At 45.8% G+C, this 277,328-nt stretch overlaps 1 protein-coding gene across 1 annotated transcript; it reads right to left on the bottom strand.

The window, feature by feature from the left end:
* Positions 1-102,741: 102,741 nt before the first annotated feature.
* Positions 102,742-274,384, bottom strand: LOC120978779 (dimethylaniline monooxygenase [N-oxide-forming] 2-like). The gene is made up of 9 exons (XM_040407123.1): positions 274,324-274,384; positions 232,846-232,985; positions 231,390-231,578; positions 228,758-228,920; positions 190,071-190,213; positions 158,301-158,497; positions 123,381-123,736; positions 121,629-121,701; positions 102,742-104,780 (listed from the first exon to the last, which is right to left on the bottom strand). Exons 1-9 carry the CDS (start codon positions 274,343-274,345, stop codon positions 104,429-104,431), a joined length of 1,635 nt encoding a protein of 544 aa, XP_040263057.1. The 5' UTR covers positions 274,346-274,384; the 3' UTR covers positions 102,742-104,428.
* Positions 274,385-277,328: the final 2,944 nt, after the last annotated feature.

The following is a 277,328-nucleotide window of genomic DNA, read 5'->3' as shown; positions in this document are numbered from 1 at the left end:
AATCAAACCGTAATCTCATCGTACCCCACCCAAGATATTTGCCCAAAAACTGAAAAAACTATGGCTCTCAGTCTATGCAGACACTAAAACATGATTTTTTTTGTTTCAAAAATGAAATCATTGTGTAAAACTTACATAAATAAAAAAATAGTATACATATTAGGTATCGTCGCGTCCGTGACAACCTGCTCTATAAAAATATCACATGATCTAACCTGTCAGATGAATGTTGTATATAACAAAAAATAAAATGGTGCCAAAACAGCTATTTCTTGTTACCTTGCCTCACAAAAAGTGTAATATAGAGCAACCAAAAATCATATGTACCCTAAACTAGTACCAACAATACTGCCACCCTATCCCGTAGTTTCTAAAATGTGGTCACTTTTTTGGAGTTTCTACTCTAGGGGTGCATCAGGGGGGCTTCAAATGGGACATGGTGTCAAAAAAACGGTCCAGCAAAATCTGCCTTCCAAAACCGTATGGCATTCCTTTCCTTCTGCACCCTGCCGTGTGCCTGTACAGCGGTTTACAACCACATATGGGGTGTTTCTGTAAACTACAGAATCAGAGCCATTAATATTGAGTTTTGTTTGGCTGTTAACCCTTGCTTTGTAACTGGAAAAAATATATTAAAATGGAAAATCTGCCCAAAAAGTGCAATTTTGAAATTGTATCTCTATTTTCCATTAAATCTTGTGGAACACCTAAAGAGTTAACAAAGTTTGTAAAATCAGTTTTGAATACCTTGAGGGGTGTAGTTTCTTAGATGGGGTCACTTTTATGAAGTTTCTACTCTAGGGGTGCATCAGGGGGGCTTCAAATGGGACATGGTGTAAAAAAACAGTCCAGCAAAATCTGCCTTCCAAAGTCCATACGGTGCACCTTTCCCTCTACGCCCTACTGTGTGCCCGTACAGTAGTTTACGGCCACATATGGGGTGTTTCTGCAAACTACAGAATCGGGGCAATAAATATAGCATTTGTTTGGCTGTTAACCCTTGCTTTGTTACTGGAAAAAATTGAATAAAATTGAAAATTTGCTAAAAAAATTGAAATTCTGAAATTTTATCACCATTTGCCATTAACTCTTGTGGAACACCTAAAGGGTTAACGACGTTTGTAAAATCATTTTTGAATACCTTGAGGGGTGTAGTTTCTAGAATAGGGTCATTTTTGGGTGGTTTCTATTATGTAAGCCTCACAAAGTGACTTCAGACCTGAACTGGTCCCTAAAAAGTGGGTTTTTGAAAATTTCAGAAAAATTTCAAGATTTGCTTCTAAACTTCTAAGCCTTGTAACATCCCCCAAAAATAAAATATCATTCCCTAATTGATCCAAACATGAAGTAGACATATGGGGAATGTAAAGTAATAACTATTTTTGTAGGTATTACTATGTATTATGAAAGTAGAGAAATGGAAACTTGGAAATTTGCAATATTTTACAAATGTTTGGTAAATTTGGTATTTTTTTATAAATAAAAATGTTTTTTTTTTAACTTCATTTTACCAGTGTCATGAAGTACAACATGTGACGAAAAAACAAACTCAGAATGGCCTGGATAAGTCAAAGTCTTTTAAAGTTATCACCACTTAAAGTGACACTGGTCAGATTTGCAAGAAATGGCCTGGTCCTTAAGGTGAAATAAGGCTGTGTCCTAAAGGGGTTAAACACACAGATTTATAAAAAAGTGTCTTTGGGGAACATGATGGTTGGCAAGTGTCATTAGTGGCATGATGTAGCAGAAGCCGTACAGAACGTGATGGTAGTTAGGCAGACAGACAGACAACAACAGTGGCAAGATGGGGCACTAGCATCAAGGCGATGTGTATTTATCAGCCAGATCTGTGAGAAAATGTCAGGATTTATTCAGTAATGATATATGTATGCTGCTTAAAGTGTTTCTGTCATGAGAAATAACGTTATGTAGCTGACTGACATTAGCGATGTGCTAATGTCAGCAGTACATAACAGTGTGCTTTATAACTCCCTGCCTGCCGCCGTTCTCTTAAAATAAAGACTTAAATCCCACGCGTCCTTCACTCACTGCGCCTGCACCGAATACTAAAAGGGACAGCGCAGGCGCAGTGAGTGAAGGACGCGCTCCTGCTGCCGACTTCCTTCCTTCGGCGCAAGCGCAGTGAGGAAGCCGGCAGCAGGAGCACATCCTTCACTCACTGCTCCTGCGCTGAATACTAAACGGAACGGCGCACATTTTCGGGACACTGAGGAGAACTCGAAGGTTAATCAACTGGACCTGGGCGTGCCAAAGGGTGTGTAGACCGAGCCTCTAGGTGCTGAAGCAACGCCCTAATAGCACCTAGAGGCTCATTAGCATATTTTAAAAGTATTTATTTTAAGAGAACGGCGGCAGGCAGGGAGTTATAAAGCATACTGTTATGTACTGCAGACATTAGCACATTGCTAATGTCAGTCAGCTACATAACGTTATTTCTCATGACAGAAACCCTTTAATGAAATTTAAGTCTCCACCAAAAAGATTTTTATTTTTATTTCAACCATGTGGAAACTGTATTCATGTAAATGGATGATTGAGGCATTAGTTTGTCACAATCACAATAATGTGTCAATTTTGTCAATCACAATAATGTGATTGATGCTCACAATGATATGGTGGAGGAGGTTGAAGCCATTAAAAGAAAAATGGCGGACTTTGAGGATCTCTCACGTAAAAACAATATTAAGTTTAGAGGCATCCCAGAAGATGTTCCCCCTCAAGACCTTGCCGCATATATCAAGACTCTCTTCTGCAAGCTATTGCCAAAGCTAACAGAGCAAGACCTCATTATTGATAGAGCCCACAGTGTCCCAAAACCAAAACATCTTGGCCCTGACATACCGAGAGACACTCTAGCAAGAGTCCATATTTTCCATGTGAAAGAAGCTATAATGTTCGCTGCTAGAAAGGCTGGGACACTACCTTCTCCTTTTCAATCCGTGAAAATCTTTGCTGACCTATCGGCAGCGACAAAGGCGTGATCTCCTGCCTATTACCGTTTCCCTACGCAATTCCAATGTTCAGTATCGTTGGGGCTTTCCCCTGAAATTGCTGGTACATAAAGATGAGAGTATGCATGTGATCCACACCCTGGAAGAGGGCAAGAACCTGCTTCGCGAATGGAGAATTCCGCTATCTCATCCGGATCCCAAAACTTCAACTACCTTACCTGCAACTCCCCAAGATTGGAAGCAAGTAAGCCGAGGGAGAAGCCGGAAAACATGAAGGAACTCATAGAAGCAGAATAACAGCCTTCCATCGGCTATCCGCATTTGTATGCTGAAGGGCTCTCTAACATACGGACCTAATTGTGAAGGGCCCCAGGCCATAGTGGGCCTTATTGTTTATTGCAATAGAGGTTTTCTCTCTTTAATGTGCTTCCATTATAGGTGCAGGCTCCTCCTTACCGGCGTTGCAGATGTGTTAACTCACCTATTTGTTCTGCAATCCTGGTTACTTGCAATAACTTCTGCCTCACCTGACCCGTTCAGGTTGCTATGTTTTTGTTACTGTTATTGTCACTACAATGGCTATGTTATTCCATCCCGCTAACCTTTCTAATAGGTTTTCAGTCACACTATGCTGACTCTCTCAGGCAATATCCCATAGCTATAAAGCGGAATAATACTGCATTATGGGAGTTAGGATAGTATCCCTGAACACCAGGGGGTTGAACTGTCCTCAAAAGAGGGCATTTGTATAGAGAGAAGTTTTGTCTCTAAAAGCTGACATTCTATGTGTTCAGGAATCACATCTTTTAAGTAGTGATGCCCATCGGATCAAACATCGTTTGTTTCCTAACATCATCCATTCACATCACTCCAAAAAAGCTAGAGGGGTTTTTATTGCAATCAAGAATACCGTCTCCTTTACACTCATATCCCACCAAGCGGATAAAAATGGAAGGTTTGTAATTCTGGTCTGCTCAATCAACAACATTGTGTACACCTTGGTTAACCTATATGCCCCTAACATGCGCCAAGTCTCATTTCTCCACAAAGTAATGAGATTGGTGCATTCTTACAAACAAGGTAAGAATGCACCAATTCTGTTATAGACCCCTCCCTAGACTCTACGAACACGTCTAGGCGTTCTTCAGGAGGCCTGGCGTCCTTTATCAACTCAGAGGGCCTTATAGATCCTTGGCGGGCTCAACATAGTTTGGAGAAAGATTATACATATTTTTCTCCGTTCCATGAATCTTAATCCCGTATAGACCTATTCCTTGTAGACCAAACTATACTCTGCCATACAGTATCGTCAACAATTGGTCTTATTAGCAACTCAGATCATGCTCCTATCATTATTACCTTAGCAGACAAATATCAGACTAATATAGCCCCTGTGTGGGGAAATAACTCCTTCCTGTTCACCCTCCCTTCTTGTCAGAAAGAATTGCACAATCACTGCAGGAGTACTTTTTATTTAATGTAGGATCGGTCCCAGACCCTTTTGTGGTATGGCAAGCACACAAGGCCTGTGTTCGAGGCCAACTTATTAAAATGAACCACATTGAGAAGAAAAGAAAGGAGCAGACAGCTAAAACTATTAGAAAAAATATCCAAACTAGAAAAGATGAATAAACAGAGGCCCTCCCCCCTCATCTCAAAAGAACTGAGAATTGAAAGAGACAAACTAAGATTGATACTACAACAGGACTACGAAAAAGGCCTACTTAGACTAAGATCTACCTACTATGCACAGGGCAACAAAGCTGGGCGATTATTAGCAAGACAACTTAAAATCCAGCAAACTAAATCTAGGATTCCCTATATAACCCATCCTCAAACCCGTGCAAAATTAATAGATCCCAGAGATATTGCTGAACAATTTAGGCTATTTTATTTGGATCTCTACAATCTTAGGGATACCACTACCCAGGGCTTTTTTTCTCAGAGAAAAGGTGGTGGAACTCACCCCCCCTCCCCTGGCCACGCCCCTACCCAACCCTAGGACCACCCTCCTTACCCGCCCCTAAGACCGCCCCCTACCCACCCCTAGGACCGCCCCCTCTACCCAACCCTAGGACCGAAAGTAAAATTTGGGGGGGGGGGGGGGGGGGCTATAAAAGTCCAGCCCAGCAAAGAAACCCCCCAGATGGGGATGGCACTGGATCTGGGGATGGCACTGTTAATGGGGGGATCTGAGGATGGCACTGGTATGGGGTGGAGGATCTGGGGATGGCATCCACAGATCCCCCATCCTATAACAGTGCCATCCACAGACCCCCCCCCCCATCCTATAACAGTGCCATCCACAGACCCCCCCACCCCATAACAGTGCCATCCACAGACCCCCCACCCCATAACAGTGCCATCCACAGACCCCCCCACCCCATAACAGTGCCATCCACACCCCCCCCCACACCCCATAACAGTGCCATCCACACCCCCCCACCCCATAACAGTGCCATCCACAAACCCCCCCACCCCATAACAGTGCCATCCACAAACCCCCCCACCCCATAACAGTGCCATCCACAGACCCCCCACCCCATAACAGTGCCATCCAGAGACCCCCCCACCCCATAACAGTGCCATCCACAGACACCTCCACCCCATAACAGTGCCATCCAGAGACCCCCCCCCACCCCATAACAGTGCCATCCACAAACCCCCCCACCCCATAACAGTGCCATCCACAGACACCCCCACCCCATAACAGTGCCATCCACAGACCCCCCACCCCATAACAGTGCCATCTACAGACCCTCCCACCCCATAACAGTGCCATCCAGAGACCCCCCCACCCCATAACAGTGCCATCCACAAACCCCCCCACCCCATAACAGTGCCATCCACAGACACCCCCACCCCATAACAGTGCCATCCACAGACCCCCCCACCCCATAACAGTGCCATCCAGAGACCCCCCCACCCCATAACAGTGCCATCCACAAACCCCCCCACCCCATAACAGTGTCATCCACAGACACCCCCACCCCATAACAGTGCCATCCAGAGACCCCCCCACCCCATAACAGTGCCATCCACAAACCCCCCCACCCCATAACAGTGTCATCCACAGACACCCCCACCCCATAACAGTGCCATCCACAGACCCCCCCCCACCCCATAACAGTGCCATCCATAGAACCCCCCCACCCCATAACAGTGCCATTCACAAACCCCCCCACCCCATAACAGTGCCATCCATATACCCCCCCCCCACCCCATAACAGTGTCATCCACAGACCCCCCATTGCCGCTCCAGTATAGTTATACAATGTGTAATGAAATGAATAATGATTCCTGCTGCCCCTCAGTAGTATAACATTCAATGTATTTGTACTCACAGCCGGCTACTGACATCGTAATCCAGGCAGGCCGGGCAGAGGAGCGGCAGCGTCACTGACTGACGTCACGTGAGTGCGCCGCCTACTTTATGAATGAAGCAGGCGGCCCAGGCAGGTGACGTCAGTCAGTGACGCTGCCGCTCGTCTACCCGGCCGGCCTGGATTACGATGTCAGTAGCCGGCTGTGAGTACAAATACATTGAATGTTATACTACTGAGGGGCAGCAGGAATCATTATTCATTTAATTAAACATTGTATAAGTCTCTACTGGAGCTGCGGGGCCGGAGCACAGTGAACGGAACGGCAGAAAAAAAGCCCTGCCACTACCTTGCCGGAGAATTACTCTTTTCTGGTATCGGAATTTCTGGCGAAAGCAGCTCTACCCTCACTCAGTCAAGCTCAACTAGAAGCTCTAAACTCCCCGCCTACTGATTTGGAGATTCAAAAATTGATATCAGCTCTACCTCTGGGAAAATCCCCTGGGCCTGACGGCTTATCAAACGAATACTATAAACAGTTTCACTCTATTTTATCACCTCACCGTCTATCTATTTTTAAACAGTGTATGTGTCACGACCATGTTCATGGCCGTGACTTCTGGAACCGCATGCAGTTGCCTGCGGTCTTGTCTTGTTGTCAATCACAGGTTGAGGGCTGTAGTATGTTGCCTCACCTGTGGTTGCCGCTGGCAACATAATGTATGTGGCAGTTTAGCAGCCTGAGCTGGTGCTGGGCAGCTTGCTGCAATGTGCATGCGGTTGCACCTGGCAACCTATCTTTCTTTAGGTGTGTCTTTTGTATGTCTGGTGTGCACAGGGTTTTAGTTATGTGTGCACTTTCTCCTTTAAGTGGCTGTCTTCCCTTCCCTGGTGTGAGAACACTGGGTGTGTCTGTGTGGGTGTGGCTACTTGGGCTATAAAGCCTCAGTGGAGACCTGAAGCTGGGGGGTACTTCAGCCATGGCTAGCTGGAGGCATCCTCCCGTGATATACCATCTGCCTGTGGGGGCCACCCTTGTGGTCATACTGTCACGGCTAAGGATGGGGAAAACCCTTAGCCGTGCGATGCCTGGAGATGTTAGTGGCTGCTCGGCCAGGACCACAGATTAGGGATGCATTAGGAGGTGACCTGCTCCCTAATTCTGTGGTCCTGGCCGAGCAGCCACTAACATCTCCAGGCATCGCACGGCTGAGGGTTTTCCCCATCCTCAGCCGTGACAGTATGACCACAAGGGTGGCCCCCACAGGCAGATGATATATCACGGGAGGATGCCTCCAGCTAGCCATGGCTGAAGTACCCCCCAGCTTCAGGTCTCCACTGAGGCTTTATAGCCCAAGTAGCCACACCCACACAGACACACCCAGTGTTCTCACACCAGGGAAGGGAAGACAGCCACTTAAAGGAGAAAGTGCACACATAACTAAAACCCTGTGCACACCAGACATACAAAAGACACACCTAAAGAAAGATAGGTTGCCAGGTGCAACCGCATGCACATTGCAGCAAGCTGCCCAGCACCAGCTCAGGCTGCTAAACTGCCACATACATTATGTTGCCAGCGGCAACCACAGGTGAGGCAACATACTACAGCCCTCAACCTGTGATTGACAACAAGACAAGACCGCAGGCAACTGCATGCGGTTCCAGAAGTCACGGCCATGAACATGGTCGTGACAGTATGTCGGGCACTCCTTTCCCAACGGATATGCTCCAACCGTTGATTGTAACGATCCCCAAACCTGGCAAACCCAATGATGTTCCGCAAAACTTTAGACCGATTTCTTTCTTAAACTCAAACTCAGATATCAAAATATTTGCGAAATTCGTGGCCACTAGACTTTCCCCTATTCTTCCCTCGTTGATAAAAGCAGACCAAACTGGCTTCATTAAAGGACGCCTGGCCTCAGATAACATCCGTTGAGTGGTGGACCTTTTTAATTACGCTGAGTCTCATAAACACCCCTTGTTGGCAGTAGCATTAGATGCGGAGAAGGCGTTTGACCGCCTGCACTGGTCATTCGCCTTCTCTGTATTGGAGGAGATGGGGTTTGGGGGTTGCATCTTGAATGCTATATCCTGCTTATACTCCACCCCGATGGCTAAGGTTTTCGTGAACGGTGTACTCTCCAATTGCTTTCAAATAACTAATGGATCCCGTCAGGGTTGCCCGTTATCGCCCCTCCTTTTTATTTTAGCTCTAGAACCCTTAGCACAACACATTAGACATACAGCCGAGATTCGTGGATTTGCGGTAGGTTCATCTACCCACACTATCTCCTTATACGCTGACGATATTATTCTCACCTTATCAAAACCGACGGAGTCCCTTTAAAAGTCATATCTCATTTTGGGTCCTTATCCTATTATAAAGTAAATGAATCTAAAACGCAAGTTCTACCAATTAATATCCCCCTACCTGAAGTTAGGAAATTAAAAGCTCTCTATCCTCTAGACTGGCAAACCTCAGCGCTGATGTACCTAGGCATTAAACTCACCTGTCCCTCCTCTTCCCTATACAAACTAAATTATGAACCCCTCTTGTCCACCCTAGCGCATGATCTTAACAGTTTCTCCATGAAGAACATATCTTGGGTTGGTAGAATAGCATCATTCCGGATGATGACTCTTTCAAAACTAATTTATGTCTTCCGAGCTCTTCCTATCCCTATCAAGGGCACAAGCACTCCTGAATAAATTCCTGTGGAGATCTGGACGGCCGCGAATTGCCATTAACCTGATGACTAGGCGGAGGGGAGCGGGAGGTCTGGGCCTTCCATCCATAAAAGATTACCATTGTGCATTTGGCCTGTCATTCTTGAGAGAATGGTGGAGTGACACTTCTTCTAAACCTTGGCTTCAGATTAAATTAGAATCCATTACAGGGAGCTCCTTAAGAGACTACTTGATTCAACTACTATGGAACCCCAGAACTCCTAGACCCACTCTACTTACTGTGGCTTTTGCAGGGTATGTGTGGCACAGATTTCACCACTCCTATGGAGAGATGACTACCCTCCCGAGCAGGCTAATCTCAACCCAGATACTAGAGGGCGGTTCTGATGGCCTGGACCTATCCACCTGGCGTAGGGAGGGTATACTCACCCTAGATCAGATTGTTAATGGAGGAGTGTTACTTTCCTTTGAAGTGATTCAAAGCAGCTTCCCCATTCCGCATAGAGATTTTTTATAAGTATTTAAGAGTGAGACATTTTTACAATACCTGTCTAAAAACACTACTGAGTCTAAATTCCGACATAATTAGACTCTTCCAAAACCCTCTATTGCATAAAAAACATTGCATTAGGCATCTATATGACCTGCTTAATGACAAGGCAACATTTGTGAAGTCCAATCCTATTTTGAAATGGGAATCAGATTTAAGACAGGCTTACTCAGAGGAGGTCTCAGGCCATTGGTTTTATGTCATCCAACTTCAAATGTGTCACGCATTTTGAAGCAGGGGTGAAGACCCTACTGAGGTGGTACTTCACTCCAGACAGGCTGAACAAAATGTATCCGGGGGTGTCGGCTTGTTGCTGGAGAGAATGTGGAAACACGGGCACTCTATACCACATTTTATGGTCCTGCCCTAAACTGCATAACTATTGGCAACAAATTTTTAATTTGGTATCCCAGATCTCTGCTACCGTGGTCTCCCCCTCCCCGAAACTTGCTCTTCTGTTTATAGGCATTCATAGTCTCCACCCTACCCACATTAATCTACTAGGGCACATACTACTTAGTGCCAAACTGGTCATTACAAGACATTGGAAATCAGCAACACCTCCCAGTATACAAGAAGTTATACTCGCTGTAAATACTACGTGTAGATTTGAAAGACGTCTTCCTCTTTTTATTATTGATCCTAGAAAGAGAGACAAAACTTGGGAACCGTGGATAGCTCACCCCCTTTATACTCCGTGATGAAACTTTTTTTATTTTTATTTTTTACCACATACTGTAGTCCCCCCTATATGCTGATCTCTGCCTGAGAGAAAATACCTTTTATCCCTGTTTGCCCTTTATTCTGTTCATTGTTTCAATTTAAACTGATTAATGATACATTGCTTCCATATCCAAGAGAGAGTGACTTGATGGCTTCCCCTTGGAAGCATTATACTGTATTTAAGTCACACTTTACTTGTCAGAGGTAACTCGTAGGAATATCTTTGTATTTATGGCATTTCTTATCACTATGTATACATGTATGATGCAAGTCCTTCCTTTGTGCTGATCGATACACTGTATATCCTCAGAACACCTAGTTTAAACTTACTAAAAACGATTATTCAGTAAAGAAATGTAACCCCCATAAAAATATTAAAATTTCAACCATGTAGAAACAATACACGTAAAAAGATGATTGAGAGGCATTAGTAGCATGATGCAGGTCGCACCATGCAGCACATACATTTTTGCTGCTTAAAGAAATTTACCCCCCCCCCCCCCACAATTTAAAAAAAAAATGTTTACATTTCAATTGAGTGGAAACTAAATACATGTATACTGATGTATACAGCCATACAAAACGTGATGGTAGGAAGACAGACAGACAGCAACAGTGGCAAGGTGGGGCATCGGCAGCAAGTAGAGGTCTATTCATCTTAAATCAGCCTGAGCTGTCGGTATTGATTCAGTAATCACGTATGTATGCTGCTTAGGCCTCATGCACACAAACGTATTTTTTTTTCCCTGTCTGTTCTGTTTTTTTTTGGGGACCATTAATTTCAATGGGTCTGTAAAGAAACGGAAGTTACTCCGTGTGCATTCTATTTCCGTATGTCCATATTTCCGTTCCGCAAAAAAATAGAACATGTCCTATTATTGTCCGCAATATGGACAAGAATAGTACTGTTATATTTGGGGCCATCTGTTCCGTTCCGCAAAATACGGAATGCACACGGATGTCATCCGTATTTTTTGAAGATTCATTTTTTGAGGACCGCAAAATACATACAATCGTGTGCATGAGGCCTTAATGAAATTTACCACCCCAGGCCTTAATGAAATTTACCACCCCCCCAAAAAAAAATATAAAAAAATTAAGTTGCAACTGTTTATAGAAATATATGAACGTTAATGGATGATTATATATATGCTGCTTAATAGGGATGAGCGAACCAAGACCACAATGTTTGGGTTCGTACCATTACGGTGTCCGGTCACCCGAACATGGACATTGGCGCAAAAGTCTGTGTTCGTGTTTGTTGTTAAGATTTTAAATAAAGCTTGTTGAAGGGCTGCAGTACAGCCATACAACAATCTTTTAAGCTGTGGGCACCACAATACAGTCATGCCTAGTATTGGCATGGCTGTGATTGGCTGACGCAGCACATGACCCTGCATGCGCAAATACCGGATCACATGTTGCACCGCCATTCTGCTCTAATTAGTGCAGGGACATGATTCTGCTGCACTGAGGGACAGTGTGTTAGCGCAATTCATGCACTTCTCCCTCTTCTTCGTGTGGTGCCAAATCAATTAGAAGTATAAGTATGTGCATGCCATACAGCTTTATAATGAGACCAGACACACTAGGTGGTTTCATGAAAGCATCTTCTCATCTTCCCTGAGCCATGGTAGAAGAGCCTCTTTATTCACAGTACATTCACTTAAATAGCAGACATGACATCACAAAAGGGGTGTTCCTTAAGAAGAGACTATTCGCTCCTTAACCTGATAGGAGTGGTTTCAGCAACTTCAACTGAGTTCATAGGTGTATTTGAAAACTGTAATGTAATCCCCTCTTCCCCCTCCCTTATTGACCTTCTCATACATATGGTTTGCAGCCATCTAGTGGACAGAAATGTGTACTACAGAATGTTCTCATTATATATGCATAAAATAATAAATCCTTCTCTCACAAATCCCTCCTTTTGCGGGAAATAGACCAGAGGTGAACAGGCAAAGTGAGGTACTCTCCCAACGCCCTAAACAGCGAAGAGCTGGACTTTCCTTATTGCTTCACCAGGTCCCCTCAACTCCCTTTTGGGTTTGCCTTCACCTTGTCCTATTTACCCCGCAACCATCAACAAGGTTTTATTTACTTAAGGATGGAATAAACTGTGTCTTTGACAGGGGCACAGCACATATACATAGTGTGGGCATGGATGTATTATACATTTTCAAAAACAATTTTCCTAAAATGTAGAACTATATGACAGCCTGTTAAAACCAAATTCTAATAACATTGTAGTCGCTGAACCAGTTCCCAAAACATTATTCTGGCCATGATATTAATTTCAGAATTTTTCCCATCAGTTCATTTGATAAAGTCCATCAGTTTCTTCAGATCCTTGGTGATCCTCCCATCAGGGGCAGTGTTGTCCGGAATGTAGATGCAGCAGTTCCTGTAGACCCCTCCTTTTTCTGCTGTCAAGGACCAGTCGGTTCTGTAGAGTCATCACTGGAAAAGAGCTCAGTTGTTCTACCATTCCCTCAACAGCATCACATATATAATTCACAAATCTCTGTTGATGACAATAGAGATGTTAATCCAATCAAATTTTTATTTTTACTAATCATGGGAGTTAATGACTCAAATCCTGCAACTATCTGACTTTTTGCTTTAAATTCATCAGAAACTCTTCTACAGACTCCTATGGCATCCATGTATAAACGTGAGTCAAAGGATGTAGGCAGTGACCTCCTTAGTCGTGACCGGACATTGTTTTCTGATTTGATCCCACTCAGGAGGTGAGAATAGAACAAATGGCATCAGTACCCGATCAGGACTTGATCACGGCACATTGACCACTTCATTCTACCTGCATCCCAGGTCGGAGTTTCAAATCTCCACACAATCACCAGATATCTGCGTTTTGATAATTTTGGTTGATAAACCAACTGTCAGAGTAAACGTTAGAGTCACTACTTGTCTTCTTCATCTGAATTAAGTAAGAACAATATCCTGGAGGGAAAACACCAAAGGGCTTTCCTGTATAAATCCTGTCTCTAAGGTCCGTTTGTCATTATATTTTTAAATTGGCCAAATATTTAATGCCAATTATAGGTAAGGATGTAGGAGCCACAGATGCAACTGAACTTTGAGGTTTCTCTCTTACCAACATTCTAAATTTGCCTAGGGGATCTTTGTCACTTTACACATGCTCCTAAAACACATATCCCCGAATCCTGTTGGATAGGATTTCTAATGGACAGGAACAGAGGATTACATTCATCATGTTTACAGCTGTTTGGTGATGTTCCCTTCAGGATAGTCATCCTTTGCGACAAACCTCCAGCTTTACTGACTCTAGAGGTAGTTTCCACTGGTTTATATTCCCAACACTTCAGACTAGTACTCCATTCTGTTAATCTCCAATATCCACAGTTGGTATGGTCATATTTAAACCCAATTACCATAGACTGGGTCAGTTCCAATCACACAGATGTACTTATCAGACCAAAACCAAGTGTCCTATCTGTCATCTGTCTTACAGTCCACTATACTGCAAAAGTCAGCTTAGTTGTTCCTGACTCATCTTGATAATATAACACCGTTGGAATTTGATTTGACTGTGATTTCCCCTTTGTACAATATGGAACAAACAATAAGGCATGAAACAACATTATGGCTCTTATAGTCCTGGCACTTGATTGCAATACGATCAGTTTCTCCTTGCAATTCGACAAGAGTGGCGGCGGTTATCAGGACTTGATGTAGATCTTCAAACCGTAGCTCTAGGACTTTCCGCATGTCTCTTGTTTCACCACTACCCAATCTCCTGATTGTAAAGAATGAATTTCTTCTATACAGTCTGGATTCTAGGAAACAACTAAAACTTGGAAATACAAATTAGACAATAACTTGTGCAACAGACAACATAATTTGGAAAACTACTATGCTGCATCTGGAACTATTGGGGAAATAGACACCTAATTCAGGAGCATTCCCAAAAAGTACTTCATAAGGACTTAGGCCTATCTTCCGGTTAGATGTATATCGGAGTGAGAAAAACCCCAGGGATAGGTACTCTCACCTCAGTCAGTATCTTTTAGCTGTAGCCTTTGCTACAGGCCAAATCTCCGAATATCCTGGAAAGAGATCAATACAGACACAGACATATTCACACTGTTCCACCTTTGTTCTGAATGTAGTCAACCCGCAGTCTCTGAAATGGGTAAGATGACCTTGGCATATGCCTTCCTGGAACTCCCATAGTTCTCCCATCATTATTACAGCATTCACCTTCAACTAACCTAGTGGCAGCATTGTTGAACCCAGGAGCTGTCCACCACAGAACCCAATCACTCCTTCTCTCTCTCGATTTGCCCATCTTCTAAATCCATCCTCTTTAAGTAGAGCGCCCTCTGAAGGAAGAGTTTATTACCAACTCTCTAGAGTCCTATTATCACTTCTACCTTTATCCTTTGATGTTTCCTTTCAGCCTCTGTAACCTGTATCTGAAAAAGGCAAACTTTTTGGAAGTCCACTGGCCTTAAGCCATCCTGTATCACACAGATTTCCACTTAGCGTAGACTTCAGGTAATAATGTAGCCTCTACCCTTTCAGGCAGCATCAGGGCATCAAACATCTTTCATACACTCAGCATTCATTATTGATGGGCTTACCCATGGATCAAACAAAATCTCTGCTTCACTAGATTAGACCATAATAATGAGTGATACCGAAGGCATACCTGGATGTTAGTAGTCTTACCCTCAGCCATCTTACCAACCTCAGTGAGTGTCTTCAGCTCTGTCTCCTGCACTAACATTGCTGGACGGAGTGGTTCTTTCTTGACAACATCAGATTAAGTAGGAACAGCATATCCTGTCCGAGATGATCCATCTTCCAGGAACCTGAAATGATCTACCAGAAACTCAAAAATGTGGTTATTAATTGGAGACATTAAATTAGAATTTTTATATTTTTCTATTTTTATTTACTACTCCTAGAAAGCACTTTTTATTTTTATTTACAGAGGTGGGAAAAAGTATTTGTATTTACTACTCCCAACCTCCCCCCTTCCAGATGCAGCAGAGTAATCGGATTTAATTTTGCACACCCTTAAGACGGTGATTAATTGGTGAGAGGAGTAGGAATTGCATTACTAGATGCTCCTACACATGTGATACTACCCTTAGCCATGAGAGATCATGGAACATGTTTGCTATGAGGCAATGGAATTAGATCCTAAGGATTATATAAATAATAGGGATCCAGTATTTGATTCTGGGTTGTTAATTCCCTATGGGTGTTTCATTTGAAGGGGCTGAACATTTGTAGCTCCTCCCACGGGCGAGGAAGTGGGCAAGTACCTACAAAGTCTTCTTCCCCCCCTTGTGGGGAGGACTGATAGGCAGCCACCTCTGCCTTAGGTCTTTGTTTGATTTAACTTTAACAATATGACAAAATAGGGACAAAATGAACTTCTCTCAAGCCTAGCCAACACTAGACCTTTCTAGATAATTCTCAAGATCATACACAAAGGCAGCACTTAGGATTTTCTCATGCATAGATAAAGTAAGCTCAAAAATCCAAATCCACCCAACTCTTCTGGAGTCTAGTGAAAACTTTCTCCACACTCTCTGTCCTGATGACAATGTGACTGACTGATGATCTAAACACTTCCTCCCAGACTCAATGATCTTCACTATGCATTAAATCCCCAGCTCTACATTAGACTCAATTTTCCAAATCTCATAAATAATATGAGAAAACTCTCCATATTTTAACTAATTTTCTATAAAGCAGCATAAGTAAGTTCTCTGAATTGGGAATTCTATTCATCATGGCAAAATTGATGTTACTACTGGGTGTAGTATATGTCATACATCATATAATGATGCAGATATCCCTACACTTTCACTCATACCTGAATAAGGACTTAGAATGGGTGCATTCCTAGATTGAGTAGGATTGGTCACTTCCAATTAGCATCATAGGGGCAATTACTGCAGGTACCTTTTTAACTGATGGGACATACAATTGGGAAGGGTTATTTTTAGACATCACTGGATAAAATCCAGTGTTGGGAATTATGATAGGATTGTGTCCTGTCTTTGAGATCCACAAACACACATGTTGCCTGCACACACACTCCCATCCCCCATAAGGGGGGGCGTTGATGTTCTAAGGAAGAGGGAGCAGAAGGCACAGTGGGTGGTGCTGATTAGCACATTCCAGTACATGGTGTAGAGGAGGGGCTGACAGAAAAAGCAATAGGTAGTCTTTGATGGACCACAAGACCCAGGATTACTTTTTTTTTTTTTTTAAAGTTACAACAGATGTGGTGGTGGGGGGGGGGGGGGGAGGGATACCACATGGCAAACTCTTCTTTGTTCCCTACCACACCCAAATCCTCCATTTTACTATACCAATATTGTCCATTCTCCTCAATTTCTTTCAACTTTCCATATACACTTTTCCACAAACTTTAGTTTAATCTATCTCCTACTGCATTTGCAAACTCTAAGGGGAACTTTTACACAAAACTGCATATTTCCGGATAATACCGGAAATCGCTGCTACTTAGTATGACAGAATGCTTTCAACTTTTATTCCTAACTGAAACTTTTCCTTTCTTTTTCTCTCATCAACTGAGCTGCCGTTAATATCTCTTCACTCTGTCCTGCAACATTAGAATTTCCCATTATTGTAGTTACACAAAGTTTAAACAATTGCTACTTATCAAACCCGCAAACTTAAGCGTAGTTGCACAAAGATCAAACGGTATCCGATTACTATAAGTAATCGCTACCGAACTCACAAACTTAAGCGCAGTTGCACAAAGCTCAAATGATATAATAGTATTGAGCCCACAATCTCTCAAAGTGAAGACCCCTAGTCTATTCACCGGGATACAAAATCTTAATAACTTCCAATTGCCTATGACAATTGGTGTTAACCCTTTTCTCCAGATTCTCGTCAGAATCTTGGCTGGGATCCAATTCTACGTCACAGGATATCCGACTCAGCTGTCTAACAACTTCCGTTTAGTTCCAGCATGTTCTACCACACAAAGAAGGAATATTTCAACATGTTCTTTCTAACGGACAGATCAGCTATAATTTGAACCCTTTTATCGCGATAACACCAATTCAACTCTTGAGAACCCACAAAAGCGGAAGTTTCAGAGGAGATTTGTAAGAAATAAAGCTTTCTTACCTTGCCGGCATGTGTTCTCGTCTGATGGTTCCGTTTAAGTCGTTCTCGTGGCGTTTGAATCGGAAGTTACGCAAGCTGTCTGCCCCACGTTGGGCGCCATTTTGTTAGCGCAATTCATGCGCTTCTCCCTCTTCTTCGTGTGGTGCCAAATCAATTAGAAGTATAAGTATGTGCATGCCATACAGCTTTATAATGAGACCAGACACACTAGGTGGTTTCATGAAAGCATCTTCTCATCTTCCCTGAGCCATGGTAGAAGAGCCTCTTTATTCACAGTACATTCACTTAAATAGCAGACATGACATCACAAAAGGGGTGTTCCTTAAGAAGAGACTATTCACTCCTTAACCTGATAGGAGTGGTTTCAGCAACTTCAACTGAGTTCATAGGTGTATTTGAAAACTGTAATGTAATCCCCTCTTCCCCCTCCCTTATTGACCTTCTCATACATATGGTTTGCAGCCATCTAGTGGACAGAAATGTGTACTACAGAATGTTCTCATTATATATGCATAAAATAATAAATCCTTCTCTCACAAATGTAAGGGCTTTAATGTTTTTCATAACTCTATAGATGACCGATAGGAATCTTTGTGTGCGCAAACAGGGGTTCACCACCAATGAAGCGAGGTGAGGCGATTGCCTCAGACAACACCAGCTAGGGTCAAGAGGGGGGCAGTGGAAAGGGGATTGTCTGTTTCTGCATTATAGTATTGGGAAGCACAGGGGGCACAGTATGTGGCGCTGTATTACCCTGTATTTTTTGTAGCTCTGTATGTAATGTTTTCCAAGTATGTCTTTAACAGTAGGGCTGGAGAGAAGGGGTTAGGGTAAGAAATTGGCATTGGGGGATTGGGATGCTGTTTGAGTTTTCCCCTCAGGCAGCAGAAAGGCTAGGTGCACCCCTGGGTGCAAAACAACACCTTTGCACCAGTGACACAGAAATACAATCATTTATTGGGCTGTTAAGTCTGTGGATGACCTAAAGCCATTTTTTGGGGTTCAAAGCTCCACCTTTGCATCTATCTTACTGTAATAGGACAGTTCATCAGTCTGTTAATTGTGTCAGTGACATAAAGCCATTTTTGGAGGATGAGGAGGATCCATGTTCACAGCAAGGTGGCACCCAAATCAGCTCACAGGCATCACTAGAGCGTGGCTGGGGGATACAGCCTGGCATACATAAGCGACTACATGCTGCAGTGCCTGGCCTGCGCAACAACCTCCAAGTTGTCTTTATTCTTACCAGTGTTGATTACTGGGTGGCCACCCTGCTGGATCCCCGCTATAAGGACAATGTGTCATCCTTACTTCCATCACTGGAGCATGGTCAGAAGTACGAGTACAAGCGCACGCTGGTAGATGCACTACTGATGGCGTTCCCACCTGACAGCTGGGGCCCAATGGAAGCACGAAGTGGAGGAGGAAGTCACCAACGCAGCTGGGGCACCACCAGAACCTCAGAAGGGAAGGTTAGCATTGTCGAATTGGGGAAAAGCTTTGACAGCATGCCACAGCATCTGATACGGACCGTCTTAGCAGGAGGCAGCGTTTCAGCAACATGGTGGAACAGTGCGTGTCCACACGTCTGCACTTACTGACTGATGGGTTTGCCCCATTTTACTTCTGGATCTCCAAATCTCCTCCGCCTCTTCCGCCTACACTACCACATCCGCCTCTTCTGCCTACACCGCCTCGTCTGCCTCCTTCTCCACTCTGACCTTTATATTGGCAGAGTAGAGAAGTATACCAGTCGCACCCAGCCATTGTTATACTTCAGCGCACTTTGTGCATTCTCTTTGCTCTTTCCCAATGTTTTGGGGCCTCTACTAACCAAAAAACAAAACAAAAAAAAATATGTAAGAATTTTTTATTTTTTTAAATTAAAATTGTTGGCTACCTCCTTCGGCTTGTCTGCCTCTTCTACCTACACCGCCACGCCCACCTCCTCCTCCACTCGGACCTTCAACTCCCGGCTCAAGATTGTTATGTCTTATATTGGCAGAGTAGAGAAGTATACCTGCCGCACCCAGCCATTGTTATTCTCCAGCGCACTTTGTGCATTCTCTTTGCTATTTCCCAATCTTTTGGGGCCTCCACAAATCAAAAAAACTATTTAAGAAAAAAAAAAATAAAAAATAAAAAAAAAAAAATAATTGTTGGCTACCTCCTCCGCCTCTTTACACCTACACTGCCACGTCCACTTCGTCTGCCTCTCCCGCCCACACCGCCACGCTTCCGCCTCCTCCTCCTGGCTCAAGAATATTAAGTCTTATACTGGCAGAGTAGAGAAGTATAGTGGCCGCACCCCAAAAAATGGTTAAGTGCTCAAGCACATGGCTTGGCCTGGCCGTGCCCATATTGCAGCCTGCAAACAGCGGGTCTGAAATATGCGGGCACTGGCCGTGTGCACCCCGCATCTCGAGTGCAAACTCATTCACTTGTATGGGTTCACAATCACTTGAATAGGTGCGGAACAGAGGCATGGAAGTGCTTCCGTGGGGTTTCTCTCTGTGCAGCCACACCTCAAAAAAATAGAATATGTTCTATTCGGACAGATCACGGACGGTTCTATTCAAGTTAAATGGTTCTGAATCTGTCTGTGGAATCCGCCCGGATGCTGCCTGTGCATTCGGGAACGCAAATTGCGACAAATGGCAGTGTACATGAGTCCTAAAGATTACACACAGAATTTACAGAGACATTTAAAAAAACAAAACAGAAACAGTGTCGGCTTCCTCCCCCGCCTCCCCCCCCTCTTCCACCTACACCGCCAAATCCACCTTCTCCTCCTCCACTCGGATCTCCACCTCATGGCTCAAGATTATTATTTGTTATATTGGCAGAGTAGAGAAGTATATCGGCCGCACCCCAAAAAAATGGCTATAGGTCACACACAGAATAAACAGACAAATTTTAAAAAATTTAAGAAACCCCCCCACAAAAACAGCCTTGGCTTCCTCCTCCGCCTCTTCCACCTACACCGCCACGTCTACAGCCGCTTCATCTTCCTACTTCACTTGGAACTCTGCCTCCTGGTTCAATATTACTATTTTTTATTTTTATGTATTTTATGTTATTTTAAGTTATTTCCCTATCCACATTTGTTTGCAAGGCAATTGTACTGCTCTTACCCCTATTTTGGTTCCTTTTGCAGCCATTTTTCAGCCCAAAAGTTCAGGTTTCCATTGACTTCAATGGGGTTCAGTGTTCGGGGTCAAGTTCGGGTCAAGTTTAGAACCCGTTCAGAACAAAGTTCAGCCAAACTCGTTGAACCAGAATATCCACAGCTCAGTTGATCCTTAGTCCTGATTATTTGTGAGCTCTTGGATTTTCCCACCCACCTACTACTGATTCAGTTGTAAAAAAAAACTGTCAATCAGAGGCAGGAGGGCAGGGAGAACCGCAAGCTCATGAATATAGGGGCTCAGTGGCATTCGCTAGAGCTTTTAGGATTTAAAACTTAGGGCAGCATAAACCTGGTGACAGGTAAAGGGTAGCTACCCAGAAACAGCTGAGTTTCTGGTTTGAGAAAGTCTGTTTTCCTTTTTGAGTTTGGAAAAGAGAGTAGCTTAGAGAGTAATGTTGAATTGCTGCAAATCAGCATGCAGTTATGTCTCCGGCAAATATGTAGATGATTACAGCCACAAGAAGATGTAAAAGTGTTTCCCCCGCTGCCCTATAAGACGGCTGTCAAAGGCTACTTTTGGGTAGTGTACCTCTTGATGAGAGATTGTTGACTGCTATATACGTGTATGCCTCTACAATGTACTCAAAGAAACATAATTGGTCTGAGAAAAGTAGGATGGTCACCATTCTTACCTAGCCTTTAGTAGGTCTAGGGAGCATTGGTTACTTGAGGGCACGCACACATGAGAAACAGGCTTCCGGATGGCCCAGACATACCACCAGTAGAGAAGATCATTTTATCCAATGACAAAAATTAGTAGTTCCCACTGTTTAATTGTCTACCACCCAGACACAGGTGCCACCTTCATTATACATGCCTGTCTCTACCTGGACCATTTCCAGGCACTTGACTGTCACGAGGGTGTTGCGACCTATCGCTGACCAAGTTGTGCCTGGGTCAGAAGGTTGCAGCGGGTGGCTACTCACTCCGTTTCAACAGATCGCTCCATGACTTAGTAATGGGAATGGATTCTGGTCCAGGTTTTCCTGTTTAGGTTTGCGATCCTTTTTGTTCCATTTAGGAATCTGTAGCTTTTCCTTTCAGCTGTTCTCTGTCAGCCACTCCCAGCTACTATATATTCTGCCTTTCTGCTTCCCTTGTTGCCAGATATAGACCTTCTTTCTAGATCTTCTATTCTGACCTCTGGTGGAGTTGGAGTTGCTGTGGAGGTGTTGGAACTGGAGCTGTTGGATCTCCAGTTCACTCCTGTTGTCTCCTGTTGTCTCCCTTTGGGGATTGTTTGTGTTGTTTGTCTTTTCCCTGTTGTTACCCTACGTGCCAGTGGTGAGAAATAGTGCTCCCACCGCCCTATTCACTACCTAGGGTTTATTTCATGGTAAGCTAGAGAAGAGGCATGTGATCGGCGTACGAGTTTTCAGCCCGTCTAGGGACGTCAGGGCAGTCAGGTGCCAGTGCTAGGTGAGTTAAGGGTCACCACTCCTCCCTCTCCCTAGTGAAATGGTACTCCTCTTCCCTCCCCTCTGTGCCACACGTCTGTTACCTGCCATATCAGACTTGATATTGACAGAAGGTAATTTGATGTCTCATGCAGATTACTTGTCCTGCAATTGACAGCTAGCCACCATCACGTTTGTTTGCAGTGGCGTCGTGAACGAGAAATCAGGACTGCTGCGGACTCGAATCATATTTTATATATTGAACAATCCTAGTCCTGTTTGGGATCCAATGATGGTTGTATTCAAGTATGGATGCCTTGTGGTGAACACTTCAATCTTGCCTTTGTTGTGGAGCAACACACTGTCCCAACTGCTGGTGTGATGATCTGTTGAGCCATGGCATATGACAGTTGGTCACCCCTAGCAATAATACGAGTGACACTAACAGTGCAAAACATTCTGCGGTCACTTGTTTCATATCTAATGACAGGGCTTCCAACTGGCATTTTTCAACAGGATAATGCTTGTCCACACACAGTAAGGGTTTCCCAGGAATGTCTCTGCCAGATAGCAACACTTCCTTGGCCTGCCCAGATTTATTGCCAATTGAGCATTTATGGGACTTGTCACCTTCATCGGCTTATGAGTGTAAAGGATCTACAGGTCCAGCTACGTGATCTGTGAGCAAATGTGCTGCAGGATACATAATGGAACTTGTATGCCTCCATGCTCAAACGTATCTTGTCTTGTATCCAGGCTAGAGGTGGCCCAACAGGGTACTAGAGCCTCCTTTCAATTGTACAGTTTTGTCCAATAAATGCATTCTTTCACACTAATATTGTTATCACTTACATATAGTGCCTGGCAAAAGTATTCACCCCCTTGACTTTTTTCGTATTTTGTTACATTACAGCCTTAAATTCAATGTTTTGTTACTCTGAATTTTATGTGATGGATCAGAACACAATAGTCTAAGTTGGTAAAGTGAAATGAGAAAAATATATAAATAAAACTATTGTTTAGAAATAGAAACCAAAAAATTGACATGTGCGTATGTATGCACCCCTTTGTTAGGAAGCCCATAGAAAGCTCTGGTGCAACCAATTACCTTCAGAAGGGACATAATTAGTGAAATGATGTCCACCTGTGTGTAATCTAAGTGTCACATGATCTGTCATTACATATACACACCTTTTTTGAAAGGCCCCAGAGGCTGTAACACCTAAGCAAGAGGCATCACTAACCAAACACTGCCATGAAGACCAAGGAACTCTACAAACAAGTCAGGGACAATGTTGTTGAGAAGTACAAGTCAGGGTTAGGTTATAAAAAAATATCCAAATCTTTGATGATCCCCAGGAGCACCAAAAAAAATATCATAAGCAAATGGAAAGAACATGGCACAACAGCAAACCTGCCAAGAGACGGCTGCCAACCAAAGCTCACGGACCGGGCAAGAAGGGCATTAATCAGAGAGGCAGCACAGAGACCTAAGGTAACCCTGGAGGAGCTGCAGAGTTCAACAGCAGAGACTGGAGTATCTGTACATAGGACGACAATAAGCCGTACGCCCCATAGAGTTGGGCTTTATGGCAGAGTGGCCAGAAGAAAGCCATTACTTTCAGCTAAAAACAAAAAGGCACGTTATAAGTTTGCGGAAAGGCATGTGGGAGACTCCCATAATGTATGGAGGAAGGTGCTCTGGTCTGATGAGACCAAAATTGAACTTTTTGGCCATCAAAGAAAATGCTATGTCTGGTGCAAACCCAACACATCTCATCACCCAAAGAACACCATCCCCACAGTGAGACCTGATGGTGGCAGCATCATGCTGTGGGGATGTTTTTCAGCAGCCAGGACTGGGAAACTGGCCAGAGTTGAGGGAAAGATGGATGGTGCTAAATACAGGGATATTCTTGAGCAAAACCTGTACCACTCTGTGCGTGATTTGAGGCTAGAACAGAGGTTCACCTTCCAGCAGGACAATGACCCCAAACACACTGCTAAAGCAATATTTGAAACATGTAAATGTGTGGGAATGGCCTAGTCAAATCCCAGATCTCAATCCAATAGAAAATCTGTGGTCAGACTTAAAGATTGCTGTTCACAAGCGCAAACCATCCAACTTGAAGGAGCTGGAGCAGTTTTGCAAGGAGGAATGGGGAAAAATCTTAGTGGTAAGATGTGGCAAACTCATAGAGACTTATGCAAAGCGACTTTGATCTGTGATTGCCGCAAAAGGTTGCTCTACAAAGTTTTGACCTTAGGGGGGTGAATAGTTATGCACATTGACTTTTTCTGTTATTTTGTCCTTTTTATTGTTTGCTTCACAATAACAAAAAAAAAAAACATCTTCAAAGTTGTGGGCATGTTCTGTAAATTACATGATGCAAATCCTCAAACAATCCATGTTAATTCCAGGTTGTGAGGCACCAAAATACAAAAAAAGTCAAGGGGGGTAAATATTTTTGCAAGGCACTGTACTGTATATTATTATTGCATTCACACATTTAAAGTTTCATTCTATTGCAACACCTCTTTCCTGTTATTTTTTTATTTTTGTCAATGAGTGTACAGTATACACACACGCACACACAATGTGTAATTTATTTTGCACCATTGCATTTTTTGTAATTAGATACTAGCACATTCTAAATGGGAAGAATACTATTGAGATTACAGAAAATCCTTCTATTGACTACAGTTAAAGGGGTTATCCCATGATTAACGTAAGAAATGAAAATTATACATAATCTAGCACATGACAACTTCTTTCTAAAAAAATCTAAAACCAGCCCTGTTGTTCACATGGATCCAGAGGCCTGCCCATTAATTGTTCCAATTGTTCTACTAGATTTATTTCAAGCTGGCAGCTTAGGGGGCATTTCTTTTCTCAGAAAGCATGCCTTGTCTACTGCAGCTTGTGGCAGTTGAAGGATGGAACTAGTGAGCATGTGTCTCAGTGAGACGGACAGAGGGATTAGAAAAAGAGCAAACAGTATTAGATATATTGCATTCAATAACTCAGAAGTTATAATACATTTTAATTACATGCAATTACAAAAGTATTCACTTCCTCTCACCGCAGGGGCGTAGCTAGAAATGCATGGGCCCCATAGCAAAAAAAAATTATGGGCCCCCCCCCCCCTCTGTGCCATCCACAGATCCCCCTCCCCTAAATAGTGCCATCCACAGATCCCCCTCCCCTAAATAGTGCCTTCAACAGATCCCCCTCCCCTAAATAGTGCCATACACAGATCCCCCCTCCCCTAAATAGTGCCATCCACAGATCCCCCCTCCCCTAAATAGTGCCATCCACAGATCCCCCCTCCCCTAAATAGTGCCATCCACAGATCCCCCTCCCCTAAATAGTGCCATCCACAGATCCCCCTCCCCTAAATAGTGCCATCCACACATCCCCCCTCCCCTAAATAGTGCCATCCACAGTTCCCCCTCCCCTAAATAGTGCCATACACAGATCCCCCTCCCCTAAATAGTGCCATCAACAGATCACCCCTCCCCTAAATAGTGCCATCCACAGATCCCCCTTCCCTAAACAGTGCCATACACAGATCCCTCTCCCCTAAATAGTGCCATCCACAGATCCCTCTCCCCTAAATAGTGCCATCCACAGATCCCTCTCCCCTAAATGGTGCCATCCACAGATCCCCCTCCCCTAAATAGTGCCATACACAGATCCCCCTCCCCTAAATAGTGCCATCAACAGATCCCCCCTCCCCTAAATAGTGCCATCCCCAGATCCCTCTCCCCTAAATAGTGCCATCCACAGATCCCTCTCCCCTAAATAGTGCCATCCACAGATCCCTCTCCCCTAAATAGTGCCATCCACAGATCCCCCCTCCCCTAAATAGTGCCATCCGCAGTGCCATCCACACTCCCCTAAATAGTGCCATACACAGATCCCCCTCCCCTGAACAGTGCCATCCACAGTATCAGGTGCCTCTCTCTCCCCCCCCCATGTGCCAGTATCAGGTGCCAACCCCCCCCCCCCCCAGGTGCCAGTATCAGGTCAGGTGCCACCCCCCCTCCCCCCATGTGCCAGTATCAAGTGCCCCCCCCCCCCCCCCCCGCTCCCCCCATGGCAGTAACAGTCGGGTATTAAAAAAAATAAAATAAACACTTCTACTTACCTCCATGTCAGCGATGCAGCCTCTTCCTGTGTCCCTCCCTGTATGTCCATATATGGAGTCACTGCTTGTATTTCAGAAAAGGTTTCTGGTGGGATTCGAACCCACGACCTTCTGTATCAGAGGCAGAGCACCTAACCTCAAGACCATAACAGCTGCCTTGCTGCTGACTGAAAAATTATGAGACTTCTACTGTTATAGCTGGCTAAGTGTACATCTATACACATAGCTGCTCATATATAGAGATATAGCAGAGCTGAGTGTGCTGGGATAGCTGTCATATAGAGATATAGCAGTGCTGGGTGTGTTGGGGCAGCTGTCATGTGTATAGATGTACACTTAGCCAGCTATAACAGTAGAAGTGTCAAATTTTTTCAGTCAGTTGCAATGCCTTCTTTATGGCTGTGAGGGTTAATGCTTTGCCTCTGATACACTGATACATTGGAGGTTGTGGGTTCGAATCCCAGACACATCAGGAGACTTTAGTATATACAGTAAGATTAGAGCACATTAGCGAGGGAACATTAAGACCGCTGCTGTGAAGGGGCCCTGAACAGTAAGACATCGATATTTAACTAACTTGAAAATAAACTGTCGGGCCCCGAAGCAGCTGCTTCCCCGGTAGTTACGCCACCTCCTGGCTGCCTGTGTGTAGTGTCTGTGTGTGTTAATAAAAAAAAATAAAAATTTGAATGCGGTCGGACGGGCCCCCTAGTGGCGTAGGGCCCCATAGCCACTGCTATGGTTGCTATGGCGATCCCTACGCCATCACCGGCCTTCTATGTCTCTTACTAGGGAAGGAATATGCCTGACAACAGGCAGTGGACTGCAACCTAGGTGAAGGTAGGACCCCTAGTAGCAATGACCTTAGTTTTTCTGGTGGAAACAGGCATATCTTTGAAAGGAAGTGATTTAGAAATTTTCTAGTTACACCATTCTCTATTAAATGAAATTAAATTGTGTGAAAGTACAGTTGCTCTTCAATAAAAAAAATAAATGAAAGCTATTTAACTACCTCCGGACTGCCTAACGCACGGATGCGTCCTGGAGGCGGTCGATTCATTCCTCCTGGACGCATCCGTGCGTCATCTCGCGAAACGCGAGATTTCGGTCAGAGCCGGCCCGCGCATGCGCATCGCGGGCCGGCAAAAGTTAAAGGAGTATTTCGTCACCAGCCTGCCAGCCAATGATCGTCGCTGGCAGGCTGGCGATTTTCAAAAAAATCTAATCAGAAGCCATCTAACACCTTATATTTATAAATATAAGGTGTTAAATGGCTTGTCTGCTCCTCTGCTGGTCCTTTTCGTTGGTTGGTCCCAGCAGAGGAGCACACATCACAGTGAGTAGCCACCAAACACCACACTTAGCCCCAGATCACCCCCCATAACCCCAATTAACCCCTTGATCACCCCTTGATTGCCCCTGTCAATCACCTAGTGAAAGGGAAAAAAGTGATCAGTGTAAACTGTCACTTTTTTTTTCCACTGGTATTGACTGATAGGTTTTAGGATAGTTTAGGCCCCTTGGTTAGGTAGTTAGCGTCAGTTAGCGCCTAGCCCACCGCACCGCAGTCACTGATTCGCTGATTAGCGTATCGCTAATCAGCTTTTGTACTTTTATAGTATCTGTAAGTGATCAGAACACATCACAGTCAGATCTATAATAGTATTAGTGTCACCTTAGTTCGCCCTCCACCCAAAACGCAGTGTTTGCCCGATCAGGCCTGATCGGTCGCCCACACGTGCGTTCACCCACGCCCGCGCCGCCGCAGTGACAAAAAATATATATTTTTTTGATCACTGCACAATCACTTTACAAGCGCTGCGGCGATAAAAAAAAATCAGTTTTGATATTTTTTATCAATCGCAGCGGCCTCCGGTACTTCGCTAGCCTCCCATTTGTAAGACAGGCTTGCTTTTTTTCTTGGGTAGTCTCAGGGAATACCCCTAAATTTAGTAGTCCAAATGTCAAACAGGGGGTATTCTTCTGAAGAGGCCTACAGGATTCTGACCCAGTCGGATGAGGAATGGGAAGCCTCATCTGATGAATCTAGCGGGTCAGAATATGAACCTGTAGAAAGCAGTGGCAGTCTGACCCAAAGTTTGGACGATGAGGTCGAGGTCCCTGATAGCACCAGGCGTACCCGGCCCCGTGTCGCTAGACCACAGGTTGCGCAGGATCCGCTTCAAGGGCAGCAGAGTGGGGCTGGCGCTGTCGGATTACGTGGTGAGGCATACACCAGCAGCGCAGCCCATCCTGGACCTAGTACCAGCACTGCTGTACAACATGGTGAAGTGGCGAGCACCAGAAGGGCAGTTGAAGCTGGTACGGTGGCACGTGCAATAGTTACCCCGTCGCAGCCACCGCACAGACAGGCCCGTAGAGCCCCTAGAGTCCCTGAGGTGCTGGCAAACCCTGATTGGCAGCCCCCAACTTCAGCCGCACCTGTAGTTCCCCCTTTCACCGCCCAGTCTGGAGTTTGGGTTGAGACAGCTCAGATCGGTTCGGTATTGGAATTTTTTGAGCTGTTCTTGACTGCGGAGCTCTTGGACATAGTCGTGGCAAAAACAAATCGGTATGCCACTCAATTTATAGCCGCCAACCCGGGAAGCTCTTATGCCCAGCCTTTCCGGTGGAAACCAGTCCAAGTTTCCGAAATTACAATTTTTCTGGGCCTTCTCCTCAACATGGGTCTAACCAAAAAGCATGAATTGCGGTCATATTGGTCCACGAACCCAATTCATCACATGCCCATGTTCTCTGCTGCTATGTCCAGGACACGATTTGAGACCATCCTGCATTTCCTGCACTTTAGCGACAACACCACCTCCCGTCCCAGAGGCCACCCACCTTTTGACCGGCTCCACAAAATTCGGCTCCTCATAGACCACTTCAACAACAAATTTGCAGATTTGTATACCCCTGAGCAAAACATCTGCGTAGACGAGTCCCTTATACATTTTACCGGGCGCCTTGGCTTCAAACAATACATCCCAAGCAAGCCCCCATTTGATGAATTGGGTTGATCCCGGTATGGGGTCAAATTGTATAAGCTCTGTGAAAGGGCCACAGGCTATACCCACAAATTTCGGATCTATGAGGGAAAAGATCAGACCCTGGAGCTGGTCGGTTGCCCTGACTACCTAGGGAGCAGTGGGAAGACAGTCTGGGACTTGGTGTCACCCTTATTTGGCAAGGGGTACCATCTTTATGTGGACAATTTTTACACAAGTGTGCCCCTCTTCAGGCATTTGTTCCTAGAACAGATTGGCTGCTGTGGCACTGTGCGACCTAGTCCCCCAACGGCTCGTTACCACCCGTCTTGCAAGGGGGGAGAGGGCTGCCTTGTGTAACCAAGAACTGCTCGCGGTGAAATGGAGAGACAAGCGTGACGTTTACATGCTCTCCCCCATTCACATAGACACGACAATACAAATTGAACGGGCAACCAGTGTCATTGAAAAGCCCCTCTCAGTCCACGACTATAACCTTCACATGGGAGGGGTGGACTTCAATGACCAGATGTTGGCTCCCTATTTAGTTTCCCGACGCACCAGACGCTGGTATAAGAAGGTGTCTGTATATTTGATTCAATTGGCTGCATATAATAGTTTTGTTCTCTACAGTAAGGCTGGGAGAACAGGATCCTTCCTCAAATTTCAGGAAGAGATCATCGAGAACCTCCTGTATCCAGGAGGTTCCGTGGCCCCATCCACCAGTGTAGTGAGCCGTCTACACGAGCAACATTTCCCCAATGTCGTTGCTGGTACCTCAACCCAACCGTCACTCCGAAAAAGATGTCGTGTCTGTAGCAGGAGTGGAATAAGGCGTGACACCCGCTATTTCTGTCCTGACTGCCCTGACCACTCTGCCCTATGCTTAGGGGAGTGTTTCCGGAAGAACCACACACAGGTACAATTAGCATAGGGATTGCATCTCACAGGACAGGCACACAGTGCTATTAGGGCCCTTTCACTCACAGCTGCTGCAAACCTCTCCTTTCACCTGGGACAAAGTGCATAATGTACTTCGCCACATCTTTGGGCGATTTGCGCTTTGCACATTGTCCCATGGGGAAGGAGAGGTTTGTCCTATAAAGGTAAAAAAAAAAAAAAAAATCACCGGTAAGCAAAAAAGTTAACGTTCTGTTCAAAAAGTTAAAAAAGTTTATATGTTCAGTTCAAATTTTATTATAAAGTTAATAAATTTATTGCGTTGCGGCCTGTTTTTTTCTTTTTTGTTTTGCTTTTTTTTACCTTCCAGGTGGACCAACTGATCGACTAGCTGCAGCACTGATGTGCATTCTGACAGAAGCATTGCGCTGCTGTCAGTTTACACAAAAGTCGGTGTATGCGGTGCTGCAAGACGAGATCTCTCCTCTGCAGTAAAAGATACGTTTGCCGAGGCATATGAGCTGAGGAGGCGGCGGTGTTCATATACTTTGGCAAACACTTTGTATATAAAAATAAATAAATCCCGGCAATGATTTATTTATTCACATTGATTGATGTGAATGGAGAAATCTGGTTTGCCAGGGCATACGGGCTAAGTGTGTATGGATGTTGGGCGGAGCTCCTATGTCCTGGCAGACGCCTTTGCCCTCCTTTTTTTTTTTTTGGCAGAGATTTTTTTTAATCCACATTGATCGATGCAAAAGAAGAAATCTGTGCCGTTCATTTTTTCTTTCAGCCCAGAGGCTGAACGGAAAAAAAGAAATCTCATTACCCGTATGCTCAATATAAGGAGAATAGCAGAAACTCCTAATGCTGGCCATACATGTAATGATTGCGGAGACCCTCAAATGCCAGGGCAGTACAAACACCCCACAAATGACCCCATTTTGGAAAGAAGACACCTCAAGGTATTCGCTGAGGGGCATATTGAGTCCATGAAAGATTGAAATTTTTGTCCCAAGTTAGCGGAAAGGGAGACTTTGTGAGAAAAAAAAATATATATCAATTTCCGCTAACTTATGCCAAAAAAAAAATATTTCTATGAACTCGCCATGCCCCTCATTGAATACCTTGGTGTGTCTTCTTTCCAAAATGGGGTCACATGTGGGGTATTTATACTGCCCTGGCATTTTAGGGGCCCAAAAGTGTGAGAAGAAGTCTGGGATCCAAATGTCTAAAAATGCCCTCCTAAAAGGAATTTGGGCCCCTTTGCGCATCTAGGCTGCAAAAAAGTGTCACACATCTGGTATCGCTGTACTCAGGAGAAGTTGGGCAATGTGTTTTGGGGTGTCATTTTACATATACCCATGCTGGGTGAGAGAAATATCTCGGCAAAAGACAACTTTTCCCATTTTTTTATACAAAGTTGGCATTTGACCGAGATATTTATCTCACCCAGCATGGGTATATGTAAAATGACACCCCAAAACACATTGCCCAACTTCTCCTGAGTACGGCGATACCAGATGTGTGACACTTTTTTGTAGCCTAGGTGGGCAAAGGGGCCCACATTCAAAGAGCACCTTTCGGATTTTACAGGGCATTTTTTACAGATTTTGATTTCAAACTACTTCTCACACATTAGGGCCCCTAAAAGGCCAGGGCAGTATAACTACCCCACAAGTGACCCCATTTTGGAAAGAAGACACCCCAAGGTATTCCGTGAGGGGCATGGCGAGTTCCTAGAATTTTTTATTTTTTGTCACAAGTTAGCGGAAAATGATGATTTTTTTTTTCTTACAAAGTCTCATATTCCACTAACTTGTGACAAAAAATAAAAACTTCCATGAACTCACTATGCCCATCACGAAATACCTTGGGGTGTCTTCTTTCCAAAATGGGGTCACTTGTGGGGTAGTTATACTGCCCTGGCATTTTAGGGGCATGAATGCTTGAGAAGTAGTTTGAAATCAAAATGTGTAAAAAATGCCCTGTGAAATCCGAAAGGTGCTCTTTGGAATGTGGGCCCCTTTGCCCACCTAGGCTGCAAAAAAGTGTCACACATCTGGTATCCCCGTACTCAGAAGAAGTTGGGCAATGTGTTTTTTTTTTTTTTTTTTTTACATATACCCATGCTGGGTGAGAGAAATATCTCGGCAAAAGACAACTTTTCCCATTTTTTTATACAAAGTTGCCATTTGACCGAGATATTTCTCTCACCCAGCATGGGTATATGTAAAATGACACCCCAAAACACATTGCCCAACTTCTTCTGAGTACGGCGATACCAGATGTGTGACAATTTTTTGCAGCCTAGGTGGGCAAAGGGGCCCACATTCCAAAGAGCACCTTTCGGATTTCACAGGGCATTTTTTACACATTTTGATTTCAAACTACTTCTCACACATTAGGGCCCCTAGAATGCCAGGGCAGTATAACTACCCCACAAGTGACCCCATTTTGGAAAGAAGACACCCCAAGGTATTTCTTGATGGGCATAGTGAGTTCATGGAAGTTTTTATTTTTTGTCAAAAGTTAGTGGAATATGAGACTTTGTAAGAAAAAAAAAAAAAAAAAATCATCATTTTCCGCTAACTTGTGACAAAAAATAAAAAGTTCTATGAACTCACTATGCCCATCAGCGAATAACTTAGGGTGTCTACTTTCCGAAATGGGGTCATTTGTCAGGTTTTTCTACTGTCTGGGCATTGTAGAACCTCAGGAAACATGACAGGTGCTCAGAAAGTCAGAGCTGCTTCAAAAAGCTGAAATTCACATTTTTGTAAACGCTATAACTTTTACCCAAACCATTTTTTTTTACCCAAACATTTTTTTATCAAAGACAATTAGAACAATAAATTTAGAGAAACATGTATAATGGATGTCGTTTTTTAAAAAAAAATTTACAACTGAAAGTGAAAAATTACATTTTTTTGCAAAAATTTCATTAAATTTCGATTAATAACAAAAAAAGTAAAAATGTCAGCAGCAATGAAATACCACCAAATGAAAGCTCTATTAGTGAGAAGAAAAGGAGGTAAAATTCATTTGGGTGGTAAGTTGCATGACCGAGCAATAAACGGTGAAAGTAGTGTAGTGCAGAAGTGTAAAAAGTGGCCTGGTCATTAAGGCCCCTTTCACACGAGCGAGTATTCCGCGCGGATGCGATGCGGGAGGTGAACGCATTGCACCCGCACTGAATACTGACCCATTCATTTCTATGGGGCTGTGCACACGAGCGGTGATTTTCACGCATCACTTGTGCGTTGCGTGAAAATCGCAGCATGCTCCTCTTTGTGCGTTTTTCACGCAACGCAGGCCCCATAGAAGTGAATGGGGTTGCGTGAAAATCGCAAGCATCCGCAAGCAAGTGTGGATGCAGTGCGATTTTCACGCATGGTTGCTAGGTGAAAATAATACAATGAATAGACTGTCACCTAGCAACCATGCGTGATGTACCATGTGATTGGAGCATGTGATCTGACGTCACCAAAGGTCCTTTAGCCCACAACTCATCATTAAAGAACTAAAGACCGGGAGAACTACGCGAACAAGAGGAGAAGGTGAGTTAATTTTTTTATTTTTTTTTTAACCCTCAATTGATCACCTACTAAGCATTCTGTATTCAGAATGCTATTATTTTCCCTTATAACCATGTTATAAGGGAAAATAATACAATCTACAGAACACCGATCCCAAGCCCGAACTTCTGTGAAGAAGTTCGGGTTTGGGTACCAAACATGCGTGATTTTTCTCACGCGAGTGCAAAACGCATTACAATTTTTTGCACTCGCGCGGAAAAATCGTGGGTGTTCCCGCAACGCACCCGCACCTTTTCCCGCAACGCCGTGTGAAAGAGGCCTAAGGGTGTTTAAGCTAGGGGAGCTGAGGTGGTTAATAAGGCATTCAAATCATAAAGGCATTTTAATTCTAAGTCTGTGTTCAACTCCAATGTATTTAAGCTGTGAATCCAATAGCTTTGTCTTTGACTTATTTTTGAACTGCAATCCTCCCCCTCCAATTGAATTTAAATCAATAGCATAAAAATTGGTAACCACAAGGTTCTAATTAAGTTGTTTTTGTGTAATGAGCCAAAACACTGTGGTCTAATTTTGCTATGTGAATATTGTTGCATTGTTCCATTAATCTCTTTTTTTATTTACGAGTAGGGATGAGCGAACCCCGGGTTCGGGTTCGCCAGGTTCGGACGACCTTCAGGTCAAAGTTTGTGACCCCAAATCCTATTGAAGTCAATGGGGACCCGAACTTCACTTTATTATAACATGGTTATATCTGAAAATAATAGCATTCTTAAGACAGAATGCAAAGCAAAATGGCCATTATCCCTTTGCCGAGCCCACTCTATACCTTTCCTTGTGCCAGACAGCTTCCAATGAATGTAGTGATAGCAGGCTACAGCTTTATACTGAAACTAATTAAAATCAACCTATGGGGCAGACAGGCTAATCAGGAGTGCACGACTCTCTGGAGTGCCACATCTCCAGCATTGTAAATCTGCAAAAAAAGGGGGTTAGTCAGCACCTCCCAGTGCGCAGGTGCACGCTGCCATGGCAAAGACCTAGAGGAAAAAAAGAGATAATGCAGCAGCACCCTGCAAATCAGATAAAGTACAATAATGCCAAAAATTATAGTGCTAATGCTACGCTTATTTATAAACTGAGATGCTTGGCCAATGCATTTTGTACAAAACCATCTGAGCCCGTCTGCCGTACGTCAAGGCGATCTCTGTTAGACGGGTCCTAACACTAAATACTACCTGTTATGCGCCATAATGGCCGCCATAAAGTTCGGGGAGTGTTGGATCCACATGCATGCTGATCCACTCTGCTTTTTACCATTTTTGGTGCCATAATGGCCTCCATTAGAAGGGATGCAGGTACCAACATGCATGCCGAGCCCACTCTATACCTTTCCTTGTGCCAGACAGCTTCCAATGAATGTAGTGAGAGCAGGCTACAGCTTTATACTGAAACCAATTAAAATCAAGGTTCTCATCCCTGCCATTCAGCCTAGAATGTTGAGATTACATCATCAGGACCTCCTGCGCTGGATCCTATAATCATGATCACATGGTCATGAATGCCTGCATCCTGTGGTACTGTTTTGGCCTTATTATTGTAGGGCACAATATTGGAGGCATTACTATTAATGGGGGCAGTCTTGAGGGGGCATTCTTGCTATTGGGGGTACTGCAGCGGGTATAATTACTAATGAGTACAATCTGGGGGAAAATTATTACTATTGGTGGGACTTTATGGAGCACTATTACTATGGGGGACTGTCTGCATGGCACTATTATTTTACAGTATTGTATTTGGGGGCATTAGGGAGCACTATGAGCACAATATTGGGGTTGGCAGCAGGATAACAATTTTGGAGCACGAAAAGAGGGAGGATGATAGAAAATTGATGAATCTAAGATGTCTGAGTGGCAAACTCTGCAGAGACGAGATCTGGGTGAAAGAAGGAGTCAAGGCGGTCTGGTTCAAATGCAGAAGATAATGAAACAGAATAGAAGAAGAAGAGAATACCTACATCAGAGGAGATTCCACAAATAGAAATAAATAAGCGGCACTCACTATTCGATGCGAATATTTCTTTTATGCTGGGTACAGAGAGGGGAATAACAGACAGTGCAATCACAAGAACATGGCGACGGCCGTTTCGCGTATCACCGCTTCATCTGGCCAATACTGACAACCCTTTGACGCAAATTACATCATCCTTTATGCGCCACATGCGCTAACTTGGACGCATAATACTGGCGTGGGCTGTCGCACATCATTGCGAGTGCAGGCCACGTCAGCAACTGGGGGGTGTATCAATGTTTCGAGTGAGATATCAGTGAAACAATAAAAGCAATAAAAAACATACATACAGGTCCTTCTCAAAAAATTAGCATATTGTGATAAAGTTCATTATTTTCTGTAATGTACTGATAAACATTAGACTTTCATATATTTTAGATTCATTACACACAACTGAAGTAGTTCAAGTAGTTTTCTTGTTTTAATATTGATGATTTTGGCATACAGCTCATGAAAACCCAAAATTCCTATCTCAAAAAATTTGCATATCATGAAAAGGTTCTCTAAACGAGCTATTAACCTAATCATCTGAATTAACTAATTAACTCTAAACACCTGCAAAAGATTCCTGAGGCTTTTAAAAACTCCCAGCCTGGTTCATTACTCAAAACCACAATCATGGGTAAGACTGCTGACCTGACTGCTGTCCAGAATGCCATCATTGACACCCTCAAGCAAGAGGGTAAGACACAGAAAGAAATTTCTGAACGAATAGGCTGTTCCCAGAGTGCTGTATCAAGGCACCTCAGTGGGAAGTCTGTGGGAAGGAAAAAGTGTGGCAGAAAACGCTGCACAACGAGAAGAGGTGACCGGATCCTGAGGAAGATTGTGGAGAAGGACCGATTCCAGACTGAGTCTGGAGTAGAAACATCCAGAGCCACCGTGTACAGGCGTGTGCAGGAAATGGGCTACAGGTGCCGCATTCCCCAGGTCAAGCCACCTTTGAACCAGAAACAGCAGCAGAAGCGCCTGACCTGGGCTACAGAGAAGCTTTTTTCGGATGAAAGCAAATTTTGCATGTCATTCGGAAATCAAGGAGCCAGAGTCTGGAAGAAGACTGTGGAGAGGGAAATGCCAAAATGCCTGAAGTCCAGTGTCAAGTACCCACAGTCAGTGATGGTCTGAGGTGCCATGTCAGCTGCTGGTGTTGGTCCACTGTGTTTTATCAAGGGCAGGGTCAATGCAGCTAGCTATCAGGAGATTTTGGAGCACTTCATGCTTCAATCTGCTGAAAAGCTTTATGGAGATGAATATTTCATTTTTCAGCACGACTTGGCACCTGCTCACAGTGCCAAAACCACTGGTAAATGGTTTAATGACCATGGTATTACTGTGCTCAATTGGCCTGCCAACTCTCCTGACCTGAACCCCATAGAGAATCTGTGGGATATTGGGAAGAGAAAGTTGAGAGACGCAAGACCCAACACTCTGGATGAGCTTAAGGCCGCTATCGAAGCATCCTGGGCCACCATAACACCTCAGCAGTGCCACAGGCTGATTGCCTCCATGCCACGCCGCATTGAAGCAGTCATTTCTGCAAAAGGATTCCCGACCAAGTATTGAGTGCATAACTGAACTAAATTATTTTAAGGTTGACTTTTTTTGTATTAAAAACACTTTTCTTTTATTGGTCGGATGAAATATGCTAATTTTTTGAGATAGGAATTTTGGGTTTTCATGAGCTGTATGCCAAAATCATCAATATTAAAACAAGAAAAGGCTTGAACTACTTCAGTTGTGTGTAATGAATCTAAAATATATGAAAGTCTAATGTTTATCAGTACATTACAGAAAATAATGAACTTTATCACAATATGCAAATTTTTTGAGAAGGACCTGTATAATATTGAATCATCACAGAAAGACACTCATGTCAAGTTTTTCATTCAGTCCCAGAGGACCGGTGGCTTCTTTTCTTAATAATTCCCGTCCTCTATCGCCACCTCTGGGTGGATTCTGAATAACCTCTAAGCCTACAAATCTGAGGACTGAACTATCCCCGTTATGTATGGACTGTATGTGTTCTATGAGGCGCGGGACACCCTTGCCGGTGGTGATTGAGTGTATATGTTCACGGATGCATTCAAAAAAGCAGCGGACCGTTTTGCCAATATAGAATCTACCACATTTGCACAGGATTAGGTAAACTACATATTTACTCCTGCATGTAATTAGTGTGTTCCCTTTATGGTTAATACCTCCAAAAGATATGTATGACCACTGTGGATTGAACCTGCAAAAAGAGCAGCTGCCGCACCTTTTATTGCCTTTGGGTGACCAACCATCTAGCCAAGTATAGTTTTTTGTTTCTTTGAAATGGCTGCGGACAAATTTGTCTCGCAAGGTATGGCACCTCCTAAATGCAATCAAGGAGCGGGAATCTTTTATATATTTCAGATTGGTATCACTTGCTACAATATTCCGGTTATCTCTGATGACCTTTTTAATTATATCAGCCATTGGACTGTACCTAAATGAAAATACAAAGGGGCAGGGTGTCCCGCTGTTTTTTGTTTTTTTGTAGGGGCTCAGGGCATGGGTGGATTTTTCGGCCTACAGCAGTCGCTTTTTCCATGGCTGTATTAAGTAGTTTAAGGGGATAACCCCCTCAATCTTAAACGTGTTTTTAAATCCATGGCTTGTTTATTATAACTGTCCTCTGATTTATTTATGCGTGCCAATCGCCTGAATTGGCCATAGGGTACAGCACTTTTCAAAGCTGTCGGGTGATAACTAGAATAATGCAAAAGAGAATTGGTTGCCGTGGGCTTTCTGAAAACCTCGGCTTTAATGTAAGGGTTGGACAAAGAATACACATATCTATCTTCGAACCGTGCCAGGTACAGGTTGGCAAATGTACCTGCGACCGGGGTACCCATCGCGGCACCAACATTCTGTTTAAACCACGCATTCCCGAACATAAAGGCATTATTTTTTAAAATTTATTCCAGACCGTTTTTGATGAAACTCTTAAAGACCTCACTTTTGTCTGTATTTTCTAGAATTTCCATCACTGCTAGAATGCCTCTATCCTGGGGGATGCGCGTATAAAGACCCTCCACATCCAGGGACACCAAATGAAACTCCTCCTGCCACTGGAAAGAGTCCAGTGCCCGGAGGAGGTCAGATGTGTCCCTAAGATGTGAGGGTGCCATTTTTACTAACGGTCTCAATAGCCAGTCTATGTATCTGGACAATGGTTCGGTCCCTAACCTACCCCAGAGACAATTGGTCGCATCGACATACGTATGCAGAAAGCTTCTTAACAGCTTTTGTATTTTGAAAGTTGGATCACTCAGTAGTTTTTCATAAGTCAGAGTGTCATTGAGCTGTCTGTGGGCCTCTGCCACAAAGTATTCTTTACTGAGTAGTACTATGTTTCCCCCCTTGTCCGCCGGGTTAACAACAATATCTTCTTGTGACTGTAACCATTTAAGTGCTTGCTCCTCTCCTCGAGAGATATTATGGTTCGCTTGGGGGTAAATCAAAGATTTAACTCCTTCAAGCACCTTTTGTTGAAAGACATCGATGCTGTTGCCGGCGGGCAAGGGGGGACAAAAAGTGGAGGGGAGTCAACCGGTGAATTCTGGAACATCTCCCAATTCCGGAGGGGTGTCAAGACTTACTTCAGCCAACCATTCCAGACAGGAAATCTGTGTCTGGTTAAAGTTGGCATGTGTGCTGAAGCCTAAAGGGCTACATCAGAGGAGACATCACTGGATGTAAGAGTTATGTAGGCATAACAATATAACAATATGTCTGTATAACAGTAGGGTTGGGTGGAGAGGTTGAATTGCGAATTTATGCCTCTGCTTCCTGGATTATTAGAACTAATGCAATGGGCCCTTTGTGTTTAAATGATAAGAATGACTTAGAACTGTTTGTATAAATTAGCTTTACTATGATTATAATGTTGTCTTTTATTACTATGGTGATGGCGCCAGTTGGAGCGTAAATAAGGGCATACACCGACGTCATCACATGAGACCTTAGGAAGCGCAGTACGCGCGAAACGGCTGTTGCCTGTGAACTGTGCTATACCCGCATCTGGGATGTTTTTAAGGACAATGTTGGCAATAAAGCTGCTTGGAAATTAGTGAGTGCGACTTATTTTGTTCTATTTTCTTTCAAATTTATTTTTCTTATTCAGCAAAATTGAGTAAGTACATACATGACCCTTAATTATAGTCACATATCATGGGCCTAGTAAAGGTATAAGTATACAAAAAGAATGTATAATACAGATTTGAATATGTGGTCGCATATCATCTAATACACATAAAGCATATTCTATAATTACCCGTAGTATGCATTATACTCTTGTTACTACATTTCCTTGAAAACATGTGGGAGAAATAAAGGTGGGAAGGGGATGAAGGGGGGGGGGGGGGGTACACAGTGTGTGGGTGAGCCCGTAGGGCCACCCAACTGTTCCCTAGCCATTTCCTCGGAACTTGTCATTGCTGTGATATTTTTAATAAAATCTCAGGTAGTTTGCGTCAAGGGCTTATCTGAATTCAGTGTGTTTGGACTGGGGTTGTTGGTTTGGCAATATCTCCTCCAGGGACCCCACATCTGTATAAATCTATTGTGGTTTCTTTCTTCCCAGCTTACAAGCTCCTCCATTCTATATAATTGGTCCACCATCACTTTCCACTGCCCTATCGTTGGAGGATCCCTACTTAGCCACTTCAGGGGTATTAAAAGTCTAGCAGCTTGGATCAGATGCGTAGCTTAATCTTTTTTGGAAGGATGCCAGTTACCAGAGGGGAGCCACAGTAGTACATTCTCTGGGGCTAGGTCAAGAGCCCTGGTCGTTATTACATTAGTTGTATGAATCACTTCTGCCCAGAATTTTGTCAGACGTGGGCAGGACCAGAAGATGTGGCTTAAAGAGTCTTCTCCAGCTCCACATCTCCAGCATGCATCAGAATCACACAAGCCCCTCAAGTGTTGCTGTCTGGGGGTCTTGTACCACTGGGTCATGACCTTATAAGAGTGCTCCTGGACCCTAATGCACCTAGAAAAGCAATGCGAGTGTGCATGCATTCGTAAAACCTCTGTCTCTGAGAGGTCTTTACCTAATTCAGAGGACCAGGTCCGGACATAATAGGGTGTCACTTTTTTAAGGGGGGTAAGTAGATATATGTATAAGTGCGAAATTAGTTTTTTTGGGATTACCTCCTTACCCCTTAGTTTCTCAAATAACGTCCTCACTCTAACCTCCCCTAGTTGGCTTGACAATCTTTTCCCTGCTGAGTGGATTTCAGATTCATCTAGGAAGTTTGTGCTTTTAAAGTTGTGATAGCTTGGATATGTGCTCTTTTCCTTAGTGGGCGTGGGACTAAGACAATCTTCCACAGTATAATCTCTAAATTTGTCCCATACCGAAGAAACAGTCATTATTTTACGTCTTATAGAAAAGGGAATAAAGTCTGCTGGCATGTCTAGGGATGGTTTACCCAACAATTCCCTTACCTTATTTACTTTCCTTACTACAGAAACTGTTCCTCTTAGTAGTGGATTATCTCCTATTGTTGCATCTGTCAGGCACCACAGTCCTGCTCTTTGCTCCTTAGTCAGGAAGTCTAATTCTGTTTCGTTGCCTAATGACCTGTAGTTAGGAACATGAATTTGGAGCCATCTTTTTAGGTGAATCGCTTGGTAGTAAGTAAGGGCATATGGAAGGCCCAAACCTCCATGCTCCCTCCTCAGTACCAGCTTGTGATAGGCTACTCTTGGTTTCTTACCGTTCCAGAGGAAGGCAGAAAAGGCTCTTTGTATTTAAGTAAAATAAGTTTTTGGTAAAAAAATGGGGAGCATCTGTAATGTGTATAGCAACTTTGGCATTATGAAGGTCTTTAGTAAGTTTTTTCTCCCCATCCAAGAGACATATGGGATTTTCAGGGATGCTAGCTGCGTCTGGATGTCTCTGAGTAAAGGAGTATAGTTTAGCTGGTATAGTTTATCCAAATGGGGGGATATCTTAACACCTAGGTAGGTGATATGAGACTGCTGCCATCTAAAGGGAGTTGAGGATTTGAGAGAGTTCACCATCCTTTCTGTTTTAGAATGATTGGCCTTGAAATTAGACATCCTACCATAGTAGTCAAACAATTTAAAAAGACGCGGGAAGGCCTCGACCGGGTTTATGATCATAACAAGCAAATCATCTGCAAAAGCTATGTTAGTATACTCCTGATATTTGGTCCCAACTTTGACACCCTTTATATTGGGGTTATCCCTAATAGCTTGTAGGAGAGTCTCCATAACTAGGATATAGAGGGTGGGGGACAAAGGGCACTCTTGTCTTGTGCCATTATATATTTGAAAAGCTTCAGACAATACTCCATTTACTCTAACTCTTGCACTCGGTTTATTATAAAGGGTCATTAACGCTTGTTGAAATTGTAGCGGTATTCCAAATCATAGCAATACCCGTTTTAGATAATCCCAATTTACCCAGTCAAAGGCCTTCTCCGCGTCAACTCCCAGTAAGACTAGGGGCTGGTTAGTCTGTCTGGCCAATCTCATTGTCGTGAGGAGCCTGCACGAGTTTTGATTCCCCTCCCTGCCAGTGACAAATCCCGCTTGGTCCGGATGGATTAGTTTCAGCAAGAAGGGTTTCAAGGCCAGAAGTTTTGCCCATATCTTAATATCAACATTGAGCAGCGAAATTGGCCTATAAGTCCTGCATAATAATGGATCTTTCCCTTCCTTTCGAAGAACCGTCACCACTACTTCAAGAGACTGAGAATGGAGATGGGAGCCCCCCATCAGGGAGTTGCACCAATCTGTGAGAAGAGGAAGGAGATCTGTCAGGAATTTTTTTATAGTATAGTGGCATTGAGCAGATGACCTTCCTGACCTCTTCTTCCGTGATGGGATTAAGCAGAGAGTTTGCCTCCTCCCTTGTCAAGCATGGCAGCTGTAGTTTGTTTAGAAATGCGTCTATCTCAGGAGTTGGCAGTGGTTCAGGTATCTCCCCGGCCTGCCTAAGCCCATATAGGGCACTATAAAATTCTTTAAAATCCTCCGCTATGTCTTTAGTTTTAGAGGAAGTAACTCCTTTTCTTGACTTGATAGCCGTGATAAATGTGGCTTTGTTTCTTTGTTTGATGAGTCTAGTCATAAGTTTTGTCCCTTTATCCCCATGGGCATAGAATTGGAACTTTGAATACTGATATGCATGATTTAGCATGGCAGACATTAAGGTAATCCCTTAACTCCCCGCTCAAACGCAAGAGTTCAGACTGTTCTTTCAAAGCAGCAGATTTTTTGTGTAGGGATTCTAGGGTGGAAATTTGGGAATGTAGGGAATTGATCTGCTTTTACCTATCTTTTTTTATTTTACTCCCTAGGGCTATGAGTTCCTCTCTCATAACCGCTTTATGTGTTTCCCAAGTGGTCGCATGTGACGTATCAACCGGGTTGTTTTCCTTGAAAAATAACCGCAGCTTCTGTTGGAGAGACTGGAAGTGTTCACTTTTGTCTAATATAGTTTTGTTTAATCTCCATGTCCTTTGCCTTAAAGGTAGATTAGATAAATTAATGGAGATCAAGACTGGGGCGTGGTCAGATACTGTGATAGGGTCTATGCGTACCTGCTGAGGAAGCTCAATGTGCCTATCTGATATAAACATATAATCTAAACTTTGGTAACTTTTGTGTGTGGCTGAATAGAACGTGTAATCTCGTGTGGTTGGGTTTAGTAGTCGCCACACATCAACCAGGCCCGGTCCTGACAATAGCTTATTAATACTACCTAAGTAGGCTTGTGAATGTACAGTGGAGCCTCTCAACGTACAGTATCTATCAAAGGAGACAAGGCTACATTGAGATCACCTGCAACCAGTTTAATACCCTCTGCAAACAGGTCCAAGAGCTTCAATGTGCTTCCCAACCACTTCTTTTGACCTCTGTTAGGGCCATATAAGCTAGCTAACATTACAATTTCACCTCCAATTCTCCCTTTTACAAAAATGTAGCGCCCTTCAGAATCTATCTGGGAGAGTATATGTGTGAATGGGATGTGTCTAGCAATCCCGATTCATACACCTCTGGACGCCTTCTCATAAGGGCTATGATACCAATGTTGGAAATAGTTTTGGGCTATCTTGGGTATTCTACCTTTCCTGAAGTGGATTTCTTGCAGGAAGCAGATATCCACTCTGACCCTTTGTCACGGATGGTGTACAGGAAACAAGACAATGCAAAATAATCTATGACTCACTGGATCCACAACTAAGGAACAAAAGGGAGACCCCTGCATGAGACCTGGCACACTCCTCCCTGACTGCTCAGCCTATGCGAACACCCCAAAGGTGGATGGTCGCATATACACGTACCTCGACTATCTAACGCCTGAAGACCCTACAATAGTGAGGGGACACGACCACCGGCTCCCTACACTAGACACGGAGGGAGTCAGGGTCTCCTAAGATCCAGCAAACAGAAAATCACAAATAAATATACAGCACTTATCTTGCAGAAGACTGGGATATAGGAACAGCATGTACACACACTCCAGGAAGTTGTATAAGCTGCACACTACTGCATTATGGGGAGGAATTTAAAGGGAAGCAATCAGTCCAACTGCATGACAGCTGAGAGAGGCTAACGAGATGAGGAACTGAAACCAAAACAAAGAAAACTCAAGGAGGAGGTTCTGAAAGGCTTCTGTCAGAGCTTCTCAGCTGTCTGGTTGTGACAGTACCCCTCCCTCTACGAGTGGACTCCGGACACTCAGAGCCCACCTTCTCAGGATGGGACCTATGGAAAGCCCTGATGAGACGAGTGGCCTTAATGTCCGTCACTGGGACCCACATCCTCTCCTCAGGACCATAACCCTCCCAATGAACGAGGTACTGGAGAGAACCGCGGACAAGACGAGAATCCACAATCCTAGAGACCTGAAATTCAAGATTCCCATCAACCATAATCGGAGGAGGAGGCAAAGGCAAGGGTACAATGGGTTGAACATAAGGTTTCAATAAGGACTTATGAAAAACATTATGGATCTTCCAAGTCTGAGGAAGATCAAGACGGTAGGCAACAGGATTGATGACAGACAGGATCTTGTAAGGCCCAATAAACCTAGGACCCAACTTCCAGGAGGGAACCTTCAATTTGATATTCTTGGTAGACAACCACACCAGATCACCAACATTCAGGTCCGGATCAGGCACACGTCTCTTATCTGCCACACGCTTATATCTCTCACTCATGCTCTTTAGATTATCCTGAATCTTTTGCCAAATAGATGACAAAGACGAGGAGAATCTGTCCTCATCAGGTAAACCAGAAGACCCCTCTCCCGAGAAAGTCCCAAACTGCGGATGAAACCCATATGCACCAAAAAATGGTGACTTATCAGAGGACTCCTGACGACAGTTATATAAAGCAAACTCAGCAAGGGACAAAAAAGAACACCAATCCTCCTGATTCTCCGCCACAAAACAGCGCAGATATGTCTCCAGATTCTGATTGACGCGCTCTGTCTGGCCATTCGACTGCGGGTGGAAAGCAGAAGAGAATGACAACCGAACCCCCAAGCGAGAACAGAAAGCCTTCCAGAATCTGGAAACAAACTGCGTGCCCCTATCAGAGACTATGTCTGAAGGAATACCATGCAATTTTACAATGTGGTCAATGAATGCCTGCGCCAGCGTCTTAGCATTGGGCAAACCCGGAAAAGGGATGAAATGCACCATTTTGCTAAAACGGTCCACCACCACCAAAATCACAGTCTTCCCCGAGGAACGAGGCAGGTCCGTTATGAAGTCCATGGACAGATGTGTCCAAGGACGGGAAGGAATGGGTAAGGGAAGGAGAGGACCTGATGGCCGTGAATGAGGGACTTTGGCACGAGCGCAAGTCTCGCAGGCTGCCACAAAACCCTCAACCGACTTACGAAGCGCAGGCCACCAGAATCTCCTAGCGATGAGATCGAGTGTGGCTCTTGCCCCCGGGTGCCCAGCAAGGACCGTATCGGGGTGTTCCTTAAAAATCTTGTGTCTCAAAGCGAGAGGCACAAACAACCTCCCAGGAGGACAAAGATCAGGAGCCTCTGACTGTGCTGCCTGCACCTCTGCCTCCAATTCAGGAAAAAGAGCAGAGACCACCACACCTTCAGCCAAAATAGGACCCGTGTCTTCAAAATTCCCACCTCCCAGAAAACAACGTGACAGGGCATCTGCCTTCACATTCTTAACCCCAGGGCGGAACGTAACAACAAAATAAAACCTTGAAAAGAACAAAGACCATCTGGCCTGTCTCGGGTTCAGACGCTTGGCTGACTTCAAGTAGGCCAGATTTTTATGGTCAGTAAACACGGTAATAGGGTGTCTGGCTCCCTCTAGCCAATGGCGCCATTCCTCAAAAGCCAACTTGATGGCCAACAATTTCCTATCTCCCACATCGTATTTTCTCTCTGCGGAGGAGAGTTTCTTCGAGAAAAAGGCACACGGTCGCCATTTGGCAGGAGAGGAACCCTGAGACAAGACCGCACCCACACCTACCTCAGAAGCATCAACCTCAACTATGAAGGGTAAAGAAATATCAGGTTGTACCAGGATGGGAGCGGAAGCAAAACTCTCCTTGATATTAGAAAAAGCCTTACGCGCCTCTACCGACCAGGAAGAAAAATCTACCCCCTTTCTGGTCATATCAGTGAGTGGTTTAACAACAGAGGAATAATTCAAAATAAACTTCCTGTAATAATTGGCAAAGCCCAAAAAACGCATCAGCGCCTTCTGATTCTCAGGAAGCTCCCACTCAAGCACAGCGCGGACCTTCTCGGGGGTCCATGCGAAAACCAGAAGCGGAGAGAAGAAACCCCAGAAATTGAATTTCTGGAACCGCAAACACACATTTTTCCAGTTTCGCGTATAATTTATTCTCCCGCAGGATGAGCAAGACCTGACGTAAGTGTTCCTTATGAGTTTTGAAATCAGGAGAAAAAATCTAAATGTCATCCAAATACACTAATACAAATTTTCCCATTAAATGATAAAAAATGCTGTTCATGAAATGCTGAAAAACGGCTGGGGCATTCATCAAACCAAAAGGCATAACCAAATTCTCAAAATGGCCCTCAGGGGTATTGAAGGCCGTCTTCCATTTGTCTCCTTCTCTGACCCTGACCAGATTGTATGCCCCTCTTAGGTCTAATTTGGAAAAGACTTTAGCCCCAACAACCTGGTTAAACAGGTCCGGGATCAGAGGAAGCGGATAAGGGTCACGAATAGTGATACTGTTCAGCTCCCTGAAATCCAGAGAAGGTCTTAATGAAACATCTTTTTCCTTAACAAATAAAAAACCAGCGGCAACAGGTGACTTCGAGGGTCGTATGTGTCCTTTTCTCAGACTCTCAGAGATATAAGTACGCATAGCGACCCTCTCAGGTTGGGAAAGATTGTATAAACGAGATTTAGGCAGTTTGGCGCCTGGGATGAGATTAATAGGGCAATCGTACTCCCTGTGCGGGGGCAAATCCTGAACTCCACTCTCAGAGAAGACATCCGAAAATTCAGAGAGGAAAGGTGGTACAATCTTAGTAGAAACCTCAGAAACAGATGTCGTGAGGCAATTCTCGCTGCAAAAGTCACTCCAACCATTTATTTGCCTCGCTTGCCAATCAATGGTGGGGTTATGTTTAGTGAGCCAGGGTAGCCCCAACACTAAAGGAGTAGGCAAACCGCTAAGGACGAAACATGACACATCCTCAACATGAGTATCACTCACAATTAAACGGATATTGTGAACTATGCCCTTTAATGATCTCTGAGAAAGTGGAGCGGAATCAATAGCAAAAACAGGAATATCCTTTCCCAAAGTGCATACCTGGAAACCATGAGTTATTGCAAATTGACTATCAATGAGATTGACAGCTGCTCCACTATCCACAAAAATCTCACAAAAAATGCTCTTGCTCTCTAGCGCCACCCTAGCAGGCAGGACAAAACGGGAACTACAAGCAAACGGAAAACCTTCAATTTCCGCCTCAACCCTGCCAATAGTAACAGACGGAACATTTTTAAAAGATTTTTTCCTTTTTGTTTCTTTATTACTCCCAGAAAACTGCCTGAATCTCCTAGAGGGACAAACATTTGCCAAATTATTTATACCTCCACAACAAAAACAAACCCTGCCATGCGGGCTAAATCTTCTATTGTCAGAGGCAATCAACCCCAGCTGCATGGGCTCCTGCTCAGAAGGGGCTGACAGCGACTGAGACCCCTGCGCACAGAATGAGACCGCTGCACTGTCCCGGGACTGAGTATGACAGGAAGGAGAGATCTCTCCTCTCTCTCTAAGACGCCTGTCAATACGAACGGCCTGAGACATAGCAGAGTCCAAGGAGATAGGCCTCTCATGAAAGGCAAATGCATCTTTCAATCCCTCTGAAAGACCATGGCAAAATTGACTTCGGAGTGCAGCATCATTCCAACCAGTATCAGCTGCCCATCTCCAAAATTCTGAGCAGCATATCTCTGCGGATTGTTTACCCTGGCATAACAGACGTAGTACGATCCGGATCATCATATATCTGACCCAGGGCTAAAAAGAATTCATCCACTGAACAGAGGGGCAGCGAAAAGGCCCAGGACTGAGCGTTACCCCTGAGCAGCGATATAATGATCCCCACCCTCTGTTCCTCATCACCAGAGGAATGGGGAAGAAGGCGAAAATGGAGTTTGCAAGCCTCTCTAAAACGCACAAAATTCTCACTACCCCCGGAGAACGTATCCGGGAGCGAGATCTTAGACTCAGAACAAATTCCATGAACGCAAGCTGAACCGGTCACTTGAAACTGAGAAAAAGTCTTACGGAGATCAGCTACCTCCAATGAAAGACCCTGGAAGCGCTCAGCCAAAAGTGAAACCGGATCCATGCTTAAGACGGTTTTGGCTGCTTATAATGTCACGGATGGTGTACAGGAAACAAGACAATGCAAAATAATCTATGACTCACTGGATCCACAACTAAGGAACAAAAGGCAGACCCCTGCATGAGACCTGGCACACTCTCCCTGACTGCTCAGCCTATGCGAACACCCCAAAGGTGGATGGTCGCATATCCACGTACCTCGACTATCTAACGCCTGAAGACCCTACAATAGTGAGGGGACACGACCACCGGCTCCCTACACTAGACACGGAGGGAGTCAGGGTCTCCTAAGATCCAGCAAAAAGAAAATCACAAATAAATATACAGCACTTATCTTGCAGAAGACTGGGATATAGGAACAGCATGCACACACACTCCAGGAAGTTGTATAAGCCGCACACTACTGCATTATGGGGAGGAATTTAAAGGGAAGCAATCAGTCCAACTGCATGACAGCTGAGAGAGGCTAACGAGACGAGGAACTGAAACCAAAACAAAGAAAACTCAAGGAGGAGGTTCTGAAAGGCTTCTGTCAGAGCTTCTCAGCTGTTTGGTTGTGACACCCTTTTGAGAAGTGGCAGTACACCCGACCTTTTTTGCAGTGAATTCAGACCTTGGACATTAAACGTAGCACAATTAACAGTCGTCATCTAGGTAAGAGTTGCACATAGTCACTCATACGCATATCCTGAGACATTACTTCTGAGAAAATGGTGGTAGACATTAAGGAAAGGAAAGAGAATGGGTTAGGTTTTAACAAAATAAATGAAGTGTTGGATGACACTTTATGGACATATTCTTCTGTCACACTGTATGACCTAACACTCTCCAGCCACCTAAACAGGGCCAACAGTGCCAAAAAATGCTTCCTGTTCTCCCTATTCCAGCGGAGGAGAGGAGGGCGGGGGGGGCGTACTCTTCCTACTAAGAGAAAGAAACATGCCTAACATGTAACTGCAGATTACAGACTGAAGACATAACATTATTAGCATACTGATGGTGTGGCGTTGCATATAGCTTATCTCTTAATACAGAAAGGCATAAGACTGAACAGTTAACCAATAAAGATCATAGTTACTAACCTATCAGCAACCCATGCTGGTAAACTGCCTTATGTGCCCCTGTGTCAGTGGTTTGCTGGTTTAAGGCAGCCATACATAAAGAACACACTTGGTCAACCACATGACAACCAGGATGGGAGCCAATACTTTAGAGCTGTGAAGCTGTCCATAGGTGGTATCAAGAAGAGGTTAGACCACAACACTGAACTGGTCAGGTGTTCCTATTCTTGGTGTTCATTTTCCTCTTCTGTGATACTGTTTCCCACCGTTCCTGGTCTGGGAGCTCCGGCAATAGCATATGAAGGACTGGAATTGGCATCCAGGAAGAGATCTCAAGTGGCGGAACCCTCAGAAGCGACCATGCAGCTGGTAGATATTCTGGTGTACGGACTGTGCACCTTTTGCTGTTGTAGACAAAGGTAAGGCCAAACGGGAACAGCCATTTGAAAGGAGTTTGGATTGATTTCAGAAGATCCGTCAGCGGTCTGAGTATTCTCCTTTTGTTAAGTGTCAAGGGTGCCAGGTCTTGAAAAAGCAATATCTTGTTCCCCTCGAAGGACACCTCTTTTAGATCTCTGGCTGCTTTCAAGAGGGCAGCAGTGTCTATATATCTCAACAGTCCACACACCACATCCCTAGGCAATTCACCTTCCTTGGGTCTCGGTTTTAGAGACCGGAGTATTAGTTCAATTGTGATCTAGGCTATCTTCTCCTTCTCCAGGAGGTTTGTAAAGATGGTGTCAGCAGCTTCCGGTAGCTTGTCGTGTGCAAGGTGCTCTCAGGGATCCCCCTTATCCTGATGTTTTTGCGCCTGCTATGATTCTCCTGGTCCTCTATGAGAGCCATGGTTGCATTTATGGATGCCATCTGGGCTGTGCAATTGTCTCCTAGGGCTCAGCTGTTGGATATTATAACTGCCTGGTTCCCTTCCAGAGATTCGACCCTTTGCCCGATATGTTTGATATCATTCTTAATTTCTGCGAGATCGTGCAGTACCGGAGCCAGGGCTTGTGACAGTGCTTGTTGAAGAAACTGCCTTGTGATTCCTGCCTGGTCGGTAGAAGGGGGTGAGTAGTCAGCTGCCAAAGAGCCTGTCTCCTCAGCTTCCGAAGCCATGTCCAGCTCTGGCCGTTCCTCCGCCGCCATCTTGCCTGCACTAGCTGGCGCCGTAGGGTTTTTCTTATGGAGGTATTTCTCCATATCGGAGCAACTTCTGTCTTGCTTCATAGGGTCTGGTTTGTCTCTCGGTCTATCCTTACCGATTTTAACCATCTTGACCACACTAGTACGCTAAATATGCCAGTCTGCAGGGTAGTGGTGCGAGGAGCTCACACACACGTGTCTGTCTCGTTGAGCAGTCAGGCTCTGCCCCATTTTGTTCTATTTTCAAGCACACATCTCACCATTTTGGCCACGATGCCCAAGGAGCTAATTTTTTCCGGCTTCACCTCCCTCACTGAAACAATTGGTTGTCGTGGCTTGTGCCATCGTCATCATCATCATTATTCTCCTGCTCCTCCACCACTGACTTCTCCTCCAGTCCTCCTCCTCCTACATGGGAGTTTTTCCTTGTGGGTCCCCAATAGCTACAAAGGTTGGACAGCAAGATGCATAAGCTGTTTCTTTTCCGCCACTGCCCCTTGCTTCATGAAAGTGAATGTCCTATGTGAGATAAATCTGGATGAAATTGTTCATGCCGCAGTTGTCTCTACTGACAATTTTTTTTGTGGCCTCCTTAAAGGGCTTCAGCAAGTGACATGTGTCTCTGATAAGCTGCCAATGCCTGACTTCAAAACATCACATGCCCCCTGCTGGGGTGATCTGGTGCATGACAAAATCATTAACGGCTTAATGCATAGCAACAATTGGCTTTTCATGTGATAGTGGGAGGGGGAATGGGAGTAATGCTCTGCCCTGCTGCTGTTGGGGACAGAGATGTCCATGGACATGGTGGAGGTGGATAAGCACCTAGGGGCACATTTTTTTAAGACTGGCATTTTAGACCCACAGTATTAGTGACATCACCAGTTTCAGAGGTGACCACAATATAAGCAGGTCTTGCCATAGTGGTTCTTTTGGAGGTTTTTGGCTGTACATTGCTCCACTCTTTATTGTCAGCTCGGCTACCACTCTTCTCCTCAAATGTCACCTGATCCTCTTTGGCACCCTGATCCAGCTCTTAGGTCCAGTCCAACACACAATTATCATTTGAGTCCTCACCCTCCCCAACACTTTTATCAGATTGTGATATCTCATAGTGGGCTCCTTGGTTCCCTTCCAAATTCCCTGCTCTATATTTCCCCCAACTGCCACTATAACGACCACTAGCACAGCTATGAATGGGGTCTCCCACATTTTCTTGAAGCTCCTCCCCAGGGCAGTCCAAATACTGACTGATCCCACACAAGTCATCAACAAGGAGATTATCTTGACTATCTACCGGAGTGTGGTGGGGTTTTGTAGCCTCTTATTAGGACAAAAAAAGGTGCCCCATTAGGACCGGGCCGTGAAAACAAAGAGGACGCCGCTTACAGTATTCTCTGGGACTGCAAGGTGGAGTGGCAGGAGAAATGCTGTGACCCGTGGCTTCAAGGCACGGTATCAGACTTATAAGTCACCTCCACATCATCCTGCTGAGACTGAGAAGAGGAGTAAGGCATCCAATCCATAATCTCATCCACTTTCTACTCAATGATAACGTTGCACCTTTCTGAAGCCAGGGACAACTGTGGCCTAATACTACTATTACTTCTGGCCAGATAGCTGGTGCTGCTACTACTCACATTACTCTCCTACCCCACCACACCAACCCTTGAACTGCCTGGAGATACCTGTAAAAGATTTTGGCCTACTATTTCAAGTGTTTTCACTTATTGCACCCTTATAATATGCCCCCCTCCCACTCCGCACACCAACACTTGAACTGTGTGGTGATGCCCTGTAGCAGATTTCGGAGTACAAATTCAGGTATTTTCACTCACAGATTTAAAACCGTACTCTGTATTGTAAAACACACATTGCACACCAACACTTAGTCCTCTTTCACACTAGCGTGTGCGGCCCGTTGCCGTATTGCGGACCGCATTTGTGGATCCACAATACACGGGTGCCGTTCCGTGGGCATTCCGCATCACGGATGCCGACCCATTCACTTGAATGGGTCCGCAAATCCAGAGATGCGAAATGGTGCGGAACGGAACCCACGGAACGGAACCCTACGAAAGCACTACGGAGTGCTTCCGTGGGGTTTTGTCCCGTACTTCCGTTCCGCAAAAAGATAGAACATGTCCTATCTTTTTGCGGAACGGCCGGATCGTGGACCCATTCAAGTGAATGGGTCCGCGATCCGCTGCGGCTGCCCCACGGACTGTGTTCGTGTAATGCGGCCCGCATTTTGCGGACCGCAATACGGCAACGGGCCGCACACGCCAGTGTGAAAAATGCCTTAAACTGTGCAGGGAACATGGTGTGATTTCTGTGTACGGATATTTAAATTTAGTTTGTTAGTATAAAATTGCTTTTGCTACAATGCAGCTTGTTTAAAAACAACACAGATATGATGCCCTGAAAAACAAATGCTCAGCAGCAGATGATATTATTGCTGTAAACTGCTTCTGCTATAATGCAACATGTTTAGCAAAGTGTACATAAATTGCTCAACAGTAATCACTGCAGCATAATGGTAACTGTACTGGAAATAAACTGACAATAAGCTTATAGAAAATTCAGGTTTGGACAAAACACAGATATCTTTCTGTTCAAATGAGAGAAAAAAAAAGAAATGTTCTTTCTTGCAGGTGGCTGCTTTTAGGTTCTTCAGCAGCTGCAGCTGCATTATAAGGTAGTAGTAACTGCATCTAGAAAGCACTGCCTTTGCTAGCCACACCCAGCCTCAGCTCCTCACTTCCTGAAAGCTTTCCCTGCAAAACATTTCCCATTGTACACAATTATTCTTTTTTCTAGTCTTTCCCTTTACTGTCCCTGACACTAGAGTAGAAGTTTGATTGTGACTGTATACAGTATATGATTGTTTTCTGCCAGAGACTGCTCCACCCACCCATCCTCATCAGCAGCTGAACACAGAATTAAGTTCTAGGGTTCTACACGGGCACCTCCCTGCCTGCTACCCCGATGCTTTGCTCATCAAGGGAGGTCTGTCAGCCTGTGAGCCAATCAGGGCAAGCTCTCTTCCCACTTCCTCTCAGGCTCATGTGAATGCCATTTTTCTTCCTCCCTCGTAGTTTTTGCCATCGACATGTGCAGTGAAATGGAGCTGTGTGCCGTTTTACTGTATTCGTCTGACGTGAACCTGAAATGTTTCAAGTTCGTCTTGTGGACACATTTTTGGGGAGTTCGTCAGCTCTAATCTAATGGCCTATTGGGAACTTCATGTACAGTACAAAGGGCGCGCAAAGTGACCAAATCCTATGGAAACTAATGTGGTTTCTCATCATGAAACAGCTAATTCAACCTTTTTATATCCATTGTGGTATAGTGGGAAGAGTGAGGCATTTCCTAGTAGCAGAATTCTAGCTACTGAGAGTTCAGGTCTAGCAAGGTTCAACTTGTCAATTGGTAATGTGGCTGGGTAGAGACTGAAAACACCCACATAATTGAGCATACACAACATATTATAATGATATGTGAGCAAAAAACCAAAGTGAACACCTTCAAGTCACACACAGCACAAGTATAATAATAAAATATAGTAAAATATAGTATTATACTTTGTTGAAAAATATTAAAAAGAGACAAACATAATATTAAATAAAAGGTGGCAATTGTGTCTAAGAATTAACTGCATACTATTATAATCACAAGTGTAATATCACCACTAGATACCAAATGAAAGGTACTAAAGAATAAATTACCAAATGACCATATGAAACTGTGGCAAACCCAGCCACTGTATATTGTCATTCCTGTATGTACGATGTTATTGCATATGTGTATGCCACTTTAAAGAACCAAGCATATATATGTTTTGTGTAATATGGTTCAGGTGGGCTGTAACGTTCCTATGCTGGCTGCATGAAAACCGCCAGCATTCATGCAATTGTATGTTGTTATGTGAGGGGACCCAGATAGCTAATTGTATTGTATTTGTGTATTCTGAGCGGCATTCACCTAATGATATGCCCTCAGACTTGAGCTATCTGGGATATGTTAATGTCTGTGTTTGCTGGGAGGGTGTGACATTGTATGTTTGGGTGGGGATTCCTGTCTTGTTGTCTCTCTGTGTGTATTGGCGATGTCCTTTGTCCTGAGAGATAATTGAATTACTTCTCGGGTTTTCTCCAGGACAGAGGATATTGTGTATTCGTCTGTCTGTGATGATTGCATCAACCCAGTGTGAGGTAATTCTATCACGGACAGAGGGGAGGATTTTGTGGGGATGTGTTGTAATATATTGATTGGTTGTATTTCAAACCCCTGTGGGCAGTACTATGTTTTTGGTTTGTGAATAAAAGAGGCTGTACGTGAAGTACAGTCAGTTCCTGTTTTACACTCAACATAGAGCCTCGTCTCATGTGTATGGGGATTGCTATACGCTGTATACTCCCCTGGCTATAACTCCTAGCTCTTGTAAGAGCTTGCTCCTGGTTCCTGTCTCTGGATTTAGGAGAGGTTCACCCACTGGAGCCTTGTCATAGGTCCAGGGTGGGTAGGAGACGGCGAGACCTCCACCAAGCTTCGGCGGTTCGTGGGGTCTGCAGTGCTGACGGGGTCAAGTGGAGTGCTTGGAGTCCTCTGGAAGCACTAGGAGCATCTATTGACGGAGGTACCCGGTCGGGGTGCTAGGCGTTCCGTTACAGTTCTTGGGAGGGAAGGATTGTATGCTATACCGGCCTATTTGGATCATTGCCTGCTTTTCCTGTCTACCAGCGGAGACCTTGTGGATCGTGCTACCCCTCCGCTACAGAAACCAATACTGGCAATGTGCTATATATATACCCTACACATAGTAACTAAGGGCATATAAGATTTCAAGACAGGGGCGTACATAGAAATCATTGGGCCCCATAGCAAGAATCTGAATTGGGCCCCCTAACCCCACCCACTACCTTGGCCCATCCCACCTCCAGCCCTGGCTCCTCCCCTGCCACACCCCCATTTGCCAATAAAGAAATGTATACATGACCTACTCAGGACTCCAGCATAACGCAAACCGGACGGATCCGTTATGCAGGCCCTAGACTTCTATTATGACAGAATGAATAATGGAATGCCTATAAAGCTGCCTATAAAGGCATTCAGTTATGCATTCCGTCATGGAATTGCATTATGGTCCATGGTAACGGAATCCATAATGCAATTCACTATTTACCACCAAACGAAGCGTGAACGAATTTGGCGGTTTTATTTGTGTTTTTGAGGTGACAGGTTCCCTTTAACAGCAAGCAGAGTTCATGGGGGGGGCGAGGGGGTGGCACATTCCTGAGTCCTCTATGAGCCTACAGTACCGCCCACCCCCACAGGAACTCTGCTTGCTGCTGCCTCAGAAAGTCCTATACATGAAGTTCTGGAACTGGAACGTTTTATACAGTCTCTATTAGCACTAGCGTAATTAGAAATGACTGGGCCCCACAGGAAATTTTTGAACGGGCTCCCCACAGGAAATTTTTGAATTGCCTCCCTCCCAGCTGTACGGCACCTCTGACCAGCAGAGACACTTGACTTCCCTAATACAGTCCAATTATCGTCCAATAGACAAGTCATGGAAATATAGAAAGTATACTGTACTAACCAGAAGACCTTTATTCTTACCTTTACTGTCAAAATATCATACTACAGTATACATATATTTCCATGACTTGTCTTTTGGACGATAATTAGAATTTGGACTGTATTAGGGAAGAAGTCAAGTGTCTCTGCCGGTCAGAGGTGCCAAACAGCTGGGGGGGCCCGTTCAAAAATTTCCTGTGGGGCCCACTGCCCAGTCATTTCTAGTTACGCCAGTGCTAAGAGAGACTGTTATTAGTACAGATATTTTTTTCATTAATGATCCTGGTTGTAAAGATAGTGGCTGGGGCAGTCCTACTGTGTGGACGGGCTGGCAGTGGCACAGGTCCGGACTGGCTGTGAGATGACGGTTTTGGGTGGCACTGGCGTCTGTCGAGGCCGGCGGGCGGGCAGCACAACTCACTCTAAAGTTCTTCCATGCTGGGTGCGCGCCTGCTGCCTGCACTGGCTGGGCCAATCAGCACCAGGATCTTAACACACTGCTAATGCTGATTGGCCCAGTATGTGAAGCAGTGCAGGCGCAGCAGACGCACACGAGCCGAGGGAGCGCGGCTGGGTCCTAGGGAGCGCACAGTCAATGAGAAGTCAGACGGAGGGGGGGGCGTGTATTATCGGCGGTGCTGGGAGCCAATTATAAGTGGGCAGACCGCCTCTGAGCCTGCAGTGAGCGCAGCTGCAGGGGGCGGGGCCTTCCGAGCACTCCGGGCCCCCCGGTGCCGTGGACCCCATAGCAGTGGCGTACCCTGCCTCTATTGGCGGTACGCCACTGTTTCAAGATAAAAATACTAGATGGGTGGAGCTGCACAGTGGTCTGAATCTACAGTACTCTTTTTATCTTGCCACCTTTTGTGCCTTTACTTACAATGTATATGAAAAAATCAAGAGACAGTTTTTTCCATGATGATGCGATTGTTTGCTTCATGGCCATGAAGAAAAAATAAAATAGGGCATGATATATCCAGTATAGTGTTAAGGGAACCCGAACTGCAAGGGCAGCCAATCAACAGGCTTTTAAGCTGTGAGCACTTAGAAGCCATCACAGCCATGCCTACTAATGGCATGGCTGTGATTGGCTGGTGCATCATGTGACCCAGCCTCTATAAAAGCTGGATCACGTGTAGCACCACCCATCAGCTCTGAGTAGTGCAGGGACAGGAAGCAGGCAGCTGAAGTGAGGGAAAGTGTTAGGAATCTCATCTAGTGATTTATTTTCTGCTGGTGACCTATAGTGATTTTTTTGTGGGTGCAATACACCAGCTTTGCACCCCTGACAAAGAAATATAATAATTAATCTGGCCAGGGGTGGACACAGGCAGCAAAGGGCCCTTGTGCAAACAATGTACCTGCCCCCCCCCTCTAAACCACACATACAAATATAAACATATATGTGCAAATAAAAAACATCTTGCAAATATGTTTACAATATGTATATATATTCTTTTAATACTAGGTCATGCCTCTAACTCTGCCCAAAGCTTAACTATACACAACCAGTACCCTTAAAGGAAATCTGTCACCTATTTTGACCATATAAAACCGTTAAAATAGCAATGTGCAATAAAGTACCTTCTTACCTACATGTGTCTTCTTTCTTTTATTCAACTTTTCATTCTTATAAAAAAGCGATTTTTCTGATATGCAAATCAGGTTCCAAGGTGCCCAGAGGGGCGTTATTACTCTGCTCTAGTGCCCAGTAACGCCCCTCTGCAGTGCCCAGCCGGCTTTTCTTCCAAGCCCAGCACGCCTCCTCATAAATAAATGTCCTCCCACATACTTGCCGAATGGCGCCGCCCCCTCCCATTACGTTATTAAATGTATTCATAGCCCTCTGGAACAGGAGAATCGTGCAAGCGCAGGCGCTCACCGATACTGCGCCTGCGCAGGATTTCGGAGGACAAGAGAGGAGGAAGGGAGGGCCGGTGCTATGAATACATTTAATGGTGTAATGGGAGGGGGCGGCGCTGTAGGCCAAGAGAGGAGGAAGGAACGCCCGATGAAGTGAATAAATTAAATGACGTAATCGGGAGGGGGCGGCGGCGTAGGCCAAGAGAGGAGGAAGCACGATGGTGCAAAGAATAAATTAAATGACGTGGTGGGGAGGGGGTGGCGCCGTTCGGCAAGTATGTGGGAGGACATTTATTTATGAGGAGGCATGCTGGGCTTGGAAGAAAGGCCAGCTGGGCACTGCAGAGGGGCGTTACTGGGCACTAGAGCAGAGTAATAACGCCCCTCTGGGCACTTTGGAACCTGATTTGCATATCAGAAAAATCGCTTTTTTATAAGAATGAAAAGTTGAATAAAAGAAAGAAGACACATGTAGGTAAGAAGGTTCTTTATTGCACATTGCTATTTTAACGGTTTTATATGGTCAAAATAGGTGACAGATTCCCTTTAATGCCCTCGCATAGTATTTATTCCCCCTTTGTGCCAGTACATAGTAGTTATGTCCAGATATGTGCCCCCTCACAGTAGTAATGGTCAGATATGTGCCCCCTTCACAGGAAGTTAAAAAAATATACTCACCTAGTTCCTCATGATCACAGTTAAGCCGCTGGCGCCCCACAGCAGTAGCAGGATGTAGTGTCACACATTGCTCTGCTGGTCTGTGGAGGAGGAGGAGCACAGCAGATTCCCGGCTGCACCGCTCCTCCTCATACACAGACCAGCAGTGTGATGTGTGACACTACATCCTGCTACTGCTGTGGAGCCAGGTCCATATTTAGATTTGATGCTGCCCTAAGCACTTTAGTGGCAGATTTCTTCCCCCAATGAAGTCCATAGCTGATGGTAATATGCTCCCTAGGCCTTCAGCTATCCCTCAGTACTCCCTCATACACTTTGACAATTAAAGGACTTACCTGTTATGTGTGCGCTTGGCAGCTAAAGGCATCTGTGTTTTTACCATGTTCTTATGTGCCTGCATTGCTGAGAAAAAAGATGTTTGATTATATACAAACAGGGGCGTTACCAATACACCTAGACGCTCCGCTCTCTCTGTAACTGCCGCGGCCTCTGCATTATAACATGCCCTGGTGGGATGACATTTTCACTGCCAGGCCCTGTCAAAGTAGACAGGGAGCAGCAGTTGCAGAGACAGCAGAGACTAGGTGTAATGGTAATGCCCCCGTTGCTCCTAGAGGATCACTTGCATATATTCAAATATTATTTTTTTTTCTCAATAATGCAGGCATATATAAACATGAGCCCAACACAGACCGGCACTGATGGGTGGCTTTAGCGCTGCCATAGCCATTTTACAGGCTAAGGCAGCACTAAAGCATGTCCATTAGTGCCAGTGACATCACCAGGCTAACTGCCAGGCGGAAGCCACCCCCAAATAGTATCCCCAGTGGTAATAAGGCTCCCTACAGTGCCCTCAGTACTAATAAGGTCTCCCTATAGGGCACCTCTTATAATCTATAAGGCACTTCTATAGAGCCCTCAGTAGTTGTAATGCCCTCCACAACTTCACACAGAATTTATAATGTTCCCTGCAGTGCCCCCTGTAATTATACTACCTCCTGCCGTACCCCCCGGAGTTATAATCATTTCTGTAGTGCCCCCATAAATTATAATGCCTGTCCTCTCTCTCCAGTCTTCTATACCATGCAGTCCCATGTAAATAACACCAATCGTCTCCCACCAGTCTTCTATATGATACATTCCCATGTAAATAACCAATATTCCTTACAGTCTTCCATACCATGCAGTCCCATGTAAATAACTTCAATCCTCTCCCTTCAGTCTTCTATACCATGCATTACCATGTAAATAACACCAGTCCTCTCCCTCCAGTCCCATGTAAATAACTTATCTTCCTTACAGCTCTCTATAACATACAGCCCCATGTAAATAACTTAAATCCCCTCCTTCACCCCCTCAAACACATAGTCCCATATAAATAACATCACTTCTTACCCTCCAGTCTTCTAAAATATCCAGTCCCATGTAAATAACGCCAGTCATCTCCCTCCAATCTTCTATAACATACAGTCCCATGTAAAAAAACATATCTTTCTTATAGTCTTCTATAACAGTCCTATGTAACTGACACCCCTCCCCTCCCTTCAGGCCCTCTAACATACAGTCCCAGTTAAATAACATATTTCCCTCCCACTAAGCAGGGAGGAGGTATAATGGGGAGAACCACATCTCCCAGCATTTCTCTGACACTTACATTCATTACTTGGCATCACAGGTCTCCACTGCTGAGCTGCCTCTTTCTGCACTGGTCACATGACGGTGACCTCATCACAGTTCCTACCTCCACTTCGACTGCTGAAAAGATCACATGATTATGATGTCATCAAAGGTCCTTCAGCTATGGAGTGTAGACACAAACGGGCAGCAGATTCGCAGTAAGTGCTAATCAGGCGTTATGTCTGCCCCTGAATCTGGCTGTTTATTCTGTGGGTGACCTATAGCGATCTTTTGTGGATACAATGCACCATCTTGGCATCACTGACACTGAAATGTAATAATTAATCTGGCTGTTAATTCTGTGGGTGACCTATAGTGATTATTTTTGTGGGTGCAATGCTCCATCTTTGTACCCCTGACACAAAAATATAATAGTTAATCTGTATTTAGTTTACATCGGTGGGTGACATATACCCATTTCTTGTGTGAGGTACACCTGCACTCCATACGTCACAGGGAAATAAATATAGTTAATCCAGCTGTTACATCGGTGGGTGACATATACCCATTTTTTGTGTGAGATACACCTGCACTGCAAACGTGACAGGGAAATAAATCTAGTTAATCCATCTGTTAGTTTGGTGGGTGACATATAGCCATTTTTTGTGTGAAGTACACCTGCACTGCATATGTGACAGGGACGCTCACTGCCTCATATGCAACATACCCACATACCCATACTCCACCTTGCACATGCTGGAGACACTGTGCGAGCAGCAGCAGGCGATATTGGAGTTTCAGCTGCAGCACGCACGGGTGAGTCGCTCTGCAGAACAGCACCACTTCACCACCAACGAGTGGGCCTCCATGTGGGACATGTGTGCCATGTTACGCTGTTTCGAGTACTCCACCAACATGGTCTGTGCCGATGACGCCATCGTCAGCGTTACTATCCCACTTCTATGTCTTCTTGAAAAAACGCTTCGGGCGATGATGGAAGAGGATGTGGCACAGGAGGAAGAGGAGGAGGAAGAGGGGTAATTTCCACAGCACAGGCCATGTTGGTGGCTCGGAGGGTGGGTTCCTGCACCAACAGAGGCCAGGTACACAACTGTCCAGCCAGGACACAGTTCTGGAGGATGAGGAGGATGATAAGGAGGAGGAACCGTGTTCACAGCAGGATGGCACCCAAAGCAGCTTATGGGCAACACTGGAGCGTGGCTGGGGGGATACAGAGGACACAGACGATATACCTCCCACAGAGGACAGCTTGTTGTTGCCTCTGGACAGCCTGGCACACATGTACAAGCGCACACTGGTAGACGCGCTGCTGATGGCATTCCCACCTGACAGCGGGGGCTCAGTGGAAGCACAAGGCGAAGGTAGAGGAGGAGGAAGAAGTCGCCAAAGCAGCTCGGGCACCGCCAGCACCTCAGAAGGGAGGGTTAGCATGCCTGAAATGTGGAAAAGCTTTGTCAGCACGCCACAACAACCAGCACCACCAGCTGATATGGAACGTCTTAGCAGGAGGCAGCATTTCAGCAACATGGTGGAACAGTATTTGTGCACACGCCTACACGTACTGACTGATGGGTCTGCCCCATTCAACTTCTGGGTCTCCAAATTGTGCACATGGCCTGAGCTTGCCCTTTACGCCTTGGAGGTGCTAGCCTTCCCTGCGGCCAGTGTATTGTCCGAACGTCTGTTTAGCATGGGAGGGGGGGGTGATCTCAGACAAGCGCAGCCACCTGTCCACAGCCAAAGTGGACAAGCTCACATTCATTAAAATGAACCAGGCATGGATCCCACACGACTTGTCCGTACCTTGTGCTGAATAGACAAGTATACCGGCCGCACCCAGCCATTATTAGACTCCAGCGCACTTTCTCTTTGCATTCTCTTTTATATTTTCCAATGTTTTGGGGTCTTCACAAATTTGGGTTTGAAGCATTTTCACCCGTTTAGGCCACTTTTTTCAGTGAGTTTTTTTGTCTTTATGTGTATGGAATGTGCCACTTTAATTTGTTGGTAACATTCTTTTGCACCTAGTAGCCTCTGTGTCACATGGTCTGTTGTCGGTGCGGCTCACAGCTTTATCCTACCTCACAGTGCATTGGTGATACCACTATGGAGGCATGTGAGAGTCTGGCTGTGAGTTGATTTCTAGCACTGATTCAGACCCTGTTCACACACCACGGGCAGTTGAGTGGTAGGACCACACGCCGTGCTGAGACACCGTGACGTGGTGCATGAGGGGCTCCGATATTTTCCTGACTGGAAGATATTGGCAAAGTTCTCAGCTTTTAACATCGGCCTGAGGAATTAGCTAGTATTGTCAGTTGCGTATCATTTTGGTGCATTTTTTGCTGTGATTTTTGTATGTATATTTTTTCTTCTGCACAATGTATCATTTTGTGTAAGATGTTCTTGTGGTGCATGCAGTCCGCCCCGACATCCTCCATTGTACGCATTTTTTGCTGGGGGTTGCCGTTGTCTGCGGACCGCATGCGGAGGAATTGCTCACCCGGTTATAGACATGCCACAGTGTCTGGGTTTGAAGCATTTTCACCCGTTTAGGTCACTTTTTTCAGTGAGGTTTTTTACGTTCCAGTATAGTTGGTAAAGGCAGACGCACTTGACCATCACTGGACTCAACTATGTAGCCGCTTGCCCTCCTTCCTGCTGTTTCCACAGTACCAGCACAAGTTCTTAGAGAGTAGGGGGCACCGGGTCCTCTGATGTCGAAGCTATCAAAAAAGGCCGACTTCGCTAACGACTTGTTACTTTGATCGTTTAGAATTGCATAAACTATGATGGCTTTGCTTTGGTCGTCTGCTGGGTAAACCTTCACTAGGGAGATTTTAGAGCAGGATCTGCCTCCTCTGAGGTCTCTGCAAACCTCTGTACATTTAGAAGTAACTGCCAAAGTGTCAATATTTGTGTCCTTTCGCTCCCCGCTATGCTCTTGGGTTTTGGGTGAAGCCCACGGTGGTGGCCTAGGGTGTAGAGCTGTGTTATGATCTGTGCTGTCACATTCGGCACACTTTGCACTAACCTCACAGTCCCTGGCGAAGTGCGAAGTTGAAGAGCAGCATTTAAAACAGATGTTGTTCTCCTTGAGGAAGGTCTTGCGGTCTTCCAATGACTTTTCCCTGAAGGTTCTGCACTTGAGTAGGGAATGAGGCTTCCTGTGTAAGGGACACTGTCTGCTCGGGTCCTTGGGTTTGTCTCCTTCTTGATAGTAGCTGAACTCTTTATAGACTGAACCTGTGGAAGAAACGTTAATTTTGTGGACCTCCACCGTTGCCCTACGAGGTTTACTGACTGAGGTGGTGGCACATGACATCATGAAATCAAAGCTAGGATCATTTCTGATTTTTGCTTGTTCAGAGACAAAATTTACAAACACATTAAATGGAGGAAATGGTACATTGTAAGTCTGTTTATACCAAGAACCATACATGACCCACTTCTCTTGCAGGTTGTATGGGAGCTATAGGATTCACACCTCTAGCAGTGTCAAGGAATGTCAATCCCACCAGATCCCCTTCTGCCTTTGCTACACTCAGCTCCATTAACCACCTCCGGACCGCCTAACGCAGGATCGCGTTCCGGAGGTGGCAGCGATGCGCAGAGTCACGCATATACGCGTCATCTCGCGAGACGCGAGATTTCGCTCAAAGCCGGCCCGCGCATGCGCATCACGGGCCGGCAAAATTAAAAGAAGTATTTCGTCACCAGCCTGCCAGCAACGATCATTGGCTGGCAGGCTGGCGATTTTCAAAAAATCCAATCCAAAGTCATATAACAGATCATATTAGTAAATATGATCTGTTATATGGCTTGTCTGCTCCTGTGCTGGTCCTTTTCGTCGGTTGGATCCAGCACAGGAGCAGACTGAACTGTGAGTACACCAAACACTACACCTTAGCCCCTGATCACCCACCTGCACCCCAATTAACCCTTTGATCACCCCTTTGATCGCCCCTGTCAATCACTAGTGAAAGGAAAAAAAGTGATCAGTGTAAACTGTCACTTTTTTTTTTATTACTGGTATTGGCTGTTAGGTTTTAGGGATAGTTTAGGCCCCTTGGTTAGGTAGTTAGCGTCAGTTAGCGCCCACCCCACCGCACCGCAGTCACTTTTATTCGCTGTTTAGCGTATCGCTAATCAGCATTTGTACTTTTATAGTATCTGTAAGTGATCAAAACTGATCACGGTCAGATCTATAATAGTATTAGTGTCACCTTAGCTCGCCCTCCACCCAAAACGCAGTGTTTGCCCGATCAGGCCTGATCGGTCGCCCACACGTGCATTCACCCACGCCCGCCCCACCGCAGTGACAAAAAATATATATTTTTTGATCACTGCACATTCATTTTACACGCACTGCGGCGATAAAAAAATCAGTTTTGATATTTTTTATCAACCGCAGCAGCCTCCAGTACTTCGCTAGCCTCCCCTTTGTAAGACAGGTTTGCTTTTTTTCTTGGGTAGTCTCAGGGAATACCCCTAAATTTAGTAGCCTTCTGAAGAGGCCTACAGGATTCTGACCCAGTCGGATGAGGAGTGGGAACCCTCATCTGACGAATCTAGTGGGTCAGAATATGAACCTGTGGAAAGCAGTGGCTCTCTGACCCAAAGTTCGGACGAGGAGGTGGAGGTCCCTGGCAGCACCAGGCGTACCCGGCCCCATGTCGCTAGACCACAGGTTACGCAGGATCCGCTTCAAGAGCAGCAGAGTGGGGCTGTCGCTGCCGGATCACGTGGTGAGGCATACACCAGCAGCGCAGCCCTTCCTGGACCTAGTACCAGCACTGCCGTACAACCTGGTGAAGTAGCGAGCACCAGAAGGGCAGTTGAAGCTGGTACGGTGGCACGTGCAATAGTTACCCCGTCGCAGCCACCGCACAGACAGGCCCGTAGAGCCCCTAGAGTCCCTGAGGTGCTGGCAAATCCTGATTGGCAGTCACCAACTTCAGCCGCACCAGTAGTTCCCCCTTTCACCGCCCAGTCTGGAGTTCGGGTTGAGACGGCTCAAATCGGTTCGGCCCTGGGATTTTTTGAGCTGTTCTTGACTGCGGAGCTCTTGGACTTAGTCGTGGCAGAGACCAACCAGTATGCCACACAATTTATAACCGCAAACTATTATGCCCAGCCTTTCCGGTGGAAACCAGTCCAAGTTTCCGAACTTAAAATTTTTTTGGGCCTTCTCCTCAACATGGGCCTGACAAAAAAGCATGAATTGCGGTCATATTGGTCAACGCACCCAATTCATCACATGCCCATGTTCTCTGCTGCTATGTCCAGGACACGATTTGAGACCATCCTCTGTTTTCTGCATTTTAGCGACAACACCACCTCCCGTCCCAGAGGCCACCCTGCTTTTGACCGGCTCCACAAAATTCGGCCCCTCATAGACCATTTCAACCTGAAATTTGCAGATTTGTATACCCCTGAGCAAAACATCTGCGTAGACGAGTCCCTAATACATTTTACCGGGCGCCTTGGCTTCAAACAATACATCCCAAGCAAGCGTGCCCGGTATGGGGTCAAATTGTATAAGCTCTGTGAAAGGGCCACAGGCTATACCCACAAATTTCGGATCTATGAGGGAAAAGATCAGACCCTGGAGCCGGTCGGTTGCCCTGACTACCTGGGGAGCAGTGGGAAGACAGTCTGGGACTTGGTGTCACCCTTATTCGGCAAGGGGTACCATCTTTATGTGGACAATTTCTACACAAGTGTGGCCCTCTTTAGGCATTTGTTTCTAGAACTGATTTGCGCCTGTGGCACCGCGCGAACTAGTCGCGTGGGCTTCCCCCAACGGCTTGTAGCCACCCGTCTTGCAAGGGGGCAGAGGGCTGCCTTGTGTAACGAAGAACTGCTCGCGGTGAAATGGAGAGACAAGCGTGACGTTTACATGCTCTCCTCCATTCACGCAGACACGACAATTCAAATTGAGCGAGCAACCCGTGTCATTGAAAAGCCCCTCTGTGTCCACGACTATAATGCGCTCATGGGAGGGGTGGACTTCAATGACCAGATGTTGTCTCCGTATTTAGTTTCCCGCAGAACCAGACGCTGGTATAAGAAGGTGTCTGTATATTTGATTCAATTGGCGCTGTACAATAGTTTTGTTCTCTACAGTAAGGCTGGGAGAACAGGATCCTTCCTCAAATTCCAGGAAGAGATCATCGAGAACCTCCTTTAACCAGGAGGTTCCGTGGCCCCATCCACCAGTGTAGTTAGCCGTCTACACGAGCGACATTTCCCCAGTGTCGTTCCTGGTACCTCAACACAACCGTCACCCCGAAAAAGATGTCGTGTCTGTAGCAGGAGTGGAATAAGGCGTGACACCCGCTATTTATGTCCTGACTGTGCTGACCACCCTGCCCTATGCTATGGAGAGTGTTTCCGGAAGTACCACACACAGGTACACCTAGCATAGGGATCACATCTCACCAGGACAGGCACACAGGGCTATTAGGGCCCATTCACTCACAGCTGCTGCAAACCTCTCCTTTCACCTGGGATAAAGTGCATAACGTACTTCGCCACATCTTTGGGCGATTTGCGCTTTGCACATTGTCCCATGGGGAAGGAGAGGTTTGTTCTATAAAGGTAAAAAAAACTAAACAAAAAAAAAAATACCGGTAAGTAAAAAAGTTAAACGTTCAGTTAAAAAAGTTTAAAAAAAGTTTCTATGTTCTGTTCAACAGTTAATAAATTTATTGCGTTGCGGCCTGGTTTTTTCTTTTTTGTTTTATTTTTTTTACCTTTCAGGTGGACCAACCGATCGACTAGCTGCAGCACTGATGTGCATTCGGACAGAAGCATTGCGCTGCTGTCAGATTACACGCAAGTCGGTGTATGCGGCGCTGCAAGACGAGATTTCTCCTCTGCAGTAAAAGATACGTTTGCCGAGGCATATGAGCTGAGGAGGTGGCGGTGTTCATATACTTTGGCAAACACTTTGTATATATAAAAAAAAAAATCCCGGCAATGATTTATTCATCCACATCGATTGATGTGAATGGAGAAATCTGGTTTGCCAGGGCATACGAGCTAAGTGGGTATGGATGTTGGGCGGAGCTCCTATGTCCTGGCAGACGCCTTTCCCCTCCTTTTTCTTTTTTTGGCAGAGATTTTTTCATCCACATTGATCGATGCGAATGAAGAAATCTGTGCCGTTCATTTTTTTCTTTCAGCCCAGCGGCTGAACGGAAAAAAAAAATCTCATTACCTGTATGCTCAATATAAGGAGAATAGCAGAAACTCCTAATGCTGGGCATACATGTAATGATTGCGGAGACCCTCAAATGCCAGGGCAGTACAAACACCCCACAAATAACACCATTTTGGAAAGAAGACACCCCAAGGTATTCGCTGAGGGGCATATTGAGTCCATGAAAGATTGAAATTTTTGTCCCAAGTTAGCGGAAAGGGAGACTTTGTGAGCAAAAAATTTAAAAAATCAATTTCCGCTAACTTGTGCCAAAATTTTCTTTTTTCTATGAACTCGCCATGCCCCTCATTGAATACCTTGGGGTGTCTTCTTTCCAAAATGGGGTCACATGTGGGGTATTTATACTGCCCTGGCATTTTAGGGGCCCCAAAGCGTGAGAAGAAGTCTGGTATCCAAATGTCTAAAAATGCCCTCCTAAAAGGAATTTGGGCCCCTTTGCCCACCTAGGCTGCAAAAAAGTGTCACACATGTGATATCTCCGTATTCAGTAGAAGTTGGTGAATGTGTTTTGGGGTGTCATTTTACATATACCCATGCTGGGTGAGATAAATATCTTGGTCAAATGCCAACTTTGTATAAAAAAATGGGAAAAGTTGTCTTTTGCCAAGATATTTCTCTCACCCAGCATGGGTATATGTAAAATGACACCACAAAACACATTCCCCAACTTCTCCTGAGTATGGCGATACCAGATGTGTGACACTTTTTTGCAGCCTAGGTGGGCAAAGGGGCCCACATTCCAAAGAGCACCTTTCGGATTTCACAGGTCATTTACCTACTTACCACACATTAGGGCCCCTGGAAAATGCCAGGGCAGTATTACTACCCCACAATTGAACCTATTTTGGAAAGAAGACACCCCAAGGTATTCCGTGAGGGGCATGGCGAGTTCCTAGAATTTTTTATTTTTTGTCACAAGTTAGTGGAAAATGATGATTTTTTTTTTTTTTTCATACAAAGTCTCATATTCCACTAACTTGTGACAAAAAATAAAAACTTCCAAGAACTCGCCATGCCCATCAGCGAATACCTTGGGGTCTCTTCTTTCCAAAATGGGGTCACTTGTGGGGTAGTTATACTGCCCTGGCATTCTAGGGGCCCAAATGTGTGGTAAGGAGTTTGAAATCAAATTCTATAAAAAATGACGAGTGAAATCCGAAAGGTGCTCTTTGGAATATGGGCCCCTTTGCCCACCTAGGCTGCAAAAAAGTGTCACACATCTGGTATCTCCGTATTCAGTAGAAGTTGGGGAATGTGTTTTGGGGTGTCTTTTTACATATACCCATGCTGGGTGAGATAAATATCTTGGTCAAATGCCAACTTTGTATAAAAAAATGGGAAAAGTTGTCTTTTGCCAAGATATTTCTCTCACCCAGCATGGGTATATGTAAAAAGACACCCCAAAACACATTCCCCAACTTCTACTGAATACGGAGATACCAGATGTGTGACACTTTTTTGCAGCCTAGGTGGGCAAAGGGGCCCATATTCCAAAGAGCACCTTTCGGATTTCACTCGTCATTTTTTACACAATTTGATTTCAAACTCCTTACCACACATTTGGGCCACTAGAATGCCAGGGCAGTATAACTACCCCACAAGTGACCCCATTTTGGAAAGAAGAGACCCCAAGGTATTCGCTGATGGGCATGGCGAGTTCATGGAAGTTTTTATTTTTTGTCACAAGTTAGTGGAATATGAGACTTTGTATGAAAAAAAAAAAAAACATCATTTTCCACTAACTTGTGACAAAAAATAAAAAATTCGAGGAACTCGCCATGCCCCTCACGGAATACCTTGGGGTGTCTTCTTTCCAAAATGGGGTCACTTGTGGGGTAGTTATACTGCCCTGGCATTCTAGGGGCCCAAATGTGTGGTAAGGAGTTTGAAATCAAATTCTGTAAAAAATGACGAGTGAAATCCGAAAGGTGCTCTTTGGAATATGGGCCCCTTTGCCCACCTAGGCTGCAAAAAAGTGTCACACATCTGGTATCTCCGTATTCAGTAGAAGTTGGGGAATGTGTTTTGGGGTGTCTTTTTACATATACCCATGCTGGGTGAGAGAAATATCTTGGCAAAAGACAACTTTTCCCATTTTTTTATACAAAGTTGGCATTTGACCAAGATATTTATCTCACCCAGCATGGGTATATGTAAAAAGACACCCCAAAACACATTCCCCAACTTCTACTGAATACGGAGATACCAGATGTGTGACACTTTTTTGCAGCCTAGGTGGGCAAAGGGGCCCATATTCCAAAGAGCACCTTTCGGATTTCACTCGTCATTTTTTACACAATTTGATTTCAAACTCCTTACCACACATTTGGGCCCCTAGAATGCCAGGGCAGTATAACTACCCCACAAGTGACCCCATTTTGGAAAGAAGAGACCCCAAGGTATTCGCTGATGGGCATGGCGAGTTCATGGAAGTTTTTATTTTTTGTCACAAGTTAGTGGAATATGAGACTTTGTATGAAAAACAAAACAAAAAAAAAATCATCATTTTCCACTAACTTGTGACAAAAAATAAAAAATTCTAGGAACTCGCCATGCCCCTCACGGAATACCTTGGGGTGTCTTCTTTCCAAAATGGGGTCACTTGTGGGGTAGTTATACTGCCCTGGCATTCTAGGGGCCCAAATGTGTGGTAAGGAGTTTGAAATCAAATTCTGTAAAAAATGACGAGTGAAATCCGAAAGGTGCTCTTTGGAATATGGGCCCCTTTGCCCACCTAGGCTGCAAAAAAGTGTCACACATCTGGTATCTCCGTATTCAGTAGAAGTTGGGGAATGTGTTTTGGGGTGTCTTTTTACATATACCCATGCTGGGTGAGAGAAATATCTTGGCAAAAGACAACTTTTCCCATTTTTTTATACAAAGTTGGCATTTGACCAAGATATTTATCTCACCCAGCAGGGGTATATGTAAAAAGACACCCCAAAACACATTCCCCAACTTCTACTGAATACGGAGATACCAGATGTGTGACACTTTTTTGCAGCCTAGGTGGGCAAAGGGGCCCATATTCCAAAGAGCACCTTTCGGATTTCACTCTTCATTTTTTACAGAATTTGATTTCAAACTCCTTACCACACATTTGGGCCCCTAGAATGCCAGGGCAGTATAACTACCCCACAAGTGACCCCATTTTGGAAAGAAGAGACCCCAAGGTATTCGCTGATGGGCATAGTGAGTTCATAGAACTTTTTATTTTTTGTCACAAGTTAGTGGAATATGAGACTTTGTAAGAAAAAAAAAAAAAATCATCATTTTCCGCTAACTTGTGACAAAAAATAAAAAGTTCTATGAACTCACTATGCCCATCAGCGAATACCTTAGGGTGTTTACTTTCCGAAATGGGGTCATTTGTGGGGTATTTGTACTGTCTGGGCATTCTAGAACCTCAGGAATCATGACAGGTGCTCAGAAAGTCAGAGCTGCTTCAAAAAGCGGAAATTCACATTTTTGTACCATAGTTTGTAAACGCTATAACTTTTACCCAAACCATTTTTTTTTTACCCAAACATTTTTTTTTTATCAAAGACATGTAGAACAATAAATTTAGAGCAAAATTTATATATGGATGTAGTTTTTTTTGCAAAATTTTACAACTAAAAGTGAAAAATGTCATTTTTTTGCAAAAAAATCGTTAAATTTCGATTAATAACAAAAAAAGTAAAAATGTCAGCAGCAATGAAATACCACCAAATGAAAGCTCTATTAGTGAGAAGAAAAGGAGGTAAAATTCATTTGGGTGGTAAGTTGCATGACCGAGCAATAAATTGTGAAAGTAGTGTAGGTCAGAAGTGTAAAAAGTGGCCTGGTCTTTCAGGGTGTTTAAGCACTGGGGGCTGAAGTGGTTAATAAGTCACTTAACTCTCTTAGCTTTGAATAGCCTTTGTTCGCTATTTTAGGAAAGTCCTCAATTCTCTTAAATAATTAAATATGACCTCTGCTGCGCCATAAACCTCATCAAGTCTCTCCCAGACCCCTTTTAGACCAAAGTCTGGATAATTTACATTGATGTTTCTAATCCTTCTAGCTTGTTTGGCGGACTCACTTCCCAGCCATTTTACCAGGAGATCCAGTTCCTCACTACATGACAGACCTAAGTCTCTGGTGGCATTTTGCAAGGAAGCTTGCCAAGCTCTATAGTTCTCAGCGCAGTTGCTGAACTTTACAAGTCCCTTGGTGACCAGCTCACAGCGAACAAGGAACCTGGCAAAGTCCATTGTGGCTTGATTGGCGCTGGAACCGGCTGGTGTTGTGTTGTTAGAGTGAATGTGTGGTGCACGGCCATACCTGATGGAAGTGTCTGGTTTAATCCGGTCTGTGTAATACCGTTCTGAAGCGAAGGGCATCTCTCTTAGCAGTGGTGGATTTCTGATTCTCTGTTCTGGAGAGAAGTTGTAGCCGGTTTCACTCTGATGTGTATTCTCTAGTCTGCTGCAAGGAGACTGACAGTCGACTTTCTGATGATCCAAATAAGCATGTTGGCTCGTCAACAAACCGTCTTGTAATAAGCTGTGGATCTGGGTCGTCATCTGACTTGGAATGTTGATAGACGTATTGTAAGGAACGCTGTTCTGGATCTTGGGATTCAAGTTCTGGATGGACAATGCTGCGATGACTCTTGGTTTCTAGATGTTCCGTGGCTTCTAGATATTCTGCTTCTGCTATGGCAGCTGCTGTCTCTTTATCAGCGGCGAGTTTTACTAGAGTTGCTTCAAGTTGCACTTTCTCCATACTTAGGGAAGTTTCTCTTAGCTTTATCTGTATTTCTGATGTCTCTTTATCAGCAGCGAGTTTTACTAGAGTTGCTTAAAGTTGCGCTTTCTCTAGATTTATCTGCATCTCTTGTTCTGTGAAGCTGGCTTTTGCCTTTGCAGCTTCTGCTTTTGCGCGGGCAATGGCGGCAGCTTCTCTGATCGATGTCCTGTTAGAGCCACTTATCTGAGACCTTGTCTTGACTGAAGATGCTCGACTGTTAGACATGGTGTGACTGTTAGGAGACTGCAGTAATATCCGTAAGTAGGCTCTGCATGGATAATGGCGGGCTCCGTATAGTCTGATATTCTGTGCGACTGTTAGGAGGCTGCTGCAATATCCGTATGCAGGCTCTGCGTGGATAATGGCGGGCTCTGTCTAGTCTGATCTTCTGAGCTTGTTCTCAGCAGTCGTTTCACTAAACTGTCCTCATACACGTTAGCACGGTGTGTAATCTGACATGTAGCTAAACCTTCTCTGTCTTGATAAGAAGAAAAAACTGTACTGCTTTAACTTTCTCTTTATTGATAGTAGATTGACAGGAAAGGTGAAACTACAGAATAAAAATGTAGTATTTTAGAACATAAATATCCATGGTACATGGCATAAGACAGAATAATCTGCTATACATTCAGTACATGAGATAATACAATGATAGTGAGCTATCAATACAAGAAACATATATTGAACTGTAGTAAATATCACAAGATAGTGTCCTTACTGACTATGCTAGAAAACAGGCTTAATAACAGATGATGGGGCAGGAAACCAGTGAGAGAGTATGGCTCCTGAGACACAAGATGGTTGCTGCTTTTTATAAAGCACAAGACTACAAAGAACCAGGAACTACCCACAATGCCCTGGGAATCCCATAATGCATAGGAAAAACAGGCTGGATGAAATACATGAACTCAACAATAGATGGTGCTGTTACCATACAATATAATGCAAATGAATTACAACACAGTTAAATGCAATGTCAAACTGATAAACACACAGAAACAACTGGATCTGCATCTGGGGACAGAACAGTGGGGGTCTGCTACTCCTTGCTACATTGCTGCTCTCTAGCTTGGAGCTGTGGGTACTTGGTGGGCAGAGGCCAACTGCTCTCTGCCTGGATGCCAGATTTTCCACAGGGATGAGGTCAGTGGGTGTTGCTGTCTACTCCAATACCCCCAGGATCCGGTTGAGCAGATGCTGCTGAGGCGTAGGACAGACTGTCCTCCCTCCCTAAACTTCCAGCTGCAGTTGGGTATTTGGGCCGGCTGCCCAGCATCCCTGAAGGGCCGATAGAGAGACCTCTGTCCCATCTCCACCTGCCAGTTGGGGTTCCCTCCAGGACCAGTCTATGAGGTCCCTCTGTAATTGAGAAGAGGGACCAGCTGTCTCCTCTTCCGGTATTTCAGGCTGCCACTGGAGAAAGAGCCCAGTTGTCTCCTCTCCCTGTAAGGTAAGCTGCCGCTGGGAAGTCAGACCGACTGTCTTGACTCCAGGTAATGCTGCCTGGTGCTGGGTAGTGGGACCGACCATCTCTACTCTCAGTGATGCTTGTTTCTGCGGGGACGAGGGACCTACAATCTCCTCTCCCTGTGATGCTGACTGCTGCTGGGGAGAGAGACCGGTTGTCTACTCGCCCAATAACATACTTGGCCGCTGGGCAGTAGGACCGACTGTCCTTACTTTCGGGAACTCTGGCTATAGTTGTGGATCTGAGCCGGCTGCCCAGCATCCCTGAAGGGCCGGTAGAGAGACATTGTTTCCATCTCCACCCGCCGACTGGGGGTCCTCCCAGGAACAGTCTATGAGGTCCCTTTCCTCCACAGCTGGTAGTGAAGCAGAGGATACCTCAGTCAGGTCTTACCAGCTGTAGGGTTGTAGGTCTGGGACTGCCACCCAGCTCTCCTGCAGTGTATATTGGGGCCGAATTGAGCTGAGGAGGTATTGGTAATCCTGCTCAAGCTCCCACTCCATTGTCACTATAGGTGCCAGATCTTGTCTAACCTCTCTCGATGTAGCCCAATCATGCATAGCCTCCCTGTGGTCATAGATATCCCAGAACCGGGACTCTTCACCATCTCCGAACTCTGGTTCTGCGAAGGCCTCAAACAACAGGCCAGGGCCATCGTAATCCTCACCCTTGGGTCTGTTGTGCTCAGCCATCCAGGGGGAGTGCCGAATCGAGTACCACCAGAGTGCCTGGTAGGCGGCGTCTAGCAAAAGCTCCTTCCATACCAGGCTCTCGAGTTCTGTCACCCACTCATCCAGGGGCTGCTCTCCCAGGAGGGGCATTCGCAGTGCCACTCGGATCTGCAACCGCTGCTCCTCACTGGAGAGACTCTCGCCCCGCTGACGCTGTACGTCCTCCAGGACCTCATGCCAGACGCCGTTCCGGACTGCATCCCTCCAGTCCGGGTCATCCTCCTTCTCGTGGTGGAACGCTGTTCGGGAACTAGCTGATTCCATACTGCTGTAGCCAGGGGCGCTGTACGGGTACTAGCGTTGCCCTAAACTTTGTAAATCCACGAACGGTGTCACACTAGGACACAATTCCACTACTTGCCACCAATGTAACGGATCTCCTGGCACCCTGACTGGGTACCTCCGTGGATGAATGCTCCTAGTGCTTCCCGAGGACTCCAAGCACTCCACTTGACACCATAAGCACTGTCGACCCCACAAACCGCCACAGCTTGGTTGGGATTTTGCCGTCTTCCACCCACCCTGGGCCCATGACCAGGATCCAGCTTCCAGTGGGTAGAACCATGTTGTAATCCCAGGGGAGTATGATACTGATAGCAATCCCCAGAGTAAATATAGCTGTTCCGCACACACACGAGATGAGACTCTATGTTAAGGGTAAAACAGGAACTGACTTTATTGAAGACCAACTCAGTATATATACAGTTCAAGAAGTCTAACAACATAACGCAATCAAAACATGAACAGCATGCAAACAGACATTCCCTCCCCCAGTATCCTAATAAATGAATAGGGAGAGAGGAGACACATGTGATGGGATTATCTCCTAAGTGTATCATAGGGTGATCTACTCATCTACACCATAGTCGGCTACTCCTAGAGTCAGCTATCTTAATCCCATTACTAACACAATAGAACAAAGGGACAAATAAACTAACACATTCATTGTGTCAGTGCAGAGTTAACCCTTTTTGTGTTGCTGTATTCACACCCTGCACCTTTAATGGCCAATAGGAAAGATGTGGCCTATAACTCCACACATAAAGCAGGGTTCATAGTTCCTTGTAACCTCAAAAGGTCTAAGGGGGTCTCTCCAGATCAAACTGGAGAGGGCCAATAGGACTCTTAAATGTAAGGGCACTTCCACTCGTCCCAGGGACATAATTTGCTGTGTCCATGATTACACCCTCAAAGAGACCATTATGGCGAAGGCCCGGACTCTACGCAACTTTGAATTTGATGGAGCCCCCATGCAGCTCTTCCTTGACCTCTCCTGGATTACCCTGCAAAAAAAGAGACATCTACAGCCTCTCCTCACATTGCTACATTTGCTTTGTCGGCACGCCAGCAGGGAAAGACAGCAACCCTTCGCTCCTTCTTAGACCTACACCCTCTCTGCGAGACGCTGGGACTTCTTGAACCTGCACTGACGGACTGGAAGATTGAATCTCCTGTTCCACCACCGCCCCGTGTCTGGTCTCAGGTGACAAGGAAGAGGAGAGCAGGTCTGAATGCGGGTTCATCCCCGTCCGCGCGGACCTCACTATCTCCAGGACATCAATCGCCAGATTGATCCCTCTAATTTAAGTGGAGGCTGACGACCTAGATTCTACCCCTGAGCTACATATGCAGACAGTAGCTTCCTATTGTTGCGGACATCCCACCCACTTATGCCCCTGTTCGTCATAACTTCTTGCTATTTAGCCCGTCACTTATATATTGTTATTTTGTTTTTACTTTCATGGTGCAGGCTCCCCCCTGAACACCAGTTGACCTTAGAAGTTCTTGTTAGTCAGTATCTGCTCCACTAGGAGCCTCGGTCAGTTGACCTTCGACACTGCAACCCCAGAAGAGGCCCCCTATAGCTACCTCTGGCAGGGAAATAAGTCCCTGGGAATTGTCAATCCCTGCTAGTTATATATTTTTGAGTTTTGTCTTGTCTTGTCTTGTCTCCCCCCCTCTTGTTTCCATATCCCTTTCTAGTTACCTCACATTCCTCGATCAAAGCCCCTACGGACCCTGACCCCGGTGTTAGACGAGAACTCACCAGGCGTGAAGCTCCTCGACTAACGAATAAGGAACATGCAGAATTAATCTCTGTGAATACTGATGAGCTGTATTCTCCCTGCACTTCACTCCCTCCTACACTAACATAGTACAGTGTGTGACCCTAAATGTCAAGGGACTCAACTCCAATGCCAAGAGGAGACTTTTGCTCTTAGAGTTGAAGTCCCTCAAAGCGGACATTGTGTTCCTCTTAGGAAACCCACTTTGATGAAGACTCCTCCTTTCGCTTTGCATCTTACCTATATCCAACTGCATACTCGGCCACCCATTCTTGCCGCAAGGCGGGAGTCGCCATTCTTATATCAGCCCATTGCCCCATCAGAATTGAGTCCTCAATATTAGATCCGCAGGGGCGCTATATTCTGAGAGGTAAACTTGCAGGTCAGTCACTCACACTTTGCAATTTATATTCTCTGAACACGTCCCAGATTAATTTTCTTAGCAAAGTATTCCACAAGGTTTTCGGATTTCCCGATTTATTGGTTCTACTAGGAGGGGACTTCAACACTATCTTTTCTGACTCTATGGATAGACTGGCTCTACTGGGCAGGTCCTTACACTCAACACAAGAGCGATTAGTCAGGGACTTTCCCAATTTAATCCGGCGATACTCATTATATGACCTTTGGCGACTTAATCATCCCACTGATAGGTCTTCTCCTTTTACTCCGCCCCGCGTGCTAACCACACCCAAATTGATTATTTTTTTTTGAACCATCTCCACTCTTTGTGTGTTAAAGGGGGCTCATATGGGTCAAATCATCTGGTCCGACCATGCCCCAGTAATGGTTGAAATGGACCTCAGGTCCGGTCACACTCGCCAATGTCATTGGCGTCTCAATGACGCCCTCCTTAAGAGACCACTTTTACGAGACAAACTACGTGGTCACCTAAAATCCTATTTTGAGCTTAATTAAGGGTTGGTGGAGGATGTACGTTCCCTATGGGAGGCCCATAAGGCGGTGATGAGAGGGAACTGTATCCCCCAGGGCACAAGACTTAAAAAAGGACTCGATAGCTACAGTACGGTCCCTGAAATCCTGTTTGCGTGCCCTGGAGGAGACAATGTTGGCCCACCCTACTCGCCGCACACTTAAGCATATAGTGGATGTCAAAGCCCACCTTCAGAGGATAGCCATGGGTAGGGTTGACAAACTAATGTTATACACCTGACAACGGTATTATGCATGGGGGAAAAAGCCCCACATGCCGCTGGCCAGACAACTTAGGAATCGCTTATAAATCACAGAAAAAAATGCACCAAACGGATATGCCACTGACTATACTGGCTAGTCATACAAGCAGATATTAAAAGCTGAGACTTTTGCCAATATATTCCTGTCAGGAACACATCGGAGCCCATCATGCACCACGTCACGGTCTCTCAGCATGGCAAGGGTCCTACTACTACGCTAACTATGGTGTGAACCAGGGATTTTTTTCTCAGAGAAAAGGTGGTGGAACTCACCCCCCCCCCTCCCCTGGCCACGCCCCTACCCACCCCTAGGACCGCCCCCTAAAACCACCCCTTTAGAGAACAGGGATGCAAGTAAAATTTGGGGGGGGGGGGGGGGGCTATAAAAGTAAATGTATGGAATTAAATAAAAAGCAATGCAGTAAAATGTGCAAAAAAATTGGAATACTTACCAAAAGTAAGCTCAGAGACATTTCCTTTTTGAAAGGTGTTTATTTATAAGTTTTGCAGTTACACATATTAAAGCGAACCTTTCACCAGGATTTCACTTAATAAACTATTACCAGTACCTTATAGATTATCCTCATCAGGGCTTTTTTTCTCAGAGAAAAGGTGGTGGAACTCACCCCCCCCCTCCCCTGGCCACGCCCCTACCCACCCCTAGGACCGCCCCCTCTACACACCCCTAGGACCGCCCCCTAAAACCGCCCCTTTAGAGAACAGGGATGCAAGTAAAATTTGGGGGGGCTATAAAAGTCCAGCCCAGCAAAGAAACCCCCCAAATGGGGATGGCACTGTTAATGGGGGATCTGGGGATGGCACTGTTAATGGGGGATCTGGGGATGGCACTGGTAATGGGGGATCTGGGGATGGCACTGTTAATGGGGGATCTGGGGATGGCACTGTTATGGGGTGGAGGATCTGGGGATGGCACTGTTATGGGGGATCTGTGGATGGCATCCACAGATCCCCCATCCTATAAGAGTGCCATCCACAGACCCCCCTCCACCCCATAACAGTGCCATCCACAGACCCCCCCATCCTATAACAGTGCCATCCACAGACCCCCCCACCCCATAACAGTGCCATCCACAGACCCCCCCCACCCCATAACAGTGCCATCCACAGACCCCCCTCCACCCCATAACAGTGCCATCCACAGACCCCCCTCCACCCCATAACAGTGCCATCCACAGACCCCCCTCAACCCCATAACAGTGCCATCCACAGACCCCCCTCCACCCCATAACAGTGCCATCCACAGACCCCCCTCCACCCCATAACAGTGCCATCTACAGACCCCCCTCCACCCCATAACAGTGCCATCCACAGACCCCCCTCTCCACCCCATAACAGTGCCATCCACAGACCCCCCCATCCTATAACAGTGCCATCCACAGACCCCCCCACCCCATAACAGTGCCATCCACAGACCCCCCTCCACCCCATAACAGTGCCATTCACAAACCCCCCCATCCTATAACAGTGCCATCCACAGACCCCCCACCCTATAACAGTGCCATCCACAGACCCCCACACCCATAACAGTGCCATCCACAGACCCCCCTCCACCCCATAACAGTGCCATCCACAGACCCCCCCATCCTATAACAGTGCCATCCGCAGACCCCCCCACCCCATAACAGTGCCATCCACAGACCCCCCCATCCTATAACAGTGCCATCCACAGACCCCCCACCCCCCCCACCCCATAACAGTGCCATCCACAGACCCCCACCCCATAACAGTGCCATCCACAGACCCCCCTCCACCCCATAACAGTGCCATCCACAGACCCCCCCATCCTATAACAGTGCCATCCACAGACCCCCCCACCCCATAACAGTGCCATCCACAGACCCCCCTCCACCCCATAACAGTGCCATCCACAGACCCCCCTCCACCCCATAACAGTGCCATCCACAGACCCCCCTCCACCCCATAACAGTGCCATCCACAGACCCCCCCATCCTATAACAGTGCCATCCACAGACCTGCCCCCCCCACCCCATAACAGTGCCATCCACAGATCCCCCATTGCCGCTCCAGTACAGTAATAAAATGTGTAATTAAATGAATAAGGATTCATGCTGCCCCCTCTGTAGTATAACTTTCAATATATTGTACTCACAGGGCTACTGTTATCGTAATGCAGGCCGGCTGGGCAGACGAGCGGCAGCGTCACTGACTGACGTCACGTGCCTGCCCGGCCTTCTATATGAATGAAGTAGGCGGCGCAGGCACGTGACGTCAGTCAGTGACGCTGCCGCTCGTCTGCCCGGCCGGCCTGCATTACGATAACAGTAGCCCTGTGAGTACAATATATTGAAAGTTATACTACAGAGGGGGCAGCATGAATCATTATTCATTTAATTACACATTTTATAAGTCTCTACTGGAGCTGCGGGGCCGGAGCACAGTGAACGTACCGGCCCCCAGCTCCTCCTCCCAGTCCCTCCCCGCTGATACATCACAGGCTGCGATGTCAAAAGGTGGCGGAACGCCGTTCCGGTGCGTTCCGCCAGAAAAAAAGCCCTGATCCTCATTCTGTTTAAATGCATTCTTGTGCCGCTTTCCTGGGATGTATATTCATGAAAAAAACGACTTATAAAGTCCTCATTTCCAGCTCCTGCGGTCACGCTAGAAGTCAAGGGGGTAGCCCTTCCCTCACTCCGGGCTGTAACTCCCCTGCCCTAACCCCTCCTCTAAGTTGTGTAACTGACACCCGGCTCAGTCGCCGGGACCGCGCTTGTACAGGCGGCGCATGCGCCGTCGGACTCAAGCACGATCCTGTAATTTTTCTCAATAGGTCTTCATACATACAGCGTTCAGTCTTGTCCCGGGCGGTATTTTGCTTTGCTTCTTCAAAATGACGAACCAACACTCTGTAGCTTTCCCACACTGCTGACACAGAACGAAAAGTAGATGCCACCCATCTCGTACTGAGAACTCGTCCTATTTTCAAAAGCTGCGCCTCTAGGGAGCTAGCACAGGCTTGCAGTCCTCTGCTGTTTTTGGGAGATGCATGATATAGTACATACAACTTATGTTAAACCTATTAATTCCTGATGTTTGTTTGACCGTATCTCCAACTGACAATTCTAATCTGCGATTAGCACAGTGCCACAGAATAATTGAAGGAAATTTCTCCTTCAACAATGTCCCAACACCGCTCTTATTGCCTAACATCACGGCTGCACCATCACATGTAACACTGATCAAATGTTGTCTTAAGTAGTCGTCCATTATCCCATAAGAATGCAGGCAGTTAAGGAGAGAAGTGCAAATTCCTTTTGCGTTCACGCTTTCCAGTTGAACCAAATCAGGAAAGAAATTTACAGGGGAATCCATTGCACTGTTTGCAAGAAGAAATCGAACATATACAATCAGTGTAGATTTTTGACTTAAAGTGGTTGACTCATCAATAATAAGGGCGATTTTACTTTTTGATCTTACGACTTAATTGACCAAGTTTTTTCTCATTTCTTGTGCGATGTAATTCACAATATTAATGCAGGCATTTGTTGAGTGAAGAATGCGGCCCATATTAACGCCATTTAACTCCTGCAGATCTATTTCAGAGCAAAAACTATTGAAGGACTGGTTTTCTTTGGCTATCTTGTATGCAGTGCGAAAGATCTTCATAGTTATGTCTTTCTCTTGGGCCAAGTGTTTTAAACAAATCGTTTCAAGATGTTCATTTTTTCGTTCCAAAAGAATTTTTAAGGCGGCCTTGTGTACAGAACTTTCTTTGTGCTCAAACATTTTTTTTCTTAAAGAAGTGAGCTGCTGTGATCGCTTGGTGCCATAACTGGTTACCTCATTATTTGCCCATTCCTTTGATATCTTCATGCCATTTTTTTTTCTACGCCAAGACTACCAACTTTTTTGCACACCTTGCACCCAAGCTTCTGATCATGGAAGTCAAGCCAATCATACTTCTCGCAAAAAGAGTTTTTTTGTTCCAAAGTCCAGCAACTTGGCCAGGCAGTTTCAGGACTTTCAAGATAATCTGGATCAGTGCAAGAAGGACCATCAAGTGTGTCTGAAGTAGAAGGCAGAACTTCATCAGAAGACACAGAATCCAATTCAATTGGTGAAGAAACACATGAAGATGCAGACTGTAAAACAGTTTGAAAATAAATAGATAAGCAGGCACACTCTGATTTGGGTCAGTCTATTAATTTATTTGTATATATGGTAGTTTGTAGAGTGTATGATATATTAAAATAATGTTACAATAAAATAAAGCAGTGGAGATGAAGAAGTGTATTCTGCTAAATGTCCTTTTAATAGATAATAATGATAAAATGTAGGAATAAGTTGGTCACCGCTGAATGGTTACCAGCTGGTAGTTAAAAGGTTGCGCTAATAGAAAAATAAAAATAATAATAGTGCGCTAGTAGAAAATGATGCGCTAGTAAAAAATGATGCGCTAATAAAAAATGAAAAGTGAAAATTAAAATAAAGAATAGTTGTCCTTATTCATGTGGTTTTATATAAAACAGTCTTTTCATAAAATAGTAGCCTCAAGGTGGAGGGTAACTGGAGGGTAAAATAGTGCGCCTTTATCCTTATCTCCCCATATATAGGATAGTCTTATTTGAGGTAATATTCACTGGATAAGAGATAAATAATAAGAGATAAATAATGCGCCTTATGTCTCCTTTTATCTAGTCACCGCTGTTCAATGGAGGGTAAATGATGCGCCTTGTAGGTATATGTAGCTGTCAGTCGATTTTCATAAAGCAGCGTGCATGTACATTGTAATTTATATATAGCAATATATATCGTTGTACTTCTTGTGCTGGGCTGTGGGAAGAAGGGATGCTCTGTGCCTGAGTGCGGCGTCCCGCACTGTCTCTGGCTACAGAGGTCACCCTTCACCTGGCGCTGCTGTATTCGGTCCTCTGGCGGTGATCGGCTCTCCCTGGGCGGCTATCTCGAATCCAGTTTAGGAGTCGGCGGCGTGTCTCATGTTGCCAAGGACGCCGGGGGCATGGTTCGCGCGTCTGGAGAGTGACGTAAGCTGTCACGTGATTGCGGTTTTCTCCCGGCTTGTTCTGAATGGTCCCGGCCTGTTCTGAATGGTCCTCTTGCTCTGTTTCAAGTAATGGGTATTCTGACAATCCTCTGCTCCTTAAACGCGTTTCGGGAGTCTCTCCCTTCATCAGTAAGTTCTTGGTGAAGGGTAAGTGACCTCTGTAGCCAGAGACAGTGCGGGACGCCGCACTCAGGCACAAAGCATCCCTTCTTCCCACAGCCCAGCACAAGAAGTACAACGATATATATTGCTATATATAAATTACAATGTACATGCACGCTGCTTTATGAAAATCGACTGACAGCTACATATACCTACAAGGCGCATCATTTACCCTCCATTGAACAGCAGTGACTAGATAAAAGGAGACATAAGGCGCATTATTTATCTCTTATTATTTATCTCTTATCCAGTGAATATTACCTCAAATAAGACTATCCTATATATGGGGAGATAAGGATAAAGGCGCACTATTTTACCCTCCAGTTACCCTCCACCTTGAGGCTACTATTTTATGAAATGTTATTATATAAAACCACATGAATAAGGACAACTATTCTTTATTTTTATTTTCATTTTTTATTAGCGCATCATTTTTTACTAGCGCATCATTTTCTACTAGCGCACTATTATTATTTTTATTTTTCTATTAGCGCAACCTTTTAACTACCAGCTGGTAACCATTCAGCGGTGACCAACTTATTCCCACATTTTATCATTATTATCTATTAAAAGGACATTTAGCAGAATACACTTCTTCATCTCCACTGCTTTATTATATTGTAACATTATTTTAATATATCATACACTCTACAAACTACCATATATACAAATAGTTAAGGCTGCGTGCAGCCTGTAATTGTGGGTGGAGCGACCTCCCCTATTTAAACCCCCTGGTACAAGCAGGAGGGCGCCCGTTCTTTGACTTACCAGCACCTGACGTCACTTCCGGTCGAGTCTTCGGTCGTCATCTCGGGTCCTGTCCACCGCCTGGCTTCCAGAGGAAAGGGGGGCCCGTTCTTAGACCGGCAGCATGCACCGCTTCTCGATCCCTGCGGGTCGGCGGCGGGTTGGTCTGCCTGGTAGCTGCTGCTCCAGAGGCCCTTCAGTGTTGGCGCAACTTCTCCGGTCCGGGGCGCCGCCGGGGATGCCACTAATTGAGGCCCTGGCTTCTCTGCGGCCTCCTCCCGCATTGCTCCTGGCTGTTTTGTATCTCCTGGCCGGCGTCTCTGTTCGGCTGGGACTGTAGCGCTATGTTTTTCCAATGGGTGGGGGGATGTGTCGACGGATGCCAGCAGGGCCTGTGGGGGGCTCGTTCTTTGAAGTTCCGCCCGTCCGTGACACCACTTCCGGTTTCGATACCTTCCATGACATCACTTCCGGTTCCGCGTCCTTGTGGAATCCAGACCGCGGCGCCTCCGGTAAGTGGTCCCTGCTGGGTAGCCGAGCCCTATTGGCAGTGCGGCGCACCCCCGCTTCTCTCCCTGCAGACTAGAGCAGGTCCGGTCGTGGGACCCGCATGGCGTCTCCTGCATACGGCAGCACTGGGGCACTAGTCGACGCCGCGGTCCTCAAATGAGGGACAGGTTCTCTGTAGATATGGCCTAACTATCCAGTCAGGCGGCGGGGTCCCGGTCAACCCCTGTCTTCCTGGGCTTGCGACGCTCCTGCTGTCCTCCCGGGGAGCTTGGGGTGGCTGGCAGGCGGCACGTCGAGTCACAGTCCTCTGCCAGCCGGCCCCCTGCGGGCGCCGCTCCTCTGTCCTCCACAGATCAGGGGGTGGGTTCTGCCGGCCGGCTGCGGCCTCAACCCAAGCATGTGGTTTAGTCTAGGGTTCTTTCAGTCTGCGAATTCCTGGAATCAGTCAGGGGCCATACGTCCCCTGAACCGCTCAGGCACTTGTGTTTTGTGGTACTTCTTGAAGCACGCCGGTGCTCTGGCTTCCCTGAATCGCTCAGGTTTTTGTTCCCTGTTTCGCTCAGATGTTTCTCCATTCACAGGTGTCATGTTCCCAAAATTGTCTGTGGCAGTCATGCCTTCCTGCTCATGTTACCCAGTGCGGGGGTCCGGCGGCAGGACTAGCAGCACAGCCGCCACTGTCCAGTGGGCGCCGCTTCTCCGTGTGGGCGAGTCGCCGGCTGTTGGCCTGCTGCCCGCACTGAAAAAAAAAAAAAAGAGGGGAGATTTTGATTTAATGCCAGGTGCAGGCCCCGGTCACCCTGTGCTTCCTGTGCCAATCACGCTATTAAGTTCGTCAATATTCACCCCCTGGGCGGCTGGGGGCTGTGGTATTCCTTGAATCCAGGGGTCAGGTCCCTGAACCTCTCGGGTTGCGGCGGCCCTTAAACCGCCCAGGGGTCCCGTCTTCCTGAATCGCTCAAGTGTTACGTCATTCCTGATACCGCTCAGGCGTCATTTGTTCCCCGATCCGCTCAGATGTTATGTCGTCCCTGTAACCACCTGGTGTCATATGTTCCCTGAATCGCTCAGGTGTAATGTCTTCCCTAAAAAATCGCTCAGGTGTAATTTCGTCCCTGAATCACTCAGGGGTAATGTCTTCCCTGAATCGCTCAGGTGTAATGTCTTCCCTGAATCGCTCAGGTGTAATGTCTTCCCTGAATCGCTCAGGTGTAATGTCTTCCCTGAATCGCTCAGGTGTAATGTCTTCCCTGAATCGCTCAGGTGTAATGTCTTCCCTGAATCGCTCAGGTGTAATGTCTTCCCTGAATCGCTCAGGTGTAATGTCTTCCCGGAATCGCTCAGGGGTAATGTCTTCCCGGAATCGCTCAGTGGTAATGTCTTCCCGGAATCGCTCAGGTGTAATGTCTTCCCTGAATCGCTCAGGTGTAATGTCTTCCCTGAATCACGCAGGTGTAATGTCTTCCCGGAATCGCTCAGGGGTAATGTCTTCCCGGAATCGCTCAGGGGTAATGTCTTCCCGGAATCGCTCAGGGGTAATGTCTTCCCGGAATCGCTCAGGTGTGACGTCTTCCCTGAATCGCTCAGGTGTAATGTCGTCCCTGAATCACTCAAGAGTTATGTCTCCCCTGAATCGATCAAGTGTCATGTTTTTCTCAAATCGCAGGTGTAATGTTCCTAGAATCGCAGGTGTAATGTTTTTCTCCGATTTGCAGGTGTCATTTACCCAAGAATCGCAGGTGTCATGTCTTCCCTAAGGGACTTAGGGGACAGGTCCCCTGAATCGTTCTGGTGTTGCCTCCCCTTGGTCATTTAGGGGTGGTGTTCTCTGAATCGCTCAGGTCTGGTGTGTTCCCTGAATCGCTCAGGTCTGGTGTGTTCCCTGAATCGCTCAGGTCTGGTGCGTTCCCTGAATCGCTCAGGTCTAGTGCGTTCCCTGAATCGCTCAGGTCTGGTGCGTTCCCTGAATCGCTCAGGTGTCATGTTCTCCCTCATTCAGGTTTTGTTTTTCCTTCCTCTTCCAGGTCGGTTGTTCCCAGATTGCATATTTTCCTGAACAGTCTGGTTATGTATTCCCCTGATTCACTCAGGTCAGGTTGGCCTGATCCGCTCAGGTTTCTGTTTCCCTGGTCTCCCAGTGGGTAGATAGTGGCCAGGTCCAACCAGGTTCAGGGTACTGCCTGACCCACCCAGGTGTCCGTCATCTTCATAAAGGTGTATGTAATTGCCTGCTTTGCTTAGGATTCCATGTGGCCTGAACCGCTCAGGATTCAGTTCATCGCCGGAATTACGCGGGTTCCATGTATCGGCCTGTAGCGCTCGGGGGTTTGTTCAGCAGCGTCCGGCTGGTTCCTGGTTACCAGATTCGTGTCCGGCGTGTCTGGATTCCTGTTTCCGCAGGTTGTGGCATGCGGCGCGACTTCGGGCTCTGATTCTGGCTGTCCAGGGTCACCCAGCAGTTGGCCATGGCGTCCAGGCAGCATCCTGGTTCTCCGTCGCCTCTTTCCAGTGCCACCAGATCGCACCTCTCTCCGGGTCTCGTACCAACGCAAGCTTATTTTCATGTAAGCAGGGCCTCAGGCCACCGGAATTTCGATCCATCCTCAATTGTGTCGCAGGGCTCCTCCGTGCCCGGTCACTCCACGGTGCCGGGTTTCAGGTAAGTTCCAGCCGGGTGGCGGCATGACGCTTCTCCGCAGCTCAGAGCCTTCCTTCATTCATCACGAGCCTCCATTCCTAGGTCTTCAGTATCGCCGGAGAGTTGGCAGCGCTGTCCGTTGCTTCGGTTAGGTTGCGATCCTTTCTATACCATGTTCATTCCTGTTTCCTTATGATTCTCAGGTTCATGTATGTCCCAGATTTGCTAAAAAATTCACGTATTTACCCATTCACCCAGGTCTTATTCCCCGGAGTCGCGCGGGTTTTGCAGGTTTCCTTGAGCGCTCGGGTTCATGCATTTCCCTGAATCGCTCAGGTCCATGTTTTACCTGAATCCTCGTGTTTTATGTTCCAGGATCGCCGGGTTCATGAGTTCTGTATCGCTCAGGTTTATGTATGTGCCCAAGTCACTCAGGTTTTATGTTTTCCCCGAATCACTCAGGTCAGGTATTTCCCTGAATCGCTCAGGTTTTGTATTTTCCTGTCTCTTTCAGGTTGCCGGTATTTCCAGGTCGTATGTTTTCCTGATTCCCCCAGGTTACCTATTTCCCTGAATCACTCAGGTTTGTATTTTCCTGTCTCTTTCAGGTTGGCGGTATTTCCAGGTCGTATGTTTTTCCTGATTCGCCCAGGTTACGTATTCCCTGAATCGCTCAGGTCTTTTTGCCCACAGGTTGTTCGCATTTACCTGATTCTCTCAGCTGCTTTTCCTACAGGTTGTTCGCATTTGCCTGAATCGCTCAGGTCTTTTGTCCGACAGGTGGTACGCCGTTGCCGGATTCGCTCAGGTCTTTTTCCCACAGGTTGTTCGCATTTGCCTGAATCACTCAGGTTTTTTCCCACTAGTGGTACACATTTGCCTGAATCACTCGGGATCCGTTATATTTGCCTGAAACGCTCTGGGTTTTTCAGCAGTATCCAGTGGTTCCTGTTATCCGGTTCGGGTTCCGCATGTTTGAATCCCTGATTGCATTGGATCCGGGTCATCACGGGGGTTTGGACATGGTCATCCATTATCTCGACAACTGTGGTTACATCAGGTATTGTACTCTGCTCCCACTCAAGCGGCATTCTTGTGTTCTGCAGATTGTCTGTAGCCCTAGACGGTCTCCCTTTTGGGCACTCAGCAAGCATCATCACCAAGCAGCCATGTACCTAGGGTCTCTGGGTCCTTAGACCCGGGGAGTTCACCTGCGGCACGGTCAACCCCAGCCACCAAGTCCAATCAGGCTGGTCCTCCCACCGAGATATAGTTCTTCCCCACGGCCTACTGGTGTCCCGTCAAGGCGCTCCAAGAGGTTCTGGCCTCACTCCGGTCTCCCGCGTTAGACGACCCGTTGCTCCCAATTAACAGTAGGCCCCCTTCTTCTGCCCAGTTTTTCTCCAATATCCGCACCCTGGCGGCAGGGTTGGGGTTCAACCCTAGCACGGTATCCGGGCACTCCTCTCGCGTAGGGGCCGCTTCCGCAGCATCCAGTCATCAGGTACCGGCACACGTCATCCGCAAGGTGGGTCATTAGCGGTCGTCCTGCTACGCACGGTACATTCCCAATCCACGAGTTGAGGTTGTCAGAGCCTTTCGTTCTTTGGGCTTTATGGGTTCCATGATGCTCCAATAAATACATTGCACCCTACTCCGGGCCGGTTCTCTTTGCCCACTTATCTAGGCCTTACCTCGTCACTGGCACCGGGCACACTCCAGCCAGTTGGTTCAGGGCAGTACTTAGGCATGCCTTCTCTGTTCCTCGATTAGCTCCTACCACAAATAGTTAAGGCTGCGTGCAGCCTGTAATTGTGGGTGGAGCGACCTCCCCTATTTAAACCCCCTGGTACAAGCAGGAGGGCGCCCGTTCTTTGACCCTCCCTCCCATCCCCTTTTTCCATTCACTCCTCCTGGGTGGCCCACTTATCTAGGCCTTACCTCGTCACTGGCACCAGGCACACTCCAGCCAGTTGGTTCAGGGCAGTACTTAGGCATGCCTTCTCTGTTCCTCGATTAGCTCCTACCACAAATAAATTAATAGACTGACCCAAATCAGAGTGTGCCTGCTTATCTAGAAACATAGAAACATAGAATGTGTCGGCAGATAAGAACCATTTGGCCCATCTAGTCTGCCCAATATACTAAATACTATGGATAGCCCCTGGCCCTATCTTATATGAAGGATGGCCTTATGCCTATCCCATGCATGCTTAAACTCCTCCACTGTATTTGCAGCTACCACTTCTGCAGGAAGGCTATTCCATGCATCCACTACTCTCTCAGTAAAGTAATACTTCCTGATATTACTTTTAGACCTTTGCCCCTCTAATTTAAAACTATGTCCTCTTGTAGAAGTTTTTCTTCTTTTAAATATTCTCTCCTCTTTTACCTTGTTGATTCCCTTTATGTATTTAAAAGTTTCTATCATATCCCCTCTGTCTCGTCTTTCTTCCAAGCTATACATGTTAAGGTCCTTTAATCTTTCCTGGTAAGTTTTATCCTGCAATCCATGTACCAGTTTAGTAGCTCTTCTCTGAACTCTCTCCAAAGTATCAATATCCTTCTGGAGATATGGTCTCCAGTACTGAGCACAATACTCCAAATGAGGTCTCACTAGTGCTCTGTAGAGCGGCATGAGCACCTCCCTCTTTCTACTGGTAATTCCTCTCCCTATACACCCAAGCATTCTGCTAGCATTTCCTGCTGCTCTATGACATTGTCTGCCTACCTTTAAGTCTTCTGAAATAATGACCCCTAAATCCCTTTCCTCAGATACTGAGGTTAGGACTGTATCACTGATTTAATATTCTGCTCTTGGGTTTTTACGTCCCAGGTGCATTATCTTGCACTTATCAACATAAAATTTTAGTTGCCAGATTTTTGACCATTCCTCTAGTTTTCCTAAGTCATTTTCCATTTGGTGTATCCCTGCAGGAATATCAACCCTGTTACAAATCTTTGTGTCATCAGCAAAAAGACACACCTTACCATCGAGGCCTTCTGCAATTTCGCTGATTAAGATATTAAACAATATGGGTCCCAGAACAGATCCCTGAGGTACCCCACTGGTAACAAGACCTTGGTCTGAATATACTCCATTGACTACAACCCTCTGTTGCCTGTCCCTCAGCCACTGCCTAATCCATTCAACAATATGGGAGTCCAAGCCCAAAGACTGCACTTTATTGATAAGCCTTATATGTGGGACAGTATCAAAAGCCTTACTGAAGTTTAGATAAGCGATGTCTACTGCACCTCCTCCATCTATTATTTTAGTCACCCAATCAAAAAAATCAATAAGATTAGTTTGACATGATCTCCCTGAAGTAAACCCATGCTGTTTTTCATCTTTCAATCCATGGGATTTTAGATGTTCCACAATCCTCTCCTTAAGTATGGTTTCCATTAATTTCCCCAATATTGATGTCAGGCTTACTGGCCTATAGTTGCCCGATTCCTCCCTACTACCTTTCTTGTGAATGGGCACAACATTTGCTAATTTCCAATCTTCTGGGACGACTCCTATTGCCAGTGATTGGTTAAATAAATCTGTTAATGGTTTTGCTAGTTCACTGCTGAGCTCTTTTAATAGCTTTGGGTGTATCCCATCAGGCCCCTGTGACTTATTTGTATTAATTTTAGACAGCTGACTTAGAACCTCTTCCTCTGTAAAGACACATGCATCAAAAGATTTATTAGTCTTCTTTCCTAACTGAGGTCCTTCTCCTTCATTTTCCTTTGTAAAAACTGAATAGAAGTATTCATTGAGGCAGTCAGCTAGTTCTTTATCTTCTTCCATATACCTTCCTTCTTTTGTTTTTAATTTGGTAATTCCTTGTTTTAGTTTCCTTTTTTCATTTATGTATCTGAAGAATGCCTTCTCACCTTTTTTCCCTGACTGAGCTAATTTCTCTTCTGCCTGTGCTTTAGAAGCTCTTATAACTTGTTTGGCCTCTCTCTGCCTAATCTTATAAATTTGTCTGTCATCCTCGTTTTTTTTTTTTTTTTTATAATTCCTAACTGCTATCTTTTTGTTTTTAATGATTTTGGCCACTTCTGCTGAGTACCACAGTGGTCTCTTCCTTTTTTTGCTTTTACTGACAACCCTAATGCAATTTTCTGTTGCCTTCAATATTGCCACTTTTAAGTAGTCCCATTTCTCCTGGACTCCAATGAAACTGTTCCAGTCTGATAGGGACTCGTATACCACTAATTTCTAAAATCTAAAACTTTTGTTTTTGTGTGGTGTGACTCAGTCACTGTACTTATAGTAAACCACACTGACTGGTGATCACTAGATCCCAAGCTTTCCCCTACAGTAATATCAGATACCAAATTACCATTTGTGAATACTAAATCTAAAATGGCCTCCTTCCGGGTTGGCTCCTCCACTAGTAACATACATACATGTAAACACTTATTTTACCACCATCTAAGACCGCGGTAAGGTGATAATGGGTGGGTCTTACCCCGTCCTGTAGATACACGACCAGGGTTGGTGGGTGGCGTCAATGCTCCAGTGTGGTCACAGGCACTGGTGTCCAATTGCTAAGTTGGTATGGCAATCTGGATACTCCTATAATGCCCTGGTCTATAGCCCTCCCTATATGGATGGTCGGGGGCTATCCTCACAGACCTGCCTCAACAACACGAAGCACCCGCCCCGACAGGGGCGACCCCATACGGAACCTGTCCCTAAATGGGGCCTATTCCCTGTAAGTCCGTTACTGTATGGCCCTACATGCCATGTTTCGTTCCATAAAAAAATGGAGCTCATTGAAATCAGAAGGTTTTATTTCAGTAGAGAATTTCTTGTAAGTACAAAGCGACGTGGACGGTCAGTGGTACGCGTCCCTGCCGGGGTATGGAGAAGTGTCCCCAACAATACCCTCGCGTGCCTCAGCCTGGGCTGTGCGGCAGCTGCAAGCCTGCGGCACGCTCCAGCAGCCACTGTCTGCAGAGTCTAGAGCCAGGCAGGCCAGGCAGCGGAGCTCAGAGCGGCCGCGGGCCCCACCCCCTCCTCACTCTTTCAGGCCGGCGTGCGCTTTCACTCGAGTCAACGCTGTTGTTAGTCAGCCGGCGGCCGCCTGCCGACCGCAACAAAATAGTAGTAAAGTAACTTAACTTAGTACTGGGTTAATTTGCGGCGGCGGGCGGACGCCCATGAGGGGGGCGGGGCGAGTCGGAGAAAATAGGTGGCGGAACGCCGTTCCGGGGCGTTCCGCCAGAAAAAAAGGCCTGCCTATTGGGAGATCTAATGCGTGCATGTCATTTGGCAAGCATTAGCACCTGCTCGTTGTGGGACGTCGGAGGGTGCGAAGCATCAACCCAGTGCTGAGGGATATTGACGCAGGGATCAGTTAAGTAAATAAAGGGTCTTTATTTAACAGGGAGCGGAGTATGAGGCAGAGGCAACGATCGTGGGCCATCGAGGGCGGCCTTTCTGGCAGAGGTACTATACCTCCCTCTATAATCTTTCTAGTGACCTCCCCGCAAACGAAGGGACCAGAGAGTGCCTATTACAGTCGTATTTGGCCTCATACAACCTCCCTACCCTCTCGACTGCTGATACTACTGCCCTTAACAGACCTGTGACTGTGGAAGAGATCGAGGAGGTTATTGACCACCTACCGGAGGGCAAGTCCCTAGGCCCCGACGGTTTACCCTATAAATATTATAAGATCTTTAAGACAGAACTGATCCCCCATATGGCAAACCTCTTTAATCGATTCCTAGTTGGTGACGCAGTACCTATCTCCATGTCCCACTCATATCTTATGTTGATTCCAAAACCAGGAAAGGACCATCTTGATTGCAAAAATTACAGGCCCATTGCACTACTTAATTCGGACCTCAAGATTTTTACTAAAATACTAGCCTCCCGTTTAAATGCCTTTCTCCCCTCATTGATTCATAAAGACCAAGTAGGTTTTGTCCCATGTCGACAGGGCAGTGACAACACGAGACCTGATGGAGGTGGTTGACCGCACGGGGGGAGGAGACATTGCTTCTTAGTTTAGATGCTGAAAAAGAGTTTGATAGCTTAAGCTGACCATTCCTGTTTGCGACCATAAAGGCTTACGGTCTCTCTGGCCCCTTTGTCCAGGCCATTCGAGGCTTATATTCCTCCCCCATGGTGACAATCAAGCTTCCACACGCCGAGTCTCGACCAATACACATAGCCAACGGGGAAAGGCAGGGATGTCCCTTATCCCCTTTACTATTTGCAATGTGTATTGAACCCCTAGCGGCTAAAATCATGGCTTGTCCAGATGTCAGGGGAATTATGGTCAGGGATAAAAAGACAATGTCCTTCTCACCCTCACTAAACTTCATATCTCCCTCCCAAACCTCCACTCCATTTTACAAGTGTTTAGACGTCTGTCGGGGTATAAAGTCAACACTAGTGTTGATCGAGCACCCGGGTGCTCGAGTAGAACACTTTGGGATGCTCGGGTGCTCTACAAAGCACCCAAGCACAATGGAAGTCAATGGGAAAACCCGAGCATTAAACCAGGCACCTTCTGCTCTGAAGAGGGGAGGGTGTCTGGTTCACAGGAAAAGGTCAGAAATTGATGGAAACACCACTGACATGGTTCAGGAACAGCATTGGGAGGATGTCTGGATGCATCTTGGACTCCCAGTTCGCTTCTGGGAACGATGTTGTCCGAGTAGTACGCCACTTTTATAGACTGACAATAATACGCACCAAACCGAAGATAAAATCGATTTTAGAGGAAAAATTGTTAGGAAACATTCTTCCCTGTATATTTACTTGTATATAAAGTGCAAGTGCTGCCAAAAATTGCAAGGAAGAGGCACTCCGATACAACCTGTATATCACATAAAGGAGGGCCTCATTCACATTGTGGTACAATTGTTCAGGTAGTGGGACTCCTACACTCATAAAGCCTATGCACTAAGTGAAAGGGCTGCCAAAAATTACAAGGAACTGGCACTCCAATACACCTTTTATTACACATAAAGGAGGGCATCATATACACCCTTGAAAAATTATGATTGATGGCCTGCTGGTGACCCTCAAAAACATTAGGGGCAAGGGCCTGTTGGTGACCCTATAAAACATTAGGGGCAAGGGCCTGCTGCTGATCTGACCATCTAAAACATTAGGGGTGAGGGTCTGCTGCTGAGATGACCATCTAAAACATTATGTGCGAGGGCCTGCTGGTGACCCGACCATCTAAAGCATTATGGGCGAGGGCCTGTTGGTGACCCACTAAAACATTAGGGGTGAGGATCTGCTGCTGAGCTAACCCTCTAAAACATTAGGGACGAGGGCCTGCTGCTGATCTGACCATCTAAAACATTAGGGGTGAGGGTCTGCTGCTGAGCTGACCGTCTAAAACATTAGGGACGGGGGTCTGCTGCTGCTCTAAAACATTAGGAGAGAGGGCAGCCTAATAAGCAAGTTGATATGATGGAGGAGGAGGAGGACAAGAAAAGTAAGATTGAACCATATACCCTTTTTTGTGGTGGAAGGGGTGCATGGGAATACAGTGTATTCAATACACCATAAAAGCCACATTTAAAGTGCCTTTATGTTCAGCCGCTTTCCTCTGGTGGAGTAGAGAAGTCAGGGGCAATCCAGGCCTTGTTTATTTTGATAAGAGTCAACCTGTCAGCATTTTCAGTTGACAGGCGGATGCGCTTATCAGTTATTATGCCCCCAGCAGCACTAAATACCCGCTCTAACAAAACGCTGGCGGCAGGGCAGGCCAGCACCTCCAAGTCGTAGAGCGCCAGTTCATGCCACTTGTCCAGCTTGGACACCCATTAGTTGTAAGGAACAGAGGGCTCACTTAGGACGCTGACACGGTCTGCTATGTACTCCTTCACCATCTTCCAAAATGTTTCCCTCCTTGTGACACTACGCCGCGCATCAGGGAGAGGGTGCTGGCGGGTGTCATGAAACTGTCCCAGGCCTTGGAGAGTGTTGCCCTGCCTCTGTTGGAACTGCTGTGTGTTCCCCTCGTCTCCCCTCCTCAGTTGGCCAAGGAACTACGTACTCTGCCGCCAGCGTTGTCAGCTGGAAATTTTTGGAGCAATTTCTCCACAAGGACCTTCTGGTATTGCACCATTTTCCTAATCCTCTCCACCACAGGAATGAGAGATGAGAAGTTCTCTTTGCATCGGGGGTCGAGAAGGGTGAACAACCAGTAATCGGTGTTGGCCAAAATTCATATAATGCAAGGATCACGGGAAATGCAGCATAACATAAAGTCAGCCATGTGTGCCAGATTCCTAACAGACAAGACTTCGCTGTCCTCATCAGGAGGATGACTCTCAATCTCCTCATCCTCTTCCTCCTCTTCGGCCCATCCACGCTGAACAGATGGAATAAACCTGCTATGGGTACTACCCTCTGTAGCGGAGGCAACCGTCTCCTGCTCCTCCTCCTCATCATCATCCAATTTGCGCTGAGAAGACGAACGGAGGGTGGTCTGGCTATCCCCCTGTGAACTGTCTTCCACCATTTCCACCTCTTCCACATGCAAAGCGTCTGCCTTCATTGTGAGCAGCGAGCATTTCAGTAGACACAGAAGTGGGATGGTTACGCTGATAATAGCGTTATCGCCGTTCACCATCTGTGTTGATTCCTTAAAGTTGTGTAAACCTCACAGAGGTCAGACATCCATGCCGACTTGTCGCTTGTCAAGAGCGGAAGCTGACTGGAAAGGCAGCGACCATGTTGCAGCTGTATTCCACTACTGCCCTCTGCTGCTCACAAAGCCTGGCCAACATGTGGAACGTGGAGTTCCAGCTCGTGCTCACGTCGCATAACAGTAGGTGAGCTGGCAATTGCAAACGCTGCTGCAGCGTTGCCAGTCCGGCGGCAGCTGTAGATGACTTTCGGAAATGGGCACACACGAGGCACACCTTCACCAGTAGCTCAGGCAAATTAGGGTAGGTTTTGAGAAACCGCTGAACCACTAAGTTGAACATGTGGGCTAGACATGGTATGTGTGTGAGCTTGCCGAGCTCCAAAGCCGCCACCAACTTACCATTATCAGACACAACCATGCCTGGTTGTAGGTTGAGTGGCGAGAGCCACAGCTGAGTCTGGTCCCTTATACCCTGCCACAGCTCTGCGGTGGTGTGCTGTTTGTCACCTAAGCAAATTAGTTTCAGCACGGCCTGTTGCTGCTCCCTCACTGCAGTGCTACTCTGCTTCCAGCTACTGACTGATGGCTGGATGGTGCTGCAAGATGAGAATTCAGAGGTGGAAGTGGAGGAGGAGGTGGAGGAGGAGGTGGAGGAGAAGGGGGGGTTGCAGCCACTAATGTAGGTGGTGGCAAAAATCCTGATGGAAGTAGGGCCTGCAATCCTTGGAGTAGGTAGCACCAGTGCCATCCCAGGGTACGACTCGCTCCTGGCCTCCACAACGTTCACCCAGTGTGCCGTCAGAGAAATGTAGCGTCTCTGGCCAAAAGCACTTGTCCATGTGTCATTCGTTAAGTGGACCTTCCCAATAACTGCGTTGGTCAGGGCATGGGCGATGTTACGGGACACATGCTGGTGTAAGGCAGGGACAGCACACCGGGAAAAATAGTGGTGGCTGGGGACTGAGTAACGAAGGACGGCAACCGCAATCAGGCTGCAGAAAGCCTCAGTGTCCACAAGCCTAAATGGCAACATTTCCAGGGCCAGCAATTTGGAAAGGTGCGCATTTAGTGCTATGGCCTGTGGGTGGGTAGCTGGGTATTTGCGCTTTCGTTTAAAGGCCTGAGGTATGGACATCTGTATGTAGCGCTGGGACACAGAAGTGGATGTGCTAGCTGATGGTGCTTGCGAAGGTCCAGGTGCAGGGCGGGAGGCATCTGGGCCTTCATCTTGGACAGGGGATTGGCAAGCACATAACACAGGGGAAGAGAAGGCAGTGGTGTGACCCGCAGACACTGATTGTGGACCCAGGTGTTCGGCCCACCTATTATGGTGCTTTGATGCCATGTGATGGATCATGCTGGTGGTGGTGAGGTTGCTAGAGTTCACGCCCCTGCTCATTTTGGTACGGCACAGGTTGAAAATTACAATAATTTTATCGTCCTTACTTTCCTCAAAAAAGTACCAGACTGCGGAACACCTACTACTGCAAGGGGGTGCTCCAGGGAACAGTTGCAGGCCTGTTTGGTGTGGCCTGCCTTCTCCCTTTTCACACCCTACTGCCTCTTCCAGCCTGTTGCGGTGCTGCAGATCCCTCCCCCTCTGTACTGCTGTCCTCGCTCGGCTTGCCACCTTCCCAGGTTGGCTAAGTGATTTCATCGTCAACCACCTACTCTTCCACTTCCTCTCTCTGGTCATCCTCCTGACTTGTTGACCTAATAAGAACCTCACTTATTGACAACTGGTCTCATTCTCATCATCAACCTCTTGAGACACTAATTGACGTTGACTTATTGGGAACTGTGTCTCATCATCATCCACCTTGTGAAACACTAATTGCTGTTCCCCACCGTCATCTTCTTCTAACTGTGGATGCTCAAGAGTTTGGGAATCAGTGTACAAGATCTTCTCATGTCGCTCTTCAAGTGGACTCGGCGAGAGGCCCAAATCAAGGAATGGTGCTGAAAAGAGCTCCTCGGAATATCCGAGTGTGGGATCACTTGTTTGCCAAGACTCTCCATGGTGGGAGGAAGGAGGATCAGGGTGAGGATTCTGTTGACGAGACTCTTGGCTACTGAGACTGAACTTTGTGGAAGACAGGGTGGGGCTTAACCGACAGGAAGCATTATCTGCTGCAATCCAACCGACCACCTGGTTGCACTGGTGTGACTTCAAGAGTGGTGTCCTGCGCCGCTCTGCAAACTGGAACATGAAGCTAGGTATCGTGGATGAGTGTGTTTCTTGTGCTCTGGCAACAGGCACAGTTTCACCGTGCCCAGGGCCAGGGCCTTTGCGTGCACCATCAGCAGCATGGCCACTTCCCCATCCCTTACTGCTCGCCTTGAGCATATTAAATGGTATATATGCTTGCAAGTATGTCACACGTACAGTAGCACAGGTTTTGTAAGTGTATGCGCAAATAAATTAGACTGAATGTCACAGATAATTAGTATGCACAAACGTTATACAGGAGATGTAGCGCAGGTAATGTCGCTGTCACCAGCGGCGAAAAAATTAGACTAAATGTCACAGATATTTAGGATGCGCAAACGTTATACAGTAGATGTAGTGCAGGTAATGTCGCTGTCACCAGCGGCCAAACAATTGCGATGAATGTCACAGATATTTAGGATGCGCTAATGTAACAGAACAGATTTAGCAGAGGTTGAGTCACTGTCAGCAGCGGCCAAACAATTGCACGCAATTTAGCGCAGGTTGCGCTAATAATATTTATTGCAGCCAGATAAAACAATAGTCCTTAAAAGGACTTTTGGGTCTCTAACACCTTTCAACACTAAACAATTCCTGTCCCTACACTATCTGTCCCTTCTGCTGCAGCTCTCCCTAACTAAGACTGAGCTGAACCACAAGTCATCGGGTGCTATATAGCACCCGATGACGTGTTCCGGCCAGCCAATCACTGTAATTCTGGTAACCAACATGGCTACGGCACTACAGTGAGGGCCAGTACTTCCCTGCACGTTTATTGGCTGCGTAGCAGTCAACAAACGTGCGGGAAGGAGACTTGAGCATCGCGATGCTCGAGTGAAAATGGTGTTCGGCCGAGCATGCTCGCCCAACACTAGTCAACACCCATAAAACTGAGGCCCTCCCCCTCAATATACCTCAGGCGAGTCTTGGCTCCCTCCGGGCAAACTTTCCATTCCATTCATTTGTTACTACTGATACCAGAGTGTGTTTATTTACTAATAGTGTATTGAATTGCATATTTTATTAATTTTAACTTTTTATGTACCTATAATAAATTTTGTGATCTGCAACCTTATGACTCCATGTGTTGAGAGTGCCAGTCTTCCAATATTCTATATAAACTTTCCATTCCGTTGGAAGTAGGACTCCTTGCGATATTTGGGTGTGGACCTTACTCCCCGTTACACGGATCTCTACAGGACTAATTTCCCGTGTATATATAAAGAAATTCTAGCCAAATGGCACACACTCCCACTATCCTTCCTAGGCCGCATTGCGGCGGTAAAAATGACAATCTTACCTAAGATCCTGTACCTCTTTGAGACCTTACTCGTTCTGGTCCCTCTCAAAGATTTGAGATCCGTTTAGTCCCAGCTCCTCCGATTTATATGGGCTAAGAGACGCCATAGGATCCCTAGATCTGTACTTCTGTCTAGCAAGTCTCAGGGTGGTCTGGGAGTACCTGACTTGATCAAATATTATTGGGCAGATCAGCTACGCTGCATCACAGCTTGGGCATCTCTGCAACCTTATTGTATCTGGATGCAGATAGAAAGACTCTGGCTGGCTCCTATACACCCTTATTCTTTGCTATGGTCTAATCCGTATAGTACATCATCAACTAGGGATCTTTTGGGTCCCATGGTCTCCACTAAATTCATTTGGCGGACCTATAGTGGTAGGTTTCCTCTGGTCTCTCGCCATTCTTCTATGACCTCCTTTTTATATCATCCTCTACTTCCAGTGAGCCTCACCACTTCAGCAACGAGACTATGGTTTCAACGCGGCATCTTCCGCTATGCGGACATTGTAGACCTATTCACTAGGGACCTTTTACCCTTCTCAGCTTTTTAGAACAAATATGGCCTCCCCTCATCGACCAACTATTTCTACATTCAAATTAGGCATTTTGCTCAATCAATCTTCTCGGAGTTCAATGTCTCCCTTCTGACAGCATTTGAACGCCTCTGTAGAAGAGGGGCCCATATGAAATGGCTGATATCTGAGCTATACTCCATCTTGCTGAACCCCTTCCCGGAACGGATTCAAAGACACTTTTATAAGGTCAGATGGGAGGAATACTTGGGAGAGTTCTACCAGACGCACTGTGGCACCTTATATGGAGGAGAGCAGCGAAGTCCTCAATGTCAGTTCTCTGCCAAGAGAACCAATATAAGATCCTGATGTACTAGTATCATATTCCTGATCTCCTAAATAGATTGAACCCGGCGGTTGCGAGGGTCTGTTGGAGATGCGGGACACATGGAGGTACATTACACCATATCTTTTGGGACTGCCCTCTAATACACCCCTTCTGGACCAGAGTCAGCACTCTCCTGAGTGACATTTTTGCTTGCAGTACACCACCTGACCCTATATCCTTTTTACTCAATATCACTCCAGCACATATAAGGAAACATTCAGTTAAACTGTTAATACAAATACTGACTGCAGCCCGCTGCCTTATTTCCTGCTTTTGGAAATGTCCTGACACCCCCAAAGGTCTCCAACCTAAATGCCAGGGTGTCGGAAATCCAGACACTGGAATATACGACTGCAATGTTCCAGGACAAAATAGACCTATTTCATGCTATATGGGAAGGTTGGGACAACTACTGGGCTACTAGGCAACCCTGAGAAGAGTCAGAGCGAACGGAGTACCCCCACCTCCCCTCCTCCCCTCCCCCTGTTGTGTCATTGCTTGTATTGTCTACGTCTTTCTTTGTTCTGTTATCATAGTGTTATTCACATAGGTTTCAGCTTAGACCACAATATACCCTATTATAAGATCAATGCAGCTACTCCCTCACGAGAGTTCCTCATATGCTGGGACGTCATTTATACAGTTGCAAGAAAAAGTATGCAAACCCTTTGGAATGATATGGATTTCTGCACAAATTGGTCATAAAATGTGATCTTATCTTCTTTCATCTAAGTCACAACAATAGACAATCACAGTCTGCTTAAACTAATAACACACAAAGAATTAAATGTTACCATGTTTTTATTGAACTCACCATGTAAACATTTACAGTGCAGGTGGAAAAAGTATGTGAACCCTTGGATTTAATAACTGGTTGAACCTCCTTTGGCAGCAATAACTTCAATCAAACGTTTCCTGTAGTTGCAGATGTGCACAACGGTCAGGAGTAATTCTTGACCATTCCTCTTTACAGAACTGTTTCAGTTCAGCAATATTCTTGGGATGTCTGGTGTGAATCACTTTCTTGAGGTCATGCCACAGAATCTCAATCGGGTTGAGGTCAGGACTCTGACTGGGCCACTCCAGAACGCATATTTTCTTCTGTTTTAGCCATTCTGTTGTTGATTTACTACTATGCTTTGGGTCGTTGTCCTGTTGCAACACCCATCTTCTGTTGAGCTTCAGCTGATGGACATATGGCCTTAAGTTCTCCTGCAAAATGTCTTGATAAACTTGCAAATTCATTTTTCCTTTGATGATAGCAATCCGTCTAGGCCCTGACGCAGCAAAGCAGCCCCAAACCATGATGTTCCTACCACCATACTTGACAGTTGGGATGAGGTTTTGATGTTGGTGTGCTGTGCCTCTTTTTCTCCACACATAGTGTTGTGTGTTTCTTCCAAACAACTCAACTTTGGTTTCATCTGTCCACAGAATATTTTGCCAGTACTGCTGTGGAACATCCAGGTGCTCTTGTGCAAACTGTAAACATGCAGCAATGTTTTTTTGGGACAGCAGTGGCTTCCTCTGTGGTATCCTCCCATGAAATCCATTCTTGTTTAGTGTTTAACGTATCATAGATTCGCTAACAGGGATGTTAGCATATGCCAGAGACTTTTGTAAGTCTTTAGATGACACTCTAGGATTCTTCTTCACCTCATTGAGCAGTCTGCGCTGTGCTCTTGCAGTCATCTTTACAGGACGGCCACTCCTAGGGAGAGTAGCAGCAGTGCTGAACTTTCTCCATTTATAGACAATTTGTCTTACCGTGGACTGATGAACAGCAAGGCTTTTGGAGATACTTTTATAACCCTTTCCAGCTTTATGCAAGTCAACAATTCTTAATCGTAGGTCTTCTGAGAGCTCTTTTGTGCAAGGCATCATTCACATCAGGCAATGCTTCTTGTGAAAAGCAAACCCAGAACTGGTGTGTGTTTTTTTATAGGCAGGGCAGCTGTAACCAACACCTCCAATCTCATCTCATTGATTGGACTCCAGTTGGCTGACACCTCACTCCAATTAGCTCTTGGAGATGTCATTAGTCTAGGGGTTCACATACTTTATCCACCTGCACTGTGAATGTTTATATGGTGTGTTCAATAAAAACATGGTAACATTTAATTCTTTGTGTGTTATTAGTTTAAGCAGACTGTGATTGTTTATTGTTGTGACTTAGATGAAGATCAGATCATATCTTATGACCAATTTGTGCAGAAATCCATATCATTCCAAAGGGTTCACATACTTTTTCTTGCAACTGTAATTGCTTTCTTTTTTCACTTACTTTTCAGTTTTTTTATTGGTTTCTCAAGTATCTATATTTATTTAAGAAATGAATACGACAAGACGCAGGTTTCTCTTGTAACCTTTATGGGTTCTTATCTGATTTACATTGCACATAAAATGTGAAATTATAGTACATATTAATTTGTTGCATATGTTGTGCATATTGTTTTGTTCACTTTACCTTGTACAATTGTTCATACAGATGAAATATAATAGTTTTGTTGTAAATCAATAAAAATACAATTATAAAAAAAAATAATTGAAGTGATAAAGCAGATAAATAAAAATTTTGAAAATTGCAAATAAAGGAGAATTATAGCGACTAAAATCTTTCACCATCATGAAATACAATGTGTTGTGAGAAAACAATATCAGAATTGCTTGGATAAGTAAAAGCATTCTGAAGTTTTTACCACATAAAGTGACACATGTCTAGTTTCCAAAAAACGGCCTGGTCCTTAAGGTGAAAAATGGCAAGGTCCTTAAGGAGTTAATGGGGTAGAGTAGGAAAGTATACATGCACCTAAAGACTATGCACTCTAGGGCAAAACTCCCATATATGATCTATGGGGGTCATTTATCAAGATGAAATACACCTAAATTAGGCGTATTTCAGGCGCAGATTGCGGCGCAACAGCTAGCTGTGTCGCAATTTACGACTCCACCCTGCTCACGCCAGGTCTAAAAAAGTGGGTGTGGTGTGGGCAGGGAAGGGGATGGCTGATTCAGGCGTAGAAAAAAGGTCTAAATGCAAGACAGCTAAGAAGGTGTCTTATATTAAGAAGCGGCGCTGGATACGCTAAAGCTATGAAGAAGCTGGCGCCTCTTCATAGCTCCAGTGGATCCACCACCCGGTATAGGGCTTATTAAGACTGGCGTCTAAACTGCCAGTCTTAATAAATGTGTTCCTATGTCCCTTTATGTCTCTGCTCTTTGAGGAGTATCCCAGAACTGTCCTGGATATATGAGCAAGAGTCAATTACTACCTCCTAAGGTATAGCATTGACATTTTGTCTGTCAAAATGTATTAGAAATTTGGTAGAACCAACACAAGTGTGAATAGAGCCTATGGGCCCTTTTACATGGATCAAGGAACGGGACAATTATCAGGGATGAGTGTTGGTTGGCTTGTTCCCAATAATTGCTCCATTTAAATGTGCCACCAATCATCTTTCATGCGTCACATAAAATCATTGTTTGTTGGCAGCACATTGCCCTATGTAAACAGGGTTGTGCTGCCAGCAACCAATGAATCTGCATGAGAATTGGGATTACAATAATGATCGTTCATCCCCAACTAAATGTCATCATCTCTCCGCTCATGATCAGGCAATTATTGGAAGTGTTTGGTTTCTTCCAGATAATTGCCTGGAAGAAAAACATGATTTCTGGTGCAATTTGTGCCAAAAAGGGTACTATTAGGGTAAACACATATTCAGGTATCTTTATGCACTTTTGGAAGCCAAAACCAGGAGTGTCCTTTATACGTTCTATCCTTTTATGGTCCACTTCTGATTTTGACTTCTAACACTGCAGTCAGAAACCTGGACATGTGGCATTACACTTAGATTGTATTAGTAAATGTGGGTCAATGTTTAAAGGGGTTGGTTATCTGATCCTATAAACATCCCCCAAAATGCCCGGGTCCCTCAAACAAAACACACTTACCTGGTCCTCAACATCTCCGTCCCTCCAATCCCTGCACAGCCGCCACTGCATCTCCCCATCCCTGAGGTTACAACATCGGGCAACGGGTGGGGGGGTGCAGCCAATAGCAGGCTGCGACGTTGACCTGCTCCCCTAGTGTCACGGGTGCACAGGTCACCAAGGGGACAGGTCACCGTCGCAGTCTATTATTCGCTGCAACACCGCCTTCCTCTGATGTTGTGATCTGCACGACGGGGAGATGCAGTGGCGGCCGTGCAGGGATACGGAGGGACGCAGGTATCGGAACCATGTAAGTATGTTCTGTATGGGGGTGTTTACAGGATCAGCTAACCCCCCTTAAGTTTTCATATTAGAATTTTAGGACAACAGCTAAAAACAAAACTCCAATGAAAACGATACAAGGTAACAAACCCCAAGGTACTAAATCAGATTTTGGATTTAGCTTTACTACCCTTGTTTTTAGGGGCCTTTCAATTCGGTGCCATTGGGTAAAAATTGCTTCTCGGGCTCCGTCCCATTTTCCTGGACCAGTCAGACGGAATTGATAAGAATTGCAGGGTCCAAAAACAACCTTCCATGCCAAAACTGGATCTGTTAGGAACAACTTCCATATGTTTAATTTCACTCCGATATCGGAGGCTATGTCATCCAAGTATGTGATGTAATCTGTACGCCGAAAATTATTTTCAGCTGTTGCAAACCTTATTGTAGAAGGAAAAGTGATGAAGAGAATCAATAATTAATGCTCTTATAGACATCACATAAATTGAATTCCACTATGTCTGACAAAAGAATTCTGTTTGCATTTGTATTTTCACATTTCAAAGGTTATAAAAGAAAATCCATTAACAAATATACAAGGGAATTTGGAGTTAACATAGGCGGCATGTAAGGGTGGCACAACCAGTGTAGTATAAAAGCACAGAAACCAGGCAGGTGGCAGATTTTACACAACTTTACTTCAATAATGAAATATATAACTCTGGGTTGCACAGTGACATAAACTCAGTCTGTGAGGATCTCCACAAACCACGGACACAGGTTTCCCCTCAGATCTCAACTGACCCCTCTCAGTGGTAACAGTCATAGCCAGTCTTAACCGCTGTGTTGTCTTTCACTCCGGTCTCAGTCTCATCTCTAGATGCTGCTCTCTCCTCTAAGGGATCTCTCTGTAATCTTTCCAGACTTTCTTCTCCTAACTCTCCATAACACTCCCTCACAGACCTACATCCTGTCTGCACCCATCTCCGTCCCCTCCTTTCTAGCACCTTCTACAATGTCTGAGCATGCTCAGTACACTCAGTCCCATATAGTAAGACAGGTAACTTAAAACCAACCTCAGTTACATATCAAACATAGTAAACAGTAGATTATAGCTTATACAAACAATAGGACAGGCTGCAGTATATACTACGGACATGTTTACCCGTCTTACAGGCACCCTATTCTGGACACCCACCTACTAAGCAGATGTAGAGCAGCTACAAAGAGGGTCACTCTGCAGGACCCTGCGGCACATCCATGTACTTGAGCAATCCATTGATTTCAATAGAGACTATGTAATGCTTGATATGCTGAGTTCCAACACAAATTACAGCTAGGGGACATCTTGTTGAGAGTTGATCAGTGAAAAACAACACCCACGTGCATATACTTATTGAAATGAATGGGTCAGGTTCAGTCTGGATCAGGGGTGTAGATATAGGGAGTGCAGAGGTAGCATTCGCTACAGGGCCAAGGAGCCTGAGTGGGCCCAAAGAAAAGGGCTGTGTAGGATCTACCACTCTATCCATGTTTTACGCCCTTCCTTAATTGGATGGGACCCGCCCTAGCAATCAACAGACAGGTATATAAGGACTTGGACTCTTTAATATGAATAAACCCTCTGAGGAAGAAATAGGGATCTATTTCGAAACGCGTCTGGGATCTATGGTTAATTCATAAAGAGTCCGAAATTTTATGCATGGCCATTAGGGATGAGCGAACCCGAACTGTATAGTTCGGGTTCGTACCGAATTTTGGGGTGTCCGTGACACGGACCCGAACATTTTAGTAAAAGTCCGGGTTCGAGTTCGGTGTTCGGCGCTTTCTTGGCGCTTTTTGAAAGGCTGCAAAGCAGCCAATCAACAAGCATCATACTACTTGCCCCAAGAGGCCATCACAGCCTTGCCTACTATTGGCATGGCTGTGATTGACCAGTGCAGCATGTGACCCAGCCTCTATTTAAGCTGGAGTCACGTAGCGCCGCACGTCACTCTGCTGTGCTTAGTGTAGGGAGAGGTTGCAGCTGCGACGTTAGGGCGAGATTAGGCAGTGATTAACTCCTCCAAAACACTTAAGTCAGTGATCGATCTACAGCTGTGGATCATTGAACTGCTGCTATTCAATTGCTCACTGTTTTTAGGCTGCCCAGAGCGTTTTTCAGTCACTTTTTTCTGGGGTGATCGGCGGCCATTTTGTGTCTTGTGGTGCGCCAGCACAAGCTGCCACCAAGTCCATTTAACCATCAATAGTGTGGTTATTTTTTGGCAATATCCTACATCAGGGTCAAGCTGCCACCAAGTCTATTTAACCATCAATAGTGTGGTTATTTTTTTGCTATATCCTACATCAGGGGCAAGCTGCCACCAAGTCCATTTAACCATCAATAGTGTGTTTTTTTTGGCTATATCCTACATCAGGGGCAAGCTGCCACCAAGTCCATTTAACCATCAATAGTGTGGTTATTTTTTTGCTATATCCTACATCAGGGGCAAGCTGCCATCAAATCCATTTAACCATCAATAGTGTGGTTATTTTTTTGCTTTATCCTACATCAGGGGAAAGCTGCCACCAAGTCCATTTAACCATCAATAGTGTGGTTATTTTTTTGCTATATCCTACATCAGGGGCAAGCGGTCACCAAGTCCATTTAACCATCAATAGTGTGGTTATTTTTTGGCTATATCCTACATCAGGGGCAAGCTGCCACCAAGTCCATTTAACCATCAATAGTGTGGTTATTTTTTTTTGCTATATCCTACATCAGGGGCAAGCTGCCACCAAGTCCATTTAACCATCAATAGTGTGGTTATTTTTTTGCTATATCGTACATCAGGGGCTTAGCTGTGCTTGCTATTTTATTGAGGGGTGAAATACAATTGCAAAAATAGCAGTACCCTAAATCTGGTGTTTCAGCTGTGGCCAGCCAATTGTAATACTGTCTGCTTTCTGGCAAAGGATATATTTTTGTTCTGGGTTGAAATACAATTCCCAACTTAGCAATTTCCTAAATTAGTGGTTTCTGCTGTATCAGGGCTACTTTAAATCTATTCATTAAAAGGGCATATTAGATTCAAGGTGCTGATAGGGTCATTCTCAATAACTTCACACACACGCTACTGTGCATATCCAAGTCTAATTCTGTCCGTAAACGTATACCTGTCACCCAGCGCCTAAAAAAATAGGCCTCAAATTTATATTCAGCTAAATCTGTGGTTATTGCTGTAGCTGGTCAAGTTATATTGTGTCCGTCAAAGCACAGTTTTTGTTCTGGGTTGAAATACAATTCCCAACCTAGCAATTTTCTAAATTAGTGGTTTCTGCTGTATCAGGCCTACTTTAAATCTATCCCTAAAAGGGTATATTAGATTCAAGGTGCTGATAAGGTCATTCTCAATAACTTCACACACACGCTACTGTGCATATCCAAGTCTAATTCTGTCCGTAAACGTATACCTGTCACCCAGCGCCTAAAAAAATAGGCCTCAAATTTATATTCAGCTAAATCTGTGGTTATTGCTGTAGCTGGTCAAGTTATATTGTGTCCGTCAAAGCACAGTTTTTGTTCTGGGTTGAAATACAATTCCCAACCTAGCAATTTCCTAAATTAGTGGTTTCTGCTGTATCAGGCCTACTTTAAATCTATCCCTAAAAGGGTATATTAGATTCAAGGTGCTGATAAGGTCATTCTCAATAACTTCACACACACGCTACTGTGCATATCCAAGTCTAATTCTGTCCGTAAACGTATACCTGTCACCCAGCGCCTAAATAATAGGCCTCAAATTTATATTCAGCTAAATCTGTGGTTATTGCTGTAGCTGGTCAAGTTATATTGTGTCCGTCAAAGCACCGTTTTTGTTCTGGGTTGAAATACAATTCCCAACCTAGCAATTTCCTAAATTAGTGGTTTCTGCTGTATCAGGCCTACTTTAAATCTATCCCTAAAAGGGTATATTAGATTCAAGGTGCTGATAGGGTCATTCTCAATAACTTCACACACACGCTACTGTGCATATCCAAGTCTAATTCTGTCCGTAAACGTATACCTGTCACCCAGCGCCTAAATACTAGGTCTCAAATTTATATTCAGCTAAATCTGTCATTACTGCTGTGCCTGTATTAGTGTAATACGGTACCTAAATAGATAGCCAGATAGTGTTAGGTGTCTATAAAAAAAGGCCTGAATTTGAATTCAATACATTGGGCCAAATAATATTTTTCTTATTGTGGTGAACGGTAACAATGAGGAAAACATCTAGTAAGGGACGCGGACGCGGACATGGTCGTGGTGGTGTTAGTGGACCCTCTGGTGCTGGGAGAGGACGTGGCCGTTCTGCCACAGCCACACGTCCTAGTGAACCAACTACCTCAGGTCCCAGTAGCCGCCAGAATTTACAGCCATATTTGGTGGGGCCCAATGCCGTTCTAAGGATGGTAAGGCCTGAGCAGGTACAGGCATTAGTCAATTGGGTGGCTGACAGTGGATCCAGCACGTTCACATTATCTCCCACCCAGTCTTCTGCAGAAAGCGCACAGATGGCTCATGAAAACCAAGCCCATCAGTCTGTCACATCACCCCCATGCATATCAGGGAAACTGTCTGAGCCTCAAGTTATGCAGCAGTCTCTTATGCTGTTTGAAGACTCTGCTGGCAGGGTTTCCCAAGGGCATCCACCTAGCCCTTCCCCAGGGGTGGAAGAGATAGAATGCACTAACGCACAACCACTTATGTTTCCTGATGAGGACATGGGAATACCACCTCAGCACGTCTCTGATGATGACGAAACACAGGTGCCAACTGCTGCGTCTTTCTGCAGTGTGCAGACTGAACAGGAGGTCAGGATGGAAGACGATGAGGGGGACGATGAGGTCCTAGACCCCACCTGGAATGAAGGTCGTGCCACTGACTTTCACAGTTCGGAGGAAGAGGCAGTGGTGAGACCGAGCCAACAGCGTAGCAAAAGAGGGAGCAGTGGGCAAAAGCAGAACACCCGCCGCCAAGAGACTCCGCCTGCTACTGACCGCCGCCATCTGGGACCGAGCACCCCAAAGGCAGCTTCAAGGAGTTCCCTGGCATGGCACTTCTTCAAACAATGTGCTGACGACAAGACCCGAGTGGTTTGCACGCTGTGCCATCAGAGCCTGAAGCGAGGCATTAACGTTCTGAACCTTAGCACAACCTGCATGACAAGGCTTCTACATGCAAAGCATGAACTGCAGTGGAGTGAACAGCTTAAAAACAAGGAAGTCACTCAGGCTCCACCTGCTACCTCTTCTGCTGCTGCCGCCTCGGCCTCTTCTGCTGCTGCCGCCTCGGCCTCTTCCTCCGCCTCTGGAGGAACGTTGGCACCTGCCGCCCAGCTAACATGGGATGTACCATCAACACCACCACCTGCGTCACCAAGCATCTCAACCATGTCACACGGCAGCGTTCAGCTATCCATCTCACAAACATTTGAGAGAAAGCGTAAATTCCCACCTAGCCACCCTCGATCCCTGGCCCTGAATGCCAGCATTTCTAAACTACTGGCCTATGAAATGCTGTCATTTAGGCTGGTGGACACAAACAGCTTCAAACAGCTCATGTCGCTTGCTGTCCCACAGTATGTTGTTCCCAGCCGCCACTACTTCTCCAAGAGAGCCGTGCCTTCCCTGCACAACCAAGTATCCGATAAAATCAAGTGTGCACTGCGCAACGCCATCTGTGGCAAGGTCCACCTAACCACAGATACGTGGACCAGTAAGCACGGCCAGGGACGCTATATCTCCCTAACTGCACACTGGGTAAATGTAGTGGCGGCTGGGCCCCAGGCGAAGAGCTGTTTGGCGCACGTCCTTCCGCCGCCAAGGATCGCAGGGCAACATTCTTTGCCTCCTGTCTCCTCCTCCTCCTACTCAGCTTCCTCCTCCTCTTCTTCCACCTGCTCATCCAGTCAGCCACACACCTTCACCACCAACTTCAGCACAGCCCAAGATAAACGTCAGCAGGCCATTCTGAAACTCATATGTTTGGGGGACAGGCCCCACACCGCACAGGAGTTGTGGCGGGGTATAGAACAACAGACCGACGAGTGGTTGCTGCCGGTGAGCCTCAAGCCCGGCCTGGTGGTGTGCGATAATGGGCGAAATCTCGTTGCAGCTCTGGGACTAGCCGGTTTGACGCACATCCCTTGCCTGGCGCATGTGCTAAATTTGGTGGTGCAGAAGTTCATTCACAACTACCCCGACATGTCAGAGCTGCTGCATAAAGTGTGGGCCGTCTGTTCGCGCTTCCGGCGTTCACATCCTGCCGCTGCTCGCCTGTCTGCGCTTGTCATGGTCTTACCTTCTTGCTGTTCTCCTTCGTTTGACATGTGCTGGCGGCCATCTTGGTTTCTGGGTTTCTTGTAGCCTCCCACCCTGCGGCTCCTCCTTCCCACTGGGAGGAGCTGGATGCCTAGCTCATATATATAGGAGGTCTGTGGCTTCAGTTCCTTGCTTGGTCCTCCTGTGTTCACATGCTTCTAGTCTGCTGCTGCTTCTGGTTCCTGATCCTGGTTTCGTCCGACTACCCTGCTGGTTCCTGATCCTGGTTTCGTCCGACTACCCTGCTGGTTCCTGATCCTGGTTTCATCCGACTACCCTGCTGGTTCCTGATCCTGGCTTCGTCTGACTACCCTGCTGGTTCCTGATCCTGGCTTCGTCTGACTACCCTTCTGGTTCCTGACCTCTGGCTTCGCTAAGACTCTGCTTCGGTTTCGCCATCCGTTTGGACTTTTGCTTTACAGCTTTATTTTCAATAAAGCCTTCTTATTTTCACTTATCTCTTGTTGTACGTCTGGTTCATGGTTCCGTGACATTAGGACCAAGCCATGAATTCTGACGGTACAGGGCCATCCTCGCTACCCACGCTGGTTGCCAGACTTGATCAGCAGGATCACCTGTTGGGTCGGTTCGCTGTGGCGTTGCAAACCCTGCTTGAACGCACGGCTCATTTCGCTCCCGTTGCCGATGGGTCGGTTGTCGCTCCTGGGCCCGCTCCTACTGCCGCTCCGGTTGTTGCGCCAGAGTCTACCCCGACACCTGTTGTTGCACCTGCGGTGTTTCGGGGTATGACCGGTTCTGCCCCTCTTCCACAGCGCTTTGGGGGAGAGCCAACTCAGTGCCGAGGTTTCCTTAACCAGGTGGGCATTTATTTCGAGTTGCTGCCACATGCCTTTCCTACTGAGAGATCAAAGGTGGGCTTCTTGATCTCGCTGCTCTCGGACAAGGCCTTGGCCTGGGCCAGCCCCTTATGGGAGAACAACAATCCGGTGGTTGCCGAGTTTTCCGGTTTTGTTGCTTCTCTTCGGAAGGTATTCGATGTGCCGGCTCGTGCTGCCTCTGCTGCGAAGCTCCTTATGTCCATCAGACAGGGTTCACGATCCGTAGCTGAATACGCCATTGAGTTTCGTACCCTGGCAGCAGAGGTGGGCTGGAATAATGAGGCTCTGGTCGCTGCTTTCTCTCATGGTCTCTCGGATGCCTTGAAGGATGAGGTTGCAGCTAAGGACCTACCAGTGGAGCTCGAGTCTCTTATTTCTTTCCTGATTTTGATTGACACCAGACTCAGGGAGAGACCTTCCTTTAAGGAGAGCTTGCGGAGGTTTTCTAACAGATTGGCGCCTACGTTTGCTGTCCCCCCCGTGCCTCCCTCTCCTCCCACGCCTCCTGGGGATGACTTGTCTGGGGGTGAACCCATGCAGCTGGGGTTTGCTCGCCTGTCCGAGGGGGAGAGGGTACTCCGGAGACGCGAGGGCCGATGCATGTACTGTGGTCTCGGTGGGCATTTTCGGTTGGCATGTCCGAACCGTCCGGGAAACGCTCGCACCTGAGATCCTGTCGGGGGCAGATCTTGGGTGGAGTCTCCTCGTCCCCGGTTTCCCGTGTTGACAAACCACTGATCACTGTTGTCCTCTCCTGGGTCGGGGGCTCGGTGACGACCCAGGCGTTGGTGGACTCTGGTGCTAGTGGTTTGTTCATTGATAAGGTGTTCGCTGCCGCCAATTCCATTCCTCTGCAGGCTCGAGGTTCCCCACTGGCTCTTGAGGCGATAGACGGCAGACCCCTTCTGCCGCCACACGTGACTCATGAGACCCTTCTAGTGGGGATAGCCATTGGTGCCGTTCACAGAGAGTCGGTCTGCCTCCAGGTTATTTCGTCTCCACACTACTCGGTGGTCTTGGGGTACCCCTGGCTCCGGAAGCATAATCCGACTTTCGATTGGAGATCGGCCGAGATCCTCTCGTGGTCACCGCAGTGTGGGGCTAGTTGCATCCATGGGTCTGTCAAGTTGCTGTGTACTTCCTCGGACTCTCTGTTGCCTCCTGAATACGAGGAGTACCGGGATGTATTCGATAAGGTGCGCGCGGTTGCCCTACCTCCGCACCGCCCATACGATTGTGCCATAGAGTTACAATCTGGTGCCGTTCCTCCTCGTGGCAAGGTCTATCCACTGTCGGTAGCGGAGAATGAGGCCATGGAGGAGTACGTGAGGGAGGCGCTTTCACGCGGACACATTCGCAAATCCTCGTCCCCGGCAGGGGCTGGATTTTTCTTTGTGAAAAAGAAGGGCGGTGAGTTGAGGCCTTGCATCGATTACAGGGGTCTCAATCGCATCACGATCAAGAACGCTTACCCGATACCCTTGATTTCCGAGCTGTTCGATCGCCTTAAAGGGGCCACGGTCTTTACCAAACTCGACCTGAGAGCGGCATATAACCTGGTAAGGATCAAGGCGGGCGATGAGTGGAAGACCGCGTTTAACACCAGGACCGGTCATTATGAATCCTTGGTTATGCCCTTTGGGTTGTGCAATGCGCCCGCAGTCTTTCAGGAATTCATCAACGATGTTTTCCGTGACCTGTTGCAGCAGTGTGTGGTGGTCTATTTGGATGACATCTTGGTATATTCTGAATCCATGGAGGCCCACATTCTGGATGTCAGACGAGTGTTGCAACGGTTAAGAGAGAACAAGCTGTTCGGTAAGCTTGAGAAATGCGAATTTCACCGATCCCAGGTAACCTTCTTAGGTTACATCATTTCCGCTGAGGGGTTCTCCATGGATCCTGAGAAGGTTTCGGCTGTCTTACAGTGGCCCCAGCCCAGTGGTCTTCGTTCCCTGCAGCGCTTTTTGGGCTTCGCCAATTATTATCGGAAGTTCATCAGGGACTTTTCCATGCTAGCCAAGCCTCTCACGGATCTGACCAGGAAGGGCAGTAATTCCCAGGTCTGGCCGCTCGAGGCCATCCGAGCTTTTGAGGCTCTAAAGTCCGCCTTTGTGTCGGCTCCGATTCTGTCGCATCCCAACCCTGGGTTGCCCTTTGTCCTCGAGGTAGACGCGTCTGAGACGGGAGTAGGCGCCCTTCTGTCTCAGCGTAGAACACCAGAGGGTCCTCTGCTTCCTTGTGGGTTTTACTCCCGGAAACTGTCTTCCGCGGAGTGCAACTATCAGATTGGTGACAGGGAGTTATTGGCCATCGTGCAGGCCCTTAAAGAATGGAGGCACTTGCTCGAGGGTTCGGTGGTTCCGGTCCTCATCCTGACGGACCACAAGAATCTGACCTACCTTTCTGAGGCCAAGAGATTGACACCACGTCAGGCCAGATGGGCCCTGTTCTTGTCACGTTTTAATTACGTGGTCTCCTACCTACCCGGTTCCAAGAACATCAGGGCGGATGCCTTATCACGGCAGTACTCCGAGCTGTCCAGGGAGGAGTCGATTCCGACTTCGGTCATACCTCCGAATCAGATCTTGGCCGCCATTCGCACCAGCCTGACCTCTCCCCTGGGTGAGCAGATTTTGGCGGCTCAATCTGGTGCTTCCTCTGGGAGACCCAACGGCAGATGTTTTGTGCCTGAGGAGTTGCGCACTCGGTTGTTGCGAACCTACCATAACTCCAAGACCGCGGGGCATCCTGGAAAGAATCAGCTGTCCTGGGCTGTTTCACGTCTGTTCTGGTGGCCTTCCCTACGTTCCGACATCGCCGCATATGTAGCGGCATGCTCCGTTTGTGCCCAGAGTAAGTCCCCTCGGCACCTTCCGTTGGGCCTTTTGCAACCCATAGCCACCGGGGAGCGCCCATGGTCACACCTGGGGATGGATTTCATTGTGGACCTCCCTGCATCCCGAGGCCATACGGTCATTCTCATGATTGTGGATCGGTTTTCCAAAATGTGCCACTGTGTTCCTCTCAAGAACTTACCCTCTGCACAAGAGTTGGCCACGATTTTTGCCAGGGAGGTCTTCCGGTTGCACGGTTTGCCCAAGGAGATTGTGTCGGATCGGGGGAGTCAGTTTGTGTCCAGGTTCTGGCGCGCCTTTTGCTCCCAGTTGGGGATTCATCTCTCCTTCTCCTCGGCCTACCACCCTCAGTCCAATGGGGCCGCAGAACGATCCAATCAGGCCTTGGAGCAATTCCTTCGTTGCTATGTCTCCGATCACCAAGACAATTGGGTTGACCTCCTGCCTTGGGCTGAGTTTGCCAGGAACACGGCGGTGAACTCTTCCTCTGGGACGTCTCCCTTCATGGCCAATTATGGGTTCCAACCTGCCGTGTTACCGGAGGTATTCTCTCCCCAGGATATTCCGGCTGTGGAGGATCACCTTTCCGTCCTACGTGCTTCTTGGGTACTCATCCAGAAGTCCCTTGAGGTCTCTGCGCAGCGCCAGAGACTCCAGGCTGATCGCAGACGAGCGCCTGCTCCTTCCTACCAGGTCGGAGACCGTGTATGGTTGTCCACCCGCAACCTCAACCTTCGAGTGCCCACTCCCAAGCTGGCGCCTCGCTTTGTTGGTCCCTTCCGAGTGCTTCGCAGGGTAAACCCGGTAGCCTATGCCCTTGCGCTTCCTCCTGGCATGCGGATCTCCAACGTGTTTCATGTCTCCCTGTTGAAGCCACTGGTGTGTAATCGTTTCACTTCCTCGGTTCCTCGGCCTCGTCCGGTCCAAGTGGGTAATCGTGAGGAGTATGAGGTGAGCAATATCCTGGACTCACGCCTGGTCCGCGGTGGGGTGCAGTTTTTGGTCCATTGGCGTGGTTATGGTCCAGAGGAGCGTTCCTGGGTTCCCTCCGCAGATGTCCATGCTCCTGCCTTGCTCCGAGCCTTCCACGCACGCTTCCCTCAGAAACCGTTCTTTACTCCGCGGAGGAGGGGCTCTTGAGGGGGAGGTACTGTCATGGTCTTACCTTCTTGCTGTTCTCCTTCGTTTGACATGTGCTGGCGGCCATCTTGGTTTCTGGGTTTCTTGTAGCCTCCCATCCTGCGGCTCCTCCTTCCCACTGGGAGGAGCTGGATGCCTAGCTCATATATATAGGAGGTCTGTGGCTTCAGTTCCTTGCTTGGTCCTCCTGTGTTCACATGCTTCTAGTCTGCTGCTGCTTCTGGTTCCTGATCCTGGTTTCGTCCGACTACCCTGCTGGTTCCTGATCCTGGTTTCGTCCGACTACCCTGCTGGTTCCTGATCCTGGTTTCGTCCGACTACCCTGCTGGTTCCTGATCCTGGCTTCGTCTGACTACCCTGCTGGTTCCTGATCCTGGCTTCGTCTGACTACCCTTCTGGTTCCTGACCTCTGGCTTCGCTAAGACTCTGCTTCGGTTTCGCCATCCGTTTGGACTTTTGCTTTACAGCTTTATTTTCAATAAAGCCTTCTTATTTTCACTTATCTCTTGTTGTACGTCTGGTTCATGGTTCCGTGACAGCGCTACAGCGTAACTTCGGCCTTCCCGCTCACCGCCTCATATGCGACGTGCCCACCAGGTGGAACTCCACCTTGCACATGCTGGACAGACTGTGCGAGCAGCAGCAGGCCATAGTGGAGTTTCAGCTGCAGCACGCACGGGTCAGTCACACTGCGGAACAGCACCACTTCACCACCAATGACTGGGCCTCCATGCGAGACCTGCGTGCCCTGTTGCACTGTTTCGAGTACTCCACCAACATGGCCAGTGGCGATGACGCCGTTATCAGCGTTACAATACCACTTCTATGTCTCCTTGAGAAAACACTTAGGGCGATGATGGAAGCGGAGGTGGCCCAGGAGGAGGAGGAGGAGGAGGAGGAGGAAGAGGGGTCATTTTTAGCACTTTCAGGCCAGTCTCTTCGAAGTGACTCAGAGGGAGTTTTTTTGCAGCAGCAGAGGCCAGGTACAAATGTGGCCAGACAGGGCCCACTACTGGAGGACGAGGATGAGGAGGAGGTGGAGGAGGATGAGAATGAAGCATATTCACAGCGGGGTGGCACCCAATGCAGCTCGGGCCCATCACTGGTGCGTGGCTGGGGGGAAACGCAGGACGATGACGATACGCCTCCCACAGAGGACAGCTTGTCCTTACCTCTGGGCAGCCTGGCACACATGAGCGACTACATGCTGCAGTGCCTGTGCAACGACAGCAGAGTTGCCCACATTTTAACGTGTGCGGACTACTGGGTTGCCACCCTGCTGGATCCACGGTACAAAGACAATGTGCCCACCTTACTTCCTGCACTGGAGCGTGATAGGAAGATGCGCGAGTACAAGCGCACGTTGGTAGACGCCTTACTGAGAGCATTCCCAAATGTCACAGGGGAACAAGTGGAAGCCCAAGGCGAAGGCAGAGGAGGAGCAAGAGGTCGCCAACGCAGCTGTGTCATGGCCAGCTCCTCTGAGGGCAGGGTTAGCATGGCAGAGATGTGGAAAAGTTTTGTCACCACGCCACAGCTAACTGCACCACCACCTGATACGGAACGTGTTAGCAGGAGGCAACATTTCACTAACATGGTGGAACAGTACATGTGCACACCCCTCCACGTACTGACTGATGGTTCGGCCCCATTCAACTTCTGGGTCTCCAAATTGTCCACGTGGCCAGAGCTAGCCTTTTATGCCTTGGAGGTGCTGGCCTGCCCGGCGGCCAGCGTTTTGTCTGAACGTGTATTCAGCACGGCAGGGGGCGTCATTACAGACAAACGCAGCCACCGGTCTACAGCCAATGTGGACAAGCTGACGTTCATAAAAATGAACCAGGCATGGATCCCATAGGACCTGTCCATCCCTTGTGCAGATTAGACATTAACTACCTCCCCTTAATGATATATTATTGTACTCCAGGGCACTTTCTCATTCAATCCTATTTTTATTTTCATTTTACCATTATATTGCGGGGCAACCCAAAGTTGAATGAACCTCTCCTCTGTCTGGGTGCCGGGGCCTAAATTATATGACAATGGACTGTTTCAATGTTGGGTGACGTGAAGCATGATTCTCTGCTATGACATGAAGACTGATTCTCTGCTGACATGAAGCCAGATTCTCTGCTATGGGACCTCTCTCCTCTGCCTGGGTGCGTGGGCCTAAATATCTGACAATGGACTGTTCCAGTGGTGGGTGACGTGAAGCATGATTCTCTGCTATGACATGAAGACTGATTCTCTGCTGACATGAAGCCTGAATCTCTGCTATGGGACTTCTCTCCTCTGCCTGGGTGCCTGGGCCTAAATATCTGACAATGGACTGTTCCAGTGGTGGGTGACGTGAAGCATGATTCTCTGCTATGACATGAAGACTGATTCTCTGCTGACATGAAGCCAGATTCTCTGCTATGGGACCTCTCTCCTCTGCCTGGGTGCCTGGGCCCAAATATCTGACAATGGACTGTTCCAATGGTGGGTGACGTGAAGCATGATTCTCTGCTATGACATGAAGACTGATTCTCTGCTGACATGAAGCCTGAATCTCTGTTACGGGACCTCTCTCCTCTGCCTTGGTGCCGGGGCCTAAATTATATGACAATGGACTGTTCCAATGTTGGGTGACGTGAAGCATGATTCTCTGCTATGACATGAAGACTGATTCTCTGCTGACATGAAGCCTGAATCTCTGTTATGGGACCTCTCTCCTCTGCCTGGGTGCCGGGGCCTAAATATCTGACAATTGACTGTTCCAGTGGTGGGTGACGTGAAGCATGATTCTCTGCTATGACATGAAGACTGATTCTCTGCTGACATGAAGCCTGAATCTCTGTTATGGGACCTCTCTCCTCTGCCTGGGTGCCTGGGCCTAAATATCTCACAATGGACTGTTCCAGTGTTGGGTGACGTGAAGCCTGATTCTCTGCTATGACATGAAGACTGATTCTCTGCTGACATGAAGCCAGATTCTCTGCTATGGGACCTCTCTCCAATTGATATTGGTTAATTTTATATTTATTTTATTTTTATTTTTATTCATTTCCCTATCCACATTTGTTTGCAGGGGATTTAACTACATTTTGCTGCCTTTTGCAGCCCTCTAGCCCTTTCTTGGGCTGTTTTACAGCCTTTTTAGTGCCGAAAAGTTCGGGTCCCCATTGACTTCAATGGGGTTCAGGACGAAGTTCGGGTCGGGTTCGGATCCCGAACCCGAACATTTCCGGGAAGTTCGGCCGAACTTCTCGAACCCGAACATCCAGGTGTTCGCTCAACTCTAATGGCCATGCATTGTTGAAGATATCGATGAAAACATTTTTTCGAGAGCACGAATGAAAACTCACTGGTGATCGAATTTATCAACGGCAAACTATCTATAGCAACATACAAAAGTAAGGCAAACTTTGATTTCAGCGAAAAAAAGATCAAAGATTCATTGCGACTTTCGGCCTGCGATTTTTGAGTCTGTATTACATTATACAAAAGAAAGAAAACAGCTCATCTCGCGAGAATTGGAGCGATCCATCGGAGCTCCGATCTATGCTATCAGCAAGCAACCAGTTCTGCCGTATGTACCTGACTTAATCCACATCGAGGTAAGCGCCTTGACACGTGGGACGCCACAAGTATGCACACTACCAAACAGTGAGTACTCAACAAGTTATACCATGAGATTGATTGCTACAAATTATACTAAATAGAATTTACCAGCACAATAGGACTTACCTATATAGCGGGACGTGATCCATATATCCATATATCAACAAGCTGCTACGTACTTATCAACCTGCGTTTTTGCAGGCTCTATCTATAAAGATATCATATCCACAATCCCACATAGGATTCTGCATATCCCTTTTTATGTCAATGTATGTTTTTATGTTAGAGTTGTATTAAATTGCACCATTTTTATTGAACATCCACCTGCCTAGTCTCCTACGTGAACCCATATGTTTTGAGTGCCGGAGTATTTCAATATATATTATTTATCTACTTTGAAGGGGTGATTCAGCATAGACCTTGGCACCTACACATGAAATAAAGAGGGTGAGCCGTCATACTACCAATTTTACAAAATATAAAGTTTCATGCATTAACATGCACTACTGATTAAAAAATATAAAGATAGGCTCACTTTAAAAAAGTAAACACATTAAGCGCACAAATATGCCAGGATTTAATAGCCTATGATTTAATGAACCACACACATTGGCTTAACTAGAACTGACTGGTCCCCACAGCAAATTTTTGAATGCCCCCCCCCAGAAACTTGTTCGCAACCGCCTCAAGATCATTCTCTCAGACTACAGGGAGTGCAGAATTATTAGGCAAGTTGTATTTTTGAGGATTAATTTTATTATTGAACAACAACCATGTTCTCAATGAACCCAAAAAACTCATTAATATCAAAGCTGAATATTTTTGGAAGTAGTTTTTAGTTTGTTTTTAGTTTTAGCTATTTTAGGGGGATATCTGTGTGTGCAGGGGACTATTACTGTGCATAATTATTAGGCAACTTAACAAAAAACAAATATATACCCATTTCAATTATTTATTTTTACCAGTGAAACCAAAATAACATCTCAACATTCACAAATATACATTTCTGACATTCAAAAACAAAACAAAAACAAATCAGTGACCAATATAGCCACCTTTCTTTGCAAGGACACTCAAAAGCCTGCCATCCATGGATTCTGTCAGTGTTTTGATCTGTTCACCATCAACATTGCGTGCAGCAGCAACCACAGTCTCCCAGACACTGTTCAGAGAGGTGTACTGTTTTCCCTCCTTGTAAATCTCACATTTGATGATGGACCACAGGTTCTCAATGGGGTTCAGATCAGGTGAACAAGGAGGCCATGTCATTAGATTTTCTTCTTTTATACCCTTTCTTGCCAGCCACACTGTGGAGTACTTGGACGCGTGTAATGGAGCATTGTCCTGCATGAAAATCATGTTTTTCTTGAAGGATGCAGACTTCTTCCTGTACCACTGCTTGAAGAAGGTGTCTTCCAGAAACTGGCAGTAGGACTGGGAGTTGAGCTTGACTCCATCCTCAACCCGAAAAGGCCCCACAAGCTCATCTTTGATGATACCAGCCCAAACCAGTACTCCACCTCCACCTTGCTGGCGTCTGAGTCGGACTGGAGCTCTCTGCCCTTTACCAATCCAGCCACGGGCCCATCCATCTGGCCCATCAAGACTCACTCTCATTTCATCAGTCCATAAAACCTTAGAAAAATCAGTCTTGAGATATTTCTTGGCCCAGTCTTGACGTTTCAGCTTGTGTGTCTTGTTCAGTGGTGGTCGTCTTTCAGCCTTTCTTACCTTGGCCATGTCTCTGAGTATTGCACACCTTGTGCTTTTGGGCACTCCAGTGATGTTGCAGCTCTGAAATATGGCCAAACTGGTGGCAAGTGGCATCTTGGCAGCTGCACGCTTGACTTTTCTCAGTTCATAGGCAGTTATTTTGCACCTTGGTTTTTCCACACGCTTCTTGCGACCCTGTTGACTATTTTGAATGAAACGCTTGATTGTTCGATGATCACGCTTCAGAAGCTTTGCAATTTTAAGAGTGCTGCATCCCTCTGCAAGATATCTCACTATTTTTGACTTTTCTGAGCCTGTCAAGTCCTTCTTTTGACCCATTTTGCCAAAGGAAAGGAAGTTGCCTAATAATTATGCACACCTAATATAGGGTGTTGATGTCATTAGACCACACCCTTTCTCATTACAGAGATGCACATCACCTAATATGCTTAATTGGTAGTAGACTTTCGAGCCTATACAGCTTGGAGTAAGACAGATGATGTGGTCAAAATACTCATTTGCCTAATAATTCTGCACGCAGTGTAGATCTGGCAGCCGCTTCGTCCGTTTCCTACAGAGTCATTGAATATACTGTCACTGTATATAATGTAATTTTATAATATTGTTAAGGGGGCCCTAAAAAACAAATCTTTCAGTCCTCCTCTTGGTCAGGCCCCCTTCTGAGAGCCGGCCCCAAAGCAGCCGCTTCCCCTATAGCTACGCCCCTGACTATGCATAATTAACTACTTTACAAAATACAGATTAAAATGTAAGTCTTTTAACTTACATTTTCTTTCTGAGCTGTTCATCCTTTAGCATTTCTTTTTCTATCCCTTCAGAGTCTGGAAGTTTGTGTAATCCTGAAAATAAAATTATTTCACAAGAATAATTAATTGACATTGCTTCATGCCATCTATGACTTCCTTCCTTTATGCTGATACAGTCCTGATCAAAAGTTTAAGACCACTTGAAAAAATGGCAAAAAATTATATTTAGCATGGCTGGATCTTAACAAGGTTCCAAGTAGAGCTTCAACATGCAACAAGAAGAAATGGGAGTGAGACAAAAAAATTTTGAGCATTCAATTTTATGAAAACAACGAATAAACTGAAACAGGCTGTTTTTCAGCTGATCAAAAGTTTAGGACCACACCTCCAAAAAAAAACTAAACCCCCCAAAACAGAAATCCAACTTCCAAACATGAACTCAGTAATGAGTAGCTCGGCCGTTATTGTTTATCACTTCAAAAATTAGTTTCGGCATGCTTGATGCAAGCGTTTCCATGAGGTGAGTGGGAACAATTCTCCAAAGTGGTGAAGACGGCCGCACGAAGGCCATCTACTGTCTGGAACTGTTGTCCATTTTTGTAAACTTCCCTTGCCATCCATCCCCAAAGGTTCTCAACTGGATTTAGATCAGGGGAACACGCAGGATGGGCCAAAAGAGTGATGTTATTCTCCTGGAAGAAGTCCCTTGTCCTGCGGGCATTGTGTACTGTAGCGTTGTCCTGTTGAAAAACCCAGTCGTTACCACACAGACGAGAGCCCTCAGTCATGAGGAATGCTCTTTGCAACATCTGGACATAGCCAGCGGCCATTTGACGCCCCTGCACTTCCTGAAGCTCCATTGTTCCACTGAAGGAAAAAGCACCCCAGACCATTATGGTGCCCCCTCCACTGTGGCATGTAGAAAACATCTCAGGTGGGATCTGCTTGTCATGCCAGTAACGTTGGAAACCATCAGGACCATCAAGGTTAAATTTTTTCTCATCAGAGATTAAAACTTTCTTCCACCTTTGAATGTCCCATGTTTGGTGCTCTCTTGCAAAGTCCAAACGAGCAGTTCTGTGGCGTTCATGGAGACGAGGTCTTTGAAGACATTTTTTGTTTTTGAAGCCCTTCAGTCTCAGATGCCGTCTGATGGTTATGGGGCTGCAGTCAGCACCAGTAAGGGCCTTAATTTGGGTCGAGGATCGTCCAGTGTCTTGACATACAGCCAATTGGATCCTCCAGCTCAGTGCTGATGAAATTTTTTGGGGTCTTCCACTTGACTTTTTTGTTCCATAACCCTCAGGATCATTTAAGAAATTCCAAATGACTGTCTTACTGCATCCCACCTCAGCAGCGATGGCGCACTGTGAGAGACCCTGCTTATGCAGTTCAACAACCCGACGACGTTCAAAAAGGGAGAGTTTTTTTGCCTTTGCCATCATAACGTGTGACTAGTAAATACCTGACAGAAAATGACAATGAATCCACATCTTTGCACAGATTTGGCCTTTTAAAGGCATGTGGTCATAAAATTTGGATCAGCTGAAAAACAACCTGTTTCAGTTTAATCGTTATTTTTTATTAATTGAATGCTCAAAAAATGTTTTGTCTCACTCTCATTTCTTCTTGTTGCATGTTGAAGCTCTACTTGGAACCTTGTTAAGATCCAACAATGTAAAATATAATTTTTTGCCATTTTTCAAGTGGTCTTAAACTTTTGATCAGGACTGTATTTCCTTGTATAAGTTTCCATTGTTCCAATTACTTACCCTTGAAAAGTTTAATGGCCCATCGAGACTGAAGTTCAGCGACAACCATAGTTGGCCCAACTGGAAGGATGAATGCAATGAATGCTATTGTAGGCTTTTCAATTCCCAGCGGGATTATTTTTTTGTACAAAGATCCTTTGCTGTCCTCCTTTTTAACAATAGATTCATCCAGAAAAGGGAAACTGTAGTCATAGCCAGTGGCAAGCAAAACGACATCAAGATTGTCCACAACAGAACCATCTGCAAAATGGACTGCTGTCTCAGTGAACCTTTCAACATGTGACTTGATCATAATTGATCCTGACAAAATACGGCTTGGAAGTTCCTCATTCACTAAAGGCTCTTTCCATACAGATCTATAATTAAAAGTATAATTAATGATAATAATTTAAAATACAAAACTACAGTATGGGATAACATGGAGTTACAAGGGAAAAAAAATTGAAAAAAAATAAAATTCAGCTCATCACCTTCATATTTGCATACCAATTCCACCGGCTGATTCCCAAAAAGCAGAGGACGGCAGAAACCCGTTACGTTCTTGGTTACACAAATCCAATAAAAGACTGAATGCAGCAAGCTTCTGCACAAAACTACTTCTTTATTGTTCTATATTAAAAAGCATTAACATGATGCAAAAAAATGTAACTCATGGTAACCCAGGCTACCCATTTCAGACGTGTTTCATGTTTACCTCTTCTTAACCATAAGGAAGGACACATGAAGTGTGTCCAATATGTGTGGCCTTTTTTTTTTTTTTTTTTACTTTTTTGTACTATGATAGTGTTTTTTTAAGTATGGAATAATACAGAATAAGGAGTTTTATGTGGAGAAGTGTGCAGGATTCAGCTTTTTACTGAATGACATATAGTAGAGCTTTCAAATATCCAGTAAAGCAGAATACAGCATGTTCAAAATATTCGCCTAAGGCCTCATGCACACGACCGTATCAATTTTTGCTGTCGTCAAATTGCAGATCCGCAAAACATGGATATCCCCTGTGTGCGTTCCGCATTTTGTGGATCGATATGTCTTGCCCTCTGTTAGAAATGCCTATTCTTGTCACAACACAGACAAGAATAGGACATGTTCTAATTTTTTTGTGGGGCCGCGGAACTGAAATACAGATGCAGACAGCACACATCTTTTGCAGCCCTATTTAAATAAATGGGTCTGTATGCAATCCGCAAAAAATGTATATTCGATGAAGAACAAAACTATGGTCGTGTGCATGAGGCCTAATCAATAACATTGTTTGCCACAGTTCACCCTGTAACATTAATAGCTGTAGCTCACCGAGAAGTCACCACTAGAGATGAGCGAATTTTTTCAGAAATTCAATTCGGCCGCTTCGCCGAATTTTTCTACAAAAATTTGTTTCGATCCGAATTTATTTGCAGCAAATCGCTTAAAAAATGTCTATTTACTGGCTGCAGAGAGCCTTTATAGTGGTGTAGAACACTGTGCCTTGCAGTAACACGCATAGAGAGAGTGTGCTGTGGTAGTGAAATAATACTGTGAGTCACACTTGACTTATTTAGGCAGTCACGGGGCCAAAACTGATCAAATAACTCAAGTATGAACTCAGCCTTACAGGTCAATGTTACCACCAAGAAGAAGCACACTCGTTAGATGATTACACATAGATGTCTACAGAACCTGTTCTATCAAACACTTATACAAGTAGGGCCTCTGACAGAGTGGAGAGGGTGTCAGCAGTAAGTTTGTGTTGACGTCACTGATTATTTTGCCCTTTCTCAGATCCGTCAGAACAATAACCCCAAAAAAACTGATCCTGTCTGTTGAGCATCCGCCTTCACTCGGTCAGCATTTGGTCAGTTATCCATCAGTAATGCTAATTCCCCAAAAAAACAGGAGTGGATCCAAAACAGAGATGATACGTGAATGGAATATTTGCATGTCTTCTGTGTTTTGTACCCACTCTTGCTTTTGGCTACCAAGATCAGAAGAAGAATCAAATACATTTTGTCAGCCAGGCCTAAAGGCAAAATAGTGGCCCAGTCATGAAGTGGGGAGGGTGGGAACTGCATGAGAAGTCCACAGAGTGGCCCTATGACATAGTGGTGAGGCGGAAGCAGCATGAGAAACCACAAAGTGGCCCAATGATAGAGTCTGGAGGTGGCGGCAGCATCAGGAGGCCACAGAGTGGCACAATGACAGAATGTGGAGGTGGCAGCAGCATCAAGAGGCCACAGAGTGGCACAATGACAGAGTGTGGAGGTGGCGGCGGCAAGAGCATCAGGAGGAGGCCACAGAGTGGCACAATGACAGTGTGGAGGTGGCAGCAGAATCAGGAGACCACAGAGTGGCAAGGTAACATAGTGTGGAGGTGACAGCAGCATCAGGAGACCACAGAGTGACCCGGTGACAGAGTGGGGAGGTGTCAGCAGCACCAGGAGACCACAAAGTGTCAAGGTGACATAGTGAGGAGGTGGCAGCAGCATCAGGAGACAACAGAGTGACCCAGTGGCAGAGTGGGGAGGTGGGTGGCAATACGAGTATCAGTTGGAGATGGTGGGTGAAAGAAGGAGTACTTGGCATCAGATGTGTGGCATCAGGCGGGTGGCAGCATCAGAATAGTAGCTGAGGCAGGTAGCCATGAGAAACAGGTCTTTTTTGTCAAAGTGTTGGTGTGGCACCATGGATGATCTAGTCTGATGCATCAGGCATTGGTGGGTGGAAATACTGGCTGATCCATGCTTGATTCATCTTGACAAAGGTCATTCTCTCCACATTTTGGGTGGACAGGCGCCCCCTCTGATGCCCCACTACTGGCCGGGCAGGACAGCTTTTTCAGGGTAAACTCTGCTAGTTGTGGCCACAAATCCAGTTTGGCTGCCCAGTAGTCTAGCGGATCTTCAATGTGGGGTGGCAGGGTACTGTCCAAGTAAGCCACCACCTGCTGGTTTAGGTCCTGCTCCAGGTCGAGCTGCTGCTGGTGAGTAGTTTCTTTACTAGGTGGGTGAAGAAAGCTGCTCATCAGTGACTCTAGACTCAGGTTGCTGCTGATGGAGCTGGAACTGCTCTAACCCCCCCACCCTGCCACAGCAGCCGTGGCAGAGGAATGTGAGCGTAGAGGGCCTCCCCGTTCAGACCTGCGAGAGGATGGACGGTGGCGCAGATAGGCAGCGGCCAACTCACTACATAGGATGTCTCTATAGTAGTTCAGTTTGTCCTCCCTCTCATCAGGTGTAAAAAAGGCCCCCCATTTTGGACCGGTAGCGAGGGTCCAACAAGGTGGAGAGCCAGAAGTCATCCCTCTGCCGAATGGTGACAATTCGGCTGTCACTACGCACGCAAGTGAGCATGCATCGGGCCATTTCTGCAATTGACTCGGAGGGACTCCCTGCCTTCATCTCCACTGCATATTGCCACAGTGTGTCTGGGTCCTATGCCTTATCCTCCTCATCGCCCTGTAGCTCCTCTGGCTGCTCCTGCTCTTCCTCTCTTGTCACCTGTGTGTAAAAACCTCCCATTTCTCTACACATTGCTTGTGCTCCAATGTCCTCCTCCATTTCAGCCCCAAAGGGCTCATGTGTCTGTGAGATCTAGGCGCTATGTCTCCAGTCCCCTGACCAGCCAGAATTACCAGCATCTGTTCCAGGACATAAAGCAGTGGAATGACGTTGTTCATCCCATTAGTCCTGGCGAATGACAAATAACGTGGCCTCCTCAAAGGGCCTGAGCAAACGGCAGGTGTCACGCATGAGCTGCTACTGGCTGACATCGAAGTTACAGAGAGAAGTACTCCTGTCCGCTTGTATCATCAAGAAATCGTTTATGGCCTTTCTCTGTTCGTATAGTCGGTCCAACATATGAAGGGTGGAATTCCAATGAGTGGAAACGTCGCATATCAGCCTATGTTGGTGGATGCAGTTCTGCCGCTGCAGCTCAAAGAGGGTGTGCTTTGCGGTGTACGAGTGGATGAAGTGCATGCAAAGTTTCCTGGCCATTTTTAGGATGTCTTGCAGATGGGTGGAAGACTTCAGGAACCGCTTGACAATCAGATTTAACACGTGTGCCATGCAGGGCGCATGGCTCAGCCCTCCTTGACGCAGTGCCGACACCATGTTCTTCCCGTTGTCGGTCACCATGGTTCTGATTTTGAGTTGTCGCGGAGAAACCCAGGATTCGATTTCTTGATGAAGGACATGGAGCAGTTCCTCCCCTGTGTGACTCTGATCGCCCAGGCAAACGAGGTGCAGAACAGCATGACACCGCCGTACCCTGCACATGTGGTATGCTGGAGGGGCATTGTGAATTGTCCCTGCAGTGGAGGCTGTATCAAACAATTTGCCAATTAGGCTACTAACCGCTCTTGTCCCAGACACTAAAACTTAACTTTTACTTCTTTATTTAAAATTGAATTGAGAAAAGTGAACACATGTGAGCTAACTGAGAGATTAAAACTAGCTAAACCCTACGAGTGCTCTTTAAGATTAGTGTGAGCTGCAGGAATGCAGACGGGGCTGCACTGACCCGCACTGTCTTTCCTTAGGTCCCCTGCTATATTAGCTGAGGTATTGCACTGTGCCCTATTGCTTATGAACCCACACAATTGTGACATAAACTAGCGGAACAACCTCAGACCTCACTGGATGATTGACACTTAAAGCACAGAATTGGGTCTGGCACTGGTAGTTCAGCAGATAAAACCTAATTTCTGCCCCCAACATGTTTAGCCAGCAAATCTGGCTTCATCAGGGGGAGCGGGCAGACTTGCAGTGGAGGCTGAGGACACGAAGGAGGATGAGGAGGAAGAGGCGGACACTGTCGCAGGACCAACGGCGTGACAACGTGGAGGCGTCACCTGGCCAAGTTGCTGGTGTGGCTGTGCAGGAACCACATTTACCCAGTGGGCCATAAAGAACATGTATTGTCCCTGACCATAGTTACAGCTCCACACGTCGGCGCTGCCGTGCACTTTGGCAGACACTGACAGGCTCAAGTACTGGCCCACCTTCTGTTCTACATGTGTGGGCAGGGCTGGTACTGCCTTTTTGGCAAAGAAATGACAGCTTGGGACACTCCACCTCGGCTCGGCACAAGCCATAAGTTCTTTGCAAGGTGCAGAGTCCACCACTTGAAAAGGGAGGGACTGTAGCACCAGCAACTTGGCCGGGAGCACATTCAGTTTCTGCGCCGTTGGATGAGTGCACACATACTGTTGTCTCTTGGCAATCGCTTCGATCAATTTCTGAAGGAATGACTGACAAGGAGTAGGAGAAGGAGGAGCAGGAGCATCAGGACCAGCAGATGATGGGAAGGACAGACAGCTCCCTTCGGCTGAGGTGGTGGAGCCTTGACTGCCTGAAACCAGGTGCGGCAGGCTGGACTACCACATATGAGCCACAGTTCTCCCAGGTCACTTTATCCTGACGCTGCATATGTTGACGCAGGGACGTGGTGCCAACATTGGTACCCTAGCCGCGCTTCGCCTTCTGCCCATATATTCTACATATGACTAGAGTTGAGCGAACACCTGGATGTTCAGGTTCGAGAAGTTTGGCCGAACTTCCCGGAAATGTTCGGGTTCGGGATCCGAACCCGACCCGAACTTCGTCCCGAACCCAAACCCCATTGAAGTCAATGGGGACCCGAACTTTTCGGCACTAAAAAGGCTGTAAAACAGCCCAGGAAAGAGCTAGAGGGCTGCAAAAGGCAGCAACATAAAGGTAAATCCCCTGCAAACAAATGTGGATAGGGAAATGAATTAAAATAAAAATAAAATATATAAAAATAAACCAATATCAACTGGAGAGAGGTCCCATAGCAGAGAATCTGGCTTCACGTCAGCAGAGAATCAGTCTTCATGCCATAGCAGAGAATCTGGCTTCACGTCACCCACCACTGTAACAGTCCATTGTCATATATTTAGGCCCCGGCACCCAGGCAGAGGAGAGAGGTCCCGTAACAGAGAATCTGGCTTCATGTTAGCAGAGAATCAGTCTGCATGTCATAGCAGAGAATCAGGCTTTACGACACCCAACACTGGAACAGTCCATTGTCAGATATTTAGGCCCAGGCACCCAGGCAGAGGAGAGAGGTCCCGTAACAGAGAATCTGGATTCATGTCAGCAGAGAATCAGTCTGCATGTCATAGCAGAGAATCAGGCTTCACGTCAGCCACCACTGGAACAGGCCACTGTCACATATTTAGGCCCAGGCACCCAGGCAGAGGAGAGAGGTCCCATAACAGAGATTCAGGCTTCATGTCAGCAGAGAATCAGTCTTCATGTCATAGCAGAGAATCAGGCTTCACGTCACCCACCACTGGAACAGGCCACTGTCACACATTTAGGCCCAGGCACCCAGACAGAGGAGAGAGGTCCCGTAACAGAGAATCTGGCTTCATGTCAGCACAGAATAAGTCTTCATGTCATAGCAGAGAATCAGGCTTCACGTCACCCACCACTGGAACAGGCCACTGTCACACATTTAGGCCCTGGCACCCAGACAGAGGAGAGAGGTCCCGTAACAGAGAATCTGGCTTCATGTCAGCACAGAATCAGTCTTCATGTCATAGCAGAGAATCAGGCTTCACGTCACCCACCACTGGAACAGGCCACTGTCACATATTTAGGCCCCGGCACCCAGACAGAGGAGAGAGGTCCCGTAACAGAGAATCTGGCTTCATGTCAGCACAGAATCAGTCTTCATGTCATAGCAGAGAATCAGGCTTCACGTCACCCACCACTGGAACAGGCCACTCTCACATATTTAGGCCCAGGCACCCAGGCAGAGGAGAGAGGTCCCATAACAGAGATTCAGGCTTCATGTCAGCAGAGAATCAGTCTTCATGTCATAGCAGAGAATCAGGCTTCACGTCACCCACCACTGGAACAGGCCACTGTCACATATTTAGGCCTAGGCACCCAGACAGAGGAGAGGTTCATTCAACTTTGAGTTGCCCCGCAATATAATGGTAAAATGAAAATAAAAATAGGATTGAATGAGGAAGTGCCCTGGAGTACAATAATATATTGTTAAGGGGAGGTAGTTAATGTCTAATCTGCACAAGGGATGGACAGGTCCTGTGGGATCCATGCCTGGTTAATTTTTATGAACGTCAGCTTGTCCACATTGGCTGTAGACAGGCGGCTGCGTTTGTCTGTAATGACGCCCCCTGCCGTGCTGAATACACGTTCAGACAAAACGCTGGCCGCCGGGCAGGCCAGCACCTCCAAGGCATAAAAGGCTAGCTCTGGCCACGTGGACAATTTGGAGACCCAGAAGTTGAATGGGGCCGAACCATCAGTCAGTACGTGGAGGGGTGTGCACAGGTACTGTTCCACCATGTTAGTGAAATGTTGCCTCCTGCTAACTAGTTCCGTATCAGGTGGTGGTACAGTTAGCTGTGGCGTGGTGACAAAACTTTTCCACATCTCTGCCATGCTAACCCTGCCCTCAGAGGAGCTGGCCGTGACACAGCTGCGTTGTCGACCTCTTGCTCCTCCTCTGCCTTCGCCTTGGGCTTCCACTGGTTCACCTGTGAAATTTGGGAATGCTCTCAGTAGTGCGTCTACCAACGTGCGCTTGTACTCGCGCATCTTCCTATCACGCTCCAGTGTAGGAAGTAAGGTGGGCACATTGTCTTTGTACCGGGGATCCAGCAGGGTGGCAACCCAGTAGTCCGCACACGTTAAAATGTGGGCAACTCTGCTGTCGTTGCGCAGGCACTGCAGCATGTAGTCGCTCATGTGTGCCAGGCTGCCCAGAGGTAAGGACAAGCTGTCCTCTGTGGGAGGCGTATCGTCATCGTCCTGTGTTCCCCCCCAGCCACGCACCAGTGATGGGCCCGAGCTGCTTTGGGTGCCACCCCGCTGTGAACATGCTTCATCCTCATCCTCCTCCACCTCCTCCTCATCCTCGTCCTCCTCGTCCTCCAGTAGTGGGCCCTGTCTGGCCACATTTGTACCTGGCCTCTGGTGTTGCAAAAAACCTCCCGCTGAGTCACTTCGAAAAGACTGGCCTGAAAGTGCTAAAAATGACCCCTCTTCCTCCTCTTCCTCCTGGGCCACCTCCTCTTCCATCATCGCCCTAAGTGTTTTCTCAAGGAGACATAGAAGTGGTATTGTAACGCTGATAACGGCGTCATCGCCACTGGCCATGTTGGTGGAGTACTCGAAACAGCGCAACAGGGCACACAGGTCTCGCATGGAGGCCCAGTCATTGGTGGTGAAGTGGTGCTGTTCCGCAGTGCGACTGACCCGTGCGTGCTGCAGCTGAAACTCCACTATGGCCTGCTGCTGCTCGCACAGTCTGTCCAGCATGTGCAAGGTGGACTTCCACCTGGTGGGCACATCGCATATGAGGCGGTGAGCGGGAAGGCCGAAGTTACGCTGTAGCGCAGATAGGCGTGCAGCAGCAGGGTGTGAACGCCGGAAGCGCGAACAGACGGCCCGCACTTTATGCAGCAGCTCTGACATGTCGGGGTAGTTGCGAATGAACTTCTGCACCACCAAATTCAGCACATGCGCCAGGCAAGGGATGTGCGTCAAACCGGCTAGTCCCAGAGCTGCAACGAGATTTCGCCCATTATCGCACACCACCAGGCCGGGCTTGAGGCTCACCAGCAGCAACCACTGGTCGGTCTGTTGTTCTATACCCCGCCACAACTCCTGTGCGGTGTGGGGCCTGTCCCCCAAACATATGAGTTTCAGAACGGCCTGCTGACGTTTACCCCGGGCTGTGCTGAAGTTGGTGGTGAAGGTGTGTGGCTGACTGGATGAGCAGGTGGAAGAAGAGGAGGAGGAAGCAGAGTAGGAGGAGGAGGAGACGACAGGAGGCAAAGAATGTTGCCCTGCGATCCTTGGCGGCGGAAGGACGTGCGACAAACAGCTCTCCGCCTGGGGCCCAGCCGCCACTACATTTACCCAGTGTGCAGTTAGGGAGATATAGCGTCCCTAGCCATGCTTTCTGGTCCACGTATCTGTGGTTAGGTGGACCTTGCCACAGATGGCGTTGCGCAGTGCACACTTGATTTTATCAGACACTTGGTTGTGCAGGGAAGGCACGGCTCTCTTGGAGAAGTAGTGCCGGCTGGGAACAACATACTGTGGGACAGCAAGCGACATGAGCTGTTTGAAGCTGTCTGTGTCCACCAGCCTAAATGACAGCATTTCATAGGCCAGTAGTTTAGAAATGCTGGCATTTAGGGCCAGGGATCGAGGGTGGCTAGGTGGGAATTTACGCTTTCTTTCAAATGTTTGTGAGATGGAGAGCTGAACGCTGCCGTGTGACATGGTTGAGATGCTTGGTGACGCAGGTGGTGGTGTTGGTGGTACATCCCATGTTTGCTGGGTGGCAGGTGCCAACGTTCCTACAGAGGCGGAGGAAGAGGCCGAGGCGGCGGCAGCAGCAGAAGAGGCCGAGGCGGCAGCAGCAGAAGAGGTAGCAGGGGGAGCCTGAGTGACTTCTTTGTTTTTAAGGTGTTTACTCCACTGCAGTTCATGCTTTGCATGCAGGTGCCTGGTCATGCAGGTTGTGCTAAGGTTCAGAACGTTAATGCCTCGCTTCAGGCTCTGATGGCACAGCGTGCAAACCACTCGGGTCTTGTCGTCAGCACATTGTTTAAAGAAGTGCCATGCCAGGGAACTCCTTGAAGCTGCCTTTGGGGTGCTCGGTCCCAGATGGCGGCGGTCAGTAGCAGGCGGAGTCTCTTGGCGGCGGGTGTTCTGATTTTGCCCACTGCTCCCTCTTTGTCTTTTGCTACGCTGTTGGCTCGGTCTCAACACTGCCTCTTCCTCCGAACTGTGAAAGTCAGTGGCACGACCTTCATTCCATGTGGGGTCTAGGACCTCATCGTCCCCTGCATCGTCTTCCACCCAGTCTTGATCCCTGACCTCCTGTTCAGTCTGCACACTGCAGAAAGACGCAGCAGTTGGCACCTGTGTTTCGTCATCATCAGAGACGTGCTGAGGTGGTATTCCCATGTCCTCATCATCAGGAAACATAAGTGGTTGTGCGTTAGTGCATTCTATCTCTTCCACTTCTGGGGAATGGCTAGGTGGATGCCCTTGGGAAACCCTGGCAGCAGAGTCTTCAAACAGCATAAGAGACTGCTGCATAACTTGAGGCTCAGACAGTTTCCCTGAATATGCATGGGGGTGATGTGACAGACTGATGGGCTTGGTTTTCATGCGCCATCTGTGCGCTTTCTGCAGAAGACTGGGTGGGAGATAATGTGAACGTGCTGGATGCACTGTCGGCCACCGAATTGACTAATGCCTGTACCTGCTCAGGCCTTACCATCCTTAGAACGGCATTGGGCCCCACCAAATATCCCTGTAAATTCTGGCGGCTACTGGGACCTGAGGTAGTTGGTACACTAGGACGTGTGGCTGTGGCAGAACGGCCACGTCCTCTCCCAGCACCAGAGGGTCCACTAACACCACCACGACCATGTCCACGTCCGCGTCCCTTACTAGTTGTTTTCCTCATTGTTACCGTTCACCACAATAAGAAAAATATTATTCGGGCCAATGTATTGAATTAAAATTCAGGCCTTTTTTTACAGACACCTAACACTGTCTGGCTATCTATTTAGGTACCGTATTACACTCATACAGGCACACAAGTAATGACAGATTTGGTTGAATATAATTGTGAGGCCTATTTTTTACGCGCTGTGTGACAGATATACCTTTAATCACAGAATTAGACTTGTATCTGCACTGTAGCATGTGTGTTAAGTTTTTCAGAATGACACTATCAGCACCTTGAATCTAAGATATCCTTTTTGGTATAGATTTAAAGTAGGCCTGATATAGCAGAAACTACTAATTTTGAGAATGGCAAATTTGGGAATAGTTTTTCAACCCAGAACAAAAACTGTGCTTTTACGGTCACTACAAATAATTTGACCAGCTAAAACAGTACAGATTTGGTTGAATATAAATGTGAGGCCTATTTTTTACGCGCTGTGTGACAGATATACCTTTAATCACAGAATTAGACTTGTATCTGCACTGTAGCGTGTGTGTTAAGTTTTTCAGAATGACACTATCAGCACCTTGAATCTAATATACCCTTTTTGGGATAGATTTAAAGTAGGCCTGATATAGCAGAAACTACTCATTTTGAAAATGGCAAATTTGGGAATAGTTTTTCAACCCAGAACAAAAACTGTGCTTTTACGGTCACTACAAATAACTTGACCAGCTAAAACAGTATTGATTTGGAGGAATATAAATGTCAGGTCTATTTTTTAGGCGCTGGGTGACAGGCTCAACTTACCCCTGATGTAGTATATGGCCAAAAAATAACCACACTATTGATGGTTAAATGCACTTGGGTGACACAGGCTTAGCCTGCACCTGATGTAGTATATGGCCAAAAAATAACCACACTGTTGATGGTTAAATGCACTTGGGTGACACAGGCTCAGCCTGCACCTGATGTAGTATATGGCCAAGAAATAACCACACTGTTGATGGTTAAATGCACTTGGGTGACACAGGCTCAGCCTGCACCTGATGTAGGATATAGCAAAAAATAACCACACTATTGATGGTTAAATGCACTTGGGTGACACAGGCTCAGCCTGCACCTGATGTAGTATATGGCCAAAAAATAACCACACTGTTGATGGTTAAATGCACTTGGGTGACACAGGCTCAGCCTGCAGCTGATGTAGGATATAGCAAAAAATAACCACACTATTGATGGTTAAATGCACTTGGTGGTAGCTTGTGCTGGCGCACCACAAGCCACAAAATGGCCGCCGATCACCCCAGAAAAAAGTGATATAAAAACGCTCTGGGCAGCCTAAAAAAAGTGAGCAATTCAATATCAGCACTTCAATGATCCACAGCTGGAGATCGATCACTGAATTAAGTCTTTTGGAGGAGTTAATCTGCCTAATCTCGCCCTAACGTCGCAGCAGCAACCTCTCCCTATGCTTGAATCAGCAGAGTGACGTGCAGCGCTACGTGACCGAAGCTTATATAGAGGCTGGGTCACATGCTGCACTGGCCAATCACAGCCATGCCAATAGTAGGCAAGGCTGTGATGGCCTCTTGGGGCAAGTAGTATGACGCTTGTTGATTGGCTGCTTTGCAGCCTTTCAAAAAGCGCCAAGAAAGCGCCAAACACCGAACCCGAACCCAGACTTTTACGAAAATGTTCGGGTTCGGGTCCGTGTCACGGACACCCCAAAATTCGGTACGAACCCGAACTATACAGTTCGGGTTCGCTCATCCCTACATATGACCATGTTCACCTCCTCCAGCGGCTTAACAAAAAACTGTCACACCACCAAGTAGGTGATTTTACCCCCAACACTCCGCACTGACTGACTGCTACCGCCGCTGCTTCCGTGAACCTGTACACCAACACTTTCCGGTCAGGTGGGCTCTTGCAAAGCGGGTGGTCTACCCCGGGCGCGTTTGGCTACCGACCTCCCCCTGCTGCCACCCTGCTGCCACCCTGCTGAATCCCGGCCACGCTAGCGACTTGCTGGCTCCGCCGCAGGGTCACGGGCAAGCTCTTCTCCCAAAGATGATGAAGCCCCTAATTCACACAGCTCCCAAGTGCAATCAGCTACATCATCATCATCGAGTACTATCTGCACATCACTAATGTCCTCCTCAGCGGTCTCTGGGTCAGGAGCCTCACCGCTCGCAACACCAGCTCCCTCGCCACTCTTCTAATCACTACTTGCCCGCCTTGCGGAGGAAGCGGCGGATGTCTCCTTCACATCTTGGCTGGCCAGTAGCTGCTGACTGTCCTCTAGTAGCTCGTCCTCGCTGTATAGTAGGGCTGAGCCCACAGCATATAATACTTGCCTGGCTGAGGGAACAGAAAAGGACATAGGCACGTTGAGCATAGGTGAGGGCACAGGGCCTGCTCCCAGGGCATGCCAACTAAGGGTTGTGTCTGACGAACCCACCGACTCTTGGCTGGGGGTGTCTGATGTCACTTAGGATGAAGTGGATGACCGAGTCAACCATTCAAGAACCGCTGGGTTGCTGGTCAAGACACGACCGCTAGATGACACCGGGAACTCAGGCCTCTCGCTGCGACTCCAGCTGCCACGCCCCCTTACTCTGCTGCGACCTGTGCCTGCGCCAGAAACATTTAGGCCTCTGCCACTCCCCTGTGCAGGGCCTGGCATTTCTCTATCTGACATACTGTTAGATCAAATAAACAAATAAAAAGGAAGTTTAAAACACCCCAAAAAAGTCTGTAATTTTCTCACTTCACCACACAACGGCTAATAAGCCCTTTTTTCCCCCACTAATAGACGCCAAAAAGGGCTGTCATTTTGTCACTTCACCACACAACGGCAAATAGTTTTTTGTGCCACTAATACACCCAAAAAAAAGGCTTTAAAACATATAACTGCACCGCTGAACGGCAAATATATTTTTCTTTTGCCACTTATACACTCCACAAAAGGGCTTTAGAACATATACCTCTACACCGCTGAACGGCAAATAGGCCCTTATTTTTTCCACTTATACATGACACAAAAGGCTTTAGAACATATAACTGCACAGCTGATCGGCAAATAAATTGTTTTATCGTGCCACTAATACAAGACAAAAAGGGCTGTAGTTTTCGCACTTCACCACACAACGGCTAATAAGCCCTTTTTCCCACTAATACAAGCCAAAAAATGCTTTAGAACATATAACTGCACTGCACAAGGGCAAATAAGACGTAGAAATATTTTCTTGTAATAAACCCTGTTAATGGCTGTATCAAACAGCACTTGCACCCCAATAACAAGAACGGTTTGCTGGAATTGCAGAGCTCTATAATGGCAATTTGTATCCCCAGTCAGTGCAGCAAGGTGTAATAGAATTGTTCCTATTACCCAGGCTGTAACCTCCCCTACTGAACCCTGTTCAACAAAAATGCAGTGGAATGATTCCTCCCTATCCTTTCCCTACACCTTGAATAATCTTTCCCTGCACTTGTAAATCGTTTTTTCACCACAATCAAGTCTTTCCTAGCACTGTCCCTAGCGCCTGCTGAGGTCTCTCCCTGCACTAAGTACTCTGGAAAATGGCAGAATCCAAGATGGCTGAGGCTATTTATAGGGCTGTGACATGACAGGGCTGGCTGGCTGCTGATTGGCTGCATGTATGGCATTATTGGTGATCCCGCGTTTCCAGAGTTCCTTGCTCCATGTCCTCACACGTGCAGCAGCCATTTTAGGAAAAAATGTGATTCGTTACCATGAAGCTTGAGGAAATTCGGATTCAATGCGAATCAAATTTATCCTGAAATTCGGATCAAATTCCACTTCATCAGCTTTGATTCGCTCATCTCTAGTCACCACTTTACAAAGCTTGAATACCCATTATTAGAACAATGTGTACTACGAAAACCTGCAATAGAAGCACCAATCATATTGCCACTAAAAGCCAGCCAGGTTCTTTCTATATAATAGTATTAGGCCAGCACACATTATCTACAGTATCTTTCCACTTTACATTCCAGTACCACATTCAGTGTGCACGTTTGCAAGTGGACTATAAGTGGATTAACAGGGTCTCACTTCCCTTTAACTCTGGGGATACTCTAAAGCTATTTGCATGCCTTTTTATGCAGAATTATTTCTTCATAACATGCCAGATGTTGTAAATATGGTTTTCACAATGTGTGTAAAGCTGATCAAAAACCTCTTTGAGAATTGTAACTTGTAGTTGGTGTAACTTAAAGTGTGCGAAACTTTCAGATAACTTTTCCATGTGTGTATCAATGAGTGTTGGCATAATCATTATATGACTTGTATCCGGATTTTTAGCAGTTTTCTCCTGTGCATATCACCCAGAGGTGCAGTGACCTGTTGGTTCACTGCTAAAGGGTTAATGCTATGGTTCACTATTAAAATTGTTTACAGTGATACTAACAGCTCTTTCAGTGGAACTTTCCTATGCACTGTGTATTCCAAATGTCTAGTGTATGGGTAGGAAATAGTTGACTGGCAATCCCTAGTGATGGTTGCCAGGTATTGGGTTAGCCCCACATCCTCAAGTTAGGAGTTCCTGGCAAGTCAATGGGCCCCTAACATTTTTTTTATAATTGTATGTTTATTATGGTATAAAACAGAGACGTGAATACACTTTTACAATAGCATAGTGCACAAAAGTACAAGGAAAGGATAATACACAAAATATATTTCTATATATATTTATATTCAGTGATGAAGCATTAAAGATCGAAAAAAAACAACAAAAAAAAACATTGAATTAAACTAACTGAGACTGCGTCTATCTGTAACCACCCCGAGGAAGAACTGCTGTGCAATATATCTTAAACAAGGAAACATCAGGCAGAAGCGAGATAGCCATAAGGACCCTAGGGCCCAGTTTCTCAACCATTAATACCCAACCCAACAAATAGCCAACAGACATGACAAATTACATGGACAAAGACAAAAAAAAAAAAGAAGGGCCGTGGGGAGGGGGGGAAGGGAACAATCCATTCACCAGAGATCTTCAAGGTTGCCTAGTGGCCCAGTAAGTATCCCATATGTCCCATATGGTATTAAAGAGAGCCATTTTGTCCTGAAACATAGCAGTGGAGTACTCCATTGTTCGGACCTCCATCACCCTGGCATACAGATCAGAGACCTGTGGTGGTTCGGGGCTTTTCCAGGCTTGAGAGACTAGACAACGAGCTGCTGTTAGTATCAGTAGCAGCAGCTTGAGTGCATGTTTTTTAACTTGTTTGGGGACCACATTAAGCAGGAAGGACACAGGTTCCGGTCGGATTTCAATTCCAAAAACATCGCTCAGGAGGGCGCCTACTTCAGTCCAGTAAGGGCCTATCTTGGGACAATCCCCAAAAATGTGAGGCAATGTACCCCTATGTAAGCCACATCTCCAACAATCACCCGGGACTACTGGATTCATTCTATGGAGGAGGTCAGGAGTGTGATACCAGTACATTAAGATTTTATATTGGTTCTCCTTATGAAGTACCGCCATAGATGATTTTGCTGCCCTCCTCCATATAAGGTGCCAGAGTGAGTCCGGCAAGGCCCTCCCCAGATACTCCTCCCACCGCACCATGTAGTAATGCCTTTGGACCCGATTAGGGAAGGGAGTCAGCAATATGGAGTAAATCTCAGAAATTAAACCTTTTGCATGTACCCCTTCCCTGCATAGGCGCTCAAAGGGGGTTGGAAGGGAAACCGTGACCCCCAAAAAGATGGACTGGGCAAAGTGCCTAATCTGGATAAAAAAGAAGTTGGAGGAGGGGGGGGGGAGATCATATTTGGCCTGCAGGGTAGTAAACAGGAGGAGGACCCTAGTGAAGGGGTCCACAATATCCGCAAACCGAAACACCCTCCGTTGAAACCATGGTCTCGTTGTAGACGTGGTAAGACTAGCAGGGAGCGTGGGGTGATATAAGAAGGAGGTCATGGCGGAATGAGTGGACTCCAGAGGGAATTTACTACTGCACTGCTGCCAGATGCGTCTGGTACACGCCATGGGCCCTAGGAGATCCTTGGCTGGCTGAGTCCTGTCAGGCCCGGCCCATAGCATGGAGTTAGGGTGTACAGGAGCTAGCCAGAGTCTTTCTACCTGCATCCAGACAGAATAAGGGTGCAAGGAAGCCCAGGCCATGACAGAACGTAGCTGGGCTGCCCAGTAATATTTAGACAGGTCCGGAACCCCCAGACCGCCCCGGTGCCTACTAGATAGAAGAACCGACCTCGGGATTCTGTGCCGCCCTCCCGCCCATATGAATCTAAGGAGGTGGGTTTGAGTGGATTTCAGGTCTTTAAGGGGGACTTTAATCGGTAAGGTCTCAAAAAGGTACAAAAGCTTGGGCAGGGTCGGCATTTTAGTCGCAGCAATATGCCCCATGAGAGAGAGTGGGAGAGGATGCCACTTATCTAGAAGACCCCTAATCTCTGCATATATGCGTGGGAAATTAGCTTTGTAAAGCTCGCCATATCGGGGAGTGAGGTCAACCCCCAAATATCGCAGTGAATCCGTCTTCCAATGGAGACGACCAAACTCCTGTAAGATGGAATGGAGGTTTGGTAGGGAAATGTGAAACTTGGTAAGGGTAAGGAGGATATCATCAGCATATAGCGATAGCTTAAACTCCCTATCCTTGACCATAAAACCTCTAATATCCGGGCAAGCCCTGATCTTGGCCGCCAGGGGTTCGATACACAGGGCAAAAAGTAGGGGAGATAGGGGGCAACCCTGCCTCGTTCCATTAGCAATGTTTATGGGTCGAGATTGAGCATGAGGAAGTCTGATCGTCGCTGTGGGGGAGGAGTATAGACTATGAATGGCTCGAACAAACGGGCCAGAAAGGCCGTAAGCCTGGAGGGTAGCAAAGAGGAACGGCCAACCTAAATGGTCGAATGCCTTTTCTGCATCCAAGCTAAGAAGTAATGCCTCCTCAACCGAGCGAGATATGACATCTATCAGGTCAATATTTCTTTGTGTGTTGTCGGCCCCCTGACGGCCCGGGACAAATCCCACCTGATCTTTATGAATCAGGGAGGGGAGAAAGACGTTTAGTCGGGTAGCTAGGGTTTTGGTGAAAATCTTAAGGTCTGAGTTAAGTAGGGCAATGGGCCTATAGTTAGTACATTCGTGCGGATCCTTCCCAGGCTTCGGAATCATCGTAAGATACGAGTGGGACATTGGGGCAGGCACAGCATTGCCCGCTAGGAAATGATTGAATAGGGTAACTAAGTGAGGGATTAGTTCAGCCTTAAAGGTCTTATAATATTTGTATGAAAAGCCATCAGGCCCTGGGGATTTACCCTCAGGTAGATGTTCCACCACCTCCCCAATCTCCTCCGACATGATTGGACTATTAAGAACGGCAAGGTCGGAAGCCAATAGGGTAGGAAGGCGACAGGATGCTAAATAGGACCGGAGTGTACTATCTCTCAGTCCTTCATCCGCGGGAAGGTCGGAGGGTAAGGGCCCCTAACATTTTATTTTGGGGGAGATATATTGACGACGTGTTTATTATATGGGATGGCACCAGTGACTGGTTACTTACCTCAATGTCAATACTATAGGTCTCAGATTCACCTATGAGAGAAACAGGGATAGTAATGCCTTTCTGGACATACAGTACAGACCAAAAGTTTGGACACACATTCTCATTCAAAGAGTTTTCTTTATTTTCATGACTATGAAAATTGTAGATTCACACTGAAGGCATCAAAACTATGACCTGGCCTCCACAGTCACCGGACCGGAACCCAATCGAGATGGTTTGGGGTGAGCTGGACCGCAGAGTGAAGGCAAAAGGGCCAACAAGTGCTAAGCATCTCTGGGAACTCCTTCAAGACTGTTGGAAGACCATTTCAGGGGACTACCTCTTGAAGCTCATCAAGAGAATGCCAAGAGTGTGCAAAGCAGTAATCAAAGCAAAAGGTGGCTACTTTGAAGAACCTAGAATATGACATATTTTCAGTTGTTTCACACTTTGTTATGTATATAATTCCACATGTGTTAATTCATAGTTTTCATGCCTTCATAGTCATGAAAATAAAGAAAACTCTTTGAATGAGAAGGTGTGTCCAAACTTTTGGTCTGTACTGTATGTATTACAAAACATCAAGGTGAACTGCACACTGAAACATATAGGAAACCCACGGCTACTAATACTGTAGCTTGTTGCAATGGGACAGTTATCACCCTGTGAGTTTAAAACGAGGTATCCCCAAGGGACAATATCTTACAGTTAGAAGAAACTGTTCCTCTTATGAATCATTCCATCATCAGGCAGCCGATATGCGTAAAAGATTTCAACAACGGGGATACCCAAATCATGTCCTGAGGGAAGCCTTCCAACACTCTAGCAAAACTGATTGCCATTCCCTGTTAGCCGGCAATACTCGAAGAAAAAAAAAGCAATAATGTCATTAGAATCATTGGCACATATGACTGTCAAAACCAGAAAGTTAGGGGTATCCTTAGAAGATACTGGGATATTCTCTTGACTGATCCAGACATTAATGATGTTTTCCCCCCTGACGCCGGCAATTACATACAGACGTGGACGGTCCATAAAAGACAGATTGGTACATAGCCATTACCAAAAACCGATAGGAACAACTACATGGCTCAACCCCAAGCTGATGGGCACTTACTAGTGTGGCGGGGACTGTATCTGCTGCCCCTTTATTTTAAAATCCAAAGTGTTCACCAGCAATAGTACGGGGATAACATACACCATACGTGACTTTGCTAACTGTTGAACACAGGGAGTTATTTACCTATGTACCTGCAGCTGTCCCCTAAATTATGTCGGCAAAACTAAACTCTAACAGAGGAGACGGGTTGGGGAACTCCTAGGGGATGTAAGGAACCGTAGGGATATGATGAATACGCTTAAATTCCAGGTTATTGAAGTTATACGACAGTCACCAAGGGGTGGCGATTGGGACAATAGAATTCTCTGAAAGGAAGCCCAGTGGATATACCGTCTAAAAACGATGTATCCCCTGGGACTTAATGAACAGATTTCCTTTAGCTGTTTTATTTAGTCTCCTTCTCTCTCTTACTTATAATAACCGTACTCTATGGCGATCTGCTCACTATAAAGTGTGAGCTTGAGATTTATCTGCATATTATCGAACCGGGATTGGTTCTTTGTAGTATATCATTTTATGGGGACCTGTCTGGGACATTATTTCATTCACCCCACAGTCTATTTATCCTTGTCCCTTAAAACCCCTTCATAAATATGTTGGACTCAGTTATGATAATGGTGCACCGATATGAATGGATGTATTTATTTCACACTATGTATTAATCTTTGCTTTTTTATTTACCTTAATTTAGTCATTATTGATGCCTTAACCACGCCCTCCCCCTTAAGGTAACGCAGCTGACAGCTTTGGCTCCTCCTAGTTTCTCCTCTCACACTCCTGCATGCGTTCCATAGGTAGGAAGTGTCGGGGATAATAGCGCTCAAGCACTTCCGGTTTTAGAATCACATATGCGTTTCATACGCATCGCGTGCGTTCCAAAGACCGGAAGTTGCGTTCATACCAGCATTCATGACGCTATTCGTTGGATTAGTAGGTGGGGTATCGTTTTAGGCGCCAAATCTAAGGTATTTAAGACAGTGTGACTCTAAGTGACCACAAGTGCACCTTACCATACCAGGATGTCTTTGATACAATTATCATAGTTGTTACCCAAGAACATCAGATATGCAACTATCTATATTGATGCCTGCAACATTTGATTATTTATCCTGCAACTATCAGAATTGAAGCTTTTAACATCTAATTATTCATCTTCGGTCCCCTGATGAACCAGTTTTTATGGACACTGGGTAAACGCGTCGGGACAAGCAGCTAAGAAGGGACAAGTACCTGAACTTCCATTGGCAGGGTTGAAGTAGGCGACAGTGAGGGCTTAGCCACCAAGAGGTGGGGCCGCCCCTTTCGGGCCGGGTGCTCCGCCTGTAGGCAGGGGTACATTGAGGGACACATTAGGGATTTTTCCCCCCTTCCCCTGTCCTGACTTCACCTCTCGTTTATCCTTTGGCCAGGTCCACGGTCTCTAAACTGTAAGTTGCCGTAATTTTCTTTATCGGATTCTACTATCCTGGATACGTCCTAAGTAAGGCTTTGTCAAAATATCTGACATTGTTTTTTATTATTATTTACATATATATGGGGTATTATTTTAACAATTGATAGTAAAAGCTACGTTTTATATGAAAAGTCATTTTTCTCTGTGATGTTCCTGGCAAGTAAGCTGAAGTAGAGGAGAGGACTTGTATGCTGCTGGTGGTGTGTAAGCCAGACAAGCTGACGCAGAAGAAAACAGTTCATCTTCAGGGAGACACCATCCCTGTGAGTCAAAAGGTACCAGAAGGGCAACTGTGCTAAGAACTAACCCCTAAAGGAGAAAATAACTGACTCTATAAAAAAGGGACAATGCTTGGACAAGAAAGTTATCAAAATGTAATGCTTGTTTACCTGCCACACTACTGAACTGGACTGGACAACCGTTTTAAGACTACACCCCGCATTAGGGCATTGCATAGAGATAATAACCGAAATTGCATGGCTTTGGTCATTTAGAAACATTGCTTGCGTCTAAGAAAAGAGACTCAGGGAGAACAATCATACTGCTTACCAGATATTCGTAGCCTTTGGGAAAAGCCTACTCAGTGTTATATTTTGAGACTATGCCTCCTACTTCAGTTTGCACTGTTACACCCATCATCCACTCTGTAGAAGAGAGACTATAATTGGTATTAATCAAGCCAGCCTGGCCTTATGTCTCCATAACCGACATGGATGGGACTACGTTCTCCTGCCTTGCTCCACTGCTCATGTAACACCAAGGGCACCCCAACCACCAACCATGAGTGGAAGAAGGGTTATGCCAAGGGAACACAAGGGTGAAAACTGCTATCATTACTAAAGCTAATATGGCCACTACCACCAATACTGTCCTCCAGCTCTTCTCTCCCAGGCCGGTTGCAGAGGCACTATATAGGACACTATAGAGATATACTGTGAAGTATAGAATTGACTAACACTTACTAGGTTCAGAATCTACTGAATCATGTTTGTCTGCTTGTTTATCTATGCACTTCCTCCCACCTTTCCATAAACTTCTATGGGATGATGTAATCTCATTGTTCATTTGGGCTGACAGCAACTCTTAGTCTCATAAGATGGATTTTTCAAAAAATTCAGAGAAAAAGTTTAAAAAGTAGGGGGGGGGGGGAGTCTGATAACTTTTGGCCATGGCATTTTTCTTTGATAAGATATATTACAAAGTTTATATATATATATATATATATATTATACACAGTATATAGTGGGGTTTCGCTCTGGTAGACAGGATTAGCGGACGCAGTATAGAGGCAACAACAACTTCTTTAGATCAAACAGTTCAGTATTTTATTCACACTTTAGGCAAGTGACAAAACAAGATGCACTAACCTGTTTTCACGCAAAACAGGTAGAAAGCCTTCATCCAGATACAAGGCTCCCAGATCCCAACACAGAGACCTCGCTTCTGAGCCCAGATGCCCATTTAAGGACAGCCAGGTGCTGCCAAAACCCGGACTGGCACTTAAAATCCAGTCCGGTATTTGACCTCACCTGGCTGTAAATCAGCCCAGCAGCACATGCTGGGAGGAAAATACCTGTTTTCCCACACAAAACCTCTCACTGTGTCACATACCCCTCCCCCTTTGTTCAACCCTGAGGGGGAGAACACACGGCATATAGTGTACCCAGGACAGGGCATCCACGTTTCCCTGTAACCAACCTGCCCTGTGTTCCAACAAAAACTTAAAGTTTTGTAGGGAGAGAAACCATCGGGTGACCCGGGCATTTCTGTCCTTGGCCTGGCTCATCCACTTGAGAGGGGAGTGGTCAGTCACCAGTTGGAATTTTCTCCACAATAAATAATAGCGGAGAGATTATAGTGCCCATTTGATAGCCAGGCACTCTCTCTCTACTATACTATACCGGGTCTTGGCTGGGGTGAGCTTACTGCTAAGGAAGACAACGGAATGCTCCTCCCTGTTGACTTCCTGAGACAGTACAGCACCAAGGCCTACTTCGGAGGCATCAGTCTGTACTATAAACTCAGTTTCGCCTCTATTTTGTTCACTTGGGGTTTGATGACTCTGCGCCCAATTACATACCCCAGGTACCTAATCTCTTCTAACCCTATCGCACATTTTTTTGGGTTAGCGGTTAGGCCAGCTTTCCGAAGGGAGTCCACTACAGCCTGCACTTTGGGTAGGTGACATTCCCAGTCGGTACTGTAGATGACAATATCGTCCAGGTAAGCTGAAGCGTACCGACGATGTGGATGAAGCGCGATGTCCATTAGTCACTGAAAAGTGGCGGGGGCACCATGCAGACCAAAGGGTAAGACCTTACATTGATACAGCCCCTCAGGCGTGATGAAGGCAGTTTTCTCTTTGGCAGCCTGCCAGTACCCTTTCGTGAGGTCCAAAACAGAAAAATACCGGGCTCTTCCTAACCTCTTGATGAGCTCATCCACCCAGCATGGGATACGCATCGAATTTGGAAACCTCATTAAGTTTTCGAAAGTCGTTACAAAACCGCAACGTCCCATCCGGCTTGGGTTTCAATACTATAGGACTGGCCCACTCACTTTTTGATTCCTCAATGACGTCTAGCTGCAACATTAGCTGCACCTCCTCCGATATGGCTTGTCGCTGAGCCTCGGGCACCCGGTATGGTTTTAATCTGACTTTTGCCTGAGGCTCAGTGACAATGTCATGCTGGATTATGGAAGTGCATCCAGGGAGGTCCGTGAACACATCCATGTTCCGACTAACGAACTCCCTGGCCTCCTGAGTCTGTTTAGAAGAGTGACTGTCAGCAATTTTTACTGTGGCAGCTGCCTCTCTTGCATCAGACAGAGGGGCCGGTACCTCTTCCCCTAGAAAACCCGGCCGTGGACTGTCTTCTGTACAGGTTTTCCTATCTTCCCACGGTTTGAGTAAATTCACATGGTAAACCTGCTCTGGCTTTCGCCGCCCTGGCTAGTGTACCTTGTAGTTTACATCTCCAATTTTCTCGAGTACCTCGTAGGGCCCTGCCACATAGGCAGGAACCTACTGTCAACAGTCGGCCCCAGAACCAAAACCCGATCACCAGGGTTAAAGATCCGGACCCAAGCCTGCCGATTATATACCCGACTGGGCCTGCTGAGCTGCCTCCATATGCTCCCTAACAAGAGGCAACACTGTCTCTCCGATCTTGCATCTGGGTAACATACTCATTGACACTTTTATGTGGAATGGGTTGTTGTTCCCATGCCTTTTTGGCCATGTCCAAGAGACCGCGAGGGTGTCTGCCATATAGCAGTTCGAAGGGCAAGAACACAGTAGAGGCCTGGGGTACCTCTCGCACTGTGAACATGAGATAGGGCAGAAGGAGGACCCAGTCCTTCCCATCTTTAGCCACCACCCTTTTCAACATATTTATTAATGTTTGGTTAAACCTTTCTACCAGACCATCCGTTTGCGGATGGTAAACGGACGTCCGTAGCTGTTTTATGTGCAGCAACTTAGAGTTCCCTCATCACCTTGGACATAAAAGGGGTCCCTTGGTCGGTCAGAACCTCTTCAGGTAGTCCTACTCAGGTAAACATCTCCATTAATTCCTTAGCTATGAATTTGGCTGAGATATGTTGCAGTGGCACCGCCTCTGGGTACCGAGTGGCGTAGTCTAGAATGACTAGGATGTGTTGATGCCCTCTGGCAGACTTCGGTACTGGGCCTATGAGGTCCATAGGTCTCAGGTTCCCAGGGTTCTGGTCTCCCCCCTGAGCCGGGTCACTCTGCTAGGGTTACCCCTGTCTCATTGGCATCAGTCACTCTCATAGCAGGCCAGAGGTCTGGGAAGCCCGGGAAGTCTCTCCCTATTATGAGTTCATAACGTAGATTGGTGGCGACAGCCACCTCATGGGTCCATCTACAGGCCACTGTAGTTAGAGACACCAGCCCGGTGGGGTAGTCTTTTGAGTCTCCGTGGATGCACATCACCCTGACTTTCTGGCCAGTATACTCATGGGACCGCACCTTGGTACCCCTTACTACGGTCACCAGACTCCCTGAGTCCAGCAGAGCCTCCGCCGGAGTGTCTCCCACTTCCACCTGGCACAAATGATCTAGAGACTCTGGGGTACCTGTTGCACACAGCCTCCTGGCATATAGCGACTGACGGTAGCCATAGTTAGTGTCCATGGGCTCAACCCTGGTGGGGACAGTTAGCCCTTACATGGCCAGGCTCCTTACACCGCCAGCAGACTATCGGAGCCAGGTCTGCCGTGGGTACATTCCGGGCGGGTTTTATCAGCTCAAATCTCAGGGCCTAGGGTGGAGATTTCAGGGGTTTGCCGACCCTCCTCCTGACAAAACCCTCCTTTAGATTCCTGGTAGCTTCATAGCGTTCCACGTCAGGCTGTAGCCATTTTTGCAAGAGGTGAAGTAAGTTATAATACTGGGGTCTTGCAGGCTCAGCCGGGTTCAACCTCCACTGATGCACTCGCTGGGCCCAGACCACACATTCACCCCCAGTCTTGCCAGAATCTCACCCTTGACTTTCTGGTAGTCGGCCGCTTGATCGTCCGGCAAGTCGAAATACACCTGCTGGGAATTAGATGCCAGGAAGGGAGCAACGACCTAAGCCCACTGGTCACGGGGTAGCTTTTCCCTGATGGCCACTTTCTCGTACATCGCCAGGTAGGTTTTGATGTCATCTGTGGGGGTCATTTTAGGAATCGCGGCACAGACTGCTTTCCGGGCATCGTGGACGCTCGGGGTTGCTCCTGCTGTCTGCAATGCCATCACGTGTTGTAGCAGCAACTGGTTAGTCTCCTGCTGCTGTTTATTAGCCTCGCATTGCTGCAGGTTTGTCTCTCGCTGCTGCAGATTTGCTTCCATGAGGGCCTTCACAACAGCCTCCATTTTGTTGTGGGGCACTGGTTGTAATACAGCTGATTTAATGTACGACATACAACCGTGCCTGAAAAATCGGCGTTCACGCCCACCTCACTGCTCATACACGCATCCTCCACCATTTGTGGGGTTTCGCTCTGGTAAACAGGATTAGCGGACGCAGTATAGAGGCAACAACAAGTTCTTTGGATCAAACAGTTCAGTGTTTTATTCACACTTTAGGCAAGTGAAAAAACAAGCAGCACGAACCTGTTTTCAGGCCAAACAGGTAGCAAGCCTTCATCCAGACACAAGGCTCCAAGATCCCAACACAAAGACCTCGCTTCTGAGCCCAGCTGCCTATTTAAGGACAGCCAGGTGCTGCCCTCACCTGGCTGTAAATCAGCCCAGCAGCACATGCTGGGAGGAAAATACCTGTTTTCCCAGACAAAGCCTCTCACTGTGTCACAATATATACACCATTGTTTTAAATAAAGCTATGTAAAAGTATATTGACCACTTAAGAAGTTGATGTAACTTCCCCAAATGTCATTAGAATTTATAATACCAATGCTTTGTTCCCCTTACAGCTGTTTTCTGACTATAATGGATACTATTAGTTATTAACATGCATGAATATTTAGCCCCTTCAAAACGCAGCCAGTTTTCACCTTCCTAACACAGCCTAACTTTGCAAATCTGGATGTGTCGCTTTATATTGTAAAAACTTTTGGAATGCTTCTACTTATCCAAATAATTAGGAGATTTATTTTTCATGACACATCATACGGTACTTTATGTTAGTGGTAAATTAATGATATAGTGATATTGCACAAAATACACTGTAGTTATTAACATTCAGCAATTTTGTTGACTTTATGTTAACGTCATTTTTAAAATGTCAATTTATTTGTTTAGAATGTCAGAAGACATGTATTTTGAAGCAATTTTTAAAATTTTCAAAAACATTTCCTAAACCGATAAAAAAAAAAAGACTAATTCAGTTCTGAAGTTAATTTGAGGGGCTTAAATAATAGAAATTATCAATAAAAAAACACCCATTTTAGAAACTACACCCCTAAAATTATTCAAAACTGTTATAAGAAATGTTGTTAACCTTTTAGGTGTGCCACAGGAATTAAAACAAAATGATATAATTATTTAAATAATTTCATTGCTTTCCATTCCAATCTTTTTTTGTTACCTCAAATACAGCAAGGGTTAACAGCAAAACAAACCTCAATATTGATTACACTGATTCTGCTGTTTACATTGGGCACATTGCAGGATCAAGAAGAGAAAGTGCACCATGTGCATATGAGGCCTAGTTTGGTGATTTATACAGCACTGGCTGACAACTGCAGAAGCTCTGAGGTTAGGCCTATTTCACACAAGCGTGTCCGGATAAGTTCCGGATGCGTTGCGGCAAACCCGCGCGAGTAGGTACCCAATTGCAGTCAGTTTAGACTGCGATTGCGTTCCGTTGTTCAGTTTTTATCGCGCGGGTGCAATGCGTTTTGCACGCGCGTGATAAAAAACTGAATGTGGTACCCAGACCCGAACTTCTTTATTGAAGTTCAGGTTTGGGTTCAAGGTTGTGTAGATTGTATTATTTCCCCTTATAACATGGTTATAAGGGAAAATAATAGCATTCTGAATACAGAATGCATAGTACAATAGGGCTGGAGGGGTTAAAAAATAAATAAATAATTTAACTCACCTTAATCCACTTGTTCGCGCAGCCGGCATCTCTTCTGTCTTCTTCTTTGAGGAATAGGACCTTTGATGACGTCACTGCGCTCATCACATGGTCCATCACATGATCTTTTTTTACCACGGTGATGGATCATGTTACGGACCATGTGATGAGCTTAGTGACGTCACCACAGGTCCTTTTCCTGTGCACAGCAAAGATGAAGACAGAAGAGAAGCCGAGCTGCGCGAGCAAGTGGATTAAGGTAAGTAAAAATTTTTTTTATTTTTTCTTAACCCCTCCAGCCCTATTGTACTATGCATTCTCTATTAGGAATGCTATTATTTTCCCTTATAACCATGTTATAAGGGAAAATAATAATGATCGGGTCCCCATCCCTTGCTTGCGGATGCTTGCGATTTTCACGCAGCCCCATTCACTTCTATGGGGCCTGCGTTGCGTGAAAAACGCACAATATAGAACATGCTGCGATTTTCACGCAACACACAAGTGATGCGTGAAAATCACCGCTAATGTGCACAGCCCCATAGAAATGAATGGGTCCGGATTCAGTGCGGATGCAATGCGTTCACCTCACGCATTTTACCCGCGCGGAAATCTCGCCCGTGTGAAAGAGGCCTAAATAAAAAAAGAATTCCCCCAGAAGTGACCCTATTTAAGAAACCACACCACTCACAGAATTTACAAGGGGTGTATTGAGCATTTTGACCCCAAAGGTGTTTTGCAAAAATTATGCAGCAGATGGGGCTGTGAAAATTTTAATTTTTCAACACACATGCCATTTCAGTGCCCAATATATTGTGCTCATCATGTGCCAGTGCAAAAAGTAAGTCCTCTTCTTATTATGCTGTGTTTGCTGATTTTAGAAACACCCTATGTGCGGCCGTATTTATTTGCCTGAACATATTAGAGGGTTCAAGAATAAAAAAGCACCACACAAGTTTTGAGGCCCAGTGTTGTGATTTACACCAGTTGTACTGACAACTGTAGTGTCACGGCCTTTGGTTTCCGCTGTGACACTGTTGCCACACTTGTAGTTGCCTGCGACAACGTGTTGCTGTGAGAGCATGCGGTGGCAGTGTCTCGGCCTTCTGGGTGAGTGGGTTATGTTCAGGGTGTTTGTATGTCTAGCTTGGTGTTACATGCCTGGTGGTGTTTGGTGTCATGTTTACTAGACATTCCCCTGTCTCATGTTATTGCAGCTATGATGTCCTGGGTTCCTGTGTGGTTTGTTGTGTGTGCTGTGTCCTTTAATGTTGGTGTGGAAACCAGCACTTTTGCACGGGTTCCAGTCAGTGTGTCTGTGGCAGGTAAGTGTGTTATTGTTTTCGCTTACCTGCCATCTCCTTAAGCTGTATGTGTTTCCCTTTCCCTGCTTCTAGGCCTTTAGAGACTCCTGTTCCTCCGTGTTATGGATGAACAGGTCGTCTCTCCCCTGCTCCTAAGTGAGGGATTTCCAGGGCGACTCAGGATATTAGGAATCCAGGGTATGAGCCCTCCCACCATTTAGGTCCGCTCATACGGTTAGGAGTTAGGAAGATTAGAGATGCAATAGGAGGTGACCTGCTCCCTGATCCCGGCGTCCTGGCCTAGTTGCTACCATTATCCTTCAGACATTGTATGGTGGGGGTTTCCCCCACTCCCCGCCGTGGCAGTATGACCACAAGGGTGGCCCTCACTGGAAAGATGGTAAAGCCAGGAGCAGTGAACCACCAGCACACACCAAGCCTGGAGGAACACTCAGCTACAGGCTTCCAGCAGAGACTAAATAGCCCAAGCAGCCACACCCACAAGCACATAAACCCAGTGTTCACAAAACACTAGGAAGGGAGTTAACCCTTCCAACACCAGACAGAGGAAGGAAGCCACTTAAAGGGGAAGTGCACACACACACACGAAAAACTTAAGCCACACATTACCACCGGCAACAGCATGCGTGGCAACCATGTCACGGCAATCACCCAAAAGGCCGAGACACTGCCACCGCATGCTCTCATAGCAACACATTGCCGCGGGCAACCGCAAGTGTGGCAACAGTGTCACATCGCAAACCAAAGGCCGTGACATATAGATGTTCTAGAGTGAAATGATAAATAAAATCCACAGGAAGTTTTCGCCATTTTGGAAACTCTACCTCTTAAGGTATTTATTAAGGGGAGGAGTGGGCAGGAAAACAAGCAAAATAAAAATTGCAAATTTTGCACTGATATGGCATTTCAATATGTTGTGCCCAGCAGGTGCCACCTGAGACTCACACCATATCCCTTAGGGGGGTTATACTGTGTACAGAAATTCCATGATTGTAGATGTAAGCTGCTGTATGGGCATACAGCAGGGCTTAGAAGGGAAGTGCAATAAAAGGATTTGAAACCGCGCTGCTTAAGATCCAGTCGAACGCTGCACAGGTGAAAGAATCAGGGTATTAGCCTCCGTCTTCCTCTCTCAAGGGGTTCAATCCTCCTCTGACACCTCCTCTGTAGGATTAAATGACCGGCATATAGTGAAGTACCCTCTTAGTTGTTATTAAAAAAGGTTTTATTCTACTCACAAACAATGGTAGATAACAGGCATGTCACAATAAAATCAATTCAAACTCCAGCCCGACCCGGGTTTTGCTCTCTGGCTTCCTCAGGGGCGACAACTGCGCATGTCCACAGCTGGGCCCTTTAAATAGCCCAATCTCCCATTCTCAAGCTGTGGGAGCCATAGCTCAATCAGAGTGTATTAAAAGACATAAGTGAAATACAATACATTTAGCGTATCAATACTGTGACAAAATCATCTCACCATAATACAAAATCAAGCGTACAAAAATATATTCAAATATATCCAAAAGTCAGTTAGACCTTTTCAATAGTGCCGTATGTTTTTCCCTATCGTGTCGCCGCAGCCTTGTAATATATATAACCTCATCGATATATTTAATTATCCCTATTCCCTGGACCGTATTTATATACTGGGTATATCTTCCTTTTCACCAACTTTTATTCCACATTTCTCAAGAGCTTCTTGACCAAAACTATTCATACTAATCTTATACCTTTCCTCCCGTACTCACCTAAGCTCCTCTCCGCCCACTACTAGTCACGTTGTTCCAAACAAAATCAACCCCACCCCTTCCCATTCATCAAGTTCTTATCACATGACCCGGCTGCCCAATCAGCAGTCCCTCCTCATGACGCTTCTTGGAAGGTCCTCAACACAAGGTAAAGACTTTTACTGGTTACTTCTCCCTGGATAAGATTTCTTACTTCATACTTCACACTAGACACGGCTTCAGGTCGAACTCACCACCACACCACATCGGAACCAGCAGCACAAGTAACTGTCCGTGTTCTGGGACACAGGACTGACATTTCTGTTTTTTATTGTACTTAGAAGGGAAGTGGCACCATTTGGCTTTAGGAGCATGTGTTTTGCTTGAATGGTTTGACTATGTCACATTTGCAGAGACCCTAAGGTACCTATACAGTGGAAACCTCCAATATTTGAACCCATTTTGGAAACTATGCCCCTCAAGATATTTATTAAAGGATGGAGTGAGTATTTTTACACAACAGATATTTTGCAGAAATTAATGAGCAGAGGACCAAGCAAATTAATGTAGCATTTCAGTGCCAAGCTGAACTCACACTACACCCCTTAAATTGTTAGGTGGGTTTTACTGGCTACAAAAATGTCATAAATGTGGATGCAAACTTCTGTCTGAGACACTGCAGGGTTCAGAAGGGAAAGACAACCTTTTGGATTTTGCAGCGCAGATTTTGATGTAGCTTATGAACAGCCTCTGGGGTACTGATATAGCTATTTCCTGAGAACCATGTGTTTTTGTTTTTTCATTAAAGGTCCTGTCCAGCCAAAATCTGATCAGCGGAGGTCCAACACCTGGCACCCCCGATCAGCTGTTCATAATGCAGCACCTCATCTTGGAAGTGCAGTGTAATTCAAGTAGTCGCTTTATTCACTTGAATGGAGCAAGTGCTTGCAAATGCACTATGCCGCGACTCCTTAGGAGACGGCGGGCAGTGTAAAGACCAGGAAGCAGCACTCGCATGGAGCACCGCCTCCTTGTTAAACAGCTCATCGGCGGGGTTGCTGGGTGTCAAACACCCCCAATCAGATATTGATGACCTATCCTGAGGTCATTAATGTATATGGCCAGACAACCCCTTTAACTGAGCTATGTGAAGGCTTATTCTTTGAGATATGAAAAGAAATCACAGAAAAAAGGGGAAATTGCAGAAAAAAAGATAATAGTGCACTAACAAAATAGATGCAAGCATTATATATGGACTAAGCCCTCACTCTGATGTAATAAAATCTGAGACTCTTAGCCAACATATTTTGATCAAAACACATCTGTGCCCGCCTACCCAGTGCCAAGGTGGTCTCAGGTCAGGCAGAAGATATGAGAAGAAAAGGCAGCAATTCCACCATTGCTTTCTGGATTTTGTTTTTATGACATTCACTGTAAGGGAAAAAGACATGTGAACTGCATTTTGCTGGTCAGTAGGATTACAGAGATACCAGTTTTTTATAATTTTGTTAGGTTTTAACACTTTTACATAAGAAAAGCATTTTTGAAAAAAAAAATCCTGTTTTTGTGATGATTTGACATTTTCAGCAACATTTTGGGGGTACATACGACTTTTTGATCGCTTGATATTATGCTTTTTGGGAGGCAAGGTGAAAAAAAAAATGGCTGTTCTGACATCTGTATTTATTTATTCTTTTATGGCATTCACCTGATGCGGTCGATCATTTTATAGAGCAGGCAGTTACAGGTGCATCAAACTCAAATATGTATTTTTTTTTAAAAAATTCTTTCAATAGTAAATGGTTTGAGGGATTAAAAGGCTTATTTTTCACTTGAAACCTTGTTCTAACATCAACTCCTGATGGTCAGTAACAGCCAGGCCCAAGCGCTAATCAAGCTAGACAGTTCCTGCACCCAACAAATCAGTGCGCAGTACATATACGGCATGATGTGGGAACACTTTGTCCACTGCGCCATAAATGTACAGCGCATGTTGGGAAGGGATTGGAACTAAAACATTTTTAGTAGGTTAATAGCACTTTGAATTACACGGTAAATGAAAGACAATGAAATGGCTTTGTCCACATTTTTATTATGACTTTGATGTCCATTGATGGTTATAATTAGTTTTAAAAAGAAAAAAGAAATCTGAATGGCTCTACGCTTCTCTATTTGTTTTTAGAAGAGATTAAATTCTTTGGTGATTTAAATTAGGTTCAGTAGTACCACATGGAAGTGTTGCCACTAGTGCTGAGCGAATCGAAGTATCCCAAGTGGACTGCGATCTGAATTTCAGGAAAAAAAAATTGATTTGCCGCGAAGTGGAATTTCCCCGTGCTTCGTGGTAACAAATCTTTCCCTGGAATGGCGGTAAAAAAAAAAAACATACATCCATTTGTGCGTGAAGAACCCGCTGCGGCCATCTTGATTGAAGATACCGCACAAAATCTGGCGCTTGGTGACGTATGATGTCTTTGCAATCAAATGGATAAGGTGAGTTTTTTTTAAACTAATTAACCGCTAAAAGCCCTCATTTTTTAATCTCAGATGCTGCGATCAGCGATGAATGCGTCATCTGAGGGGTTCAATGTTATTGCGTCCGCTACATATAAAGAAATACGCTTCGTGACAAAATAATTCGTTAACAAAGCAAATTTCTTTGTGAAATTTGACGAAGCTGCCGAATTGAATTTTCCATAACTTTGTTCATCTCTAGTTGCCACCATAATTACTACAATTAAATGCTATAAAGTGTAAACAAGTGCTTGAAAAATTAGAACAGTCTCAAATATTACTGTATTTGTATTACTGATGAAAACAGAAATATTAGCAGTCTTAGAATAGGCATTGTAAGCATAACTGGAAGTCAAACCCTTACATGAGCACTGGAATGAGTGAATGAATGTGGATCATCCTGTCAGAGTTACATGCTCTATAAACATATATTTAGGCCTCATGCACATGACCATATTTATATTGCGGATCTGCAGTTTGCAGATGCTCAAAATACGGATACCGGTCTTACGCATGCTGCATTTTCCTATTGCGGAACATCTGCATTTTTTATGGACCCAGAAATGAACGGGTCCGTATGTGATCTACAGAAAATGCAGACCACATGTTGACCCAAACAACAGCCTTAGGCTACATGCACACGAACGTTGTTTGTTTCCGAGTCTATTCCGTTTTTTTTTTTTTGCGGATAGGATGCAGACCCATTCATTTCAATGGGTCCGCAAAAAATACGGACAGCACACCGTGTGCTGTCCGCATCAGTATGTCCATTCCGTAGCCCCGCAAAAAAAATAGAACATGTCCTATTCTTGTCAGTTTTAGGCATTGTTACAATGGATCCGCAAAAAAAAAAACGGATATGGCATACGGATGTCATCCTTTTTTTTTTGCAGATCCGCAATTTGCTGACCGCAAAACACATACGGTCATGTGCATGCAGCATTAGGTCAAGGGTCCATTCACAAGTCCGTAGAATGGGTCCGCATCCGTTCCGCAAATTGCGGAACGGGTGGGGACCCATTCATTCTCTATGAGGCAGGAATGGATGCGGACAGCACACAGTGTGCTGTCCGCATCCGCATTTCCGGAGCGCGCCCCCGATCTTCCGGTCCGGGGCTCTGGAAGAAAATAGAACATGTCCTATTCTTGTCCGCAATTGCGGACAACAATAGGCAGTTCTATGGGGGTGCCGGCCGGGTGTATTGCGGATCTGCAATTTGCGGATTGGCAATACACTACGGACGTGTGAATGGACCCTAAGGGTTTTTTACCCTTCCTAATGTGCAGATGCACAAGGCTATTCTCTTTCTCAACATTATTCTTCATTTATAATTTTGGGTGTTTATTTATATTTAGATATTAGATATTTAAACTATATCTATTGAGTGACATGCCTATGTGATCAGCTAATATTTCTCTGAACACAATAAAAACATTTGATTATTTGTATCTTGAAGATAGGTCATCAATATTTAATTCTTGGTAAACCCTTCAAAGCTTGCCCATGTCAGTGTGTCACGGCGCCATCCTTGAGTACTATACTGTGTAATGGCTATAGGACACCACCATAGATTTCTGACCACCATGCAAATAATTACAATAAGACTATAGAAAAAGCAATAAAATATTTGCTCAGCATAGTAACAGCTCTTACCGTAAAGGACAAACCTTCTTTCCTCTAGATGCAGAGGATGTCCCTTGGTCCCATCACAGCATAGGGACTCATGCACATGACCATTTTTTGCCCTCCTCTAGATCACTTTTTGCAGGATAACATGCTGAACTGGATAGACAAATGTCTTTTTTCAGCTTCATAAACTATGTTACTATGTGTCAATATTGCAGTCTGCAAACTACGGATCCATAAAATACAGATATGTTCCATGTGTAATCCTCATTTTTCTCACTCTCATTACTAGAAATGACCATTCTTATCTGCAGTACGGACAAGAACGGGGTATGTTCTATAATTTGTGGAATGGACATACCTATGTGGACCCATAGAAATGAATGAGCCCATGGGCAAGCCACAAAAAATGTGACGCAAACATGGATGCAAAATACAGTTGTGTGCATGAGCGCACATGATGCCTAAATCGGGAAGTGATTATCCACCTTATGACACCACAAGAGGCAGTTTGGGGACTTACTGCAGATCTCTCTAATTGCTCATATATAATCTCAATATCCAACTGTGCGATAGAATGTTACATCATTATGTCCTGTAATTTACCCCTCAGGTTGTATGTTGTACAAGTCGTGGTCAAATTGGTTATTCATGAACCTCCTTGTCATCCATCGAGACATGGCTGCTGGCATTATATTGTTCATCCAGTTGGAGTAACGACATATAAATCCCAAATCAAAAGGAAGTCCTCCTTTTCCAAGCCGTTTAATAACCCATACCCCTTGTCTAGAACTGAGATATACCTGTAAACAAAAAATAATCAACAAGGTCAAATAAAATGTGAGCGCTTGGAAATCAGACTTTTGTTTCTTACAAACAAATCTGTATCCTTTACTGTAACTGCCAGCATTGCTATTTTGTTATTTTTATGCAGGGCCACCATCAGAGTAGTTCTGATTGTACTGCAGTCAGGGCAGGGCCCCATTCTGCTGGGGGCTCAGTTACTTTGGGTATCTGACATCCGCAGCCTCATTAATATTAACTTCAGTGCAGTGAATATTAATAAAGCAGTGTCTCTTAGTCCACATGGTTGGGGGAGGGGCCCTCTCCCAGCACATAGACTTTTATTAAAGAAACAAAAGGAAACAAATTTACAAGCCTCTGTGAGGATTTGAACTTCAGTGTCAGAGCTACATAGTTGAGCTCCAGATCCTGATAGAAGAACTGCTTTAATACTGCTTCTGAAGAGCAGAGAGGCTCCTGTGTGTCTGTAAGTCTGATCACCCCCTCCTTATCAGCTTTCTGAGCTCCCTAGAAAACAAATATAGTGGAAAGTAATGGAAGTTAGGTCACTGTGGTAAAGTACTGGCAGATTCCATAGAAGAGGGACACCCACTGCTTGTGAGAGAAATGCATCTAGCTATGCAGCTGAAACGGGATAATATGGCTGGGGAAGACATTAAGGAAGTCTGACCGCGGCATGTGCGATGTCCGTGCAAGGAGGAAGCAGCCATCGGGTCCCCACGCTGCTGTGACGGGGACCCAATGGCAGGGACGGCAGCTCGATGCCTTCCTTAGGCCTCTTTCACACGAGTGTGTCCGGATTAGGTCCGGATGCGTCCCGGTGCATTGCGGCAAACCCACGCGAGTAGGTACGCAATTGCAGTCAGTTTTGACTGCGATTGCGTTCCGATGTTCAGTTTTTATCGCGCGGGTGCAATGTGTTTTGCACGTGCGTGATAAAAAACCGACTGTGGTACCCAGACCTGAACTTCTTCACAGAAGTTTAGGTTTGGGTTAGTTGTAGTGTAGATTGTATTATTTCCCCTTATAACATGGTTATAAGGGAAAATAATAGCATTCTGAATACAGAATGCATAGTAAAATAGGGCTGGTGATGGATCATGTGATGGACCATGTGATGAACGCAGTGACGTCATCAAAGGTCCTATTCCTCACAGAAGAAGACAGAAGAGATGTCGGCTGCGCGAACAAGTGGATTAAGGTGAGTTAAATTATTATTATTATTATTTTAACCCCTCCAGCCCTATTTTACTATGCATTCTGTATTCAGAATGCTATTATTTTCCCTTATAACCATGTTATAAGGGGAAATAATAATGATCGGGTCCCCATCCCGATCGTCACCTAGCAACCGCACTTGCACTGCGGATGCTTGCGATTTTCACGCAACCCCATTCATTTCTATGGGGCCTGCATTACGTGAAAAACGCACAAAGAGGAGCAGGCTGCGATTTTCACGCAACGAACAAGTGATGTGTGAAAATCACCGCTCATGTGCACAGCCCCATAGAAATGAATGGGTCCGGATTCAGTGCGGGTGCAATGCGTTCACTTCACTCATTGCACCCGCGCGGAAATCTCGCCCGTTTGAAAGGGGCCTTAGGCATCGTGGCTGCCTTCTGGGAGAGCCTGTGAGATCCAGCCCCCTGGATCTCACAGGCAAGCAGGCTGTAAGTGTATTAGAAGTATTGTGATGTGCATGAGAAGTATTGTGATGCATTGTAAAGGGGATCAGACCCCCAAAAGTTGAAGTCCCAAAGTGGGATAAAAAAATAAAGTGAAAAAGAAAGTGTTTTTTCCCCAAAATAAAGTAAAAAAAAATGTAAAAAATAGGAAAAGTAGATATATTAGGTATCGCCGCATCCATATCGACTGGCTTTATAAAAATATCACATGACCTAACCCCTCAGGTGAACACCGTAAAAAAATAAAAATAAAAACTGTGCTAAAAAAAAACATTTTTTGTCACCATACATCACTAAAAGTGCAACACCAAGCGATCAAAAAGGCACATGCCTCCCAAAATAGTACCAATCTAACTATCACCTCATCCTGCAAAAAATTAGCCCCTACCTAAGACAATCACCCAAAAAATAAATAAAACTATGTCTCTCAGACTATGGAGACACTAAAACTTGATTTTTTTTGGTTTCAAAAATGCTTTTATTGTGTTAAATTAAAAAAAAAAAAAAAAAAGTAGACATATTAGGTTTTGCCGCATTCGTAACAACCTTCTCTATAAAAATAGCAATTCCCTAACCCCTCGAGTGAACACCGTAAATAAAAGAATAAAAACGGTGTAAAAAAAGCAATTTTTTGTCACCTTACATCACAAAAAGTGTAATAGTAAGCAATCAAAAAGTCATACGTACCCCAAAATAGTACCAATCAAACCGTCATCTCTTCCTGCATAAAATGGTACTCTATCTAAGACAATCACCCAAAAAAAATATATATGGCTCTCAGACTATGAAGACACTAAAACATGATTTTTTTTTTGCTTCAAAAATGATATCATTGTGTAAAATTACATAAATAAAAAAAGTATACATAGTAGGTATTTCCACATCCGTAACCACCTACTCTATAAAAATATCACATGACCTAGCCCCTCAGATGAACACCGTAAAAAAAAAAAAAAAAAGGTGTCCAAAAAGCCATTTTTTGTCACCTTACATCATCTCTATTTTCCATTAATTCTTGTGGAACACCTAAAGAGTTAACAAAGTTTGTAAAATCAGTTTTGAATACCTTGATGGGTGTAGTTTCTAAAATGGGTTGACTTTTTTGGATTTTCTTCTCTAGGGGTGCATCAGGGGGTCTTCCAATGTGACATGGCAGCTTAAAATTATCACAGTGAAATCTGCTTTCCAAAAACCATATGGCGTTCCTTTCCTTCTGCGCAATGCCGTGTGCCCGTACAGCAGTTTACGACCACATATGGGGTGTTTCTGTAAACTACAGAATCAGGGCAATAAATATTGAGTTTTGTTTGGCTGTTAAACATTGCTTTGTTAGTGGATAAAAATTGATTAAAATGGAAAACCAAAAAAGTGAAATTCTGAAATTTTATCTCCATTTTCCATTAATTCTTGTGGAACACCTAAAGGGTTAACAAAGTTTGTATAATTAGTTTTGAATACCTCGAGAGGTGTAGTTTCTAAAATGGGGTCATTTTTGGGTAGTTTCTATTATCTAATCCTCACAAAGTTACTTCAGACCTGAACTGGTCCTCAAAAAGTGGGTTTTGTAAATTTTCTGAAAAATTTCAAGATTTACTTCTAAACTTCTAAGCCTTCTAACGTCAAAAAATAGAATGGCATTCACAAAATGATTAAAATGGGAAATGTAAAGTAATAACTATTTTTGGAGTTATTACTATCTATTATAAAAGTAGAGAAATTGAAATTTGGAAAATTTTTGCACATTTTTTGTAAATTTGATATTTTTTAATACATAAAAATGAAATTTTTGACTCAATTTTACCACTGTCATGAAGTACAATATGTGATGAGAAAACAATCTCAGAATGGCCTTGATAAGTAAAATCGTTTAAAAATTATTACCACATAAAGTGACACATCTCAGATTTGCTAAAAATGGCCTGGGCAGAAAGGTGAAAAATGGCTTGGTCCTGAAAGGGTTAAGGGTTAAGTTAATCACCCTGATGCGCTGCCTAACCAAGCAGAACAGATGGAATTAAACTTCCATGGGTACTGCTCTCTGTAGCGGAGGCAACCGTCTTCTGCTCCTCCTCCTCCTCCGCCTCCTCCTCATCTTCATCGACCAATTTGCGCTGAGAAGATGAACTGAGGGTGGTCTGGCTATCACCCTGTGTAATGTCTTCCCTCATTTCCACCTCTTCCACATGCAAAGTGTCGTCCTTAATTGTGAGCAGCGAGCATTTGAGAAAACACAGAAGTGTGATGGTTACGCTGATAATAGCGTTATCGCCGCTCACCATCTGTGTTGATTCCTCAAAGTTTCATAAAACCTCACTGAGGTCAGACATCCATGCTCACTCCTCGCTTGTGAATAGCAGAAGCTTACTGGAAAGGCGACGACCATGTTGCAGCTGGTATTCCACAACTGCCCTCTGCTGCTCACAAAGCTTGGCCAATATGTGGAATGTACAGTTCCAGCGCCGGTGAGCTGGCAATTTCCAGCGCTGCTGCAGCGTTGACAGACTTGTGGAAATGTGCACACATGCGGCGCACCTTCACCAGTAGCTCAGGCAAATTGGGGTACGTTTTGATAAACCGCTGAACCACTAAGTTTAGGACGTGGGCTAGGCATGGGATGTGTATGAGCTTGCTGAGCTCCAAAGTCGCCACCAGGTTACGGCCATTATCAGACACAAGTGGACCTTCCCAGTAACTGCATTGGTCAGGGCACGTGTGATGTTATGGGACACATGTTGGTGTAAGGCGGGCACGGTACACCTTGAAAAATAGTGGCAGTTGGGGACTGCGTAACGCGGGACTGCCGCTGACATCAGGCTGAGGAAGGTCGACAAGCCTAAATGGCAACATTTCCAGGGCCAGTAATTTGAAAAGCTTCACATTTAGTGCTATGGCCTGTGGGTGGGTGGATGGGTATTTGCGCTTGCGTTCAAAGGCCTAGTGTAAGGACATTTGGACGCTGCACTGGGACACGGAAGTGGATGTGGTCGCTGATGGTGCTTGCGAAGGATCCACGTGCAGGGCAGGAGGCATCCGGGCCTGCACCTGTGACAGGGGATTGGCCAGCACGTAACACCGGGGAGGAGGCAGTGGTGTGACCGGCAGACACAGATTGTGGACCCAGGCTTTCATCCCACTTATTACGGTGCTTGGATGCCATGTGGCGAATCATGCTAGTGGTGGTGAGGTTGCTATTGTTCACGCCCCGGCAAATTTTTGTACGGCAAAGTTTGCAAACTACTATTTTTTTTGTCGTCCGCACTTTCCTCAAAAAAGCGCCAGACTGCGGAACATCTACCCCTTGTCAAGGGAGATTTGTGCAAGGGGATGCTCCATGGAACAGTTGCGGGCCTGTTTGGTGTGGCTCGCCTTCTCCCTTTTTCCACCCCACTGCCTCTTCCAGCCTGTTACGGTGCTGCAGATCCCTCCTCCTCTGTACTGCTGTCCTCCCTCGGCTTTGCACCTTCCAGGTTGGGTCAGTGACTTCATCATCCACCACCTCTTCTTCCACTTCCTCACCCTGCTCATCTTCCTGACTTGTTGACCTAACCACAACCTGTGTCTCATCCTCTTCATCAACCTCTTGAGACAGTAATTGTCGTTGACTTATTGGCAACTGTGTCTCATCATCATCCACCTCATTAAACAGTAATTTCCATTCCCCACGTCATCTTCTTGTGACTGTGGATGCTCAAGAGTTTGGGAATCAGGGCACAAGATCTGTCCCTCTTCAAGCGTGCTTGGCGAGTGGGCCAAATCAAGGAATGGCGCTGTAAAGAGGTCCTCGGAATATCCGAGTGTGGGATCACTTGTTTGCCCAGACTCTCCATGGTGGGAGGAAGGAGGATCAGGGTGAGTATTGTGTTGAGCAGACTCTTGGCTACCGAGACTGGACTTGGTGGAAGACAGGGTGGTGCTTAACCGACTGAAGCATTATCTGCTGCAATCCAACCGACAACCTGGTTGCACTGGTCTGACTTCAAGAGTGGTATCCTGCGCCGCCCTGCAAACTGGGACATTAAGCTAGGTATAGTGGATGATTGTTTTTCTTGTGCTCTGGCAGCAGGCACAGTTTCAACGCGACCTGTGCCACGGCCTCTGCGTGCACCATCAGCAGCACAGCCACTTCCCTGTCCGTTACTGCTCGCATTCTTCCTTTTTCAGTGCACACGTTACACTGGAGATGTGGCACTGGTAATGTCACAGTCAGAAGCGGACACCATCTATTGAAAAAGTACACTGTATGCAGGGCCGGACTGGGGATAAAAACCAGCCCTGGAAAAAGTTGCATACCAGCCCCACAACATTGTGTCATTATTTACTTGTTTATTAAAGGGGAAAGCATTAATTTTAAAATACGTGTGTAAACACAAATATAAACTTTGCCCCCACAATAGCTCTTTTGTAGAACCCCCATTGTTCATATTATCACACTAGACCAGCTTTTCCCCAACCAGGATGCCTCCAGCTGTTGCAAAACTACAACTCTCAGCATGCCCAGACCCCCAAATGCTCTGGTCTGCTTTCTCCTTGCTGATCTGTGGCCGATACTGAAGTGAGTATTCTCGTGCTTGCTGCTGATTCGGGCGGGGGTTCCTCTGGTCGGCGTCCCACGTGTGTAGCGCTGGATGCGCACCAGTATTGCGCTGGCTTCTGACGTTCTGGGTCGAGGGAGTGGTCTGGAGAGATCTGTCGTTGCTGGAAGCGCTTCCAAGACAGCAGTGAATCTTTGTCTGTGTGCAGATTTCTTTAATCAGACGCGTTTCGAAGTCTTCAACTGACTTCTTCCTCAGTGGTAATCTGCCCAGATCTCCCAGGGTTTTTATAGTCACTCCCGACACCATCCAAGATCCGGAGTGGATTTTGTTCAGAGTGTGTCTTTTTTTAAAAAAACATAAAGAGCATTATAGTAGAGTGAGCTATATAGTGTTGGTCTCAGAATGGGCTTGTGATATCATTTTAATTCCGAGTGCGTTAATGTTGCTTTTTTTTTTGGTGCATTTTTTTGGGATTCATATTATGTTTGAAGGACATATGTGTAACGGTCGCGTACACACACACACAGGGGGGAGGGAAGTGACCACTGCGCTCCACCCTTACCCCTGGCCCTGCCTACTTGCCTTGCGAGTCCTAATGACAGGGGACAACTGGACGGCAATCCCTAGCTTGGAATAAGTGCAGGGATGACAGACAGACAAACAGAACGTGAACGGACCGAGTCAATACCAGGAAAGCTACAAAGTACAAATGGAGCAAGCAGAGAATTGTCAGGAGAAGCCGGGGTCATAAATACCAGGAGAGTCGTGAAGTACCAAAGGAGTCAGCAGAGGATCGTCAGGAGGAGGCCGGGGTCAGAATACCAGGAGAGCAGCAAAGTACACAAGGAGCAAGCAGAGGATCGTCAGGAATTCAGCAGGAGGTAAGTACGCCAGGAAAGACCAAATCACAGGTGGAACCTAAATTAACAGGCAACCTGTGGCCAGCAGGCTGCCTGTATTTATAGTGGGGAGTGAGGGTCATGTGACGTGGCCAGCGTCACATGACCGACAGACCAACCAGTCGAGCACCGAGTGATCAGCTCGGCGCTCAAGGCAGAGTTAGGAGCAGGGGGCCTCCCAGCTAGCAAAGCCACCCTGGGAACGTAATGGCTTTGCTAGCTGGGAGGCCTGGGAACGTAATTAATGCTTTCTCTTTGTGGTTGGCAATTGGTGATTGACATTTTTCTAGATCAAGGTTGCGGTAATTCTATCATAGCTGCTGGTGCTCAACCACATGTGTGGGAGGGGGTGTGGTTGAATTGTTATGTTGATTGGAGACTTACTTCTCTGGGCAGTCGGGCTGGGGTATTAAATTCCCCTGTATTGTATATATGTGATGATAACAAACTATACGTTTGTATTGGGGGCATATCAGCTGTCTTTCTATTTATGGACAGGTGAGCATTTAGTTGGGGGTATATTCAATTGGATAATGATAGTCCAATTGGATCATAAAGATTCATCCTAGCAGGTGATTATGGGTGGGGGCCTAAGTTCGAGGGGGAGTAGAGGTGCTGGTAAACAGCCGGACCTCTATCCGCCATCAACCAGGGACACCCATCCCAGAGGGTCTAAAGAAAGCCAAAGAGTTCAAAAATCTGAGTTGAGGCCTCCTGGTAGGAGTGTGTTAAATTCAAAGATGTATTTAGACTCTGAGCGAGACATTTGTCTAATGTAGTTGCCCCCTCTCCAGTATTCTGTCACTTTTTCTATTGCCATGAATATTTCAAAAGACTTAAGCCCTTGGGGTCTTGGTTATGGTGCATCTTGAAATGTTTGGAAAGTGAGTGGTTCATGAAACCTGTTTTGATATTGTTAATGTGTTCTGATATTCTCTTCTTTAATGTTCTTTTTGTTCTTCCTATATATTGTTTTCCACATGGATATTGTATTAGATATATCACACCTGTGCTGCTGCAGGTCAGAAAGTCCTTGATTTTATGTGAGTATGAACTAGTTGTACAGTATATTGGATGTTCTCTGTTTTCTTTTGGAAGGTAGTGGTTTTTTTTTAATTCAAATTTTTATTCAGATCTGGCATCAGGTAAAGTTTTACAGAAAGTAAGAAAATACATACAATGAATGATAAGGTACAAAAAATATGACAAGTACATTCAAAAGATGTAGGATTAAAACCAAGCATTGTATTTCAGGGGAATTTTTTGCCTAGATCTCATTTTTATTTTTATATTCCCAACCCCCCCCCCCCCCCCCCCCCCCAAGAAAAGCTAGTCAAGATCCAGAGCACTCTACACTGCGTGCAGAATTATTAGGCAAATGAGTATTTTGACCACATCATCCTCTTTATGCATGTTGTCTTACTCCAAGCTGTATAGGCTCGAAAGCCTACTACCAATTAAGCATATTAGGTGATGTGCATCTCTGTAATGAGAAGGGGTGTGGTCTAATGACATCAACACCCTATATTAGGTGTGCATAATTATTAGGCAACTTCCTTTCCTTTGGCAAAATGGGTCAAAAGAAGGACTTGACAGGCTCAGAAAAGTCAAAAATAGTGAGATATCTTGCAGAGGGATGCAGCACTCTTAAAATTGCAAAGCTTCTGAAGCGTGATCATCGAACAATCAAGCGTTTCATTCAAAATAGTCAACAGGGTCGCAAGAAGCGTGTGGAAAAACCAAGGCGCAAAATAACTGCCCATGAACTGAGAAAAGTCAAGCGTGCAGCTGCCAAGATGCCATTTGCCACCAGTTTGGCCATATTTCAGAGCTGCAACATCACTGGAGTGCCCAAAAGCACAAGGTGTGCAATACTCAGAGACATGGCCAAGGTAAGAAAGGCTGAAAGACGACCACCACTGAACAAGACACACAAGCTGAAACGTCAAGACTGGGCCAAGAAATATCTCAAGACTGATTTTTCTAAGGTTTTATGGACTGATGAAATGAGAGTGAGTCTTGATGGGCCAGATGGATGGGCCCGTGGCTGGATTGGTAAAGGGCAGAGAGCTCCAGTCCGACTCAGACGCCAGCAAGGTGGAGGTGGAGTACTGGTTTGGGCTGGTATCATCAAAGATGAGCTTGTGGGGCATTTTCGGGTTGAGGATGGAGTCAAGCTCAACTCCCAGTCCTACTGCCAGTTTCTGGAAGACACCTTCTTCAAGCAGTGGTACAGGAAGAAGTCTGCATCCTTCAAGAAAAACATGATTTTCATGCAGGACAATGCTCCATCACACGCGTCCAAGTACTCCACAGCGTGGCTGGCAAGAAAGGGTATAAAAGAAGAAAATCTAATGACATGGCCTCCTTGTTCACCTGATCTGAACCCCATTGAGAACCTGTGGTCCATCATCAAATGTGAGATTTACAAGGAGGGAAAACAGTACACCTCTCTGAACAGTGTCTGGGAGGCTGTGGTTGCAGCTGCACGCAATGTTGATGGTGAACAGATCAAAACACTGACAGAATCCATGGATGGCAGGCTTTTGAGTGTCCTTGCAAAGAAAGGTGGCTATATTGGTCACTGATTTGTTTTTGTTTTGTTTTTGAATGTCAGAAATGTATATTTGTGAATGTTGAGATGTTATATTGGTTTCACTGGTAAAAATAAATAATTGAAATGGGTATATATTTGTTTTTTGTTAAGTTGCCTAATAATTATGCACAGTAATAGTCACCTGCACACACAGATATCCCCCTAAAATAGCTAAAACTAAAAACAAACTAAAAACTACTTCCAAAAATATTCAGCTTTGATATTAATGAGTTTTTTGGGTTCATTGAGAACATGGTTGTTGTTCAATAATAAAATTAATCCTCAAAAATACAACTTGCCTAATAATTCTGCACTCCCTGTATTAATATTGGATTTCTACTAAGATAGCCTCAAGAAATCTCAGATATATATAAAGATAATTTCGTTACTTTTGACATCTTTTTCCCTTCCTCATTTAACAGTTTTAACCAGCAAACTCAAAAATAGCACCACAGATAATCCAGAAAATTCCAAGTCATATTAATAGGTTTCCTAACCTACCTGCCACTTTCGCTTTCATATACCAAGTTGTATCTACAAATGGTTTCATAACCTCTTGTATCTCATATGTAGTGAGTGAATTTTCAATAAATGGTCTCCATTTGTGAATAAAGGATTGTGTGGATTTTTCCTTGTTGCGTTCCGCATCTAATCTATCCATATACATGAGTATTTTCATAGTACCGATGACTTCATCCAGAGTAGGCACCTGGGGCTGTAGCCATTTCCTCAATATACATTTTTTCGCCGCAAGCAGTAAGACGTGTGGCCCTTTGGTGCTCACTATGGGTGAATCAGCGTCTTCATGATCCCTGGGAATGAACTGAAAAACGCATTGCTGGGGCACATCTTTAACTTCAATTCCCCATATCTCTTTAACATATGCACATACTTGCTCCCAGTACATTCTCAACTTAACACATCCCCAAATCCCATGCAGAAGGTCGGCTTTGTACATATCACACTTGGGGCAATGTCTCAGGTAATGCGCCGGTGCGTTGTCATAAGACAAGTTATAAGCATAAGTTGCCCTATGAATTATTCTAAACTGCGTTTCTCTCCACTGCTCACTACTGATGGCATATCTTACTTTATCCATTCCTTCTCGTATTTTAAAAGTAAGTTAATCATCAGCTAATTGTTTCTCCCATTCTTTAAAGACCGTCTGCGCAACCCCCTCTAGCTTGATATTCATCAGCTTTCTATATAAAGTAGAGATAGAATCTATGTTATTCGCCTGGTTCATCAGGTTTGCGAATCTGGTTATAGTTGGCTCAGTACCCAATGTTTTTGATTGGGCTGCGCAGAATGTCTTTATCTGCAAATATTGCAGGTATTGGCTTGGGGGTATGGAATATTTAGTCTGCACTTCTTCCCAGGATAATAACTTTAGTCCGTTAGTGATTAATAAGTCTCCTAAAGTCTTCACATTTTTTTGACGCCAATCTTGAAACAGTTTATTAGACCTCCCCTGGGGGAAAGATGGGAGGGACCACAACGGCATGTAGGCTGAGATGTAAATTGGAAGCCGATATAACTTCCTGACGTGTTTCCACGCAGCTATTGTGTCCCTGAGTATTAAAGCTTATTTGGCACTATCTGGGAATAATGAGATTTTGGTGTGCAGCAAAGCATGTAGATCAAGCGGCGCTACTAATTCTTGTTCCAAAGCCCTATCAGCATAGTTTGATTTCCCAACACCCAGTCTCGAATATACCGCCAAAGTGCTGCCAAGTTGTAGCCCCAGACGTCAGGTAATTGCAAGCCCCCCTCCCACTTTAGAAGGCAAAGTTTTTTATATGCAATACGGGGCCTTTTTTTCTTCCAGAGAAAAGCTACGAACGCGGACTGTAACTTATTGATGTCCGTGTGTTTCAATAGAAGCGGTATCGTCTGCAATGGATATAAGAGCCTAGCAAAACTTGTCATTTTAATGAGACTTGCCCTTCCTAATAGTGTCAGTGGGAGTTCTTGCCATCTCTGTAATTCCTGAATAATTTTAGCTATCAAGGGGTCATAATTTAACTTGTACATCATGGCCGGACATTTGCCAATTTTAATACCCAGGTATTTTATATAGTCACGCGCTACCGTAATCAGGTCACCATCGTATCTCGCTCCCAATCCCCTCCCTATATGCAGCAGCTGACACTTAGCCACATTAATCCTATAACCCATAAAAGTTCGCACTCTATTTAGGGTGCCTAGCACTCTTGACAAATCCTTGGTGGGTTCCTTTAAAAACAACAACATATCATCTGCAAAACATGTCAGTTTAATTTCTTTGTTCCCCACTTTTATTCCTTCATAAACCTCCGAACTGAGTAAGTGCCTTGTTAGTGGTTCAAGAGCTATGTTGAATAAAATTGGGGAAAGTGGGCACCCCTGTCTCGTACCTTTCCGAAGTTGGAACGTGGTGGATAAAAAACCCGGAAGACAGATCCTTGTTTGTGGGGCAGTGTAAATTGCTCGGACAAACGCCCTAAAGGGGCCCTGAATTCCTATCCTGTCTAGCACTAGATCTAACCATTGCCAATTGACGTTGTCGAAAGCCTTTTCGGCATCCAAAGCCAAAAGAGCCTCTCTTCCCACCTCATCCATCTGCCATCTCCTGAGGAGCCAATCCTGGACTGCCAAGACTGTTCGTATATTAATTGTTGCTGAACGGCCCACTTGATGTGAGCCAATCAATTTGGGCATAATGTTAGCTAGTCTATTAGCCATTATCTTCGCTAGAATCTTTAGATCTTGGTTTATCAGGGAAATTGGCCTATAGGATCCCGGAAGAGTGGGATCTTTATCTTGTTTGGGTATCAGTTTAATATGTGCCAAATTTCCTGAAGGCATTACTTTATGGGTTTGGATGATGGAATTAAATAACATTAGCAGGCTAGAGACCACCTCTGAGCTTATTGACTTATAAAATTCCGCCGGGAAACCATTGGGCCCCGGGGCCTTCCCGTTATGTAAGGATTTTATCACCGATAAGATTTCTTGCTCCGTAATTGGGGCGTTAAGCATTAACAAGTCAGGCTCCTCAACAGACGGCAAAGAGACTGAGTCTGAGAAGGCATTCCCCTCTTGAATGTCGCAAGGGTCCTGTGCATATAATTGTTCATAATAACTCTTAAATATTTCTAGTGTAACTCTTGGGTCACTGCTTAGCTCCCCATTCACTGTTTGAAGTCTCGGGGGTGGCAGTTGCGATCTCTTCCCTTGTGCAAGCCTGGCCAGCAATCTACCTGACTTGTTTCCAAATTTAAAGAAATACGCTGAAGAGTGATCTGCATGGATCCTTTCCAATTTTTCTGAGTAGTGATCATAGTTATGTTTAGCCGTCACCCATTTAGTTTTTTGGGCCTCTGTGGGGTTTTGTTGGAACGCCGTATAGAGTGTTCTCAAGTTATTTGTAGCTTCTAAGAATTTGGAGCGTGTCTATATAGCCATGGTATAGGAAATTATATTTCCTCTCAGTACGGCTTTTTCCGTGTCCCAAAAAAGGGACGGGTTGTCTTGGTGCTGACAATTTGTGTCTTTATATTCCCACCACCATCCTAGTAGCTTAGATCGAAAAGTCTCGTCCATAACTAAATACCCCGATAGACGCCATAGAATATCTTGGCCCTTTGGGCTATCTTCTCTCAGTTTCAATGTTACCGGTGAATGATCGGAAATTACCATCTCCTCTACTTCCACCTCCTGCACTTTGGTAGTCAATAGACTGGATCCTAAGAAATAATCTATCCGGGACCAAGCACATTGAGAGTGAGAGAAGTGTGTATATTCCCGTTCCATGGGGTTGTAATGTCGCCAGATATCTGTCAATTTTAGTGGCTTCCAGCATAGTAGAAAGTATGGACGATGTCTCCTGCCTATCTGCTCTACCAATCCTGGTTTGTTTCCTATCTTCAGAGACCGAATGCACCATATTAAGGTCTCCTCCAATTAATACTAAGTTGTTGGAGTCCTGCAGGATCAGCCTTTCTAGTTTCCCAATGAAGGGACCTGCTTGCACATTTGGGGCATATACATTATAAATTGACAATTTCCCTGCAGGGGTCTCTATGGTTAGGGTAGCCAGTCTCCCACTGTCATCTGTATCCGTTGTCAATATCTTATAATGAAGTCTTTTATGCAACAGTATGAGCACACCTGCCTTTTTCCCATCAGATGGGGACCCTATCACTTCTCCCACCCATAATTTCTGCATTCTCCTAAAATCTGTTGCCCCTAGATGCGTTTCTTGTAACAAAGCAATATCTGCATGCAATTTTTTCAAATGACGTAAAACCATCAACCTCTTATGCGGAGAGCGTAGACCTTTGACATTCCAGGTTACGATTTTGACCATCTTGGTAATATATTAATTTCTCTCACAAATTATTCTTAGATTATCTGTAGAGCTATGAAATCCAACTCCCTCCCTCCTCAACTTAAAACAAGGGCGATTGCGAACTTATAAATTCCTGACTTCACCTTTTTCTCGTATATCAAGAGACTTCGCTATCTCTCGTCCTCCCTTGCTCAATCTCCGCAGTAATAATACAATCACTATCTGCTCTCCGAGAGATACCTTTGCCCATTATACGGAAAAGGGGAGACCTCCTTTAAATCATGTAATTCCCCGACTTAACACACAAACAGGCAGTCTAAATGAGATTCCAAGTCAATCATCTGGTGGTGATTCAGCTGAGCAGCCTACTAATAACCAACCCATGAGAGCCATGGAAGTCGACTGTAGCATAGATAAACATCAGATGGAACAGATATAATATACGAGAGAACTCACATCCATAACTACAGTTAACATATGGATTTGAGTGTTCTCAGAACAAGTGCCTCACACTTCAATCTCTCCTGGAGCGTCGATCCTCAAAGTTTCGATTTCCTCGTCGACGTGGTGAACGAGGCCTTTGGGAAGCTGGTATATCCCGCTGCGATGATGGTGGTCTTCTGGGCATTGTAAGTGCGTCAGGTGATCGTTCGGCCCCTCTATCCTGTGTTAGTAAGTTCATACTATTCAAACAATCCGCAGAGTTATACTGTTCAGAATTTCGGAGATGGGCAGCTGATACTGGTTGGAATGATGCTGCACTACGAAGTAAATTTTGCCATGGTCTTTCAGTGGGATTGAAGGATGCATTTGCCTTTCATAAGAGACCTACCTCCTTGGAGTCCGCCATGTCTCGGGCTGTTCGCATTGACAGGCATCTTAGAGAGAGAGGAGAGATCACTCCTTCCTGTCATACTCAGTCCAAGGATAGTGGGGCGGTCTCATTCAGTGCGCAGAGGTCTCAGTCTCTCTCAATCCGCTTTGAGCAAGAGCCCATGCAGCTGGGTTTGCTTGCCTCTAACAACAGAGGATTCAGCTCTCAGAGGAGGGTTTGTTTCTGTTGTGGAGGTATAAATCATTTGGCAAATGTTTGTCCCTCTAGGAGATTCAGGGAGTTTTTAGAGAATAATAAAGAAAAAAAAGAAAAAATTCCTCTAAAAACGTTCCATCTGTTACTATTGACAAGGTTGATGCGGAAATTGAAGGTTTGCCGTTTGCTTGTAGTTCCCGTTTTGTCCTACCTGCCAGGGTGGCGCTAGAGAGCAAGAACATTGTTAGATTTTTGTAGATAGTGGAGCAGCTGTCAATCTCATTGATAATCAATTTGCTATAACACATGGTTTCCAGGTATGCACTTTGGGAAAGGACATACCTGTTTTTGCTATTGATTCCGCTCCCCTTCCTCAAAAATCATTAAAGGGCATAGTTCACAATATCCGTTTGTCTGTGGGTGATGCTCATGTTGAGGATGTGTCATGTTTCGTCCTAGGTGGGTTACCTACTCCTCTAGTGTTGCGGCTACCCTGGCTCACTAAACATAACCCCACCATTGATTGGCAAGCGAGGCAAATAAATGGTTGGAGTGACTTTTGAAGAGAGAATTGCCTCTCGACGTCTCTTTCAGAGGTTTCTACTAAGACTGTACCATCATTTCTTTCTGAATTTTCGGATGTGTTTTCTGAGAGTGGTGTTCAGGAGCTGCCCCCTCACCGGGAGTACGATTGCCCTATTAATCTCATCCCAGGCGCCAAGCTGCCTAAATCTCGTTTATACAATCTCTCCCAACCTGAAAGGGTCGCTATGCATTCTTATATCTCTGAGAGCCTGAGAAAGGGACACATACAACCCTCGGAGTCACCTGTTGCCGCTGGTTTCTTTTTTGTTAAGAAAAAAGAGGGTTCTTTAAGACCATGTCTGGATTTCAGGGAGCTGAACAGTATCACAATTCGTGACCCTTATCCGCTTCCTCTGATCCCGGACCTGTTTAACCAGATTGTTGGGGCTAAAGTTTTTTCCAAGTTGGATTTAAGAGGGGCATACAACCTGGTCAGGATCAGAGAAGGGGACGAATGGAAGACGGCCTTCAATACCCCTGAGGGCCATTTTGAGAATTTGGTTATGCCTTTTGGTTTCATGAATGCTCCAGCCGTCTTCCAACATTTTGTGAACAGCATTTTTTATCATTTAATGGGGAAATTTGTACTATTGTATCTAGATGATATTTTGATATTTTTCTCCTGATTTCAAAACTCATAGGGACCACCTACGTCAGGTCTTGCTCATTCTGCGGGAGAATAAATTGTACGCTAAACTGGAGAAATGTGTGTTTGCGGTTCCAGAAATTCAATTTCTGGGTTTTCTTCTCTCCGCTTCTGGTTTTCGCATGGACCCCGAGAAGGTCCGCGCTGTGCTTGATTGGGAGCTTCCTGAGAATCAGAAGGCGCTGATGCGCTTTTTAGGTTTTGCCAATTATTACAGGAAGTTCATTTTGAATTATTCCTCTGTTGTTAAGCCACTGACTGATATGACTAGAAAGGGGGTAGATTTTTTCTCCTGGTCGGTAGAGGCACGTAAGGCCTTTTCTAGTATCAAAGAGAGTTTTGCTTCCGCTCCCATCCTGATATCTCTCTGCCCTTCATTGTTGAGGTGGACGCTTCTGAGGTGGGTGTGGGTGCGGTCTTGTCTCAGGGTCCCTCTCCTGCCAAATGGCGACCGTGTGCCTTTTTCTCGAAGAAACTCTCCTCCGCAGAGAGAAATAACGATGTGGGAGATAGGGAGTTGTTGGCCATCAAGTTAGCTTTTGAGGAATGGCACCATTAGCTAGTGAGAGCCAGACACCCTATTACCGTGTTTACCGACCATAAGAATCTGGCCTACTTGGAGTCAGCCAAGCGTCTGAACCCGAGACAGGCCAGATGGTCTTTGTTCTTTTCAAGGTTTAATTTTGTTGTCACGTTCCGCCCTGGGGTTAAGAATGTGAAGGCGGATGCCCTGTCACGTTGTTTTCAGGGAGGGGGGAACTTTGAAGACCCGGGTCCCATTTTGGCTGAAGGGGTGGTTGTGTCTGCTCTTTATCCTGAATTGGAGGCAGAGGTTCAGGCAGCCGAGGCAGAGGCTCCTGATCTTTGTCCTCCTGAGAGGTTGTTTGTGCCTCTCGCTTTACGACACAAGGTTTTTAAGGAGCACCACGATACTGTCCTTGCTGGGCACCCGGGGGGTAGAGCCACAGTGGATCTCATTGCTCGGAGATTCTGGTGGCCGGCTCTTTGTAAGTCGGTTGAGGTTTTTGTGGCAGCCTGCGAGACCTGCGCTCGTGCCAAAGTCCCTCATTCACGGCCATTAGGTCCTCTCCTTCCATTACCCATTCCTTCCCGTCCTTGGACACATCTGTCCATGGATTTCATTACGGACCTGCCTCGTTCCTCAGGGAAGACTGTGATTCTGGTGGTGGTGGACCGTTTTAGCAAAATGGCGCATTTTATTCCTTTTCCTGGGTTGCCCAATGCTAAAATGCTGGCGCAGGCATTTATTGATCACATTGTCAAATTGCATGGTATTCCTTCAGACATAGTGTCTGATAGGGGCACGCAGTTTGTTTCCAGATTCTGGAAGGCTTTCTGTTCTCGCTTGGGGGTTCGGTTGTCATTCTCTTCTGCTTTCCACCCGCAGTCGAATGGCCAGACAGAGCGCATGAATCAGAATCTGGAGACATATCTGCGCAGTTTTGTGGCAGAGAATCAGGAGGATTAGTGTTCTTTTCTCTCCCTTGCTGAGTTTGCTTTAAATAACCGTCGTCAGGAGTCCTCTGATAAGTCACCATTTTTTGGTGCATATGGGTTTCATCCGCAGTTTGGGATATTCTCTGGAGAGGGGGCTTCTGGTTTACCTGATGAGGAAAGATTCTCCTCGTCTTTGTCATCTATTTGGCAAAAGATTCAGGATAATCTAAAGAGAATGAGTGAGAGATATAAGTGTGTGGCGGATAAGAGACGTGTGCCTGGTCCGGACCTGAATGTTGGTGATCTGGTGTGGTTGTCTACTAAGAATATCAAATTGAAGGTTCCCTCCTGGAAGTTGGGTCCTAAGTTTATCGGGCCTTACAAAATCTTGTCCGTCATCAATCCCGTTGCCTACCGTCTTGATCTTCCTCAGACTTGGAAGATCCATAATGTTTTTCGCAAGTCCCTAATAAAACCTTATGTCCAACCCACTGTACCCTCCTCTTTGCCTCCTCCTCCGATTGTGGTTGATGGTAATCTTGAATTTCAGGTCTCTAGGATTGTGGACTCTCGTATTGTCCGTGGTTCTCTTCAGTACCTCGTTCATTGGGAGGGTTATGGTCCTGAGGAGAGGATGTGGGTTCCAGTGGCGGACATTAAGGCCACTCGTCTTCTCAGGGCATTCCATAGGTCCCATCCTGTGAAGGTGGGCTCTGAGTGTCCGGAGTCCACTCATAGAGGGAGGGGTACTGTCACCGCCAGATCTTTGAGAAGTTCTGACAGACGTTCTTCAGTACCTCCTGCATGATGTTCTTTTGTTTTGCTTTCGCTTTGACATCTCTTCTCCCTCTCCCAGCTGTCATCTATTAGCAGTGATTGCCTCCCTATATATCTCCTCCCATAATGCCTCACCTTGCGGTTTATACTACTTCCTGGATTGGTTTCACTGCTTGAAGTTGCTACTGCTGGTTCCTCAAGATAAGTCTATTTCTGTATTGTGTTTTCCGGTTGACTTGATTCTAGGTGACCCTGACTCCCTCCGTATTAAGTGCAGGGAGCCGGTGGTCGTGTCCCCTCACTATTATAGGGTTTGCAGGTGTCATTCAGTCTAAGGTACGTGGACATGCAACTTTCTATCATTGAGATCTTTGCATGGGCTGAGCAGTGAGGGAGAGCTCTAGGGCTTTAATAGGGCTCACCCTTTTGTTCCTTAGTTTTGGATCAAGTCAGTCGGATCTTTATTTGTTACTTATTGTTTCCTGCAACACCACCCGTGACACACAACCCTTGCTTCAGGTGTTGCTTGTTGGTAATTTACCTTCTGTCATGGTCTTACCTTCTTGCTGTTCTCCTTCGTTTGACATGTGCTGGCGGCCATCTTGGTTTCTGGGTTTCTTGTAGCCTTCCACCCTGCGGCTCCTCCTTCCCACTGGGAGGAGCTGGATGCCTAGCTCATATATATAGGAGGTCTGTGGCTTCAGTTCCTTGCTTGGTCCTCCTGTGTTCACATGCTTCTAAGACTGCTGCTGCTTCTGGTTCCTGATCCTGGCTTCGTCTGACTACCCTGCTGGTTCCTGATCCTGGCTTCGTCTGACTACCCTGCTGGTTCCTGATCCTGGCTTCGTCTGACTACCCTGCTGGTTCCTGATCCTGGCTTCGTCTGACTACCCTTCTGGTTCCTGATCTCTGGCCTCTCAAAGACTCTGCTTCGGTTTCACCATTCGTTTGGACTTTTGCTTTACAGCTTTATTTTCAATAAAGCCTTCTTATTTTCACTTATCTCTTGTTGTACTTCTGGTTCATGGTTCCGTGACATTAGGACCAAGCCATGAGTTCTGACGGTACAGGGCCATCCTCGCTACCCATGCTGGTTGCCAGACTTGATCAGCAGGATCACCTGTTGGGTCGGTTCGCTGTGGCGTTGCAAACCCTGCTTGAACGCACGGCTCATTTCGCTCCCGTTGCCGATGGGTCGGTTGTCGCTCCTACTGCCACTCCGGTTGTTGCGCCAGAGTCTACCCCGACACCTGTTGTTGCGCCTGCGGTGTTTCGGGGTATGACCGGTTCTGCCCCTCTTCCACAGCGCTTTGGGGGAGAGCCAACTCAGTGCCGAGGTTTCCTTAACCAGGTGGGCATTTATTTCGAGTTGCTGCCACATGCCTTTCCTACTGAGAGATCAAAGGTGGGCTTCTTGATCTCGCTGCTCTCGGACAAGGCCTTGGCCTGGGCCAGCCCTTTATGGGAGAACAACAATCCGGTGGTTGCCGAGTTTTCCGGTTTTGTTGCTTCTCTTCGGAAGGTATTCGATGTGCCGGCTCGTGCTGCCTCTGCTGCGAAGCTCCTTATGTCCATCAGACAGGGTTCACGATCCGTAGCTGAATACGCCATTGAGTTTCGTACCCTGGCAGCAGAGGTGGGCTGGAATAATGAGGCTCTGGTCGCTGCTTTCTCTCATGGTCTCTCGGATGCCTTGAAGGATGAGGTTGCAGCTAAGGACCTACCAGTGAAGCTCGAGTCTCTTATTTCTTTCCTGATTTTGATTGACACCAGACTCAGGGAGAGACCTTCCTTTAAGGAGAGCCTGCGGAGGTCTTCTAACAGATTGGCGCCTACGTTTGCTGTCCCACCCGTGCCTCCCTCTCCTCCCACGCCTCCTGGGGATGACTTGTCTGGGGGTGAACCCATGCAGCTGGGGTTTGCTCGCCTGTCCGAGGGGGAGAGGGTACTCCGGAGACGCGAGGGTCGATGCATGTACTGTGGTCTCGGTGGGCATTTTCGGTTGGCATGTCCGAACCGTCCGGGAAACGCTCGTACCTGAGATCCTGTCGGGGGAAGATCTTGGGTGGAGTCTCCTCGTCCCCGGTTTCCCGTGTTGACAAACCACTGATCACTGTTGTCCTCTCCTGGGTCGGGGGCTCGGTGACGACCCAGGCGTTGGTGGACTCTGGTGCTGGTGGTTTGTTCATTGATAGTGTGTTCGCTGCCGCCAATTCCATTCCTCTGCAGGCTCGAAGTTCCCCACTGGCTCTTGAGGCGATAGACGGCAGACCCCTTCTGTCGTCACACGTGACTCATGAGACCCTTCCAGTGGGGATAGCCATTGGTGCCGTTCACAGAGAGTCGGTCTGCCTCCAGGTTATTTCGTCTCCACACTACTCGGTGGTCTTGGGGTACCCCTGGCTCCAGAAGCATAATCCGACTTTCGATTGGAGATCGGCCGAGATCCTCTCGTGGTCACCGCAGTGTGGGGCTAGTTGCATCCATGGGTCTGTCAAGTTGCTGTGTACTTCCTCGGACTCTCTGTTGCCTCCTGAATACGAGGAGTACCGGGATGTATTCGATAAGGTGCGCGCGGTTGCCCTACCTCCGCACCGCCCATACGATTGTGTCATAGAGTTACAACCTGGTGCCGTTCCTCCTCGTGGCAAAGTCTATCCACTGTCGGTAGCGGAGAATGAGGCCATGGAGGAGTACGTGAGGGAGGCGCTTTCACGCGGACACATTCGAAAATCCTCGTCCCCGGCAGGGGCTGGATTTTTCTTTGTGAAAAAGAAGGGCGGTGAGTTGAGGCCTTGCATCGATTACAGGGGTCTCAATCGCATCACGATCAAGAACGCTTACCCGATACCCTTGATTTCCGAGCTGTTCGATCGCCTTAAAAGGGCCACGGTCTTTACCAAACTCGACCTGAGGGCGGCATATAACCTGGTAAGGATCAAGGCGGGCGATGAGTGGAAGACCGCGTTTAACACCAGGACCGGTCATTATGAATCCTTGGTTATGCCCTTTGGGTTGTGCAATGCGCCCGCAGTCTTTCAGGAATTCATCAACGATGTTTTCCGTGACCTGTTGCAGCAGTGTGTGGTGGTCTATTTGGATGACATCTTGGTATATTCTGAATCCATGGAGGCCCACATTCTGGATGTCAGACGAGTGTTGCAACGGTTACGAGAGAACAAGCTGTTCGGTAAGCTTGAGAAATGCGAATTTCACCGATCCCAGGTAACCTTCTTAGGTTACATCATTTCCGCTGAGGGGTTCTCCATGGATCCTGAGAAGGTTTCGGCTGTCTTACAGTGGCCCCAGCCCAGTGGTCTTCGTTCCCTGCAGCGCTTTTTGGGCTTCGCCAATTATTATCGGAAGTTCATCAGGGACTTTTCCATGTTGGCCAAGCCTCTCACGGATCTGACCAGGAAGGGCAGTAATTCCCAGGTCTGGCCGCTCGAGGCCATCCGAGCTTTTGAGGCCCTAAAGTCCGCTTTTGTGTCGGCTCCGATTCTGTCGCATCCCAACTCTGGGTTGCCCTTTGTCCTCGAGGTGGACGCGTCTGAGACGGGAGTAGGCGCCCTTCTGTCTCAGCGTAGAACACCAGAGGGTCCTCTGCTTCCCTGTGGGTTTTACTCCCGGAAACTGTCTTCCGCGGAGTGCAACTATCAGATTGGTGACAGGGAGTTATTGGCCATCGTGCAGGCCCTTAAAGAATGGAGGCACTTGCTCGAGGGTTCAGTGGTTCCGGTTCTCATCCTGACGGACCATAAGAATCTGACCTACCTTTCTGAGGCCAAGAGATTGACTCCACGTCAGGCCAGATGGGCTCTGTTCTTGTCACGTTTTAATTACGTGGTCTCCTACCTACCCGGTTCCAAGAACATCAGGGCGGATGCCCTATCACGGCAGTACTCCGAGCTGTCCAGGGAGGAGTCGATTCCGACTTTGGTCATACCTCCGAATCAGATCCTGGCCGCCATTCGCACCAGCCTGACCTCTCCCCTGGGTGAGCAGATTTTGGCGGCTCAATCTGGTGCTCCCTCTGGGAGACCCAACGGCAGATGTTTTGTGCCTGAGGAGTTGCGCACTCGGTTGTTGCGAACCTACCATAACTCCAAGACCGCGGGGCATCCTGGAAAGAATCAGCTGTCCTGGGCTGTTTCACGTCTGTTCTGGTGGCCTTCCCTACGTTCCGACATCGCCGCATATGTAGCGGCATGCTCCGTTTGTGCCCAGAGTAAGTCCCCTCGGCACCTTCCGTTGGGCCTTCTGCAACCCATAGCCACCGGGGAGCGCCCATGGTCACACCTGGGGATGGATTTCATTGTGGACCTCCCTGCATCCCGAGGCCATACGGTCATTCTCATGATTGTGGATCGGTTTTCCAAAATGTGCCACTGTGTTCCTCTCAAGAAGTTACCCTCTGCACAAGAGTTGGCCACGATTTTTGCCAGGGAGGTCTTCCGGTTGCACGGTTTGCCCAAGGAGATTGTGTCGGATCGGGGGAGTCAGTTTGTGTCCAGGTTCTGGCGCGCCTTTTGCTCCCAGTTGGGGATTCATCTCTCCTTCTCCTCGGCCTACCACCCTCAGTCCAATGGGGCCGCAGAACAATCCAATCAGGCCTTGGAGCAATTCCTTCGTTGCTATGTCTCCGATCACCAAGACAATTGGGTTGACCTTCTGCCTTGGGCTGAGTTTGCCAGGAACACGGCGGTGAACTCTTCCTCTGGGACGTCTCCCTTCATGGCCCATTATGGGTTCCAACCTGCCGTGTTACCGGAGGTATTCTCTCCCCAGGATATTCCGGCTGTGGAGGATCACCTTTCCGTCCTACGTGCTTCTTGGGTACAGATCCAGAAGTCCCTTGAGGCCTCTGCACAGCGCCAGAGACTCCAGGCTGATCGCAGACGAGCGCCTGCTCCTTCCTACCAGGTCGGAGACCGTGTATGGTTGTCCACCCGCAACCTCAACCTTCGAGTGCCCCATCCCAAGCTGGCGCCTCGCTTTGTTGGTCCCTTCCGAGTGCTTCGCAGGGTAAACCCGGTAGCCTATGCCCTTGCGCTTCCTCCTGGCATGCGGATCTCTAACGTGTTTCATGTCTCCCTGTTGAAGCCACTGGTGTGTAATCGTTTCACTTCCTCGGTTCCTCGGCCTCGTCCGGTCCGAGTGGGCAATCATGAGGAGTATGAGGTGAGCAATATCCTGGACTCACGCCTGGTCCGCGGTCGGGTGCAGTTTTTGGTCCATTGGCGTGGTTATGGTCCAGAGGAGCGTTCCTGGGTTCCCTCCGCAGATGTCCATGCTCCTGCCTTGCTCCGAGCCTTCCACGCACGCTTCCCTCAGAAACCGTTTTTTGCTCCGCGGAGGAGGGGCCCTTGAGGGGGAGGTACTGTCATGGTCTTACCTTCTTGTTGTTCTCCTTCGTTTGACATGTGCTGGCGGCCATCTTGGTTTCTGGGTTTCTTGTAGCCTTCCACCCTGCGGCTCCTCCTTCCCACTGGGAGGAGCTGGATGCCTAGCTCATATATATAGGAGGTCTGTGGCTTCAGTTCCTTGCTTGGTCCTCCTGTGTTCACATGCTTCTAAGACTGCTGCTGCTTCTGGTTCCTGATCCTGGCTTCGTCTGACTACCCTGCTGGTTCCTGATCCTGCCTTCGTCTGACTAACCTGCTGGTTCCTGATCCTGGCTTCGTCTGACTACCCTGCTGGTTCCTGATCCTGGCTTCGTCTGACTACCCTTCTGGTTCCTGATCTCTGGCCTCTCAAAGACTCTGCTTCGGTTTCACCATTCGTTTGGACTTTTGCTTTACAGCTTTATTTTCAATAAAGCCTTCTTATTTTCACTTATATCTTGTTGTACGTCTGGTTCATGGTTCCGTGACACCTTCCCCATAAGTAGCCGCTTCTCACTCTTGGAGGTGGGGTTTATAGATTTTCTTCCTGTCTTCTTACTAGCTGGTCGGTTGTACTCTGTGATGCTTCTGGAGTTGCCAGTTTTCTACTTTAAGCGAAGTCTTGTCTTTTCTTAATGTATTGTGTTTGTTATTTTCCCTGTTGTTTGTATCTGGGCCTGAGACAGAGACTTCCATTTGTCCATCTGGGGAGGAATGGATTGACTCTGGTCCTAACCTTATTCCATGGCCTTAGGGAAATAAGGGCCTAGGTATACTGCATATGAATATTCCTACCTTTAAGGTCTATTCATATTGATAGGTTGTTAGGGCCCGGATTAGGGTTGCTTAGGAGGTTACCTGTTCCTTCCTTAGTTTCCAGGCCCAGTTACTGTTCCCCTTCCCTCCTGTGTTCAGTGCAGAGTTTTCCCCCCACACTGACCATGACAGTCACTGTCCGCAGTGGACACTGTCTACGTAAAAAGTACACTGGATGTCACAGATATTTTTTGGATGCGCACACTTTACATAGGAGTTGTGGCGCAGCTAATGTCACTTACTGCAGCGGACACAGTCTACGGAAAAAGTACACTGGATGTCACAGATATTTTTTGGATGCGCACACTTTACACAAGAGATGTGTCACAGCTAATGTCGCTGTCTGCAGCGGCCTAACTATTGTATGATATTTAGCGCAGGATGCTCTAAAAATAGATATTGCTGCTGCCACACATAATAGTCCTTAAAAGGACTTTTGGATCTCTGAAAAGTTTTTCTATTAAAAATATTCCTATATCACTCCCTACACTGTCTGTCCCTTCCTCAGCACAGCTTTCCCTGACTAAGCCTGAGCTGAATACGTGTCATCGGGTGCTATATAGCACCCGATGACGCGTTCCGGCCAGCCAATCACTGTAATGCCAGTAACCAACATGGCTACAACATTACAGTGAGGGAAGTACTTACCTGCACATTTCTTGGCTGCTATGCAGCCAAGAAACGTGCAGGGAGGAGACTCGAGCATTGCACTCGAGCACATGCGGTATTCGGCCGAATACCGCCATGTGCCGAGCATCGAGATGCTTGAGCTGAACTGGTGTTCGACCGAGCATCGATTAACATTAGTAGCCAGCCATAGGCTGGAGGATAGCTCCAGCAAACTGTCCGCAGGCTATGTGGAGGGATAGAGTAATCTTAGTAGCTGAGCCCACTAGGTAAAGGGGAAAGGAGGAGACAGGACCCACCACAGGATACAGAAACCTGGGAAAGGTGAGTAGAGCCACTGTAACACTGATGTTTGATCTATGTTCATTAAGTCTTGACCTTTGTCCAATATACAACTTCCTACATGGGCACTTCAAACAATAAATTACATTACTCATAGTGCTGGTAGGGCATGACCACACATTCAGCTTTTTTATGCAGTTTTTTTTTTTGCCAAAATCAGGTGCAGATCGCAAAAAGAGAAAGTATAAATGGCAGATACTACTATTTTTTGGAATCCACTCCTTTTGGCTTCATAAACTACATAAAAAAAACTTAAAGGCATGGCTGAGACTAGAATTCTATGCTCGGTTTCTGGGCAATATATATGCATTTTCTGGGTACTTTTGCTCATTACAGAGAGCTCTGGGTATGCATAGTATGTGTGTGGAGTATTGTAGTCCAGGCAATGTCTCACTGAGTTTCTGGGAAAGATATTCAAATTAGCTAACCCCTTATTCCCTTACGAAGCCTCACCAGCAGCGAAACATGTTGGGAGGGGTGTTTTTAGCACAGCTGACCAGACGCGGGCACATGTAATTAAGAACCGGTGTGACGCCAACCCATGTATCAATGATGGAACAGGGATAGCAATTGCAGGCAGGGAGAGAGTGTGTCGGCAGTGTGAGAATGCTGTAACGAGCCTAGCCGATACATTCAATCAAAAGATTCTAAAGCAGCCGTGCAGTATCATGATTGTGCACAGGGGTGGATTGATCATAGACCCTACAGGGAAATTACCAGGTGGGCTGATGTCTAGGGGGGCCCCTCAAGCCCTCCTCACAGCCACCAGCGGGGTACACAATGATCTGATTCTCTCCTATGCACCTGGCCAGCAGCCGCAGGTGACCTCCTGAATTCAACTGTATTCACATCTTCAGACATCCCAACCTGTAAAAACTAATTTCAAGGAGGTGTACTTTTCATTTCAGGGAGGTTTTCTTTTCTTTTTTCTTTCACAAACGTTTTATTACATTTTCCAAACATATGCAGTATCTGCACACTTTGCTCTATGGTGTGGAGGACTGGACTCATTACCCTGCCCCAAATTATCATATTTATGTATATGATTAAAGGGATTCTGTCACCACCTATAAGCCCTGTGAGCTAAACATATGCTCATGTCCAGGGCAGCATTCTGATTTCTAAGGTGGCCTTATAAAAGCTATTTGTGGTTTTATTCTGCAGAAAACAGGTTTTACTAACCTGTCAATCATTGAATTAACGTGCCCAAGCAAGGGAGGTCTGTGGATGCATGGTGCCCGGCCGCACGCATCGCCGTTTGTGCCCAGCACCGCCTTCTACTCCTCAGTGCCGCCTCTCCCTCCCTCCCCCTCCTCCCGCTTTGAGATCCCGCACGTGCGCACAGGCTCAGCCTGATGCGCCGTTGCGGACTGCTGGCATCGGCTTCTTCTTGCACTGTGCACACGCGCCGAGAAGGGGACACTGCTACAGGTTGCCGGAAAGGTTTACTGCGAGTAAACTAGAGATGGGAAGTTCGGATCTTTCACATGAATCGATTCATGAACGTCCGGGAGACTTGGTGGTACTGTAGCTTCAAACTTTTTAGTCAATGTTTTTTCATAATTAGATTGTCCTCTGGTGGTAGAGAACATATGTAATCCCTTGATTAGGATCCTAGGGATAATCAATAATAAGGTACACCATGGTCAGAATGGCCCAAAAATGGCCCTGCATCTTCAGGAAAGAGATACAGTTCAATACTTTGGTGCAGGTGGCAGTATTTTGTGCTGCTCTGTGGTATTTGGTTCTGCTGTGGAAGTACATTGCTCTGCACTATCCTAATACTGGCCCTGCCTACATATGTTGGCCCTGCCTAAATATGTTGCCTTGCCGTCTGTTAATTTGGACCCACCTGCCACTTGGGGCCACTTTTATATTTTTTTCCAGGGCTACGTTTAGTTCCCAATCTGTCCAAGGTTGTGCACAATAATAAGAGCTCACTAGGGGCTGCAAGTACATTGTCCAGCAGTAGCTGGCCTCTAAAACAGCCTTTGAGGACATTGTAGTGCTGTGGCACGTAGAGCAGCATCATATTTGAGAAAACACATGATACATTAGCAGCAGGGACACACTCCCTAGACACAGGGGGAGCGTTAAGGGCCTAAAATACTGGACCATCGCTTGTAAGTCAGCTAATTATTTTAAATCATTATTCCATTACTGGTGAGCAAATTCTTTTTGTTTTTGAAAATATATAGTAAATAAAGGTTTTAAAAATGTCAGTGAGAGGATCCCTAGTTGGAACTTTTGGGCCATTCTGACCATAGTGTACCTTATTATTGATTATCCCTAGGATCCTAATCAAGGGATTACATATGTTCTCTACCACCAGAGGACAATCTAATTATGAAAAAACATTGACTAAAAAGTTTGAAGCTACAGTACCACCAAAAATGTAGTGGATACAAAAAATAGGGGAAAATATATCTATAAAGCACAGGGTAGTCTGTATAAACATGCTAGAGATGAATAAATCAATTCAATTAATTTGGAATTCATTCTGGAATTTCCCCAAAACTGGATTCTAACAAACCCAAATATTTAGCAGTTAATTCCAAGCAAATCAAGATACAGATAGAGAGAGAAAGAGAGAGCAATCCAAACATGTAGCATTTAGCTTTCTTTCAGAAAAAATAAAATAAAATAAAAAATTTATGTTTCACAACTACAGCATAGTTTACCAGGCTTCTCAGCTAACTAGGTTAATAGATCATTCAGGACAAAAACCTTTTTTCAGAGCAAACAGAATTGGCTTCCCTAGCTGAGAGGCTTTGTAGGACCATTGAGAGGGTACTAGTTATTTTATGGAGACCACTTAGCATATGTGATGAATATTGTAGGCTAGGTTCTCTCTCTCTCTCTTATCAATAAAATATAAATAAATATATCTACTTTGGGGATTTGCTCTGGTAGACAGACTTGCGGACGAAGTACAGAGGCAATGGCAACGTCTTTAACTTAAACAGTGCAGTGTTTTATTCACACATACGTAAAGTGACAAAAAAGCAGTTTCAGGGAAAAACAGTCACCTTGAGTCTGGTGTTTGTTCACACCAGGCTGCAGCACATGTCCTTGGATGAAGCAGAAGTCCACGTGCTTTTTCCCCAAACAATATAGCAGGCCTAGTCCCGGCCCAAATGCTCAGGCTCCAACACCGATACTGACAGAGCTCCACTAACAGATGGAGGATAATCCACCCAGCTGAGACTGCTGGCTGGGTTTTTATCGCAAACCAAAACCCGGCCTGGAATGTGGGGAACAGCCACCCACCCTGCACTTTGGCTGCTCCCAGTAAGAGCCGGCCCGGATCGGCTTTACAGCCACACTAAATAATCAATAGTGTCAGTCAGCACTAGCTGCCGCTGACACTTAAAATTACCGGCTCTTACCTCACCGAGGCCAGGAACCTCGGTGACACATATCTTCCGTCAATGATGGCCCCTTGCGCTTTCCTACACTACATACAACTGACTTGCTCCTTTGATTAGAAAAACTGAGACATGATCAGAAGTATGGACATTTGTTTAGGGATATTTTTTTGTTTGCATATAGAAACAAAGAGAAGTTGGGCGCATATGAAAAAGGAATTTTTCCCTGCTTGCATTGTTAAAACTGTAGTGTGCTAGTTAAAGTTACACAATCACCATTAATTGTCATCTGTCAGCAGGTGTCTGTGTAGAAACAAACCTGTGTGTGTTATGTTTGTTCTTTTTGTAACACTAAACTTTATTAACAACAAGACATCACCTAGAGGCAGAGACTTCCACCTAGCAGTCAACCCGGTGACGTCACCGGCACTAATGGGCGGTCTTTAGTGTTGCTCTAGCCTGTAAAACAGCATAGAGAAGTGCTACAGACCGCCCATTAGTGAAGATGACGTCACCAGGAACACTGCTAGGTGGAAGCCTCTGCCTAGCAGTGTAAAAAGGCAAACAAAGCAGCTCTTGCTCTGAGCAATGCACGGCGGGGAAAGGGGGAGCATCGGACCTTAAAATCCTCTGATGCTCCACTTATACGTGCTGAATGGGTGAAAAAAAGGGTTATGTCTGGGTTCAGAGCTGATGCCTTTAAAGGACAGTAGGTAAAAAAAAAAAAGGTTAACATGATAAAGCAAGAAGAAAATACTGTGGCATGGAATTTTTTTTTTTATATGACACATTATGTATATGATTTAAAATGGCAAATGATAGAGCATGTTGGGGCAAGGGAAATGAGGAGGTGAATAGAAGAGCATTATTGCACAAAGAGGTTTATTGGATTTGTCAAATCAGAAACATTGGAACATTTTAATTTTAGTGGTTTTTTATAATCACTCTTGTACATGGGTATGAAAAGTTACTAGGTATTACAGATTGTAATTATTGCATTTATTGATGAAGTTTTTATAATATTTATTACGGTGAGATGACACTATTTAAACCCAGTTACCTCGTACCACACACATAAAATGTCACATGACGTGGGAGGAAGTCAGAATAATGATAGACTCTGCCTCTCACATGTCATGCTGAATCTTGTATGCAAAGAAAATTGGATTATAATACAAGAAAGATTGTAGATTTATCACACCCAAAGTTTCGTGAGTATGGATTATTTTACTCACTTGAAAGCGATGTGAACAGTTAGATGCTGAATTGGATTGATTGACTTAATACGGAGGGAGGTGAGACTCCTGGCAGACATTGCGTAAATTATGGTGAATGTGGGTCTGTATTCTATTTAGAAATGATTAATGTATCTGCCCTACAATGGATGACAACTCCTGAAAAGCATTCAGCATTCATGACGGGAATGTATAGTGATTACATCACAGACAGACCATCACAGTGTATTGACATCCTGGGAGAGTCGTTTACCTTAGGTAGGTTGTGATGTACATTGCAGAGGCCACACTAGAGATATACGTAGGGTTGTGCCCTGTACGTGCATACTGCACTGAAGATATAGACTGGTACAATGCAAATGTATGCACTGTATTATGTACATGTGTGCACTTTAAAGAGGCTCTATAACCCTGATCAGCCCTACGTTACCAGGCATATAGCTTGGTAGGGTTGACCGAGCTAAGTAAAACGATACCTTTCTTATGTCCTTCGGTACTACGGTTCCAGAGAAATATGAACTTTTAAAATTATGCAAATGAGCCATTTGAGCACCAGGAGAAGGGCTTATATGGTTTGATGACTGCTCCAGCAACACCCCTGGTGTTCCACTATGACGCCCCTCTGCTTCTCATCACGGTCCCCTTTCCATTAGATTGACAGTGTTAGATCTCTCTGGTCTAGTGCTGTATCCCGCGCCTGTGCACTCCCTTTGTAGAACGACGTGTGGGCACATCGTCATCTTCATCCGGACGAGGGAAGATGTACAGTGCAAACACACCGTCATGTTACTGCACCCGGAAGTGGCGGCGTGGCCTACTTCAGAGTTGCTTAGGTCTGTAGTGAAGGCACATAAGCACATGGAAGAGCATAAATAGCAGTGCTCTGTAGACCTCATGGCAGAGGATGGAAGAATGATCTTAGAGCTGCTGCTTGAAAAAGATTTAGCAATAGCATGTATTCCTGCAAATACACATCGAGTCACATTATTATGACCACCACCAGAGTATCCAGATTAACCGCCATATGCAGCTAAATGGGCTGGGAGTGACTCCATAAGGTCCTGGTAGCCACAGGTATCTGGAGCCATGCTGACTGCAGTGTATCCCACAACTGCTGGAGGGTAAACCTCAAAAATCAAATGAAACCATGATAGATGATTGTGCAATGCCTCCTGTTCGTCGACATGCCAGTTTATCCGCTGTGTAAATGGACCCATAAACTATAAGTTAATTTATTATAGTGGAGTGAAATATACCTGTGAGGCTCTTGTGCATAATTCAGTAGCGATATCAACTCCAGTGTTGCCCATTCCAATTATTAATACTTGTTTTCCATCAAACCCAATGGGTGTCTTGTATTCTCGGCAATGCAGTACTTGGCCTTTAAAATTTTCAATACCTTAAAAGAAAGAAAGGTGAAAAGGTAAACATACTTAGGGATTTTAACCCCTTGTACCTCGGGCCAGTTTTCACCCTAAGGAAAAAAGCAAAAAATATTTTTTGCAAATCTGACATGTGTCACTTTATGTGGTAATAATTTTGGAACGCTTTTACTTATGCAAGCCATCCTGAGACTGTTCGAGTGACAAATTGTACTTCACGACAATGGTAAATTTGAGTCGATATATTTTACCTTTATTTATAAAAAAAAATCCTAAATTGACCAAAAATTTGCAATTTCAAATTCTGTGCTTTTAAGACATTGATACCTCATAAAATAGTTATTACTTTACTTTTCCATATGTCTATTTCATGTTGGCATCATTTTGTAAATCTAATAAAAAAAATTTGGGATGTTAGATGGCGTACAATTTTAGATGCAGTTTATTAAAATGTTTTAAGAAAATTTTCAAAACCCAATTTTTTGTGGGTTTTTGAAATTTTGACTTCAATTTACTTCAGTTATGAAGTCACATTGTGGGGCTTACATAATAGAAACCACCCATAAATGACCCCATTTTAGAAACTACACCCCTCAAACTACACCCCTTTTTAAATATTCATTTAAAAACGTTGTTAACCCGTTTGGTGTTCCATTTTTTTCCGGGATATGGCCGGACCCCTGCATTGATCGGGTGTGCAGAGCTCTGGTGCCTGTCCCATCATCATGATGTACTATTTGGTTCAAGTCACTTCCTGCTGTGATGTACTAGTATATCATATGTCGCCAAGGGGTTCAAACCATTTAATAAATTTAAAAAAAGAATGAGAATGTTTACAAAAGAAAAGTTGCCCTACTGATCCTTCACCTCCACAGCTTTACATAAATCATAGGACACCATAGGAAAATGTAGAATGCCCCACCTCCCAAATTAGGGTACGCTAATGGGTCATAGTTAGATCTGGCATTGTTTTCTGTCACTTTAAAAAAGCTTCCATCAAATATAGTTTTTTTTTGCCACACTAAGGTATGCTGCATTTTCGGTACAGATGAGTGAATTTCTTGAAGTTTATTTCAGGTCAGATTTCGATGAATTGATCACAAGTCCAAATTGATTCTACCTAAATCAAAAGTGCTCCAGTTGTCCTTAAAATTGGTGTACAACACTCTGAGATTTCCTAAGACAGCAATATAAATGTCAGAGTGACAGCAACATACACCCACCTAAAGAATTATTAGGAACACCTGTTCTATTTCTCATTAATGCAATTATATAGTCAACCAATCACATGGCAGTTGCTTCAATGCATTTAGGGGTGTGGTCCTGGTCAAGACAATCTCCTGAACACCAAACTGAATGTCAGAATGGGAAAGAAAGGTGATTTAAGCAATTTTGAGCGTGGCATGGTTGTTGGTGCCAGACGGGCCGGTCTGAGTATTTCACAATCTGCTCAGTTACTGGGATTTTCACGCACAACCATTTCTAGGGTTTAGAAAGAATGGTGTGAAAAGGGAAAAACATCCAGTATGCGGCAGTCCTGTGGGCAAAAATGCCTTGTGGATGCTAGAGGTCAGAGGAGAATGGGCCGACTGATTCAAGCTGATAGAAGAGCAATGTTGACTGAAATAACCACTCGTTACAACCGAGGTATGCAGCAAAGCATTTGTGAAGCCACAACACGCACAACCTTGAGGCGGATGGGCTACAACAGCAGAAGACCGCACTGGGTACCACTCATCTCCACTACATATGGGAAAAAGAGGCTACAATTTGCACAAGCTCACCAAAATTGGACTGTTGAAGACTGGAAAAATGTTGCCTGGTCTGATGAGTCTCGATTTCTGTTGAGACATTCAAATGGTAGAGTCCGAATTTGGCGTAAACAGAATGAGAACATGTATCCATCCTCTGATGGCTACTTCCAGCAGGATAATGCACCATGTCACAAAGCTCGAATCATTTCAAATTGGTTTCTTGAACATGACAATGAGTTCACTGTACTAATATGGCCCCCACAGTCACCAGATCTCAACCCAATAGAGCATCTTTGGGATGTGGTGGAACGGGAGCTTTGTGCCCTGGATGTGCATCCCTCAAATCTCCATCAACTGCAAGATGCTATCCTATCAATATGGGCCAACATTTCTAAAGAATGCTATCAGCACCTTGTTGAATCAATGCCACGTAGAATTAAGGCAGTTCTGAAGGCAAAAGGGGGTCCAACACCGTATTAGTATGGTGTTCCTAATAATTATTTAGGTGAGTGTATATAGCAGGGGTACTTAACTAGTTTTATTAAAGGTCCACATACCTGGGTCTGCAGTCAGGTGAAGGTCCGAGCTGAACGTCAACAGTAAAGATGCCATGCGATCATGTGATCCATGCGCGTGGGGCGCTCTGACGTTATAGTGGAGCGCCCCGGGTAAGTCCCAGAATTAGTAATGGCCACATTAGTGCCCCAGTAAGAATAATGTCCCCATTAGTGCCCCCAGTAAGAGTAATGCCCCCATTAGTGCCCCCCTTCTCTGCTTTTGCAAAAAAAAATAAAAAAAATTGCATTCACCTGGCTGCGGTGAACATTCGCTGCTGACTGCAAGCTCAGGACCGGTGCTCCAACGTGATGACGTCTTGTAGGTCCTGTCCTGAGCTTCTAGTCAGCAGGGAGTGTTCTCCACAGCGTGAGCAAATGGAGGTGGAGGTACCGTAATTTTATTAATTTTTTTACTAGCACAAGTAGCGGTGGAGGTAACGGCTGTACTAATGGGCGTTCCATGATGGAAGCGCTCATTAGTAAGGGTACTTTCACACTTGCAGCAGGACGGATCCGACAGGCTGCTCACCCCGTCAGATCCATCTTGCCACTACTTCGCCGTGCCGCTGCTCTGTGCCCATCGACTATAATGGGGATGGGGGCAGAGCTACGGTGAGAGGCCGCCAGACTAAAAGTACTACATGTCCGACTTTTTCATCTGGCGGCCTCGCGCCGTGCACTGCCATGCTGCGCTGTAGCTCCACTCCCGCTATAGTCAATGGGGAGTGGCAGTCCGGCGAAATAGCGGCAGGACGGATCTGACAGGGTGAACAGCCTGTCGGATCCGTCCTGCCGCAAGTGTGAAAGTACCCTAACAGTCCTTACAGGAAAATTCTGGCACCGGCAAGGGAACTAAAATACCAGCCTTGCTGGTGAACTACTGGCCAGGTGGCAACCCAAGCCACAGAACAGACATATGATAGTTTTGTTCCGCATCCAATTCCCAATATTGTGGGATTGGATGCGGCCCCTTAATTACAATGGGGCCACAAGAGATGCAGACAGCACACTGTGTGCTGTCTGCATCTTTTTCCGCTCCATTGAAACTAAGGGGTCTGCATCCAATGCCCCGATAATGGGAATTGGATGCGGAACAAAACTATCATGGTTTGATGGGGCTTTATCACTTTATTTAATCAGGTTACCTTTAATTTTAAAGAAGATGGCCCAGGAGAGATGGGAACACGACACTGACTGGAGTCTTGGCAGCTGCACGCTTGACTTTTCTCAGTTCATGGGCAGTTATTTTGCGCCTTGGTTTTTCCACACGCTTCTTGCGACCCTGTTGACTATTTTGAATGAAACACTTGATTGTTCGATGATCACGCTTCAGAAGCTTTGCAATTTTAAGAGTGCTGCATCCCTCTGCAAGATATCTCACTATTTTTGACTTTTCTGAGCCTGTCAAGTCCTTCTTTTGACCCATTTTGCCAAAGGAAAGGAAGTTGCCTAATAATTATGCACACCTAATATAGGGTGTTGATGTCATTAGACCACACCCCTTCTCATTACAGAGATGCACATCACCTAATATGCTTAATTGGTAGTAGGCTTTCGAGCCTATACAGCTTGGAGTAAGACAACATGCATAAAGAGGATGATGTGGTCAAAATACTCATTTGCCTAATAATTCTGCACTCCCTGTATAGACATCAAGGTGGAATCAGCTGATGAGGGTGTAAAAGGAGTGCGCTTCTTCTTGACTCTAACATCGACCTGTAAGGCTGAGTTGATACTTCAGTTATTTGGTCATTTTTGCCCCTGTGACTGCCCAAATAAGTGAAGTATGCAGTGATTCTAAGAGCGACACTTGTCATCTGCATGTCATAAGGACAGTATTATTTCACTACCAAAGCAGACTCCCTATACGTGTTACTGCAAGGCACGGTGTTCTACGCCACTAGAAAGGCTCTCTGCGGCCAGGAAATAGCCATTTTTTTACGTAATTCGCTGCAAATTTATTCGACTCAAAGCTAATTTTTCATGTCGATACACAAGGTAGTATTGAAAGAAGCAGTGGTTTGGTCTGAACAAGTCTTGCAAAAATTCTCCCTTTTTTCTTGGAACAGCAGTATAGTATGGAGCTGATGAACAAGAAATGTGCTGCTGTGTAGGGGTTGTAGCAGCATAACAGCAGCAGCACGGTATGGAACCAGACTGATAGGAGTTGTGTTCCTGTGTCAGGGTAGTAGTAGTGGCAGTAGAGGAAGTACCAGCTGCGATGGTGGCAGCAGCAATACAGTATTGAATGTGATGGACAAGCAGACAGCAGCAGTGGCACAATTGGGCCAGTGATAAATAGCCACTATCAGCATTGGCAGATCTATTCAATGGCCCCAGCCGGAGGTGTGTGTGTGAAAAACCTCATGAATCCATGCCCCATTCATTTTGACAAATGTGATGTTTTCTACACTTGCGGAGGACAATTTTGTACGCTTAGGTGGGTGACGCCACCTGCCACGCTGAATATCCTCTCTTACAGTACACTGGAAGCAGGACAAGACATTACAGCACTACCAAATTGGGCCAGTTCCGGCCACTAATCCAATCTGCCTGCTCAGAGGTTGATGGGGTCAAGGAACAGGGTATGTGCCAAAGAAAGGGCAGAGTCTAGGTAGGACAGAATCTGATTGTTCAGGAGTAGAGTTGAGCGAACACCTGGATGTTCGGGTTCGAGAAGTTCGGCCGAACTTCCCGGAAATGTTCGGGTTCGGGATCCGAACTTCGTCCCGAACCCGAACCCCATTGAAGTCAAGGGGACCCGAACTTTTGGGCACTAAAAGGGCTGTAAAACAGCCCAGGAAAGAGCTAGAGGGCTGCAAAAGGCAGCAACATGTAGGTAAATCCCCTCCAGAAAAATGTGGATAGGGAAATGAATTAAAATAAAAATTAAAAAAATAAAAATGAACCAATATCAATTGGACAGAGGTCCCATAGCAGAGAATCTGGCTTCATGTCAGCAGAGAATCAGTCTCTTCATGTCATAGCAGAGAATCAGGCTTCACGTCACCCACCACTGGAACAGGCCACTGTCACACATTTAGGCCCCGGCACCCAGGCAGAGAAGAGAGGTCCCGTAACAGAGAATCTGGCCTGATGTCAGCACAGAATCTGTCTTCATGTCAAAGCAGAAAATCAGGCTTCACGTCACCCACCACTGGAACAGGCCACTGTCACACATTTAGGCCCCGGCACCCAGACAGAGGAGAGCGGTCCCGTAACAGAGAATCTGGCCTTATGTCAGCGCAGAATCTGTCTTCATGTCATAGCAGAGAATCAGGCTTCATGTCACCCACCACTGGAACAGGCCACTGTCACACATTTAGGCCCAGGCACCCAGGCAGAGGAGAGAGGTCCCGTAACAGAGAATCTGGCCTTATGTCAGCGCAGAATCTGTCTTCATGTCATAGCAGAGATTCAGGCTTCACGTCACCCACCACTGGAACAGGCCACTGTCACACATTTAGGCCCAGGCACCCAGGCAGAGGAGAGAGGTCCCGTAACAGAGAATCTGGCCTTATGTCAGCGCAGAATCTGTCTTCATGTCATAGCAGAGAATCAGGCTTCACGTCACCCACCACTGGAACAGGCCACTGTCACACATTTAGGCCCAGGCACCCAGGCAGAGGAGAGAGGTCCCGTAACAGAGAATCTGGCCTTATGTCAGCGCAGAATCTGTATTCATGTCATAGCAGAGAATCAGGCTTCACGTCACCCACCACTGGAACAGGCCACTGTCACACATTTAGGCCCAGGCACCCAGGCAGAGGAGAGAGGTCCCGTAACAGAGAATCTGGCCTTATGTCAGCTCAGAATCTGTATTCATGTCATAGCAGAGAATCAGGCTTCACGTCACCCACCACTGGAACAGGCCACTGTCACACATTTAGGCCCAGGCACCCAGGCAGAGGAAAGAGGTCCCGTAACAGAGAATCTGGCCTTATGTCAGCGCAGAATCTGTATTCATGTCATAGCAGAGAATCAGGCTTCACGTCACCCACCACTGGAACAGGCCACTGTCACATATTTAGGCCCAGGCACCCAGGCAGAGGAGAGAGGTCGCGTAACAGAGAATCTGGCTTCATGTCAGCACAGAATAAGTCTTCATGTCATAGCAGAGAATCAGGCTTCACGTCACCCACCACTGGAACAGGCCACTGTCACACATTTAGGCCCCGGCACCCAGACAGAGGAGAGGTTCATTCAACTTTGGGTTGCCCCGCAATATAATGGTAAAATGAAATTAAAAATAATATTGAATGAGGAAGTGCCCTGAAGTAGAATAATATATTGTTAAGGGGAGGTAGTTAATATCTAATCTGCACAAGGGATGGACAGGTCCTGTGGGATCCATGCCTGGTTCATTTTTATGAACGTCAGCTTGTTCACATTGGCTGTAGACAGGCGGCTGCGTTTTTCTGTAATGACGCCCCCTGCCGTGCTGAATACACGTTCAGACAAAACGCTGGCCGCCGGGCAGGCCAGCACCTCCAAGGCATAAAAGGCTAGCTCTGGCCACGTGGACAATTTGGAGACCCAGAAGTTAAATGGGGCCGAACCATCAGTCAGTACGTGGAGGGGTGTGCACAGGTACTGTTCCACCATGTTAGTGAAATGTTGCCTCCTGCTAACACGTTCCGTATCAGGTGGTGGTGCAGTTAGCTGTGGCGTGGTGACAAAACTTTTCCACATCTCTGCCATGCTAACCCTGCCCTCAGAGGAGCTGGCCGTGACACAGCTGCGTTGGCGACCTCTTGCTCCTCCTCTGCCTTCGCCTTGGGCTTCCACTGGTTCCCCTGTGACATTTGGGAATGCTCTCAGTAGCGCGTCTACCAACGTGCGCTTGTACTCGCGCATCTTCCTATCACGCTCCAGTGTAGGAAGTAAGGTGGGCACATTGTCTTTGTACCGGGGATCCAGCAGGGTGGCAACCCAGTATTCCGCACACGTTAAAATGTGGGCAACTCTGCTGTCGTTGCGCAGGCACTGCAGCATGTAGTCGCTCATGTGTGCCAGGCTGCCCAGAGGTAAGGACAAGCTGTCCTCTGTGGGAGGCGTATCGTCATCGTCCTGTGTTTCCCCCCAGCCACGCACCAGTGATGGGCCCGAGCTGCTTTGGGTGCCACCCCGCTGTGAACATGCTTCATCCTCATCCTCCCCCACCTCCTCCTCATCCTCGTCCTCCAGTAGTGGGCCCTGTCTGGCCACATTTGTACCTGGCCTCTGGTGTTGCAAAAAACCTCCCTCTGAGTCACTTTGAAGAGACTGGCCTGAAAGTGCTAAAAATGACCCCTCTTCCTCCTCTTCCTCCTGGGCCACCTCCTCTTCCATCATCGCCCTAAGTGTTTTCTCAAGGAGACATAGAAGTGGTATTGTAACGCTGATAATGGCGTCATCGCCACTGGCCATGTTGGTGGAGTTCTCGAAACAGCGCAACAGGGCACACAGGTCTCGCATGGAGGCCCAGTCATTGGTGGTGAAGTGTGTCTGAACCGCAGTGCGACTGACCCGTGCGTGCTGCAGCTGAAACTCCACTATGGCCTGCTGCTGCTCGCACAGTCTGTCCAGCATATGCAAGGTGGAGTTCCACCTGGTGGGTATGTCGCATATGAGGCGGTGAGCGGGAAGGCCGAAGTTACGCTGTAGCGCAGACAGGCGAGCAGCGGCAGGGTGTGAACGCCGGAAGCGCGAACAGACGGCCCGCACTTTATGCAGCAGCTCTGACATGTCGGGGTAGTAACGAATGAACTTCTGCACCACCAAATTCAGCACATGCGCCAGGCAAGGGATCTGCGTCAAACCGGCTAGTCCCAGAGCTGCAACGAGATTTCGCCCATTATCGCACACCACCAGGCCGGGCTTGAGGCTCACCGGCAGCAACCACTCGTCGGTCTGTTGTTCTATACCCCGCCACAACTCCTGTGCGGTGTGGGGCCTGTCCCCCAAACATATGAGTTTCATAATGGCCTGCTGACGTTTACCCCGTGCTGTGCTGCAGTTGGTGGTGAAGGTGTGTGGCTGACTGGATGAGCAGGTGGAAGAAGAGGAGGAGGAAGCTGAGTAGGAGGAGGAGGAGACAGGAGGCAAAGAATGTTGCCCTGCGATCCTTGGCGGCGGAAGGACGTGCGCCAAACAGCTCTCCGCCTGGGGCCCAGCCGCCACTACATTTACCCAGTGTGCAGTTAGGGAGATATAGCGTCCCTGGCCGTGCTTACTGGTCCATGTATCTGTGGTTAGGTGGACCTTGCCACAGATGGTGTTGCGCAGTGCACACTTGATTTTATCGGACACTTGTTTGTGCAGGGAAGGCACGGCTCTCTTGGAGAAGTAGTGGCGGCTGGGAACAACATACTGTGGGACAGCAAGTTACATGAGCTGTTTGAAGCTGTGTGTGTCCACCAGCCTAAATGACAGCATTTCATAGGCCAGTAGTTTAGAAATGCTGGCATTGAGGGCCAGGGATCGAGGGTGGCTAGGTGGGAATTTACGCTTTCTCTCAAATGTTTGTGAGATGGAGAGCTGAACGCTGCCGTGTGACATGGTTGAGATGCTTGGTGACGCAGGTGGTGGTGTTGGTGGTACATCCCATGTTTGCTGGGCGGCAGGTGCCAACGTTCCTCCAGAGGCAGAGGAAGAGGCCGAGGTGGCGGCAGCAGCAGCAGAAGAGGCCGAGGCGGCGGCAGCAGCAGAAGAGGCCGAGGCAGCAGCAGCGGAAGAGGCAGCAGGGGGAGCCTGAGTGACTTCCTTGTTTTTAAGGTGTTTACTCCACTGCAGTTCATGCTTTGCATGCAGGTGCCTGGTCATGCAGGTTGTGCTAAGGTTCAGAACGTTAATGCCTCGCTTCAGGCTCTGATGGCACAGCGTGCAAACCACTCGGGTCTTTTCGTCAGCACATTGTTTGAAGAAGTGCCATGCCAGGGAACTCCTTGAAGCTGCCTTTGGGGTGCTCGGTCCCAGATGGCGGCGGTCAGTAGCAGGCGGAGTCTCTTGGCGTCGGGTGTTCTGATTTTGCCCACTGCTTCCTCTTTTGCTACGCTGTTGGCTCGGTCTCACCACTGCCTCTTCCTCCGAACTGTGAAAGTCAGTGGCACGACCTTCATTCCATGTGGGGTCTAGGACCTCATCGTCCCCTGCATCGTCTTCCACCCAGTCTTGACCCCTGACCTCCTGTTCAGTCTGCACACTGCAGAAAGACGCAGCAGTTGGCACCTGTGTTTCGTCATCATCAGAGACGTGCTGAGGTGGTATTCCCATGTCGTCATCATCAGGAAACATAAGTGGTTGTGCGTTAGTGCATTCTATCTCTTCCACCCCTGGTGAAGAGCTAGGTGGATGCCCTTGGGAAACCCTGGCAGCAGAGTCTTCAAACAGCATAAGAGACTGCTGCATAACTTGAGGCTCAGACAGTTTCTCTGATATGCATGGGGGTGATGTGACAGACTGATGGGCTTGGTTTTCATGCGCCATCTGTGCGCTTTCTGCAGAAGACTGGGTGGGAGATAATGTGAACATGCTGGATGCACTGTCGGCCACCCAATTGACTAATGCCTGTACCTGCTCAGGCCTTACCATCCTTAGAACGGCATTGGGCCCCACCAAATATCCCTGTAAATTCTGGCGGCTACTGGGACCTGAGGTAGTTGGTACACTAGGACGTGTGGTTGTGGCAGAACGGCCACGTCCTCTCCCAGCACCAGAGGGTCCACTAACACCACCACGACCATGTCCATGTCCACGTCCGCGTCCGCGTCCCTTATTAGATGTTTTCCTCATTGTTCCCGTTCACCACAATTTTGAGAATGGCAAATTTGGGAATAGTTTTTCAACCCAGAAAAAAAAGTGTGCTTTTACGGTCACTACAAATAACTTGAGCAGCTAAAACAGTACAGATTTGCTTGAATAGAAATGTGAGACCTGTTTTTTTTTGCACTGTGTGACAGGTTAAGGTTTAATCTCAGAATCAGACTTCTATCTGCACGGTAGCGTGTGTCTTAGGTTTTTCTGAATGACACTATCAAAACCTTCAATGTAAGATATCCTTTTTGGGATAGATTTCAAGTAGGCCTCAAATACCAGAAACTAGTTATTTTGAGAATGGCAAATTTGGGAATAGTTTTTCAACCCAGAAAAAAAAGTGTGCTTTTACGGTCACTACAAATAACTTGACCAGCTAAAACAGTACAGATTTGCTTGAATAGAAATGTGAGACCTGTTTTTTTTTGCACTGTGTGACAGGTTAAGGTTTAATCTCAGAATCAGACTTCTATCTGCACGGTAGCGTGTGTCTTAGGTTTTTCTGAATGACACTATCAATACCTTCAATGTAAGATATCCTTTTTGGGATAGATTTCAAGTAGGCCTCAAATACCAGAAACTAGTTATTTTGAGAATGGCAAATTTGGGAATAGTTTTTCAAACCAGAAAATAAAGTGTGCTTTTACGGTCACTACAAATAACTTGACCAGCTAAAACAGTACAGATTTGCTTGAATAGAAATGTGAGACCTGTTTTTTTTTTTTGCACTGTGTGACAGGTTAAGGTTTAATCTCAGAATCAGACTTCTATCTGCACGGTAGCGTGTGTCTTAGGTTTTCCTGAATGACACTATCAATACCTTCAATGTAAGATATCCTTTTTGGGATAGATTTCAAGTAGGCCTCAAATACAAGATACTAGTTATTTTGAGAATGGCAAATTTGGGAATAGTTTTTCAACCCAGAAAAAAAAGTGTGCTTTTACGGTCACTACAAATAACTTGACCAGCTAAAACAGTACAGATTTGGTTAAATAGAGATGTGAGGCCTGTTTTTTTTTGCGCTGTGTGACAGGTATAGGTTTAATCACAGAATCAGATTTCTATCAGCACGCTAGCGTGTGTCTTAGGTTTTTCTGAATGACACTATCAGTACCTTCAATGTAAGATATTCTTTTTGGGATAGATTTCAAGTAGGCCTCAAATACCAGAAACTAGTTATTTTGAGAATGGCAAATTTGGGAATGGTTTTTCAACCCAGAAAAAAAAGTGTGCTTTTACGGTCACTACAAATAACTTGACCAGCTAAAACAGTACAGATTTGGTTAAATAGAGATGTGAGGCCTGTTTTTTTTTGCGCTGTGTGACAGGTATAGGTTTAATCACAGAATCAGACTTCTATCTGCACGCTAGCGTGTGTCTTAGGTTTTTCTGAATGACACTATCACTAGCTTCAATGTAAGATATTCTTTTTGGGATAGATTTCAAGTAGGCCTCAAATACCAGAAACTAGTTATTTTGAGAATGGCAAATTTGGGAATGCTTTTTCAACCCAGAAAAAAAAGTGTGCTTTTACGGTCACTACAAATAACTTGACCAGCTAAAACAGTACAGATTTGGTTGAATAGAAATGTCAGGTCTATTTTTTAGGCGCTGGGTGACAGGCTCAACACACCCCTGATGTAATATATGGCCAAAAAATAACCACACTGTTGATGGTTAAATGCATTTGGGTGACACAGGCTCAGCCTGCACCAGATGTAGTATATGGCCAAAAAATAATCAGACTGTTGATGGTTAAATGCACTTCGGTGACACAGGCTCAGCCTGCAGCTGATGTAGGATATAGCACAAAATAACCACACTATCGATGGTTAAATACACTTGGTGATAGCTTGTGCTGGCGCACCACAAGTCACAAAATGGCCGCCGATCACCCCAGAAAAAAGTGATCTAAAAACGCTCTGGGCAGCCTCAAAAAAGTGAGCAAGTCAATAATAGCACTTCAATGATCCACAGCGGCAGATCGATCACAGAATGAAGTTTTTTGGAGGAGTTAATCTGCCTAATCTCGCCCTAACGTCGCAGCTGCAACCTCTCCCTATACTGATCATAGCAGAGTGACGTGCGGCACTACGTGACTCCAGCTTAAATAGAGGCTGGGTCACATGCTGCACTGGCCAATCACAGCCATGCCAATAGTAGGCATGGCTGTGATAGCCTCTTGGGGCAAGTAGTATGATGCTTGTTGATTGGCTGCTTTGCAGCCTTTCAAAAAGCGCCAAGAAAGCGCCGAACACCGAACCCGAACCCGGACTTTTACGAAAATGTTCGGGTTCGGGTCCGTGTCACGGACACCCCAAAATTCGGTACGAACCCGAACTATACAGTTCGGGTTCGCTCATCCCTATTCAGGAGCACTGTGTATCTGTTTGCTGATGTGTGTCTGCTTAGTGCGGCACGTGAAAAAAACTGCTCTATCATATTCATAAGACTGATTTGGATGCTGCCGGTGCTGCCACGGCTTCTGTTACTTGCTTTAGCAGAGATGTGGGAAAAACAGCCTATGTATGTCTGTGGGTGAATGACCCCTACACCAATGTCACAAAAATATATTTAGAGAAGGGGTGGGTACTGTAGTAATTAGTGTTGAGAGAATCGAAGTTCACGAAGTGGACTTCGATACAAAATTTCAGGAAAAAAGTTGATTCGTCGTGAAGCCAAATTTCCTTGTGCTTTGTGGTAAAAAATCAATTTCCTGTAAAATGGTGGTAAAAAAAAGAGTCAGCCGCGGCCATCTTAATTGAAGATCCCGCGTGAAATCTCGTGTGCAGTGACGTATGATGTCACCATGCCGGCCAGCATAATGATGTCATCATGCACCGCGCAAGATTTTAGCGCTGGCCCTTTAATCAAGATGGCCGCGGTGAACTCCTCACGATCAAATGGAAAAGGTATTTTAGTTTTTACTTTTTTTTTCAGCAGATTAATCCCTGACAGCCCTCAATGGTCATCCGATGAATTTGGCATCTGAAGGGTTCAATGATGGGGGGTGGGGCAATCGCCATTCCCCGTCATTGAGCCCACTACTCACAAAAAAATGCGCTTTGTGACGAAGTAATTCATCACAAAGCAAATTTCTTTGTGAAATTCGGCGAAGCAGCCGAATTGGATTTTTGAGAACTTCGCTCATCTGTAGTAGTAATTCAAACGTCACTTTTATTTGCATCAAACTTAAATAAATGGTGCAGCAACTATACAATTGAAAGCATGTCATTACCAAACATGGTACAAACAAAACAAAAATGGCAGAGATATTGGTACCTCATACTCTCCCTATAGACAGAAAACAACAATAGGTCCGTATGGTCTTACTAGTATCGTCGATTCGATATCACAGGTATTACGTGATGACTGGAGGACCAGGTGAGTGTAGTATATTCTAGAAGACACATGTGACATGGTTCCTGTTGCAAAGCAAGTAGGAATGGCGGTACCAGGCCCTGTGCTGACAGCGCTTATGCAGAGAGTTCGGCAAAGCCAGCCAAACTGTCGGCTGTCAGTCACAGAAAAGGGGCAGAGAAGGGGGCATGGTTACCTTGACTTGAAGCAAGGAGGCCGCAGCCCGCTTGACGTCAAGCATGTCTAGAGAAGCGCGGCGGCAGGGGATAAAGGAACGTTTTTAGAGCTTTTGCCGCATCTGCCTTCAGGAACAAAACAATTGTCAGAAACACACTGCTGGCTACTAATTTCAGATGGTTTTTGGAGGTGACAGGTTCCCTTTAAACACTATTGATGGTTAAAGGAAAAGGGCGTGCCTCCATCCTGCCTACGTATACGGAGCACCCGCCCTAAGCTCGTCTCTGACACCGTTCCCAACACGCCATGTTTTGTCCCAAAAACGCAGACTCATCAGGGGAAGTCAGGTGCCAAACAAAAATGGGGGGTGACACTGCTTAGCCTGGAAAATGTAAATAATCCCTGCAGGTAAATGGACAGCAAAATCAATTATAGATCCAATCCCGTTGGATACATGGGGAAATGGACATGCTGCATTGCCAGTGGACTGTGCTATGAGAAGGAGGGGCAGAGTAGGTTACATACCCCTCACCAATACTGGTCCCGGACCTATTGTTGTTTTCTGTCTATAGGGAGAATATGAGGTACCAATATCTCTCCCATTTTTGCTTAGTTTTGTTTTTATCATGTTTAATAATGACATGTATTCATTTATATAGTTGCTGCACCATTTATTTTAGTCTGCCGCAAAAAAAGTGACGTTTTAATTATTACAGTTCCAACCCCCTTCTCTAAATATATTTGGGAGATTGGTGACTCAGTGTGGGACAGAGAGGAGCTTTCTGGTCAGACAGCTGCAGCAAGCTGTGTACCTTGGTAATGAGATACAATTTTGCCTTCTTCTTCTTTCAGAAGGGCGTTCTTAGGGTACTTTCACACTTGCGTTGTTGGATTCCGGCAGGCAGTTCCGTCTCCGGAACTGCCTGCCGGATCTGGCAATCTGTATGCAAACAGATACCATTTGTAGACGGATCGAGATGCGGATCCGTCTCACAAATGTATTCCAATACCGGATCCGTCTCTCCAGTTGTCATTCGGAAAAACGGATCCGGTATTTATCTTTTTCACATTTCTAAAGGTCTGCGCATGCGCAGACTGCAAAACCGGATCCGTGTTTCTGGAACACTTAGGGCCGGATCCAGCATTAATGCATTTCAAGTCTTCCGGAATATTGGACGGAGAAAATACTGCAGCATGCTGCGGTATTTTCTCCATCCAAAAACCAGTGACTGAACTGAAGACATCCTGATGCATCCTGAACGGATTGCTCTACATTCAGAATGCATTAGGATAAAACTGATCAATTTGTTTCCGGTATTGAGCCTCTAGGATGGAACTCAATACCGGAAAAGAAAAACACTAGTGTGAAAGTAGCCTTAGGCTACTTTCACATCTGCATTTTAAATTCAGGTTTTGAGATCTGGCAGAGGATCTCAAAACCTGAAGTAAAGTGATCAGTTTTGTCTCCATTCATTGTCAATGGGGACAAAACTGATCAGGATGCATCATTTCAGTTTAGTTGCGTTTTGGGGCCGGACACAAAACTGCTGCAAGCAGCGTTTTTGTGTCCAGTTTGCAAAACTGAACAAACCTTATCAGGCATCAATGTAATCAATGGTGCCTGACCCCTTTCTTTTGTTACTGAAAAAAACGTCTCAGGCCTGTTTCACACTTGCGTTGCAGTATGCATCCATTCCGTTAGGATCCAGTTGTGTGAAATCAAAACGGAACAAACCAGTTTACACATATGAAATAAGGCAGCGGGAGTGGAAGCAATGCTTTGCCCTATTTCTGTTGGCGATCGAATAAACCCATTGAGACAGACGTGAAGACAAGAATTGGATAAGTGCCATGTGTGGAAAGCAGACCTTCATAAACATGGAGTTCTCAACAGGACCTAACCTCATTGATGTTGTGCTGTGTCACCACTGCCATGCAAAACATTAAAGGGTTTCTACCACTTTGTTTGGACATATTTAGCTGTCAGACACTAGCGATCCGCTAGTGTCTGCTCTACCAAACAATGCTATTATAATAGCTTTTTGTGCAGCCGTTTCCATAAAAAACGAACTTTTATCGATATGCTAATGAGTCTCTAGGTGCTATGCGGGCGTCTTTTCAGCACCTAGAGGCTCGGTCTACTCACACAAAATGCCGCTCAGTGCGTCCCTCCAGCCCGCCCATCTCCTCTGGAATGCGATCCTCCCTCTGAGTCAGCAGACGAATTCTCGCGCATGCGCCGTTCGCGTCTGTCTTTGGCGCAGGCGCAGTTAATGTCTGACCGCTTTCTGCACAGAAATCCCCACTGCGCCTGTTCCTCGGAGCACTATGACGTCATCGGCGCAGGCGCAGTGGAGATGTCTGTGCAGAAAGCGGTCAGACATTAACTGCGCCTGCGCCGAAGACAGACGCGCACGGCGCATGCGTGAGAATTCGTCCGCTGACTCAGAGGGAGGATCGCATTCCAGAGGAGATGGGCGGGCTGGAGGGACGCACTGAGCGGCATTTTGTGAAGGTAGACCGAGCCTCTAGGTGCTGAAAAGACGCCCGCATAGCACCTAGAGGCTCATTAGCATATCGATAAAAGTTCGTTTTTTATGGAAACGGCTGCACAAAAAGCTATTATAATAGCATTGTTTGGTAGAGCAGACACTAGCGGATCGCTAGTGTCTGACAGCTAAATATGTCCAAACGAAGTGGTAGAAACCCTTTAACCCAGTGGGCCATGAAAGAAAAGTACGGTCCCCAGCCATAACAGCTGCTCCAGGAGTCCATGGTGGCTTGTAACTTATCACAAAGTGACATTTCCTAGGTGCAGCCCACATTCTCCACCAAGCAGGGGCATAGTTAAAGGCTCATGGGCCCTGGTGGAAGAGTTCCGCTTGGGCCCCCACTTTCCCCCGATGCTTTGTGACCAGGGGCAGGGAAGCACATTGACTTTTTGCTGCCAGAGGCAAAAATTGAAACGTCCACCCCCACCCCTCTTGACCTAACCCCTTCCCTCCAGACAAAGGTATAACTTGGCCAGCATGCACTTTCTATAATACTGGTGTCTTCTTATACACCACAAGGGTTTTTGGGCCCCTCAAGCTCCTGGGCCCAGTAGTGACTGCTACCTCTGAATCCCCTATAGCTACGCCCCTGCCACCAAGTGAGAGTACAAGGTGGCATGGATGTTTATTTTGAAAAATAATGGAAGACAAGTGTATCCATTTTCTTCTAAAGAAGGAGTCTCTAAAATGTGCTATGTGTTGAAACCAATAAAGTCCATTCTTTTACTTCTGGATGAGCATTGGTGTCCATGCATTCTACTGGTGTGCCCCACATTTTCTACACCTTATATGCACTATTCTTTGACGTCCGGGCCAAGACCCTGTGACAATTACTGGACAACTGCTTCTGTTTGATTCAGCCACTCACAGATGTTCATACTGCTATAAGGGTTGTGTCTTTTCACAATCGCAGAAGGTGAGAACAACCTCTACCTCCTGTTTTAACTGACTTTGGCTTCTGGTCCAGAGTATACTACCCTATAGAGCACCCGGTGCTCTTTTTGATCTTTTTTCAATAGCACATAATGGAAAACAAAAAAAATTCTCAACTGGACAAAGAAGAGCATGCAGAGATTGTTTGGCATATGCAAGCACACTGGAGAGAATGTATTTTTTAAAAGACAAGACAATTTTTATCAACTTTGGGGAAGACAAGAAACTCATAGACAATTTTTGGCTATATCCACACATGACTGTGTGAACTTTTTAGCATTTGTCATTCACATGTGGCAGAAAAAAATCGCCACCTAAACCTGGCCTATGATGCAGATTTTCATAGTGGATTCAATGCATCTAGTGAAATCTTTGTCTAATCTGCAGCATTTCAGCAACAAGATCAGTGCAAAAAATGCACCACAAGGTGTATGTTTTTTTTGTGCTGAAGATTGTAAGCAGAAACACTGCAGATTTTTTACAGCAAAAGTTCTGCAGCTTATCGGTCACAAGTGAACCTGGAGCTCAAGCACAATTTTCATAAATTTGTTGAGGACAAGAAAGAGAAATTTAAACTACTGGTGAAGACCTGGAACTCAAAGACAATTATAATTTTTTGAGGAAAAGACAAGTTTAAACGATTGCTTAAAAAAAAAAATACAATGTACTTTATGGCACAGGTTTCTGATAAATGGATTTTCTAACATGAGTGTGATCATATGTTGGGAGAGCCATAGTACCTATATTTCCATGCCTAGCTTCCAGAGAACTTAGGGTGATGATTTAGCAATGATTTTGTATGCAGGTATATGGATGTTTTGGAAGACAAGACAAATTTTAATATTTTGAAGTAATAAACTTCTCAACTGGACAAAGTTCAAGATAACATATGACAGGTCAGGCACATGACAGATACATAGATTTTCTAGAAGACAATTTTTATTACATTTTCAGAAACAAATTTGCACTAATGTGCATTAAAAAGGGTCTTTTAAAATGATCTTTGTGCAGTGCAGCAGTCTATATATGATCAGCTCCAGTCTTAGATGCAGACACTATGCTGTCCCTAATGATAAAATTTGACTATCCTATCAAATTATTGGCTGAGCACGAAACGGTTTTTCAGAGTTACCATACAGCCTGATAGACCAGCCAACATACTCCCTCCTGATTGTCTGTTAGGCTTACTGCAAAGCATTGTGGGAAAGCCCACCAGCCACGGGCATGTGATCCTCCATCTTCATCCACCCTGCCCTGTTTCACTCACTAGTGTACTAAATCTTTAATGTAAAATGGCAGGCACTTTTTTTGTGCAATTTGTCTGAAGCGAATCACCAAGACTTTTTATTCTCTTGGAAGAAGAACTGTTTGTGAAATTTGTGATGAATCTTATTAATTGAGACTCGGTTCATTCATCTCTAATTTTGGGCAAAACAAGCTTTTTTTCCCAAAAAAGTGAAGACAAACACTTCAAAATAAAAATCTGTAGCTTATTTTATATAAATACACTGATTAATCTCACCCCAGTGAGCTCCATAAACCATTGTAAATGATAAACTTCTGGCTGCCTGCGGCAACCACTAGGTGGGGCTCAGAACATATGGATTTATATAGCTAGAATATACAGTCAGGTCCATAAATATTGGGACATTTACACAATTCTAACATTTTTGGCTCTATACACCACCACAATGGATTTGAAATGAAATGAAGAAGATGTGCTTTAACTGCAGACTGTGAGCTTTAATTTGAGGGTATTTACATCCAAATCAGGTGAACGTGTAGGAATTACAACAGTTTGCATATGTGCCTCCCACTTGTTAAGCGACCAAAAGTAATGGGACAATTGGCGTTTTAGCTGTTTCATGGTCAGGTGTGTGTTATTCCCTCATTATCCCAATTTCAAGGAGCAGATAAAAAGTCCAGAGTTAATTTCAAGTGTGTTATTTGCATTTGGAATCTGTTGCTGTCCACTCTCAAGATGAGATCCAAAGAGCTGTCACTATCATTGAAGCAAGCCATTATTAGGCTAAAAAAACTAAACAAACTCATCAGAGAGATAGCAAAAACATTAGGCGTGACCAAAACAACTGTTTGGAACATTCTTAAAAAGATGGAACGTACCGGTGAGCTCAGCAACATTAAAAACCTGGAAGGCAACAAAAAACAACTGTGTTGAATGACCGAATAATTCTTTCCCTGGTGAAGAAAACACCCTTCACAACAGTTGGCCAGATCAAGAACACTCTCCAGGAGGTAGGTATGTGTGTCAAAGTCAACAATCAAGAGAAAACGTCACCAGAGTTAATGCAGAGGGTTCACCACAAGATGTCAACCATTGGTGAGCCTCAAAAACAGGAAGGCCAGATTAGAGTTTGCCAAACGACATCTAAAAAAGCCTTCACAGTTCACTGGAACAACATCCTATGGACAGATGAGACCAAGAACAACGTGTACCAGAATGATGGAAAGAGAAGAGTATAGAGAAGAAAATTAACTGCTCATGAACCTAAGCATACCACCTCATCAGTGAAGAATGGTGGTGGTAGTGTCATGGCGTGGGCATGTATGGCTGCCAATGGAACTGGTTCTATTGTATTTATTGATGATGTGACTGCTGACAAAAGCAGCAGGATGAATCCTGAAGTGTTTCAAGCAATATTATCTGCTCATATTCAGCCAAATGCTTCAGAACCCATGGACGGCGCTTCACAGTACAGATGGACAATGACCCAAAGCATACTGCAAAAGCAACCTAAGAGTTTTTTAAGGGAAAGAAGTGGAATGTTATGCAATGGCCAAGTCAATCACCTGACCTGAATCCGATTGAGCATGCATTTCACTTGCTGAAGACAAAACTGAAGGTAAAATTCCCCAAGAACAAGCAGGAACTGAAGAAAGTTGCAGTAGAGGCCTGGCAGAGCATCACCAGGGTTGAAACCCAGTGTCTGGTGATGTTTATGCGTTCCAGACTTCAGGCTGTAATTGACTGCAAAGGATTTGCAACCAAGTATTAAAAAGTGAAAGTTTGATTTATGATTATTATTATGTCCTATTACTTTTGGTCCCTTAACAAGTAGGAGGCACAGAAGCAAACTTTTGTAATTCCTACATCGCTCAACTGATTTGGATGTAAATACCCTCAAATTAAAGCTGATAGTCTGAATTTAAAGCACATCTTCTTCGTTTGATTTCAAATCCATTGTGGTGGTGTATAGAGCCAAAAATGTAAGAATTGTGTCGTTGTCCCAATATTTATGGACCTGACTGTAACTTAATAGGAACTGTATGAATCTCTGTGCAGTGTTCTCTCCCTAGTGGAAGCTGCAGGAAGTCTTTTGATTATGTTGAGAAGTAGTGAAAGCATCTCCCAGCCAGGATGTCAGCAAATGACTCCCTTTAGGGCAGCTCTTCTGGTGCATGTCACTACCGAAGGGGAAGGTTGGATAACTTCATTTTTGGCCGGCCTTTCTCTTCCTCCCTCGCTTGTACCTTCCTCATATCAGGCTCCGGTGGAGCGGAGCGATGAGTCTGCTCTGCCATCTGCGTGGCACACCGCCCCCCCACCCCCACCCATTTAGGTCACAGTCCACCATCTACTGTAGTGGCCAGTCTCCCTCCCCGTTCACTTGCCACTCTCCCCCTTACATTTGGTGGCGGTAGGGAGCGATGCGCATGGCCCTCTCTTGTGGCTCAGCCCTTTCCTTCTCCTGCCACCCAGGCTTCCCTGCAGCCGTCGCATGCACGGGAACCAGCAACGGGCGGTAACATGGGCACCCAGGCTAGTTCTTCATTGGCTGCTGAGCAGCCTCCCACTCCACCACCAACATTTCCCCCCACCTCTAATTATCCCCCAGCATTTCTACCACCAGAGGCTATAACTGGGGTAGATACCATAGCGCCCCCTGCAGCAGGTGTAACCTGCGTCCCCCCACAGGAGGCCTCTGCAGTTCCCGGCCCCCCTCCACCCCCACAGCTGCTGTCCCTCGAAGCCGTCGACATAGTTCGCCTGTCACGGCGTGGTGTGGGAGGGAAACTCCACACCAAACACAAGAGAGAGAGAGAAGGTACCAGGCCTGCAAACTAGGGAAAGGGAAAAGGTCACCACTAGAGTTAAGCGAACACCTGGATGTTCGGGTTCGAGAAGTTCGGCCGAACTTCCCGGAAATGTTCGGGTTCGGGATCCAAACCCGACCCGAACTTCGTCCCGAACCCGAACCCCATTGAAGTCAATGGGGACCCGAACTTTTCGGCACTAAAAAGGCTGTAAAACAGCCCAGGAAAGAGCTAGAGGGCTGCAAAAGGCAGCAACATGTAGGTAAATCCCCTGCAAACAAATGTGGATAGGGAAAAGAATTAAAATAAAAATAAAAAAAATAAAAATTAACCAATATCAATTGGACAGAGGTCCAATAGCAGAGAATCTGGCTTCACATCAGCAGAGAATCAGTCTCTTCATGCCATAGCAGAGAATCTGGCTTCATGTCAGCAGAGAATCAGTCTTCATGTCATAGCAGAGAATCAGGCTTCACGTCACCCACCACTGGAACAGGCCACTGTCACATATTTAGGCCCCGGCACCCAGACAGAGGAGAGAGGTCCCGTAACAGAGAATCTGGCTTCATGTCAGCAGAGAATCAGTCTTCATGTCATAGCAGAGAATCAGGCTTCACGTCACCCACCATTGGAACAGGCCACTGTCACACATTTAGGCCCCGGCACCCAGACAGAGGAGAGAGGTCCCGTAACAGAGAATCTGGCTTCATGTCAGCACAGAATCAGTCTTCATGTCATAGCAGAGAATCAGGCTTCACGTCACCCACCACTGGAACAGGCCACTGTCACATATTTAGGCCCAGGCACCCAGGCAAAGGAGAGAGGTTCCGTAACAGAGAATCTGGCTTCATGTCAGCAGAGAATCAGTCTTCATGTCATAGCCGAGAATCAGGCTTCACGTCACCCACCACTGGAACAGGCCACTGTCACATATTTAGGCCCAGGCACCCAGGCAGAGTAGAGAGGTCCCGTAACAGAGAATCTGGCTTCATGTCAGCAGAGAATCAGTCTTCATGTCATAGCAGAGAATCAGGCTTCACATCACCCACCACTGGTACAGGCCACTGTCACACATTTAAGCCCCGGCACCCAGACAGAGGAGAGAGGTCCCATAACAGAGAATCTGGCTTCATGTCATAGCAGAGAATCAGGCTTCACGTCACCCACCACTGGAACAGGCCACTGTCACATATTTAGGCCCTTGCACCCAGAGAGAGGAGAGAGGTCCCGTAACAGAGAATCTGGCTTCATGTCAGCAGAAAATCAGTCTTCATGTCATAGCAGAGAATCAGGCTTCACGTCACCCACCCCTGGAACAGGCCACTGTCACATATTTAGGCCCAGGCACCCAGGCAGAGGATAGAGGTCCCGTAACAGAGAATCTGGCTACATGTCAGCAGAGAATCAGTCTTCATGTCATAGCAGAGAATCAGGCTTCACGTCACCCACCACTGGAACAGGCCACTGTCACATATTTAGGCCCCGGCACCCAGACAGAGGAGAGAGGTCCCGTAACAGAGAATCTGGCTTCATGTCAGCACAGAATCAGTCTTCATGTCATAGCAGAGAATCAGGCCTTACGTCACCCACCACTGGAACAGGCCACTGTCACATATTTAGGCCCTTGCACCCAGACAGAGGAGAGAGGTCCCGTAACAGAGAATCTGGCTTCATGTCAGCAGAAAATCAGTCTTCATGTCATAGCAGAGAATCAGGCTTCACGTCACCCACCACTGGAACAGGCCACTGTCACACATTTAGGCCCCGACACCCAGACAGAGGAGAGAGGTCCCGTAACAGAGAATCTGGATTCATGTCAGCACAGAATCAGTCTTCATGTCATAGCAGAGAATCAGGCTTCACGTCACCCACCACTGGAACAGGCTACTGTCACATATTTAGGCCCAGGCACCCAGGCAGAGGAGAGAGGTCCCGTAACAGAAAATCTGGCTTCATGTCAGCAGAGAATCAGTCTTCATGTCATAGCAGAGAATCAGGCTTCACGTCACCCACCACTGGAACAGGCCACTGTCACATATTTAGGCCCCGGCACCCAGACAGAGGAGAGAGGTCCCGTAACAGAGAATCTGGCTTCATGTCAGCACAGAATCAGTCTTCATGTCATAGCAGAGAATCAGGCTTCACGTCACCCACCACTGGAACAGGCCACTGTCACACATTTAGGCCCCGACACCCAGACAGAGGAGAGAGGTCTTTTAACAGAGAATCTGGCTTCATGTCAGCAGAGAATCAGTCTTCATGTCATAGCAAAGAATCAGGCTTCACGTCACCCACCACTGGAACAGGCCACTGTCACATATTTAGGCCCCGGCACCCAGACAGAGGAGAGAGGTCCCGTAACAGAGAATCTGGCTTCATGTCAGCACAGAATCAGTCTTCATGTCATAGCAGAGAATCAGGCTTCACGTCACCCACCACTGGAACAGGCCACTGTCACATATTTAGGCCCAGGCACCCAGGCAGAGGAGAGAGGTCCCGTAACAGAGAATCTGGCTTCATGTCAGCAGAGAATCAGTCTTCATGTCATAGCAGAGAATCAGGCTTCACGTCACCCACCACTGGAACAGGCCACTGTCACATATTTAGGCCCCGGCACCCAGGCAGAGGAGAGAGGTCCCGTAACAGAGGATCTGGCTTCATGTCAGCACAGAATCAGTCTTCATGTCATAGCAGAGAATCAGGCTTCACGTCACCCACCACTGGAACAGGCCACTGTCACATATTTAGGCCCGACACCCAGATAGAGGAGAGAGGTCCCGTAACAGAGAATCTGGCTTCATGTCAGCACAGAATCAGTCTTCATGTCATAGCAGAGAATCAGGCTTCACGTCACCCACCACTGGAACAGGCCACTGTCACACATTTAGGCCCCGGCACCCAGACAGAGGAGAGAGGTCCCGTAACAGAGAATCTGGCTTCATGTCAGCACAGAATCAGTCTTCATGCCATAGCAGAGAATCAGGCTTCACGTCACCCACCACTGGAACAGGCCACTGTCACATATTTAGGCCCCGGCACCGAGACAGAGGAGAGAGGTCCCGTAACAGAGAATCTGGCTTCGTGTCAGCACAGAATCAGTCTTCATGTCATAGCAGAGAATCAGGCTTCACGTCACCCACCACTGGAACAGGCCACTGTCACATATTTAGGCCCCGGCACCCAGTCAGAGGAGAGGTTCATTCAGCTTTGGGTTGACCCGCAATATAATGGTAAAATGAAAATAAAAATAGGATTGAATGAGGAAGTGCCCTGGAGTACAATAATATATTGTTAAGGGGAGGTAGTTAATGTCTAATCTGCACAAGGGATGGACAGGTCCTGTGGGATCCATGCCTGGTTTATTTTTATGAACGTCAGCTTGTCCACATTGGCTGTAGACAGGCGGCTGCGTTTGTGCCACCCCGCTGTGAACATGCCTTATCCTCATCCTCCTCCACCTTCTCCTCATCCTCATCGTCCTCCAGTAGTGGGCCCTGTCTGGCCACATTTGTACCTGGCCTCTGCTGTTGCAAAAAACCTCCCTCTGAGTCACTTCGAAGAGACTGGCCTGAAAGTGCTAAAAATGACCCCTCTTCCTCCTCCTGGCCACCTCCTCTTCCATCATCGCCATAAGTGTTTTCTCAAGGAGACATAGAAGTGATATTGTAACGCTGATAACGGCGTCATCGCCACTGGCCATGTTGGTGGAGTACTCGAAACAGCGCAACAGGGCACACAGGTCTCGCATGGAGGCCTAGTCATTGGTGGTGAAGTGGGGCTGATCCGCAGTGCGACTGACCCGTGCGTGCTGCAGCTGAAAACTCCACTATGGCCTGCTGCTGCTTGCACAGTCTGTCCAGCATGTGCAAGGTGGAGTTCCACCTGGTGGGCACGTCGCATATGAGGCGGTGAGCGGGAAGGCCGAAGTTACGCTGTAGCGCAGACAGGCGAGCAGCGGCAGGGTGTGAACGCCGGAAGCGCGAACAGACGGCCCGCACTTTATGCAGCAGCTCTGACATGTGGGGGTAGTTGTGAATGAACTTCTGCACCACCAAATTCAGCACATGCGCCAGGCAAGGGATGTGCGTCAAACCGGCTAGTCCCAGAGCTGCAATGAGATTTTGCCCATTATCGCACACCACCAGGCCGGGCTTGAGGCTCACCGGCAGCAACCACTCGTCGGTCTGTTGTTCTATACCCCGCCACAACTCCTGTGCGGTGTGGGGCCTGTCCCCCAAACATATGAGTTTCAGAACGGCCTGCTGACGTTTACCCCGGGCTGTGCTGAAGTTGGTGGTGAAGGTGTGTGGCTGACTGGATGAGCAGGTGGAAGAAGAGGAGGAGGAAGCTGAGTAGGAGGAGACAGGAGGCAAAGAATGCTGCCCTGCGATCCTTGGCGGCGGAAGGACGTGCGCCAAACTGCTCTCCGCCTGGGGCCCAGCCGCCACTACATTTACCCAGTGTGCAGTTAGGGAGATATAGCGTCCCTGGCCGTGCTTACTGGTCCACGTATCTGTGGTTAGGTGGACCTTGCCACAGATGGCGTTGCGCAGTGCACACTTGATTTTATCGGATACTTGGTTGTGCAGGGAAGGCACGGCTCTCTTGGAGAAGTAGTGCCGGCTGGGAACAACATACTGTGGGACAGCAAGTGACATGAGCTGTTTGAAGCTGTCTGTCTCCACCAGCCTAAATGACAGCATTTCATAGGCCAGTAGTTTAGAAATGCTGGCATTGAGGGCCAGGGATCGAGGGTGGCTAGGTGGGAATTTACGCTTTCTCTCAAATGTTTGTGAGATGGAGAGCTGAACGCTGCCGTGTGACATGGTTCAGATGCTTGGTGACGCAGGTGGTGGTGTTGGTGGTACATCCCATGTTTGCTGGGCGGCAAGTGCCAACGTCCCTTCAGAGGCGGAGGAAGAGGCCGAGGCGGCGGCAGCAGCAGAAGAGGCCGAGGCGGCAGCAGCAGAAGAGGTAGCAGGGGGAGCCTGAGTGACTTCCTTGTTTTTAAGGTGTTTACTCCACTGCAGTTCATGCTTTGCATGCAGGTGCCTGGTCATGCAGGTTGTGCTAAGGTTCAGAACATTAATGCCTCGCTTCAGGCTCTGATGGCACAGCGTGCAAACCACTCGGGTCTTGTCGTCAGCACATTGTTTGAAGAAGTGCCATGCCAGGGAACTCCTTGAAGCTGCCTTTGGGGTGCTTGGTCCCAGATGGCGGAGGTCAGTAGCAGGCGGAATCTCTTGGCGGCGGGTGTTCTGATTTTGCCCACTGCTCCCTCTTTGTCTTTTGCTACTCTGTTGGCTCGGTCTCACCACTGCCTCTTCCTCCTAACTGTGAAAGTCAGTGGCACGACCTTCATTCCATGTGGGGTCTAGGACCTCATCGTCCCCTGCATCGTCTTCCACCCAGTCTTGATCCCTGACCTCCTGTTTAGTCTGCACACTGCAGAAAGACGCAGCAGTTGGCACCTGTGTTTCGTCATCATCAGAGACGTGCTGAGGTTGTATTCCCATGTCCTCATCATCAGGAAACATAAGTGGTTGTGCGTTAGTGCATTCTATCTCTTCCACCCCTGGTGAAGGGCTAGGTGGATGCCCTTGGGAAACCCTGGCAGCAGAGTCTTCAAACAGCATAAGAGACTGCTGCATAACTTGAGGCTCATACAGTTTCCCTGATATGCATGGGGGTGATGTGACAGACTGATGGGCTTGGTTTTCATGCGCCATCTGTGCGCTTTCTGCAGAAGACTGGGTGGGAGATAAAGTGAACGTGCTGGATGCACTGTCGGCCACCCAATTGACTAATGCCTGTACCTGCTCAGGCCTTACCATTCTTAGAACGGCATTGGGCCCCACCAAATATCCCTGTAAATTCTGGGACTACTGGGACCTGAGGTAGTTGGTACACTAGGACGTGTGGCTGTGGCAGAACGGCCACGTCCTCTCCCAGCACCAGAGGGTCCACTAACACCACAACGACCATGTCCGCGTCCACGTCCCTTACTAGATGTTTTCCTCATTGTTACCGTTCACCACAATAAGAAAAATATTATTTGGGCCAATATATTGAATAAAAATTCAGGCCTTTTTTTACAGACACCTAACACTGTCTGGCTATCTATTTAGGTACCGTATTACACTAATACAGGCACACCAGTAATGACAGATTTAGCTGAATATAAATGTGAGGCCTATTTTTTAGGCGCTGTGTGACAGGTATAGGTTTAATCACAGAATTAGACTTGTATCTGCACTGTAGCGTGTGTGTTAAGTTTTTCAGAATGACCCTATCAGCACCTTGAATCTAATATACCCTTTTAGGGATAGATTTAAAGTAGGCCTGATACAGCAGAAACCACTAATTTTGAGAATGGCAAATTTGGGAATTGTTTTTCAACCCAGAACAAAAACTGTACTTTTACGGTCACTAAAAATAACTTGACCAGCTAAAACAGTACTGATTTGGAGGAATATAAATGTCAGGCCTATTTTTTAGGCGCTGGGTGACAGGCTCAACTTGCCCCTGATGTAGTATATGGCTAAAAAATAACCACACTATTGATGGTTAAATGCACTTGGGTGACACAGGCTCAGCCTGCACCTGATGTAGTATATGGCCAAAAAATAACCACACTATTGATGGTTAAATGCACTTGATGAAAGCTTGACCCTGATGTGGGATATAGCAAAAAATAACCACACTATTGATGGTTAAATGCACTTGGGTGACACAGACGTAATAGGTGGGAGCCTGTCCGTTCTTCCAGGGCCTCCAATCTGGTTTTTCCTCCGGCCTGCCAGTCGCCTGTTTCAGCGCCGATTCCTGCTGCGATCACATTTGCCCCTTCTCCAGTGCCTCCAGGACCTGCTTTGTCTGGTGAGTTCTAATATTCAGGGGCGTGGGGGGAGGGTGGCCAGGGTTCTGAACAGTGATGGTCAGTTACCAGTGTTCGCCAGCGAACACATGCGGGCTGCCATCTTTAGAAAGGTAGACTCACCCGTCCGGCGATGCACAGGTAAGCCCTTACCTGTGCCTGTGCTTGGAGACGGTCTGAAATCAAATGCAGTCACCGGGAGCAGGCAGTTCCGAGAAGGCCCCTGGCAGATGTTCTCGGAACTGCCTGCTCCCGGTGACTGCATTTGATTTCAGACCGGCTCCCTGCACAGGCACAGGTAAGGGCTTACCTGTGCATCGCAGGACGGGTGAGTCTACCTTACTAAAGATGGCAGCCTGCATGTGTTCGCTGGCAAACACTGCGAACTGACAATCACTGGTTCTGAAATCGTTACGGCCCTTAAGGCCGTCTTAGATAAATTGCAGTCTGCTGCTCCTCAACCGCCCTCCTCTGCCCCTTTACAAAAACCCCTCCAGTTTTTCGGCGGGTTGCACAAGGACTCTTTTCTTCTGCAGTGTCAGCCCGCTTGGGGCTCATTTGGTAGAAGAGGTCAAAGAAAAATATGGGCCAATCTTTACATTGATATATGGTCCTTAGTGACAGTAGACCAACATATGGTTGACAAGGAGCAACGAACGCAAGAAAAAACATACGAACGTCGTCCCCAGGTCGCTAAGACTATGAATAATTGACTCCAAGCTTTTGCAGTATTAGGTTGCATGATGGGTCAGCGGCATCCGGAACGCTGTTCGGAACTTTTTATTTATCAGGACACCATATACAGTGCCTACAAGGCTCACGGGGGCTCCGCATGGTGAAGGTATGATGAGGAGTTCCGCCGCGGGCTCTCACTCCAACTTGGTATAGGATGGGGGGTTAAGGCCACTGATGTCTGGCTCCGCCTTATGGTATCCCAAAGGCCTCCCTTTCCTGAGTCGGCCACTGGTTCAGGACTCGTTTCAGCGCCGGGATCGGTGACCATCCACCAGGGCGGTGGATGGTCACCGATCCCGGCGCTGAAACGAGTCCTGAACCAGTGGTGCCTGTTGGCTGTTCAACGAGGGCCACTGCTGGCTCGCAGGCCTTTGCAAGTACAAGCATGAGTGCTCCTCTTGCGGAGACTCCCACGCTGCCGTTCGTTGAACCCGCCATTCGGCCAAATCCCAGAAGCCCTCTGCGAACTGTGACCCAAAAGACCCCAGTGATCGTCACCGAGATGTCCCATTGGCTAGACCTCTACCCCAATGAATCAGATGCTGCCCAGATCCGCTTCGGTTTCACGTTTGGGTTTTTCATACCTTTTGTTTTGAGCAGGCATCCCGTTTTTTCACATAACCTTAAGGGGTTGATGGTTGGCCCTCGGCCTACCATCAGTCCTGGCCATTCAATATAGCCAGGACAGGAGACATTATTGAAAATGAAAGTATGTTAGTAAGTTACTTACAGTATATTAACATTTTACACAAAATAAAAGCCATGAGGTGAGGCGAGACAACCTCTTTAAGAGGTTAACTCATGGTACACAAGGCTTATACACAAATTTGGCCTTAGATTAAATTTTCCATAAAAACTAATTCAGACATGATTGAAAGTTAACTAGAGAAGTTTACCTTTGAGACTAATGCAACGAGGTGTAAAACCATGAAACAAATGACAGTCTTTGACATGGAATGTTAAAGTGGTATTCCCATCAGAGACAATGGGGGCATATCACTAGGATGGATATGCCCCCATTGTCTGATAGGTGTGAGCCCCACCTCTGGGACCCGCATTTACAATGAGAATGGAGCGGGGAGAGTTGTGGCTGGAGGACCACGTGTCAGTAGTTTGGAGCAGTTTTAAGGCTCTGGTTTATGATGTTATGATAAGACGAATAAAGAAAGCTGTGGCCGATCACCACCCAACATGATGGTGTCATGCGTGTTTCTTGTGGGTACGTTAAGTTTAGATAAAGGGGGGAGGGATTGATGGTTGGCCCTTGGCCTACCAGCAGTCTGTAGAGCACCTGACCATGAAGGGAGGGTGATTGGGGACTGCGGGTGGTCCTCCTCGGCCTGTGTTGTCCCTGTGGAGAATTGGGTTCCCCTCCTTACACTATGGTTGAGGAGAAGCTTCCCTTCTCCTTCTCTCCTCCTCATTTTAACCCCTTTCTTCTCATCCCAGGCTAGTTTAATAAAGGGGGTTTTTGAAGTGGCCCCCCACTTCACCTTCCCTCCCCCTCCTTTTTTGCCCGTGGCTGGCCCCTTTAAATGGGGAAGTGGCATGGTAAGGGTTAATGTAAGCTGCCCGTAACTCCGGCTTCCTGTGAGTGTTTTAGCCCTGCCTGTAGGTTATTTAAACCCCCTCTCCTTCCGGCTGGTCTCTTGGCTGGGGAAAGACGGTGTCCCGCCCTCCCTCCCTTATGATATGTCCCTGGCAAAATCTGAGGTTTTTCTTTGGTTGCTCATATTTCTTTCTATTTCCAGTTTGGAGTTGGTTTACCGGTTCTGTAAAGTCACAGCTTGCGGTTTGGAGACAGAAGACATGGTGAATTTTAAAGTGCGAACATGCCCGCTGGGAGACCAGTGGACGGCATACCGTGCCACGTGTCAGTGGTTTGGAGCAGTTTTAAGGCTCTGGTTTATGATGTTATGATAAGACGAATAAAGAAAGCTGTGGTCAATCACAACCCAACATGAAGGTGTCATGCGTGTTTCTTGTGGGTACGTTGAGTTTAAAGGGGGAGGGGAGAGGGGTTGATGTTTGGCCCTCTGCCTACCAGCAGTCCTGGCCATTCATAAAAGCCGATGTTTTTTCTGCTTAGTGCGCAAGGGCGGACACCGTGGCTGCATGGCCGCGGTGGCTGTAACACCTTGAACAGAGCAGGGTAAAAAGAGAAGGAAAATTTAATATAGCCAGGACAGGAGACATTATTGAAAATGAAAGTATGTTAGTAAGTTACTTACACTATATTAGCATTTTACACAAAATAAAAACCATGAGGTGAGGTGAGACAACTTCTTTAAGAGGTTAACTCATGGTACACAAGGCTTATACACAAATTTGGCCTTAGATTAAATTTTCCATTAAAAATAATTCAGACATGATTGAAAGTTAACTAGAGAAGTTTACCTTTGAGATTAATGCAACGAGGTGTAAAACCATGAAACAAATGACAGTCTTTGACATGGAATGTTAAAGGGGTATTCCCATCGGAGACAATGGGGGCATATCACTAGGATATGCCCCCATTGTCTCATAGGTGTGAGTCCCACCTCTGGGACCCACATCTGCAACGAGAATGGAGCGGGGAGAGTTGTGGCTGGAGGACCCCGGGTTTCGGCCACTACCAAGCGCTGCTCCCCGCTGCTCCCATACAAGTGAATGGGAGTGAACCGTGCATGCACAGCCCTCACTCCCATTCATTTCTATGGGGCCGACGGATATCTCGGCTATTTTCGGTGGCCCCATTAAAATGAATGGACGGTGGCTGCACATGTGCAGTGCGCCCTCCACTACTTTCCTCGGTCCATTCTCCGTGTAGGTGCGGGTCTCACCTCTGGGCCTCAATGGGGGCATATATTAACGATATGTTCCCATTGTCTGTGATGACAAAACCCCTTTAACTCCTTAGGGACGCATGACGTACCGGTACGGCATGTTTCCCAAGTCCTTAAGGACCCATGACATACCGGTACGTCATCTCTAGTTCCGATCACCGCCGCCCCCGGCGGGCGGTGATTGGAACCCGGTGCCTGCTCAAATCATTGAGCAGGCACCACGGCTAAATGCGCGGGGGGGGTCCCTGGATCTCACAGGCCGGAAGCTGTATGAGTAATACACACAGTATTACTCATACAGCCAATGCATTCCAATACAGAAGTATTGGAATGCATTGTAAAGGATTAGACCCCCAAAAGTTCAAGTCCCAAAGTGGGACAAAAAAGAAAGTGACAAAAAAAGTTGAAAAAATAAAGTTTTCCCCCCCAAAAATTAAGTTTCAAGTAAAAATAAACAAAAACGTCATTTTCCCAAATAAAGTAAAAAAAAATTGGTAAAAAATAGGGAAAAAAGTATACATATAAGGTATCGCCGCGTCCGTATCGACCGACTCTATAAACATATAACATGACCTAACCCCAAAGATGAACACCGTAAAAAAAAAAAAAAAAAAACTGTGCTAAATAAACCATTTTTTTGTCACCTCACATCACAAAAAGTACAACAGCAAGCGATCAAAAAGGCGTTTGCCCACCAAAATAGTACCAATATAACAGTCACCTCATCCCGCAAAAAATGAGCCCCTACCTGAGACAATCGCCCAAAAAATAAAAAAACTATGGCTCAGAATATGGAGACACTAAAACATAATTTTTTTTGTTTTAAAAAAGCTGTTATTGTGTAAAACTTACATAAATAAAAAAAAAGTATACATATTTGGTATCGCCGCGTTCGTATCGACCGGCTCTATAAAAATATCACATGACCTAACCCCTCAGATGAACACCGTAAAAAATAAAAAATAAAAACTGTGCTAAATAAACCATTTTTTGTCACCTTACATCACAAAAAGTGTAATAGCAAGCGATCAAAAAGTCACACGCACCCCAAAATAGTGCCAATAAAACCGTCATCTCATCCCGCAAAAATCATACCCTACCCAAGGTAATCGCCCAAAAACTGAAAAAAAATATGGCTCTCAGACTATGGAAACACTAAAACATGATTTTTTTTTACTTAAAAAAAGAAATCATTGTGTAAAACTTACATAAATAAATAAAAAGTATACATATTAGGTATCGCCGCATTCGTGACAACCTGGTCTATAAGAATATCACATGATCTAACCTGTCAGATGAATGTTGTAAATAACAAAAAATAAAAACGGTGCCAAAACAACTATTTCTTGTTATCTTGCCTCACAAAAAGTGTAATATAGAGCAACCAAAAATCATATGTACACTAAACTAGTACCAACAATACTGCCACCCTATCCCGTAGTTTCTAAAATGGGGCAATTTTTTGGGAGTTTCTACTCTACTGGTGCATCAGGGGGGCTTCAAATGAGACATGGTGTCAAAAAAAACAGTCCAGCAAAATCTGCCTTCCAAAAACCGTATGGCATTCCTTTCCTTCTGCACCCTGCTGTGTGCCCGTACAGCTGTTTACGACCACATATGGGGTGTTTCTGTAAACTACAGAATCAGGGCCATAAATATTGAGTTTTGTTTGGCTCTTAACCCTTGCTTTGTTACTGGGAAAAATGGATTAAAATGAAAAATTTGCCAAAAAATGGAAATTCTGAAATTTCATCTCCATTTGCCAATAACTCTTGTGGAACACCTAAAGGGTTAACGATGTTTGTAAAATCAGTTTTGAATACCTTGAGGGGTGTAGTTTCTTAGATGGGGTCACTTTTATGGAGTTTCTACTCTAGGGTTGCATCAGGGGGGCTTCAAATGGGACATGGTGTCAAAAAAAACTGTCAGCAAAATCTGCCTTCCAAAAACCGTATGGCATTCCTTTCCTTCTGTGCCCTGCCGTGTGCCCATACCGCAGTTTACGACCACATATGGAGTGTTTCTGTAAACTACAGAATCAGGGCCATAAATATTGAGTTTGGTTTGGCTGTTAACCCTTGCTTTGTAATTAAAATGATTAAAATGGAAAATCTGCCAAAAAAGTAAAATTTTGAAATTGTATTTCTATTTTCCATTAATTCTTGTGGAACACCTAAAGGGTTAACAAAGTTAGTAAAATCAGTTTTGAATACCTTGAGGAGTGTAGTTTATAGAATGGGGTCATTTTTGGGTGGTTTCTATTATGTACCGTATTTATCGGCGTATAACACGCACTTTTTCCCCCTGAAAATAGGGGGCAAATGATGTATGCGTGTTATACGCCGATATTCATTGCGGCCCGGCAAAGATGCAGCATCACAGACTGCGCTGTATGAGCCGGGAGAGAGGAGGGGCTGGAGTCCGTAACTAGGGGCGGGGCCCGGTGCAGTCACTGTACTCTTACACCGGGCCCCGCCGCTCACCAAAGTATTTATAAACGTGAATCCTTATCCTGTTATTAAGCTGCCCTCTCCCATGTTCCCATGTCCCCCCTGTATCCCCATAGCACTTACTTAAGCTTCAATAGCAGGCAGAGCGGACGGCAGCAGTAACGTCACTCACTGACGTCGATCGCCTGCTCCGCCCCCTTTATGAATGAAGCAGGCGGAGCAGACGCGCGACGTCAGTGAGTGACGTTACTGGTGCCGTCCGCTCTGCCTGCTATGGAAGCGTGTGAATCGTAAGTGCTGTGGGGATACAGGGGAACATGGGAGAGGGCAGCTTAATAACAGGATAAGGATTCACGTTTATAAATACTTCGGTGAGCGGCGGGGCCCGGTGTATTGGGGGACACTGTTATGAGGGGGATCTGTGGATGACATATAGCAGTGTCATCCACAGATCCCCCCCCATAACAGTTCCATCCACAGATCCCCCCACCCCATAGCAGTACAATTTGAAATGGACACTGTTATGAGGGGGATCTGTGGATGACATATAGCAGTGTCATCCACAGATCCCCCCCATAACAGTTCCATCCACAGATCCCCCCACCCCATAGCAGTACAATTTGAAATTAAATTTTTTTTCCTGAAATTTCCCTTAAAATGAAGGGTGCGTGTTATACGCCAGTGCGTGTTATACGCCGATAAATACGGTAAGCCTCGCAAAGTGACTTCAGACCTGAACTGGTCCCTAAAAATTGTGTTTTTGAAAATTTCGGAAAAATTTCAAGATTTGCTTCTAAACTTCTAAGCCTTGTAACATCCCCCAAAATGATCCAAACATGAAGTAGACATATGGGGAATGTAAAGTAATAACTATTTTTGGAGGTATTACTATGTATTATAGAAGTAGAGAAATTGAAACCTGGAAATTTGCTAATTCTTCAAAATTTTTGGTAAATTTGGTATTTTTTTATGCCAAAATTTTTTAGCAATTTGACCCAATTTTAGCAGTGTCATGAAGTACAATATGTGACGAAAAAACAATCTCAGAACGGCCTGGGTAAGTAAAAGCGTTTTAAAGTTATCAGCACTTAAAGTGACACTGGTCAGATTTGCTAAAAATTGCCAAGTCCTTAAGGTGAAATAGAGTCCTTTAGGGGTTAAGCTGCAGTAGCAGAGGTGTAACTTTAGGCTTATGGGCCTTAGTGCAAAAGTTAGCTTGCTCCTATTCTCACCACCTACCACAAAAACAAAATATCACCCTGCATACCTTTGTAGGATCCTGAATTATTATAGCTCTGTACAACATCAAAACTGTAAGAAAATGTAATAAGGCCCTCAGAGCAGTCAATGCAGCCCGGATCCTCCATATACCTCCGATTTCATATGGAGAAATACATCTTTTTTTCTGTTGGCTTCTTCTTTTCTCTCAAGAAAATAATTGTGACAGCTCCATCCTATGCTTTATTACAGTGGTATTCCAGGAGAAAATATCTCAAGGCTGTACATAGCAGAGCCTAAAGGTTGTGATGTTCCCTTTCTATTTTTGCAAAATTCCATATCCCAATATTAATCCAGTCCCCAGACCAGGGCCCAATATTAATTCAGGTCCCACACCAAACCACTATATAAATAAGGATACTTCAAAATGAATTCAGACTCCAGACCAAACACTAAAATTAATCCAACCTCATTTTTGAAACTGGTCTGGAGTTTCAATATATGTAGGGATATTGAAACTCCAGACCAGTTTCAAAAATATATCCAGACCCCAGGCCAGATCTTTTAATAAAAACAGATCTCAGACCAGAACCCTTAAAGGGAGTCTGTCACCACATTTGAGCATATTAGACTGATCAAATAGCGTTATATGTGCCACCCAGAACTTAAAAACGGTACCTTTGTTGTATCTAATGGAGTTTTCTTTCAGCCAAAAATGAACTTTTAAGATTCTGTAAATGCGCCCTCTCAAGTGCCCAGGGCGGCGTCTCAATCGTCCGAGCCCCAGGCAGCACCTCCTCAACGGCTCATAACCCCGCCCTCCGTGTGCGTCTGCCCGCCCGTTTACTCTCCTCCTCTCTCCTTTTCCACTGCGGCTGTGCGGTCAAATTCGTAGAGCAGTGGAAAAGGAGAGAGGAGGAGAGTAAACGGGCGGGCAGAGGCACACGGAGGGCGGGGTTATGAGCCGTTGAGGAGGTGCTGCCTGGGGCTCGGACGATTGAGACGCCGCCCTGGGCACTTGAGAGGGCGCATTTACAGAATCTTAAAAGTTCATTTTTGGCTGAAAGAAAACTCCATTAGATACAACAAAGGTACCGTTTTTTAAGTTCTGGGTGGCACATATAACGCTATTTGATCAGTCTAATATGCTCAAATGTGGTGACAGACTCCCTTTAATAAGTATGGATTCTCAGACCAGTCTCTATTCATAAAAGAGCTTTACAGCGGAGCGCTCCGAACACGTGAAGTCAGCGTCCTGGTAAATGGCTCTCGCTCCCTGGATTGTAAACGTGAGTAGGCAATACTTGCCGATACCACCAACGGACACTCCAGTTGTCACCAAGTGGTAAGAGTCTCATCGAGACGTGTCAGAACGGTGAATACAATATAGTATTATGTGACTCTATACACATAGCTGTATTAGGTAATTGGCGGTGATTCCCATTACCCTACATATTTAAAGTGAGACTTCCTCAATCTGTCCCTATAAGGAGAGTTTCCACTCAAGATAAGGAGCACGGGCCTTTGATATATATTAATCAGAGACACAATATTTGCACAGTCCCTTCATCCATTGTGGACTGAATATTCATTGCTGCCAGTGTATACTATTGCTGCTAAGTCCACGTTATTTGCTGCTATTTTTTCATCATTGCTGCTATTATCCACCATTGCTGCTAACATTCAGTATTGGATTGAATTGCTGCTGATCATTGGATTCTCCTCTTTACCATTGGACCCAATTGCTTTTTATTGCTTTTTATTACTTTTTATTGTATTGAATTGCTGATATGATATTGATATTTCTATTATGGGATTGCTGATATATTTTTTATGGAATTGCTGATATAGTATTGTTGATACGATATTTTATTATTATTGAATTAAATTGCTGTTATATTCTCCAGAAGGTGGTTGTGCTGCTGTTTGCCTTTTTATTAGTTTTTCTCTTTTGTACTGGGTAGGTGACCCAGTGAGCAGAGCACCCACCGTTATCTATCCATCTAGGTGTTGAGCCTCTCATCCATTTATTTTACCCAGTCTCTATTCAATTCAGACCTCAAACAAGGAACCTACATTTACTGCACATTGCTCCTGGGTCGAGGTACTTTCACACTAGCGGCAAGGAACTCCGGCAGGCTGGTCTGGAGGGTGAACAGCCTGTTGGATCCGTGCTGCCGCTAGTGCAAACGTGCCCTCGGACTACCGCTCCGGCCCCATTGACTGTAATGGGGGTGGGCCGGAGTTCCGGCGGCAGCACGGTAAACATGTAATTTTATTCCAGCTGCCTCTCAGCATGTTTGCCATGCTGCCGCTGGAACTCTGGCCCGCCCCCATTATAGTCAATAGAGCCAGAACGTTAGTCCAGAGGCACGCGTGCACTAGCGGCAGCACGGATCCGACAGGCTGTTCACCCTCCGGAACAGCCTGCCGGAGTTCCTTGCTGCTAGTGTGAAACTAGCCTTAGTCCTCTTCAGCTTTAGGCACCACCAAACTGGGTTGCTATGCAATTCAGCATCAGGACATTGTATGCAAGGCATACTCAACGTCCGGACCCTGAACAGTGTCAGGATGCAGTATGGTGGTGGAGCTGAAAAGGATCTGACCCAGGAATGAGGAGGCTAAGTAAATCCCATAGTTACTATAGTAACTGGGGTGATATAGTCCCAATTCATTTAATGAATTAAAATGTATTCATTCAAACTATGCACGTCCCAGCTACTACAATAACTACAATTGTACTGTAGTTTCTCAATTTAGTGCAAACTCTCTACAATGGGACCCATAGTCTCTGGAGCTCCTTCGGCGCTGCCAGTGTCATAATATGGAACCTCCATGAAGTACTTTATTCTCCTGTAGAACATCTGAATTCCACCACAACCCTCCAAGTCATGAAGTATGCAATAAAATTTGAGGGACACAGGAGTACGGCAGTGTGAATGTGAAGGTGGTGCAATTTGTAAGAGAGGAGCTGGTATACATATATAATTGCCAAGTAAGCAAATGAAAAATAATCTGCCAGTTAAGGCCAAGTTCACACTTCAGTTAATTGGTTAGTTATTTCCATCAGTTATTGTAAGCCAAAATAAAGTGGAGCCTACTCAGAGATCAAGTATAATGGAAAGATCTGCACCTGTTCTGTGTTTTTGACCCGAATGTGGTGTTGGCTCACAATAACTGATGGAAATAACTGACCAAATAACTGAAGTGTGAACTCAGCCTTATTGGGATAAAATGGACATTTTGTGATACTGTAAAAAGTTTACAACTACCTGGAAGGTTGTTAAAGGACCTCACAGGCTGTACATGCTGACCAGTACAAACCATAACGGCATCAAATATGTCTGTCTTTTTTTCTCCATTGTTTTCTGTGGTAACTAACCACTGCCCAGTGACGAGGAAGTCAGAATGCTTCTCTATTCTGCAAACGGTTGTCTAAGTTCAAGACACAGACAAATGTAAAGATAGGAAGTGAGAAATACTATGAACACTAGGCTTAATATGGCCTCTTATTCATCACATCCAGCACATACAGTCAGTCTGAACCCTATTATCTATCTGACATGCACCCAGCCTGTAAGTGCATTTCTCATTTTTTTATATTTTTTTATATTTTTATATTACATTTTTATATTCTATTATATATTTTTAACTCTCTCTCCCAGCCAAATATATATTTTTATACATTTTAAGTGTATGTATTTTTATATCACATCACACCATTGATACCAGGTGCATTCATATATATATATACTTTTATATGAGTTATGTTCTACTGGTAGTCTATATCTTATAGATTTTTATTTAATTATTTGTATTTGTATTATTTTTTCATATTTTCTATATATAAGAAGAGACACTATGGTGTTATACATGCCACTAATCATGGTTGAATTTAATTTATTGGATTAATCCATGTCGCAGTCTGTTGAAAAATGTCATTATTCTATGCATGCATGTCTATTTGGATGTTAACATTATTATTCATTTGCACAATTGGAAATTACATATGTGTCCCATGCAGGATATATAGATTGTCATAAGGAATTTATTTTATGATAAAACGCATGTCCCTAAAAAAAAAAACCGCATCAGAACCGCTTGAAAAAACGCATGTACATTCCATGCAGTTGAAAGCCAATCCGGTGATCCAGGATTTGGGGGCTAGATGAGGATATAAAAGGCGGAGTAATGCAGGTGTTGCTGTACCACTGACGAAGGGAAGGAGTTCCCGAAACGCGTCTGGGCCGCACACCTGCTACAGAAGCATCTCCGCAATCGACGCATGGCCATGCGAACAACATAACTATCGGAAGAAGCTGGATTCCTGAGACGCTAAGTACAGAAACTCTTAGTATTGCTGTGCAGTCCAGGCACATACTACTTCCGAGGTCCCGCGAGATCAGGAAACAGCTGATCACAGACACCACGAGCTGGACGCCGGAGCAGTCGCTCGCAGCTGACCCACCGCACACGTCTGGATTAACGTCCTCGAAACCAGAGGAAGGTAGGAACACTACTGGTTCAAACCTCATGCGGTGAGGCTTATTAACTAAATGTGCTCGGCCATTTGACCATTGGCAGTTGAGGACACCAAGCCGAGTCCATATGTGGTAGCGGACACTGTTAAATCTACCTGCACTATTGTTTGGCTGATATTGGAGCAGCGCACACGAGTCAGCCAAACTCATTGACTATTGTAATATGCGCATGGGACAGTGAAACGCAGCGGTGAAACGCATTAGCTACATTCTATAGTAGCCTTGAATACAAGAGACTGCTACTATTTAACCTTTTCTTTAAAGTGGCATTTTATATTGCATTTTAGTTTATATGGTCCATTTATATGTCATATTATTATATGGTGATTTAATAAAATTTTATGCACTACTAATTGGCTACAGGTGTTGAGTGCTCGCCCTCACTTTCAATTTTTAATATATATAATGATAGCTATATATATATATAATTATCCAATGGTACTGTAGGTAATCGGAGGGCTCCAGATGCCTGCATCCTATGCACTACCACATATAGGCTCATATGGCAGAAGAAGGTCTCTCACCAAAAAGTCCTAATATGTATGAGCATTATCTGTTATCATATATCTATTTGATCTGGGTCCTATTGAATTAATGTGCATTAATAAAATGATCTTCTGAAAAACAGCACATTGAGTGCCGTGGATTTTCCTACATTAATTAATAATTTATATGTAAGAAGTAAAACTGTATACAAATATGTGAATTTTACTAAATAAATGTATTTTATTTTAATATTATAGTACAATTATTTTGTCATGTCAAACACAACACAAATGTGACAACACTACAACCACAGGAAGCTGTCATTTTTATGAAAATGCAAGCAAAGCAAAATGCTAATCCCAAAGCAAAGACATTTTGGCATTAAACTACATAAAGTTAAAAAACACAGGTGAAAACAACTAAAATGCACTTTATAACATTAGCACTCATGCACAAGACCATATTTTTCATCCATGTGCCTTCCACATTTTATGTGGATAGCACACTCATCCTTTACTTTTACGAGGCCATGCACACTTTATATTTTTTGAGGATCAGTGTGGCCTTTCCCCAAATGATAGAACGTGTCCAATTCTTGTCTGTGTTTTAGAGTTTCAGATGAGAATAATCTTTTTTATTGATGGGAATAAAAAAAAAATATGGAATGCACACAGAATTTTTTTTTGCAGACCAAAAAACTGACACGACCATGTGCATGAGGACTCAGTGTGACCTAAGGCTCAGTTCACATTTGTCAGGTTGAATGATGGATACAAATGGAACACCTTTTGTTTTTATCTGTCATCCATTGACTATGATGTTAATAAAATCACGTATCCATTATCTTACACATATTATTTAAGTTATTATTTCTTACCTTAAATTTGATGTATTTCAACAGTTTAAAATGTTCTGCATAGAGCTTAATGTATTCAAAGTATTTGTGATGTGGCAAGAAGTTTGGAAAATCATCCGGCATCGGAAAGTCGCTAAGACACATTATTTCTTTAGAAACATTGGTTACCAATGACTTGTAGATACTAGCTCTTCCATCTTCCACTTCATCCTGAAATAGTTCATTTTTTACTATTTTTTTTTACCCATATCCGGCCATTATTTAGATATTATTATTGAATGGGTTGTCCTATGATCAATCCTCTGTTAGATCAGGGAAACTTTTTTTTTCATATCTCTCTGTCTAGACATTGGTATTAAACACTTCACCTCCTGATGTACTTTTTACTCCACTCTCAGAAACACACAATAACAGGAATTACTTTGCCACCTGTGTGCGAGAGGACCTGGGTAATAGGACTGAGCTACTAAACACGTGTGGCCATTGCCACAAGAGCAGGAGTTGCTAAAATGGCAACAAAAGATCATCATGGAGTGCCATAAGAAGTATGTAACAGCATTATCTTTACTCAGGAGCAATATGTTTTCTTCAATCTGGAAGAGAAAATGAATATGGAACTGTAGGACATTCTGTTGAGTACAGTTGTAACACCCAAATACTGGATGTACATATTACAGGGTTGGTAATTCTCCAACAGAAACAAATCTCACTCAAGGTTTTGTTTCACAGGAATTATTTACTTACATAGGGCTCTGGACAGGTGCAACCTACACCAGAAGAATGGTGATAGTGAAGGCTTTCTCTGAGCTCCTTTATTCCTGTAAAAGGGGAGGTTCTCAACCAGTCTTTCTTCTCTGCATAATCAGTCTCTAATGTCACAGGGCCCAACACACTGTCTTTCAGTGGCCCTCTGTCCTCTAGAGCAGCTCCTTTTCTGCTGTTTCACTTTTCAGGACCTTTTACTGACCTGGATGTCTCAGCAACTTTGCATACTACATCAACTTCTTTTTGGCACCAAACGTACGATTTTCAGCCCTGCTCCCCCAAAAAAAAACAAAAAAAAACAGAGAGCAATGCACCTGCATCTCCGCGTTTCCCCAAACATGTCACCAACGTGTCTCAAAGATAAGAACGTGAAAGTGACCAGCATCTGACAAAATGGCTTCAGGGTTGAAACTCCCACAGACACCTCTTCAACCCACCCAGGAGGCTCTACACTGAACTATAAAATAGTCACTAGCCCCAACTGCTGATAGAAGAGCCCACTTGCCCAATTATATACAGCTTAAGAAAACATAATACAATAAATACAGTTCTTTAAAGGTACAGATACAAAATAAAGTCACTTGCCATCAATACACATTACAAAAGAGAAGGTACATATATTATGCATATAACAAATAATGAAATAATACCCCTGAGTGGATCTGAGAAGTAAGTAAGTAAGTATAAGAAGTGCTGGTGGCTAAGTACTCACAGTAAACCTCCAGAGGCCTCCAATATCATTACTTTGTTCAAAACAAGTAGGCTCAAGACCTTCCTCCACACATGCCTTGATAGCTCCCAAACCGCTAATTCCAGCTCCAATGATAGCAACTGTTTTGACCATGATTTTATCTACAAAATGAAAAAAGTAAGTTGTAAGTTGGCTGTATGTTTATCTGTTTTCCTTCCTTTGGACATTTAAGGTGTTCTCTGGCCTTGGAGCTAACTCAGGTAACTCCTACCAATAATGGATGCCCAAATAAGAAACAAATACAGTCGTGGCCAAAAGTTTTGAGAATTAGATAAATATTGGAAATTGGAAAAGTTGCTGCTTAAGTTTTTATAATAGCAATTTGCATATACCCCAGAATGTTATGAAGAGTGATCAGATGAATTGCATAGTCCTTCTTTGCCATGAAAATTAACTTAATCCCAAAAAAAACTTTCCATTGCATTTCATTGCTGTCATTAAAGGACCTGCTGAGATCATTTCAGTAATCGTCTTGTTTACTCAGGTGAGAATGTTGACGAGCACAAGGCTGGAGATCATTATGTCAGGCTGATTGGGTTAAAATGGCAGACTTGACATGTTAAAAGGAGGGTGATGCTTGAAATCATTGTTCTTCTATTGTTAACCATGGTGACCTGCAAAGAACCATGTGCAGCCATCATTGCATTGCATAAAAATGGCTTCACAGGCAAGGATATTGTGGCTACTAAGATTGCACCTCAATCAACAATTTATAGGATCATCAAAAACTTCAAGGAAAGAGGTTCAGTTCTTGTTAAGAAGGCTTCAGGGCGTCCAAGAAAGTCCAGCAAGCGCCAGGATCGTCTCCTAAAGAGGATTCAGCTGCGGGATCGGAGTGCCACCAGTGCAGAGCTTGCTCAGGAATGGCAGCAGGCAGGTGTGAGCGCATCTACACGCACAGTGAGGCGAAGACTTTTGGAAGATGGCCTGGTGTCAAGAAGGCCAGCAAAGAAGCCACTTCTCTCCAAAAAAACCATCAGAGACAGATTGATCTTCTGCAGAAAGTATGGTGAATGGACTGCTGAGGACTGGGGCAAAGTCATATTCTCCGATAAAGCCTCTTTCCGATTGTTTGGGGCATCTGGAAAAAGGCTTGTCCGGAGAAGAAAAGGTGAGTGCTACCATCAGTCCTGTGTCATGCCAACAGTAAAGCATCCTGAGACCATTCATGTGTGGGGTTGCTTCTCATCCAAGGGAGTGGGCTCACTCACAATTTTGCCCAAAAACACAGCCATGAATAAAGAATGGTACCAAAACACCCTCCAACAGCAACTTCTTCCAACAATCCAACAACAGTTTAGTGAAGAATAATGCATTTTCCAGCACGATGGACCACCGTGCCATAAGGCAAAAGTGATAACTAAGTGGCTCGGGGACCAAAACATTGACATTTTGGGTCCATGGCCTGGAAACTCCCCAGATCTTAATCTCATTGAGAACTTGTGGTCAATCCTCAAGAGGCGGGAGGACAAACAAAAACCTACTAATTCTGACAAACTCCAAGAAGTGATTATGAAAGAATGGGTTGCTATCAGTCAGGAATTGGCCCAGAAGTTGATTGAGAGCATGTCCAGTCGAATTGCAGAGGTCCTGAAAAAGAAGGGACAACACTGCATATACTGACTCTTTGCATAAATGTCATGTAATTGTCGATAAAAGCTTTTGAAAGTATGAAGTGCGTGTAATTATATTTCACTACATCACAGAAACAACTGAAACAAAGATCTAAAAGCAGTTTAGCAGCAAACTTTGTGAAAACTAATATTTGTGTCATTCTCAAAACTTTTGGCCACGACTGTACACTCTTATGTCCATAGTCCCTCCGTTCCAGTGTCACGGCTAATGCAATTTTATGAAATAATGGTCTATGAAAAAGAAGTATTTATTGCATAGTATACATTTCTTTTGGCAGGGATGACTACAGTTTTCGGAATAGCTAAAAACATGCAAAAAATATACTTGTTTGTTACACATATGATTAAAAAAAAATATTGATGTGTTCAGCATAGGCAATGGGAGCACTCTTGGTGCATGTGCTGAACTTAAATGAAAGTGTTATGTAAACAAAGCCTAAACTGTACTTTAAAGGGAACCTGTCACCACCAAAATGCCCCTAAACTACTTGTGCAGTGGCTGGGTTTGGGGTGGCCACAATGCTATCGTGGGTCCCCAGACACCGTTGAGGTGTCTCCATATGTTGCTGCTTTCTGGAGGGGATGGTAAGGCGTGGTGCACACCAATGGGAAGTAAGTCCAGAGAGTCAAGGTCTGCAGAAAACCAGTGTGCTTCTTTACTGGAGGAATTCGGGTACAAAACAATACAGGCAGTGCACTGGGCTGGCTTCTCTAGTGTCTCCTCTCTGGCAGAAGAAGGGTTTGATGCTGAGGAAAAAGAGCTGGTGCTCAGTGGTAAAAAAAATCTCTAGACAGAATTATATAGATACCATGACACTCCAAGAAATGTGTTGCTAATTAGAAATGTATTTTATCCATCCAAGTAAATACACGGACAGTAATAAGCAACACATTTTTTGGAGTGCCGTGGTATCTATATAATTCTGATGCGGAGAAAAGGCCTGAGCTAGTTGTCCCTCTCTCTCTCTCTTAGAAGGCTGGTACCCTGGACAAAGACACGTGATTAAGGGTATGTGGCACAGTATCCCCGTCTCAGTGTCTTCTTATGGTCACTCAAGTAGACTGGTAGAATCTCCACTTCTAAGCACTGTTCCCTAACCAAAGAACACTATGGGCTCTTTCACACCTGCGTTCTTTTCTTCCGGCATAGAGTTCCGTCGTCGGGGCTCTATGCCAGAAGAATCCTGATCAGGATTATCCCCATGCATTCTGAATGGAGTGAAATCCGTTCAGGATGCATCAGGATGTCTTCAGTTCCGGAACGGAACGTTTTTTGGCCGGAGAAAATACCGCAGCATGCTGCGCTTTTTGCTCCGGCCAAAAATCTGGAACACTTGCCGCAAGGCCGGATCCGGAATTAATGCCCATTGAAAGGCATTGATTCGGATCCGGCTGTAAGCTAAACGTCGTCTTTTCGGCGCATTGCCGGAGCCGACATTTAGCTTTTTCTGAATGGTTACCATGGCTGCCGAGACGCTAAAGTCTTGGCAGCCATGGTAAAGTGTAGCGGGGAGCGGGGGAGCAGCATACTTACCGTCCGTGCGGCTCCCGGGGCGCTCCAGAGTGACGTCAGGGCGCCCCACGCTCATGGATGACGTGTCGCATGAATCACGTCATCCATGCGCATGGGGCGCTCTGACGTCATTCTGGAGTGCCCCGGGAGCCACACGGACTGTAAGTATACCGCTCCCCCGCTCCCCGCTCCTACTATGGCAACCAGGACTTTAATAGCGTCCTGGATGCCATAGAAACACTGAAAGCATTTTGAAGACGGTTCCGTCTTTAAATGCTTTCAGTACTCTTGCGTTTTTCCGGATCCGGAGTGTAATTCCGGCAAGTGGAGTACACGCCGGATCCGGACAACGCAAGTGTGAAAGAGCCCTAAGAACTCTGACTGCTCTCCTTATATACAGTTTCTAGCTGAACTCCAACCTTCTAGTGGAAGGGGTGGAGTGAAGAAAATCAACACAAACAAATACAGGGTGGTCCACGAAAAAGTAGCCTGCCTCCAGCAATAGTATGACAAGATGAACGGGCAAGGGGTTGTTTTTATTTTTTTTTACCACAAGTCACAAAAGATGCTGAAAGTGGTCCAAGTTCACTTCTAAGCATCTTTGGGCACACCAGATTATGTTGGCTGATACTGCTTGAAGCTCGTCAACAGTGATGCTTCAGAAGAAGAAATGTCCTGCTTTTTCTAACAAGATAAGGCAATATCCCACACCTCACAGAACTCACTGGCACAGTTTTATGAACTGTTTATGGAGGACCGAACTGTGAGCACGGGGTTATGGTCAACAATGTTCCCTAGACTTGTGCATATGCGATATTTAACTGTGGGGAAATTTAAAACGGAAAATGTATGCTAACAATCCACATACCCTGGATGAACTCAAGGAAAACATCACAAAAACTATCCGCAGCATCACTGTTGAAGAGCTGCAAGCTGTATCAACCAACATAATCCGACAATCCCTAAAGATGCATAGACATGAATGGGGCCCACTTTCAACATCTTTTGTGACTTATGGGTAATAAAAAAACAATCCACTTGCTCATTCATCTTGTCGTACTATTGCTGGAGACGGGCTACATTGTCAGCTCTCTTAACTTAGCGGAGCAGGCAGGAGCCCGCTCCGCTCAGCTAATCCTGGCATAGTACATGGGTATGTGCTATGCCAAGAGTTATTAATTGTCCAGGGAGTACAGGCAGGAGCAGCAATGTGCGCTCCTGCCCATACTCACAGCGCTGCTGCTGCCCATTGATAAAATGTACTCAGTACTCCGTACACTTCTGAGCTGTCACTGGTGTACAGAGAGCAGAGTTTTAAGCGCACCAGTGAATGGTGCGCTTTTGGTAGGAAAGTGCAGTAAAAGCAGAAAATTTTTTAAATAAAGTATATTAGAGGTGGAAGAGATGGAGAAGGTAGCCCAATTTTTTTTTAAATTTAATAAAAATTTTCTTAATTTTTGTTTTTGTTTGTGGAGGCCCAAAAACATTGGGAAATAGCAAAGAGAACGCACAAAGTGTACTAGAATATAACAATAGCTAGGTGTGGTCGGTATACCTCTCTAATCTGCCCAGACAAGTCCTGTGGGATCTATGCTTGGTTCATTTTAATGAACGTGAGCTTGTCCACGTTGCCGGGGACTGGCGGATGCGCCTGTCCGTGATCGCCCCCCCCCCCCGCCATTCAGACAATACACTGGCCGCAGGGCAGGCCAGCACCCCCAAGGCGTAAAGGACAATCTCAGGCAATGTACCCAATTTGGAAACTCAGAAGTTAAATGGGGCAGACCCATCAGTCAGTACGTGTCGACGTGTGCACACATACTGTTCCACCATGTTGCTGTAATGCTGTCTCCTGCTTAGACGGTCCATATCAAATAGTGGTGCTGGATGTTGTGGAATGCTGACAAAGCTTTTCCACATTTGACCATTGGTGGTGGTGCCCCAGCTGCGTTGGCGACTTCCTTTTCCTCCGCCTCCGCCGCGTGCTTCCACTGAGCCCCCGCTAGCACGTCTACCAGCACGTCTACCAGTGACAGAAGTAAGGACGGCACATTGTCCTTGTAGCGGCAATCTTGCCGGGTGGCCATCCAGTAATTAGCACTGGTAAGAATGAGGGCAACTCGGTGGTTGTTGCGCAGGCACTGCAGCATGTAGTCGCTCATGTGTGCCAGGCTGCCACGAGGCAATGAAAAGCTGTCCTCAGTGGGAGGTGTATCATCTGTGTTCTCTGTATCCCAGACATGCCAGTAGGATGATTTGGGTGCCACCTTGCTGTGACCGTGGATCCTCCTCATCATCCTCCTCAACAACTGTGCCCTGGCTGGACAGTTGTGTACCTGGCCGCTGTTGGTGCAGGAGCTCACCCCCTGAGCCACCTATGGACGATTGGCCTGATAACCATGGGAATAATCCCTGTTCTTCCTCCTGTGCCACATCCTCATCCATCTTCGCCAAAGCGTTTTTTCAAGGAGACATAGAAGTGGGATAGTAATGCTGAGGACGGCGTCATTGATGCTGGCTATCTTGGTGGAGTATTAGAAAAAGTCCAATGCAGCACACATGTCCCGCATGGAGGCCCACTCGGTGGTGGTGAAGTGTTGCTGTTCTGCAGAGCGACTCACCCGTGCGTGCTGCAGCTGAAACTCCACTATTGCCTGCTGCTGCTCGCACAGTCTTTCCAGCATATGCAAGGTGGAGTTCCACCTTGCAGGCATGTCGCACATGAGGCGGTGAGCAGGAAGGCAGAAGTCACTGCAGAGCTGACATGCAAGCAGCAGCAGGGTGAGAACGCCAAAAGCGCGCAAATGGCCCGCACTTTCTGCAGCAGCTTTGGGCTTGGAGTTTTGCACCAAACACAAAAAACGATGTCACCGACGCAATTATCAGACAGAATAACTATTGTATTTCCGTGTCACAGGGGAAATTTTAGGGTTCTGCAACAAAACAAATAGCTATGTGTCACCAACACAATTAACAGATGGATTAACTATTGTATTTCCATATCACTGGTGCAAAGAAGTAGTATTTTACCTACCAAAAATAACTACAGGTCACCCACAGACTGAAAAGCACGATATACGCTACTTTCACATCTGCGTTTTTGCTGGATCCGTTATGGATCAGCAAAAATACTTCTGTCATCATAACACAACCAGCTGCATCTGTTATGAACTGATCTGGTTGTGTTATCTCTAAATAGCCATGACAGATCCGTCTCTAAAACCATTGTAAGTCAATGGGGGACGGATCCATTTTGTTTTGTGTCAGAGAAAATGGATCTGCATCCATTGACTTACATTGTAAGTCATGACGGATCCGTCTTGCTCCGCATCCCAGGACATACTATTAAACGCTGCTTGCAGCGCTTTTGTGTCCGACATGGGAACGCAATGAAACAGAACGCAATGCATTCTGGTGCACGCCGTTCGCTTCAGTTCAGTTTTGTCCTCATTGACAATGAATTGGGACAAAACAGAAGTGTTTTCCTCCGCTATTGAGTTCCTATGATGGATCTCAATAGCGCAAAGGAAAAGCGCAGATGTGAAAGTAGCCTAAGTATTGTATTTCTGTGTCACTGGTGCAAAGGTGTTGTATTGCACTGACCAAAAATGCCTACAGGTCACCCTCAGACTAAACAGCCAGATTAAGATGCAGCCTTTCAACAAGCTTTATTTAATCACGAACACAGATTTTTACAGGTACTGTTTGTTCTGGGATTCGCTCCACAGTTTCCTTTCAGCCCTGGCCAAAGCATGCTTGCTGCTTCTTCCCTCCAGCACTTCCTTAAGGGATGGCACGCGTCACTTCCTATGCTTTATAGGTTAGATCGTGTGACCTTGCTGACCAATCCTAGCCCTCCTGCTCGTATATAAGTGGCTCAGCCCCCTTTCCAGATGCCTGAGTGTCAAGGTCCTTGTGTCCTGCAAAGGTTGCTGATATCTCTGCTTGTGTGCCTGACCTGTGCTTGTGTTTCTGGACTGGCTATCTGTTTGATCCCTGCCTGCTTGCCTTGACTCTCCTGTTGCTAACCCAGATTGACTGATCTGTACCTGTGCCACCTGCCCTGTCCTATTGCTTGTTTGACTTCGCCTCTGCCTTATCTTTCAGTCCTGCACTGTTGCTCTTGGTTACGACTCGGCCTGCTGACTATGTCTGTACCTCTGGTACCTTGCTAAGGTACCTCTTGGTCTGCCTGGACCAGCTGCCTTGTGTGCAAATCCTCCTCAAGAGGTAGCGACCTGGTTTTCCCTCAGAAAAGTCTATCCCCACCATCAGGGGTACTGTGAAGAACAAGGGGTTTACTTAGACAGCGCCCTTAGAGGAGGTAGGACACATGTCACAGTGTGTTCACACAAGCTGGTTCGTAACATTAACTCTTTAAAGTGAAATAAAGTAAGGAGATGATGACTTTGCATGGGGAAAATAGGTAAATGTACACAAATGTTCAGACTTCAAAGTATTCCTACTCTAGAGCACTACACTTGCAATACCTCACAGCTGAAGTTATATAGTTTCCGTTGATGTCTTTGAATAGTTAGCGTAATGGGTAGTGTTGAGCGCGAATATTCGAAGATCGAATTTTTTTCGCGAATATCGGCACTTCGCTAATTCGCGAATATTTCGAATATAGTGATATAAATTCGATATTTCGAATATTCTTTTTTTTTTTTATTGTTATATTTTTTTCTTTCCCACTTCCCTAAAGTTGTTCTTACCTGTCATTTGGATTCCTGGCTTCCTGGCTGCTCCAGTCAGTGCCTGTTGCCGCTTCTGCCGACTTCCGTGCTCATGGAGCGTCCCCATCACCATGGGAACGTCTCCATATACTAGAATGTACTGTCGGATTTGAGAAGTACGTGAAAAATCGCAATTCGATTATTTCAAGTTATAATAATCGAATTTTGATTTTAACTTAGCACTGCTATATTTAATTCTAGCCTAATATGGAATATAGCAGTGCTAAGTTAAAATCGAAATTCGATTATTATAACTTGAATTAATCGAATTGCGATTTCAACTTGGACCTGGTTTACTATGGTTGGCTTGGTAGAATTAGCGAATATGACGAATGTATTCGTCATATTCCACAAAACGAATATAACGAATGTATTCGTCATATTCCACAAAACGAAGATAACGAAGTATTCTGCATCTTCGTTTTAGCTACCTATTCATCAACTTCGCTAATTCTAGCAATCATATAGGAAAGTTTACTATAGAGACAGCTAAGTTTAATTCGCTATGCGATTATATGACTGTTTTAAAAAAAAAAAATAATAGAATAATTATAATACCTGATAATTATTATAATTATTCTATTTATAAAAAAAAAAGCTAAGTAATATAATCGCATAGCGAATTAAACTTAGCTGTCTCTATAGTAAACTTTCCTATATGATTGCTAGAATTAGCGAAGTTGACGAATAGGTAGCTAAAACGAAGATGCAGAATACTTCGTTATCTTCGTTTTGTGGAATATGACGAATACATTCGTTATATTCGTTTTGTGGAATATGACGAATACATTCGTCATATTCGCTAATTCTACCAAGCCAACCATAGTAAACCAGGTCCAAGTTGAAATCGCAATTCGATTAATTCAAGTTATAATAATTCAATTTCGATTTTAACTTAGCACTGCTATATTCCATATTAGGCTAGAATTAAATATAGCAGTGCGAAGTTAAAATCGAAATTCGATTATTATAACTTGAAATAATCGAATTGCGATTTTTCACGTAATTCTCAAATCCGACAGTACATTCTAGTATATGGAGACGTTCCCATGGTGATGGGGACGCTCCATGAGCACGGAAGTCGGCAGAAGCGGCAACGGGCACTGACTGGAGCAGCCAGGAAGCCAGGAATCCAAAGGACAGGTAAGAACAACTTTAGGGAAGTGGGAAAGAAAAAAATATAACAATAAAAAAAATAATAATAATAATTCAAGTAATAATAATCGAATTTCGATTTTAACTTAGCACTGCTATATTCCATATTAGCTTAATATGGAATATAGCAGTGCTAAGTTAAAATCGAAATTCGATTATTATAACTTGAATTAATCGCATTGCTATTTCAATAGGAGAGTAGCCTTTAAGTTAAAATCGCAATACGCGATTATTTAAATCGCATATTAATCGCGATAAGAATAATAATGACGAATATTCGATTTCGACGAATATAAAACGAATATTCTATTGAATATTCGCAAATTTCGTCGAAATCGAATATGGCACCTGCCGCTCATCACTAGTAATGGGCAAGGTTGGAACTATTATTCCACCACTGACTGTATGCAAATGAGGAGCTTCAAGCCAAGGGGGCAGTGGCTTTGATGCTTAAAGTCAAGCTTGCCGCATCCTCTTCCCTCCCATTCTTGCTTGAGTGCCCTTTATTTTCCTTCATTCCCAATTCCCCAGGAGATCTTTTGCATGTGCCATAAGATCTCATTTTTGGCACCTGTGCAGTGAGCCCCACTGACTTCAAGTGTTCAACTTTTTTTTTCAGAAAAAGATCAAGGAACACAGAGGTTAATTCATTTCTTTGTGTACATGGCTACATAAGGAATGTGATAATGATGTGTCCTTGTAGTCATCTCTAGTAGACACCTGTAGACTGATATGCAGTCTGTACCTCTTTAGAACATATACCCCCTCACAATTTTTGATCTATTGGTTTAATATCACCAGCAGCCAATAATGTAGGCCTTCTCCCACTAACATAGTAACACAGTAACATAGTACATAAGGCCGAAAAAAGACATTTGTCCATCCAGTTCGGCCTGTCATCCTGCAAGTTGATCCAGAGTTATTTATAGGGTTGATCCTAGTTATTTATAGGGTTACTCTTCCTCATCTAGTCACCTTCTCTTTTATTTTAGTTTGATGTTTGGGTGAAAGGAATTCTCTTTTTATTACTACTTGTATTTGGCTTATGCTATTCTATTTTGTATTTTTAAGGAGGTGTGACACAGTGAAAGGTCTGGTGTGAAGAGGAAGGCTTTTTCCTCCCAGCATGTGCTGCTGGACTGATTGAAACCCAGGTGAGGTCAAGCACTGGACCGGATTACATATGCTGGTCTGGGCTTTGCTGACAGCGGACTGTCTTAAAAGTCCAGCTGGACGGCAGTAGGTGGTGGGAGGCCTGTGGCTGGATGTTGGATTTTGGCCTGTCTGGGATGACAGGACGGCGAACATCTGGACTTGTCCCACTTCCGCGGTACCAGGACTTAAAACCTCAGGTGACTTTTGTTTTTGTTAACCTGCTTGTGTGAATAAACACTGAACTTGTGTTTAAGAACTGTTTTGTGCCTCTGTTCTGCATCTGCTTACCCTGCCTACCAGAGCGAATACCCACAGAGGGGGAGGTAGATCCACCTCTTCCTGGGAATTGAGAAGTGCTGGCAGTCCCTGTTGAAAAGATGCTGCTGATCACAATGCTATGGTGTGGTCTGCCCATTAGATGGCATGGTTGTGGGGCAGGTATAGTGTTTTTTTGTGTACTAAAGTTCCTCGCTGCACATTTTGTATAATATTATGTCTTGAATGAACCATTGTTCTTGGTGTGGCTCCATTAGTGTAAGGTCTAGTTGAATAATAATGCAAGAATCCTGAAGTCTGGATCTTTGTAACCTCTGTCCATACACTACAGGCGGGCCTAGCCCCTTTCCACGTCCACTTCCTCACTTTTTCAGTTATGATTTAATTGGCTCTTTACCTTTTCCAGTCTCAGCTAATAGGTCATCTTAAGAAAATTATTTTATCGACTGGCGTATTACTTCCAAGACTTGTAGCTTATAAAATCTATGATTATCAACACTAGAGATGAGCGATTTTTCAGAAAAATTCGATTCGCCGGTTTGCCAAATTTTTCGGGAAAAATTTTGTTTGATCCGAATATATTCGTGGCGATTTACGTTACAAAAGTCTATTTCTTGGCTGCTGAGAGCCTTTATAGTGGTGTAGAACACTGTGCCTTGCAGTAACACGCATAGGGAGTCTGCTTTGGTAGTGAAATAATACTGTGAGTCCGTATGACATACAGATGACAGGCATCTGCTCTTAGAATCACTGCATACTTCACTTATTTGGGCAGTCACGGGGCCAAAACTGACCAAATAACTCAAGTATGAACTCAGCTTTACAGGTCGATGTTAGTGTCAAGAAGAAGTGCACTCCTTTTACACCGTCGCCAGCTTTTTAGATGTTATCAGAACCGGTTCTATTAAACGCTTATACAAGTAGAGCCCCCCAACAGAGTGGAGAGGGTGTCAGCAGTAAGTTTGTGTTGACATCACTGATTAATTTGCCCTTCCTCTGATCCGTCAGAGCAATAACCCACAAAAAAAAGGATCCTGTCTGTGGAGCATACGCCTTTACTCGGCATTTGCTCAATAATCCATCAGTATTGCTAATGCCAAAAAAAACAGGAGTGGATCTAAAACAGAGATGACATGTGAATGGAATATTTGCATGTCTTCTGTGTTTTGTACCCACTCCTGCTTTTGGCTACCAAATCATAAGTCAATTCTGATGGGACCATATAGGCCTTACAGTTGCTACACAGACAAGATCCGTTGTGCGTCTCATTTTTCCTTCCTTCTGACAGATCAGAAGAAGGGTCAAACAAATGAAGATGTCAGCCAGGCCGGAAGGCAAAATAGTGGCCAGTCATGAAGTGTGAAGGGTGGGAACAGCATGAGGAGACCACAGAGTGGCCCAATGACAGGGTCTTTAGTTTTTGGCAGCTTTAGGAGGCCACATAGTGGCACAACGACAGAGTCTGGAGGTGGTGGCAGCATTAGGAGGCACAATGACAGTGTAGAAGTGGGCAGCAGCATCAGGAAGCCACAGAGTGGCACAATGACAGAGTCTGGAGGTGGCGGCAGCAGCAGCATCAGAAGGAGGCCACAGAGTGGCACAATGACAGAGTCCGGAGGTGGCAGCAGCAGCATCAGTAGGAGACCACAGAGTGGCACAATGACAGAGTCTGGAGTTTTCAGCAGTATGAGGAGGCCACCGAGTGGCACAATGACAGAGTCTGGAGGTGGCGGCAGTAGCAGCATCAGTAGTAAGCCACAGGGTGGCACAATGACAGAGTGTGGAGGTGGCGGCAGCAGCAGCATTAGGAGGGGTCCACAAGGTGGCACAATGACCGAGTGTAAAGGTGGTGGCAGCATCAGGAGACCACAGGGTGGCAAGGTGACATAGTGTGGAGGTGGGGGCAGCATCAGGAGGCCACAAAGTGGCAAGGTGACATATTGTGGAGGTGGCGGCAGCATCAGGAGGCCACAGAGTGGCAAGGTGACATAGTGTGGAGGTGGCAGCAGCATGAGGAGGCCACAGCATGAGGAGGCCACAGAGTGGCACAACGAGGAGAGATTGCGGAGGTGGCAGCATCATGAGGGGGCCACAGAGTGGCACGACGACGAGAGATTGTGGAGGTGAGAACAGCATGAGGAGGCCACAGAGTGGCAGCTTCGTCTATTCATTTATAGGGAATATGGGACAGACCAGAAGGTTAAAATTTCTCAACTTTATAAAGTGTTGCTTAAAACACGAGTTAATAATACATGTTCTCCGGCACAAAAGGCTTGGCAAATTCATTGTCCGTGAATTTCCCTCGAAGATTGGGATAATATATTGGCGAATTTAAGTTTACTTTCTTATAATTTTAATCAAGTTTTGGTTCAATTTAATATTCAATAATTAATAAATTTAATAATAAAAATTAAATGTTGCCTAAGACAGGAGAGAATCCGCCAGTCTTCAGTTTATTCGACAACATGGTTACGATGGAGAAAGCATTCCAAAAAACAAATCCTGTCAAGATTGATGGAAGTGCGGTATCGGCTGCTCACCGACCTACGTACTTCTGGGGGAACTTGCCTGGCATGAACAGACCTCTAGTAGCTACAAACAATGAGAAGACAAAGCGTCAAGATAGCTTTGAGCCCGGAAGAGTCGCGAAGTTCATCAAGATACGTCACTAAAGATTTTACCGCATGTAACCGCAGCGCTGAGCGCTGAAGAAATTAAGTTTTTCGACCAAAATACTTCAATAAAGATTTTACCGCATATAACTGCAGCGCTGACCGATGAGTAAATTTTGTTTTTCGACCGAAATAGGTCAATAAAGATTTTACCACATATAACTGCAGCACTGAACGCTGAATAAAATTTGTTTTTTGACCGAAATATGCCACAAAAGGTTTTACCACATATAACTGCAGCACTGAACGCTGAATATTTTTTTTTTTCCAACCAAAATAAGTCAATAAACATTTTACCACATATAACTGCAGCGCTTAACGCTGAATAAAATGTGTTTTTCGACCGAAATTTGTCAATAAAGATTTTACCACATATAACTACAGCGCTGAGCCCTGAATAATAATTTTTTTCGACCGAAATAAGTCAATAAACACTTTACCACATATAACTGCAGTGCTTAATGCTGAATAAAATTAGTTTTTCGACCGAAATACGTCACAAAAGGTTTTACTACATATAACTGCAGCGCTGAACGCTGAATACATATTTTTTTGCTACCCAAATACGTCACTAAAGGTTTTACCACAAATATTACTGCAGCGCTGAACGCTGAATATATTTAGTTTTTCGACCAAAATACATCACTAATAGTGTTGAGCGAACCCGGACTGTAAAGTTCGGGTCTGTACTGAACTTTACAATTTTTGGTACCCGAACCCGAACTTTGCCGGAAAAGTTTGGGTTTGAGTTCGGTGTTCGGGCATTTAATAAAGCATGTTGAAAGGCTGCAGGGCAGCCAATCAACAATCTTTTAGGCTGTGTGCCCTTAGAAGCCATCACAGCCATGCCTACTAACGGCATGGCTGTGATTGGCTGGTGCATCATGTGACCCAGCCTCTATATAAGCTGGATCACGTGTAGCACCGCCCATCAGCTCTCAGTAGTGAAGGGACAGAAAGCAGGCAGCTGAAGTGAGGGATTTTTTGTGGGTGCAATACACCATCTTTGCACCCCTGACACAGAAAAATAATCATAAATATGGCTGTTAATTCTGTGGATGACCTACAGCGATTTTTTTGTGAGTGCAATACACCATCTTTGCACCCCTGACACAGAAAGCTAATCATAAATCTGGCTGTTAATTCTGTGGGTGACCTACAGCGATTTTTTTTTTGTGTGGGTGCAATGCAACATTGTATTTTGTACCCCTGACACACAAATAAAATAGTTAATCTGTCTGTTAGTTAGGTGCACGTCATCGTCATATACCCATTTATTGCGTGAAGCACACCTGCACTGCATACGTGACAGGGAAAATAATTTTGTTAATCTGTCTGTTAGTTCAGTGGGTGATCTCAAAGAATGAGGAGAGCATCAAATAAGGGACGTGGCCCTGGTGGGGTTGGTAGAGCTTCTGTTGCAGGGAGAGGACGTGGTCGATCTGTGCCAGCTACACGCCCAAATGAAACCCCTTCCTCAGGTGTACATAGGCGACAGAACGTTCAGCATTATTTTGTAGGCCCGAATACCGGTGTATGAATGGTGAGGCCAGAAAAAGTAGAGGCGGTAGTAGATTGGGTGGCTCCAGTTTCTTCACATTGTCTCCCACCCGATCCCCTGCTGAAAGCGCAGAATTGGCACCTGTAGCCCATGGGCATCTGTCTTTCACCTCACACCCTTGCAAATCAGCCAAGCAGTCTGAGCCGCAAGTCATGCAGCAGTCTCTTATGCTTTTTGATAACTCTTCTAACAGGGTTTCCGAGGGCCGTCCACATAGCCCTGCTCCAGAAGTGGAAGAGATTGAGTGCACTGATGCCCAACCACTTATGTTTCAGGATGTGGACATGGGAGGACCACCGCAGCACATATCTGATGATGACGAAACACAGGTGCCAACTGCTGGGACTTTCTGCAGTGTGCAGACCGGCAAGGAGTCCAGGGGTGAAGAGTAGGTAGAAGATGATGTGGAGGATGATGAGGTCCTAGACCCCACATGGAATCAAGGTCATGTGAGTGACGTGTGCAGTTCGGAGGAAGAGGCGGTGGTCACACAGCACCAGCCGCACAACAAAAGAGGGAGCAGTATGCAAAAGCAGAGTTGCCGTCCCCTAGCGAGTACGCCTGCTACTGCCCACCGCACCCAGGGACTGAGCACACCAATTTTGTGATATATTTTCAACACGTGTTATGTACATGGACTATCTGCTGCGGAGGCAGCAGTGTTATATATGAAGAAAAGTTGAAGTTCGTGATTCGAATATTCGTGATCAACACTACTCCCTAATTGCACACTGGGTAAATGCAGTGGCGGCTGGGCCTGAGGCGGATAACAGTTTGGCACATGTCCTTCCACCACTGAGGATTGCAGGACATTTCTCTTTGCCTCCTATTGCCTCCTCCTCCTACTCCGCCTCCTCATCTGGTCAGCGTAACACCTTCACCACCAACTTCAGCACAGCCAGGGGTAAACGACAGAAGGCTGTTTTGAAACTCATCTGTTTGGGGGAAAAACCACACATCGCGCAGGAGCTGTGGATGGGTATGGAACAACAGACCGATGAGTGGTTGGTGCCACTGAGCCTCAAGCCCAGCCTGGTGGTGTGCGATAATGGGCAAAATCTCGTAGCAGCTCTGGGCCTAGCCGGTTTGACGCACATCCCTTGCCTGGCGCATGTGCTGAATTTGGTGGTGCAGAGGTCCCTGAAAAATTACCCCGATATGTCAGAGCTGCTGCAGAAAGTGCGGTCTGTCTGTGCACGCTTTCGGCGTTCTAACCCTGCTGTTGCTCGCCTGTCTGCGCTGCAGCGTAACTTCGGCCTTCCCGCTCACCGCCTCATAAGTGATATGCCCACAAGGTGGAACTCCACCTTGCACATGCTGGAGAGACTGTGCGAGCAGCAGGCGATAGTGAAGTTTCAGCTGCAGCACGCACGGGTGAGTCGCCCTGTGGAACAGCACCACTTCACCACCAACGAGTGGGCCTCCATGCGAGACGTGTGTGCCGTGTTGCACTGTTTCGAGTACTCCACCAACATGGCCAGTGCCGATAACGCAGTCCTTATTGTTACTATCCCACTTCTATGTCTCCTTGAAAAAACGCTTTGGGCGATGATGGAAGAGGATGTGGCACAGGAGGAAGAGGAGGAGGAAGAGGGATTGTTTTCACGGTTATCAGGCCAGTCATTGACAAGTGGCTCGGAGGGTTGGTTCCTGCACCAACAGAGGCCAGGTACACAATTGTCCAGCCACAGCACAGTTCTGGTGGATGAGTATGATGAGGAGGAGGAACCATGTTCACAGCAGGGTGGCACCCAAAGCAGCTCATGGGCATCACTGGAGCATGGCTGGGGGGATACAGAGGACACAGACGAAACACCTCCCACAGAGGACAGCTTGTCGTTGCCTCTAGGCTGCATGGCACACATGAGCAACTACATGCTGCAGTGCCTGCACAATGACCGCCAAGTTGCCCACATTCTAACCAGTGCTGATTACGGGTGGCCACACTGCTGGATCCCCGCTACACGGACAATGTGCCGTCCTTAATTCCGTCACTGGAGATTGATCGGAAAAAGCGCGAGAACAAGCGCACACTGGTAAACACGCTGCTGATGGCATTCCCACCTGACACCGGGGGCTTAGTGGAAGCACAAGGCGAAGCCATTGTGGACAAGCTCACGTTCATTAAAATGAATCAGGCATGGATCCCACTTGTGCTGAGTAGACAAGTATACTGGCCGTACTCAGTCATTGTTATACTCCAGCGCACTTTCTCTTTGTTTTCTTTTTTATACTGTATTTCCCAATGTTTTGGGGTCTTCCAAATTTATAAAAAAAAAAATACAAAAATAGTGTTGGCTACCTCCTTCTCCTCCTCCACCACCGCTTCCAACTACACCGCCACGTCCACCGCCTCCTCAACCTCCTACTCCACTTTGACCTCCGCCTCCTAGTTCAAGATCAATATTGTTTACTTTTTTTTAAAATTCTATGTTATTTTAATTCATTTCCATATCCACATTTGTTTGCAGGGCAATTGTCCTGCTCTTACCTCTATTTTGCTTCCTTTTGCAGCCCTCTAGCCCTTTCTATGACTTTTTTGGAGCCATTTTAGTGCCCCAAAGTTCAGGTCCCCATTGACTTCATAGGGGTTCGGGGTCAAGTTCGGGTCCCGAACTTTGCGGCGAAGTTCGGCCGAACCCGGCGAACCCGAACTTCCAGGTGTTCGCTCAACCTTAGTCACTAAAGGTTTTGCCACATATAACTGCAACAGTGAACGCTGAATATATTTTGTTTTTCTACCGAAATAAGTCACTAGAGGTTTTACCACTGTAGGAAGGCGCATGGGTCCGTCATTGACGGAAGGTACGTGTCACCGAGGTTCCTGGCCTCGGTGAGATAAGAACCGGTTATTTTGTGTGTCAGCCGCAGCTAGTGCTCGCTGACACAGTTTTTTCTTAGTGTGGCTGAAAAGCCGATCCAGGCCGGTTCTTATTGGGTGCAGCCAAAGAGCAGGGTGGGTGGCTGTTCCCCACGTCCAGTCCAGGTTTTTGGCTGGGGTTTAAAAACCCAGCCAGCAGCTCAGCTGGGTGTGGAATGAACCTCCAGGTGATGGTGGAGCTCTGTGTTTTGGGAGCTGAGGAGTTCTAGCATACTACAAGGCTGAGAGTTGCATGAGAGCTGCCAGTTGGAAGCCAGGCACCCTAAAGCCTGCTGTGGACTGCCAGGTGACGTGTTTCTTTGACTTCTGTGGACTTTTGCTGTGTGAATTAACACGAGGATTTCTGCGGTGTGAATTAACACCAGGGCCCTGACAAGTATTGTGTTTTTTTTCCTGCCTTTTTTGTGTGAATAAACACTGATAGGGATGAGCGAACCCGAACTGTATAGTTCGGGTTCGTACCGAATTTTGGGGTGTCCGTGACACGGACCCGAACCCGAACATTTTCGTAAAAGTCCGGGTTCGGTGTTCGGCGCTTTCTTGGCGCTTTTTGAAAGGCTGCAAAGCAGCCAATCAACAAGCGTCATACTACTTGGCCCAAGAGGCCATCACAGCCATGCCTACTATTGGCATGGCTGTGATTGGCCAGTGCACCATGTGACCCAGCCTCTATTTAAGCTGGAGTCACGTAGCGCCGCACGTCACTCTGCTATGATCAGTATAGGGAGAGGTTGCAGCTGCGACGTTAGGGCGAGATTAGGCAGATTAACTCCTCCAAAAGACTTCATTCTGTGATCGATCTGCAGCTGTGGATCATTGAAGTGCTATTATTGACTTGCTCACTTTTTTGAGGCTGCCCAGAGCGTTTTTAGATCACTTTTTTTCTGGGGTGATCGGCGGCCACTTTGTGACTTGTGGTGCGCCAGCACGAGCTATCACCAAGTGTATTTAACCATCGATAGTGTGGTTATTTTGTGCTATATCCTACATCAGCTGCAGGCTGAGCCTGTGTCACCGAAGTGCATTTAACCATCAACAGTCTGGTTATTTTTTGGCCATATACTACATCAGCTGCAGGCTAAGCCTGTGTCACCCAAGTGCATTTAACCATCAACAGTCTGATTATTTTTTGGCCATATACTACATCAGCTGCAGGCTGAGCCTGTGTCACCCAAGTGTATTTAACCATCGATAGTGTGGTTATTTTGTGCTATATCCTACATCAGCTGCAGGCTGAGCCTGTGTCACCCAAGTGTATTTAACCATCAACAGTCTGATTATTTTTTGGCCATATACTACATCTGGTGCAGGCTGAGCCTGTGTCACCCAAGTGCATTTAACCATCAACAGTCTGATTATTTTTTGGCCATATACTACATCTGGTGCAGGCTGAGCCTGTGTCACCCAAGTGCATTTAACCATCAACAGTGTGGTTATTTTTTGGCCATATATTACATCAGGGGCAAGTTGAGCCTGTCACCCAGCGCCTAAAAAATAGACCTGACATTTCTATTCAACCAAATCTGTACTGTTTTAGCTGGTCAAGTTATTTGTATTGACCGTAAAAGCACACTTTTTTTTCTGGGTTGAAAAAGCATTCCCAAATTTGCCATTCTCAAAATAACTAGTTTCTGGTATTTGAGGCCTACTTGAAATCTATCCCAAAAAGAAAATCTTACATTGAAGGTATTGATAGTGTCATTCAGAAAAACCTAAGACACACACTAGCGTGCTGATAGAAGTGTGATTCTGTGATTAAACCTATACCTGTCACACACAGTGGCGTCTCTAGCTTTCAAATTTTGGGGGGGCACACTGGGGGCCAGGACAAAAGTAGGGGGGGCAGCTATAACAACGATACATTTACACAAGTACACTTAGAAATGCTGCAATACTTTACCCAATACCTAAAACCGCAACAGGGAAGAAAAGTCCAGCTGTCTGTGGATGACACTTTTATAGAGAGGGGGATCTGTGGATGACACTGCTATGGGGGGGATCTGTGGATGCCACATACCGTATATAGCATCTTATGCTATATGTGTCACCCACAGATCCACCCCATGACAGTGTCATCCCCATTTCCCCCTCCATAACAGTGTCATCCACAGATCTCCCTCCCTATAACAGTGTCATCCACAGATCTCCCTCCCCGCCTCTCACAGGAGTGTACATATATAAAATAAACATATTTCACATGAACACTTACAGTTACTTGGCTTGGCCCTTGGGGATCTCGGACGCCACTTCAACACTTTGGCCGGGGGCTCGGCGGAGCTGATGTTGTGTTTTATCCTAATGAGAAAGATTTCATAATAAGGATTTGGAGAAGGGGCAGAGGGATAGTAGAGCAGAGAGAGGCTGGTGCTGCTACTAGGGGGTCATACCATGGGGGAGTAATAAAACCCACCATAATGCCCCCCAGTAGAAATAATTATCCTTATAATGTGCAAAACATACCCCCTTATGCCCCCAGTTGAGCTAATGTCCCCCATAATGTGCCAGTATAAAATACCCCTATATAGTGCACCAGTAAATGCCTCCATAGTGCTCCTCTCCCCCCTTCCTGCTAGTGCCCCCCATAATGTACCAGTATAAAATGTCCCATATATCGTGCCCCAGTAGATGCCCTCAGTGTCCCCCATAATTTGCAAGTATAAAATACCCCTTCTTAGTTCCCCCCGTAGATGACTCCATAGTACTCCTCTCTCCCCTTCTCCATAGTACCCACCATAATGTGTCCAAGTATAAAATGCTACTGTACAGAGCGCCCCATATAAAACACCCCTTCTTTGTGGCCTCAGTAGATGCCCCTATAGTGCCCACCAATAATGTGCCAGTAATAAGTGCCCTCAATAACGTGCCAGTAACAAGAGCCCCCCAATGTGCCAGTAATAAGCCCCCATCACGTGCCAGTAACAAGAGCCCCATCACGTGCCAGTAATAAGCCCCCATCACGTGCCAGTAATAAGCCCCCCATCACGTGCCAGTAATAAGCCCCCCATCACGTGCCAGTATTAAGCCCCCCCATGTTCTAGTATTAAGTCCCCCCATCATCATGTGCCAGTATTAAGTCCCCCCATCATCATGTGCCAGTATTAAGTCCCCCCATCATCATGTGTCAGTATTAAGTCCCCCCCATCATCATGTGTCAGTATTAAGTCCCCCCCATCATCATGTGTCAGTATTAAGTCCCCCCCATCATCATGTGCCAGTATTAAGTCCCCCCCATCATCATGTGCCAGTATTAAGTCCCCCCCATCATCATGTGCCAGTATTAAGTCCCCCCCATCATGTGCCAGTATTAAGTCCCCCCATCATCATGTGCCAGTATTAAGTCCCCCCATCATCATGTGCCAGTATTAAGTCCCCCCATCATCATGTGCCAGTATTGTAATAAGCCCCCCCAATGTGCCAGTAACACTATTGTAAAAAAAACAAAAAAAAAACACTTATACTTACCTAAGTGTCAGCGATGCGATGCAGCCTCTTCCTGTGTCCCACGCTGTAATGTAAGGCTCAGGCGGCACGATGACGTCATTGCGCCGGCCTCTGATAGGCTGCCGGCCTAGTGCCTGCAGCCAGGGGCGTACATAAAAATCACTGGGCCCCATAGCAGGAATCTAAATTGGGCCCCCATTCCCCTTTTATAGCCCCTCCCTTTGTTCCATGAACTATTCTTGCTGCTGCGTTTTATAATTTATGCCATCAGGGCCGGATTGGGATTACAAAACAGCCCTGGCACACAAAAGAGATATAATAGATGCAGATGTATATTATATACAGCAGTGTACAGTTATGTGAGGTACGCGGTATAATATAGACAGTGTGTACAGGTATATAGTATATTCCCTAGTGTTCTGATATGTGAGGTACAGGGTATAATAGATGCAGTGTGTACAGGTATATAGTATATACAGCAGTGTACTGATATGTGAGGTACGGGGTATAATATATGCAGTGTATACAGGTATACAGTATATACAGTAGTGTAATATGTGAGGTACGAGGTATAATAGATGCAGTGTGTACAGGTATATAGTAAATACAGCAGTGTATTGACACCTCGTACCTCAGATATCAGTACACCGCTGTATATACTATATATCTGTACACACTGCATCTATTATACCTCGTACCTCACATATATAGTATATACAGAAGTGTACCGATATCTGTACACACAGCATCTATTATACCTTGTACCTGACATATCAGTGCACTGCGGTATATACTATATATCTGTACATATTTCATGTATAATACTGTGTAATATATGCAGTGTGTGTGCATGTATGTGTGTGTATCTATATATATATATATATTACACACAGAGCAGTGTATTGATGTGACACATAGAAGGTATAATACTGTAGATGCAGTGTTTATAGAAATATGTGGTCAGTTATACATTATGGTCACTGTGTGTGTGAGGTACATGAGGTAGTGGTCACTGTAACTGTCTGAAGTATTATACATGAGTGAGCAATGAGTAAAAACCGGGCATGGGGGGGGGGTAAATGATGAGAAGTGGAGGACCTCCTCTTACCTCTCCATTCCAGTCTGTATGGATCAATGCAGAGCTGCTTGCGAACATCTAATACTTGCTATTAGGGGTTGAAGGACCTGTGATGATGTCATCACAGGTCCTGGCAGATATACCTTTGAAACCTAGGAACTACACCATTTTTGGTGCAGTTCCGTTGCTAGATTCTGCAGGACCTGTGATGTTGAAGATGATGTCATCACAGGTCCTGGCAGATGCACTGTTCTAACCTGGGAACTACACTTTACACTGTGCAGTTCTCTTACAGGACCTGTGATGACATCATCAAAGGTCCTTTAGCTTTAGAAAGATAAACAGGAGCAATTAGGGGGCGGGGCCTCTCCTCCACTTCGGGGCCTGCCTGCAGCCTATCAGAGGAAGGGGAAGGGACACGCCTCTCCCTCCCCTGCACCTCCGCTGGCACATGCAGTTTACAATGGAGATGAGCGCAATGGAAGCGCTCATCTCCCTGTTCCCGGCGGCGGCTCACTGGGGGGGGGGGGGTCATTTTAGTTGGGGGGGCACAGCATGATGTAGGGGGGGCCGTGGCCCCCTCTGGCCCCCCCCTGGCGACGCCACTGGTCACATAGCGCAAAAAAAAACAGGTCTTACATCTCTATTCAACCAAATCTGCACTGTTTTAGCTGGTCAAGTTATTTGTAGTGACCGTAAAAGCAGACTTTTTGTTCTGGGTTGAAAAAGCATTCCCAAATTTGCCATTCTCAAAATAACTAGTTTCTGGTATTTGAGGCCTACTTGAAATCTATCCCAAAAAGAAAATCTTACATTGAAGGTATTGATAGTGTCATTCAGAAAAACCTAAGACACACGCTAGCGTGCTGATAGAAGTGTGATTCTGTGACTAAACCTATACCTGTCACACAGCGCAAAAAAAAACAGGTCTCACATCTCTATTCAACCAAATCTGCACTGTTTTAGCTGGTCAAGTTATTTGTAGTGACCGTAAAAGCAGACGTTTTGTTCTGGGTTGAAAAAGCATTCCCAAATTTGCCATTCTCAAAATAACTAGTTTCTGGTATTTGAGGCCTACTTGAAATCGATCCCAAAAAGAAAATCTTACATTGAAGGTATTGATAGTGTCATTCAGAAAAACCTAAGACACACGCTAGCGTGCTGATAGAAGTGTGATTCTGTGATTAAACCTATACCTGTCACACAGCGCAAAAAAAAAACAGGTCTCACATCTCTATTCAACCAAATCTGCACTGTTTTAGCTGGTCAAGTTATTTGTAGTGACCGTAAAAGCACACTTTTTTTTCTGGGTTGAAAAAGCATTCCCAAATTTGCCATTCTCAAAATTGTGGTGAACGGGAACAATGAGGAAAACATCTAATAAGGGACGCGGACGCGGACGTGGACATGGTCGTGGTGGTGCTAGTGGACCCTCTGGTGCTGGGAGAGGACGTGGCCGTTCTGCCACAGCCACACGTCCTAGTGAACCAACTACCTCAGGTCCCAGTAGCCAGCAGAATTTACAGCGATATTTGGTGGGGCCCAATGCCGTTCTAAGGATGGTAAGGCCTGAGCAGGTACAGGCATTAGTCAATTGGGTGGCCGACAGTGGATCCAGCACGTTCACATTATCTCCCACCCAGTCTTCTGCAGAAAGCGCACAGATGGCGCATGAAAACCAAGCCCATCGGTCTGTCACATCACCCCCATGCATATCAGGGAAACTGTCTGAGCCTCAAGTTATGCAGCAGTCTCTTATGCTGTTTGAAGACTCTGCTGCCAGGGTTTCCCAAGGGCAACCACCTATCCCTTCCCCAGGGGTGGAAGAGATAGAATGCACTAACGCACAACCACTTATTTTTCCTGATGATGAGGACATGGGAATACCACCTCAGCACGTCTCTGATGATGACGAAACACAGGTGCCAACTGCTGCGTCTTTCTGCAGTGTGCAGACTGAACAGGAGGTCAGGGATCAAGACTGGGTGGAAGACGATGCAGGGGACGATGAGGTCATAGACCCCACATGGAATGAAGGTCGTGCCACTGACTTTCACAGTTCGGAGGAAGAGGCAGTGGTGAGACCGAGCCAACAGCGTAGCAAAAGAGGGAGCAGTGGGCAAAATCAGAACACCCGCCGCCAAGAGACTCCGCCTGCTACTGACCGCCGCCATCTGGGACCGAGCACCCCAAAGGCAGCTTCAAGGAGTTCCCTGGCATGGCACTTCTTCAAACAATGTGCTGACGACAAGACCCGAGTGGTTTGCACGCTGTGCCATCAGAGCCTGAAGCGAGGCATTAACGTTCTGAACCTTAGCACAACCTGCATGACCAGGCACCTGCATGCAAAGCATGAAATGCAGTGGAGTAAACACCTTAAAAACAAGGAAGTCACTCAGGCTCCCCCTGCTACCTCTTCTGCTGCTGCCGCCGCCTCGGCCTCTTCTGCTGCTGCTGCCGCCGCCTCGGTCCTCTTCCTCCGCCTCTGGAGGAACGTTGGCACCTGCCACCCAGCAAACATGGGATGTACCACCAACACCACCACCTGCGTCACCAAGCATCTCAACCATGTCACACGGCAGCGTTCAGCTCTCCATCTCACAAACATTTGAGAGAAAGCGTAAATTCCCACCTAGCCACCCTCGATCCCTGGCCCTGAATGCCAGCATTTCTAAACTACTGGCCTATGAAATGCTGTCATTTAGGCTGGTGGACACACACAGCTTCAAACAGCTCATGTCACTTGCTGTCCCACAGTATGTTGTTCCCAGCCGCCACTACTTCTCCAAGAGAGCCGTGCCTTTCCTGCACAAACAAGTGTCCGATAAAATCAAGTGTGCACTGCGCAACGCCATCTGTGGCAAGGTCCACCTAACCACAGATACGTGGACCAGTAAGCACGGCCAGGGACGCTATATCTCCCTAACTGCACACTGGGTAAATGTAGTGGCGGCTGGGCCCCAGGCGGAGAGCTGTTTGGCGCACGTCCTTCCGCCGCCAAGGATCACAGGGCAACATTCTTTGCCTCCTGTCTCCTCCTCCTCCTACTCAGCTTCCTCCTCCTCTTCTTCCACCTGCTCATCCAGTCAGCCACACACCTTCACCACCAACTTCAGCACAGCACGGGGTAAACGTCAGCAGGCCATTCTGAAACTCATATGTTTGGGGGACAGGCCCCACACCGCACAGGAGTTGTGGCGGGGTATAGAACAACAGACCGACGAGTGGTTGCTGCCGGTGAGCCTCAAGCCCGGCCTGGTGGTGTGCGATAATGGGCGAAATCTCGTTGCAGCTCTGGGACTAGCCAGTTTGACGCACATCCCTTGCCTGGCGCATGTGCTGAATTTGGTGGTGCAGAAGTTCATTCGCAACTACCCCGACATGTCAGAGCTGCTGCATAAAGTGCGGGCCGTCTGTTCGCGCTTCCGGCGTTCACACCCTGCCGCTGCTCGCCTGTCTGCGCTACAGCGTAACTTCGGCCTTCCCGCTCACCGCCTCATATGCGACGTGCCCACCAGGTGGAACTCCACCTTGCATATGCTGGACAGACTGTGCGAGCAGCAGCAGGCCATAGTGGAGTTTCAGCTGCAGCACGCACGGGTCAGTCGCACTGTGGATCAGACCCACTTCACCACCAATTACTGGGCCTCCATGCGAGACCTGTGTGCCCTGTTGCGCTGTTTCGAGTACTCCACCAACATGGCCAGTGGCGATGACGCCGTTATCAGCGTTACAATACCACTTCTATGTCTCCTTGAGAAAACACTTAGGGCGATGGAAGAGGAGGTGGTCGAGGAGGAAGAGGGGTCATTTTTAGCACTTTCAGGCCGGTCTCTTCGAAGTGACTCAGAGGGAGGTTTTTTGCAACAGCAGAGGCCAGGTACAAATGTGGCCAGACAGGGCCCACTACTGGAGGACGAGGATGACGAGGATGAGGAGGAGGTGGAGGAGGATGAGGATGAAGCATGTTCACAGCGGGGTGGCACCCAAAGCAGCTCGGGCCCATCACTGGTGCGTGGCTGGGGGGAAACACAGGACGATGACGATACGCCTCCCACAGAGGACAGCTTGTCCTTACCTCTGGGCAGCCTGGCACACATGAGCGACTACATGCTGCAGTGCCTGCGCAACGACAGCAGAGTTGCCCACATTTTAACGTGTGCGGACTACTGGGTTGCCACCCTGCTGGATCCCCGGTACAAAGATAATGTGCCCACCTTACTTCCTACACTGGAGCGTGATAGGAAGATGCGCGAGTACAAGCGCACGTTGGTAGACGCGCTACTGAGAGCATTCCCAAATGTCACAGGGGAACCAGTGGAAGCCCAAGGCAGAGGAGGAGCAAGAGGTCGCCAACGCAGCTGTGTCACGCCCAGCTCCTCTGAGGGCAGGGTTAGCATGGCAGATATGTGGAAAAGTTTTGTCAACACGCCACAGCTAAGTGCACCACCACCTGATACGGAACGTGTTAGCAGGAGGCAACATTTCACTAACATGGTGGAACAGTACCTGTGCACACCCCTCCACGTACTGACTGATGGTTCGGCCCCATTCAACTTCTGGGTCTCCAAATTGTCCACGTGGCCAGAGCTAGCCTTTTATGCCTTGGAGGTGCTGGCCTGCCTGGCGGCCAGCGTTTTGTCTGAACGTGTATTCAGCACGGCAGGGGGCGTCATTACAGACAAACGCAGCCGCCTGTCTACAGCCAATGTGGACAAGCTGACGTTCATAAAAATTAACCAGGCATGGATCCCACAGGACCTGTCCATCCCTTGTGCAGATTAGATATTAACTACCTCCCCTTAACAATATATTATTCTACTCCAGGGCACTTCCTCATTCAATACTATTTTTGATTTCATTTTACCATTATATTGCGGGGCAACCCAAAGTTGAATGAACCTCTCCTCTGTCTGGGTGCCGGGGCCTAAATGTGTGACAGTGGCCTGTTCCAGTGGTGGGTGACGTGAAGCCTGATTCTCTGCTATGACATGAATACAGATTCTGCGCTGACATAGGGCCAGATTCTCTGTTACGGGACCGCTCTCCTCTGTCTGGGTGCCGGGGCCTAAATATGTGACAGTGGCCTGTTCCAGTGGTGGGTGACGTGAAGCCTGATTCTCTGCTATGACATGAAGACAGATTCTGCGCTGACATAAGGCCAGATTCTCTGTTACGGGACCTCTCTCCTCTGCCTGGGTGCCTGGGCCTAAATGTGTGACAGTGGCCTGTTCCAGTGGTGGGTGACGTGAAGCCTGATTCTCTGCTATGACATGAAGACAGATTCTGCGCTGACATAAGGCCAGATTCTCTGTTACGGGACCTCTCCTCTGCCTAGGTGCCTGGGCCTAAATGTGTGACAGTGGCCTGTTCCAGTGGTGGGTGACGTGAAGCCTGATTCTCTGCTATGACATGAAGACTGATTCTGCGCTGACATGAAGCCAGATTCTCTGCTATGGCATGAAGAGACTGATTCTCTGCTGACATGAAGCCAGATTCTTTGCAATGGCATGATGAGACTGATTCTCTGCTGACGTGAAGCCAGATTCTCTGCTATGGGACCTCTGTCCAATTGATATTGGTTCATTTTAATTTTTTTAATTTTAATTTTAATTCATTTCCCTATTCACATTTGTTTGCAGGGGATTTACCTACATGTTGCTGCCTTTTGCAGCCCTCTAGCTCTTTCCTGGGCTGTTTTACAGCCTTTTTAGTGCCCAAAAGTTCGGGTCCCCATTGACCGAACTTCTCAAACCCGAACATCCAGGTGTTCGCTCAACTCTAAACACTGACTTTTGTTTATCAACCGTGGTTTTGCCTCTGTATTGCGTCCGCTTACCCTGCCTACCAGAGCAAATCCCTACACCACATATAACTGCAAAAGTGAATGCTGAATATATTTTGTTTTTGTACTGAAATAATAATATTATCTGCAGAAGTGAAATGCGTATATATTTTTCTTTCTGTACTGAAATAGGCTACTAAACTCTTGCCACAAATAAGTGCACCAGTGAAGTGCGTATAAAATGTTTCTTTTTGTACTGAAATAGGCCACTAAACCCTTTCAACACATATAACTGCAGAAGTGAACTGAGAATATGTAGTGTCCCACTAGGTAGGCGTGGGCACTACACAAGGGTCAATTGGGTGACGTGTTACTCCTGCTCACAAGGAACAGTAATATTATATTTAACTATGCATTTAATGTATTTTTCTATGTGTTTTTACATGCAATGTTTTCCCCTGTGTCATGCATTGCAGGCCTATTAGGGTGTAGTTATGCATCCTAGACAGGGATAGGGAGCCCCTAGTATAAATGTCCAGGCCCAGACAGGGAGGGGTTAGATCATAGTCAGGAGTCTGTGGAGACAGAAGTGAGAAGGCACCAGCCCGAGATATGCCGAGGGTCTCCTTCTGACATGCAGCTAGATAGTCCTGCTTTCTAGCTGCACTAGGAGGCTAGGATGAGTACAGCCTGCCTGGAGACCAGTCATGCAACTAACACAGATGAGATACCCCAGTAGTAGGACAGCACCTCCTGGGAGAAACCTGCAGCCACCTTTCAAATGCAGCAGTGAAGACAGCTAGGAAAAGAAGGTATTGTAACCTTAAGCAAGTGCCAATACTGGAGGAAGGATTTTATACCAAGGATTTAAGCCAGCAATTAGGCACCGGGCCTTGGGATCCAGCCAGCTAGAATAGCTGTGGGGATAGAGCAGCATTGCACTGCAAAGCATTGTTTGCCCTCCAACTGTTTGCCCTCCAAGTATCTTGCAAGATTGAAACCTGCTGTGAAGTAAGCCTGCTGTGCATTTTGTATTGTAAAGGACTGCATTATATACCACTGCAACTGATTGTAAAAAGTTGGACTGTTTCACCAAGTAAAGCAACGTTTGGTTTACCAACTGCGTACTCTATTAATCCTCCTACAAATCGGTGTGCCACCGTTACAGGCACTGGCGTCACAAATCTTAAAGGGACCTTACCTAAGGCACTCAAAACACCTACAACATCCAGGGCACCTCACACACATCAGGCCTGGTCCCTATCTACAGAGTGTGCCCCAGAGGAACTTGTGTCTGCCTCTCCATTCACTGTCGCATGCCTACCCAGGGTTCTCCTCAGTAAAGTGAGTAACCCTCGATTGCCCATACCGTGACCTCACTGTCGCTATACCCTGCAGGTCTGGCGTGCTGCAAATATATTTTTCTTTTTGTACTGAAATACTAAATAACACATATAACCGCCGCACTGACTGTCTGCTACTGTCGCTACTTCTGTAAACCCCTGCACCACTACTTCCCGGGTAGGTAGGCTGCTGTGAAGGTGGTCTACCCCGGGCAAGTTTGGCTCCCGACCTCTCACTGTTGCCACCCTGCTTTCAACACATATAACCGCCGATGTGAACTGAGAATATATTTTTCTTTTTGTACTGAAATAGGCCAGTAAATGCTTTTAGCTGAAATAAATGCACCAGTGAAGTGTGTATATATTTTTCTTTCTGTACTGAAATTGGCCACTAAACGCTTTTGCCACAAATAAGTGCATCAGTGCAGTATGTATTTTTTTCTTTCTATAATGAAATAGGCCACTAACTGCTTTTGCCACAAATAGGTGCACCAGTGAAGTGCGTATATTTTTTTCTTTCTGTACTGAATTCGGACAGTAAATGCTTTCAACACATAACTGCAGAAGTGAACTGAGAATATATTTTTCTTTTTGTACTGAAATAGGCCAGTAAACGCTTTTAGCAGAAATAAATGCACCAGTGAAGTGTGTATATGTTTTTCCTTTTTGTACTGAGATAGACCACTAAACCCTTTTCATAAATAAATGCAACAGTGAAGTGCATATATTTTTTTTCCTTTTTGTACTGAAATAGGACACTGAATGCTTTCACCACATATAACTGCAGAAGTGAAATGCGTATAGATTTTTCCTTTTTGTACAAAATAGGCCACTAAACTCTTTCACAAATAAATGCAACAGTTTAGGAAAAATTAAAATTTTCATTTGTTGCGAATCAAATTTTTCCTGAAATTCAGATCGAATTCCACTTTGTCAGGTTCGATTCGCTCATCTCTAATCAACACCTCCAATTTTTGTTTTCATGTTTTTGATTTTCCTCTCGGCCTTCCAAGAGCCAGAAGTTTTAGTTTTTTTACTTTTCTATTCACATAGAGCTGTTTTTTGTGAGGAAATTATTTTTAATGGCACAATTTAATTTTATCATAACTTTGTCACATGACTGACACCATATCTCCTACAGATGCATTTTACAGGACAAAAATGGGTAACACAATTTTTTTTCTTTAGAGAGAGACAATTGTGCAAATATAATATAAAGGTCTCTGAGCAAAATTTTAAATGCATACATATTAGCCCGTAGAGGACCTCTGCCATACATGTACAGCGCTGGTGGACGTGACTTAAGGACCAGCGCCGTACATGTATGGCGGGCTGATCAGACGGGTGCAGAAGCAGCGCCCGCCCGATCTTCGGCATGGATCCGGCAGTCACTGATAGCTGGGCCCCTGCTGCATAAGCCGGCATCGGTGAAAACACAGATGCCAGCGTATTAACCCCTTGTATGCCGCGGTCAAAGATGGCAGAGAAGGCAGCCCGATGCCTTCCATAGGCATCTGGGCTTGCCTTCTACGGAAGCCTGTGCGATCCAGCTCCTGAAAGGGTTAGAAAACCGTATAATTGTCTATTTTGTAAACAAATAACTGTAATCACTAAACCAGAATACCTCGTTAATAATATAGACCAACTATACAGTGCGGTCTTTGTTAGTTTAATTCAAGCTCAATGCTCCATATGGCTGCAGAATACTCTATACAACACGGTCACATCACCACCGCCTCACGACCCGCCTTGTTATCATACCTTTACACAATTGGCACCCACCATGTATGGAGCACGTTCAGCTTGTGAGTACACTGAATATGCACAGGCAACGCATGCCATTTCAAGCAAAAGGGCTAAAAAAGGTTGTTTTTTTAAATGTTTGAAATGGTACTATTGCTATATGTTGTGTGTTTTTAGTGTACATAAATTAAATTGTCATCATAGTTTATTTAGAATTACAAGACAATTGCATTAGATAAATCAGAACTGGACTGGAAAATGAGGAGATTTACTATTCTCACAGCTCGCCAAACCCTGTTAATCTCTTAATCTTGTTATTGATTTAGAAAGACTGAATTGAAATGTAGAGAATTTGGCCCGATGCCACACAGGTGGCCTTTTACATGACTGATATGGATAGGATCATGTTACCTGTTGCATATTCAGAGTGCATTTACTCCTGCTGAGGATAGGTAGAAAATCCGCCAATGCAAAATATGCCCGAAATGGGTTGGTTTTTGTGGCAGCATCTCTGCTGGGATCACAGTAGGACCTCCACTACTTTCAGTCTTTGCATTACAAGTGTGCCTTCACACGTGGCAGAAAATTTCTGAGAATGAAAATCAGTTCCACTCATCTGAAAGGAATTGCAGAAATCCATGTGCTTCTAGCCAAAACAAATACCAGATGAATGGTACAGATTTAAATTCATGGGGGGGCAGAGCCAACTGCTTCCTGAGTAGGACGCGTTACCTTGAGCTTTCCTAACAGCTTGGACTTCCACTATTTTAATGGGGTCAAAACTATCCCCCAACCTATTACCTTGGCGTATTGCTCCTCTACACACACTGCTGAGCTTTTTGAGCCCTCTCTTGACTGGATCGGACCAGCACGTCAAACTGCACTAAGCAGTGGCCTTGATTACTGCAGAAGCGCCGTAGGATTCCTGGCAAGGTCCTCTCACTGACCCACAACCTGAGCAAGAGCATGAGTGAGGTATTGTTCTTCCTTGGTATACCGATGATCCTGTGGGGTGATATACCTCAGTCACCTGTTGAGGACACGGCGCGTCTGTATGAACTGTAGCTGTGACTTATAATGGCAACTTGAGAGGGAGCCTAAAACTAGGCCCTGTAGACCACGCTGTCCTCTCACTGCTCCATAGGTTTACACCATACAGGAGGACACTTGCTCTCACGGACCCTCTAATGGGGATAACTCTCCGATATAGTGAGCTCTCCCCCCTGCTTACTCAGGCTTAGGGTGCATTCACACGAACGTAGCTTGGTTCCACATCCGAGCCACATTTAAAAAAAGAAAAAAAAACGCTTTGTGATGAATTACTTCGTCACGAGACCCATTTTTGTTTAAGTAGCGGGTGCAATAACAGGGAGCTGCGATAGTGCTGCTCCCCATCATTGTACCCCTTTAGATCCAGCATTTATACATGATTGCAGCATCTGACAGTAAACAGAAAATTAACAGAAAAAATAAAATTAAGTCATACTTCCTGCCTCCATTTGCTTGCGTCATACGTCATCATGCACGGGATTTCGGCCAAGATTTTCAATCAAGATGGCGGTGGCCAGACCGTCACAAGTAAATGGAGGAGGTAAGTATGATTTTTTTTATTTTTAACACTATTTCAGGTTAAATCAATTCACTACCACGAAGCATGAGGACATTCGGTTTTGCGGCGAATCGAATTTATCCTGAAATTCAGATCGAATTCCACTTTGTTGGATTCAATTTGCTTAACTCTAATCCCTGACATGACCAGATCTTTTTTCAGCCAATGGTACCATAGCTTTTCGCAAGCTAGGGCCTCCTGTGGAGTTAGCATAGGTTTCAGTAGGCACACACCTTTCTCACACATTTCTCACCTCACGGATGCAGAAGGCAGGTATGTGTTTGTGAAAGGGAAAGTGGCAAGCCAACTCATTACGATTGGGAACTTCTATGCACCTAATCAAAACGAAGTGTAATGGCTTATAGCAGCTCTCAATCGGTTCTCTGAATATGCTGAGCACTTCACACTCCTGGGAGAGTAAACTTAAACAAACACTACACCGTTTGAATTAGGCTACATGCACACGACCGTTGTTTTGGTCCGCATCCGAGCTGCAGTTTTTGCGGCTTGGATGCGGACCCATTCACTTCAATGGGGCCGCAAAAGATGCGGACAGCACTCCGTGTGCTGTCTGCATCCGTTGTTCCGTTCCATGGTCCGCAAAAAATATATAACCTGTCCTATTCTTGTCTGTTTTGCGGACAAGAATAGGCAGTTATATTAATGGCTGTCCGTGCCGTTCCGCAAATTGCAAAATGCACACGGATGCCATCCGTGTTTTGCGGATCCGCAATTTGTGGACCGCAAAACACACAACGGTTGTGTGCATGTAGCCTTATAGAGATGTTTGGCGCTTATTCAACCCCCTGGAAAGAGACTATACTCATTATTTTTCCCCACATAACTCTTACCGCCACCTAGATTACTTTTTAGTCCCAACAGCTTCTTTTACCTCGTTTCCACTGAGCGGATCGGTTCGGGTCGTTTAGAATGGAACGGGTTTGAATGGTCCGGTCTATTCTGGTGAGCGTTTCCACTGCAAATCGGACCGCCGGGGCCATACAGGTTTTAGAAAAAATGCCTCTCATGATGTCACACTAGTGCGACGAGAAACGTGATGCAGCGTCACTCAGCGTCAGCCAAACAACAATGGAGGTCATTCAGCAGCTCGTCTTTTCTCTGCTAGCCTTTTGGTTCGTAATAGGCAAAATTCATACCGCACTGTATGAGAGAAGGTTGCGAGCGGCAATGAGAAACACAGCCGAAAAGAGAAGAAAACTTTTAGCTTGGATGTGTAGCCGGGAGGAGAAGTATACATTTGTGCTGCTAAGACAAAGACGGCAGCGCTATAGGGTAAGCACAACTGACTGACTTACCTGAAACACACACACACACATACACTGACACACTGAAACACACACTGACCTACACACACACTGACCTACACACACACACTGACACACACACACTGACCTATACACACACTGACACACACACTGACCCACACACCCTGACCTATACACACTGACACACTCACACTGACCTATACACACACTGACCTATACACACTGACACACTCACACTGACCTATACACACACATACACTGACCTACACACACACACTGACACACACACTGACCTATACACACTGACACACTGCATTTTTTTACAGATGCTTCTCCTTTTGGCAAAGCAGCGCCGCCGACCAGTGATTTGGGCTTTCCCTCGTGCCAATGAGTGGTGGAATGTGACCGTCCCAGGATTCACCCACAGACAGTGGGTGCAGAATTTAAGGATGTCAGAGGAAACCTTCTCATTCCTTTGTGCAAAGCTACGTCCAGTGATGGAAAAGAAAAGCACCAACTTCAGAGCCTGTTTGCCTGTAAGGAAAAGAATTGCCATTGCACTGTGGAAGCTGGCTACCAACAGTGAATACAGGAGTATAGGTCATCTTTTTGGTGTCAGCAAATCATCAGTGTGCCGGTGTGTGCAGGACTTCTGTAAGTTAGCGCCTGAAATTGTTCATTTTCCTAACAGGGAAAAGCTCAAAGACATGGCTGAGTACTTTGAGAACAGGTGGGGCCTTCCACAGTGTGTTGGTGCTATTGATGGCTCACACATACCAATAATAGCACCACAAGAATACCACACTGACTACTTCAACCGAAAAGGCTGGCATTCCATCATCCTCCAGGGAGTAGTGGATGGCAAGGGACTATTCTGGAATGTGAATGTAGGAAAGCCTGGGAGTTTGCATGATGCTCGGTTTCTCCGATTGTCAACATTTTGGGATTGGGTTGGCCAGGGAGGCCTGTACCCTGTTAGCACTAAGAACATTTGTGGGGTGAATGTTGGCTATTATGTGCTTGGGGACTCTGCCTATCCTTTACAAAATTGGCTCCTGAAACCATTTCCAGACAATGGGCGCCTAACAACAGAGCAGCAAATCTACAACAAGAAAACATCCAGGGCACGTGTTGTAGTGGAAAATGCGTTTGGAAGACTTAAGGGTAGATGGAGGTGTCTTATGAAGAGGAATGACAGTGACATACAACTAACCAAATCCATGGTCCTAACGTGCTATGCTCTTCACAATCTTTGTGAAAGTCATGGAGAAGACTTTGACCAGGATTGGAATACATCTCCAGAAGAGCCAGTACCAGTAATAGCAGCACAGGATATGGAAGAAGAGTGCAGTGAAATACGTCAGGCTCTGATGAGGCACCTTAACGTTAACGTTGTTACCGTGAATAATTAAAATCTTTAATTACTTTTTGCTAAATGCTAAATAAAATCAGACATACTCAGAGAAGTCGTTCTTGTTTTTTATTCCACAAAAAAAATCATCTTCCTACATATTTTGTAAAGGCAAAATTTTGATAATGTAGAAACATTGTTTACAATAAAGAGCTTGTAAAGGTTTGTTTTTTATTAAGCTAGTGCAGGGATATGCAATTAGCGGAAATCCAGCTGTTTTGCAGAACTACAAGTCCCATCATGCTTTTGCCTCTGGGTGTCATGCTTGTGACTGTCAGAGTCTTGCTATGCCACATGGGAATTGTAGTTCTGAAACAGTTGGATATCCACTAATTGCATATCCCTAAGCTATTGCATTGTTGTTTTTTTCTTCAATTTCACTTCCAATAAATGTTTTTTTTTTGTTTTCTTTGTATGAATTTCTAACTTCCTGTTCCTCCTCAGTAAGCTGTTCAATAAGCTGTGCTGACTGACTAAACACAGCTCAGATGATGTTGTCTGGTTTACTGAGAAGGAACAGGAAGTGAGAAATTCAGACCAAGAAAAAAAACATCTAAAAAGGAAATTAAAGGAAAAGGTAAACCAAAAATGCCAAGTATATTCGCAATTACATCTACAATGCAAAAATGAGAAGAAATTAAGCGATCGGGGGTGCCCTTTGTTGAAATCCAGGCTCCACCGTCCAAGGGGGGTGATAACGCAAAGGAGGCAGAAGGGAATCAAAGCAGCAGCACAAAGAAAGCCATGTGCAGCAAGGAGCAAATGTGTCCAATCTTGTGTGATCGCTGATGGCTCAAAGGAGCCTATTAAAAAAAAAAAAAAATCTAACCTTTAAAACCCACTCTAATTATATATTTTTAAACGTAAACATGGGTACAGGTCCTGTGCTGCATGAAAGGCACTAATGTCTGGGTGGTGACCTGGGTTGACGATTGGCTCCAATCACTTGAACAAGCTGACCAAGGACACCGAGGAAGGCCTGGTTGAAGGTAGCCAACTGCTCCATCTGCTGCCGGGCAATTTCTGCCTCCTGGCGCATAGCTTCCTGTGCATCCTGACGTACTGCTTGAAACCGCCTCTCAGAAAGGTTATCCATTCTTTCCAGCTGCCTTTCTTCTGCTGCCCGCATATCCTCCATGACTGTGCGCAGATCCAACTGTAACCTTCTCCTTTCACCTGTAATATACAAAAGACCTAAATATTGCTTTTGGTAACATCTGCCAAACCAATACTGTAAGCTCCTTTCTCATCTGCCCCACACTGATTCACTGCCACACCTCTGTTCCCCCTGCTCATCTGCTACACCAATACACAGCACTGCTCATCTGCCCACTGCTGAACCCCCTTCTCATCTCTTCCACCACTGTACCTGCTGCTAATCCCCCCCTTCTCATCTCTTCCACCACTGTACCTGCTGCTAATCCCCCCCTTCTCATCTCTTCCACCACTGTACCTGCTGCTAATCCCCCCTTCTCATCTCTTCCACCACTGTACCTCCTGCTAATCCCCCCCTTCTTATCTCTTCCACAACTGTACCTCCTGCTAATCCCCCCCTTCTCATCTCTTCCACCACTATACCTCCTGCTAATCCCCCCCTTCTTATCTCTTCCACCACTGTACCTCCTGCTAATCCCCCCCTTCTCATCTCTTCCACCACTATACCTCCTGCACATCTCCCCCACAGCTGATCTCCCCCTTCTTATCTATTCCAACACTGTACCTCCTGCACATCTGCCCCACTGCTGTTTTAGTTTAAGAAAATGCACAGTTAAAAATTTCTTTTTTATCATCATGTCTTACCATTGTGCCTTGGTGCATTGGGAGTACTCTGTAGTTGGCTACTCTGTGGTTGGCTACTCTGTGGTTGGCTTGAGGAAATACTGCTGCTGTTGCTGCTGAAAGACATTGAAGGTCCATCTTCTGATAAGTTTGATGCATCAGTGGAGAGTACATCAACTGTTTCTGAAAATAAACATATGGTTAGATATTATATTTTAAATGGTAAGCAGAGCGATATTCTAAGCGAAGTTTTAAAAAAAAAAAACTTACCAAAGGGGTCTACCATGGATTCGAGAATTACAGTTGCAGAGTCCAGACCTCCCTCCCTGCCTTGGTTTGCTGGCCGATGACCGTAAATGGCGTCCATGGCGTCGTACCACCTCCAAGCAGTTGGACAGTTTCCACTACGGCTGTTGGCGTCCTTAATTTTTTTATATTGTGCTTTAAGCTTTTTAAGCTTTGCCCTACACTGGCCCGACGTCCGTTCAAATCCCTCGGCTGCCATCCGCTGCGAAATATCTTTATAGACCTTTTCATTTCTCACTGATCCATCAAGCTCACTCTGAATAACGCCATCGCCGATGATTGCTAAGAACGTAGATAGTTCCTCAGATAACCAGACCCTGCTGTTGTTTGCTGGCATCCTTCTCCTTTATATGGACTAATAAGGCGACGTGGTGATTGTTTGGCGCTTTGCTTTGACGTCAGCATTGATGTTTTCTGACCACCAATCAGTGGAAAGTACTGTGTGACGGCAGTAGCTCCGCCCTAACCGTACCGTTCCATTTTCTATGGACCCACATGAGAAGCAGGACCCTGAATGGCGCGGTACGGTTCGGTTTTATGGCACGCTTTCATAATGGAAACACCCAAAATAGCGTACCGTACCGAACCGTACCGAACCGATCCGCTCAGTGGAAACGAGGCATTTGTAAAATTGATCAAATCTAGTCATGTCTTTTCAGATCACTCTGCCATCTCTTTGAAAATGCACATTCAGTCACTGCCAAAACACTCCCCTACATGGTGTCTTAATGAAACTATTCTCAAACACCCTGCACATCAGAAACTATTGGCTGATAGATTGTCTGATTTCTCAACAACTAGTGATACTGGAGATATCCCCATAACCTCGTTATGGGAATCCCATAAAGCTCATTTTAGAGGAGATTTTATTTCTCTAGCTTCATATGTTAAAAAGCAAAGGGACAGGCAGACCCATGATCTCCTGGACCACATTTCTAGTATTGAAAGACAAAGGAAGAAATCTCTTGTCACAACCAATGCTGTCACCTTGCAATCTGTACAATTAGAATTCAAAAACACACTCAACCTCAACAGATCACCTGGAAGTCAACAGAGTAACAGTCGGCAACCCGTTCACTGCTGCTGTCCAGGGCTGGCGTCCCGTCAATGAATGAAGGAAAAAGACCGACACTCACAGAAGTAGATGCGATGCTTGTTTTGTATTGCCACATAGAGGAAGCAAATGTGACGCGTTTCGACTCAACAATCAAATCTTTGTCAAACAAGTAAGTGTACAACTAACGCGATTTAAATGGCCCGCCGGACCTGACATCACCAGCCGTGACGTCAGGTTGTCAAGGAAACATATAAACAAAGGAAGTAACTATACGGGCTACGATTACATGCGGGAATACACAAGGTTATATGCAGGTAACAACAAATATAAACCAAACAGGGCATAGGCATGCACAGCCTATTGCATTAGGGTGTAGGCCCTAAAGCACAAACACACACACCGCGCGCGTGTGTATGTATGATTATATATATATATATATATATAGCCTTTATGCCATTAGCCCCCATTATCAGCCCTTATGCCTCATTAGCCCCCATATGCCTCATTAGCCCCCATTATGCCCCCAGCAGCCTAATTTTTTATAAAATAAAAAAACACTTCCCTCTCTGCTCCTGGACGCCGCCGCTCCTCTCCGCCCGCGATTTTCTTCCTCCTGATGTCGGCTCTCGGCTGTGCGCTCTGAACTGGCGCGCACAGCGTGATGTCACAAAGCGCCTCACACTGTGCGCAGCCCTGCCGAGGACCAGGAAGCGGTAAGTACAGAGCGTTCACCGCTTCCTGGTCCTCCGGTACTAATGAGCGCTGTTTCATGTGATGTAAATTAACACAGCACGCAGGATTACTGCACAGGAGCCATGTTGGTAACATAACATAAAAAGACAGGAGCAACTGCATCAAATGGAAAACAGGAAACAGGAAGTGGTGCACCAACATAACATCCATAACATCTTCCCCTTTTTTTAGTGTTAATAAATGAACATTGTAAGTTTTGTAGAGAGATAACAATAACGCATTTAATACTCTATAGATTAAGTCTCATAGGTGGTTTTGAACATCTGCCACTACGGGTGACGACTGGTCCTTGTAGTCTATTAGCCCTCTCGGTAGTTACTGGGCTCTTATCACCTCCTACTGGCAAGTCCTGCGCGTGGCTGCTGGTAGATGTACTAGCTTGCTCAGGATTGCCAGTACCATTGGTCTGTGGCCCCACCTCTGTACATTCCTCACAGTCAATGGGCACACGTGTCCCTGTTATACCAAGCAAGACTGGCTTATCAATGAGATATTGCGACATAGGTTTTTCAGCCACTCGTAAATCCACACGATTGCGACGAAAGAGAGTTCCATCAACGTCCACTAGATACGAGTGTGGTGCAACTTTTTTCAAACAGGTACCCATTCTCCAACGACCTGTTTGATCCCCAGGTAAGGATTTCATACAGATTTGTTCTCCAGTAATTAACTCTGGCAGATCCCTGGCCGATGTATCATATTGAGCCTTTGACATTTGTCTCTTAAACTTTAACTTTTCTGTAACACCTTGTACCATACAAGGTTCCAGAAACTTATTCGCTGCCGGTAAGGAAGTCTTCAGCCTCCTTGACATCAGTCTTTGTGCCGGACTACTATCCATGCCTTCGGTTGGAGTGTTTCTCCAATGCAAAATGGCCTTCCACGAGTCTTTCCCATCACTGTGTGCTCTCTTGCATAAGTTCTTAACAATCTTTACAGCTGCTTCAGCTTTGCCATTCGCCTGTGGATGACGTGGTGAGGAAGTAACGTGCTCAATCTCCCATTCCATTGCAAATCTTCTAAATTTCAAGCTTGAAAACTGAGGGCCATTATCAGAGATCACTTTATCTGGTTGGCCATAACGGGCAAACTGAGCCTTGCACCGCTTAATTGTGGTTTCAATGGACAAATCAAGAAGAAGCTCGATTTCCCAAAAGTCCGAATAGTGGTCAACTAATATCAGGTTCTCTTTGCCTACGTAGTTGAATAAGTCCATACTGATGATCTGCCATGGACGTGTCGGTATCTCATTCGACATCATAGTTTCCTTTTGTTGGAAGTGGGCATATTCATTCCAGATGTGACAATTACTGACAAAATCTTTGATTTCACCTTGCATGTTAGACCAGTAAAGAGTATCACGAGCTTTTCTGTAGCATGCTATGGATGTTATGTTGGTGCACCACTTCCTGTTTCCTGTTTTCCGTTTGTGGCAGTTGCTCCTGTCTTTTTATGTTATGTAACCAATATGGCTCCTGTGCAGTAATCCCGTGTGCTGTGTTTATTTACATCACATGAAACATGGTATCAGAAGTATCTGGATCTGCGCTGCTTCTGCACATTTGCCGCTGAGAGCCTGCCAGCCTTGCAGCGTGATTGTATCTCCTGTCCGTGGATTTGAGCATTTGACGCAAACAATAGCAGCATCATGCCAGCTAACAGCATTCCGCTGCCTGAGCCAATGAGGGTAAGCAGCAATGTTTGTGATAACTGGGACAGCTTCAAAACTGAGTTTGATGACTACTGCCTCACCACAGGGTTAAAGGAGAAGCCTGCAGGCCGCCATTCTGAGGAGGGTGATGGGCAGTGAATGCCTCCATGTTTACAAGCATAATCCAAACCTTACAGAGGAGCAAAAGAATGATACCAAAGCCATCCTGGATGCATTAGAAACTGTCTTCAGGCCTTCTAAAAATGTCATATATGAAAGATATATATTTGGCTGCTGCAAGCAAGAAGACGGTGAATCAATAGACAATTTTATCACACGGCTTAGAGAAAAATCTGCAAGCTGTGAGTATGGCTCTTTGAGAGATGAACTTATTTGTTATAAACTGGTTCTGGGTATCATCAATGAAAACACACACCGCCACTTGTTTAGGAAACGCGATTTAGATTTGCAAACAGCACTTGAGATATGTCACACCGCAGAACTTACTGAAAAGTATATGAAAGCTATGGAGCAGGATAAAACGACTGACAATATCAATATAGCCTCTTCACAGCAGCACAAGTTTCAACACAAGAGTCGCTCACACAAGGCACCTGAGCAGAAAGCCTGTATCATGCAAGTATTGTGGCAGTCTGCATTTACGTGTGAAAGAAAAGTGCCCTGGGAAATTCTGTACTGCATGCGGTAAGCCAAATCACTTTGCAAGGGTGTGTCTCTCCCATGACATGAAAGTAAGGAAGCTACACACTATTCAGCAAGTGCCTGATTCTGAGGATGCACAACTGTGTAGCACTGATATGATTTACACCTCAGAATGCATTGGTGCTGTAGACACAAAAGTCAAGAAATGGTTTGTAAACCTTAATTTAATATAATCCAACCTTGTCAGCTGGATTCAGGTGCAACATGTGATGTAATGAGTTTAACCACCTCCCGTCCGCACGTTGACTATAAACGTCCGGGAGGTGGTTCTCTATTTCTGAATGGACGTTCCAGAACGTCCGTTCAGAAACTGCAGCTGCACGCTAATCGTGCAGCTGCTGATCGGGTTGCCCACAATCAGTGACAGCAGGGCAACCCAGAGAGAAGGCAGGGACAGTGCCCAGGTGTCCCTGCCTTCTGGATCGCTGCATACACAGCGCTCTACGAGCGCTGTGTATGCAGAGCAGGAAGCGCTATGCGCTTCCTGTTCTGGCCCGGCGGTCATGTGATCGCTGGGACCGGAGAGTGCAGGAGCTGTGTGAGGTCTTTCAGAGACCTCGATCAGCCCTGCACAGAGGCTGTACAGCGCTGTATTGCGCTGTACAGCCTCTCTGGAGGGGTGTATTTCTCCTGTAACTGGGGTTACTATGTCAGCCCCAGTTACAGGAGAAATCAACAGTGAAAAAAAAAAAAAGAAAAAGTGAAGTAAATGTCCCCCAGAGGTCTTGTATGACCTTATGGGGGACGAAAAGTGTAAAATAAAAAAATAAAGTGTTCAAAAAAATAAATAAAAAAAAAGGTTCCACATGTAAAAAAAAAAAAATTCCCCAAGTAAGGAATAAAAGAAAAATGTTAAAAATAGAAAAAATAAAATAGACATATTTGGTATTGCCGCGTCCGTGACGGTTCGGATCTATAAATATTGCACATAATCGACCGAGTCCGATAAACACCATAAAAAAAATTAAATAAATAACTGTCAAAAAAAGCCATTTTTGTCACCTTATATCACATAAAGTGCAACACCAAGTGATCAAAAAGGCGTATGTCCCTCAAAATGGTATCAATAAAACCGTCACCTCATCCTGCAAAAAATGAGTCCCTACATAAGAAAATCTCTCAAAAAATAAAAAAACTATAGCTCTCAGAACAAGGACACATTAAAACATAATTTTTTGGTTTCAAAAATGCTATTATTGTGTAAAACTTAAATAAATAAGAAAAAGTATACATATTAGGTATCGCCACGTCGTAACAATCTGCTCTATAAAAATGTCACTTGACCGAACCCCTCAGGTGAACGCTGTAAAACAACCAATTTTTTGGTCACCTTGCCCCATAAAGTGTTATAATGAATGATCAAAAAATCATATGTACCCAAAAATAGTACCAATAAAACTGGCACCTTGTCCCCTAGTTTCCAAAATAGGATCACTTCTTGGGAGTTTCTACTGTAAGGGTGCATCAGGGGGGCTTCAAATGGGACATGGCAACTAAAAATGGGAGTTCCTTTTCTTCTGCGCCCTGCCGTGTGCCCATACAGCAGTTTATGACCACATGTGGGGTGACCACATGTGGGGTGTTTCTGTAAACCTCAGAATCTGGGTAATAAATATTGAGTTTTGTTTGGCTGTTAACCATCGATGTGTTAAAGAAAAAATTGGATTAAAATGGAAAATCTGCCAAAAAAGTGAAATTTTAAAATTTGATCTCCATTTTCCTTTAATTCTTGTGGAACGCCTAAAGGGTTAACAAGTTTGTAAAATCGGTTTTAGGTAACTTGAGGGGTGTCGTTTCTACAATGGGGTCATTTATGGGTGTATCCACTATGTAGGCCCCACAAAGTGACTTCCGATCTGAACTGGTCCTTAAAAAGTGGGTTTTGGCAATTTTCTTAAAAATTTGAAGAATTGCTTCTAAACTTCTAAGCCTTCTAACGTCCTAAAAAACTAAAATGACATTTCCAAAATGATGCCAACATGATGTAGACATATGGGGAATGTTAAGTAATAAATATTTTATGAGGTATCACTTTCTGTTTTAAAAGCAGAGAAATTGAAATTTAGAAAATTGCAAATTTTTCAAAATTTTTGTTAAATTTGGGATTTTTCATAAATAAAGGTGAAATACAGGGTGGGCCATTTATATGGATACACCTTAATAAAATGGGAATGGTTGGTGATATTAACTTCCTGTTTGTGGCACATTAGTATATGTGAGGGGGGAAACTTTTCAAGATGGGCGGTGACCATGGCGGCCATTTTGAAGTCGGCCATTTTGAATCCAAATTTTGTTTTTTCAATAGGAAGAGGGTCATGTGACACATCAAACTTATTGGGAATTTCACAAGAAAAACAATGGTGTGCTTGGTTTTAACGTAACTTTATTCTTTCATGAGTTATTTACAAGTTTCTGACTACTTATAAAATATGTTCAAAGTGCTGCCCATTGTGTTGGATTGTCAATGCAACCCTCTTCTCCCACTCTTCACACACTGATAGCAACACCGCAGGAGAAATGCTAGCACAGGCTTCCAGTATCCGTAGTTTCAGGTGCTGCACATCTCGTATCTTCACAGCATAGACGATTGCCTTCAGATGATACGAGATGTGCAGCACCTGAAGCTACGGATACTGGAAGCCTGTGCTAGCATTTCTCCTGCGGTGTTGCTATCAGTGTGTGAAGAGTGGGAGAAGAGGGATGCATTGACAATCCAACACAATGGGCAGCACATTGAACACATTTAGTAAGTGGTCAGAAACTTGTAAATAACTCATGAAAGAATAAAGTTACGTTAAAACCAAGCACATCATTGTTTTTCTTGTGAAATTCCCAATAAGTTTGATGTGTCAGATGACCCTCTTCCTATTGCAAAAACAAAAGTTGGATTCAAAAT

This window comes from Bufo bufo, chromosome 9, assembly GCF_905171765.1.
Source record: "Bufo bufo chromosome 9, aBufBuf1.1, whole genome shotgun sequence".
Taxonomy (NCBI): domain Eukaryota; kingdom Metazoa; phylum Chordata; class Amphibia; order Anura; family Bufonidae; genus Bufo; species Bufo bufo.
This window is presented reverse-complemented; position numbering and strand designations above follow the sequence as displayed.

Excerpts from the sequence above, each read along its gene's own strand:
- LOC120978779 (XM_040407123.1), bottom strand. The coding sequence starts at position 274,345 with ATGATACAGGCTTTCTGCTCAG. Across the intron at positions 232,986-274,323 it reads GATACAGGCTTTCTGCTCAG|ATAAAATCATGGTCAAAACA; the intron begins GTGCCTTGTGTG and ends TTCATTTTGTAG. Across the intron at positions 123,737-158,300 it reads TACAACATACAACCTGAGGG|ATCTGTATGGAAAGAGCCTT; the intron begins GTAAATTACAGG and ends TTTTAATTATAG.